This window comes from Anolis sagrei, chromosome 1 (genome assembly GCF_037176765.1).
Source record: "Anolis sagrei isolate rAnoSag1 chromosome 1, rAnoSag1.mat, whole genome shotgun sequence".
Classification (NCBI taxonomy): Eukaryota; Metazoa; Chordata; class Lepidosauria; order Squamata; family Dactyloidae; genus Anolis; species Anolis sagrei.
In genome coordinates, this window is record NC_090021.1 from 286050850 (window position 1) to 286274422 (window position 223573).

Consider the following 223573-nt stretch of genomic DNA (forward strand, 5'->3'; position numbering starts at 1 on the left):
AAATTTAGAGGTTCCTACCCAATTTTGGCACAAAACACACCTTTTCTGATGCTGCTGCAAGTATTCTTTAAATTCAGTTTGCAACATGTGCTCCGTGAAATCAAAATTGGGATTGTTGATTTCAAAAGCTTTTTAATTCTTACAAAATTATACAGCCTATATCTTGATGTTGCCCTTGCTCACAAAATAACTTGGAAAATATTTAGCTTTAAAGTGTGCTTATATAGTGAGAGCTTAGAAAGCATAAGATTCTTAAAACCACATAATGGCAATGAGGCATACTTCAACCAAAAAAAATCATTTCTGTCTTTTTTAAACAAAGTGGTGAATGTCTGAATTTGTCATTTGTTCTCAAACAGATAATTTTTTCTAGTTTTCTTTGGAATCATTTTGTAAAATAGTCTCTGTTGTAAAAAGAACTGTTTATTTTATAAAACTGAGGGTTGATATCCACTTCACATCCTCAGAATATTGATATGGAACAAAGGTTTTGAAAACAGACCTATGAAAAAACATTGTATCTGTATCAGTAATTTATATGGACTTTTCAAGCAAGATTTCTAACAAAAACACTAGATCCTGGTTTCCAGGATCATTCCAGAAATATGATTATAGTAACCACTTCTTAGGGAACTTTAATAATTTTATTTTCCTTTGAGAATTGTAACAAAAAGTACTCCTCTATCAGAAAAAAATGCCTAAATCCCTCAAGATTTCTTGTCAAATGGATCTAGCCATGCTGCCTTTATTTGCCTATCTCATTTTGAGCACCCTTGGGAACCCTTTACTAGACTGCAATCTAGAAATTATAAAATTTCGGTTGAAAGAAGATGTACTTGCTTAACTCATCCCAAAGGACAGAGTGGTCAGCAATTGCCTGTTGCATTCAGTTTGGATAAACATAAATGAAAAATCTTGTTATGACTCTCAGCTACTCTTTGATAACCCAGAGCTATCAGTGTAAGTAATAGCTTTCTATTCCCAATATTACTTGAGGAATAGAATCTGAAGTGAGCTTTTTGAATGTCAGGTGATGGAGGTATATTATGTGTATTGTACGTTGTATATCATTTGAATATTCATCTCGTGGTGGTGGGGGGGGGAAGTGTCAATAAAATAACTTCAGAGGAAGATTGCCAAAGCCTGATACCACTGGTTGATGGTTTATAATCTGGAGCTACACCTCTTGGTTAGCAGAAGATTTAGCAATACACATGTAATTGTGTATGTGATGTGTTTGCAGGAACTACGGTCAGCTCTCATAGAGAACAATGGAAGTCTTTCCATGAATTTCAGGGGACCCATAGAAATGTGCTTGGAATTAACTCACAATACTAGTCTTCCACTAGCAAATACTGACTGCACCAAATACCTTGGGCTTAGTTCTCCATGAAGTGGGACACTTGTGTATACACTGTACTACTTTGTACTACAAGCAATGAACTGTTTCTTTGTAGAGAAAATAATTTTTGCATATAGAAGACTGGCAAATCAGGGGAGAATTCAGTTTTCAAAGTGAAGGTGTATTTTACATGGAGGAGTATTCTACACCTCATGCTCTCTGAATAAACACACCTTACATATGTAAGTTACCTTCACATTAAAAACTAAGCTACGGTGATGTATAATTATAAAAGGTTTCTCTAGAGTGTTCAATGTAGCACCTGATGAGTTACAAGATCCAAGAAGGAAATTTGCTTTTAAACAGCAGAATTCATATAAATGCATTAAGCACTGTGCTTCAGTCTGGAGCATGTATCTTGGAAGCAGAAGATGTAAGAGCACCATTTTGTAAGATACAGCACCAGGTTATCTTTTCAATAATGACCTAGGAGTGTAGTCAGAAGCAAAACCCAGATACAAAAGATGGTGTACTAAGCTAATCTTCATCCTGGAAGTTAGAAAAACCACTAGGCAATAATTGCTTCATCAGTGAAGTTGTCCAGTTATGCAAAAACCCTTGAATACTTTAAATTTCATACCCTTTTAAAGGAAATATCTCTCTATTAAGACTATATACATATGTATCTCTTTGTCATCAAACCCATTAATTTTAAGGGGTTTTGTAGTAAGAATGGCTGCTCTTACATGGTTATATTGTCAGTTATGTGTACTTTCACCTATCTGAATATTTGCATAAATTTTTAGGGACAGCTTGCTAACAGAAATTAGAAGTGGTAGGCCAAGCATTACTTGGAAAGTATGGCAATGGATTTTCTCTACTTGCTCAGAGTATTGGAATTTAATACAGGCTGAGGACAAAAGTGAGAGAGCATAAAACCCTGCATCAGATAAACATCCTAATGTTTTCAAATCAGGCACATCAAAGTTCCAGTGGTACTTAGGATATTGGGCCAATGTACCGTAATCTTTTCAAACCCCGGTGACTACCAAACCTTTAAGGGCTGTACTCAAGCTGAAAAGGCTAAACCTTGAAGTACAAGACATAGCTTGGATTTCTTTGACTCCCAGGATCTTAGATGTGTATGTTCTCTCTCTTGTACATGTCAAGTTGCTGATCAGTGAGAGAAACTATTATTGGAGTACATTAAAGGAAATGTTGGGATAAACAAATATTTTAGTTTTCTTGGAAATTATTTTGGCAGCTATTTCTAAAGACTTTTATGAAGAAAGCTATAACACCTGGATATGCATAGTCATGTGATCTTGTCTCACAACTTGGTCTGCTCAAAGCGGGAATACTGGAAATGGAGCAGAGTTGGAATTTGACACAAGCATTAAATTTTTTGTTTTGTTTTGATTTTGAACACTGGTTTGTATATAATCTGAAATGAATGTGAATAAGCCTTTTTAAAATACCTTTTCAATTAAAATATAATTTTGATAGGTTATTGCAATTTTTTCCTGTATTTATCAAATTATTAAAAGTAAACAATGCATGGATATCAAGAGTGTCTTGTTATTTGAACCTAACACTTATACAGTTGTGGAGCGGATTTAAATCCTGAGTTGCATCTAGACAGCAAGCTGTGTGCAATATACAAAACTCTCCAGTTACTAAATGTCATCTCTTATCTAACCATGATGAAGCACAACAAAAGTATCTTTACAATAAGTAATACGCATACTTCCTTGGAAATCTCTTTTAAAAGTAAATTGAGTACTTGATGTAGCTGGACTAAATTAGGAACTTGTGATCTGTAAAAGTTTTTGACACACTAAATCAGTGTGGTCGTGGGACTGTGTGTGGCCCTTAAGACTGCATTTGCAGTTTTTGATCTCTCCAGATTTGCCATCTGCCTTTCCTTTGGGGCAAAAAAAGTGAGCTGATTCTCCCTGTAAATTATTTCTTAAATTGACTGCGCGGGGGGGGGGGGGGGGGTGTCCCTGCAATGTTTAATATAATAGTGTCTCTCAGTTATCGTGGGTGTTACATTCCAGGACCACCCGCAAAAAGTGAAAATCCACGAAGTAGGGAAGTTATATTTATTTTAATATTTATACATTATTTTAGTAGTTACATCCTATTTTAAATCTTTATAAGCCCTCCTCACACATTTATACACTACATAACCCTCCTTGAATGTTAAAAACCGTGAAACAGCAAGTCTGCGAAAAGCGAACTGCGAAGTAGTGAGGGACCACTGTATACTGTTTCTTTCAATACAGCAATTGGATTTCCAGCCTCTTCTGGGTTTTTTTTTCCTTTCATTTTCCCATGGAGGACATTTTTTGACAGTTCACAAAGGTCCCAGGGCAGAAAATGCCCCAATTATTATTTGCACCTAACACTTGAAATAAAAAGGATGTTAAATACAAACATAAAACTGCTAATGTGATCACTGTCTCATAAAATCATAGAACAGATCTTGGAGTCATCCAGTCCAACCCCCTGCCAAGAAGTAGGAAAATCGTATTCAAAGCACCCTTGACAGATGGCCATCCAGCCTCTGCTTTAAAGCTTTTTATTTCTTTGTGGAGACATTTTAAAATGGAAACTGCTTCCAAATCCCAGCTTGATGTAAAAAGAATATTCCTTTTCTTGATAGACCACCATGATGTTAGGGGCATCCATCTAACTTTAAGCCTAATATGGTGGATCATTATTAAATTCCTAGAAAATGTGTCCCACAATTGCTTATTATGAACTGTCAGTCTGGGATCAGATGGGAAACTTAAGTTCTCTTTACCTGAATATCTTTTCCTATCCATCACACCCAGACATTACTTCATAATAGCCATGGGAAGGACTTCCAACTTTGAATTCTGCATACTAGGATGGAGCCAAGATGCAACCCAATGTAATGGCCAGGTCAAAAATCAGCATAGTTAAAGCAGTTGTAAGAACATTCTTATTTTTCCAAGTATTTTCTTCGTGGAACCGAGTTGTACATTGCACAACTGGACACTGTTCATTGGAAGAATTAAGACTCCTTAATGCTAATTAGCGTTTTTATGCTATTGACCAAGGTTCAATGTGATGAGTAACCAGATCTTAGACATATATACATTGTACTCAAAGTGATTTTCAGTGGTGCTCATTTGGGAGTAAATACACATGGGCTTGACATTTTATGCATGGTTACATGACAACACACTTGAAATTGGTTTGATTCCCAAGTAAACACAAACTTGGTCCTGAATGTTTACCATCTTAAGCATACTTTCCATCACGCTCCATGGAGCTAGATTCAAGAGAGCGTATGTATTATGATCAGATTATAGAGGTGTTTAGATGTACTTGTCTCCAAGGAATATATTTTAAAAGTTTTCAAAATCAAAATCAATTTATAAAAGCTTGCTTTTGCATTAATGTAGAAACCTTGTCGATGCCAATTATTTTGAATCCACAGGAGACATAATTAAGGAGAGTAAAATGCTACATAAAAATACTGAAAAGCAATCTGTGTTGAACAGCCAAAATAGCCTTATTAGGATAAAATGTATATAGGTCATTTGTGTGGGAAAATTGCTTTATAAGCAATCTCCAAAGAAAAAAAATATGTTTACAATATCAGAGCAGCAAAATATGGAGAAAGTTTTCTGCTTTTTAAGCAGCCGCATACTGATTAGTGTTTTCCAACTCGGGTAAACTAATCTTTTTTTTGGATTGCTGTTGATCAACATTGAAGGACAGAAAAATACTTGAGAACTTTGATCTTTCAGTGAACCCAGGGAGCATGTAATGATCATTCATATACTAACAGTGCAATGCCTTGACCAATACTACAACAACCTATTTGTTTATTATCTAGCAATCCTCAAATAGCTACTTCATTTGATTTTTGAGTCCCTTAAAAGGTTAACAGTTAAAGGTAAAGGTTTCCCTTTGACATTAAGTCTAGTCAAGTCCAACTCTGGGGGTTGGTGCTCATCTCAATTTCTAGGCTGAAGAGCTGGCGTTGTCCGTAGATACCTCCAAGGTCATGTAGCCTGCATGACTGCATGGAGCGCTGTTATCGTCCCGCCAGAGCGGTACCTATTGATCTACTCACATCTGCATGTTTTCAAATTGATAGGTTGGCAGAAGCTGGGCTTAACAGCGGGAGCTCACCCCGCTCCCCAGATTCGAACCACCAACCTTTCAGTCAGCAAGTTCACAGCTTAATGGTTACCCACTGTGCCACCAGGGGACCCCTATTATATTTTAAAGTATCTATTCACATGTTTGTGAACTGCTAGATTGGCAGAAGCTGGGGCTAACGACAGGAGCTCACCCTGCTCCATGGAGTCGAACTGCTGACCTTTCAGTCAACAAGTACTGCAGCTCAGTGGCTTAACCCACCGCAGCCCTGTGGTTAACAGTTACTATCTATTTAATGTTGTTAACTTATTTTCACATGCAAGGATCAGATACAATCCAAACCCTTCCAATATGTTGTACACAGAGAACATTTTATTTAGGATATTTATATCCTGCATTTCTGTTAGAGACACAGAGGAAAAGAACAAAAATGTTTTTTTTAAAAAAATACAACACACCATTAAAACATGCACTCAACAAAAGCTAATAATACTACTTCAAAACATTACAGGGAGATAGGGATGACAGAGGCTACGAAAACATGTTCTACTGCCAAAATGACACATCTCCTTTCTATTAGTAGCATTGTTTTCAAAAAATAGGCAGTTACAGAATTAAAACACACATGCAATGAAAAGAGGAGCTACCACTGAGAGTGCGCAGTGCATTGTTTGGCACAAAGTACAAGGCAACAGGTCACTGGTACTAGATTCTGTAGGTGACTCATACGTAAGCTCAAAGTCATCACCTACAGTCGCTAAACTATTTTAAGAGTAGAACTTGGCTGTTGCCATAGCAGTGGTAAACCCTTTTAATCCCATTTCCTGCAGTGATGAACTGCTGCTGATCCATTTTGGAGGCCTACCATCTTCAGTGGGAGGCTGTATGAGTGGCTGAAAAAAGACCAAATGCAGCCTGACTCGACTATGCTCAAGACACTATTTAATGCACTGTTTCTCAACTGGGGGTCAGGACCCCTGGGGAGGGTCACAGAGGTGGTTTCAGAGGGGTCCCCAAAGACCATAAAAACATATTTCTGATGGTTTTAGGAACCCTAATCCCTCCAGTATTTTCTGTTGGTCATGGGGAATCTGTGTGGAACGTCTGGCCCAATTCTATCATTGGTGGGGTTCAAGGGGCTCTTTGATTGTAGGTGAACTATAAATCCCAGCAACTACAACTCCCAAATATCAAGGTCTATTTTCTTCAACCTCCATCAGTGTTCACATTTGGGCATATTGAATATTCATGCCAGGTTTGGTCCAGATCTATCGTTTGAGTCCACAGTGCTCACTGGATGTAGGTGAACTACAACTCCAAAACTTAAGGTCAATGCCCACCCAACCCTTCCAGTATTTTCTGTTGGTCATGGGAGTTGTGTGTGCCAAGTTTGATCCAATTCCATCTTTGCTGGAGTTCGGAATGCTCTTTGACTGTAGGTTAACTATAAATCCCAGCAACTACAAATCCCAAATGACAAAATCAATCCTCCCGACAAGCCCATCAGTATTCAAATGTGGGCGGATCAAGGTATTTGTGCCAAATTGGTCCAGTGAATGAAAATACAACCTGCATATCAGATATTTACATTACGATTTATCACAGTAGTAAAATTACAGTTATGAAGTAGCAACAATTTTATGGTTGGGGGTCACCACAACGTGAGAAACTGTATTAAGGGTTCACAGCATTAGGAAGGTTGAGAACTACTGATTTAATGATTTAATTTATATTTCCAGAACAAATTTAATTTATATTTCCAGATACATGGATTGTGTCATAAATTTAACATAACCATCAAAGAAGACATTAGTGGTAATAAACCCTGGGTAGTATAATGCAGGGATGGGCCCCAGTGCAATATAGTTTTCAGAATTGGACTGTCATTCTGGAAAGCAGGGTTTGAATCCCTGCTCAGCCATGTAAACCCACAGGGTGACCTTGGCAAGTCATACACAACCTCAGCGGAAGGCAAAGACAAATCCTCACTGAAGATATCTTGCCAAGAAAACACTCTGATAAGGTCACCTTAGGGTCAGGCATAAGTCAGAAAGGACATGAAAGTACACAATGACAATACAGGAGTGAGCACAGCCTACAGAGGAGAGTGGAAGCTACTGATACATTACATTCAAATTGCTTTGAATGCAATTTTCCTACTTCTTGGCACGGGGTTGGACTGGATGGCCCACAAGGTCTCTTCCAACTCTATGAATCTATTATTCTACTAGATTATTAAAAAAAATAAGTTCTTGATACAGGTCCATTGGAAAGATATTCTGAGTAAGAAAAACTGCTAAAATTATAACCCAGAATTACATGAAGAAATACTAGTTTGAGATAATCGATGCTCAGTTCAAGTCCTGTAAAAATCTGTAAGGGTGCTGGCTGCCTTACTAGAGATGATACTTGGATGCCAAATGTCTTAAGAGCTCCAGGGGAAGGTGTCTTCTGCTGTTTGTGTAGGAATTACCCACAGCAGGATAACATTGCAATTAGGAATGGAAAAGAATTCTGCTGCAAATGTAGCACTTTCATGTGTGGCTTGCCGGAAGAAATGCGACTTGAAAGATGAAGTTTACAAGCATTTTTGAGAAGTGTGCAAAGATACACATGTTGTAAAATGTGGACAGTTGAACACATAGACATAAACCTGCTTTATTTAATAGAAGTGCGTACATTACATAAAATATGTAAATAAATGCATGTATCATGAAAAAGTAACAAAATATGCATGAAATCTCATATGGGAGAAAAACCCACGAAGTCTAGCAACCAAAGACAAAACTAAAGCAGAAAGAAAATGTGGGATTTAGAAAAACACTATAAAATATATATTTTCTACATTTCTACTTGAATTCATCCTAATGCATTTCTGTTTGTGATTAAATCTGGGTGTGTAGGCTTGCTGGAAGACATAGGTCTTCAGATAGGTTTTTAAATTTGATAGCTTATTTAGCTGTCAGATCTCTTCCAGTACCCTAGGCATTTCTCTTTGATTGAAGAAGAAGAGCAAATATAATGAGAAATTGGGAAATTTACCTGTTGGGATTACATCATTCACAATTTCCCCTAAACATGACCACTGGCCACTCTGCCCATTGTGCCTGTCAGTTACAACCAATGGCCATCTAGTGAAGAGCTTTTCCAACTGTGTCATGACATAGTGTTTCAGCTGCAGTGTGTAGGTGTGCTGTGCTAAGTAACAAAAAAACCTCTGTGTCTATGTGAAAGAAACAATACCATTGAAACACCAAAGCTTAAAAATGCTTGACGACGAAACGCAAGTGTCTTTATCGAATATTCCACCAAATATTCAAATGCTGTGTTGATCCTATCAACCTCAAACATCTCATTAAAATGACAAGTAGTATTTTTTAAGGTTATACATTTTAATTCTGGCAAATATTTACATATTGTTATACATAAATGACAAAAATCTGAGAAGCGTATGTCATTGTCTTACAAATCATATATTTTTAAATATATAAATAAAATATTTTTAGGAGATATATTTTGTCACTACAATTTATGTATGTGTCCCTAACCCTTACAACGGTTTGGTTTAACCCAGGCATGGGCAAACTTGGTCCCTCCAGGTGTTTTGGACTTCAACTCCCACAATTCCTAACAGCCTCAGGCCCTTTCCTTTCCCCCCTCTGCTGGGAAAAGCAAAGGGCCTGAGGCTGTTAGGAATTGTGGGAGTTGAAGTCCAAAACCCCTGGAGGGCACAAGTTTGCCCATGCCTGCTTAACCTCTGATTTGCTAGTAAAATTGAATTACTGTGTTGCAAAATTATGCATGTCAAAAATGTGTTTCACAAATATGAAATGATGGCAAGCTCTGATCCAGAGGTAGTTGACACTGAGGCAGGGTCTGGAGACCAGGGGTTGGGGGGGGGGGGGGGGAGGTCAAGGCAAATCAAAGGGGCAACAAAAATCTGTAGAGCAGCCTTTCTTAGAGTGTAAATATTCATTTCTGTAGAAAAGATTAGATAGTCATTCGTTTAATTTGTGTCTGTGTTCTTTCAAAAGCACCTATCAATGAATAGGTCACTTCTGGGCTAGACAGCCAATATGTAAAGTCAAACCCTCATAATATATTTATTTATTTATTTATTTATTATTTGCACTTGTTAACCGCCGCTCTCAGCCCGAAGGCGACTCGTGGCGGTGTACAGAACATAGAACATAAAGACAACAGTTACAGTAAATCAGGACCATAACACACATCTTACTAACACACAGCTAATTAAACTAAAAATCCGCTTCGTCTTGTTTGGGTCATAATCAATCTCGTAGTCATAGTCCATTCCGGTGGTCATTCCAAAACATAGCACTTAATTGAAGGCCTTTTCGAAGAGCCAGGTTTTCAGGCCCTTGCGGAAGGCCATGAGGGAAGGCGCCTGTCTAATTTCAGCAGGGAGGGAGTTCCACAGCTGGGGGGCCACCACCGAGAAGGCCCGCTCTCTAGTCTCCGCCAAGCGTGCCTGTGAGGCAGGCGGGACCGAGAGAAGGGCCTCCCCGGATGATCTCAAGGTCCTCGTGGGCTCGTAGGCCGAGATGCGGTACTCAAGGTATTTTGGGCCGGAACCGTTTAGGGCTTTGTAGGTTAGCACCAGCACCTTGAATTGGGCCCGGTAGCTGATCGGCAGCCAGTGGAGCTGGGACAGCAAGGGCGTTGTGCGCTCCCTGCGTCCCGCTCCGGTTAACAACATGGCTGCCGCGCGCTGGACTAGCTGGAGCTTCCGGGCCGTCTTCAAGGGCAGCCCCACGTAGAGAGCGTTGCAGTAGTCGAGGCGGGATGTGACCAAAGCGTGTACCACCGTGGCCAAGTCAGACTTCCCAAGATACGGGCGCAGCTGGCGCACGAGCCGAAGCTGTGCAAATGCTCCCCTGGTCACCGCTGATGATTTGCAAGAAGCGAGGAAACAGAATGGAAGTGACATAATATACCCCACCTCTCCATAAATATTAATCTGAAAATGTATTTGGTACAGGTCTTCTAAGATGATTTGCAAGAAGCGAGGAAACAGAATGGAAGTGACATATCAAAAAAGGAAAGGATCTTACCCCACATTTAGAAGGTTTTGCCAAGGGAAAGGGAAGAGAAAATGCCAATGTGGTTCATAAACAAAGGATATTGTCTTTTCTCACCTCCTGAGCTGGCTAATCACAAGGAGAGGGCCTTGGAGCCAGTTTGTGAAGATGAAATCATCAGAGGCTTCCTATTTTGGAAAGGATTTCCAGAGTGGAAAAGAGGTTCTGTTATTCAGGAAGGGCTGTAGAAAAAAAGCAGATTTAGATGTTTTTCACCTGACAATCTGAAGACTGAGGCAGGGACCGGAGACCAGGGGTTGGGGGAGGTCAAGGCAAATCAAAGGGACAGCAAAAAGACATTACATATTTTGCATGCGGCTCACAATCTGTACCTCCCTTGCCCCTGTTCTAGGTTATATGACTCTGCAAAGGTGAGTGGAATCAATCCAAATGGTCACTCTCACAAAATAAGTAGCATGAATCCTGTTCCGTTAGCAAGCGACTTTGTCCTCCATGACTCCATGTCACACTTGCATTGCTACAATACTGCATTGTTGTTCATTCTTCCACAGACATTGAAGTGGGCATGCAGTCAACTGAGAGGGAATATGATGTCTCTGATCACAAAAGGAGAATTCAGCTTATGTTTACCGGTGGAGCAACAACACAGGGTGCAACTATATACTTTCCACTACACATGTCTAGCTTGATCCTACAAGGTAGAATCCAGCAATGCATGGAGCAAAAGTTGCCAGATGTGCAAGCTGGGTTTAGAAGAGGCAGAGGAACAAAATTGCCAATATCTGTTGGATAATGGAGGAAGGCAAGGTGTTTCAGAAAAACATCTATTTCTGATGGCAACCAGACTGATTGATAACTGGCAAATAGAGGGAGAAAACGTGGAGGCAGTGACAGACTTTGTATTTCTAGGTGCAAAGATGACTGAAGATGCAGGCTTCAGCCAGGAAATCAGGAGACGTTTACTTCTTGGGAGGAGAGCAATGATGAATCTCGATAAAATAGTGAAGAGTAGAGACATCACACTGGCAATGAAGATCTGCATAATTAAAGCAATTGTATTCTCCATAGTAACCTATGGATGCAAGAGCTGGACCATAAGGAAGACTGAGTGAAAGAAGATAGATGCTTTTGAACTGTGGTGCTGGAGGAAAATTCTGAGAGTGCCTTGGACTGCAAGAAGATCAATCTAGTCCATACTCCAGGAAATAATGTCTGACTACTTACTGGAGGGAAGGATATTAAAGGCAAAAATGAAGCACTTTGACCACATAATGAGAAGACAGGAAAGCTTGGAGAAGACAATGATGCTTGGGAAAATGGAAGGAAACAGGAAGAGGGGCCGACCAAGGGCAAGGGATGGATGGTATCCTTGAAGTGACTGGCTTGACCTTGAAGGAGCTGGGGTGGTGACTGCTGACAGGGAGCTCTTGCATGGACTGTCCACGAGGTCACGAAGTGTCGGAAGCGACTGAATGAATAAACAACAACACATGTCTACCTTTGTGTTAGCCAGTTACAGAGGTTGTCTGTGAAGAGTTTGTTTTATGTGTTAAAATATTTGTCTATCTCCTCTCAGTTCACCAGAATCTCTGAGGTAATACAAAACAGATAAAAACAGTGGAAGTTTTGTTTTTTTATATAAAGAAAGCCAAACAATAATTTAAATACCAACTTGAAGTGCACATGCAATTAAGGCGGTCCCTTAAAAATATGGTCTTGGCCACCTTCCAGAAGCTCAAACAGGATGAAGCAGCCCACTAAAAACAAGAGGCAAGTGTTCTCCTATAAACATATTACCAAGTTTATTGAGTTGGAAGTCAGTATTCTACCCAATCATTACAAGTTTCCCAGAAACATTAGTTCATGTCCTTTTGTTTTCCACAGGACATTGGGAAACAAGTATAATTTCCCTTCCTATCTTTTTAGCCCAGTCACGGGCAAACCTTGTCCCTCCAGGTGTTTTGGACTTCAACTCCCACCATTCCTTACAGCCTCAGGCCCCTTCCTTTTTCCCCAAAAGGAAGGGGCCTGGGACTGTAAGGAATGGTGGGAGTTGAAGTCCAAAACACCTGGAGGGACAAAGTTTGCCCATGCCTGATTTAGCCAAAGGAACCAGGGAGAGAGTTAGGCATGGCTCCCTCTTTGCTCTGCTGCCAGCAAGTAAAAACATTCTTATTGCAGGAAGCTTTTAGAAATCTAATGTTTTGCACAGTAGTATTAACTATTTTAATTGGTTTTTAAATAAGTTTTCTATTTATACTTTTATTGATGCTTTTGCACAATTTTAAACCTGTATTGGTATTAAATCCATTGTCAGCCACCTTCAGTCCCATTATTGGAGGAAACTCAAAATATAAATCAACAGTACGTTTTGAGGCATTAGCCTAAGGAATAATATCTTTTCCCTTTGTACTCTTTCCTGCTGTACTTTGTGATCTTTGAAATCAGCAGAGCCTGAAAATGTAACTAATAGTTAATTATGTGAATTGGATTTTCTTCCACAATAACTAAGGCATAAATAAGGTCACATTGCTACCTCTGAGTGATGAATGGTCTTATTCTGTTCGCTTTGTATTTGCAATATTTAGTAATATGATTTGAGAACACAGAAATCTAGAGCACTCTAACAACCATAGTGTCAGACTACACAGAGAAGCCATTGAAATACACCAGCATGTGGAGAATTTCAACAGAAAGGAGGAAACCATGAAAATGAACAAAATCTGGCTACCAGTATTAAAAAAAACACCAGAATAAAGACAGTAAGTAAAGAACTCAAAAACAAGGGAATTTTAGAACAAGAAGCAACCAGGGCCAGCTAACACCTCCCAACAAAGGATTCCCCCAGGCAGGAAGCAGCTGGGCTTTGAAGCTGCAAGGCCATTTGATGCTTATCAAGGCGACCAATTGCAACATTCACAATTGCCTCAAACAGACAAGCGTTCTTTCTCCCGCTCTGAACATTCCACAGATATCTAAACCTCACTTGCCTAGTCTCCAACAGACCTCAAAACCTCTGAGGATGCCTGCCGTGGATGTGGGCGAGACGTCAGGAGATAATGCTTCTGGAACATGGCCATGCAGCCCAGAAAACCTACAGCAACCCAAAATTTAGTAACGTTAAAGTTCCTTTAAAAAGCTAACAGTCATAGGCCCTTTCCTACAAGTTCCTGTGATTCATGACTTCAAGGTGGGTTGTTTGTAGCTTCCTGATGTTTTAAAAAGGCATTTGTTTTTTAATTTTTTATTTTATTTCCTGCATTTGTACCCCACCATTCTCACCTCCAACATACTTAAAAGATAACTGTGTAACGGTTTACAAATGGAAGAACTCACTGCCGAAGGGTGATAACTTTGCAACTTTTTACAAATGGAAGAACTCACTGAGGGTTAAACCCTTGTTTTGGCAGAACTGAAGAGAGTGCAGATGAGCTCTCTCTGTCAGCTCCCTTTGCAGGGACATGAGAGAAGCCTCCCACAAGGATGGCAAAACATCAAACATCCCAGCGTCCTCTGGTCAACATCCTTGCAGATTGCCAATTCTCTCACACCAGAAGCGGTTTGCAGTTTATTAAAAAAAAGGGATATCCAATATGAGAATAATAGTTCATTACTTAAGAATAATGTTTCATACCTTATAATAGAAATTATTAGTCCTCCCTACCCTGAAACCATACTTCTCCATTCTGCCTGTGTACTTATTACTTTGACAAATTAGGAAGAAAAAAATCAATATGCTGCAGCTTCCCTCAAGATGGGAGATGAATTCAGGCAAGGTAAAGGTAAAGGTTTTTCCCTGACATTAAGTCCGGTCATGTCTGACTCTGGGGATTAGTGCTCATTTCCATTTTTAAGTCGAAAAACCGATGTTGTCCGTAGACACCTCCAAGGTCATGTGGCCGGCATGACTGCATGGAGCGCCGTTACCTTCCCGTTGAAGCAGTACCTATTGAGCTACTGACATTTGCATGTTTTTTAACTGCTAGATTGACAGAAGCTGGGGCTTACAGTGGGAGCTCAGGCCACTCCCCAGATTCGAACCAGCGAGCTTTCGGTCAGCAAGTTCTGCACTTCAGTGCATTAAGCCACTGCACCAATGGGGAGTTCAAGCAAGCTTGAAATAGAAGTAAACATTACATTCAGGACTCTATTAGATCTTTGATAAAATCTAAGCACGTCACCTCTGTTCTAATGTGGTTCTGCCATACCATCACTATCACAGGTATGGGCAAACTTGGACCCTCCAGGTGTTTTATACTTCAACTTTCACCATTCCTAACAGCCTCAGGCCCTTTCCTTTTTCCCTCAGCCGGAGTTGAAGTCCAAAACACCTGGAGGGCCCAAGTTTGCCTGTGGCTGCTCAATCATAATAAAAGGCTGATGGGAAAGACTTCTCACATGTCAAGAGCTGCTCTTTTACAATGTCACAACATGTCCCGCTATTCCATCACTCGCTATGTCACCCAGATCTGGGCTTGGAGCTAGCAGAAATAATTCCACAACAACCATCAAAGACATACATTTTCATTATGATTTTCTTCCACTTCTCCAGCATTCCCTGTTCATTTTCCTGGCAACCTTTAGAATGTCACCGAGCTTCACTGATAGAAGGAGAAGAGCAGGAATAGCCTCTTTCCAGAGCAACAAGCTAAAGGAAGGACCCCACCCTGACAAGATCACTCATTTAATTCATTCAACCTAAGGATTTAGTACAAAGGGGATAGGATATTTTTAGTTCGTGCCATAAAAGATTCTATTTAAAGAGTGAGAATTAATTCAAGGAAAATACTGATTAAACAAAAAGCGAAAAGCAATGTTGCTGAAGCATTTTCAGAAGTTCAAGAGCTTCATGTTCCACCCGACCCTGAATATTCCCCATGATTTAACAAAGAACATAGTGCATCTAAAGAAGACGTTTAATACAAGCCTCCATACAAATTGGTGTTAAGCAGCTTGTTCTTAACTCCAGGACCATGTTCAAAGACACACTTCAGATGTGCTGCATCTAAAAAAAAATATTTCAGTGTTTCTCAACCTTCCGAATGCTGTGACCCTTTAATACAGTTCCTCAAGTTGTGGTGACCCTCAACCATAAAATTATTTTTGTTGCTACTTCATAACTGTAATTTTGCTACTGTTATGAATCGTGATGTAAATATCTGATATACAGGATGTATTTTCATTCACTGGGCCAAATTTGGCACAAATACCCGATACGCCCTGGTGGGGTTGGGGGGATTGATTTTATCATTTGGAAGTTGTCATTGCTGCAATTTATAGTTCACCTACAATCAAAGAGCATTCTGAACTCCATCAACAATGGAATTGAACCAAACTTGGTACACAGAACATAAAATACTGGAAGGGTTTGGTGGGCATTGAACTTGAGTTTTGGAGTTGTAGTTCACCCATATCCAGAGAGCACTGTGTACTCAAACAATGATGGATCTGGACCAAACTTGTCACAAATGCTCAATATGCCCAAATGTGAACACTGGTGGAGGTTGGAGAAAATAGACCTTGATATTTGGGAGTTGTAGTTGCTGGGATTTATAGTTCACCGACAATCAAAGAGCATTCCGAACCCCACCAACATCAGAATTGGGCCAAACTTCCCACACAGAACTCCCATGCCTTGAAGGGAAGTCTGGGAAGATGAAGGAGGCCAACTGATTCAAAGACACCCTCAAAAGAAAGCTCTCCCACTGCACCCCTATGGCCAATCAGGAGTGGATCTGCATCTAGGCACTATCTGGAAGCCATTGAACAACCTGGCAAAAATATTACATCAACCAGTACTAAATACCCCTTTGTGCAATGTTAGAAAAAGTAGTTACACAAAATCAATTCCTGCTTATGTCATTGTAATGCCCCACTCAATGATGCAATGCTATAAGAAAATACAGCATGGCCCCTATATGTTTTTACTGCTGTTGTTTTGATTTTATTGCTGTTAACATTTTTAAATTGTACTGTATTTTTGTGGCATTTAATTTTGACTTGTAAACCAACTTGAGTCGCTGGAAGGCTGAGAGGGGTGGTATACAAATAAAGTAAATAAATATGTGCAGATGATATGTTCCAAGATACTGGTGGATACCTGAAATTGTGGATAATAGCATATCCTATATATTAGCTGCACTTGGGCTGGGAGCATACCACAGAATACACCGAAGGACATCAAGAGGCTCACAATCACTTCTGGGAGAAAATAGGAGAAAAACTAGACTGGAAGCTCAAATACCCACTGAATCTACTGACATCTGAGTCTTTCCTGGCAGATATCAAATTGAAGCAAGAAGCTCCGATAACAGAGAGTAAATCTTTGCATTCTGCCATCAGGTTTTCAGAACTTGTTTCTGCAAGCACAAAAGCATCCATGCCAGTATGTGAATGTATGCGAACAATTGAAATGGCTCTACGTGAACATCAAAATCTTGCAAAGCATAACAGGTATAATTCTAAATACACGTAGACAGCACACAGGAAAATTTGTTTTAAACACAAAATTATATAGCAAAACCCATGCAATGCGGGTGGTTGTTAGTCACCCCAGACACATCACAAGACAGGAATGTTGGTAGGAAACAAACAGGTGGTTCTGGCTGTAAAAACTAACAAGGGTGCCAAGAGAGAGGCAGACTCAGCAGAAAAGGAGAACATATTTGAAGACCAGTATTACAAGGTAATTGGCTGAAAGTTGCCAACTGCAAAACAGCAAGACCACAAGTTACACATATTGTTCAGCAGTGTAGAGAATACCTACCCTTCATCAGCATGGGAAAAGAAAATAGACAACAACCTCAATATAGTCTCAATTCAGTGTTGGCATCAACAAGATAATCCATCATGTTTGCCTAAATGTGTTTATGAAATTGAACTCAGTTCTATCATGGAAAGTGGGGAGAAGCTACATTTTATGCTATACTTCATTCATACTATTTTGGGAGATTCTGGGAAATGTAGTCTCGAACAGCAATATTTCCAGGAACAAGTAGCAGATGCAACACTATAGTAATTGGAGTTACTGGAAGCTAGTAGCATCCATCTCAGCGAGAAAGTGAATCCACTCCAAGATTTAATCTGAATTTTACATCCAAGATGTAGAATCCTACTGCAGAAGTGCAGCAGGGGCTATGGAAGAACAGCAGTTTAAACTGCTAGCTGCAGAAAATCTGTCGACTGGAGGGTTGGCAGTTCAAAGCCGCGAGTCGGGGTGAGCTCTCAGCTGTCAAGCCCTAGCTTCTGTCAACCTAGCAGTTCGAAAGCATGCAATGCAAGTAGATCAATAGGTACCACCTCAGTGGGAAGGTAAAAAGTCACCCCATGCAGATATGCAAAACATGCCAGCAACAGATGGGAGAGTACAGGCTCCTCGGCATGGAAAAAATGGGACAAGAGCACCTCCCCATGGCCGGAAGTTGGACAACACTTCCCGAAGCTAGAGAGCTGTGTATTATATGTTGTTGTGTAAAAAACATTGAATGTTTGCCTTATATGTGTTCTGTAATCCACTCTGAGTCCCTCCAGGGAGATAGAGCAGAATACAAATAAAGTGTAATTTTGGTGTATTATTATTCCTAGCTTCAGAATTGGTTCAGCACCTTGGAGAGCTCTTTTAAAGTTCAGACAGAAAACTAGCAAAAATTCACCAATCCATTAGCACGGTGTTAACATGGAGTTTGGTATTTTCTAGGAAAGACTGTGTATTATATAAAACACATTATTTTTTCAGATGTTAACTTCTACTAACTGTAATCACAAAAGACACCCTCAGGAATTTATCATCACCACAGAAATGGAAGTGAACCAAACTCATATGGATAGTTGTTGGCTCTCTCTTTTTGTTTTGTTTTGCTTTTTGGATGTTCCATACAGCTGCAGAACCACTTATCCTATGGAAACTTATTGCAGATCAAATATATTATTGGGAACACTTTGGATAGGCTTTTTTCACTGGATCCGTTCTGAATTTAATGTTAGTTATATTTTGGGAAATTATTTTTAATGGCTGGTTTCAAATGTGTCACGATAAACTCCACAGAGTATGATGTTAATCAGTATATGAATGTATTTTTTTTAAAATGCTTTGCAATTATTGTAAGCCTTCCACATTTGCTGGGGTTAGGGACACAGGATCTCCACAAAAATAGAAAATCTACAAATAAAGAAAAAACACTTATTTGTTTACTTGAGAAACCTCCCTACAAATCTGTAGGTCCTCCATCACACCTCTATAGCACTGGAGGGGCAACAAACACCTAGAGTAGTGATCCCTCTACAAACCTCTAGGTCCTTCAGCATGACTCTATAGCAGACATGGGCAAACTTCAGCCCTCCAGTTGTTTTGGACATCAACTCCCACAGTTCCTAACAGCCTCAGGTCCCTTCCTTTTCCCCCTCAGCTGCTTAGGGGAAAAAGGAAAGGGCCCGAGGCTGTTAGGAGTTGTGAGAGTTGAAGTCCAAAACACCTGGAGGGCCGAAGTTTACTCATGCCTGCACTAGAGCCAACTTCACTGTGGCCAAATTCCCATGCAGTGGTTTTTATAAGATACTTTGTAGCAAGAGCAATGTCCTGGAAAGCCATACATGTTATGAACAAGGTTATTAGTGATAGAATGGTAATTTATCATTGGTCATAAATTTATTATCCAACTATCTATCTATATGGGACAAATTAAAACAGTGTTCTCTGTAGTTGTTTCCGGGTCATTGAATTTTCTGCAGAAGGAGATTTGGCTGCCTCCCTCTCTGTTCTTCATTTGAAAAAAAGCTCTTTTTATTTGAAGAGACATTTGGGGACTAAATAGCGATGTGGAAAGGTATTTTTTGGGTGTTGTGTTATACTTTTATTATTATTGATATGTTTTAAAATCATTTTGCACTGTTTTATAGTATTGCTGTTTTAATATTTTTAATTGTATTAGGAGCAACTTGAGAAACTGTATGTTGCCTCTTGTGTGAGAGAATCAGCCATCTGCAGAGATGTTGCCCAGGGAACGCCCCGATGTGTTACCATCCTGTGGGAAGCTTCTCTCATGTCCCTGCATGGGAAGCTGGGGGTGACAGATGGGAGCTCATCCCATCTCACGGATTCGAACCTCTAACCTTCAGGTAAGCAGTTTAGCCAGCACATTGTGCCACTCTGGCTCCCTTTTAATATGGTAGTTTATGTATTATTTTAAAGTTTTTTTATTACTAAGCTTTAAAACATGATATGAGTCCTTCAGGAGAAAGATGCTATAGATATAAAGCTGATGGACAGACAGATGAACAAATATTGGTCTCAATAGAACTCTTAATTTAATTATTCATCTTAACCCATAGAGAACATGTCCTATGAGGAGTGGCTTAAAGAACTGGACATGTTTAGCCTGAAGAAGAGAAGGCTGAGAGGAGATGTGATAGTCATGTATAAATATGCGAGGCAAAGTTATAGGGAGAGGGGAGCAAGCTTGTTTTCTGCTGCTCTGGAGAATGGGATGCAGAACAATGGCTTCAAACTACAGGAAAGGAGATTCCACCTGAACATTAGAAAGAATTTCCTGACTGTGAGAGCTGTTCAGCAGTGGAACTTTCTGCCTTGGAGTGTGGTGGAGGCTCTTTCTTTGGAGGCTTTTAAGCGGATGCTTGATGTATTGTCGAAGGCTTTCATGGCCGGGATCACTGGGTTGTTGTTGGTTTTTCCGGACTATATGGCCATGTTCTGGAGGCAATTTTTCTCCTGACGTTTCGCCTGCATCTATGGCAAGCATCCTCAGAGGTAGTGAGGTCTGTTGGAAGTAGGAAAAATGGGTTTATATATCTGTGGAATGACCAGGGTAATGTTTCATCTGATCACCTTGATTTGCATTCAATGGCCTGGAAGCGCCTGGGGGGAACTCTTGTTGAGAGTGATTTTATGTGCCTGTTTGTTTCCCCTCTGTTGTTTTGCTGTTGTAATTTTTGAGTTTTTTAATACTGGTAGCCAGAAAGTTTCCTCCTTTCAACAGAAAGGAGGAAACCATGAAGATGAACAAAATCTGGCTACCAGTATTAAAAGTGACTGGATTGACCTTCAAGGAGCTGGGAGTGGTGATGGCCGACAGGGAGCTCTGGTGGGGCTTACATCTAAGCAAGAGTGGTTGAGGCTCATGTTCTTCATCTCTCCCTCTGAAATCAAGTAAACATTGAAAATACTTAACGCATTTTCTGGATGATGCTATTCTTATGTGCCATTACAACATGTTTAGCTAGTGCTTGAACATGATAAGTGGTAGTAATAAACTGATGCGCATTTGTTTTCATGTGTTTTAAACACTTGTGGCAGCCTTTCTGTGTGTCTCCGCTTTGCAGTATAAATAAGTAGATTATCCCAGGAAAGAAGATTAGAGACAGCTCGGAGAAGTGAAGGGAGGAAGAGAAGGACAAAAGGCGCAGTGCGTGGAGAAGACAGTGAGAGTAACAACTCCGGGCCTCTGGCTCCTCATATCGCACAAGGTGGCGTTTTTAATCCCCTTTGGGTTTGGGCTCGGGCGAATCAACGGAAACGGACCAGACAACATGTCCCGAGAGAAATTGGAAGCTCTGGTCAAGAACATGGAGATTATGCTCTCTGAAGTAGAGCAACTGAAAATTCACTGCACAAAACAGACAGAGGAAGTCAACCAAGTGACCCAAGAGCTGCGCCGTGAAAACAAGGAGTTGACTCAGAAATACGAGCGCATTAGCCAGGACCTGAAGGAAGCGAAAGAGGCCATAGCCCAGCTGCAAGACACCAAGATCGCCTTTGAAGCCAAAGAACGGCAAGCACAAAAACTGAACCGGCAGCTGTGAAGTGGCGGCAACAAGGGTGTGCATCCAAGAGTCGTGCATTGCGGGACTGTGCTATTTCCCCAGCAAACATGTGAGCAAATTGAGGTCTGTTTGGACTACCGTAAGCCATTCGTGAATCGGCATTTCTAAACTGGCACTTGCCAACTGTCCTCTAAATCCAGGAGGACTTGCAGGCAAACTTTTATCTCCACAGATGGATGTTATGGCAAGAAAAGAACAGCTGTGTGTGTGTACAACACAGGCATGCCAGCATCAATGACGTGTTTGAATCTCAGCAGTTTGGGGAAAGCTTTTCTATTCTCAGACTGGATTTTTCTGTGGGAGATCAAAAAGCAGGAGCATCCAAAATGGAGTATTCTTCAGGAAAGGCATGAAACGAGAAGGAAGGAACTTGTTCTACCTTGAGATTCCAATAGGAAAAGAATTGTGTTCTCTTGTGATGGTTGAAAGAATTGAAAATGTACCTGTTTCCTCCCAAGGTTTTGTGGTTTCTGCCAAGAAGATACTTCCTTTGCTATGAGGCTCTGTTTCCATCAGGACTTATCTTGCAGTGAGGAACATCTTGACTGCCAGACTGAGAGGGTCACGCAGGGCAGGCTGTGACATAAGCCTCAAGGCTGCATCCAATTCCTGCCAAGGCCATGCCGGGACAGGGATAAAGCAAACGGCATTACATTTTGGTGCATATTTCTGGTGCAGCCAGTTCAAAGTACACTATGACCCCAGTATCAATGGGGATATAATCTTGGACTTCATGGGATTTATAGTTTCATGCATCCACTATTATTTTCACCAAAACAAACCAAGGAGTACCAAGAAGAAGGCATTGCCTGTAAAGGAGTCCCTAAGTGAATAACTGAAAATGTGGATAAGTGAAATGGTATATCAGATTCGTGGATATGGGGAATGGATTGCATTGTATTTGTTATTGGAGCTATATTGCTGTGGTCTCAACACAAATGAACTGTATATTTTGACATGATTAAGCCAACATAATTATGTATTGTGGGAAATTAGCAAAAAAAATGTAAAGACAAATTGAATATACCATATATTTGATGACACTTACTTTTTGACCATTACTCTTTTAAAAAGAAAGTTGTCCTGTGAATATAAAGATTTCTCTGTTTGGGTCTCCCAACCTCCATCCTGTCCTCTTAATTTGGAATGTATAAGTGGCTAATTTATTGGGTTAAGAAGCAGGAAGGGTGAGGTAATCCAAATAACTGGCATAAACCTCAACCGTCTTGAAGAAGTGCATGCCTGAACGAGAACACATCTTAATTCTTCAGGCATGTAGTGATAACAAAGGAAGAAGAGGCAAAATAAAGTATTGTAAAGATAGAAATGGGAAAAAGCCATCTATCATAAATCAGTTTTTATAGCTTTTACTTAGCAGAAAGTGTTTTACAGGCTCGGGGGCGGGGGCAGATTTCAGTCTGAGCAAACGAACTGTGGTGTGTTTTGATGTTCTATGGACATTTGTCACATGTGTAAGCCGTCCCAAGTCCCTTTGAGATGGAGGCAAAAAAATTAACTGTTTTGGTCCAAAATCAGAACTTGTCCAAGTTTTGATCAATAATAACAACCTCTGAGTTACCCTAGAAAGCAACTGGAGGTTGGGGTGGAGAGAATGGCAAAACCAATACCCTTTTAAAGCGATGTATTAAAATGCAAATTTTAAAACAGGCAACATTCCCTTGCCTGTTTTGACTTGCCTGCTAAAAGATTTATTTCTAGTTGGAAACGGAGACATACAATCTGACTGCGATTAATGATGTTGTCTTGGGGGGAACTGGTCAGGGTTGTGATACTAGATTTAAAAGTTAGTCTTGTGTTGTTGAAGGCTTTCAAGGCCAAAACACTGGGTTGCTGTGAGTTTTCCGGGTGTATGGACATGTTCCAGAAGTATTCTCTCCTGACGTTTCATCCACATCTATGGCAGGCATCTTCAGAGGTTGTCAGGTCTGTTGGAAACTAGGCAGGTGAGATTTATATATCTGTGGAATGCCCAAGGTGGGCGAAAGAACTCTTGTCTGTTTGAGGCAAATATGAATGTTGCAATTGGCCACCTTGATTAGCATTGAACAGCCTAATAGGCAGGAAGTAGCCAGGCTTTGAAGCTGCAAGGTCATTAAATATTAGTGGCGAATTTACAACATTCACATTTGCCTCAAACAGACAAGAGTTCTTTCTCCCACCCTGGACATTCCACAGACATATAAACCCCACTTGCCTAGTTTTCAACAGACCTCACAACCTCTGAGGATGCTTGCCATAGATGCAGGTGAAACATCAGGAGAGAATGCCTCTAGAACATGGCCATATAGCCCAAAAAAACCTACAACAACCCAGTGATTCGGGCCATGAAAGCCTTCGACAATACAATTGAGTGACCTTGGGCAAGCCGTACTCTCTCAGCCTTAAAGGAAGACAATATAACCAACCCCACCCTAGAATAAACCTTGCCAAAATGCTGCACTGTGATAGGTTCACCTTAAGGTCACTATAAGCTGGAAAGGTACACATGTGGTTGAAGACTGCTAGTTGGCAACAGGTAGGTTGGATATAGCTTAAAGGCACACCACCACAACAAGTGGTTGAATGCTCCATGTTGGCAACAAGTAGGCTAGATCACATGAGAAAAATCTCACTTCTCCAGCTGGTATTTGCTTTGAGAGGAAACCTTCTATCAACACCAATGGACCACAGCAGGGGAGGGAAAGGTTTAAATTCTCTCTTCATGCTTGCTTTGATCCTATTAATGAGAACCCTGCCCAGCTGTGCATTTGAAAGAACTCTTAAATGCTTAAATAATTCCCTATATCATTTAGCAGTAAAAGACTTGTGAACTCTCAACAAACTACTAAACTGCACAACTGAATAGAGAGAGGCCTTGGGAGTGCTGGTCTCTGGGTTACATTTCTCAAAGATAACTCTTCTAAGAGAGTTGTGCCTGAACTACTATGCTCAAGGCTACTACTCTGACTATTAGATTGAACTACCCTTCAATACGAAGAAAACAACAACTGGTGGACAATATTACCTTAAATTGTATGCCGAACATTGCAAATTATTTGCAACCGACAGCTGAATTGAAATGTCACTATTTTTCTATTACTTGTCAGTATTGTGATTGTATGACCAACTCACTCTTTCCATAAGGCTTGCCAAGATATTATTTTGATCTGCATTCACTATAATTGCTTACGTAACCTCCAAGTGGGTTGACAGGTTAAGCAGTCTAAATTAGATTGGCTTTCTAGCTGCCAGATTCACTCTGTGTTTCATTTAAATCTGTCCTGTCCAAGAGTTCAGATTTCTATTCTTATGCAAGGGGTGGGCAAAGGGTGTCCCGCACAATCCTCAAGGGTGTGATGGAGGATAGGATGACACCTGCCACTCCCTCCCTAAATTGTGGGTTATATGGCAAAAAAACCCACATGAATTGCCGCTTCCGAATGTCTCCAGGTTTGGAAAAGTATCTATTAAATAAGTTGTAAAGTCTACTGCAATGTTCAACATCAGAAGAAACATCTTTCAAAACTATAAATGGGTGTCTGATCTTTTCTGGTTTTGTTTTGGTCACTTTCCAATGATCCATACAATTCAGAGGCTTAAAAACATTGGCCCTTTGCAATCACTGAAGTTACTTACTACGGTCCTACACAGTCCTACCAATTCACTGGACACTTCTACTATAGCAATGGTTCCCAACCTTTTTTTGACCAGGGACCACTCTCCAACATAAGAACCAAAAGGGTTACGAATACGTTTTTGGCCAACTTTAGATTCAGTGTGGTTATTTGGGGCCTTGATTCAGAAAATTGCATTGGATAGACCACATCAGTTCTAGTTTCTGATACAGAACATATGCCATCCAGTAGTCGCCATTTGCTTGCCCACAGAAAACCATATTTAATAAGCCTTGGCACTATAAGAGGGTTTTGTGAGAGTAGTTGCTCTCATTGCAACGCTGTAGTAACAGTGAAGCCACGGACTATGTTTTAGTTCTTGGAGACCACTGGTGGTCCACGGACCATGGGTTGGGAACCATCGTACTATAGCCTTCTCCTCTCTTCTCTTTATATGTTATATCAAGATAAGTGTAAATCTTTTTGACAGGAATTGTACTATTTTAGTCTTTTTAAAGCATAAACGTATTTAGCAGTGGGATGAATATTTACTCAATTAGTTATTAGTATCCATTACAATCATTGTAAGGCTGAGGAAAAGAGATAGAACCGATACACAATTTTAAAAAGAAATAATAATAAACGTAATAAATTTTATATCCCTCCCCATCTCCCAAAGGGACTTGGGGCAGCTCACAACACAAATAATACAATACAATACAATACAATACAATACAATACAATACACCACATAGAGTAGGATAAACCATAATTAACATAACCAATCAATATAAGACAACAAGATACAATACAAACAGCAAACAGAATTAACATTACAAATTGTAAAACATTCTATTAAAAGCACAATTGTTCCTATGAGCTAAAGGGGCCTGCTACCCCAAACGAGGTAAATCCATATGGTAGAAATTGACTAATCATTGTTTAAAGCCTGTTTAAATAGCCACGTATTTAAGTAAAGATAAAGGTTTCCCCTGACATTAAGTCTAGTCATGTCTGACTCTGGGGGGGTGGTTCTCATCTCCATTTCTAAGCCGCAGAGCTGGCATTGTCTGTTGACACCTCCAAGGCCAGCATGACCACATGGAGCGCTGTTACTTTCCTGCCAAAGTGGTTCCTATTGATCTACTCACAATTGCATGTTTTCAAACTGCTAGGTTGGCAGAAGCTGGGCTTAACAGTGTGAGCTCACCCTGCTCCCCAGACTCCAACTGCCGACCTTTTGGCCAGCAAGTTCATCAGCTCAGTGGTTTAACCTGCTGCACCACCAGGGGGACCATCTTTAATTCCCTCCTAAATGTTGGAAGTGCGGATACTTGTCTAATTTCTCTAAGGAGGATGTTTCAGAGCCGAGTGGCCACCATTGAGAGAGCCCTCTCCCACCACCAGCCTTGTCTGCAATGGTGGCGGGACTGAGAGGAGGGCCTACCTCGCCAATCATAAGGCCCAAACAGGTTCATAAGGAGGGACGCAGTTGCATAAATAGGCAGGGCCTGAGCAGTGTGGAGCTTTATAGGTAATGACTTGCACTTTGAATTGGCCCTGGAAGCAAATGGGCAAGCAGTGTAGCTGCTTCAGGAGGGGGGTCGTATGATCGCTATAACCCTGGCCAGCAGCCTGGCTGCTGATCTTTGTACTAGCTGAAGCTTCCGAGCCGTCTTCAGAGGCAGCCTTACATAGAGTGTGTTGCAGTAATCCATATGAGATGTAACTAAGGCATGGACCACCATTGCCAGATCTGGCTTTTTGCAGTCGGTGCACAAGCTTTGATCATGTGTAGGCTTTCCTGGCCACCGCCAACACCTGAGCTTCAAGCATCAGCACTGCGTCTAGGAGGACCTCCAAACTGCGAACCTGTGTCCTCAGGGGGACTGTGATCCCATCGAGCACAGGTTGTCATCCTGTATCCTGATCAGCCTCACAACTAACCAAGAGGACCTCTGTCTTGTCTGGATTCAACTTCAGTTTGTTCTCCCTTATCCAGTCCATCACAACTGTCAGACACCAGTCTAAGACTAAGGGAGCTTCCTTGAATTGGGATAGAAACGAGTAGTAGAATTGTGCGTCATCTGCATACAGATGACACCGAACTCCAAAACTCTGGATGATCTCATCCAGTGGTTTCATGTAAATATTGAACAGCATGGAGGACAAAATGGAAATAAATAGTAAGGAAAGTGCTGAAGTGAAAACATTGGAGAAGGACCATGTGAAAGGTATGGTGCATCCACTCCAATGAGACTTCCAGCACAATCTGATATCTTATTCAGATGTTCAGAGATGGGAAAGTTCATGACAAGGTTGTTTATACTTAAAAAAAACAACAAGTTAGATACTTTATTACATAAATATTAAAAGGAGGATTTTAATGACAAATAAGTCTAACTTCTTGTTTAAATTTAGATGAACATCACTACACAAAATACATAACAAAAACAAAGTTCCCACCCAAAGTTTTTACTCTCTGAGTTTTCAAAAGAAGGGAAAAACTATGTGATTGAGCCACCCAAGCAGCAAAAAAAATGGGTGAGGTTAAAAAGAAACACTAACACAATGGGAAGGGAAACGTAGGAAACAACATATTTAACTGTAAATATGCTGCAAAAGGCTGACTCACACCATTGACACCCATCAGCAATACACAATAAAGCTCATAATCTTCCAGAGAGAATTGATTTTATTTCTACTCAAATATATCTTGAAGAAACAGGCAGTTCCACAACAATTGGACAATATCTTTAAGAGACATTGGATTTTAGTCCCTACTCAGCAACCAAAACTCACTTTGGACACGTCTTACTCTCTCAGGCAGGAGCCCCTGGTTCAGTGGTTCTCAATCTGTGGGTCCCCAGATGTTTTGGCCTTCAACTCCCAGAAATCCTAACAGCTGGTCAAGTGGCTGGGATTTCTGGGAGTTGTAGGCCAAAACACCTGGGGACCCACAGGTTGAGAACCACTGCCCTGGTTAAACCCTTGTGCCAGCAGGACTGCAGACCGACAGGTCAGAGGTTTGAATACAGGGAGAATGCAGATGAGCTCCTTCTGTAAGCTCTAGCTCCCCATGCGGGGACATGAGAGAAGCTTCCCACAAGAATGGTAAAACTTCAAAACATCCAGGCATCCCTGGAAGACGTCCTTGCAGACGGCCAATTCTCTCACACCAGAAGCAACTTGCAGTTTCTCAAGTCATTCCTTACACACACACACACCTCAGTATGGTGGAAAGCAGTGGAAAGCTCCTACTAACAACTCTTATCAAGACATTCCTATGATTGTTCATTTTAGAGTTGGAAATGAAGGCAAAAAGCAACAAGAAGCAATTCAAACTCATTCATCAATTCATATATTTCATTTTCTGTCTCCACTTTCCTTTACTCACCCAACATAATTTAGGGTTCAGGGGAGCTTTCTAATCACTGCTATTGCTATTTAATTATTGTGATTCCGGGTGGCTGGGAGACCTTAAAGGAGTGGTTCTCAACCTGTGGGTCCCAAGATATTTTGTCCTTCAACTCCCAGAAATCCTAACAGCTGACAAACTGGCTGGGATTTCTTGGAGTTGTAGGTCAAAACACCTGCAAACCCACAGCTGAGAACTACTACCTTAAAGTCTTGCCCATCTGTTGCAAATCACTGAAAGATCAACTAATCGATCCTAATCACTCTTCTGCAATAGACCTTACTTTGCAATAGGAAAATGTTATTTGACTTTGTGGGACATACATCAGAACACTTCAGAGTAAAGACATGATGATGCTGTTAAATGAGTTTCATAGCAATTGTGCTCTGGGCTTGAGAAGGAGAACCACATGTAATGGAGAATTCACAGCACTTCTCCAAATTATAGATACATACATACATACATTGATTGATTGATTGATTGATTGATTGATTGATTGATTGGAGCAACTGATTGCAGGTATCTTGTCCAGGTTTTGGGGACTGTCCCCTTCATCCTTGGCTACTTCATCACAGTATACTCCACAGGGTGGAGGTCTCTGCATAGTGTGGCACTCTTCAGAAGGACAGAAGGGTTGTCATCGGGGTAAAAGAACAAGGAAAATGAACTACAACTTCTAAGATTGTGCCAGTTGTTAAACATAAAATGAACCAGAAGCAAGAGTCTAAAATCACACTGCTAATTCCTGGATTTATATAAGTATTGATTTACCATATGTCATCAGATTCAGGGGTTTTACTCTAGCTGGGATAGGCAAAAGCCATATGATTGATCAAAATGTCTTCAGATGTAGTACAGGATGGGCCAAAAATCACATAGGGGCCTTATATATATCTGAAGGGGTTTCAGTATTTGAGGACTCCTCTGTTTTTTTTTTATGGGGGGGGGCATGGTGGCACAATGGGTAAAACCCTTGTGCTGCTGAACTGCTGATCTGAAGATTGGCAGTTCAAATCCACGGGTTGAGGTGAGCTCCCACTGTTAGTCCTAGCTCCTGCTAACCTAGCAGTTCGAAAACATCCAAATGTGAGAAATCAATAGGTATAATCTCAGCGGGAAAGGCAAAAAGAGGCTCCATGCAGTCATGCTGCTCACATGACCAGGAGGTGTCAATGGACAATGCAGGCTCCTCAAGTTGGAAATGGAGAAGAGCACCTCCTTCAGAGTCAGAAATGAGCACCGCCTCCAGAGCCAGAAATGAAAGAAGAAGACATTGCCTTTGTCTGTGTTATTTTGTGTTTCATTGTATTTCACTGAAACAAGGCATTGAATGTTTGCCTATGTCTGTTTATATGTTGTAATCCGCTCTGAGTCTCCTCAGGGAGAAGGGTGGAATATAAATAAAGTGTTGTTGTTATTATAACTACTATTATTAATTTACAATACTGTAGCACCATATACAGTGTGTGTGAGAGAGAGAGAGTGAGAGAGAGGTACTATATATGGTGTTATGCTATTATAAATTAAAAACAAAAAATAAAGGAATTATTAAATATTGAAAACCCTTCATGACTATTGGTCCACCCGTTTCAACCATCAACTCTGGCTGACAAGTTGATGGTTGAAATGCAAAAGGTCAAAAAATGTTTTGTTTTCATGCTAAAATATTGTAATTATTTGCCCCTGAACTGATGTTATAACATGTTTTCTATATAAAATGCATTATTAACTACTACTATAAATGTTTAATAAAGGAGAATGAATGTAGAAGATTCCTCTTGTCAATAAAGCAGCTTCTCCTGATATTTGAGACGGCTTAAAATTTCATTCCTGTTTATAATAAGGCAATCATTTTTCAAGTTCTTCATAATTATTAACACAAGAATTACTGTGGAGAGATTACACAGATTACTATGCACTTCTAGCTTAATCACTTCAACAACACCATTCGGTGCATATTTATTCAGAGGTAAGTCCAATTGTTTTCAAATGGGGATTAGTTCCAAGTAAATGGCTACAGAATTGCTGGTACAATTAGAATGAGCTTGTGGGGATTTGCTGGCATTTCGTGACGCCTCCAGATCAGCTATGCGTGGTACAGAGCTGATCTGGAGGTGTCACGAAATGCCAGCAAATTACTACTTTTTAAAAATGAACATATTACTTTTGTGTTGTTTTAATGCCTGTTAGAAATGCAACAACCTTCAGCACCGAACAAATTAAGAGTGTCTTACATTGCATCAGTGATGGGTTAAGTAGATTTCGGTGACCTAAAGTCTCTTCATCCATCCTAACCTCTCTGAAGCCCCATCTACATTGCCATATATTGCATTATATGGTCAGTGTAGAACTCAGATAATCCAGTTCGGTGCAGTTAAACCACATTATATGAGCCTACACTGTTCATATAATGCAGTTTTAAACTGCATTATACGGTAGTGTAGATGGGGTCAGAAATGTAAACTGATGCTCTCAGGCCCCATCTACCATTATAATGCAGACTAAACTGCAATAGATGACCAGTGTAGACTCATATAATGCTGTTTAACTGCATTGAACTTGATTGTATACACCAAAATACCCGGGAGTTACGGTACTCTGGAGTTACGTATACTTCTCTAACTTATAAGAAGCACTGATTGAATATCAAGCAAAAAGTGAGTGCTAGCAATAATATGATACGAAAGCTGACTGGCACAACCTGGGGATCACAACCAGACACAGTGAAGACATCTGCTCTTGCACTTTGCTACTCTGTTGCTGAATACACATGCCCAATTTGGAATACATCTCACCACACTAAAACAGTGGATGTGGCTCTTAATGAGACATGCCACATTATCACAGGTCTACACCCTACACCACTGGATAAATTATAATGTTTAGCCGGTATTGCACCATCTGACATTCATCGGGAAGTAGCAGCCTGTCATAAAAGGACCAAGGATTCACATTTCTGGCCCATCCTTTGTTCGGATATCAGCCAGCAATTCAACACCTTAAATCAAGAAATAGCTTCCTAAGATCTGCAGAGGTACTTGCAGGAGCACCTCAGCAAGCGAGAGTCCAAAAGGGGCAGGTTAAAACCTGATAGCAGATGAGAAACACCCTCCTGGGCACACAGAAGACTGGGCAACTTGGAAGGCATTAAACAGGCTGCACGCTGGCACCATGAGATGCAGATCTAACCTTAAGAAATGGAGCTATAAAGTGGAGTCCACGACATGTGAGTATGGAGAAGAGCAAACCACAGACCACTTACTACAATGCAGTCTGAGCCTGGGCACATGCACAATGGAGGACCTTCTTACACCGACACTAGAGGCACTCAAACTGACCAGTTTCTGGTCAAAAGATATTTAGTGTAATGCTAAGCTTTCAACTTTGTCATTTTTCTATACATTATAACTGTATTCTCAATTAGCTTCTAACTTGATAAATAAATAAATATGACTATAGGTTCCCAGCCCAGGACGTTTTGTTACATGGAGGACAGAATGAGGCAACTACTTCAGGTGGCAGATCCTGAGAGGCGAAAAGATACATTATAAGAAAAGTGAACACCCCCTGAGCTGGCCTGCTGAGGAGTGGTGGAAAGGAAAGCAAGATTCAGACCAGCCTTGATAGCTTAGATGCATTATCTCCAGTAGCAACATGTTTTGGGTCAACCCTGCCATTTATTATTTGTAATGAGTGTCGCAATCCAGGAGGATATTTTAATTATAGGAAAATCTGGATTTCTCGGAAGATCACTTTTAATGAAGTTCTAAAAATTATGGCTCAGGAAAACAATATCATAGGGTTGATGTAGGTTTTTCGGGCTGTATGGCCATATTCTAGAAGCATTCTCTCCTGATGTTTCGCCTGCATCTATGGCAGGCATCCTCAGAAGTTGTGAGGTCTGTTGGAAACTGGGAAAATGGGGTTTATATATCTGTGGAATGTCCAGGGTGGGAGAAACCCACCTAGTCATAGCATATTATTTGAGAATACAGAAATGCTGGATCACTCTAACAACTAGCATGTCAGGCTACACAGAGAAGCCATTGAAATCCACAAACATGTTGACAATTTCAACAGAAAGGAAGAAACCATGAAAATGAACAAAATCTGGCTACCTGTATTTTAAAAACTTTGAAATTATAACAATAAATAAAGAACAACATTCAAACACTGGGAACTCCAGACAAGAAACATTCAGGGACAGCTAATCACCTCTCTACAAAGGATTCCTCCAGGCAGCAACAAACCACACCTAAAAACTGTCAGGCCATCAAATGCTAATCAAGGTGGCCAATGGAAACATTCACACCTAGCACCAACAGACAAGAGTTCTTTCTCCTACCCCGGACATTCCACAAATATATAAATCTCATTTACTTAATTTCCAACAGACCTCACAACCTCTGAGATGCATGCCATAGATACAGGCAATATGTCAGGAGGTAATGTTTCTAGAACATGGCCATACAGCTCGAAATAGCTACAACCACCCAGTGATTCCAGCCATGAAAGCCTTCGACAATATAACAATATAATAAACAGAAGCCCCAGAAAGCTATGAAACAAAAACATTTTAATGAGATATAATGTGTGATGTAATAGTTTGATTGCTATACTAGTTCCTTGGGAAACCCGGATTCCAATCCCTGTTCAGCTATGGAAACCTACTAGGTAATCTGGGAGATATCACACTCTCTCAGCCTGAGAAACCTTCTCTGCATAAATCTCACCTGTCAACTTGATGGTATGAAACAACAAAAACAAAGCTGTTTTTAAACCTTGTAATTGTTTTTAAAAGTCTATAATATTTTCAAAGGAAAAAAGTTTATTTTATTCCCTATATTTTGACCTCTAGGTATTCCAATTTGATGGTCTTTGAAGACATAATGAACCTGTTTCCTTTCAAACCAGAGCTGGAGCAAATCTCACAAGAATAACCTTTCCTATCATCGTATCCCATCTGGAAACAGGATAAGACAAAGAAACAAAAGCTTTGTTGAAATCCCTTAAGAAGTTCAAAGGTTTAAATTTGGGTGGACATTTCTTGTCAATTCTCATTAAAGGCTTACATCCCAAGGGGGAAACCTCTCAACTCACCAAGATGTTGTCCTTAAAGTGGTGCCTAACATAGAACGAGGCAGACACAGCTGATGTCTGGCTTTGTTTCGTCTGGACTACTACTTCGTCCAGTCTAGGTTTCAGTTGTTTTCTGCCAATTACACAGCCAGAACACAACTTTTCAAATGGTTTAATGATCCAATATCTCTTAAGATAACATCATCAAAAGGAAAAGTAAGAAAGAACATGTGGAGGAGAAGAAAGTTTTATCTGCTCTATTTCAATGTTGTCATGATCACAACACCCAACAATTCTTTTCTTGGTGTTCTGCTTTTTAGGGTTGTTCTTGGGGTTCTTTGGAGAGCTGATTCAGAAGACAGAATTGGATAGACCACATCAACTCTAGTTTCTTAGATATGGTTATCATGTTTTTTTATGGACAAAAAGAGTGAAGAGTGGTAAGGTAAAGGTTTCCTCTTGACAGTAAATCTAGTCGAGTCCAATTCTGGAGGGTTGTGCTCATCTCCATTTCTAAGCTGAAGAGCCAGCATTGTCCATAGAAATCTCCAAGGTCATGACTGCATGGAGCACTGGGGTGTTGTGTGTTGTGTGGTTTCCGGGCTGGATGTCCATGTTCTAGCAGCCTTTTCTCCTCTGAAGATGCCAGCCACAGATGCAAGCAAAATGTCAAGAGAAAAGGCTGCTAGAATACGGACATACAATCCAGAAACCACACAAAACCCTAATGGCTCCAGCCGTGAAAGCTTTCAAAAATAGAATTAATACAGTTTAATACCACTTTAACATCCATGGCTCAATGCTATGGGATAATGAGAATTGCAGCTTCACAAACACAAACATCATAGATCAGAAATGGACCAGCGGCAGTTTCAACCCCTCAAAGACTTCTAACACTTTAATAATTTCTATCTGCTTTCGTTGACTTTCTGTGTAACTCATATCTTTGTGTGTACTGTATCTATTTCTAATATATAAACTGTATAAACTTCTTTATAGAATGTAACAAGATGTAGTCTAGGGACCATCATCTTTTTATAACCCTGCTGGGATATTTCTCTGAGAACAAGAAGGTTGTGCCAACACCTCTGGCTGTTTCCCAAGCCAGGTAATAATCAAAATCCATTGTTCATATATGCAGAGATAGGTAGTTTCCTGTGCCAGCTCACAGTATATATATTTGTGAAACCTCTTTATTGACAGTCCAGCCCTTGGTTGCCCAAGATCATATGATACCCATGTATAAATATGTGAGAGGAAGCCACAGGGAGGAGGGAGCAAGCTTGTTTTCTGCTTCCCTGGAGTCTAGGACACGGAACAATGGCTTCAAACTACAAGAAAGGAGATTCCATCTGAACATGAGGAAGAACTTCCTGACTGTGAGAGCCGTTCAGCAGTGGAACTCTCTGCCCTGGAGTGTGGTGGAGGGTCCTTCTTTGGAGGCTTTTAAGCAGAGGCTGGATGGCCATCTGTCAGGGGTGTTTTGAATGCAATATTCCTGCTTCTTGGCAGGGGGTTGGACTGGATGGCCCATGAGGTCTCTTCCAACTCTTTGATTCTATGATTCTATGATTAGTTTTTGTTTTAGGATTCTCGCACATTGTTTGCAGAAGCTCCAATCTTTGTCAAACACTGAATTGAACAATTGAGCGCATTAAAAGCTAATTATAATTTCTTTAACATTGTTTTTCCAAATGACAGCTCCTCCCAGGGAGGCATCCTACCAGCTGGATTGCTTCACTGGCCAGCCAATCCCTAGCTGTCATTTCCCCGCGAAAGGGAATGCCCGCCTAGCAACAGCGACGCCAGCAGAACTCCCAGCCAATCAGGGTGTGGATCCAGACTGGACCCTCTTTTGACCAATCAAGGGAAGGAGCAGGAGTTTTGAAGAGCTGTCAAACTGTATAAGATGTCTTGCTTCCTCTGTATGTTTTATGCTTGTACACTATGAAGCATCAGCTTGTACTTGCATCCCTTTTGGCCAAATTGAATAAATCTCTGTGGCTTGTCTTCAGCCTGGTGAGTGTTTCTCTGTCCTGGCCCATTTGGTTTAGCTTATGCTCACTGGGCACAGATCTTTTTTCCTGCGGTCCTAGTTATCCACTTCAAGATGGCTACCTTTGACACAAGGCTTCTCCTTCTCAGCTTGACCAGCTCCTCCTTTATTGTTCCAAAGGGCTTCTCCACCATCCAGAGCAGATTTTTGGAAGGTATTGGAGGCCACAAAGGGAGAAATAAATCCATGAAGCCTCTTCTAGAAAGCTTGTTCAAAATGTTTCCAACCTCTGAGAGGAACTCTTTTGTTCACAGAAAGATTTTCCTGCTATTTCCCCCTCAACCTGACTGGCCCCAGTAGAATTGTTTTGTCATCTAACACTTTTTGTATATAAGATTGCAAAGAAAGATAAATAAGCGAGCCAAGAAATGGGCCTCTTCCACACCAAAAAAGAAAGAAAGAGAGAAAACATATAATTTGGGTAGAGTTCTACTGGCAAGTTTTCATCCCACTAACACGTCCCATTAGCTTTTTTATATATCTGCAGTCTGAATTTTAATTCATAATGAAAGATGTGGACTCCGATAGATTGATGTCTGGCTTGCCTCTGCTTTTTCTCTGTGTTTCTGTGGCTTTCATGCCCAGAATTTCAACTACACCTTTACATAATGGGGGTGCATCTGCACTATAGATTTAATGCAGTTTGACCACTTGAACCACCATGGCTTGATGCTATGGAACCCTGGGAGGTGTGATTTTATAAGTGTTTTAGCCTTTTCTAACAAATAGTGTTGGTGCCTCACCAAACTACAACTCCCAGGAATACAGAACATTGAGCCATGGTGGTTCAAGTGGTGTCCAACTGCATTAATTCTAAATAGACACATCCTAGGTTTCCCCGACAGGTTTGTATTCCCAACTTCAAAAGCAACATGAAAGAGTTCCCATTTGGGATACAATGTAGGCCCTGTTTCTGATTGCAAAGGAAATGTGATTTGATTGCTTTTACGGTTACTGTTGGGTCTCATTATTAGAGGGATAAAGTGTAATACAAATAAAAATAACACCCACCACCACACATTTTGCTCTGTTTCTGGGTATATTTGACCTTGGGCTGGGCGGTTTCGTTTCGTAATTTCGTAATTCGTTATTGATTTGTTTTTTTATAACGAAGCGATATTGAACCATTCAGGAGCAACTAAAAAACGAAACGAATTTTTCCAATTCATTTCGTAATTGTTTCGTAATTGTTTCGTTATTGATTCGTTATTGATTCGTAAATGTTTCGTTATTATTTCCACATGTCTGGTGCAAGTTTTAGGGTTGCTGTTTGTTTTCTCAGTGAAAAAAAATATAATTATCACACCAACAGTCAACAACAGAGGGAGGGGGAAGCTTCAGAAGTTTTTTTAGCGTATTCGATTCGTAATCGATTCGTAATTGTTTCATAATTGTTTTATGATTTCCGAAATTTCGTAAATATCGAACTTTTTTAAAGGAAAATTTCGGAATTCTTTTAAATAACAAAACGCAAAAAACCCCTAAAAACTAATTGAGTTTAGAAACAAATTTTTCCGTGTTTGGACAGCCCTAAGACCTGCTGTCTATCAACTCTAGTTTTTGAGATACAAAATATATGCCATCCACCACTTTTAGTTTTCAGTCTGCTTGCCCATAGAAAACCATGATAACCATATCTAAGAAACTAGAGCTGACGCAGTTTATCCAATGCCATTTTCTTAACCAGCTCCCCAAATAAATCCAGCAACAGACCTAAAAACTAAGACACCAAAATTGTTTTCTTGGGCTGTGTAATAAATATAATAACAGCAACAACTACAACAACAACAACAATAATAATAATAATAATAATGTACTGAAATCCAGTTACTGACCAACACAGTCAGAATCTTCAGCACTGACATCAGTATGTTTTATTGCATCATGGTGTACTGTTTTACTGTTTTTTGTTATTGCTTTAATGTTTTTAGTTTACTTTATGAGATATATGTATTTGTTATGCTGCTGTTTTTATTGAGGGCCTTTGGCCTTTGTAAGCCACATCGAGTCCTTCGGGAGATGTTAGCGGGGTACAAATAAAGTTAATAATAATAATATGGAGTTCAGCCTAGACAAATGTGCCACAGTGGCATTAGAAAAAGGGAAAATTATTCACAGTGAGGGCATAGAGATGACAAAAGGACAAACCATAAAATGCAATCAGCCTGAAGCCTATAAATATCTGGGCATACTACAGTTGGACAATATCAAGCATGGGCATGTGAAAAAGGTGGTCAGCAAAGAATATATCCAAAGGGTCAGAAAGGTTTTAAAGAGCAAAATAAATGGCGGAAATACAACCAAGGCTACCAACACCTGGGCCATCCCCATCATTAGATACACTGCTGGAATTGTGAACTGGACACAAGCAGAGCTGCATGATCTGGACAGAAAAACAAGAAAACCGATGACAATCCTCTTCTCATTACACCTGAGTAGTGATGTTGACAGACTTTACCTGCCCAGAAAATGAGGAGGCAGAGGGCTTCTGCAAGTGAAACAAATGGTAGAAGAAGAGAATCATGCACTGGCAGATTATATGAAAGGCAGTCGAGAACCAACATTGGGGGAAGTCAATAGTAGTAAACTGCTTAAAGTGCAAAAGACGAAGAGTGAATACTTTAAAAACACAATGCAGAGCAGAAGAGAGAACTGGCAAAAGAAGGCTCTCCATGGACAGCTCCTGAGAAAATTGAGAGCCAAATTGACAAAGAAAAAGCATGGATGTGGCTCACAAATGGAACTGCAAAGACTCTGGCGCAAGCCAGTAAAGGTGGTCCCAGTGGTGATCGGCACACTGGGTGCAGTGCCTAAAGACCTTGGCCTGCACTTAAACACAATCGGCGCTGACAAAATTACCATCTGCCAACTGCAAAAGGCCACTCTACTGGGATCTGCACACATTATTCGGCTATACACCACACAGTCCAAGACACTTGGAAAGTGTCCGATGTTTGATCCAATTCAACAGCCAGCAGAGTGATCTTGTTTGCTGTGGACTCATCTTGTTGTGTTTCAGATAATAATAATAAAGTAAAGGTAAAGGTTTCCCCTGACATTAAGTCTAGTCTTGTCCGACTGGGGGGTGGTGCTCATCTCCATTTCTAAGCTGAAGAGCCAGCGTTGTTCAGACACCTCAAGGTCATGCGGCCAGCATTACTGCATGGAGCACCGTTACCTTCCCGCAGAAGTGGTACTTATTGATCTACTCACGTTTCCATGTTTTCAAACTGCTAAATTGGCAGAAGCTGGGACTAACAGTGGAAGCTCACCCCACTCCCCGGATTCAAACCACCAACCTTTTGGTCAGCAAGTTCAGCAGCTCAGCAGTTTAATCTGCTGTGCCACCAAGGGGCCCCAACAATAATAATAGTCTTGTTATTTGGGCTCAAGGACATCAATGAAGATGACAAAACAATGGCTGCAGTTACAGATGGTTATATCTACTGACTCATCTCCTCTTTTGATGTACTGCTTGCGGGTAAAAGAAAAGTCAAGTTGAGAAATGCCCCACCCTGGCAATGACTTGTGCAACAACAGTGTACATGTATTTTTTTATAAAAAAAAAAAAACCCAACAACACATAGTCAAGTCAAAGAGGTGGGAAAGGATTTGAAAGTGTGTGCCTTCCCTATGTGCATGATTACAACTTTTGTAAGCAAAACAGGAAAACCGAGGAGGGACTTTTTGTGGCAGAAGGGGTTAAATGAAACCCAACTCTCCTTTTCCTGTGCAGTAAGGATTAGTAACCAAACAGAAGCAAGAGAAAAGAGAGGAGGGTGTTAGATTGAAGCAGAAGGCTAGGGATTTCGGGATATTCAAGTGGAGCCCCAGGGTGGCATCCCTGCCTCACTTGGCGTTATCTGCAGACACAGGTAAGCATTAACTTTGGATTACACAGCCTTTGGCTCTCGTTGCTCTCTTATGCCTCCCATGCTTCACTTTTGTGCCTTGTCCTGTTGCTTCATCAGCTTGATAAAAAGTTTTAAAAACAGGATGGGAGAGAGAAAGAAGTATGGCTTTCTGACGAACATCAGTCTGACAAACAGCAGATTCCCTGGCAAAGGCAGGAGAGGAAAGCAGTGTATTAAATGTTAATGTTAACCCATTTGTGGCTTTGCCAGTTATTCCAATGTTATGATGACATTTCTTTTGTGGAGTTTCTCGCTTTGTCTTATCTTGAATTGTCAGCATTTGAGATAATCTTCTCAGATTTCAGCCGAGAGGGTAATGCATGCATTTAGACGACTTTTCACGTATGATAGGATAGTAAAGAAAATCTTGTTTGAATGGCAAGGGAAGAGTTCACATACTGGGAAAACTGTACTATTAAGGTGCATCTATACTGTAGAGGTAATGCAGTTTGACACCACTTTAACTGCTATAGCTCAGTGAGAGCATTTGTTTGGTGAGGCACCAGAATCCTTTGGCAGAGAAGCCCTTGCAAAGCTATAGCTCCCATGAGTCCATAGCATTGAGCCATAGCTGTTAGAGTGGTGTCAAACTGCATCAATTCAACAGTGTAGATGAGCTCTAAGTAAGTTAGTTTCATTGTCCACCAGCCTTCTCGTATGTGCTCAGATCCTTGTAAAGAGCTGTTGTAGTTCTTTTTAGTTCAAACTGCACTTACATGAAAATTTATCATCATGTTTAAATGCCAACAGCTGAACAGCTTCTTCTCTGCTCGAGGCAACCAGCCAGCAGTGTCATCATAGGCTGAAACTGGCTCTAAGATGGTTTTTCATGCTGCTGCCGGTTTAAAATGTTGGGATGAACAACTGCTACCGGGCCCAATTTAAGGTGCTGGTGTTATCCTACAAAGCCCTAAACGGTTCCGGCCCAAAATACCTTGCAGACCGCATCTCGGCCTACGAGCCCACGAGGACCTTGAGATCATCTGGGGAGGCCCTTCTCTCGGTCCCGCCTGCCTCACAGGCACGCCTGGCGGGGACGAGAGAGCGGGCCTTCTCGGTGGTGGCCCCCCGGCTGTGGAACTCCCTCCCTGCTGAAGTTAGACAGGCGCCCTCCCTCATGGCCTTTCGTAAGGGCCTGAAAGCATGGCTTTTCGAGATGGCCTTCAACTGAGTGCTATGTTATTGGAAATGATGACCGGAATGGACTACGACTATGAGATTGATTATGACCCCATGATAAGACGAAGCGGATTTTTAGTATAAGTAGATGTTATGTAGTAGTAGAATGTTGTTGTGCTGTCTTGACCTATTGTAAATTGTCTTTTCTATGTTTTTGTACACCGCCACGAATCGCCCTAGGGCTGAGAGCGGCGGTTAATAAGTGCAAGTAATAAATAAATAAATAAATAAATAATAGTCGTTTGAGGTGTCTCAAATACAGTACTTATTTGATCCTGTAGACAAGTTAGTGTGAATTTTGGAGAAGGGTGATACCTTGTCTTGAAAAGAATTACCAAATCCAGAATAAGAATTCTGCAAGCACTGTCTTCCTTAAGTGTGGACCGAAGTGCTGATTTTTTCTTTTTTTGCTAGAACACCACAGTGGTTATTAGAAATATGATTAGTGGTTATTTAGAAAGATGAGTATGAAATCTACTGCCCAAAGAAACTCTATGGACCTTATCAAACAGTAGTGGAGAGGGCGATCATTTCATAAAGTAAAGAGAGGAATCATGAAAGGAGAGTACCTTTCAGTCCTCTGTCAACCCATTTCATGACTTTTCCTCCCATCAGACGTATCAAACTTTGGAGTGCTTTCCCATAGGCACCCAATATCTTCCTCATCATACACAGCCAAGAAGTTTCCACCCTCCGTGGTTTTTTGTGTTATTTTTTCATGAGGGGCAAACTAAGAATGGGCAACTTGGAAGTCCCTGAACAGACTCAGAAGTGGAGTGGGCAGATCAGAAAACAACCTGACAAAATGGCACTACGGAGAAGAATCCTCCACCTTGTGCGACTGTGGAGCGGAACAGACAACAGAACAGACAACTCCACACCTGTATGCTTGTCCAGAATGTCCTGCCTCATGTACAGAGAAAGAATAGCTTGAGGCTACAGACAATGAGGGTGCTGGTGCCCATTTCTGGTCAAAAGATATTTAGCCACTTGTGCTCCTTCTATTTTTTTTCCAGTTTTATACTAATTTATGTAATGCTTTTGATATGAAACAAATGAGGGGAGGGGGAAAGTTATCACATTTCTCCAATGCCTCGATTCCACAATATCTGTTATTTCTATTTTTTTAAAAAAAGAAATCTGCTAAGGAGTAATCATGCATTTCTATAAACAGGGAGCTTTCTCCGCTGTGGCCCCCCGGCTTTGGAACTTGCCGGGTGAGATTAGGCATGTCCCTACACTAGCAGCCTTTAAGAAAGATCTAAAAACTTGGCTCTTCTGGTGTGCCTTTGGAGAGTGACCATTTAACCCATTTTGTTTGTTTCCACCAATAGTTGTCCTCATGATGCACTTTCCCTGTCCTTAATGAAGGTCATATCCCACTGCTCCTCCTTCTTGGGCTCCTTCCTCATAAATACACTTATTTTCTAATCCTATCTCACCCAGGGTTTTAACGTTTTAACATTTTATTTTGCAAATTTGGCCCGTCCTTTGTGTTTTATTTTTATTATATTGATTGGCACTGTTTATTTTATTTTGTTATTTTATGTATTTTGTTGCGATGTAATTTTTGTTATTTTGTGTTTAACTTTGCTGTATTATTTTTGGGTTTGGCCTCGTGTTAGCTGCCCTGAGTCCCCTTTGGGGAGATGGTGGTGGGGTATAAATAAAGTTGATGATGATGATGATTATTATTATTATGACAGCTCATTGCTAAGGACTGCCCATGGAAACACCCCACTTCACCATGCCGAGTGGCAAAACCGGATGGAGACTGTCACGCATCCTATCACATGTTATTTTGAGGCAAAATAATAGGTCCTTCACGCTATTTTTGCTAATTTCACAATTTCTCTGCATGATCACAGATCAGCCCAAATTAATGGTAGATCTGTAGTTCTGTGATGGGGACGGAGGGGCAGGTGCAATGACCAGAAGTATGGCTGCATCATCTGATGGCAGTTATTTTATGGTGGCAGGCAGTGAAATGGGGGAGGAGATTGTCCATCGGATGAGGCTGTAGGTCTTTTCAAAGCTGCATGAGAAAGACAAGCATTCAATTGGCATAGCTTCCCCAGTGCTTAAATGTACAGTGCAGAAGAAGCTGTATCTTTAGGGAGGAATTAGAAGCAGTAGAGCACACGTACACCATGCAAAAGGTCCCAGGTTCAGCTCCTGACAGACATCTCCAGCTGCAGAGCTGAGAAACATACTCGTATTTTAATTTCTCAGCCCAAGGCCCCAGGGAGTAGCTACTGTCTGTGTAGAATTACTGTATTTGTTTATGTTGTTCTTTTTATTCATCATCACATTAGCTCCAGTTTATGATGATAATATGAATGATGAGTCCATTTTGCAAACTTAAAGCCAAGGCTTTTATGACCAAGGCTTTCCACCTGTAATTCAGTCTTCCTCCTCTACTCCTGCTTTCCACTGTACTGAGCATTACTGTCTTTTCACGTCATCTCATGATATGTCCAAAGTATGATAGATAGTTTCTTGTGGGTTTTTTCGGGCTATAGAGCCATGTTCTAGAGGCATTTCTCCTGACGTTTCGCCTGCATCTATGGCAAGCATCCTCAGAGGTAGAGGTCACCTCTACCTCTACCTCTACCTCTGAGGATGCTTGCCATAGATGCAGGCGAAACGTCAGGAGAAATGCCTCTAGAACATGGCTCTATAGCCCGAAAAAACCCACAAGAACCTAGTGATTCCAGCCATGAAAGCCTTCGACAATACATATGATAGATAGTCTTAGTTTAGTCATTTTGGCTCCTGGTAAAAATTCAGAGTTAATTTTCTCTTAAGCCCATTCATTTTTCCTTTCCGCAGTCTATTATACCTGCAGAACTTTCCTGTGGTACCATGCTTCAAATGAACAGATCATCCTATCAGCTTTCTTCACTATCTGTCTTTTTAAAGCATCCATATAAAATCAGAAATACTATGATTATTCTGGCTTTGATATTTAAGCAATACAGTGTTCCATTTGTGGATCTTATCTAGTCACTTCATAATTGCTTGTCTGAGTCTTAGGATGTGACGAGGTCCTTGGACTAGGACTCACGTTGACCGGGATAAAAATCTCCACTCAGACCTGGAAACTCACTGAAGCTGGATCTACACTTTGATATAATATAGTTTCAGAGTCAGATTAAATGAGCTGAACAGGATTACATGGCAGTGTAGATGGGACCTGAGTGATCTTATACAGGTCTCATAGTCTAAGAGGAAAAGGCAATGGAAAACTGCCTGTGAATGAATCATGCAAAAAAAAATAAATAAATCTAGGCTGGGATAGCCATATATAGTCACATAATATCCATATGTAAAAGATGCTTTAGTCTTTCTTTTCAGACAAAAGCTTCCAAGGTGTAGTGAATGTGATACTAATGATGCTGACATAACAATGTCCAAAATGCAATGCTGAGGTAATGTCTTTATCAGGATAAACTATACATTAATTGAGTTGCTGTGAGTTTTCAAGGTTGTATGGCCACGCTCCAGAAGCATTCTCTCCTGACATCTCTCCCACATTTATGGCAGGCTTCCTCAGAGGTTGTGAGGTCTGTTGGAAACTAGGAAAATTGGGTTTATATATCTGTGGAATGTCCAGGGTGGGAGAAAGAACTTTTGTCAGCCTGAGGCAAGTGTGAATGTTGCAATTGGCCACATTGATTAGCACTGAATGGCCTTTCAGCTTCAAAGCCTGGCTGCTTCCAGCCTAGGGGAATCCTTTGTTGGGAGGTGTTTCATGTCAGGAATTCCTCTGTTGTTTGAGTGTTCCTCTTTATTGACTGTCCTGATTTTATAGTTTTAAAATACTGGTAGCCAGATTTTCTTCATTTTCATGGTTTCCTCCTTTCTGCTGAAATTGTCCACATGCTCGTGGATTTCAGTGGCTTCTCTGTGTAGTCTGACATGGTGGTTGTCAGAGTGGTCCAGCACTCTGACAGATAATTCAGATAAATGAATTGCTTTTGAGTTCTTTAGAATGCCTGATGAAGAATTTTAGAGAATTCAAAAACTTGCATATCTTGTATATTTATAGTTGGCCCTAATAAACTCTTTTTGAATATTGCTCCTTGTCATGTATGCATATGTATTTTTCAGAATGGGGCAGGGGGCATAAGGATTAAAGTCCCTTTCCCACGTATGTTGGGCGTCATGATTGTGGGGTGTCTTTGAGCCTGGTTTTAATGAAAACTATCACAACCACCTGGAACTGTCTTCAGGCCAAGAATGTATGCAGTTCGCAATTCACTTGGAATTAATATTTCCTGCTGGCACAACACTCCCCTGCTTCAGGATCTGTAACATTTAAAAAATGTATACAGTCAGCTTTTGATCCTTTTCAGCTCCTTTAACAATAATCCAGAGTGGCTTTTTTCATATTAAAAGCTTAATTAATTTTTAACTAAAGATCATATTTCCAGACCTTGGTTCTAACATAGTATGCAACTCTCCTTAAAAGTACTATATTTTCTGGCTACTTTTTAACTCAGGAAAATCTTCTCAAAAGTCGAGGATCGTCTTATATGCTGGGGGTGTCTTTTTATAGGGCGGGTGCTGAAACTTCTGAGCCAGACTAGAGAATCTGAAGATTGTGCCCTGCTTGGGTAGGGAAGTTGTATTATTCTTGCCTTAAAGATGATCCCGAGGCAGCAGTTCCTTTTATACTATTTCAACCAAGTCAATACGCAGTGACCCAAACTCTACTCCTTATGTTCTGCTGTGTAATGATGACAGCAATCTGGTATTAAGGTCAACAGAACATGTGAATCATTGTGAAAGATACCACAAAAATTTAGCAATGTATACTGTGACTAGGATTTTATTTAGATCTTAAGTCACTTCTTCAGCAGCTTCTCTCCTTTCGTCAATATCTTCTTCTACTTCCTCATGGGTTATATTTTACTGTGCTTCTCTTCATGCTTACATCTAAGATCTTTTCAAAGTATTTTCAAAGCACCGGGATTGTGGCGCAGCTGGCTGAGTGTCAGCTGCATTAAGATCACTCTGACCAAAAGGTCATGAGTTCGAAGCCAGCCCGGGCTGGAGTGGGTGTCCAGCCATTGTGTAGCCCGTTGTCGACCTTTGCAACCCGAAAGACAGTTGCATCTGTCAAGTAGGAAAATAAGGGACCACCTTGTGTGGGAGGCTAAATTTAACTAATTTATGAGGCCATAAAGAAAGAAGACTCCGGGGAATGTGGAATGCGGAAGAACTTCATCGGTGTCGTTGATGGACGATGAAAAGCAGCAGCTCCCCTGGCGGCCAGAAAAAAAAAAGTTAAATAGCCTTTGTCTGTTAAATGTTGTTTGTCAAACTGGCATTGAATGTTTGCCATATATGTGTGTTTACTGTAATCCGCCCTGAGTCCCCTGCGGGGTGAGAAGGGCGGAATATAAGAACTGTAAATAAATAAATAATAAATATTACCAACTGTTGTCACATCAGCAAAGATGTGAACTCCTAATAAAATCCCTTTTCCAGTAGTCTTCCTAGAGTTGGCAAACATGAGTGTTTGGCCCCGAGTCTCCAGATTTGGTTGGCCATCTTCAGTCCAGAGACAAGGTTGTGGATTCTCCAGTTTTGCGGATCACTTTGGGGATCAGGCAAGAAAAAAGTATATGTCCAAATCTCCAGCTCAATTAGGAAAACAGTAGCTCACTACCATTTTGCAAGGTTTAATTCAGCTTTCAGGAGTGGCAAGGAGTGCATTTTCCCACAAAAAAAAATACTAGTGTGCTAGCTGCACCAATTCTTTGAGACGTCAAATCAAAGCTCTTCAGCTTCGAAATGGAGATGAGCACCACCTTCCAGAGTCGGACTCGACTAGACTTAATGTCAAGGGAAAATCTTTACCTTTACCTATCATGCACTCAAAGCGCAGGGAGTTATTTTTTTTTTTTACTGCAGAGATACATCCCAATTTTTTTGCCATATTTTCTTGAACTTAGCTATATTTGTTTTATGTGATCCGTGCAGCAGAGATTATTTTCCTTGTATTTAGGAGTGGCCTTACACAAATTCTTTGATAGTATATTTCTGTTTCTATCTTGGGCTCAGTAATGCTGTGGTGATTCCTCAAAGAACAAACAGTCTTTATTTCCCATCATAATGTTATGTTTTTTTTCTGATGCAAAGCGGTTAGTCCCTCACATATTTCCTTTCATATCACAGTGCACTGCCAAGAAAGTTTGTGCTAATGCACACTCCCAAAACTATATATATATATTAATAGCTGGAGGACCATGTCTGAGCTCCCAGGCCTAAGGACTCTGTCATTCTCTACACAGAGATGAAACCAAGATAGTCTTTGTGATTCATTAGGGTCTAATGTTTTATTGTAAGACACCCAACAACATAGCACTTGATCTGTCTTCATTATTCATGTGATGGATGGGAGCAGAAAGGTTCAGGGCACTGTGTTTGTTGAGCCCGCCGTGGTGCAATTGGTTAAACCCTTGTGACGGCAGGACTGCTGACTGAAAGATCGGCAGTTTGAATTTGGAGAGTGGGGTGAGCTTCTGTCAGCTCCAGCTTCTCAAGTGAGAGAAGCCTCCCACAGGATGGTAAAACATCTGGACATCCCCTGGACAACATGTTCGCAGACGGCCAATTCTCTCACACTAGAAGTGATTTGCAATTTCTCAAGTCACTCCTGGCATGAAAAAAAAACTGTTTGTTTTCTAAACTGTCTTACATAGATGGGAAAGCATGTGTATAGGTCTTGATTAAGATTTTCTTATTATATCTAAATATTTTAAATGGTTGAAAATAAGGCCCCATAGGTTGTGGATGGATGAGAAATTTGCCCCTTGTACTGTGCTAAATGTTGATTGGTGAAAACTTTAAAAAGAAGTCAGGAAAGGAAATATTACTACTGGTTTGGATCCAGGAAACCTGTAAAGAACTGGAAAACCCTCCTGCTCAAGAGGAGGGAGATCCCAGAATCTTTCTTTCTAGTGTCTATCCATTGTGTTTTATGGTATTGCATTCTGAAGACATGCTACTCAAAGCAGTTGTCCCTGAATCTGAGCCATTGTCTGCTTGTTCCTGGCGACTTTCCAGGAAAGAAAGAAAGACATAGTTCTAATAAATGGACACCAATATGGAGCTGGTCTCTGGCATGTTGGAAACAAATAATTGCTTGTATTGTCGAAGGCTTTCATGGCTGGAATCACTGGGTTGTTGTAGGTTGTTTTGGGCTATATGGCCATGTTCTAGAGGCAATCTCTCCTGACATTTCATCTGCATCTATGGAAGGCATCCTCCGAGGTTGTGAGGTCAGACCGCTTCGCTTCTGATGTGATAAATAAGCCTCACAAGAAGGTAAAAACAATTCCCTCTTAACAATTTTGCCAGAAAAAATCCCATGATAGGATGTCTTTAAGATTGCCATAAATCAGAAGGGACTTGAAGTCACTCAAGGACAGCAGCCTGTCCCTGTGCATACAAAAGGTAGGAGTGTCTCCACAGAGTGTCTTGAAATCTGTGCATTATGTTGTTTGGATCTAATCACAATGTATTACAATTGTTTCTTCACAATCATCAGTGTAAGAACTTCCTCCTTTCAGAATTCCAAAAGCAAAAATGTTTCTCCTCCCGAGGATCTTAACTATCTTAGAAACACAGACATATGGTAGTGGGGAGAACAGATGATCACAGTTTATACAACATGTGAGAATAGATGGCAACAAGCAGTACTTTGGCACTAATCCATTGCCACAGCCTATATGCATGCTTTTTGCAGATTATAACATGTTATATAAAGTGACCAGCTGTGTGAAAGTAGAGAGAAAATGAGATTATCTATTATTCCACTCTCCATTCATACACAACCCCCTGCTCAGATGTAAGACGGGTGGCTCACAACAAAATCACCAAGGACATTTTGCAGCAGCTGTAGAAATCTCTTGATTTAGAGTCACTTTGATAGCATACAAGAGACAGGTGCTGCTGCAGTGAGACCTTGTTTTCAATTTATTTTAATTTCTGACTTGGTGGTTGTCCTGTCCAGAACCTATAGTGTTGATATTATGTTTTGAATAATATGTAACATCTCTGACACGATTCAAATCCACAAGCATGTGGACAATTTCACCAGCAAGGAGGAAAACATGAAAATGAACAAAATCTGGCTACCAGTATTAAAAAAACCTCTAAAATCAGGACAGTAAATAAAGAGCAACACTCAAACAACAGGGGAATTCCAGACATGAAACAATCAAGGCCAGCTAACACCTCCCAACAAAAGATTCCCCCAGGCAGGAAGCAGCCAGGTTTGAACCTGCAAGGTCATTTAATGCCAATCAAGGTGGTCAACTGTATCACTCACACTTCCTTCAAGCAGACAAGAGTTATTTCTCCTACATAGGATATTCCACAGATATATAAACCTCACTTGCCTAGTTTCCAAAAGACCTCACAACTTCTGGGAATGCCTGCCATAGATGTGGGCGAAATGTCAGGAGAGAATGCTTCTGGAACATGGCTATACAGCCCAGAAAACTCACAGCAACCCAGTGATTCTGGCCATGAAAGCCTTTGACAACACATTGTAACGTCTCTGTTTACAGAGATCTTGGAATGAACACTCACTGGTGGGGGTATTACTTAGGGAGGCTGAATAGGATACTGGATGTGTACTCAAAGCATAAATTCAGCAACAATTCAGAACTTATATTGTGTCCCGTCCCGTCCCCCCCCCCCCCATTAATCAACTATTGGTATGATCAGAGACTTTTAACCAGCTCTTCAGGTTGGGTTAACAGTATAAAATCAGAAATATCGAAATGTGAGACTTCTCAATCAATCTGGATTTAGTTTCTTTCTACTCTTCCTCCCATTATCCTTTGTTCATCAACTTTCTTCAGCTGTACAAACTGAATTCAAAATCCAAAACGTAGTTTGCACTCAATTGCTTAAGCAAGATGGAGGAAATGGGTGATGATGGGAGAATCGTGCCCTTCCCTGTAGGCTAAGTTCAAAGTCCAAAACTTGTTGGCACTCAATTAACACACAGGCAAGAGAGGAGAGGTAGGAATCGACCTCGCCCGACTTTTATAATGTTCTTCCTCATTAATAACTTTTGACATCTGGATCACAGTCAGATGTTGTGTGACCACGTGTGTGCTATTTTTTATCTGTGAAATGTTTGAGGTTATGCTATGCAGAAACCAGTAAAAGTCTGATAGCTGGAACCCGCGCTACGCTGGTTGCGTAACACGGCTCTGATACCCCAGGCACATGTGCCAGGATCCTTGGTTGCTATCTCTCAGACAACGATTCAAAACATTTGGTTGATTACACTTCTAATCAACCCAATCTCCAGTCATTTCACAAATAGGGTGCAACAGCAAATAATGACCCTTTCATTTTCTCAAATATATATTGCTCTTAATGATGAGAGAGAAATATACTATGTAGCAGGCATGGGCAAACTTGGGCCCTCCAGGTGTTTTGGACTTGAACACCCACAATTCCTAACAGCCTCAGGCCTCTTCCACTTAAGCTGCTGAGGGGGGAAAGGAAAGGGCCTGAAGTTGTTGGGAATTGTGGGAGTTGAAGTCCAAAACACCTGGAGGGCTCAAGTTTGCCCATGCCTGCTATGCAGGGTCTTTTAAAAGAACTTCTCTCAGCTGCACCACTTCCCCTTTGCAGGATTTTTTAAAAGTGACATTTCAGTTGCACAATTTCTCCATTGAAAAAGAAAATCCAAATAAACACAAAGCATGTTTTGCGTCTAAGCCCTGTATCAGTGGGAGTTTTTCCATAGAATTCAGATTTTATATATATAAGGTAAAGGTTTTCCCCTGACATTAAGTCCAGTTGTATCCAACTCTGGGAGTTGGTGCTCATCTCCATTTCTACGCCGAAGAGCCGGCGTTGTCCGTAGACATGTGGCTGGCATGACTGCATGGAGCACCGCTACCTTCCTGTTGGAGCGGTACCTATTGATCTACCAGGCATAATTCTTATATGAATCTGCATTAGTTCATTACCTAACGGAACACTGGGCTCATACAGTGAGGAAAAAACTATTTTGTCAGATACCAATTGTACAAGTTCTTCCACTTCAAAAGATGAGAGAGGCCAGTAATTGACATCATAGGTAGACCTCAACTATGAGAGACAACATGAGAAAACACATCCAGAAAATCACATTGTCCGATTTTTAACTTGTACAATTGGTATCTGACTAAACACCCCTCCCCCCACTGTACACCAATACAACTCAGATCTTGCTGATGCACCTGTGCAAAGGCATTCCAACTCAATTTTTGTGACCAAAATTGGTATCTCTCCAAACCAGGCTTCTCTTATTTTCATGTTGTATCTGTCATTTAAGTTCTTAATCAAGACTTAATAATCCCAATGTTTCTTGTTTCCTTATCATTTCCTCAACCGCTTGGTTTTATCCTACTGCACCCTCTATGTTCAACTGATCGCTTCAAAAACCCCTCTCCTCACAGTAGGAATATCTAAAGGAGATGTTTCAGGTTTCAAGGCCATGAACTGTCATCCTTTTAGTTACCTTAGTCTTCAGCCAAGTAAATCTGTCTTTCCTTCCTCATAGGACACAATGACATTTCTGTTCTTCCTGCTGATGCTAGCAGTGATGCCTTCTTCCACACCAGCAGTGAGTATTGAAGCATTGTCATGAGACGCTGGTTTCCGAACTTGAGTCAGAAGAAGGAGTCTATATATCAGGCATGGGCAAACCTGGGGTCCTCCAGGTGTTTTGGACTTCAACTCCTTGCCAAGATGATTGGCATCATGTTCTGAATACAAGAACTTGGAATGTTAACTTTTGAAAAGTACACCTTTGTACTTTTCAACTCTGTAACTGGAAGTCATAGAGGCTGTGGGATCCTAGGAGTTGTCATCCAAACCCTGCAGAATACCAGTTGCAGTGGGATCACACATGTGGTCTTCTCAGAGATACTTGTTTGCTTCCTCTGGGTTAATAGGAAGATGGGCTAGGTGGTGCTAAGCTGTTCTTATATTTTTGATCTGTTCCAACAATCATAATTGTGGCGGAAAATGTATTGTTTGCAAATTGGGGAACAATGAGTGAGAATCTAACGTGTTACACAATATGCCAGCATGTGGCCCATTAGAGAACTAAAATCTTCAAAGAAAGCTGAATTTGATGGACTCGGTAAGAGGAAGTGGCCCCACCAAAGAATTATGGACTCAATATAGAACGTGTTTTGATAGCTTCCATAATGAACTCAGCTGTTTGAACTTCTTAGATAAAACATGGGGAAAAGTAATGCACCTTGCTCCTTGTTCTGCCAGTTGTGCACTTCATGTGTCCACCAATACAAGTTGAGTGTCCCTTATCTGAAATGCTCAGGACCAGAAGTGTTCTGTATTTTGGATTTATTTATTTTGTTTGGATCTTGGAGTACCTCCATATATATAATAAGATATGTTGGAGAATGGACCCATGTCTAAATACAAGGATTTTTTTGGTGTTTTATATATACCTTATATTCCTAACATGAAGGTAATTTTATGCACACTATTTTAATCATTTTGGGCATTACACAGTATTTATGTACATTGAACTGTCAGAAAGCAAAGGAGTTGCTGTCTCATTTGGATAATTTTAGATTATTTCAGATATTGAATTTCTGATTATTTTAATTATAGGGAAACACAATCACTTTGTGTATTGATGCACAATCACTTTGTCATCTCTTTAAATATTGGGTTGCTGTGAGTTTTCCAGGCTGTATGGCCATGTTCCAGAAGCATTCTCTCCTGGCGTTTTGCCCACATCTATGGCAGGCATCCTCAGAGGTTGTGAAGTCTGTTGGAAACTAGGCAAATGAGGTTTATATATCTGTGGAATGTCCAGGACGGGAGAAAGAACTCTTGTCTGTTTGAGGCAAGTGTGAATGTTGCAATTGGCCACCTTGATTAGTATTGAACGGCCTTGCATCTTCAAAGCCTGGCTGCTTCCTGCCTGGTGGAATCCTTTGTTGGGAGGTGTTAGCTGGCCCTGATTGTTTCCTGTCAGGAAATCCCCTGTTCTCTGAGTGTTGTTCTTTATTTACTGTCTTTAAATGTTGTTTGTAAACCCTTTGTTGTGAAATACTGATCATATATGTTACTTGGGTAAAATAGAATTCCTAGGAACTGTTTGATAAAAGTATTGATTAATACAAGTAGGCAGTTGTCTTATAAGGAAGTTGAATACAGGACATATGAACATTTTCTTATAATGAATTTAAAGCCCATAAGGAAATGTGCTAGCTGTGAAAGCTGGGACCATTTTCAAAGGATGACATCACAGTTTTTAAGCCAGGAGCATGTTGATTGTAAAATGGTGGCTGTCACATGAAAGTAGAAATAAAACTGGATATGCCAGATGCTGCAGCCTGTTTAGGCATGCTTGGGTTTTTGCTAAGAGCATATTATATCAGTGCTATTTAGGTACTCCCCATCCTTCAAGGGTAGTGGTCTGTTTCCACCCATCGGGCAAATGCCAGACTGACTTACGAGTCTGAGACAGGGCTTTTGTGTGTGTGTGTTTTAGGCTATAAGCATGCAAGCAGGGCTTTGTTGTCTTTTATTACATGTATCACATGGAGCCCTGTTGTTTGTTGCGGGGCTTAACAGACAATGCGTATAACTGATCCAAAGCTCAGTCATTTTATCAGTGAGAGGCTGAAGTAATTAACTTTGTCTGGAGCATGAGTAATAAATAGGATTATTTTTAGATCCTTCTGACTATTATCTGGGTTTCTGGATGGTACGTTATAATTGTGGAGTTTGAAAAGGAGCACAAATGCAAAACAGATTCCCTTAGCAGAAGTACATGGTAAAACCATAGTTTCTTAGGAAAACTACTGGTAAATGGTTTGGGAAGGTTAGAAGGTGTCTCATCCTTATTCTGAGACCCCTTCCACACAGCTGAATAAAATCCCACATTATCTGTGTGAACTCAGATAACCCAGTTCAAAGCAGATATTGTGGGATTTTCTGCCTTGATATTCTGTGCTATACAGCTGTATGGAAAGGCGCTGAGAACCACAAAGGAGATCCCTGCTGAGCACTTTAGCTGTGAGTTAAAAAGAAAAGTAAAAAAGAGGCACCCCACGGTTTTAAGTGGCATATAGGAAGAACCGTATGAGGGTTGCCTTACTCTCATCATCTTATTCAGGACAGAGGTATTTTGGCTGTCAGTTGGAGTGCTTCACAAGTGTGGTACAGATAGTTATAAATATTACATAAGTTTGCAGGGACTTCTTTCCAGAGGAAGCTAACTCCAGGTATCACATTCAGGAGTAGCTAAGGGCCCTTCCACACAGCCATGTAACCTAGAATATCAAGGCAGAAAATCCCACAATATCTGCTTTGAAGCAGTTTATCTGAGTCCACACCGCCATATATTCCAGTTAAAAGCAGAAAATTCAGCTGTGTGGAAGGCGTCCAAGTTGGCCATACACCAAAACAAAACCCACAATTTAGAGCAGAGCAATACCAACCAAAATTCATAAAACACATAACACAAGCTTTGGAAATTCTACTGGTTTCTTCATCAGGCAAAAAATATTAAAAATAAGAAAAGTGAAGGTGTTTCAGGCAAAAACCAACATTTTGTCTGACACGTTTCTGTTGTTCAGTCAAAGATTAAATATGATTAAATCCTCCAAACTTCAGTGGTCAGAGAACTGAGGTGCATATAATAATAGTCAAATGTTGTGCCATTGCTCCTTCATGTTTGTTTGTCACCTATGTTCATCCATTGGACTTGGATAAATATTTAATCGTCTACTGGGAGCCCTTCCACACAGCCCTATATTCCAGGATATCAAGGCAGAAAACCTCACATTATTTTGAGTGTGGACTCAGATAATCCACTTCAAAGCAGATATTGTGGGACTTTCTGCCTTGATATTCTGGGATATAGGGCTGTGTGGAAGGGCCCTGAGATGGTAAACCTTTGTTTAGATCAGTGATTCCCAACCTTTTTTGGCCAGGGACCACTTGACCACGGACCACTCACCAATATTAGAATCAGTTTTGGTCAACTTTAGGGGTCTTCCACACAGCCCTATATCCCAGAATAACAAGGCAAAAAATCCCACATTTAATCCAGATAACCCAGTTCAAAATAGATATTGTGCTATTTTCTGCCATGATATTCTGGGATATAGGACTGTGTGGAAGGGCCCTTAGATTCAGTTTGGTTATTTAGGGTGCTGATTCAGAAAATTGCATTGGAGAGACTAAGGGCCCTTCCACACAGCCATATAACCCAGAATATCAAGGCAAATCATTCACAATAACTGCTTTTAACGGGATTATCTGAGTCCATACTACCATATAACCCAGTTCAAAGCAGAAAAATGTGGAATTTTATATAGCTGTGTGGAAGGGCCTACATCCGCTCTAGATACATATGCCATCCAGTAGTCGCCATCTGCACACCCACAGAAAACCATATTTAATAAGCTTTGGCACCGTAGGAGAGTTTTGCGAAATCATTAGCTCTAGTTGCAATGGTGTAGTAATGGTGAGGCCACGGACCACATTTTTGTTCTTTTGGACCACTGGTGGTCCACAGATCACAGACTGGGAACTACTGGTTTACATTAACCATTTCAAGTCTGCAGTGCAGCTTGCATAGGCTGTTGTTGTTGCTGCTGCTACTATTATGTATTCATTTGTATTCTGCTTTCATTTCTATGACTGAGAGAAACAAAGTGACTTAATCCTTCTCTATTGCTGTTTTAAAACTTCACCTTTCTGCACAGTCCCAGCTGCTTTTCTCTATTACTCTGCTTTAGAAAGAAATACCAAGTCTTTGCATCAGTGTGCAGTTGTAAATATTATTTATTTATTTACAGTATTCAGCCCTTCTCATCCCAAAGGGGACTCAGGGCGGATCACAATGTACATATATACAGCAAACATTCAATGCCATTTTTGACATACAAGACATAAAGACAGATAGAGGCCATTCAGCAGTTCTTCCACTTCGGATCCTGGAGGTTGCTCGATTTAGCTGTTGCTTTGTCCACTATGACGTCGAGCCTTTTTGAACATAGTATTTCCTCCTAGCTCTCCAGCATTTTTATGGTGTCATAAATTAGCCTCCCCGCTTTAAGTAGTTCCTAATTCCTCTACTCACAGCTCACAGCTGGTTTTGAACTGCTTAGGTTGACAGTGAGCTGGGCAATTTTTAACAGCTATTTTTTAACAGCTATTAACAGTCAGGTGGTCAACCCTTACTCGGGCTTCAAATTTGCCACCTTATGGTCAGCAGTGATTTATTGCAGGTGATTAACCAATTGTGCTACCAGCCCAGCCCTATATGTAGTCAATTGCTCAGGGATGTGGGACAGATTACCTTCAAATATATTCCAAATGTAAAGCCTTGAATCTCTCTGTAACCACCTTGAGTCCTTGTATCAGGAGAAAGGCAAGATAAGTAAGTAAACAAATAAATAAAATGCCCTAATTTCTAAATGGTAGGGCAAAACCAGCTAAGGTGTTCCCTCCTGTTTCTGCCTCAACTCTTGCCTGAAGGACTCATGATGCATTGCAGCTCCAATGTTTATGCGGTTGCATTGCATTCCTTTCTAGGTACTGACTTTTCAGCATCTGACCTCTGAAGATTAATACACTGCTGTTTATGATGCTACTCCTGAACCATTTCCTGTATCATCTTATCATCTTGTGCTGTCTCTGTTTTATTTATGTTTCCTTGGTCAGGAGGGTTGTTGTTTTGTACAAACACATCTTTTTATATCAAGTGAGGATGATATGCATATAAAGATACTTATCCCTTTCACCTTAAAAGCTGTCTCACTGAGGCAATGAAACACAGTTGTTACAGAAATGATGACAACAAGTGATGAAGTTCTTCATTGGTTGAGTACTTTGAACATACAAGGCATATTTATTTTTCCTGGATTAAGCTCATGGTAAGTGAGTGTGCATTGCATCTGAGTATATCTTGATGCAAGGTTGGATGCACTGATTTACTGAATGTGCAGTATATTTCTTGGCACACTTTCAAATATCCCGTCCATAGTGTTGGCTGTGTTTTTTCCCCATAGCAAACAAGAGACCCAATATGGTATTGTGGTTTCAGCATTAGACTGCAATGTTGGAGGCCAGGGTTCGAATTTGTGCTTCAGCATGGAAACCCATTGGTTTTTTTAAATAGGTGTATGCAGTAGTCCTAACCAGCCCAATGCAGTGAACAGAAACTCACTATAGAGAGTAATGAATAAATCTAAAGATTAAGACAGATACAAAAAGACTTGGAGATTCTTGGTCGAAGACTTTGTTAACTGACGTATGCCTGTATCTTCCTCTGCTTTTCTTAGTAAGACAGCCAGAGGAAATAGGCCACTCTGCCTCCCCTCCCCCGGGTATATTTTCCAGTTTCATACCGTTGGTCCTTCACATCTGCAAATTTAACTTTTGCAGATTTGATTATTTGTGGATTTTATTAATATATTTTTTCTGGAAATATCTAGGTCTCCCAGTGGGATTTATGGTCAACTGGAAGACTCCTTATTTAAGCAGCTGTAGTTCCTCCATTGCAAATATGTGGTCAATTTCTGGCAGAAGTCGGTCATGCCAGATACCTAGAGATTCCCACAGAGGTGTTTTCTCATGTAAATAATTAAGGGGGTTATTTGTTTGTTTGTTTTTTAATTTTATGGAGAAAGGAAAGAGAGAAGGAAGGAAAGACAAAAGGGAGGGAGGCAGGGACAGAAGGAAGAAGGAAGGTGTAGGGAATGGATTGAGGGAGAAAGAGGAAGGGAGGGAGGAGAGAGAGAGAGAGAGAGAAGGAAAGACAACAGGGAAGGAAGGAAAGAAAGAGAAAGAGTGAGAGAGGGAAGAAAGAGTAGAAGAGAAAGATGGAAGGAGAAAGAGGGAGGGAAGGAGGAAGGAAAGAGAGAAGGAAAGAAAGACAAAAGGGAGGGAAGGAAGGACAAAAGGGTGGGAATGGATTGAGGGAGAAAGAGGGAGGGAGGAAAGAAGGAAGGAAGGAAGGAAGGAAGGAAAGACAATAAGGAAGGAAGGAAGGAGAAAGAGGGAGAGAGGGAAGGAAGAAAGGATGAAAGGATAAAAGTGAAGGAGGGAGGGGAGAGAAAGAGGAAGGAAGCGAGGGAAGGAAAGAGGGGAACGAAGGAAGGAGGAAAGGATGAAAGGGAAGGAGAAAGAGGGAGGGAAGGAGGAAGGAAAGAGAAAGGAAGGATAGGATGGTGAGAGAAAAGAGGGCCTGAGAAAAGAGCCCGAGGGGCCGCATTAGGCCCCCGAGCCTGGGTTTATATACTTGCCCTATCCCCAGCAAACTTTGAGGCCCAATGTATCACATTGTCTTCCTCAAATGGTGTTTTGTTGATAGTTCCAAACGCCAGTTTCCTGGTTTTCATGTGAGAAATGTTGCAGGGTATGCTGGCATCAGTGCAATATGCTTATAAACATGCTTATAACGTTGGAGTGCTGTATAATGGAGCCAAACCAGAGTTAACTTTCCTGTACTGAAGCTGACATATTTTTCCATAATTTTAAAGAGTTTCTGGCTACATTTTTATTTGTCTGAAAAAACAGTTTGTCAATTTTAGGACTATTTGCCAGCACTTGGGCTTAGTAACTTGATTGTTTGGTTAATTAAGCCACAGTGATATTATTGGAGATGTTGCCAATTTTTCTGGACAGGTTATTTTAACATTATTGTACACAATTACTGGTTAGAAATGAATTGAAAATCTTCCTTATACAATCCTCTATTATCTTATTTGATAAATGTCTTCTGCATTGCCCCCACCTCAAAAAACCAAAACAAACAAACAAACAAAACCCCAACACTCACCATTATGTCTCTGGAATATTTTAGGAGTAATGGATTATCTCTTGGCATATACTCCCAGGCTTTTAAACAGATGTTTCAAATTAAATAGAAGGCAGGCAGAGAAAATCTATAACAAAAACAGCTAATTCAGCCAGTTCCTGATAAAATCTTGTTATTGTCCTTTACTACAGGGATTGAGAAACTTGAGCCTGTCACTCAGTCTAGAGGAAAAACAATTGCTGAGGTCATGTATGTGTATGCATGCTTCGAGTTAACTGTCAACTTATGGCGACTTCTTATGAAAGCAATACTATTTGCCAGTCCCTTCCTGGATTGGTAGATGCCGGATAAATGCAGTTTCTGGTTGTTTGAGAGTTGGTACTAAAAATAGGCCTAGCTAATACTATACCCCATACTATACCATACCATACACTCTGTATTGGCTTGATATTAATATTGAAATACAGTAATTAAAGACAAATGAAGAGAGATATTATCAAATTTAACACAGTTTCACTGTGCTTTAAAAACATATTTGTGAATGCAATATTGTTTCTGTGATTTTATTTTTGTGCCAGTTGCAGCATTCTGTCTGCTCATGATTATAATTCTCCCTTATTCATAATTCTCCTTCTTTCACATATGAGAGTTCTAGTTGCTTGAGTTCCAGTAAACTGAGAGTTTATTTTTAGACCCCTTCCACACAGCTATAGAAAACCCACATTGAACTGGATTATGTGGCAGGATGGACTCAGATAACCCAGTTGGGAGATACATTACAAAGTACAAGGCAGGCAAAACTATATTGCTTTCCTTCACCCCCCAACAAACCTGCCTGAACATTAGGAAGAACTTCCTGACTGTATAATTCCCAGCTGTTCACTGGAGGGAAGGATATTAGAGGTGAAGTACTTTGGCCACATAATGAGAAGGCAGGAAAGCTTGGAGAAGACAATAATGCTGGAGAAAATTGAAGGAAAAAGGAAGAGGGGCAGACCAAGGGCAAGATGGATAGATGGTATCCTTGAAGTGACTGTCTTGACCTTGAAGGAGCTGGGGGTGACAACGGCCAACAGGTAGCTCTGTCATGGGCTGGTCCATGAGGTCACGAAGGGTTAGAAGTGACTGAAAGAATAAACAACAATAAGCTTGAATTCTTAATTTTTGTTGGTTGTGTGTTCTTTGTTTCATTTATATTTATTTACTAGCTCAGGTAGCCGGCGTTGCCCGGGTTATTTGAAAAAGTTAATTTTTAAATTGTACAAAATGCATAAGGTTGTGGGTGAACTACAACTCACATCATGCCGGGTTAACCCTTAAAAATGCCATGAGTATTTAAAGTTTGCTATGTTGGACAAGTTTGCTCTAGATGCATCATCAATGGAGTTCAGTGTGCTCTTGGGCTGTAGGGTAAACTACAACTCCTGCAACCCCTCCAGTAGGTTGTCTCCTCCAACCAGTCTCCTCCAACCCCTCCAGTAGGTTGAGTTAGTCATGGGGGTACCGTGTGCCAAGTTTGGTCCAGGTCCATCAGTGGAGGTCACTGTTTCTCTGGTTGTAGTGAGCAGATTCTCCCTATAAATTATTTCTTAAATTGACTGCCGGGGGGGGGGGTCAACTCCCAGAAAGGAACATCGCCCCCCCTCAAAAAAGCCCCCTCCAGTTATCAAATTTCAGCATATCAGGTCTGTGAGCCAAGTTTGGTCCAGCAGATCCATCAGTGTTTCAATTCACAGTGCTCTCTGGATATAGATGAACTACAACTCCATCAAATCAAGGAGAATTTTCCCCAAAGGCCACCAGTATTTTTCACTGATCTTGGGGCTTCTCTGTTCCAAGTGTGGTCCTGGTCCATTGTTGGTGGGGGGTCACAGCATAGCTGGATGCAGGTGAACTACAACTCCCAAAATCAAGATCCGGTCCCACAAACCCCTGCAGTATGTTCAGTTGTTGCAAATCAATTCCTGTTCTCTGTGTGCTATAGAAATGGGTAAGAAAGGGTTAAGTGAGAGGCAGTGGGTGGGGTTATGCAAATTTGGAGAGAGAAAGGACCCCTGGGATGTCCATTCAGGAGGAAAAACAGAACATCTATGATGAAATTGTCCCTGAATGGCCTTCACTTGGGTGGTGGGCAGTGCGGTGTTTCGAGAGGACATTGGCAGGGCTTGGGAGACATGTTCATGGTGCCCACTGTAACCCGAAATGTCCTTGGAGGGAGGGCCCTTGGTGGCTCTTCAGCACTATGGGCTAAAGCTGTTTGTGGAGGTGGGAGGTTGTCTGGAAATTAGACACCTCCATCACATACACATTTTCACTTTTATTATGTGTATAGATAGATTTGAGTAGGCTGTTTGTAGCCATTTTGTGGATTTGCACTACTTAGGACGTTTACAGTTTTTCTTTCAACAGAGGCATGGTTTGCTAAGGTAGACCTATGGCTTGAAAGAAAACTTTTCTCTTTGAGTTTTCTTGGACATCAAAGCACTATGAACACTGTAACTCTTTAAAAAAATAAAGGAGAATTAAAAAGACGTATTGTTCCGATTAATCTCAATCTAACCACCCTAAAATTTTGCATCTGGTGCCAGCAATTCCCAGAAATAGTCTGCAACAACAGAAAGGTTGTTTGGGCATTTTAGAGGACCCAAGAATTGGAGCAACAAATAGCCTAACATCTGGATAGATTTATTCCGTCTAGAAGAACTAATTTATCTGTGTAACAGTTTATAGAACAGAGCCAACATAGTGTAATGGGCCGATATTGCACTGGCTGATATGATTCTGGAGACAATAGTTGAAATCTCTATTCAGCCATGGAAATCTACTGGATGAGCTTGGGCAAGTCATATTTTCTCAACCTCAAAGGAAAGCAAAGGTAAAGCATTTCTGAGTAAATCTTGTCCAGAAAACGCCATTATAGGTTTGCTTTAGGGTTGCCACAAATCTGAAAGAGTTAAAGGCATGCAGCAACAGCAAAATATCAAACTGGAGTGGTCAAACTGTAAGCTTTAATCAATGTGTTGGAACTGGTCATTTCCAGAGGAAACAAGAAACAAATGTGCAGTTTCACCCAAGATTTGCTTTTTTCAGGTAGTATGTGTTTGCTGAAGATCTTGGATGTAGTAGCTGGTCCATCATGGATGCTGTTGAAGCAGGAAGAACTAGTACAAATCAGGAATAGAGACAGGATATGTTTCGGGTTCTCAATATTCGACCTTAATGATGTAGTTGTTGGACTTCTAATAAGGTGGAACTACAAAATGGAAGTTGGGGAAGTTACCAGTACTCATGGGATAGGGGGCAGTATGGGGTTAGGGAGGGGCTTGGCAAGGGTGGCGGGTGGTGATTGGATGTTTGGGTGGCAGGGGATGATTGGATGTTTATTAAACTGCACCACAACTTTGAACCAATGGGCGGTCCTAAACCGAACCCCTTTGACTGTATAAAAAGGCCACATGGCTTGAGGCCTGTGTCGTTTCCACCAGGCGCCATGTTGCGTAGGAGGCGACCCAGGCAGCTGCTTGACTTCTAAGTAAACTGCTTTCTTGAAAGAACCTGACTGCCTGTCTTGTTGTTCCTGTGCCCGCCGATTTTGCAGCCTAGGAAAGGGGGTCAGCCACTTCATTTTTGGTGACCCCGACGTGATTACTTTGAAGGGCCGATAACAACAAGGCAGGCCCTGTTGGCAGGCCGATTGCTGGTCCGGGACCGGGACTGGAGGCAACCACCGTGAACCGAGAAGAAGGGGGCCCCCGACCGCCGCATAACCGGTTGCGGTGCTTCCCTCTTTGGGCCGGGCCCGAACCAGGACAATCGCAGTCGAAAAGTTCGCAAGAAACCAGTCCAGGGAGGATCCAGGTGGAAAGTCCAGGGGCGAAGGTTGTTCCGACGTCTTCAGAAATCTGGCAAGTATAGTGGTCAAGTTAGACACTAGGGAACACACACATAAGGCCGGTACCGGGGGAAAGGAAGGGTGATCACTAAGTTTCCCTGAGGGAGGGAAAAGGGAGGAAGGACTGAAAACCTTGCGGTTCCTGACGTATGCCGTTGAGTGTCCGGGTGCTCAGGCCAAGGTGGAAGGTCCGCGTAGGAACCATGGGTGGGGGAGGTTCTAAAAAGGACACCCCATTAGGATGCATGTTGAGGAATTTTGACAAATTTGTGGCGGCTTCAAGCCAGGCCGATCCAGAGGATTTTAAGGACTATAGGTTGAGGAATTTATGCACTAATGAGTGGCCGACTTTTCCATTTGGGTGGCCAGAAGAAGGAACTTGGGATATAAAAAAGATTAGGCAGGTTGAGGCCTATTGTGCTGAACATCATCCGGATCAGCTCATCTACATAGATGCGTGGGATACTGTAGTGACTCAGAATCCGGACTGGGTGCAGCAGTGTAAGAAGCTTAGGTGTATGGCTATACGCAAAAAGGGAGGCCAAAAACCAGCCAAGATCTTGGAGGCAGATACAGAAGAAGAATGGCCCCAGGCGGTTCGAAGGAGGATCCCGGCGGGACTTCCAGGTCCTCCACCTCCTCCTACGGCCCCTCCGGCGGCCCACAACTTGTCCCCAGGACAGTCAGTAATTGCAGAATTTGACCCTCTTGCTCCGCCAAATATGGGTCCACCGCCTTTGCCACCTTATGATAGCACTCCCTTGAGGCCTACTCCATCTGGGCCTCATGGGGACCTCTCTAAAGAATTGCAGAAGTATGTGAATCGGAGACTGCCCAGTGATGCAAGCCCGGCTCTTACACGAGCAAGGGAGGCTTTGAAAAAAGGAATAGGCGCAGATATGCCTACTGGGGACTTATTGGGAGAATTCCCGATAAGGGAAGTCTACGCCTTAGGACAAAACGACGCAGTCCAATCCCTCTTTCAGGTGGTCCCATTTACTAGCAGTGATCTCTTGAATTGGAAGAATTCCACACCTCCTTACTCAGAACAGCCGATGGCAATGGCAAATCTCTTAGAGACAATAATGTCCACCCATAATCCCACTTGGAAGGACTGCAAACAACTTTTGCAGGTCCTCTTCACTAATGAAGAAAGGAGGCAGATTTTAAATCAGGCAAGCCTAATTGCCCAAGAGGTAGAGGGGAGGCCGGCCGCTACTGACGTGGCCGAATGGGGACGTCAGCAGTTTCCCCAAGAGGTAGACCCGCAGTGGAACTACCAGGAGGTAGCCCATCGCCAGAGGTTGAGTGTTTTCCAGGGGATTTTGGTGAAGGCCGTAAGGCGAGGGCCCCCGAGACCAGCCAACATTTTAAAAATCCAGGGGATACGCCAGGAGAAGTCTGAATTGCCCACAGCATTTCTTGAAAGGTTAGAAGAAGCATATAGAAAATACAGTCCATACAATCTGGACGATGATAATGGGAAACGTGCGATACAACAGTCATTCATTACTCAGGCAGCGGATGACATTAGAAGGAAGATACAGAAACAGCCAGGGTTCATAGGTAAATCTATGACTGAGCTCCTGGCCATAGCGGACCAAGTCTATATGGCCAGAGATCAAGTCGAGGAGGAGAAAAGAAAGAAGGACAGGAAAGAAGGGTACAAGGTTTTGGTTAATATGATGGAGAAGCCTGAGGCGCCCAGGGGGCGGGGGCGTGGGAGAGGCAGAGTACGGTTGGACTGGAACCAGTGTGCCAGATGTAAGAAATATGGGCACTGGAAGGGACAATGCAGGGGACAGGAGGTAGAGGGACCAGTCCAGAAGGATATGGGGGGTCGAGGAAGAGGTAGAGGGAATGGTCAAGGAAGGGGACGCGGAAGCTACGTCCCATTCCCCAGGAAGGAGATAGCAGCCGCCATAGTCTCAGAAGAGAATCAGTGGGTGGACATGGAGGAAGAGGAGGAGGAATGAAGCGGCCAGGCTCTTGTACTGCTGGATCCCGGGGAGCCGATGGTCAAGGTTAAAATCGGGAACCAGCAATTGGACTTTCTTGTAGATACTGGGGCAGAACGGACAGTAGTAAACCAAATGGTGAGCCCCCCCACAGATTACACCACTCGAGTGGTGGGTCTTTCTGGAAAGATGCAGAGGTGTCCGTTTCTGCAGGAAAGGACCTGTAACCTAGCAGGTCATGAAGTAAAGCATAGACTATTGTACCACCCAGATTGCCCAGTGTCCCTATTGGGAAGGGACATTTTGAGTAAGCTCCAAGCGCAGATTCAGTTTTTAGAAGGGGGCCAGATGGAATTGACTTTGCCAATGGAAGAGGAATGGAGACTGATGGTTGCAAAGGAGGGGAACCCCGGAGGCAGCTCCAGTATACAAGAGTGGCCATGGGATAGGACCCCAGCGGTCTGGGCCGAGGACAATCCACCTGGGCTGGCAAAGAACGTACCCCCCGTGGTGGTGGAAGTTAGGAGAGGAATGGGACCCATTAGAAAACCCCAATACCCTGTGAGTAGGGAAGCATCATTAGGAATACAAAAGCACTTAGATCGCTTGATTCAACATAAGATTATAGTACCTTGCAGTTCTCCGTGGAACACTCCTCTTCTTCCAATTAAAAAATCCGGGGTGCCGGGGGAATACCGCCCAGTTCAAGATCTAAGGGCAGTTAATCAAGCTACAGTCCTATTGACACCAGTAGTACCAAACCCATATATTATGATGAGTTTGATCCCACCATGGACTGTCTACTTTTCAGTATTGGATTTAAAAGATGCGTTTTTTTGCATCCGGTTGGCTCCAGTGTCACAACCAATTTTCGCCTTTCAATGGGACTTGCAGCAGGCAGGTCAGAGGGCCCAATTTACCTGGGCTCGTTTGCCGCAGGGCTTTCAGAACAGTCCGACGATTTTTGGGCAGGCATTGGCCAAGGATTTGGAGGACTTTGAAATTCCGGCCACAGAGGGGGTGTGGCTCCAGTACGTAGATGACCTTCTGATCGCTTGTCGCAGTAAGGAGGGTTGTCGGCACTATACTTTGAGGATGTTGGAAGCCTTAGAGGAAAAGGGCTATAAGGTTTCGAAGAGGAAAGCTCAACTCTGCCAGACAAGAGTAAAATATTTGGGGTTCGAGATAGCAGATGGACATCGTACGTTAGGAACAGAAAGGAAGGAAGTGATATGTGCCATTCCCACCCCCACCACTAGGCGACAGGTGCGAGAATTTTTGGGATCTACAGGGTACTGTCGTCAGTGGATCCCTGGGTATGCCGCAATTGCCAAACCTCTATATCAGGCTACGAGAGGGGGAAGAGAAGACGCATTCAAATGGACCCCGGGGTGCCAGGAGGCGTTCGAGAGACTGAAGGAGGCTTTGATGACTTCGCCGGCCCTCGGACTGCCAGATGTGGAAAAACCCTTTGTCCTATTCGTCTCTGAAAAGGATGGAGTGGCTATGGGTGTCCTTACACAGAAATTAGGATCTTGGCAGCGGCCGGTAGCATATTTGTCTAAGCAGTTAGATACAGTGGCCCAAGGGTTGCCCCCTTGCCTAAGGGCGGTGGCGGCAACCGTCGACCTGATCAAGGAAGCTAGTAAACTGACCGTAGGACAGCCGCTGACCGTAAGGGTACCACACCATGTTAAGGCATTACTAGATACAAAGGGACCTCGATGGCTCACGAATGAGAGATTGACTAAGTATGAGGGGGTCCTGTGTAATAATCCAATGGTGACCCTTGAAACCTGTGCCTCCCTAAACCCGGCCACCCTGTTACCTGTCCCAGGGGATGAAACAACTCACCAGTGCACTCAAGTGATGGAACAGGTATATTCCAGCCGGCCAGACTTAAAGGATGTGCCGTTGTCTAAAGTAGACTTGACCCTATACACTGATGGTAGCAGCTTCATTGAGAGTGGTGAGAGGCGAGCAGGATATGCTGTTGTCCAGGAGGGAGGGGAGGTCCTGGAAGCAGAGCCTCTACCTCCGGGGACCTCAGCTCAAAAGGCGGAGCTTGTGGCCTTGACCCGAGCTCTACAGTTGGCGAAAGGAAAGCGGGTCAATGTCTACACAGATTCCAAGTATGCATTCACCACACTGCATGCCCACGGGGCATTGTACAAGGAGCGGGGACTCCTAACGTCGGCTGGAAAGGGCGTAAAGTATGCGGGCGAGATTGTAGCTCTCCTGGAGGCGGTCTGGGATCCGGATCGGGTAGCGGTGATGCACTGTAAGGGCCACCAAAGAGGGGAAGATGCGGTCACAAGAGGAAATCGCCAGGCGGATTTAGCCGCAAAGGAAGCCGCTCGGCAGGGTACTGTACAAGGAAGGGTGGCAGTATGTAGAACCGATACTTCCCCTTTAGAAAGATTTCAATACACAAAGGAGGAGGAGGAGTGGGCTCTCACAGAAGGAGGACAATGGGAAGATTCAGTGATCGTGATGCCAGACCACCGTGTCTATGTTCCTAAAAACATGGCATGGCACATAGTTCAACAGGCACATCATACTACACACTTAGGAAAAGGTGCCCTAGCGAAACTCCTCGAGAGACAGCTATACATCAACGGGCTACACAGTCTGTCCAGGGCAGCCGCCATGAGATGTTGGACATGTGCCAAAAACAATCCAAGAGAAGGACCCCTGCAACCTCCTGGGATCCAGCATACTGGGGGAACCCCTTTCGAGGCACTGGTTGTTGACTTTACGGAGATGTCCTCTCATCGGGGGCTCCGATACCTGCTGGTGTTTGTAGATACTTATACCGGGTGGGTAGAGGCCTACCCCACCCGAACTGAAAAGGCTGTCGAGGTGTCCAGGGCCCTCCTAAGAGACATTATTCCTCGATTTGGAATACCCCTGCAGATTGGCTCAGATAATGGCCCAGCTTTTGTCCATAAAACCATACAGGGATTGGCCGTCCTATTAGGAACAAAGTGGAAATTGCATTGCGCGTATAGACCTCAATCATCAGCTAAGGTTGAAAGGATGAATAGGACTTTAAAGTCAGCAATTTCCAAAATTTGCCAAGAGACTGGGCTACAATGGCCAGTCGCCCTGCCAATGGCATTGCTAACAGTCAGGTGTACTCCGCACCGGAGGACAGGACTGTCTCCTTATGAAAGGCTGTATGGGAGACCTCCACTCAATTTGAGAAACATTTTAATGCAAGGGGCAGAGGCCCATGTAGTAGGAGAAGAGCAAACGGAGGGACAGTTACGAGCTTTGGGAAAGCAATTGGAAAAGTTAGCTCAATATGTTGCAGATCTCCATCCTCCTTATCCTACCACACCTCTGCATTGTTTTTCACCAGGTGACGAGATTTTAGTAAAGGAATGGAAGATTGACCCTTTGGGGCCAAAGTGGAGAGGGCCATATATGGTGATATTGTCAACCCCAACCGCAGTAAAAGTTAGGGAGATTAAACCCTGGATTCATTATACCCGCATAAAGCAAGCCCCACCTACGTGGAGGGTAGGAGGAACCGATCCGAGTGGATTAAGACTCAGGATTGTCCGGCAACACCCTAAGGGGACAACAAGGCCATGAAGCTGACCCCTTCGGGAACAACAGAACGCCGTTGGTCAAGTATGTCCCAGCGTGGCCCACCGAAAGCATTCTCCTGGAGTTGGTGGAAAAATGTCCTCATGGGAAGGAGGGAGACTAGAGGGCCGGTGGGACGGAGAACGGTGTTTGGGTTTATAGTGTTGTTTAGCATGTTTGCACCGACCCTTGGGAATTGGTTTACTCTCCATGCCAGCGAAATGTTCAAGGTACATGGGAAAAATGTGACACTGATTTATGAGCACCCCCGGAGGGTGGGGGATTTTGCCTTTCTCCCTGATGTGTTTAATGAACCCCAACCAGTCTTAGACGACTTATACCGAATAAACAATAATTGGCCCCCAGGGCTATTTACTAATGTTTCCAATAGGGCGGGAAACGATAGGAGTACATTGATTAGATTCCGAAAAGCCACCAGGGGTTTGTGTTTCTGTTTTGGCACAAAAGAAAAACAACCGAATTTTGCCAGGGGGATACAAAAGATTTTTGATGAGATGGGGAACTATAGTGCCTGTAGAGATCGTTTCTTTCTCCATGGTACATACAATTACTCATACCTTAATGACACTAATAATCTCTCGGATTTTCTAAATGAGTCCGAATGGAAAGAGATATATCCAAATTTTCAGTACACTTCCCAAGTAAGAATCTTTCCGGACCCCATAAATGTATGGTGGATAAGAGATCCCAACTTATGTTTTTTCTTTGATAAATGGGCTACTAAATACCATCCTGGGAAATATCAGTGTGCCGGCATAGGATACCTGACTTTCCCAGTCCGGGTTTTACACCTCACAGGAAAGATATCCGCCGGACCCCGAGCACGGAAAAAGAGGACAACTTACCAAACAGGGCCTCTAGGGGCAGGGTGCTCGGACGAGGTTATAATAGGACAAGGTTTGTCCTATTCAGAGGGGGCAAGGGTGATTGGAGGATCATTCACTGGGACTCTGACACTCGGGTCCTATCCAGGGATCATCTCTCAGGAAAATAGGAGAAGTATTTTAGGCCTCACCTGTAGATTGGAGAAGAGTGTAAACGCCACTGGGGAGATTGTAAGGGCCTTACAGACTGAAGTTGAAGAGTTAAGCCAGATGATTATGCAGCAAAAGGTAGCTCTAGACTATTTGCTGGCTGCAAAAGGAGGTTTCTGTAAGATGGTGGGGCCCCAGTGCATAGTTAGGTTCCATAACCTGAACTCTACCATTCAGGATGATCTTGAAACGTTACACAACTTAATAAATGACAATGTAAAAGAAGATCTGGGATGGTCCCCCTTCTCGTGGTTAACCGATTGGTTGCCCTCAGGAACATGGATAAAAGAAATATTGATGATTTTTATGCTAGGCTTGTTTGTATTTTTCATTGTACTATGTTGTTCTCCCATAGTCATGCAAATGTGTACCAAATATATGATTCAGACCCCAACGGTGGAAAAAGTTGCTATGTTTCAACCCAGTAAGACTTGGAGGGATCCATAAAATGTTTATATTGTGTTACTCAAATGATAATGTCATTTTCACATTTGTGGAACTGTTAAAACGGTTATTTGATGTTTCGTTTAAAAAGATAATGACCACTGGTCTAATAGGATGGTCTACTGGGAGCTTTTCCAATTTCCCTAGACAATTGGACTTTCAAGGTCGGAGGGGTTTTACAAAAAAAAAAAAAATGGGGGAATAAGGTGGAACTACAAAATGGAAGTTGGGGAAGTTACCAGTACTCATGGGATAGGGGGCAGTATGGGGTTAGGGAGGGGCTTGGCAAGGGTGGCGGGTGGTGATTGGATGTTTGGGTGGCAGGGGATGATTGGATGTTTATTAAACTGCACCACAACTTTGAACCAATGGGCGGTCCTAAACCGAACCCCTTTGACTGTATAAAAAGGCCACATGGCTTGAGGCCTGTGTCGTTTCCACCAGGCGCCATGTTGCGTAGGAGGCGACCCAGGCAGCTGCTTGACTTCTAAGTAAACTGCTTTCTTGAAAGAACCTGACTGCCTGTCTTGTTGTTCCTGCGCCCGCCGATTTTGCAGCCTAGGAAAGGGGGTCAGCCACTTCACTAAAACCTGGGCCTCTCCTTATTCTCACAGGTTCGGAAAGTAAAGAGGCAGAGTGATTTTTGGGGAAGCTGGGGAGAATGGGGTGAGTGCAGCCGAAGCTGTGGTGGAGGAGTCAGTATTCGGGTGCGACGTTGCTATTCGCAAAGGTAAGAACCTTTTATTTCCATGCCTTTTTCCTCTTTAAACCAGAATATTTACAGGAAAGGGTACAGCAGCTTCTTTGAATAAACCATAATGGTACCTTGTAGCATCTTCAAAATTTCTTATAGGAGAAGCTTTTGTGGACCATGGTGCACTTCATGAAATGCATGAAGTACACATCTTAGTAGTCAGGGACAGATGTGGAATGAGAAAGGAATTGGCAGCACTGAGGACAGAAGTAAAGATGTTATAAAATACTTTGTGAGACAATTATGCTTAATAGATGTAAAACCATTATTTTAAAAAAGTAATGTTTATTAGGTTCTTGTGGGTTTTTTCGGGCTATATGGCCATGTTCTAGAGGCATTTCTACTCACAGATACCATCCCACAATTTCTCGCAGCCAAAAGTACTTTCAAAACACCACAGGCTCACCGGATCTATGACCGCCTGGAACGCAAGAGAAATGCCTCTAGAACATGGCCATATAGCCCGAAAAAACCCACAAGAACCTAGTGATTCCAGCCATGAAAGCCTTCAACAATACAGTAATGTTTATTGTTTATATTGCTTATTTAATAAAGCATTTTAACACTTCCTGGTGGCACAGCAGGTAAAACCGCTGAGGTGCTAAACTTGCTGACCAAAAGGTTGGTGGTTCGAATCTGGGGAACGGAGTGAGATCCCACCATTAGCCCCAGCTTATTCCAACCTAGCAATTCGAAAACAGGCAAATGTGAGTAAATCAATAGATACCACTCTGGCGGGAAGGTAACAGCACTCCATGCAGTCATGCTGGCCACATGACCTTGGAGGTGTCTATGGCCAATGCCAGCTCTTTGGCTTAGAAATGGAGATGAGCACTACCCTACACTTAATGTCAGGGGAAACCTTTAGTTTACTTTACTTTTTTTTAACCCACTGTTCATTTTTATAGGCAACCAATTGGTATGTAAGTACAATAACAAGAATAAAATATTATATACAGTTACAAAATACTTTTTTAAAATACACCAATACAGTGAAAATCAGCAAATGTAATAAAAAAGGAAAAAATAGCAAATAAAATGCTTTCGCACTTGAGGTTTTGTGCTCTTGCTGAGACCCTTGCCACCACCATAGGGAGAATATTCCACAGTTGTGTCGCCACAACCTAGAAGGCTCATCCCTTTGTTGATACAAAATATAATTTAAGAGAAAGTACCCGCAGGGTGTAGTTTGAGTATTGGGCTGTGACTCTGGAGACCAAGACTCGATTCCCTCCTCAGCCATGAAAACCCGCCGGGTAACCTTGGGCAAGTCACACACTCTCAATCCCAGGAAAGTTGGCATAAGTGAAAAATTACTTGAAAGCACACAGCAACAAATAATAATTTAAGAGAATAACCTCTTCCAATGACTAAGTCATGGGCATGCTGACAGGAGAGATGCTCTTGAAGCTTTGCAGTGATGATGAATGGCATTGGTGATTAGCAGTTGCTCTGGGAGCTGTGAATCCACCCATGGTTTTATGACTGCTCCTCTCACATCTGCTCTGTGTTAGGTGGGAACCAATGAGGTATTGGGTGCGACATGACATAGGTTTAGTAGTAAAGGTAAAGGTTTTCCCTTGACTTTAAGTCCAATCATGTCTGACTCTGGAGGTTGGTGTGCATCTCAATTTCTAAGCCGGTATTGTCCATAGACACCTCCAAGGTCATGTGACCGGCATGACTGCATGGAGTGCCATTACCTTCCCACTGGAGCAGCACCTATTTGCATGTTTTCAAACTACTAGATTGGCAGAAGCTGGTGCTGACAGCGGGAGCTCATGCTGCTCTTCGGATACGAACCCGCGACCTTTTGGTCAACAAGTTCAGCAGCTCAGTGGTTTAACCCACTGCACCACCGGGGGCAGTTTATGGCCACAAAAACCCCTGTACAACTTGGAGCAGGTTATATGAGGAACTTCTATAAAACTGATAATGACTTCTCCACTCCCTTGGCATTGATTCTGTTGCCCATCCCTGGTATTGATAGTTCATTAAAGAGCATGTGTAGTTTTATGTTTCAGAGACTGAGTAGATCACCAAACGACTGTGAACCAGAAAGTACCTGGTTCAAGTATCTGATTATGCCACAAACTCACTAGGTACTATTAGACATAGCTCCGTTACCCTATCAGCAATGCGGTCAGCTATCAGTATCCACTGATAACTCTATTCACAGATCCAACCACACACAGGTTAAAAATATACCCCTCTCCCAAAAAAATTAGAAAAGTAAACCTTGATTTTGTATAAAGGACACCATGATACTGCACCACTACCTGAGCATTCATGGGATTTGGTAGCAACAATGAGTCCTGGAACCAAATACCAGTGGATACCAAGGGCCCATTGTACATAGCATAGGGATAACATTACTATTTACAATATGATTGTTAAGATTATGCAACTAGATAATGCATGTGAAATACTTTGAACACGTGAGAGCTGTATAAAAGTGTTTATCGCCAATCACAATCAAAACACTTGTTGTGGGATAAAATACCATAATCCTGATTCAGGTTTCAGATCAAAGAACTGAACTTTGCTAAATCTTAATTCAACTATTTAAGGCAAAGTTTCCATTAAACATTTATTTGCTCAGGAATGGCAACTTGAACATCATTAACACAAGGTCCCGGGAGCCTGAAATATTCTTCTATTGATTTCTGCATAATTCTGATATATTGTGTATTCCTTGGCAATGAAGCAGTTACAAATAATGCATTTTTTCGTGAAGTCAAGGTAAGACTAGAGCGTTTTCCCAGTATGATTTTTATTTGGATTTGTTTTTCCAAAGGCCATTGCCAAAATGACGCACGTCCTATGCACATCTGTGCATGGCCTCTAATTATTTGCATAGTGTCATCAATGTGTGGAGTTTATAGAGTTCAAAGAGATATGCCTTTGCCCCAGGAAGTTTACAGTCTAAAATATGGATGAAATAAGACAGTTGCCTCAGCATTTAGATCATTGTGCCCTTAGCTCTTTTTGCATGCTATTTCTGGTTCGAAAGGTTTCCTCACATTTCGCTCAATTCTTCAACCCCACAACATAGTTGATGAGCCCAACAGGAGAGTTGGGTTGGAAATACAAAGAATTATTACTTTCCAAAAAATCACAAACATTTGTCCAAGGCAGCAGGGCCTAAACTACTATGTGTATTATGCATGTGTTTCCAAATCTGAAAATCCTGATCAGGTGCTGCTCCATTCACAGAAGCTGCAGATACAACAGGGATGTTCCTAGCATGGTGTCATCTGGCAAAGGCTTGGGAAACACAAGGTGCAATATATCCACATGGTAATAAAAATGCCAGATCCTGCTTGGGCAGGCAGAGCTACACCCATTTGATGCAAGCTCGGGATGAATCAGACTAGTCTTGTATAAACAAGGCCAGACGGAGAGAACTGTTAAAACATTGTCTTGACACTGTGTTTTAAAAACCTGTTTGTGCTCTCTCTCTGAAGCCATGTCTCAGTTCACCCTTAGATCTTGCAGAATTACTACTAGTGGTGCCTTGATTGTGGATCTGATTTCGATATGTCTTCAAGGCATCTCTTGAAAAAAAGTATTTTCTTAACTTTATATATACATACTCACAGTCTGAATCTGTATTTAAGCCGGTGGTGCAATGGGTTAAAACCCTTGTGCCGACAGGACTGGTGGCTGAAAAGTTGGTAATTCAAATCCGGGGAGCAGGGTGAGCTCCTGCCTGTCTGCTCCAGCTTCTCATGTGGGGACATAAGAGAAGCTTCTCACAGGATGGTAAAATATCTGGGCGTCCTCTGGGCAACATCATTGCAGACAGCCAATTCTCTCTCACCAGAAGTGACTTACAGTTTCTCAAGTTGCTCCTGACACACACACACAAAAACAGTCTGAATCTAAGACTGAATATTAACGTAGTCTTGTTATAGGTAGTTATAGTATCACTGCAATGAGATCTCATATTGCACCTTTTCCATGTTGAACTGTAGCTTCTGCCATTCTGACTGGTCAGGCTTTTCCTCCAGGTAAGAAAAAAAATCCAATGGCAGCTTTTTGTTGTCCCTGCACTTGGTGGGTAGTCTTCAGAAGAAGAGAGCCTCTTCGACATGAGGAGGCTTTCACATGATTTTTAATATTGATATTCAATGTATTGTCGAAGGCTTTCATGGCCGGAATCACTGGATTGTTGTAGGTTTTTTGGGCTGTATGGCCATGTTCTAGAAGCATTCTCTCCTGACGTTTTGTCTGCATCTATGGCAGGCATCCTCAGAGGTTGGGAAGGCTGTTGGAAATTAGGAAAACTGTCACGTCATCAAATGCTAATCAAGGTGACCAATTGAAACATTCACACCTACCTCCAACAGACAAGAGTTTTCACAGATATATAAATCTAATTTTCCTAGTTTCCAGCAGACCTCACAAACTCTGGGGATGCCTGCCATAGATGCAGGTGAAATGTCAGGAGAGAATGCTTCTAGAACATGGCCATACAGCCCAAAAAACCTGCAACAATCCAATATTGATGTTGTTCCATTTGAAATCATATGGAAAACCTTTGCAAATACAGGATTCCCTTTCAGGAAATCACATGGAAGGGGCAACTAAAAGGGCAACAATAGGAGGTAAAGCTCATGTTTTCCTTATACAGCTTCTCTTCTTCTATTTACATTACACAGATGAAGTCCAGCTGGATTAGGCTTCGTGTCTTCTCTGTCATGATCCCAACAACTGCATTTCCAAACAGAATATTTTGTTTGTGTGCTGGGAAAACCTAATTCTGGCAGGAGAGAAGCACTGCCAGCAGAAAGGCTTTTCTGGATCCTCTCTCAGAAATAACATCTGTGCCCTTATGGCACTAAAATGTAGGTGCTAGAAAGGCAGATAGACAAGAAGAGAAGGGCAGTAAATGACTTTATAAAATTGCGGTTCTACATACACTTTACAAGTGAGATGAGTTGAAAACAGTAAGATTTACTTCAGAGTAAACACAGCTATGATTGCCTTGTACATTTTGGTTTCTCTTCAGAATGTTTATGGGTTTGGTACTCAGTCTGACCGAACTGTATTTCTTTCCAACTATGACTCTATCCAGACAAAAAAAACAATATCTTCTGTGAACTTCACAATGAGATTCACATGATAGTGAACTACAGCATTTTGAAATCAGTAACTCTGTTGCACGGTTGAATATTTTCATAGGTTCTGATATGCATCCTGTCAGGACAGACCCAAGACATTTTGGTGCCTGGCACAAAGTAACAAATAACCTCCCTCACACACCCTGAATCAATGTGTATAGTATCCAGAGATAGCCAAGTTATTTTGGCACTCAAGGTGGGAAATCCCACAAGTGCCTCTTCCCATACCTGGTAGTAAAAACTCTATACAACAGCTGCCTCACTTTGCTGCTCCTGTGTCCTGTTCTGTAATAGTGAATGGCAGTACAAGTCAATTTACTGTTCTGACTCGTGGCATATAGTTCCCAAAGTTGAGCAAGTAATTTTAGACATCTTTTAAAAAATATATCAGAAATGTCTCTTCTTTCCCTCTCATTGCTCAGTCAGTGTATCCCTCAACATGGAGAGTCAGGCACAAAATATCAACTCTTAATATTATGGCTGTTCCTTTGGCTGCTCTGATTTGAATGGGAACTCGGATTCTGTTCAGGACACAAACTGATTGTGAAAATCATTGCCTTTGTAAATCTGGATCCACTGGTTTCCCCTGAGTCAGCCCCTGCCCAGGAGCCCCCAGTAGTGCAATGGGTTAAATCCTTGTGCCGGGCAGGATTGCTGACTGACAGGTCAGCGATTCGAATCCAGGGAGAGCAAGTTGAACTCCCTCTGACAGCTCCAGTCCCCATGCGGGGATATGAGAGAAGCCTCCCACAGGATGGTAAAACATCAAACATTTGGGCATCCCCTAGGCAACGTCTTTACAGACTGCCAATTCTCTTACACCAGAAGTGAATGGCAGTTTCTCAAGTCGCTCCTAACGCAAAAAAAAGCCCCTGCCCACATTGTTGGGAGTTTAACTGTTATCCTAACCATGCATAGTAAGATGACTTCCATTGGCTTCTTGGAAGTAAGGTTACACCAACCTTCTGGTTTTGCCTGGGGAGGTATAGCATGAAATGGATGGTGGGGGGAAATCAGCAATTTGAATTGATCAGAAAGAAGCCTGACTGTAGTAGACAGTTGTCAATAATCTCTCTTAGGACTTTATCATACCATCCTCTTATATCACAGCAATTGCATTGTTGTCACACATGGAAATATACCAGTAGTGAAACAGTCACTATCGTGTTTGTTTTCAGTTGTGCTACAGTGCTGTTTCGGCACTGCATCTGTCTCACAAACCTCACTTTCTTGTCCATTTATAGCCTATCCAGCACATGCACACTTTTCATTCAATTGTGTTAGGTAAAGGTAAAGGGAAAAGGTTTTCCCCTGACATTAAGTCCAGTCGTGTCCAATTCTGGGGGTTGGTGCTCATCTCCATTTCTAAGCCGAAGAGCCGGCATTGTCCGAAGACACCTCCAAGGTCATATGGCTAGCATGACTGCATGGATTGCTTTCCCACTGGATCTACTCACATTTGCATGTTTTCAAACTGCTAGGTTGGCAGAAGCTGGGGTTAACAGAAGGAGCTCACGCCGCTCGCCGGATTCAAACCTGCGACTTTTCATTCAGCAAGTTCAACAGCTCAGCAGTTTAATCAACTGAGCCACCAAGGGCTCAACTATGTTGTTACTGAAAATTGAGAAAATTAATTTTCTTTAAAAGGAAATATAAAATACATGAAAATTAACTAAAAGCAACCTTACCCTGCCTTGATACAGTGAAAGGAATAGATTATATGATTCTATGAGTCTGTGCCCACTCATTCCACATATTTCTCAAACATTGCAACAGAAGCAAAAGGGATCCATTATAACAGCAGTGATATTGAGAGCTATTGACAGGCTTTCCCCACCCATGAAAAGAGGTGTTCCACCAATTATTTAAATGCAAAGCAGCAACATGGAAGACACAACATTGTCTGATAACTACAAGCCAAATAGGCTATTTATCCTGCTGTGGTTGCAATTGAACAGCCTTGTGTGATAAAATCTATTCCCAAATTAGTAGTGGCTTTCTGGGGAGTCACTTGCTTCTCATCTTAAGTTTGTGGTCCTATTTTGCAATGCTAGATGTAAATCTAATTGTAAATCTAGACCGAATGTATTGCATCAATGAAATTCACAAAAGTTTTAGTTATTCAGTAATTGATTAAATCAGTGGTTGTCAACCTGTGGGTCCCCATATGTTTTGGCCTTCAACTCCTAGAAATCCTAACAGCTGGTAAACTGGCTAGGATTTCTGGGAGTTGTAGGCCAAAACACCTGGGGACCCACAGGTTGAGAACCACTGGATTAAATGGCTCTACTCTGCATAGAACTAACTATTTGATTTATGCTACAGTCTGCAAATAATGTTATAAGCACAATTACGGTTCAGATAGGATGGGAAAGTAGTTTAATAGACCAGGAAATACCTTCTGGGCATTTCTGTGGTTGTAGCTCTTTTACATCCGACAACAAACTCTCATTTGTTGGACAGAGGAAGCAGTATCAGAATCAGGTCTGGTTTCTCTTAAGGAAATTTTCCTTGTGAAAAGCTTTTTGGAAAACTTGTGCCACTTGCAGGAAGTAAGATTTACAAAACTCTGCAATAATAGTGTTTCATATTGATGTTTCATTAGGAAGCACAAAATGAATTGTTCAATATGATCCTGGCACTGACCGCTTTTTGCAAGCTGTTCCAGACTGTTGGTCTGTCTTTCAGGACAGATGGTGGCTCCAGTTGTATAGGACCAACCCGAAGCTATCGCTCATGCAACATTCAGGTAAATTCTTCAATATGCTTGCTTTCATTTCCCCACCCTCCTCTTTCATGAGCTGAATATTTTTCAACAATGGTATCTGGCATCTACTCATCCTCATCTTGATTTTCATATAAACCACCACTTGTCCTTGGATAATATTTTATTGACTGATTTCATCCTCTCATTTGCTTATGTGCTGAGTGAGAATACAGGAAGCTGAAGTGGTGTGAAGCTATGGCAAAATCGTTATGCATATAAATGATGGGTATGTGAAGGTGAAAAGTAGCATTCAGACTGAGCTGATGACAGCGTGGAAATTAAAACAGAACTGTGCAGACTAATCTCTAAAAAATACAAGCCATGATCTGCCGATAACCAAAGGCTTCTTCTTGATATTCAGACGGTAATCAGTACTATCTTTGAGCAAACATCATGAGCAGATTAAAACTGGAGAGATGTAACGATAGCTGCAACAACCACAAGGTTAATCTTGAACTATAAATGTAAAGAACTGGAGTTTTGAATAATATTCATTGGTTTATTGATTTCCAAGTGACTGGCACAAGTTCAACCAGCGAGCTTCATGGCAGAGTAGGAGCTGAACCCAGTCTCTTTCGTTCTGACCAGGTAGCATTTTTACTGTTGATTGTTATTTAGGCAATCCGTTGTCTGAGTATGATGGCCTTCCAAGTATAGTGCTTTGGCAGTGGATACACAGGTGACTGTGAAGCCCTGTTCTTGACCCATATGTTCTTCCACAGTGAGGGCATCGTTTTCCAGGTAGAAAGCGGCCCCGGTCAGGATTGGCATGATGCTCCTTCCTCATGGAACATTTCTCCCTTTCATCCTCCATCTGTGCTTCTTTAAATTCTACAGCACTGGTGGTCACAGCTGACCTCCAGGTAGAGCACTTAAGACCCAGATCTTCCCAGTTCTCGGTGTCTATGCTACAGTTTTTAAGATTAGCTTTAAGCACATCTTTAAATCTCTTTTCCTGTCCACCAACATTCCATTTTTGTTCTTGAGTTTGGAGTAGAGTAACTCCTTTGGGAGACGATGATCAGGCATTCGGACTACATGGTCATTCCAGTGAAGTTGGTGGTGTAGGAGCATCGCTTCAATGCTGGGGGTCTTTGCTTCTTCCAGCATGCTGACTACCTCCCACAAACTAGGCAGAAATACAGAAAGCTTCTTCTAAGAGAATTAATCTGAATTCGTTGCTTGTCTACTTTGATATGAAACCTTGTTCCAAACAACACACTCCTTTCTTCCTAGAAATGTCCTGAAGGCACCAGAGATTTTCGGGCAGAACAATGCTCTGTATTTGATGGGACAAACTTCCAGGGAAAGCGATACAAGTGGCTTCCTTATTATGGAGGTAATTTATTCATACTGAATGTTTTTTTCAATTTGGGGACATAGACGATTTGCTTGAAGGTGAATTGATTACACTGCATTTTTTTAAAAAAAATCATACATTATTAGTAAAGGTTAAAGCTTTCCCCTTGACATTAAGTCTAGTTGAGTCCAACTCTGGGGGGTGGTGCTCATCTCCATTTCTAAGCCTAAGAAGTGGTGTTATCCATAGATACCTCAAAGGCCATATGGCCAGGATAACTGCATGGAAAGCCATTACCTTCCTGCCAAAGTGGTACCTATTGATCTACTCACATAGGTTGGCAGAAGCTGAGGCTAATGCCGGGAGCTCACCCTGTCCCACAAATTTGAACTGGTGATCTTCCGGTCAGCAAGTTCTGAAGCTTAGCGGTTTATTCCACTGTGCTACCACGGATCCATATATTATTACTTCCTGGTAAAACATCTGGGATCTCATGGAAAAGTTTTTGCAAGATCAATTTTATTTATTTATTTATTTATTTATTTATTTAACTTGTATACCACTACTCCCAATTTGGCTCGGAGCGGTTTACAGAATACAATTAGCTTTAAAAATAACAATGATAAAACATGAAAAGAAATGAAAAGAAAATCTATCAAAATAAAAGTAAAAACAGCCAAACAATTTGTAATAGTTCTGCCTCCTAAGGCAACCTGAATGCAATTTCAAATTATATTTAAAGTCTTGCCTCACTCACACTTACTTGCCACTTGATAAGCTAATTCCCATTGCCTATGTTGAAAACTGAACTTTCCTTATCTTTATCTGTAAAGTGTGTCTTTGTCCCTTCCAGATAGTATGCTTTCTCAATTGTTTCCATGATAATGATGATATATATGGAGGATCAGGCATTTCAAGCATGAAAATATTGACAGTTGAGTATAGCTATGCTTTCACCACGGACTCTGCATATTCCATATTGTAGCATACACCTACACATGTATGCTTAGAGAATGCAAAGGAGATTTAATACAGGGAAGCCAAACCACAAGGATACAAAATGAGTAAAAATAGTGAAAAAAATATTTTATATTGGTTAACCAAAAAATAAAAGGGAACCACTAGGAAACATTTGAAATAGTGAATATATTCCAGTTCAATAAAGTGTTACGGCAAAGCTGGAAATAATATATGGCCCAGCCTTTGAATCCTTGCTCTGTAATGGCCTTCTGGGATTTGCAGTTTATGGAGAGACAGTCAGAATTCTCAACCAGAGAGCTCTGAAACTACAATCCATAGGATGCAGCAATGTCAGCTAAAGTAGAACCACCGTGCCATAATGTAGTATTACAGGGCCCTATGTTTCAAATGTCTTTATGGGAAAAGATAGCATGTTCAGTAAAACACTGCTTCTTAAACTTTGCTCATAGCACCCAACAAATGTGAACTAAACTGCATCCCAAAAGGAGAGAACTTCTACTATAGACACAAAGAAGCTGTGATTGACGGAACCCCCTGTGAGCCTGGGAAGCATGATATCTGTGTGGAGGGAGTCTGTCAAGTATGTTTTTGCATCACTTTATCCCACAGTATATACATTTTCCTGTCTTATTGAATTGCCTTGGGGACATAGGGTGGGTTAATGAAATAATAATAATAATAATAATAATAATAATAATAATAATAATAAATTTATTATTATTATTATTTTACTGACACAAAAACACAGTATGTCACAGAAAACAAGATCTATATGCTGGATTTCATATCACAAAATCAAAAGTCAAACTCTTCCCAAGCATCTAGGATTGTGTGATGTATTTTCGACTGTGTGATTTATTATTATTATTATTATTATTATTATTATTATTATTATTTGAAACACAACAAGATGAGTCCACAACAGACGCTCTGCTGGCTGTTGTATTAGATCACACATTAGACTGTGTGATGTATCGGCGAATGATGCATGCAGATCCCAGTAAGGTAGCCTTCTGCAGCTGGCAGATGGTAATTTTGTCAGCGCCAAGTGTAGCCAAGGTCTTTAGGCACTGCACCCAGTGTGCCGATCACCACTGGGACCATCTTGACTGGCTTATGCCAGAGTCTTTGCATTATTATTATTATTATTATTATTATTATTTCCTGTTCCTTGAAAGGGCTCATGATGACATATCCAGGTTATCCCATTTTACTGAGCAGCTCTGTTAGGAATGTTAAAGGCAGTTACTTGACCAGTGTTACTACGTGCATTTAATGGATTAGCAAGGACGTCAAGATATATATATAGTGAGGGGGGGGGAGTAGGGGGGTAGGTAAAGGTTTTACCCTGACATGTCCGACTCTGGGGGTTGGTGCTCATCTCTATTTCTAAGTCGAAGAGCTGGCGTTGCACATAGACACCTCCAAGGTCATGTGGCTGGCATGACTGCATGATACATATATACATACACGCACGCACGCACACACACATATATATTCCAAACTGTGTTAGTTTGTCATAACATAAAAGGGAAATGGAAGAGATGACAATATCCATGAAAACTCATGCTGAAATAATTCAGTTAGGGCCCTTCCACACAGCCCTATATCCCAGAATATCAAAGCAAGAAATCCCACTTTATCTGAGTGTGGATTCTGATAACCCAGTTCAAAGCAGATATCGTGGGATTTTCTGACTTGATATTCTGGGATAAAGGGCTATGTGGAAGGGCCCCCAGTCTGAAAGGAGTCACAACTTTATTTTTTCCTACCAGCCCCATTTTCTTTTTTTGTTCTCTGTACTCCAGACACTATAGGGGTCACCTTTAGGTTGCCACAAGAGTCAGAGAATGAAAGCAGAAAAACATGTGATGGTCGCTGGCCATGCAGAGATCCTCAGAGCTGCCAACTCCCATTAGGAATGGCCTTTGTTGGGCCCTTATACTAGTTATGTTCATATTTTAAAAACCTAGCATGAGGGAGGAAAAATCAATGGGGATAGTTTACTGGTTCCTTTGGGAGAAGGGGACAGACTAGAGCTCAAGATTTCCAGACAAGAAAATGTCTTCTTCTAATCTTGACTATAAGAAGGTTTTGAGTTTACTGCATTTGCAGGATCAACCACTAGAGTGTACACAAAGACAAGAGGAGAAAAAAACACTCTGAAATAACCCCTCTTCAACAGGGATTGGGGGTTGAAGAGAAAAGGGTGTTACTGGGTTGCTGTGAATTTTCTGGTCTCTATAGCCATGTTCCAAAAGCATTCTGTCCTGATGTTTCCCCCACATCTATGGCAGGCATCCTCAGAGGCTGTGAGGTCTGTTGGAAACTAGGCAAATGGTGTTCATATGTGGAATGTCCAGGGTGGGAGAAAGAACTTTTGACTGTTTGAGGAGAGTTTGGATGTTACAATTGGCCACCTTGATTAGCATTGAGTAGCCTTGCAAGTTCAAAGCCTGGTTGCTTGCTGCCTGGGGGAATCCTTTGTTGGGAGGTGTTAGCTGGATGTGATTGTTTCATGTCAGAAATTCCTGGTTTTCAGAGTATTGTTTACTTACTGTCCTGATTTTGGAGTTTTTAAATATGGATTTTGAGCATTTTTATGGTTTCCTTGTTTCTGTTGAAATTGTCCAAAGGATTCCCCCAGGCAGGAAGCAGCCAGACATTATAGCTGCAAGGCTAATTCAATGTTAATCAAGAAAGTTAGAATAATTGTTTAATCAGAGTTAGACAGTCTTATCTTAAATTACAGTTTCATATAAATATTTAACTTACTGATGCTTCAATTAATGTAATTTTATTGGTATCTATTCTTATTTTTATTTTTGAAATTTACCAGTAGCTGCTGCATTTCCCACCCTCGGCTTATACACGAGCCAATAAGTTTTCCCAGTTTATTGTGGTAAAATTAGGTGCCTCGGCTAATATTCCTGTCAGCTTATACTCGAGAATATACGGTATCTTTCCTTACACAGAATAATTAAATAATATACTGCCCATTATGTTCCTTAAATATGTCTTATGTGTGTGAAATCTGGAATTTAAGTAGACTATATCTTAGAAGAATGCTCCAACAGTTTATATATGTATTTTCTAATCTTGGAAGCCAGGTTTTTCCCAGAGAATTAAAGGTGATTTGAAAAAGGAATTACTTGTTTGCATTTACCTATCTCAGTTTTGCCAGTAGTAGCAGTTTTTGCAATTTTTTATATTATTTTTAAAAGTAGCAAAATCCCTTCGACCAAAGACAAGAATAGATCACTTCCATGGCCTTTCTGAAATCACTTTCAACTTATTGGTGAAGGCTTTCATGGCTGGAATCTCTGGGGATTTTGTAGGTTTTTGGGGCTATATGGCAATGTTCTAGAAGCATTCTCTTCTGATGTTTTGCCTGCATCTATGGAAATCATCCTCAGAGGTTGTGAGACCTCACAACCTCTAAGGATACTTGCCATAGATGCAGGCGAAATGTCAGGAGAGAATGCTTCTAGAACATGGCCATATAGCCCAAAAAACCAACAAAAACCCATCACTTTCAACTCTTTTCCAAACTATTATCTGTCTCCAGCTTGATTGCTCAGCTCAAATGAAAGCCACCTCTTTGACTTTTGACTTGTGCCTGGTCTTTAGGGTCATCCTTGCATTTGATTTACCCTGTGCTGTTTTACAGGCTGTTGGCTGTGATAACATGCTGGATTCTTCCAAGAAGGAAGACAAATGCCTGCAGTGTGGTGGAGATGGCCGGGCCTGTTTTGAAGTGAAGGGCCTCTTTGATGTACCCAACCTCCCTAAAGGTAGAAAAAACTGATGGGTTTTTCATGAGGGTTTAACGAGATTGCGAAAATATTTGGGCTGGCTTTGACAAAGAAAATGAATCATGCGTCTTAATCCATTTAGATTTTGAAGTCAAAACTGAGCAGTGAGGCTCAGAAATCATTGGCGAGGCTTGACGACTCTGCTTTAGGCCATATTTTATCAATTACATGGATGGGCTGCTTTAAGGGTAGTATGAATCTGGATGCAGCCAATTCAGAATCGATGGAGTAGTTACAGTTGAATTTATATATTTTTTTCCACTTAGCTGCTCTTCATTTGGAAAAGTACCCTCTGTTCACGCAAGGGTGACTTTACCCTGTCTCTTTTTCTCTACTGCCATCTGTCTTGCTAAGCTGGATTTATTGGGGCTGATTTGCTCTGCTTTTTTAAAGGCTACAACCAAATCTTTATCATTCCCATGGGGGCCACAAGTATCCAGATTAAGGAAGCAACACCAACCAGGAACTTCTTGGGTAAGTACAGCATCCCTAAATATTTTTATTATTATTTTTTGCTAATGCTGGCATCAAAGGATTCAATGTTCAATGTTCGGGAATGAAACATGGTACAGTCTTCCGAGACCCATTCCATTCCAGAAATCTTTTGTGGTTGTATTAATGTTGTCTTAAAAGGCATCACACAGTAATAAAAAAATGGAAGGGCTCCCAAGCACAGCTGAAATGGATGAGAAAACCAAGTAAGAGTATGTCTTATGATGGTGATATAACCCAATCATCCATGCCTATGTCACAAATTAAGGCCCACCAATCAGGAAAACATAACTATCACGGCCAAAGATGTTATACATATATAGAACCATAGAATCATAGAGTTGGAAGAGACCACATGGGCCATCTAGTCCAACCTTCCTGCCATGCAGGAAAAACACAATCAAAGCATATAACTACAAAGTGTTTCCCAAAAACACTACATAGTTGGCCCTCTGTATCCATGGATTCTGCGTGCATGGATTTAACTCAAAAATATTTGAAAAATTTTCTTTGATGCACTTTAGCTCACCCTTTAGTGAAATTAAACCCCATTGTTTGTCCCACCTGAACCTCCATCCAGATACACTACACTACACATCTCACTAGGGTTTTTAAAATTTTATCCTTTGTAATTGGCCCTTCTCATCCTGCTCAATTACTTGTTATTTCATATTGTATTCTGTGTTTATTTTGTATTTTCCTTTATTATTTTATTATATTTTTATTTGATGTATTATTGTATGTTTGTATATTTGCTTTGTTGTAATTGTTGGGCTTGGCCTCATGTTAACTGCCTTGAGTTCCCTTGGGGAGATTGTGACGGGGTATAAATAAAGTTGTTGTTGTTGTTATTATGAGACTTGAGCAACTATGGATTTTGGTATCCCCATTGAGATGGGGGGGGGGGGGAGCAGAGGTCATGGAACCAAATGCCAGCGGATGCTATGGGCCCACTGTACAACAACAACAACAACAATAACACACTTTGTTTAGATTCTGCCCTTCTTCCCTAGGGGACTCAGAGTGGATTACAGCATTTACAGCAGACATGGGCAAACATTCAGTGTCTCACAGTCAGATACAATGAGACAGACAAACACAGACAATGCAAAGGTTTATTTTTCTTTTCCGGCTTCTGGAGGCGGTGCTCAGCTCTGGCTCAGGAGGGGGGTGTTCTTCTCAGTTGTCAAGCCGAGGAGCCTACGTTGTTACCTCCTGGTTGTGTGGTCGGCAACACTGCTTGGAGCATCTTTAGCCTTGTCCCCTCCGAAGCAGTACCTATTTATCTACTCACATTTGCATGTTTTCAAACTACTACGTTGACAGGAGCTAGGGCTAACAGAGGGAGCTTACCCCATCCCACAGATTCAAACTGTCGACCTTCAGGTAAGCAGTTCAGCAACACAAGGGTTTAACCCATTGTGCCACCGTAATGGGTTGGGGGCCGTGTTAGACTTCCCCCCAAGCTGTGTTCTCAATAACCTATAAATCGGTTGAATAACTTGACAACCCATTGTGACCATATGTATAGACCTAACAACTTATGATAGTAATATCTCAAAGCAGAAATGTTTTCTTATCTAGTATCAGCCTTATACAGGGTGGGGCATAAAAATCTTGCATATATCAAGGGGTCAGTGTGGGCTGTAATGGAGGTAGAGAGGTGAGGTAAGTCTAATTTGGCAGGTTAGGCTCTGCTGTTTTCAGCACCCATCATCAGGGCTCTGTTTTTCAAATGTATTATTGGAATAACTGTTCTGTGATAACACTTTTTCTGTCCTCTTGAGGTTTTTTTTTCTTGTTCTCTCAGCCATCAAGAATGTGCGAGGCGCATATTACTTAAATGGACACTGGACAATTGAATTCAGCCGGGCCTTACATATTGCTAGCACAGCTGTACATTACGACAGGGGGACGGAGGGTGACCTGGCTCCTGAGCTTCTTCATGCCAGAGGTCCCACTACTGAACCCCTGGTCATTGAGGTAAGCAAATCTGTACAGTTCCTGCTTTCATATACTTTACTATAGCTTTTGAGACTGCAGTTCCCAGAATCTGACACCTGTAATAACTGTAGACCAAAATGATAATGTTTCTGAACTCTGTTTTAGAGATTTTGTTCAGGCATAGAGTCATGGAGTTGGAAGCAGCTGCAAGAACCATCTCATCCAATCCTTTTCTATGCAGAAAGAAATTCATAGCAAGTTAAAGCCTTCCTGAAAAATGCCTGTTCAGCTGCTATTATTATTGTTATTATTTTTATTATGTTCCATTATTATTATTATTATTATTATTATTATTGTAGTAGTAGTAGTAGTAGTAGTAGGTTTTTCTGCATTTGTCTGGTCATTGAATATTTGCCTTTTTTGTGTTGTAAACTTTCGTGAGTCCATTCAGAGAGGGTGATCTATAAAGAAAATTATTATTATTATTCTTATCATCATCATCATTATTATTATACAGCCCCTGGTGTATAATAACAAGTGGGTTAAACCCTTGTGTCGGCAGGACTGAAGACAAACAGGTTGGAGATTCGAATCTGGGGAGAGCGCGGATAAGCTCTCTCTGTCAGCTCCAGCTCCCCATGTGGGGACATGAGAGGAGCCTCCCACAAGGATGGTAAAACATCAAAACATCTGTGCATCCCCTGGGCAACATCCTTGCAGGTGGCCAATTCTCTCACACCCAAAGTGTCTTGCAGTTTCTCGAGTTGTTCCTGGCACACACAATAATAATAATAATAATACAGCAATAATATAATAATAATAATAATAATAATAATAATAATATTTTTAAAAATCCATAAAAGAGTCCATCATCTTCCATGGCAATCTAATGCACAGTTGAAAAGTTCTTTCTTGTGTTTAGATGGAATCTGTTCCCTTGTCATTTGAATACATTAATTCAAGCTTGCTTCATCTTCTTCAGATGACTATCATATCTTCTACAAGTCAAACATATCCAACTCCTTGAGCCATTCCCCATAAACCCTCATTGCCAGACCTTTTACCATCTTGGTCTCCCTCCTCTGGACATGGGCCATCTTGTAAATTTCCTTCTTGAGTGGTGAAGCTTAGATCAAGACCCAATATTCCAAGTGATGTCTGTCCAAAGCAGAGTAGAGTGCTACTGTTACTTCCCTCGATCTAGTCCAGGAATGGGCAAACTTGGGTCCTCCAGGTGTTTTGGACTTCAACTGTTAGGAATTGTGGGAGTTGAAGTCCAAAACTTCAAGTCTTAAGCCCTTAAGTGGTTGAGGGGGGAAAGGAAGGGACCTGAGGCTGTTAGGAATTGTGGGAGTTGAAGTCCAAAACACTTGGAGGACCCAAGTTTGCCCATGCCTGGTCTAGACACTGTTCTGAGAGTTGTAATCCAAAAAAAGTCAATTTACTGTGGATTATTCCTAGAACTGAGAGCTAGGAGATGCCACACAGTCATAAATAGACATGTACTCCTAAGTAAATTGAAAGGAAAACAGTCATTTCTTGACTCACCATCCAATAGAAGAAGGAGATAAGAAGAAAGGGAACATTGACAATGATGTTATCTCAGATTTACGAAGCTGTCAAATGGTGAAGTGTTTGTGTGTTTCCTGAGCATTAAGGTCACTTTAAGATTATTGCTTGTCAAAAGAAGTGGGATAAATCATTTTTAGAAAGAAAGAAGTTTATTCTTTTCGTTGAATGTAGTTTATTATATCTATATTGTATGCATGACAGAAAGGGCATGAAGCAGATCCCAGAAACAAAGCATCTAAACCAGAGACGAGCAGCAGATAGGAAAGATCTGGAAATTAGCTCTAGTTCCCACAAATAGTCCAAAAGGCCAAATGCTTCCTGGACTATATCATTTTAAACAAAAGATTGGTGAACATGTGGATTTTTTTTCTGTGTCAGGAACAACTTGAGAAACTGCAAGTTGCTTCTGGTGTGAGAGAATTGGCCATCTGCAAGGACGTTGCCCAGGAAATGCCCAGATGTTTTGATGGTTTACCATCCTTGTGGGAGGCTTCTTTCATGTCCCTGCATGTGGAACTGGAGCTAACAGAGGGAGCTCATCTGCGCTCTCCTCGGATTTGAAGCTCCAACTTGTCAGTCTTCAGTCCGCCAGCACAAGGGTTTAACCCATTGCACCACCAGGGGCTCCTGGTAACATGTGGATGAATGATAATGTTTTCCAGTGCTTCTGGGCAAAGAAGACAAAACACACCACATTATTAGAAAATATCTCACAGGTGACTGGATTTTTTTTTACAGAATCCAGTTCATAATCATTTGAACCTGGTAAACTGTGAAATCGAGGCACCTTCCAGACAGCTGTAGAAAATCCACACTGAACTGGATTATATGACAGTGTGGACTCAGATAATCCAGTTCAAAGCAGTGATTGTAATTATCTGCCTTGATATTCTAGGTTATATGGCTGTGTGGAAGGGCCCCAAGATGATAATGATGGTGGTGGTTTGCATTTGTTAGGAAAAAGAATTAAGCTGCATATTCAGTTCCATATTTTATCCCTATGACCTAGATTTCTAGAATTCCTTGTTGTTCCTGTTTGTGCAGCTGTCCAGATGGCTTTCCACTGCAACTCCCATTATTTGGGAGTGTTAGATGGTGTTAAGATGGCAACTGGATGGTGTCAGACATCAACTTCATAATTGGTCCTACTGCTGAGGGCTGATGGGAAGGCCATGCTTTGCCTACTCCTACTCTTTGGGGAACATTTGTTTTCATGGAACAACCCCTTCTACCAACCTTTACACAGTAAAAAAAATAAATAGTGCACACGGTGTTGTCAAAGCCTTTCATGGCCGGAATCACTAGGTTGCTGTGAGCTTTCCAGGCTGTATGGCTATGTTCCAGTAGCATTCTCTCCTGACGTTTTGCCCACATCTATGGCAGGCATCCTCAGAGGTTGAGGGGTCTGTTGAAAACTGGGCAACTGGGGTTTATATATCTGTGGAATGTCCAGGGTGGGAGAAAGAACTCTTATCTGAGGTAAGTGTGAATGTTGCAATTGGCCAGCTTAATTAGCATTGGATGGCCTTGCAGCTTCAAAGCCTGGCTGCTTCCTACCTGGGGGGAATTCTTTTTTGGGAGGTGTTACCTGGCCCTGATTGATTCCTGTCTGTTTTCTGAGTATTGTTCTTTTTTTACTGTCCTGATTTTAGAGTTTTTTAAATATTGGTAGCCATATTTTCATGGTTTCCTCCTGTTATTATTTTCTCCTTCACTGTTCGTGTGAATTATTCTGATGCCAGGAAGGACAGCTTCAAGAATTTTCATTGTACATGCTTTACTTCTTTCCTTGTAGCTTATCAGCCAGGAACCGAACCAAGGGGTGCATTATGAATACTACCTTCCATTCCAAAGGCAGATTCCTGGCTACAAATGGGGCTATGGTTCCTGGGGCGAATGCAGTGCTGAGTGTGGTGGCGGCAAGTTTTGAGCATTATTTTATTTGCTTAAAGTATTTAATGTTATAGCTGAATCAATTTCCAAGTTGAGGGGAAAAACCTAGACAAAAATTAAAACATAACTGAAGACAACAAAATCTCAAATCCAATCAGAATACGCAAATCACACCATGCAAGCTCACTGGCTGAATGAAAGTATCCTAACTCAAGTGACCCAGGCTACAGGATGTCCACAGATGTCCTACAGCCTACCAAGGATAATAGAATAATAGAATAGCGTTAGAAGACATCACAAGAGCCATCTAGTCTGCTACTGCCATACAGGAATAGACAACTAAGTCGCCCCTGAAAGATAGCCATCCAATCTCTGTTTAGAGATTGCCAAAGGAGGGAAAGTCCATTATCCTCTGAAGCAATCTATGGTATTTCACCTCCAAATTCCCAATGTTTAGTTTGAATTTCTTTTCTCACCCCCATCTTCTCCATGGTGTGATTATTATATCAATACTCACTTCGAATGAAGTGGTGGGGCTGGTCTGTAAATCATAAAAGGTGTATGGATCACTTTAGATTCTGAAAGAACGGCTAATTGGCAGCATTGATTACAGCAGTAGCAATAACAACAGCAGTAACAACAACAGTTTTGTGCATAAGCAAAACAAAAAAATGTGGCAGTCAGTGCAGAAATTATATCCTAGTAACACTGTGATAAAAGTGATGCTTATAGAGACAAACCAGTCCTGATTACTTCGAAAGGTACTATATATACTTGAGTAAAAGCTGAGTTTTCGGCTCTTTTTTAGGCTGAAAAAGTCCCCCTCGGCTTATACTCGAGTCAAAGTTATTTATTATGTTACTCTGTTATTATTATTTTTATTACATTTATTATTTACTCTATTATTATTGTTACATTTATTATTTTACTCTTTATTATTGTTATTACATTTATTATTTTACTCTATTATTACTGTTATTGTTACATTTTCATTATTTTACTCTATTATTATTATTATTTTATTACATTTATTATTTTAATCTCTTTACTATTATTGGAAGGATGAATAAGCACATTTACATTGAAAAAAGTTAGAATAATGGTTTAATCAGAGTTGGACAGTCTTATCTTAAATTACAGTCTTATGTAAATATTCAAAAATATTTAACCTACTAATGCCTCAATTATTGTGATTTTATTGGTATATATTTTTGTTTTGAAATTTATCAGTAACTGCTGCATTTCCCACCTTTGGCTTATGCTCAAGTCAATACGTTTTCAGTTTTTTTGTGTGGTAAAGTTAGGTTCCTTGGCTTATATTCGAGTAGGCTTATACTCGAGTATATATGGTACCATTCTGTAACAGAGATACAGCATTGTTTGCAGTGTAATCATGACATGAAGTCCAAATATCTTTTCATCTTTTCCAAAATCAGACTTGACCATAGCTAGTTTGTATTCTCAATATATGTTCGTTAAGTAAATTGTATATGACATGGTGAAAGCTAGAGAGCAGTAAATTAAAGGATACCTTACATTCCAGTGCTGAATTACACTAGATACACATTTTGCATCTACAGATTAAATAACCTGTCCAAAAAAACAACAACAAATATTGATTTTTGCCATTTTTACAAGGAACATCATTTTACCCTGTAACTGTATACAATGTGGCTTGAGCATCCATGGATTTTGGTATCCACAGCAGTTTCCGGGACCAAACCACAGTGGATGCTAAGGGCCTATTGTGTATATTTTGTCTTGTTTCTGAGTCTATTCTCTTACAGAGAAACATGCCTGTCATAACACACCCTTCCAAAGCATCCTGGTCTCCCGTTTGACTTTGTTCCCTAGACAGGAAGCAAGTGATAGAATTATCTATTGTTCTAGAAATACTATGATTGTAATCTGATTGCTTTTTAATTGTTTCTGTGGACTGTTGGCACTCACTAGAGTACTTTGCTGTTCTTTCACATGTAGGTTATCAGTCACGTCTGGTGTTTTGCACCATTGACAATGAAGAATATCCAGGCTACATGTGCAGAGATAAACCACAGCCGGAAAATAACCGCACTTGCAATCTCCAGCCATGCCCTCAGACAAAACGGTGAGTCTTAATGCTGTTTTTACAATCTGATTTCTGAAATGGTGTACTATTTAAGAACATTGCAAGCCTGAACTTAAGTGTTAGGGTCTTTTTTCAGCTATTACTGTTCTCATAGGAAATCCACATCTGGGGACACTATGGCTTCTAATGCACATACCCAAAAATATATAAAGGCATTGAGGACTAAAGCAAATAGTTGTTCAAGGAAGCTATCTTGGAGGTGGTCTTTGTATCTCTGGACATATTAGAATGAGAAAGGAAGATACTTATAGAAGGACCCCAGAACTTATCCTGGTTCAGTAGAATGCAGCCATATTGGTGGTGGAGGGGTGGGGGGGGGGGGGAGCAAAAGCAATAAGTACCTATCCTGTTTCACTGAAAATAAGACATACCCATAAAATAAGCCATAGCAGGACATCTAAGTATTTGTGCAATATAAGCCAAACCCTGAAAATAAAACATAGTGTGGGCATTGCTATGCAGTGCACATGGTTGGCTCCCCCTGTCAGGTCCCAGTCATTCTGTGCGTGCTGCAAGCTTAGGCATCGAGGGAGACATAGAAAGTGAAGGTAAACATCTCCTTAGGGAAGTGAGGAGCAGGGTGCTCTGCTTTAGGTATTGTTTGTCCTCAGAGGGAAGAAGTAAAGCTGTAGCTGCTGTTTTACTCAGTGCTGTGGGTCTCTCTCCCCCAGCACCAACTAGCAACACTCTGTGAGTCTCTCTCCCCACCCACAAACACCAGTAAAGCTGCTAGTGCTCATCACTGATCAGCAACAGTCTATGGGTCTCTAACTATCCATAAACACTGGTAAAGTTGCTGCTCCTCAGCACTGACCAGCAACAGTCTGTGGGTCTCTCTCACCCCACACAAACACCAGGGGATAGGGGGAAAGCATCAGCGAGCAGTCTGCTACTGAGCCCAAAAGGATCATCCCATAAATGCAGATTGTTGTACCATACTTAATAAATATAAGACATTCCCTGAAAATAAGCCATGGAGGAAAAATAAATGTAAGACTGTCTTATTTTTGGGAAAACATAACATGTACAGATTTAACTTAAATTTAACTCAGGATTGTATTATTTGCATGTGGTGCTTTTTACAATCAGTGGCTTCATTAGAGAGGTTTGGCGGGGAGGGGGGGCATATGACCACACTGGGTGATTTCATTAGAGAGGGATGACATCCAGTATGGTAGTTGCTCACTATCCATCTCAGGACCCCCAACCACCCCCCTCCATTGGCCAGGGTGCCTCTGTCATCCTTCTGCTATAGACACTGGTGGGCGTGGGGTGCTGCTCCTACCAGAAGACCCCTTCTGAGCCTGGAAAGGCTAGTTCAGCAAAGGGATGTGGTGGCAGCACTGGCAGCCATAGTCTCCTCCCATTCCCCCAAAAGTAAATTGAGAGCAGGCCAAGGTACTTATCTTTAATAACTTCAATTCCTTGAATTACTCCCAAGTTGGACTAAAAACCAGACTCATTGTCGTGGAAATCATCAGCTGTCACAAATTCCTTTGGGGTTGGGTGTTGGACGATTCTACCAATAATTCTACCCATATAGCCCCAATCCAAATGGCTAAAAAGGATGCATTAATGCAGTGGTTTTCAACCTGTGGGTCCCCAGATGTTTTGGCCTTCAATTCCCAGAAATCCTAACAGCTGGTAAACTGGCTGGGATTTCTGGGAGTTGTAGGCCAAAACATCTGGAGACCCACAGGTTGAGAACCACTGCATTAATGCATCTCCAATTTTACATTTACCTTGAAAGACAGTTATGCAACCAAAGTTGTAGGGAACAGACCCAGATATTTCTATATACATTCTAGGCTTTAAAATCTCTGTTCTGTATATAAAGGATGTCTTACCTCTATCTGCCGGGAGCATGGAGCCACAGCACAGCATGGAGCTTGCAAAGGAAGAGGTAACAAGGGGGAAAGAGGTTTCAGTAATCCTATAGAGCTCTTCTTTCCCTGCTCCCTACCTACAGTGGTCTTCAAATTTCCTGACCCTTGTGTTCCTTTTTTAAAATTTAATTTTGTCTGTGGGATAATTCTTACCTCTCTTGTAGAGGGTTCTAGGCTGCATACTTGGTTTGTGTGGTCTTCTGGCCTTCGGGTCAAAACCTTGGAGGCTCACTATTGCTCATTGTAACGTACCCCCAGAATGCATTGCTTGGTCATTCATTGTGGGAGTAATTTCCTAATAATGATTCAGGCTGCTATACTTGCCAAGAAACACTCTTGAGTTGGGTCTGAGGAGCACAAGGGTTCTGAGGAACATGATTTGAAAGCCACTGCCTTAGATCCCATTGAGAATCCTTGAAGGGTGATGGTCTCTCTTGCTGCTTTGGCGTTGGGTGCTGGTGAGGATGAGCTTGGCTTAGGTAGCAGCTTTTTTTTACTGTAGATTGTTCATTTGCATATATCTACTACGGTATGTAGAGTGGGAAAAGACAAAAAGATACCATAGGACTTTGCTTTCTTTCTTTTTGCCACTAACCTGAATGATGATTTCCAATTTTCAAATGAAATATACTGGGGATTGTATATGGGCCAGGCATGGGCAAACTTGGGCCTCCAGGTGTTTTGGACTTCAACTCCCACCATTCCTAACAGCCTCAGGCCCCTTCCTATATACTGCTCGTGGGAAGTTATGGTATATGTTTCTTTCATAATCCAGACAGTTCTTGCTCCAGATTTTTGGGCAAGACACGTATGGTTTGGGTTCTTCTCCTTTTGTGGGCCTACAGCTACTTTTTGAACTTGATACCCCTGATTTCCCCAGGTAATGTGGTCAGTGGCTTTTTTGTAGTTATAGTCTAGAAAATAAACTTTCCCAGATTCTGCTCCTTACTAGCATTGTTGTTAGCTGCTCACTTGACAGCCTGTCTTTCTTTTAAAAATATGTTTAATTTATATTTTTATAAACAATTTCCGTAGTACAATACAGTAGAGTCTCGTTTAGCCGACCTTCGCTTATCTGACATTCCGTCTTATCCGACACTCTTATCCGACACCTCGTTTTCCTCCAGCATTTACCCTTCAATTAAAGGAGCGATCCCCAAGTCTCTCTCCATTCCCAATAAGTGAAAAGGGCAAGGCAAGATAAGGAGAGGGATGAGGGAGGAAATGGGGAAAAGAGACAGGACCGGAAGCATCCTCCCTCCTTCCCTTTCATTTCCACACTCCACTTCTGCACCCGGGCGCTTCCTGCTGGACCGCTCTAGCCCCAAGGCATTGCCCTGCCTTAACCCTTTGAGTCCATGTTGTTAGTATTCTAGGTGTCTAGCACCGCGTTGGACTCCGTATTATCTGACATTTTCGTTTATCCAACATTCTGCCGGCCCTTTTATGTTGGATAAGCAAGACTGTACTGTAGTAAATTATCCCCTACTCAGCCTTCCCCATCGCAGCTGCATTTGTTTCTTATCCTTGCGGTTGTTGCCACTTAGGGCCCTTCCACGCAGCCATATAACCCAGAATATAAAGGCAGAAAATCCCACAATATCTGCTTTGAACTGGGTTATCTGAGTCCACACTGCCATATATTCCAGTTCAAAACAGAAAATATAGGATTTTATTCAGCTGTGTGGAAGGGGCCTTTCTTTTTCATTCCCTCTGTGTCAGAAGCTGAAAAGGAGGAATAATAAAGAAGGGAACTTGTTCTTGGATTCCTGTCTGGGCAAAGGACAGTGCCAAAATCTAAATATTCTGAAGGGCTCCAGCTCTGAAATAAAATTTGAGTTTTGAGAGGTTTATTTCTGATGCATTGGCAGGTAGTAGGATGATGGTGGAGAGATTTGTTTCATTGCAGTGAGAATAGTGGCTGTACCAGAAGGTGAAAAATATATACATATTCATTCACGACAAGGTGAAGCAGGGAAACTTCCTCTTGGGATTCAAGGGTGAGATAGCACCAATTTTCATCATTTGCAATTCATTTCTTTGTCTGACCAAGACGAAGGAGCTGGCTTGATTGATTTCCTGCCAATATATTTAACAAATGATTTCCTTTGGGGAGCTGTTCTCCAGTCCCAAGGGCTCTCTCCTACCCAGCATGTTTTCTCCCCATGGATGCTACTAGGTAATTTAATAATCTTGCCGGGATTGTGGCAATGGAGTTTAGATATTAGGTGTACATGCTTATTGCTTCATTTCTAAAGCACACAACTTACACATCGCTCCAACATTCCTCACTTTACAACTGCTTCTGCATTCCTGATATATTAGAGCAAAGCAACTGAAACAACACATGTTTCCCAGCCCTGAAAGAAAGAAAGAAAGATTCTCCAGCTTGTCCACTGATGCATTTTAAAATCGGGGGGAAAGGGACTGTTCTGATTTAAAAAGTAAAATGGATATACTTCTTTTCTCCTAATGCTTAATGGTTACTAAAAATAAGCAAAATGATAATATATTTTAAAGGGAAAAAGAATACAATGAGGATATATAACTATGTAGATGCTTGTCATTTGCCCTTCTCTGAGGGTAGATTTGGACTCCAGACCCAAAATCCAATCCTGTTTCACCATATTTCTACAACTCAAGATGTCTGTATCTGCTTGTACTGTTTCTTTTGAGAATAAGGCTTGGATGAGCAAAATGTCTGAGGCTGCTTAGTACAAGCAAGCGGCTGTCCAGAATGTTGTTTCAAGGTGCAACCTTTGTTCATGAATATAAAATCCTTGCATTGTCATCTGTATAGTTGGGTTGGGTGATGAAAATTCACCAGAAAATTACATTTTTAAAAAAACGTAATTCATTAATGTTGAAAACATGGCTATTCCAGACAAAGGATACAAATAAGAAAAGCTTGGAAATGATATAAATTAATATACTAAAAAGGAACAACTTAAAGTAACTCATATAAAATAATGGTATAGAGGTTCCTCTACAGATTCTTTTGGAAAGGCATGATTTTTTAAAAAGATAATAACCTTTTGGAAAACCAGGAATCTCCATAGCCTTTTGGAAGTGTGACTCATTTGGAGATTAATTGTCATTCACACTATTTGGAACTTTTTGTAAAGTATGATATTTCTGAGAAGAGTTAAATACTTCTTTGAAACTTCTCCTTAGTGGTAAATATCCACTAAATGGTAGATATAGTAGTAAATACAAGGCAAATTAGGTTTCTCAGTTGTTAGACCGATATACCTGATCTCTCTGAACTTTTTTTTTTGTTATGTCAGGAGTGACTTGAGAAACTGCTAGTCGCTTCTGGTCTGAGAGAATTGACCGTCTGCAAGGACGTTGCCCAAGGAACGCCAGGATGTTTTTGATGTTTTATCATCCTTGTGGGAGGCTTCTCTCATGTCCCCGCATGAGGAGCTGGAGCTGATAAAGGGAGCTCATCCACACTCCCCCCGGATTTGAACCTGCAACCTATCAGTCTTCAGTCATGCCGGCACAGGGCTTTAACCCACTGCGCCACTGGGGGCTCCTATCTCTCTGAACTGTTAGGAACAAAGATATGCCAGTGCACCAAATATATAGCAGATCTTCAGAAGTGTTATTTCAGTTGCCCCCAAAACATCTGCTCCCCCATAAAATATATTGGTTTTAAATAATGCTCTCAAGAGGCCAAAAATAAGTAGTCTTCATTCAAAATAACGTAGTTGATTTACTTACAAACTTCATGCATTCAGCATTCAGGCACATTTCTTATTGGTTGATAGTTTAAACAATCTGTTTTCTAAAGAGTTCTGTTTTAGTCTCTTCTCTGTTGCATACAAACTAACACTATATTCAGTCTATTACATTACTGAACATTGACTCAATACAGATGGACTACTCACTGCAGCATACTGACATCAACGTTATACTAGCACTGACAATTGCATACTGTACTGACTTCTAAATTGTACTGTGTCTGATGCAAACGGCTTCTAAAAATGGAGTCTGAGTCTGAATAGTCCCAGATCTGGTCACATGGTCTGTATTCCCTCCCACAACTTCAAGCAACATAGAGTTAAGGGGGAAACTGCATACTAAATTTTATATATATCTATATATATATATATAGAGAGAGAGAGAGAGAGAGAGAGGGACAATCACAATTCTATACATAACAAATAGCTAGTATAGGAGTATATCTCCACCCCAAGTCCCTCCAGAGATATAAATAAAGTTTTATTATTGTAGAAGATTGCTATTTCCAACTGGCTCATCACAAAATTTGTACAGTCAGCCCTCCACATTTGCTGGGGTTCATGGAAAGTTGCAAATAAAAAAACCCTCTGATATTTTTTTAGCCTAAGAGGATACAACCCTAGCAATCACTAGGTCCTTCAAAGCATCTCTATAGTCAACATCCAGCGGAAATTGACCATAGAGTCGCACTGGGAAACCTAGAAATTCCAAGAGAAACCATATTAATCAAATCTGCAAAATTCAGACTCGCAGATGTGGAGGGTCAGCTCTACTCAGTTCAATCGTAGAATTTCAGTTTCCTGCTTCATTCTTTCTCTTTTATTGTTACAGGTGAGTTTCTGTATTCTGCCCACTGAGCACATTGTTTCACAAATTCCTCTGTATAATAAAGGCTCTCTTAAAAGGAAGCCTACTAACTTGAAAACTATTTGGGTCATCTTTAGTTTGGACACAGAAGAACCAAAAATTAAAAGATTGATGACAATCCAGAAAAAAATGGGTTATTTTAGGAGCGGCATATCTAGCCAGAGCAAAGTTTATTAGACTCTTATGCCAAAATAGAGAAGTCCCTGGGAGAGGTGTGGTTATTCTGCAGAGAGTCTCCATTACCATAATCAGTGCTAGGCATGAAACTTGTCTGAGTAGCAGTGAAAGGCTTCAACTTTTCCCCATGTGCCAGTTTTCATTTTAAAAAAAAGACTCTCCATTTGCTTTTATATCCATGAGGAATAGTTCTTCCCCTGCAAGTAGGAAAGTAGCTCAAAACAATATCTGCGTAATGTAGAACCTAGAGTAAATAAAGTAGAATTTAGGAGTTATCTTAACCTAGCTGTTACTGCAAAACACTTTGCTGCTGACCAAAAGGTTGATGGTTCGAATCCGGGGAGAGGGGTGAGCTCCCGTCTGTCAGCTCCAGCTTCTCATGCAGGCACATGAGAGAAGCCTCCCACAGGATGGTAAAACATCGGGGTGTCCCCTGGGCAACGTCCTTGCAGGCGGCCAATTCTCTCACACCAGAAGCGACTTGCAGTTTCTCAAGTTGCTCCTGACACGAAAAAAACAACAACAAACTTGCTTTCTCTCAATAGTATATGGACCATTGCTTTATCAAGACCAGCTCAGTTTCTTAAATACCATTCTTGGGAAAGCCTTCTTCATTTCCCAAACACTTTCAGCATGAATGCAGCCTTGAGTAAAAAGTCTAAGATTATCTTCTTCATTGCATTCTTTTGTCATCTTGAATTGGCAGTCACACAATTCTAAACACCTTTGCAAAATTTTCATCATTAAGACAAACCATTGCTTTCCATTCCATTACTTTGATGAGACGATACTAGTTCTTGTATTTCATAGCAGATTGATAGGTTTGTCGGACAAGAAGAATGCTTAATCAATACCAAAAAGATAAAGCTTTTCTTTGAGATGGCAATCCTTGCTTTAGCTGCTGGGAACCTTCTTGCTGCTAGTGCGGACTTCTTGGTTCCCTAAAAGAAAGTTGTTTTTGTTCTTACAGTTGGAAAACGGGGGTTTGGGGACCTTGCTCAGTTACCTGTGGTGGAGGCACACAGGCCCGCTCAGTTTATTGTGTCTCCTTCAACGGACACGGTTCTCAGGATGCTGTGGATGATGCTGAGTGTGCATCGTTAACGGAGAAACCTCGGAGCACACAGCCTTGTAATGTGAGGCAGTGTGCAACATGGATCACCGGGCCCTGGTCTGAGGTGAGTTTTTACTGTCAATTCAGTGTACATACTGACTTATTTGAAAATATTTCTAAATTGTTCATCCTTAAAAATGATCTAAGTATTGTTTGCTTTGAAATATGATATGAGAGTTGTCCGGAAAGTAAGATTACAAGATTTTTTAAAAAATACAAAGAATGAATATATTTTAATAAAATTTACATGGATTGTAGCATAGCTATTACATTATTTTTCCACATAATCACCATTCAGTTCAATACATTTTGTCATCCGTGGAACGAGTTTTTGATACTTGTGTCATAGAAGTCTCTCTCCGCTTTTTTCATCCAGTTTGTCACTTTGATTTTCACTTCATCGTCATTGGAAAAGTGCTTTCCACCAAGATGTTTTTTCAATTTAGTGAACAGATGATATTCACTGGGTACAAGATCAGGGCTGTGAGAGGGGTGGCTTGAAACATCCCAACCAAATGAAGTCAACAACTCTTGTGTTGCATGACTGGTATGTGGACATGCATTGTCATGAAGGAGACAGACTCCCACCGTCAGCATCCCACGATGCTCGTTTTGGTTGGTTCTGCAAAGTTTCTGCATGGTTTCACAATATATTCTGTACCCATTTTGTCACATGCTGTCTTGACATTATGTTCTCTCCATAACTGAAATGATTTCATGATGAATTGCAGCAGCGTTCATGCCCTTAGCATTTAAGTAGCATATTACAGCGCAAACTTCTCACTTGGAGGGAAACAGAATGAGGATGCTTATCTCTAACCTTCACCACAAGCCAGTCGATGAGCTACTGATGACTGGCACTACTCGCTCACTTCTGCTGGTTTCATATAAACATACATCCAGAGCATATATGGTGAAGTTGGCTTGAGGAGGAAAAGGAAAGTTAGGATAGATTTACCTGGTCATCCAGGAGTCAGAAAAGTTCTTTTTTGGAACATTTCCCAAATTCTCCTCCCGATGGTCAGACTTAGCTAGAGAATTCAGAGCCCTAAAAGTAGTTGGAATTTCTGCTTTTAATAGTGGTCTGTTCCTTTTTATTCCAGTGCTCAGCTAGCTGTGGGGAAGGTGTTCAAACCCGGACTGTAAGTTGTAGGGCAGATCATGGCTCCCAGATTATGGATACTGCCTGTTTGACAGAACCCAGACCTCTTCATGCTCAGCCGTGCATTGGGGAGAACTGTATACAAGAGATTGGTTGGCATATTGGGGACTGGGGGCTGGTGAGTATTGCACATATCTGCTTGCTGTCCTGTTTCCTAATTTATCATGTTCTTATCTACTGCACTCTGTATCCTCCCTGATGAGTCTTAGCAAGACCTATTTGCATAAGCATAGCCTTTCCTAATCATCCAGGGTGATGTAATCTAACAGTGAGAAAGTGGTCACTCCAAACATGTTTGAGACAGTATCATAAGACAACTTCTGTTGACGTGAAAAGTGCATATCCGTGTGCCTTCAAGTCAGCAGTTAACAAAGCAGTGGTGAAATCTATTCACATCATCACTTCCTCTGGAAATGAAGTTGCAAAGAGGATTTCCAAAGAGCTAGCGGTATTAGTCTACTGCAGGGCAAAATCCAAAGAATTGTGTGGCAATTCTTAAAACTTAACACATTTCTCAGTGTACGAACTTCCAAGGATGATAGTTCATGAAAGCTCATGGCATAATAAATTACTTAGTCTATCCAAGAATAGCAAAAGGAATATCTCAGGTGCCACTAGGCTCTTTGTTGGTTTTGTACAGAGAGCATGTAACTAAAAGTGCTTAATTTTTGTTTGTTTATCTGGAACCTGTTTATTTTTGTTTAGTTTGTCTGGAGTCTTATACACTTAAATTCATTATTCTGCTTGTATCTTTGTTTCATATGATCGATGGAGAGCTTCTAATATTTGAACCTAATCCAGCCATTAGGGCTCCCCAATCCAGCCCATTGTTCAAAATTATGTTTGGTCTGATGTAGCATCTTTCCAGCCTGTTCCTGAGGCTGCTGAGAAAGTGCCACCTATTCCTTACTTTTCTTGATCAAGAAGCTGACACTAAAAGATTTTCTCCTTGAAGTGTCAACTTAGGCTATGCCCATGTATGCAAATGAGTGAGAGGGAAGCATCATGCTGTTCAACTGTCCTAATTTGGCAGTGACAGTTGAGATTAACCCTCTGTCATTCCACTTTTTTTCAGCTGCTTTAAAAATGGCCCAATTTTAATTTCCTCTTCCCATTTCCCCATCTTCCTCAATAGCTGCAAAATGAATTCAAAGTGCAAAAGTAGTTGGGGTTCAGTTAACTCAGCAGGAGGAGCCCCCGGTGGCGCCCCTGTGCTGGCAGGACTGAAGACCGACAGGTCGCAGGTTCGAATCCAGGGAGAGGCGGATGAGCTCCCTCTATCAGCTCCAGCTCCTCATGCAGGGATATGAGAGAAGCCTCCCAAAAGGATGATAAAAAAAAACATCAAATCATCCGGGCGTCCCCTGGGCAACATCCTTGCAGACGGTCAATTCTCTCACACCAGAAGCGACTTGCAGTTTCTCAAGTCGCTCCTGACACGACAAAAAAAAAAAAACTCAGCAGGAGGGAGAGAAAAGCAAACTGCTGCAGCCTTTCCTAGCTGTCCTTCATCAATACCTTTTGCCATCTTGACCATGCTCTGAAGTTGCTTGGCCACACTATATTAGTTTTACTATGAAAAATTTGCAATGTATGCAACATGCCATGAGGTGAGGCTGGGATCCCACCATCACTGATGACACCTGGTCCTTCTTGTACTGCATTGGTTGCCACCTTGCCACCTTTCGTATAACAGTCTCTATCATCCTGTTGCTTCCAGATTACTGCAGGGTTTACAATCCAATTGTGGCTCTGCTTATCCAAAAATACTTTCTTTTAAGAGCTACTGTCAAGACTTGCATCGTCGTCACAGAGAAGTAGAGCTATAGCTGACTCTTAACTTGCCTTATACCTTGTGTTCAAGTGCTCCAAGAGCTGTGACTCAGGCATCCGAAGACGCCAAGTCATCTGTGCTGATGGCGACTCCAAATTCTACAACCACGAAATGTGCCAGACCATCCAGCCACAGATACCAGCTATGATGGGAAGCTGCAACACCCAGCCCTGCCATTTGCCACAGCGTAAGTGAAAACTGGCAGATATAACACTGATATAACACTGCTTTGTTTATTCGTTATGCCCCCAAGAGGGTTCAGCTGTGAATCATGCCTTTGCAGAAATGCTTACTTGGTGAGAGATTAGTGATTATTTGCCTATAATACGTAGATTAAAAGGACATATGCTTGGATCATAGAATCATAGAATCAAAGAGCTGGAAGAGACCTCATGGGCCATCCAGTCCAACCCCCTGCCAAGAAGCAGGAATATTGCATTCAAATCACCCATCATGTGGGAAAATAAAACAGTGCCTGTAAATCCTCTAGAAGACATTGGACTAAAGAACATCATCTGAGGAGCAAAAGGACAGAGAAGAGTACAAGTTTCTATCCTTACTTTTGCTGCTATAATTTGACGTCCTGGCTCTCTCATATTTACTGAGTTGCTGAATATCATCAAGGCCTAGGCTTTGAAGCCTTCAACACAGACAGGAAAATTTCCTGTTTTATATACCAGCATAGTATAACGAAGCAGTAAGAGATCTTTCCCATTTCCCTATTAATTCATGGGGGCATCATAAGTCAACAAGTAACTTGAAAGCACACACGCACACAGACAAAATTTGTTCCCCAGAAAATGTCAAACAAGCTCAGCAAGACGTTTTCATTGATCATCTTCTTTGTTAGCAGAAAATAACAAGATTTCACACCTCACACCCTCAATGTGAAAGCCTACAGGGCTGACGTTTTTGCAAAGCCTTGCCTTCACATTTTTGTAGCACAATTCCCTCATCCATAAACAAAATATATAAATGATGCTTCCTTTAATTGATACCCATAAGAATAGAAAGAATTTTAGAGAGTCAATGTGATGGAGTAGTATGTATATGGGACCAGGACTCTGGAGAAAAGGGTTTGAACCCCCCTCAGTCATAGAAACTCAGTGGGTGGCCTTGGGCAAGGCACACTGTGTCAACCTCAGAGGAAGGCTAAGGCAAACCCCTTCTGGACAAGTCTTGCAGAGAAGCCCCAGTGATAGATTTGCTTTAGGGTGATCATGAAGGAGAAACAACATGAAGCCACACAGCAAGAAGAAATCATTTTGGCACAGACCAGTTCTCTCTGACCTCCCCCCCCCCTCCCCCGGGCAACTTTATCTTCAATGAAGTCAGTGTACATGATTGTAGCAATTGCCAGTCATTGTGCCAGTTCAGTGTTTTCTAAATTAGGACTCCTGTTCTTATTGCAGAGGTTCCCAGTATGCAAGACACTGCGGGCTACGATGTCAATCGTCAGGCCTTATTGACCCGCTATAACCCTGACTATGGCACTACAGGTCTGGAACCATTGGGTATTTTCTTTTCTTTCTCTAATGTTTTGGTTATTTTGCCCTCCTTGAAGTAGTTGTACAACGTTTTTAATAGGGGTTTATGAGCTCTTAAGCTTATATGTTCATTGGTGGAAAGACCAAACCAGGTGTCTTTCCTTATCTTGCTGTAGTTTCAATTGCACTCTCGGGAAGCAACATTGCTATAAAGGTGGAGATAGGAAGACGATGAAAAAGTCCAACCAGAAAGTGAGCTGATTTCTTGGTGTGGTTGCTTCATGTTATGATACTCCCCCCAAAAATGAGCTACAAAAAGGGATTGTGGGGTGAGGGAGGCAAACACCTAAAATGTGATGAAATAGCTTATACCTCTAATGCTTGAGGAGACTATTGACCATTTTCATTTTGAAACCAGACCCCGTCCCCATTGTACGGAGGCATGTACTTTTTGGGAACTGAAAAAAAAATGATCAGGAGCGCTTTAGACTGTACTTTACCAGTCTCTTTCACCAGAAGCCCTGGTGGCACAGTAGGTGAAACCTCTGAGTTGCAGAACTTGCTGACCAAATGGTCAGCCGTTCGAATCAAGGAAGTGGGATGAGCTCCCGCTGTTAGCCCCAGCTTCTGCCAACCTAACAGTTTGAAAACATGCAAATTTGAGTAGATCAATAGGTACTGCTCTGGTAGGAAGGTAAGGGCGCTCCATGCAGTCATGCTGGCAACATGACCTGGAGATGTCTATGGACAACGCCAGCTCTTTGGCTTAGAAATGGAGATGAGCACCACCCTGCAGAGTTGTACATGACTAGACTTAATCTCAAGGGCAAACCTTTACTTATCACATAGAAACTCAAGTTAAGTAATAAAAAGTGTAAATTGAAATAAAGGATCTATAGTGAAATAATTTATAAGGATCACCTCCAAGTGTGTACAGAAATGACTCTATACAGGTTGAGTATCTCTTATCCAACACACTTTGGATCAGAAGCATTTTAGATTTCAGATATATTTCAGATTTTGGAAAATGTGTATATAAAATGACACACCTTCAAGATGGAACTCAAGCCTAAATATGAAATAAATTAATATTTCTTATATACTTTATACATATAGTCTTAAGGTAAGTTCATATTATATTGTTAATAATTTTATGCATGAAACAAAGCTTGTCTATACTGAACCGCTAGAAAGAAAGGTGTCACTATCTCAGCCACTCAAGTGGACATTTTTGGATTTTAGTTTAGAGTATTTTGGAATTAGATTTCCAAGGACGAAAAGTTCCACTCTTGTTATTTTAATCATGTGATTTATTCTTGTTTTAATCTAGTAATTGCAGGGAGATGTTTTACGACCCATAAAATATTATATTTTTTCAGTTTCTGGACATGAGAGAATAAACCAAGCTGGCTCTACTCATCACCACCAGCAGTCCAATGAAGATCACAGTTCCAATTTCTTGCCCCTTCGATGGGAGTCTCATTCAAGCTCCTCAGTGTCCCGCCGTCACAATTCCCATCAAAACGTTGGGACTGATGTTCGTGATTGCAACCAGAGTCCTCATGGTTGTTGTTCAGATGGTCACACAGCTGCAGAGGGTCCCTTTGGGCAAGGCTGCCCACTTGATGGTTGTCATTTGAGCAGGTAATGAGCATTAAAAAGGTTTAATGACTCACTTACTAACAAAGCTGATGGTTTGGTTGATTTGAACATAGTAGACTTTTGTTGATATTGATGTTATTGTTTTTTCATGTAGATATGGATGCTGCCCTGATGGAATATCGCCTTCTCAGGGGCCAAACAAAGAAGGGTGTGCACAATATTACAGTGATGTTTATGTGAACAGAAATGAGCCTGCTGTCGCTCCAACGGTAAAAATACATCAATATCAGATACTATAGTTACTTTACCTTGAAAGTAAATACTGAACACTAATATTGCATCAAAAAAACAGCAGATTTGATCTTTTGGATCTTACGTTTTGTGTTCTGATGAACATAGGTGATCTTTCAGAGACCAAGCTGGCAGTGTAACTTCCTGCAAGTGGTGGCTTTAAGGCTTTACAGTTTCATTTTAATCGTCCTATGTCAAGAATGGAAGGAATAACAGTTCTTACCATTCATAAAAATGGGTTTTAGACCAAATCAAACCTGAATAATTTTCCTAGAAGCCAAGATGACTAAATGGAGACTTAGTATTTTAGCCATAACATGTAACTCAATGGAAAGAAATAATTCTTATAACACATTAGGAACAGAGGAAGATCACACATAATAGGTGAATATATTCAGTCGAGGAAGCCACTTCGGCCCTATGTTTGCAAGTCCAAGGACAATAGTCAGAAATTGACTGCCAGCTCTTCCCTAAACCTAGAAGTGGCTACAAGGCCACATTGTCATTTGAATGCAAAATAATGCAAAGGCATATTCAACATACTTAATAGGGTGAATTGTAACTTCTAGGGTCTCTAAGAAGAAGTAGCTCATTCAATTATAAAAAGAGAAGTCTGGAGATGTTGAGGGCTGCAGAAATAGCCTTGGGATGCATTTTGCCCCATCGTGTGTTGAGCATAAGAGAAACAGAAGCCTCTCCAGCTGCCGTGGACTGTGTTTGCAACACCTAATTATCAACCATAACACAGTTCCTTCCGACTTGGCAAAGTGTGTGGGCTCAGTGCCCAAGGATAGTGATAGAGAGTTGGTGGGAGCATTGCCCAACAGCTGACAGCTCAAATGCTGTGGAGACTTTCTGTAGGAAGAAATACCCAGTTGGACTCTGGGGAGGCACTGTTACGTACTTCACGGGGGTATAAGCATGTGACTCCCACTGTTGAACAAAGAGTCAGCATTGCAAACCTACAGCAAAAAACCAAAACAAAACAGTGTATATGTGTGTTTTCTTCTTTCCCTCCTTTGCAAGTTCATTAGAGTCATTTATGAAATAAATCCACATGCAGTTATAATTCCTAGGGCTTGTCTACACTGAAGAAAAAGATGGTACACACTTTGTGGGTGCTGCAATCCTGAAACACCGTGTTCTTGAAAATTCACTTACAATGTGGTTCTTTGGGCTTTAATCCAGTTCAAAAAACTTGCCTTATACCCCTCGGTTTAATAGAAAATCCAGATTTGTTTTGTTTGTGTGTGTGTCCATCTGGCATGGCTTTACTATAGAGTCGAGGTTAGTGGGAAGAACTGATTGGTGAGAGGTGAGCATTCCTATCAGGATACTTGCACATCAGTATTTATTTATTTATTTATTTATGGTTTTTCTATCCCGCCTTTCTCAACCTGAAGGTGACTCAAGGCGGCTTAAAAATTGGCAGCAATTTAATGCTACACCAGTCATAAAATACAATTAAAACATTTAGCAAAACATTTTTAAAAATCTATACAAAACCATTAAAAACATATAATCACCAGTGTTGTCCTGTTAAACTTATTTTTCCAGTAGCATTGTCTAGCCATTCCACGTTCACTCTTTCATAGCTCCATGTTTATCTATTACACTGCATTTCCAAAAGTTTGTTCGAAGAGCCAGATTTTTACTTTTTCCCCGGATATCCACATTAGCGCAATTCCGCTTAATAGAAAAGATGTATATTTGGATGCACGATGAAGGGGAGAGACAGAAGTACCATAGCTATGGCTGTGTGGCCAAAAATAACGCAAAAGATTCGAAATGTGGATTGTCCCCCAACAGTCTTGTGAATTTGCCAGGGAAAAATGTGTGGCTGTTTATGGCAATCTCACCACTATAATATCTGTTTGTCTGTCTATCGATCTATCTATCTATCTATCTATCTATCTATCTCTCAGGCATGGGCAAAATTGGGCCCTCCAGGTGTTTTGGACTTCAACTCTCACCATTCCTAACAACCTCAGATCCTTTCCTTTTCCCTCTCAGCCACTTAACCGGAAAGTGCCTCAGGGAAAGGAAAGGACCTGAGATTGTTAGGAATGGTGGGAGTTGAAGTCCAAAACACCTGGAGGGCCTAAATTCACCCATGCCTGATATAAATGATGTGTACAGCACTAACAGGGTCAATATAAGGTCAGTGTGGACTAGGAAATGCAATGCTAAACAGATTTTTCCCCCATCAGTATAGACAAATGCCCAGTTGCAGTTCCTGAAGTTAATGAGAAGCATCTAATACTTCATGATACTAGAGAAAAAATCCACTTAAAATCCATAGAATCATAGAGTTGGAAGACACCTCATGGGCCATCCAGTCCAACCCCCTGCCAAGAAGCAGGGAAATTGCATTCAAAGCACCCCCGACAGATGGCCATCCAGCCTCTGTTTACAAGCTTCCAAAGAAGGAGCCTCCACCACACTCTGGGGCAGAGAGTTCCACTGCTGAATGTATCACACAACCAGGAAGTTCTTCCTAATGTTCAGATGGAAGTTGTTAAATGCTCCTTCCTAAACTACAAACCCCAGAATTCTGCAGAAGGCAGAAATTGGATTTTAAGTGGATTTTTTTCTCGAGTGTGATGATTGCCTGGGCCTTGTCTCTCAAATTCACCCCATCAAATGCTGAAAAGGAAGATTTCATCACCAGTCTCCTTTTTCTTCTTATTACCACAACCAGTGAAAGGAAATTGGGATTAATTTCTGGAATTAGTTTGTTCATCTGTGATCTTTCTCAAGCACATCTAATTGGTAGCATTGGATTTGTCTAAGGCCAGCCGAGTTGTGTCCCAACAGAGGCCGGCGGAGGAGTGCCGAGCCTCGAGATATGGTTGCTGCCATGACAACGTTGCCTCTGCTTCGGGGCCTCGAGGGGAAGGATGCCTCAACCCACCCAGCCAACGTAAGTGAGAGGTTTTGGTGTAAAAATGTGGATTCGCCCAATGCTTCCTATAAATAGGGTGAGAAGAAGACAGGCTTTCTATAACTGTACACACAATCCCAAATTCAACTAAATTCAGACAGACTTCAAGCCATTTATGAACTACTAGCTGTACCCGCCACACATTGCTGTGGCCAACCTTCCCTCCCTCTTTCTCTCCTCCTTTTCCTTCTTCCTTCCTTTCTTCCTTCTCTCCTTCCTTCTTTCTCTACCTCTTTCCTTTCTTCCCCCTTTTTCTTTTCCTCCCTCTTTCTCTCCTTTCTTCCTTCTCTACCTCTTTCCTTCCTTCCTTCGCTTTTTTACTTCCATCCTTCTTTCTCTCTTTCCTTCCTTTCTTCCCCCTTTCTGTCTTTCCTTCCTTCCTTCCTTCTCTACCTATTTCCTTCCTTCCTTTGCTGTTTGCTTCCATGCTTCATTCTCTCTTTCCTTCTTTCTTGCCCTCCCTCTTTCTCTCCTTTTCTTTCTTTCTCTCTCCTCCTTCTTTACCTCTTTACTTCTTTCCCTCACACTTTGCTTCCATGCTTCCTTCTCTCTTTCCTTCTTTCTTTCCCTATTTCTTTCTTTCTCCCCTTCCTTCCCTCCCTCTTCTTTCCCTTTTTTCTGTATTGTCATTTACCTTTTCATCATTTAGCCTTTCTGATGTTTTTTTTTGAAGGGAGGGAGTTGAGTGATGGTCACTCATTGACCTGATAGGTATATTGTGTCCAAGTTTCGTGTCAATTCATCCAGTGGTTTTTGCATTATGTTAATCCCACAAATGAGTGTTACATTTTTAATTTTTTTAGATACAGTCAAGGTTCTAGTTTAGGCATGAGCAAACTTGGGTCCTCCGGGTGTTTTGGACTTCAATTCCCACCATTCCTTAAGGGTCTGAGGCTGTTAGGAATGGTGGGAGTAGAAGTGCAAAACATCTGGAGGGCCCAAGTTGGCCCAGGCCCATTTTATCTGGTGAATTCTTTTGGCTTCGTGAGAGATTCCTGTAAAAACCTCATTTAAACCGGTGTGTTCTTTCAGTTTGGTTTTTAATAAAGCGTCGATATTCAGTGGTCTTGACAGGAAGGAACCATTAATACATTTTAGTTCTCAGCTAATTCCCATTCAGCCACCCCGAAGAGCAAAAGCAGCATGGCCAGTTTTGGAGTGGCCAAAGGACTGCAGCTTTGAAGCGTCCTGGCACTCTTCCATCTTTATAAAGCCCCATTGTTTAGCCCTGGCCAGTGGGCTTCTGGATGGGCATGGGGCCCAACCCAGAGCTAGTCATCCACATTCTCAGTGAACACAATGTCTGCTTTTATATTGTAGGGCAGGCCCTTAAACTGTTGTTCTTGTTATGTGCCTTCAAGTTGACTCTGACTCATAAAGACTCCATCATTGGGTTTTTCCTGGCAAGAGTTATCTGCTATTTGTTTTCTTCTAAGGCTCAGAGTGTGTGACTTGCCCAAGACCTCCCAGTGGGTTTACAGGGCTCAGTGGGGATTCAGACCCCAGTCTGCCAGAGTCTTGGTCCAATGCTCAAATCACTGCATAATGTTGGATCATCAAATGGCTGGCATCCTCTTAGTGACCTATATGTGCATGGATGATGGACCATAGTCATATCCAGTTGCGAGTGGTAGCAGATTAAAATACGTAGTGTGTAAATGAGCATTGCCTCTCTGTATTGGCTTTGCTCATTGCAATAGCACAAATGTTTGTCAGCCAGGTGCACTGACCATTGATCCAAAATATTTTCTGCTACATTGGCATTCAATATAATATAATTCCTTTGTCGGATTTTTACACTATGTTGAAGCAATGTAGAATCGCAGCCACAGTTTAGTATTACAATAGAGTCTCACTTACCCAACCTTATCCAAACTTATCCAATGTTCTGTGCTATCAAATGCAGTTCCTTAATCTTTATTATCCAACATTTTTGTTTATCCAACGTTCTGCCACCCCATTTATGTTGGATAAGCGAGACTCTACTGTATATTTATTTAGTGACTACATGTTTACTCCTCTCTATTTCACATGCTTTTTATAACTGTACACAGGAGGAAGGAAGCTGATCTGATTTCACAGGGGAGGAAATTCCACAGCCAAGGGGCCACTACTGAGAAGGCCCTGCCTCTTGTCCCCACCAATCACACTTGCAAGGGGGGGGACGACACCAAGAGCAGGGCCTCCCCAGAAGATCTTAACTTTTGAGGTGGTTCATAGAGGGAGATACGTTCGGACAAGTAAGCTGGGCCAGAGCCATTTAGGGCTTTATAGACTAAAGTCAGCAATTTGAATTGTGCTCGGTAGCAGACTGTCAGCCAGTGGAGCTGGCATGACAGTGGGGTTATGTGCTCCCTGTGCACTGCTCCGGTGGGGAACCTGGCTACCACCCGTTGGACTACTTGAAGCTTCTGAACAGTCTTCAGAGGCAGCCCCATGTAGAGTGCATTGCAGTATGAGAATATTATAGATATATGCTTAGATGCAGAGTGAGAATTCAAGTATCAGAAGTAGAATCTTGATCCAGTATTATTGCTTCTTAATACTGGATTAAAACTGAGTCTTTGATACTTTCCATTCTGACTTTGCATCAAGGAGCTTGTTAATAATTTAAAACAATGTCTGTTTTACTAGGTTCTTGTGGGTTTTTTCGGGCTATAGGGCCATGTTCTAGAGGCATTTCTCCTGACGTTTCGCCTGCATCTATGGCAAGCTCACTACCTCACTACCTCTGAGGATGCTTGCCATAGATGCAGGTGAAACGTCAGGAGAAATGCCTCTAGAACATGGCCCTATAGCCCGAAAAAACCCACAAGTACCTAGTGATTCCAGCCATGAAAGCCTTCGACAATACGATGTCTGTTTTATTTTAAAAATTAAATTATCACAGCTTCCTTCAAATAATTCTGAGGGTTTTATTTTAGTGATATTGTTGAAGTACACTTTTATAAATCCCCTGGACATCCATAGAACTACTTTCCTCACAGAATTATTTTTTTAATTGGTCAAATTTCTGGCAGGGTTTTCTGGACATGAAGCCATAGATGTGTAGGAGAAGCAAAGAAGGGACCTTTTATCCTTGAATGTAGGTTATGGCCAGTTTGAAGAGCATGCTGATTTTCCCCAGACAGGCCCATAGCCAGGATTTCGTTTCGGGGGGGGGGGGGCTAAAGAAAATTCGGGGGGGGTTCGGGGGGGCCTGAGTTTCGGGGGGGGTGAGTCTGAGTGAAAGAGGGTCTAGCCTAGCAAACCTTTTGTATCATTACCCCAATACCCCCATACATATGGGGTATATTGAGAATGGTGATCAAATCATGATATTAATAAACATAACAGTTTAAATAATGCACCAGTAAGGCCTTTTCGCGAACCACCATGAGAATTTCGGGGGGGGGGCTGAAGCCCACCGAGCCCCCCCCCTCGCTACATGCCTGTCCCCAGATGTTACAATTCAATGAAGACAGACAATGCTTTTACTCAGCAGGGCCCAAGCACCGAACTGCTATTGTGATCAATTCTTCTTTGTCTTATAATAATAATAATAATAATTATTATTATTATTATTATTATTATTATTATTAGAGACTGGCACAAGCCAGTAAAGGTGGTCCCAGTGGTGATCGGCACACTGGATGCAGTGCCTAAAGACCTTGTCCTGCACTTAAACACTTAAACACAATTGGCGCTGACAAGATTACCATCTGCCAGCAGCAGAAGGCCACCTTACTAGGATCTGCACGCATTATTCGCCGTACATTACACAGTCCTAGGCACTTGGGAAGTGTCCGACATGTGATCCAATACAACAGCCAGCAGAGTGATCTTGTCTGCTGTGGACTCATCTTGTTGTGATAATAATAATAATAATAATAATAATAATAATAATAATAATAGCAACAACTTTATTTTTGTATCCCACCACCATCTCCCCAAAGGGCGGCTTACATAGGGGACAAGCCTGGTCAAACATAGATTAAAACAGAAAAACATAACACAATAAAATTTACAAAACAACATCATAAACAACATAAAATAACATCAACAACAGTCAATAGCCTGACAAAGTAATCAAATACTAAACTTGAGCGGGCAGGGGCTTGTGCAATAAAATTGTAAGGACAGGGCATTTGGAAGAAGTGCAGGATCCAGATGATAAATTAGGTCTAAAAGGGCACTATCAGTTAGAATACTATATACAGGAGACAGTAGTAAACTGCAGGAGCCAAATATTGAGTTATGGTTAAGGGGGAAGAATTATCTAGTGAACTGTTTAGTCAAATGCACAGTGGAACGTCCAGGTTTGTAGGTCTTGGTGGGCAGGGTGGGTGCCAGTCTAATTTCCCTGGGGAGAGAGTTCCAGAGCCGGGGGCCACCACTGAGAAGGTCCTCTTCCTCTTACCCACCAATGGAGGTAAAAGCGAGAGAAGAGTCTTCCCAGAAGATCTTAGAGCTCGCGCAAGTTTGTAGGGGAAGATACAGTCGTGAAGATAGGCTGGACCCCAACCATTTAGGGATTTGTAGGTGATAACCTGCACCTTGAATTGGGACTGGAAACTTATTGGCAGCCAGTGGAGCTTTTTAAACCGGCGGCGGGGGGGGGGGGGGGGGGTTGACCACTTCCTAATATTATTTATACTTCATTTTTTCTTATATTTTACTTACTTTAAAAGCAAGAAGACAGATTTCTACATGCCAAAGCAGCATGGTATGAGGTCTGACATCAGGATTCAGGTTGCTGGCCTCTCATTTCATTTATTAAACATGTCTCACAATTGTGACTGGGACTGATCAATAAATAATTTCTGTGAGAACTTAATCTGTGACTACTACTTGTTTTCTGCCTTTTCCTGATAGCTTATCCAACCAGTTGCCTGCTACCCAGTGCCCATGGCCCCTGCACAGACTGGACAACTCGCTGGTACTTTGTGCATGATGTTGGGAAATGCAATCGATTCTGGTATGGAGGCTGCCATGGCAATAAGAACAACTTCCCTTCTGAAGAGGAGTGCATGAAGATGTGCCATGGGCCATTGGAAGGAAGTGACCTGAGGCATCATCACCATCATGCGTCAGTTTCCAGAATTCACTCTGATTCTCAGCAACCTGCCAGAGAAGCCACAGGTCACAGGCATCAGGGAGGAGGTGGGGCAGCTTTCCATGCTGGGGCTCAAGGTGGCTCAGAAACCTCCGCAGGACAACATCACACTGAGAGAAGCTGGACAAGGACTATGAACATAGGTGCAGCTCCTGAGTCTCCACTAGAGACGGGAATGCACTCAGCAATAGATGTGGGGAGAAGAAGAGACCCAGCCAATCATCTGCATGGTTTGGGGGGAACTCTATCCTCAGGACACTCCGAGAGGTGGATGACCATGAATGGTCAGACAGTCCATCATGAACGTGAAAGCTGGAGGAGGGAATCTGGAGCAGATGGCTCAGTTGTGAATGAATTTGAGCACCAAGCCTCACCAGCCTTGCCCTTCCAGCAGTCCCTAAACAGGTAACATTTTTGAACTGGGTATGCTTTCCTACAAGACAGCTGCTTTTGACAACCTGAATTCTTCTTGACATTTACCAAGGAGAGTCTTCCGCGTGACTCTGCTATAAGGATTGCTCCAGCTCCGTGGTCAGTTATCAAGACTTCCTTTTCCATTCTTAAGGGAATTAATCTTTAAAAGAAACTTTCCTATTGATATTACAAGGCTCCAGAAATTTTACCCTTTTGGAAACAGTTCCTGGAATCTCACAGGTTTCCTACAGTAGAATCCTTGGTTCACATTCTGATGCCAGGCAGTTGCGTTTTTCTAAAACAGTGTAACCTCATACCTTTTGAGGGGCATTTATGCCAAGAGAGGTAGATTAGGTCAGAAGATAGCTCTGTTTACCTGGAGTATTTGGAAATGGTAGATTGCTTTGGTTTCTCATCTTAAGATAACATTATTCTAGAGCATGGGCTCCGAGATCGATGGGACGGCTCTTCTCCCAGTCCCACCACTGCGATTGGTGGGGACGAGAGAGAGGGCCTTCTTTGTGGTGGCTCCCCAGCTCTGGAATACCCTCTCGAAAGAGGTTAGATCAGCTCCCATCCTTCAATCCTTTGGTTCCAGCCTGAAAACATGGATGTTCAAACAGGCCTTTAACCTCGAGTAGGCTGAATGGGCCCATATGAATTTAACGCTTGGGACTTTTTGAATCGTTGGCAGCTAGTTGAATCGATGGCAATTAGTTTAATCTACTGATGTTTTAAACTTTGTATTATTTTGATTTTATGTTATATATGTTAAAGGGGTTGTTGTTATAATTTTATGTGACTGTTTATACTAGTATACCATTTTTTTACTTTATGTATGTTATATGTAACGGCGCTCCATGCAGTCATGCCGGCCACATGACCTTGGAGGTGTCTACGAACAACGTCAGTTCTTCGGCTTAGAAATGGAGATGAGCACCAACCCCCAGAGTTGGACACGACTCGACTTAATGCCAGGGAAAAACCTTTACCTATGTTGTATGTGCACCTTGGAGTGCCTTTGTAAGCGTCCCCAAGTCCCTTCGGTGAGATGGTAGTAGTAATAATAATAATAATAATAATAATAATAATAACTATTATTATTATTATTATTTAGATGAAGAATTGCATTTACTCTTCCACAGAAATTTATGTTAAACCTTTTGGGCTGTTGGCATGCAGGTGATGTAGTAGTGTTCATTCATCCCAGTCACTTCATATTTCTGTCAATTCTGCTAAAGATGTGCCTCCTTTGGCTTCTTCCCAGCTTCTAAAATGTTGCAACACTGACTTGGACTCATAGGACAAATTAGTGACTCCATTGCCCTTGCAGAAATGTTAGACTGCTGTTTGTCTTTTCCTAGGACCATGTCTTTGTTGCCCTGCTTTTTCCAGCTCCTTTGGAGAATAAGGGAAATTACTCTATGTTTTTCAGAGTCCTCCTAGATGGGTCATCATCTACAGCAGAAGCAGGTTTAGGACAAAGCATTCGTCTCCTCTGCAAGGCAGGCAGTTCCCATTTCTCCAGAATTGAATGGCTGAAAGATGGGAGACCAGTGTCATCTGACAGGTGAGTCTGATCCCTCGATCCTCCCCACTTTGGTACATACACACATGCGCACACACTGCACCTTTTCTGAATTACCCTTCATGGTAAAGGCCAACTATTAACTTGGTGTTGTTTCTTAGGCTCTCCCACCTGCCAAACCTTTGGAAATCTTGAATTTTCATCTACCACATTCTTTCTCTTATTACATTTATGCCAGTTAATAATCACTTGACAGCAATATGGATAGCACACTTGATGTCAGCCACATTATTGGTGCCAGGGACAGTGTTTGATAAACTTTGCTTTTTGGCCTTCAGGCACACCTACCAGTCGGACAGTTCCCTCGTGATCAGCCAGCTCAGAGCTGAGGATGCTGGGCTCTACGTGTGCATCATTTCCAATGGGAGGACAGAACGTCGACAGATCGAGTTGAGGATCAAAGGTTACAACTGTTTCTCTTTTAAGACATTAACTAAAGTGGAAGGCAAAAGTCAAATTGTAAATTTTGGTTTTAAATACTTTATTTCATATAACATTTCATCTACTAGCAGGTCTCTTTGGTGGTTTTCAGTAGGATCAAGAAATGCTTCCAATTCCTTGATTGTTTAACACAAACGAAAGGTGTCTTACCCCTTTCCTTCCTAAATTGGGCTGCTGAAATGAAGAGAGTTCAGGCTGACTAGGAGCGGCTCTTTGTTTGAAAAGACTGTGAACTCAGTTTAGTTCTTGAGCTGGAAACACATTCCTAGAATTCTTCAGAACAGCTCGGGGAGCACTCTGCCCTTTACCTCTGAAGTATCTCGCTTTCATGCCTTGCTTTGATTCAGGGCTTTTAGTAAGAACAAATGTAGCAGATCTGACAAGCCTGAAGTTTACCTACCTGCTTTTCGATTTTGGGGGGGGGGGGGGGGGAGAGAATATCCTCTTATACATTGCTCCTCTTAATTTCTTCCAATAATCAAGGCGTTTGAAAATTGGAGCCCCTGGTGGTGCAGCAGGTTAAACTGCTGAGCTGCTGAACTTGCTAACTGAAAATATGTAAATGTGAGTAGATCATAAGTACTGCTTCGGCGGGAAGGTAACAACGCTCCATACAGTCATGGAGGCATCTACAGACAACGCCAGCTCTTCAGCTTAGAAATGAAGATGAGCATTTCTAAAAATTGGAATCAGCCTTGAGAGCACAGGTGTGCAATATGTTGTTGAACTACCACTCCCAGTATTCCTCAACATTAACTAGGATAATGGGAGTTGCAGTCAAATAACGTCTAGAGGCCTGGACCTTTCATATTCCAGCTTTCGAGACTTTTCAATATATTGCATGAGTGAGCCAGCTCATGTTTTCCCATCCCATCTGCATCCAGCATAATTGAGCAGGGCAAGAAGAGAGCTGTGTGGTTCCTCTTCCTAATAGAAATGGAGTTGCTCTGTCTCATCATGAGGGGTATGAAAGTGTATGAGCACACAGTGTAGTGCTTCTAAGTGCCAAGATAGCAAGCACTGTAGAGAGCACAGGGAGATACCAAGAAGTGCAGAATAAAGAGCTCTGGAGGGTCCTGGCACATCTTGGCTGATGATACAATCTTTCTGCGTCTGATTATTGGGACATGGCCACATGCTTCTCCAGCCCGCTGCCCTCCACCAGCTATGAATTGCCATGGAGATGTGGCTGTAGACAGGAGGCATATCATAGTAGTTCCGCTTGCTGAACTTTTATGCTACACTCAGTGATATATGATCTCCTCCTCTTGCTCTTTGCTTCATGGTCCATTTCTTTCAAGACTATATTATTCAACTCCAGAAATCTCTGTGTAAAGTGTCGCCCTTGAAGAAGGCTGACTGTATTTGTGGCTGCAATGTGCTGGGCTTTTTCTTTTAAAAATTAATAATGTAAGTAACCATCTATTAGCATGTGGAGCCATGTCTTATAATGTGCATTGACTTTTTATATGTGCTTGTCCGTTGTCTTCTTTAAATGTTTAATCCCAGCCAGTGGCATCTATTGCTCTTAGTCTAAATATATGAGGGGAAGTCATAGGGAGGAAGGAGCAGGCTTGTTTTCTGCTGCCCTGAAGACTAGGATGTGGAACAATGGCTTCAAACTACAGGAAAGGAGATTCCACCTCAACATTAGGAAGAACTGACTAGCTGTGAGAGCTGTGCAGCAGTGGAACTCTCTGCCCCGGAGTGTGATGGCAGCTCCTTATTTGGAGGCTTTTAATCAGAGGCTGGATGGCCATCTGTCGGGGATGCTTTGAATGCGATTTTCCTGCTTCTTGGCAGGGGGTTGGACTGGATGGCCCATGAGGTCATCCAACTGTATGATTCTATAATTCTTCACTTCTATGTTCTTAAGTGGGCCACTGCAAAAGCTGGACAAACAAGTCATTTGCATTGAGTCTTTTTTTTCTTCCATGTCAGGAGTGACTTGAGGAACTGCAAGTTGCTTCTGGTGTGATAGAATGGGCCATCTGCAAGGATGTTGCCCAGGGGATGTCCAGATGTTTTGATGTTTTACCATCCTTGTGGGAGGCGGGGAGCTGGAGCTGACAGAGGAAGCTCATCTATACTGTCCCCAGATTCAAACTCCTGACCTGTCAGTCTTCAATCCTGCCATCAGAAGGGTTAAACCCATTGCACCACTGGGGGCTCCCAGCCAGTGGCATCTGTTGCATTGGTGAAGATAATAAACAGGTCTGTGGCACTGGCCATCCTTATAAGTCCTGCAGGTCACCAGCCCTTTTATAGTCCTTCAGTAATGTAGTAGCATAGAGCTCTTTAGTGATGGGACTGCTTTTTGTTTTTCATGGAAAGCTAAGTTACACTACTAACACTGAATGGCATAGTTTCCAGAAAAGTGCTGTTTTTCCCCATTGCAACTATGAGATTGTTGACTAGCTCAGTCACAGCAGTTACCCAATCTATTCCCAGTTCTTTGCTCTTCTCTTTTACATTATGTGATTGATTTAAGGCTGGCTGCCTTGGGAACTGAGCATCCGAGGGCTTAGAGATCAGGGCTTTGGAGATCTTAGTACTTGCATTTCATGGTTAATGGGCAATATGGATGACAGTGAAAACATTGGCCAGAATCCTGTTGGGAACTTAGGTTTTTGTAAGTGGAGTTACATCTGTGAGAATTAAAATTGGACAGTTCCAGAATGCCTGTCCAACAAAAAGGCTGCTGTTAACATTATGAGAGAATCAGCAAAGTGAATGATTCAGAACCAAATGTATTAATTGGGGCACTCCTGCTGGTGTCCTGTTCTGCATCTTCTCACTTCACTGACAGGGTTTCTTAGGGTGTCTTCTACACAGCTATATATAATTATGTGATAGAGAATTCTAACTGTTAGGTATTACTTAGATTCCCATGAACCTTTAAATTGCACATTTTGAATGCAAATTAGTTCTTGGAGCATTTTTGTAGAATGAGATGTCTAGAGATAGGAATTTCACAAATATAGGATAATATTCTTCAGAGTTGTTGTTTTCCCCTGTTCTCTCTAGAAACCCCTGGATCTACTGTTGCACAGGGATCAAGAAGGCCATGGAGCCATGGAGGATTAGGTACAGGAACTAGTGGTGGACAGCCGCATATCTCTTCTGAGCATTCTCATGTAACATACAGGTAAACCTACCCAAATCCAGTATCATCCCATGATCTCCATGGTATAACAAAGCCTTCAGCGTTACTTGCTATTTGGAGATTGACGATGGAATAACCAATCATACTGCACCTCATCTCAGGAACAGATTTTACAGGAAACAGTTTCTCAATGCAACACAGCTTTCATTTACTTGGAGCTCTTTAGATCTTTCGGACTGCGAAGTCCATGATTCCCAGGTGCCATACCGTATGGGGCTGATGGGAGCTGTACTTCAAAAGGCAACAGATATTTAGGAATTAGCTCAGCTCAGAATTTCACAAACACACATACGGGGGGGGGGGGGGGTATGGGGGATATATTATATAACTAAACACAGTTGTATTAGAAGCACGTACAGTGGGTTCTTGGTAGCTGCTGGTATCCAGATACCAGAATCTGTGGGTGCTAAAGTCCAATGATATACGGTGGTATGGCAAATTGTTGTTCCTTACATCAAATGGCAAATTCAAGCTGTGCTTTTTTAATTTTTGAAAATATTTTCAAGCCATGGATTTTTGAATCGTTGGCTGATTGTCAGCACATAGCAACAAAAAGAATTGCAGAGCCTGCGAATTAAAAATAGCCAGTTTCTGAATAAAAAGTCTCTTCTGCATAAAAAGTATTTCTCTTGCTGGTGGAATGACAACAGGGAACAGACCAAACATGTCTCCCTTAGCAGGGAGTTGACTTGAGTGATGTGGGGCAGGTAGGCTGCCTGCTTTCACTCTCAATCTCAATCTGTCTCCCTTCCTCCTATCTCACCCTCATTGTGAAAACTCATTGTGAGAACTAGTCCAATGAATTGGAGTAGCTTGGGAGTAGCTTTCTCCTCCCCATCTCCCCCCATGAACCCACACAGGCTCTCAGATCTGCCGGGGAGGCTCTCCTCTCGCTCCCACCACCGTCACAAGCACGATTGGTGAGGACGAGGGAAAGGGTCTTCTCCATGGTGGCCCCCCAACTTTTGAATACCCTCCCCAGAGCGATTAGGCAAGCCCCTACACTGTCCTCCTTCCGTAGAGACCTGAAAACCTGGTTGTTCCAGCATGTTTATGAGAATTATCAGTCCCTAGGCCCTTCCCTTGGCTGTCAGCTAGGACCCTGCTCTGCACTTTATCCACTTCCCTGGCCCTATGATATTCTGTTGCTCTAGCCCTTGCCTAGCCCTTTCATAGTTGGCCATGTCAATTCTGTAATTCTGACCATTAGTAATTTGAACCAACCTGATGGAGTAAAATTGAAACTGGATTTTAAATGTTTGTAATTGTGTTAGTAGGATTTTATGTTTATGTTTTATGATGTTTAATTTTGTTGTATAGTTTTCCTTTCTGGCAATTGAATGTTTTGCCTTATGTTGGAAATTGCCCTGAGTCCTCTTGGGGAGATAAGGTGGTATATAAATAAAGTTTTATTATATTATTATTATTGAGGGGGAAGGGGAGCAAAAAATTTGTTGTCCAAGCTGTGCGACTGAACCTCCCAGTCCAATCCCATATGTGTAGTGGATTTTCCCAACTAGTTACTTTGTTGAAAGACCTCCAGCCTTTGGTAGAAGCCAATAAATAGAGCCAGGCAAATCTCTACACAGCAGAAGAACATTCTGTGAACATGTGATTCTTATGGCTGAGGGGCATTCACCAGGCCTGCAGCCAAGGGAACACTTAGGGAAGATGTGTTTATACAAGTGCACACTTTGCAAAATGTTAAGAGAAGAGCAGTTCCCGGGTGAAGCTGTCATCTCGGGCACTGGTTTCAGCTGAGAGACAAGAAGCCACTTGGAAAGAGGAAGGGAGGGTTTGGTTGTCTTGCACTGACTTCAAATGCAGAACTGGAATCCTGCCTCTCCTTTTGATCTGTTTGGCAGGTTAAAAATGTACAAGAACGACCCTTCGGTGGTTGATGCCAACATTGGTGAACGAGTCAGACTACCTTGCCGTGTAGAGGCTTCACCTTCTCTAAACATTGAGTGGCAGAAGGATGGACAGCCCATCTCTTCCTCCAGGTAAGCTCCCAATCAGAAGTTGCCACTCTTTGCATTTCTCTCTCTGTGTGCCATCCAGGAGCAATTTGTAGTAAGTGGGTTACATTAGAATGTTAATGTTGGAGTTCAGCCTGTGATTGTGTCTAATGATCAGAGTACTCTGGATGTTGGGAGTGACAATGAGGTTACTGTGTCTAATGATCAGGTTGCTCTAGATGCAGAGAATGGCAATGTGATTCCTGTTCAAAGTGACTTTTCTGATGAGAATGTTCCTGAAGGTTTGGGGATGATGGTCTGTTCCTTGGGCCTGAATTGCTACCAGAGAATTCCCAAGGCTTTGAGCCTGAGAAAGGCTCAGCACCTGGGCCAGCTGCAGAAATAAATGAGCGAGTAGATAGGAGAAGTGCTTTCAGCCAGCAAAGAAAAACAAACCGGACTCTCAGGTGCTTTGCCAGATTGCAGGAGAGACTGATAGCAGACTCACGGCTGAGAAGAAATCCTTTCCTGGCTGCTTGGGATATAGAGTAGATTAGGGGATAAAAGTGCCAAGTACAGACTCTGTAGTCAGATGAAGCAACTTTGGAATTGAGTCAAGATGTCGTCTAAGGTCCTTGGAAGCCTTGCCTTGGATAAATTCTTGTATCAGGTGCCTTGTTATATCCATGCTGAAGTGCCTTGTTTGATTCATCCTCAAGTTTTGGGATTTTGCCTTGGAAGTTCCAGTATTTGTTGTCATGAACTCTGATGGACTATTTCCTGGATTTGTTGTTCCTATCTTTCTTTTCTTCCTAATTGGACTTACCTACTTTTGTGGATTGCTTTTTACTGCTACTGCTTTTAATTATCTTCAATAAACTGCTTGCATTTTACTCAGCTGGGTAGTGTTTAAAGTCAGAGGGCTTCCCGGCCTGAAGTACAACAGTTAATGAGTGACTTGTGTTTTTGTTACAAATCAAATTGGTTTTTTTTAAACCAAGTTCTCTCTGTGCACCATACTTGCTTTCTGTGCAATTCTAAGACTGCACCTTCATTTCTCAGTTGCTCAAACACACTCTCTCTTCTGCCTCGCTTGCAGACCTTTCTAAATCCCCATCTGTTATTCCTCCCACCCCACTGTTTTCTTATTGGAGTTTTCTTATACAATTCTGCATTAGCTCATCTTAGCTACCCCTTTTCTCTGCTTCCAAATCAACAAGGCACTGTACAAATTCCACTTGTTAAGAGATAGGTCATTTCCTCCCTGCATGGTATGTGTGCTCTCACTGTACTTCCACAGGGAAATCTGCATTCCCATCTCCAAGAGGCCCACTTTGTCTCTCTCCACTTTCAGGCCTCATGGAGCCCTCCGTTTCATTACCTCTCTTTCATTTCCTTAGTCTATTGGCTCTGTTATTTCTGTCTTTCTTTTACGGATTGAATTCAAAGTGATGGCTTTGCCCTATAAAGCACTAAACGGTTCTAGTCCAAGTTACCTGTCCAAATGCATCTCTCTTTATGAGCCAACAAGGGCTTTAAGGTCAGCTGGGGAGGCCCTGCTCTCAGTCCTACCCTCTTTGCAAGTGCACTTGGTCCCCTGAGAGATAGGGCCTTCTCAGTGGTGGCTCCTTGGCTGTGGAACTCCCTCCCTAGTGACATCAGACAGGCTCCATCCCTCCTGGTCTTAAAAAAATCCCCTTAAAACGTGGCTTTGCATGCAGGCGTTTGGTGAATAAGATATTATGGAGTTAGACTTCAACAGCCTGAATTATAGCTTTGAATTTTAGAAAATGACTATGGATAAGAATGAGATCAAAAGTTAGTGGTTTATATGGTTTTAATCTGTTTTATTGTATTCTTGAAGGCTTTCATGGCCGGAATCACTGGGTTGTTGTAAGTTTTTTGGGCTGTATGGCCATGTCTGTTTCTTCTCCAGACAAGAAACAATCAGGGACAGCTAATCACCTATCAACAAATGATTCCTCTAGGCAGTAAGAAGCCATACCTTGAAAACTGCTAGGCCATTAAATGCTAATCAAGGTGGCCAATTGAAATATTCACACCTACAACAGACAAGAGTTCTTTCTCCCACTCTGGACATTCCACAGATATATAAACTCAATTTTCCTAGTTTCCAACATACCTCAGAACCTCTGATGATGTCTGCCATAGATGCAGGTGAAACATCAGGAGAGAATGCTTCTGGAACATGACCATACAGCCCGAAAAACTTACAACAACCTAATCTGTTTTACTGTTTATGTGTTTTAATTGTTCATGTGTTTCGCTGTTTTATCATTTGTTGGGGTGTATTTTATTGTTATGTCATAGAATCATAGAATCATAGAATCAAAGAGTTGGAAGAGACCTCATGGGCCATCCAGTCCAACCCCCTGCCAAGAAGCAGGAATATTGCATTCAAATCACCCCTGACAAATGGCCATCCAGCCTCTGCTTAAAAGCTTCCAAAGAAGGAGCCTCCACCACACTCCGGGGCAGAGAGTTCCACTGCTGAACGGCTCTCACAGTCAGGAAGTTCTTCCTAATGTTCAGATGGAATCTCATCTCTTGTACTTTGAAGCCATTGTCCATGCGGCATTGAATTTTGCCAGAGTTTGTAAGCCACCTTGAGTCCCCTGCAGGGCGAGAAAGGTGGGGTAAAAAAAAAGAAGTAAATATATAAATAAACATTACTTCTTCTCCATGGTAAGAACAGTAGCAAAACTACACATGGTTTTTCTCCCATTAAGTCTGTCATCCAGTTACAACTTCACCTAACTACTGTCTGGCCCACTGTTCATCGCAACGATGTCATGGGGGACTGTGTCAAATTCCTTATTGAAACCAAGATATACTACTGCCATAGCATTCTCCTGATCTACTAAATCTGCCACCCTATCAAAAATAGTAAGAGATAGGATTTCTGTTGCCTGGTTTTTTTGAGGTTTTTTTTGGGGGGGGGGTTGTGGAGGAAACCATGCTGGCCCTTAAACATGTGCTATGCTCTCTCACCTCTGGCTTCTAGGCACAAGCAGCAGTCGGATGGGGCCATGGTCATCAGTCGTCTTGCAGCAGAAGACGCTGGCTTCTTTACCTGTATTGCTTCCAATGGTCGGGACCAGGATCAGAAAAGAATCCAGCTCAGACCTAGAGGTAATCAAATGTGTATGTACATGCTTACAGACATAGCTCAATGACAATTGCTGGATGCTAATTTACAGCTGTAATTAGTTTGCAATGGGAACCGTTGGTGTGCATGGATCCCTAGTATGTGTTTCAAGTGTTCACAACTTGCAACAATAAACCAGAGAGTTTAAAATAATTGCCTCCCAAGCTCAGCCACTCACACAAAAGGAAGTGTCCTTGTATGGATTTGTCTTATGCAAGTATTACATGAATGGTTACTTGTGTGAATCAGTAACTTCACCAGTCTTATCAAATTTCAGCCACCAGCATGTTTATAGCACAAAATAACTACACCGGTGTTTGTTTTGTTTTGTTCTGTTTTTGTGTCAGGAGCAACTTGAGAAACTACAAGTCACTTCTGATGTGAGAGAATAGGCTGTCTGCAAGGACATTGCCCAGGGGATGCCCAGATGTTTGACTACCCTGTGGGGGGCTTCTCTCATGTCCCCGCATGAGTAGCTGGACCTGACAGATGGGAGCTCACCCCACTCCCCAGATCTGAACCACCAACTTTTTTGTCAGCAGTCCTGCCGGCACAAGGGTTTAACCCATTGCGCCACTGGGGGCTTCAGTGTTTATCTACATTGGTATAAATATGGAAGAGGAGGAGGAGGAGATGCAGTCAGCACTTTTTGTCTTTCTTTCCCCTCCTTTTTTTCCTATTTTTTTTTTTTTTTAGCTACAGAAGATATTTAAGTCACTTATTTGAATTTGTAATGCTCATAGTTTTCTTGGATCAAGAAGACAAAGTGGCTATGGGAAGAGCTTATTTCTGCAACCAGGGCCCTCAGATGAGCTATGGGAATTTCTCCCCCTTAAGACCAAAGTTCATAACTTTTTTGCAGCTAGAGGAAGGCCATGAAAAGAGAGGCATTTAACTATAGGTTGATGGTTACATCACTAAGTACTCTGGACAAAGGCTGCTATTGTGGCACATAATGCCGGGATTCCTTTCCCACACTACAGTAGGCCAGTGTCCAGTCAGAGGGGCCAAGTTCACACAAGCAGCAGGGCTTTGGGTTATTGCAACCGGTTACAGTCAGAGCTGTGTATTCAGAGAGTCATTCCGGCACCCTGGGCAGAACCTTCCTGAGATGGAAAATGCCCTTTTCCTCCTCAGGAGAGCTGAGAATCACTGGCCTGCTGCCCAGCCTCTCTGTGTCGGAGGGAGGGGATGCCGAGCTTCGGTGTGTGGTGGAAGGCAGCAATGTGAACATAAGATGGTCAAGGTAAGGAAATTCATAAAGGAGCCACGACACTTTTCATTCCAATACCAATAAAGCAACCGGTTATTGCCATCTGAGTGTCTTAACCTTTTTTGAGCCATAGACTCCTTGGTAAAACATGTGTTATCATGTGCATGCTAGTCGGGTGTATAATAATAGTATTTTTAAGTAGCCCTGAGCATAAACCAAGGCCAAGATCCTGCCTTTGCAGATGTAACCACAACATTATTTTCAATACATCTGCTGATGCTTCTCCCCCTAAAAATTCCATGTCTTAAGCCAGGCACTGCCTCAACCAAAGAGTTTCCTAGGCACCGCAGATGGAGGTGCTTGAAAATGATGCTTGCAGTACTGGAAACCTTTCAAGCTGGTGCACTTCTTGGTTTAAGACAGAGGCTCATGGAGTCGTGTTTGGTCATTAATGAGCACAATCCAGCAGTTATAATATCTTAAATCCACCATATGATCTTGTAAATACTGAAAAGCATGTCAACTGATATTTTAAGATATTTGAAACAACTGTGATATGAAAATATGTCATTTCTATTGGTGACAAAGTCTCAAGTACTGCTAATTCAACTGTAATGTGCTGTCTACATTCATAATTGAAAGTAGAGCTGTTCCAAATAGAGAAGTTAATGAGAAAAAAGACGTGATTTTTGGCTTGCTGTGAGTCTTTTGGGCTGTTTGGCCATTTTACAGTAGCACTCTCTCCTGACGTTTCACCTGCATCTGTGACAAGCATTCTCAGAGGTTTGTTCAGAGGTCTTTTGGAAATGAGGTTAAGTGGAGTGTATACATTTCTGTGAAATATCTGTGGAAGCATTCCACAGATATAATATGTATACTCCACTTGTCTCATTTCCAACAGACCTCTGAAAAAAATGTCGGGAGAGAATGCTACTGGAACATGGCCATACAGCCAGAAAAACTTACAGCAACCCAGTGATTCCAGCCATGAAAGCCTTCGACAACAAACATGATTTTAATGTATTGTCAAAGGCTTTCATGGCTGGAATCACTGGGTTGTTGTAGGTTTTTCAGGCTATATGGCCATGTTCTAGAATCATAGAATCATGAAGTTGGAAGAGACCTCATGGGCCATCCTGTCTAACCTCCTGCCAAGAAGCAGGAAAATTGCATTCAAAGCACCCCTGACAGATGGCCACCCAGAAGCAGTCTCTCCTGACATTTCACCTCACAACCTCTGAGGAAGCTTGCCACAGATGCAGGTGAAACGTTAGGAGAGAATGCTTCTAGAACATGGCCATGTAGCCCAAAAAACCTACAACAACCCAAATGTGATTTTTCTCCCATATTTGTGGGCCCATTGACCTATTTACACCATGCATGGCCAAACTTCAGCCCTCTGGGTGTTTTGGACTCCAACTCCCACAATTACTAACAGCCAGTAGGTTGTTAGGAATTCTGGGAGTTGAAGTCCAAAACACCTGGAGGGCCAAAGTTTACCCATGTCTGGTTTACACTCTCTTTGGTCTCTTTGGTCCAAGGTTAAGAACCCCTGATCTAGAAACCAAGTCTCGTACTTATTTATTTATTAAGCCCAGTCACATTCTTAAGGATGTGTTTCTTAGAAGGCTTTATAGATGTGGCTTGTAACAGGTTTTACATAACTTCTGATGGGCATGAAATGCATGAGAATGATCTCAGTTTCAAAGGACCAGACACCAATTTAAGTGTTTTGACTCAGGAATGGGGTTCCGGTGAGAGCGGACAGTCATCGCATACAGCTGCCTCAGGATGGAAGCCTGCTCCTGAGCAACGTGCAGATCAGTGACGAGGGGTCCTATACCTGCAATGCTTACAGTGGCAGCAATTCTGTCAGTGCCAGTACAGATGTGAAAGTGATCAGGAGGAGAACAGAAGGTGGGTGTGCCCTACAGTCCTTTTGACAATCTGCGAAGTAGGAGCAGGGAACGTGTGCCATTTTTCCCCAGATGTTGTGGGACCACCTCATCATATGCTTCCAGGTCACCTATTAACTTAGGGTGACACCATGCATTTCATACGGTATCTAGCTTACAGCACCAGGTATTCATTGGCTACCTGGGGTTGACCTTACTTAGTTTCCAAAAATCAAATGAGGTCTGGTGTCATTAAGGTACAAGTCAGATTACAAGTTTCTGGAGGGTACAGGGTGGGGTGGCGTGGTGTGGGAGAGAATTCTGTCCTGAAATGTCCATCCTGGGAATAGATGGGTTTATGGCCATATCTGGCATGGCTTCTATGTCCAGTATCCACATACATAGAGCTCACAAAGACATCTGGAGAAGTGGTTCTCAACCTTCCTAATGCTGTGACCCCTTAATACAGTTCCTCATGTTGTGCTGACCCCCAATCATAACATTATTTTAGTTGCCACTTCATAACTATAATTTTGCTACTGTTATGAATCCTAATGTAAATACCTGATTTTGTTGATTTTCATGGTTTCCTCCATGAAAATATGGCTACTAGTATTTAAAAAACCCTCTAAAATCAGGATAGTAAATAAAGTACAACGCTCACAAAACAAGTGAATTCCAGACAGGAAACAATCAGGGCCAGCTAACAAATCCCAACAAAAGATTCCCCCAGGCAGGAAGCAGCCAGGCTTCGAAGCTGTAAGGCCATTCAGTGCTAATCAAGCTGGCAAATTGTGGCATTCACACTTGCCTCAAACAGAGAAGAGTTCTTTCTCCCACCCTGGACATTCCACAGATATATAAACCTCACTTGCTTAGTTTCCAACAGACCTCACAACCTCTGAGGTTGCCTGCCATAGATGTGGACAAAATGTCAGGAGAGAATGCTTGTTGAACATGGCCATACAGCCCAGAAAACTCACAGTAATCCATTGATTCTGGCCATGAAAGCCTTTGACAACACATTGAACATCATTTATCATTTAGAGCAGTGTTTTCCAAACTCTGATCTTCCAGGTGTTTTGGACTGTAGTTCCCAGAATCTTTCATCATTGGCCAAGGCAACTGTGGCTTCTGGGAGTCGACACCCAAAACATCTGGAGGACTAGTTTAGAAGTTACTGTTCTAGGGCATTGCTCTCCAAAAGTGGTAATTATTTCCCCAAAGCCTCTTCTTATGTTACTGTTTGCATGTGAATTCTCATTTCTGCTTTTGGATCTCTTCCATGTTGTTTCATGCATAATATATTTGTTTTACCTACAACACTGCAAATGTGCCACATATTTGCATGCTCCTTCTGGGAAGTAAATGTATGTGCTTTTATGTCTCATGTGTTTGCAAATGGTGTGCAGGTGTCCTCTAACCTCTGCCTTCCTCTTCCTCCAGTGCCTGCAGCTGTTCCTGTGGACCCAAGTCGTGAATGTGTTGACCAACCCCATCTGGCTAACTGTGACCTGATCCTACAGGCCCAACTCTGTAGCAATGAATATTATTCCAGCTTCTGCTGTGCCAGCTGTGCGCGCTATCGTGGCTGAAGCTCTGCCTCTCTTCCATTTGATGCTGCTCCAGAAGAAAGAAGCTTATAATCCAGAAATGATTTTAATGGAAGCAATCTCCAATTTGATTACTCAAGCACATACATGGGGAAGTCAGGATACAGACAGAAAGCAGCTAGAACAGTTGGCAAAAGCCTTCTGTAAGTTTTTTTGCAGTAGAAAGACCTGGTTGTATAAAATCAGCTATGATACGTTCATTTCTCTCACAAGCAATATGGACCGGTCAAAAGAAAGAGAAAACGACGCCTTAGTCTATAAACACATAAAATAAAGCAGGGGCCTTGTCTTTTCCAGAAGATTGGGACCATATTTGTGAAATCTGGCATGCTGACCTTAAATATTTTTCCTACAACTACACCATGCTTTTCAGATTTCCAAGCAGACAAGAGGATTTGTTCCACAGCAAATACAGAATTTGAGAAGAGTCCTGCACTTTAGATACCCATTGAGCTACTTCTACTTCTTAAGATGTATCTATGAAACTTCTATGTTTCTTCTATGGCCACCTTACTGAAAATAAGCCCGCTGAACATTGGGGAATTTCTAGTTCAATCACCAACATCTTTACTTACAAAATCTCAAGAAGAAAATAGACCTGTTGTGCAAGTTCCAGAATTCTTCAGACTCATGAATACCACTGTACGAGGTTTTCTTCTAAAATCTTGGCAGGCCAAGGTCTGCATCTTTGTTTATCTTCCGGTTAATCACTATCAGATAAGCTTAATATGTACTGTGTAAGGATGAGCTCTGAGACCAAGAAGGGTCAGGTCAGGTAATGGGAGATCTTACCTCAAAGTTCAAAGCAGTCATTTTTACTGACCTTCTGTAAGCAGATTCTGCGGTTGGGGACTGGTGGTAGAAAGGAGCAGAGATCCCAAACTAAATGCAAGAGGGGAAAGGAATGCTACCCAGCATGTACTTCAGTAATTTTATGTGAAACACAACACACTTTTGGGAATCCCAAAATAAAAGTCATTAACCATGAGAAAGAAACAGGGATAAGTTCAGATCCTACTCTTTTTATTCACAGAAGAAAACTGTTGATCTAAAGCTTACCCTTTCTGACTGAGCTTTTATAATTGAATTAATAAGGATGTGACATGAAAATCCCTAGTGTTATTTGCTTACATTAACTTTCCTTTCTACAAAAAGAAGCCACACCAGTGGCGTGACCTAGAAGTGCTGCCTTAGGCGCCAGTCTCAATTCAAAAGATCCTATTTGCTGACAATAGAAGATACCTTTCCATTAATTAAATAATCTTGCTACTTAATAGTCTACAAAACAGTAGGTCAAAAGAGCACTTTGCAATGCAACAGAACACCAATAAATGCTAAGGCTATGGCTGTCATGGAAACTACAAGAAAGGCTTCTACCATAAGAACAAAGGAAGAGGAAACCCCAGCAGAGTTTATGTGTGTGTTGTGCCACTTTGAGTCTTCCACTGCAGACTGCTCCAAATAGTAGCTACGATATCTACATCAACCAGGAACTCTACATAATAGACAACTACTGACTGTCAGCTTCAGGACTGAGAAAAGTTTTCTCCGCTTTCTCTTCATCATTAACTTTCAGGACACACATTTTACCTGCAGGTGGTCTTCATTTCCTCATGTGCATCAGAATCTTACACATCGTCCAAGTGCACACAACCGTCCAGTTTTACTGTTTGCTGTGTTTGTCTGTGACTAACTGCAGTTACATCCATATAACATATTAGTTGCTTTTCCTATGCAAGCAGACTTTAAGATCCCAGTCCTAAAGTCAATTCCCATATTACCAGCACCAGAGGCATGTTCTCTTGGCTGTCATGTGATAAAAATGTGTTCTGCGGAAACGTTTATACGCACAACTACTGTAAACTATTGTATCCACAAAAGATTAAATCGGGCCTTTCCATGTTATTGCTATACCCTTATCTAATTCTATGTAGACAGATACAAAGCATAGCAGTGATTCAATGAGACACAACTTTACTACATCTGCATCCAGTAATGGAACTACCCCAACCAGGTTTGCCTTGAAATGTTTTCTGACCTGTTTCCTCAGAAAATTAATAACAATTGAGACATTTGAACACACCATTTAAGGGAGGCATGGGCAAACTTTGGCCTGGCTGTTAGGAATTGTGGAGTTGAAGTCCAAAACACCAGGACAGCCAAAGTTTTCCCATGCCCGTTAGTTCAGCTAGCAGACTGTACAAGTAACTTCTCTTTCCAAAATACCAAGGTACAATCATACCATGGGGATCGACTATTTGGGGCACTGATTTCCAACATGACTTTGAACAGCAACAGAGCGTATTCCCGTAAGCCATTAGGGCTGTGAGGGGGATGGGGAATCCGAGCTGTGTCAAGTTGCAGTAGTGCATCAAGGAGTAACCATTGCCATTCTGGGTCTCCAACAAGCAGTCTCAATGTCCTTTATTAACAGCTGGATGTCCAAAGGGGGTGACAGCTGTTTCTTCCTCTAGGCTGCAGAATCAGATGCTGCCTAGGCACATTTCACATCTCCCTGCCAAGAGAAGACATCCTAGCACCCTCAGGTATCATACTTGGGGAGGAACAAAAAGGCCAATGAAAGTGCAAACTGGAACCTTCAAGTTGTTATTGCACTGGAAGAAGGCCTATTGCAAAACGAAGCACTAGATACCTTCTGCAGCTTACTTCAGAATATCTGGAATTAGCATCCATGGCCATTTAAGCCAATAGGATACACTAACTTGTAGGCCTTTTCACGCATCTCAAGACCAACCTGTTTGGGATAGTTCAGTTCTTAGGCTGCAGATTTAATAAAATGTCTTTTTTCTACCATGATTCATTTTTTAAAAAGAGCATACCAATATGTCCCCCCAAAATTCATATTGAGCATTATTTGATTATTTAAGAGAGTATCTTCAATTATATTAATATTTTATCAACTGCCTCCACTTAAAATGCAATATTCAGAGCACCCCATTCAACAGAACCCATCATGAATCCTATTTAAGGAGTAAAAACAACATGATGTTACACATTTAGGGTTCAACCAAGACAGTGCCAATAGCACTGCTGGGCCTTCTATATCTCTAGGAGGAGAAATGCCACTGTTCAAGAAAACAACACATCTTTTACTGAAATAGGAACTACTAGGTCACATGGTTTTCAACAAAAAAATAGATTTAATGTCAGCGTATTTCAACCATAGCAAAGAACAACAGGAAAGAACAATCAACAGAACAAAACATGATACGTTATATCTTCTCATATTCAGGATTTGTTTTCCATGGATGAGGAAAGGCAGAAAGTTTTCCCTATCAAAAGCAGATATGTTAGTGGAGGTTCTGGGATCAAATGTTACCCTGAAATCTCATTTGCTGTCGTGGGTGGGGAGCCTGCAGCTGTTTAAATGTTGATGGACTACAGCTCCTACCAGACTGATGGCAGCTGGAGCCCAAAATCCCCAGTCTTGCTTTACAGTAATAGGAAGTGTACAGGTTTGACAAAAGGAACATGCTTTTTTTTTTCCAGGAGGTGGTACCCACCATGAGCCCCAGCCATGATGTACTAGATGGTACCCATATATATGTTACTCCAAAGTGCTATATGGGGACAGGGAGCCATTCTAGGACTGGCTTTTCACATTAGCAGTCAAATTAGCCCATTGTAAATTTATATTTTTAGAAGTTATGTGCAGACTCAAGGAAAGAGGTTATTTGTGCACAGCACTATAGCATACTGCAAATTAGGACACAGTCATACAAGTGAAATGTGTGGCCTTCCAAATGTAAGATTCCAGCTTTTGCCCGTGCTAGGCACCACAGCTAATGTAACCTGAAGTTCAACATCTGAAGGATCATATATTCCTATTGCTGCTTAAAACAAGCACAACCTGATTTCCAGAGCCATTTCTGAGTAGTGTAATAGCCAATGCCAAGTGCAAGATCAGAGTATGACGGATGAAGAGCCACGCAAAGAGCAGGTAGGAAGCAACAGGTGGCACTCGCAGCACATGGGCAAGCTTTCCAAAAGCCTCCAAGTTTCTTGCTTTTGGTAATTCGTTTCTCAGAAAAGTCCAGATAGACACTAGCCTCCTGCCCTGAGTTTGGAAGTCCAGGCATATGGCAAATGATCTTGTGCTGAGAGAAGACTGAAGACCAGGAAAGGGACAAGGAAGCTTCCTGAGAAAGCCACATCGTCTACTACCAACATTTATTTCTGTTAAAGCAGATTATAAATCATCAGTACAAATATATAACTTACATTTGCTTGTAAGGCCAAGTTTTAAGAGTAAAATTTAAAATGAGATGGATTTCATGATTTACCAGAGGAAGAACATGAAACAGCTGCAGTCTAGCCACACACTTTCACACAGAATGATGGGGAAAAGCTTTTTTTTAAAAATAATAAAACCTAACAAATGCACATAAAATGGGTTCCTAAGTAGACCTGATTGTAGATTTGATTATAGTTGTCACAGTAGTATTAAAACAGATTTAAGACAAGAAAACTGCAGCAGTACATGAAAGAACCTATATGTTCTGTAATATCGTCTACTATGATTTCTTAAAAAGAAAAGAATTTTCCAATTGTTTTCAAACCAAGACAATACTGCTCATAAACTACTCTACAATGATTTCTAATTGGTCATGACTCATGATTGTTGTTGCAATATGCTACTTACAATGAACATACAAGAACAAGCTTGGAACTCTGCTCCCCACCCTATTCCCATATTATTCAGTGATAAATCAATCTTATGTACAATTTTACATCCACCCCGTTATAACTTTGGCAAGATTACTTACAACTCGTTCAGCTTTTAATATCTAGACCTATTTAAAATAATCTAAAATGCATAAAAATAAAGATTTTGGCTTTATTTTATATATAATAATCAACGTGTCACTCAAAATGGAAGCTCGTCCTTTTTCATTGACAGCACGTGCTGAGCAGCTTTCATGATTTCCCCATCAGCCCATTCACCACTGTACCTCCATCCCCATTATTCCTCGTTTTCCCTCAGGGGAACCGGTCACTTTAAGACAGTGGTAAGTAGCTTGCTCTTTGTCTTATGAGGTCTTTTGAGCTTCTTGTGGGAAAAGGGCTTCAGGGCTCACTTCCCATTTTCAGCCCTTTCAACAGTTCCTTTGCCATTTAAGTTCCCAAGCAGGAAGCAAGTGGTAAGGGATACATTTCCTAGATTAATTTACAATTGCTCTGGGGATGGGAACCTCTTTCCATGATTGTTCCCTCTCCATAATCCTGCTCTGTTTCCTCTGGGACATCAGCATTTGGACAATGCCACTCAGAAGTCCCCTCTGCCCTCATATCCCCTTACATCCAATCCCAACACACACACACATGAAGTACAAGCCACAGGACTGCTTAAAGTTCAATCTCAAAAGTCTTCTGTAATTCACTTGAGAAAGGATTAGTTGGAGATGGGTTGGTACGCTGCTTCGATTTGCTCTCCAGTGCTGCCCACTGTGCTTCAAAAGGGTCAACCTGATGGGCAGCTGCCGGTGGCAGCACATGCTTATCCTCTGTCGGCCATTTGGCAGCGTCCACACCATTGAATGCGGCTGAGCCATTGAGCTGCTGGCCAGGAGGCTTAAAGAAAGGGCTGGCAGTAGCACTGTTAGTTTCATACTGAGGAAATGTCTGTTGTTTTATAAGACTGGGTGACTGATGAGAATGGGATACTTGTGTGTGGCTCGCAGTGCCAAAGACATTGGCTACCATTTGGGAAGGAGTGATGCCAACCACCGGTACACTGGGAGCAGAATAGGGCATCCCGTTTGCAACAGCGTAGGGTGGAGGAGGAATAAATGCAGGCTGCATCGGCTGCACCACACCAACGGGGACTGGTGGAGGGGCAATAAAAGTGTTGACTGGAAATGTCGGCGCTGCCTGAGAAACTGCAGCTGGAGGCTGCAGAAGGGGCTGAGGAGCTGGAGGCGGCGGTTGTGGCTGCTGCAACCGGACAGTTTTGGATACTTCCTCCAGCCAACGGTCTGCCTCTGAAGGAGTGCGCCTGTGGTTCGCCTGGAATACAATTGGTGAGGTGGCTCCTGAGTCACTACTCCACTCAGCACCTGCGAAGGAAAGCAGATGTTAGGACAAAAGATGAGATGTTAAGGTTAAAGGTCACCCCATCTCTAATCACAGCTCTCTGAGGGAGACACAGCTTCAAGATAATTTTGCAACTGAAGTACAATATTTCATTTCGTCACTGCGGTTAATGTAGAAGGGAAGATACAGATGTCTATTGAAGCTTTGGAATTTGGACACTACAAAAGGAGGGAAGACATTTGCAGGCCCCTCATTCAAGATACAGGGGATACGGGGTTACAGGAATTGACAAGAATGTGGACACTGGGGAAAAGGTTTTCAGGCAATGGCAGATTTATGTATTTCTGGAACTGAAACACAGGCAAGAACACTATTCAACTACCAGACTAGCTTAATACCCTGTATGTGCAAAATATTAACACTGTCTTCAGTATATGCACCACTTGTCACTTTGTCCTGTTAAGAAGAGTTTGCAGAGGTCTAAACAATGCTGTGGCATTTGCACCAGTGTTTTCCACTTCAGCATGATGCACTCAAAAACCCTGGATAAAATGCACAGAATATTATGCTGGCTCAACTTGACAGAAAATATTAAAACTAGCAACAGGATTCAAGCCAATGTGTGTAACTGTATTACATTTGGTTTACAGATCCCTTTCTTGAATACTATGAATAGGTAAATGGATAGCATATTTCAGCTAGAAAATGCATAACTCTGAGAATATGCACTTGCGATTTATAAAAAGCTCTACTGTTATGACTCATAACTGAACTTTCCCTCATCTGATGCTTTATCACAGGAATAGGAATCCTGTAACTTCCAAACCACACACAGGAGACTTGCTCCATGTCTTCTCTCTTATGCCTGTTTTGATTTTCTGAAGGATTGGATAGCTAAAATTAGAGGTATCCTGGTTAATGAAAAATCTTGGACTTAAAATACATAAATCCATTTAAGCCCAATCCCTTCATAAAGCAAGAAAGTGTGTCTCAAGTAACTTTGCCACCTACTTGCCTCTTATACAATTTTCGCTACTTTCCCTCAAACATGTTACACCTTTAAATTAAAAACTATAAACACCTAAGAGATACTGGCAACGCATGCTTCAAATTTCGAAAGGGAACACACATGATCTGTGTCCAGTCTTACCAGAAACAGGACCTGCAGCTCCAGTTTTAGCCACCGCTGGAGCAGCAGGGGCATTAGCCCAAGGATTGGTTTCCCGAACTGGTATTGCTGGGGGTGCTACAGTAGTTTGAGTTGGTTTAGCAGCAAGCACACTGAACGCAGAGGCAGTGCCATTGACTAAAATGGGAGCAGACAACATCAATGCTGTTAATTCATGCAAAGCATGCAGGTGACTGGGATGTGAAAATAAATGCAGTTACTGCCAACATGCAGCGCACAACAACACCACTCGGTTATATTCTCATGTTATTAATCTACAGACATTTTAAACAGTGCCTTTGACTCAGAAAATCTTTGTTGTTGCTGGCTCTTTGAAGCTATGTGGACAGCTTTCGATTAGCAATGTAGCAGAATACTGCTAACGTGGCTTCCACATTTTATACTCAAATGTAGTTTGGTTTTCCTGAACCTAAACAAGACAGTTTACTACTTCCTGTGTACTGGAAAATCAAAGCTACTAATTACACTATAATCATGTTCTTCTGACCACACTTTCAAAGCCAAAGGGAGTGACTTTGCTATTCACATAGGCTTCATGAAAAATGTGGTTTGAATTGTGAGGTGCTATAACAATTCTGCCCTTATAATTTATTCCACCTGAGCATTTACTACAATCTGACCTTCTTAGCATATTTTTCCTTATTTAAAAAAACAAAAAAATATATAGGTAGCATACTTTACTGGACTCTGTTAAATTTTAGAGGCTGCTGCTTTACATTTACAAGAGGCCAAATATACAAAAAGTTACTTAACATTAATACTGAAAGGCCCCTTTCCTTCAAATGAGGAATAACTTTTGGACCATTGTGAGGAAGAGCCAACCAAGGAGACCTAGGAGAGCAAGGGATAAAGACCTATGAATCTAGATATTACACTTCCTTTACAGTATTGTTCTACTAAGATCTGAAAGAAGCAGTCTTCTATTTCTAGAAAATCCTCCTCTACAATGAGTGTATAGATGAACGGATTGTCATTTGAACAGGAAGTTAACAGAGGGAAAGGCTACAAAGCAAATTAAAATAACATGACTTTGAGTGCAAAAGAAAACAGCTGCAAGGCAATCTGAGACACTAAGATGATGGGTGACACAAGAGGAAAGCAGCACTGCATATATATAAAGCATCATAAATGCACCCCTGTTTTGACGGGACAGACCTTGGAAAGCAGGAGACTGTGGTGCAACCACAGTGACAGGTTTTGTCATAGGTGCTGAGGAGAAAGGATCCTCTGACGGTGTGCTAAATGCATTTGTGATCTGGGAGCAGAGGGAACTAATGCTATCCACTTCTCCTTCGACTTCAGGAACTAAAAGGGAGAAAAAGATTGCACAGATATGTAGACAATTTATTATGGGGATCTAACAGGTCTTTTCTCCCTACACATCTTACAACCAATGTGTTGTCAGTGACTCTTGTAAAGGTTTCTGTAGGTAGTGAAAACTGCATCCACTATTTCACATAACCAAGGTAAAAACGTTAAGAGAAAAGCTAGAACACAGCCATGCCCAATATAGAGGACTGGGCATGGAGGATGTTAAATACCTTGTTCATTTTAATGACATATCCTCTGGGCACATTTACCTATTGTAACAATGCTGTAATTTAGTAAAGCTTCGCAACCCTCACATGCAACAACCAGGTGCTTCTTTCACTCTTTTGTGTAAACATATGTGAGTAACAATATGCTAACAGTTTGACTCCTCAAGTCATACATTTTCACTTTTGAGCAGGCGCCATGTAGTTCCACCTGTTCAGGTGGTTAATAGATATTAATAGCTATTAATCACAATGTGAGGCCTAGGTACTGGTAGTATCCAAAAGAACTTCATAAATAGGAAAGTTTATTTTAAAATCACAATGTCATTACATGATGACATAAAGCTAATTTGTAAAGGTTTTATAATATTTCAAGTGTGAAGGAATGTCTCTCCCCATCTGTACCTGCCCAAAGTGAAGTTAGAGGGCATGGGGAGGAAGGCATTATAGCACCCCAAATACGGAATGTCTTCCCTTTTTGAGGTCCAACTGGCACCAACACTGGTTTCTTTCCAGTGCCAAACCAAAACATATTGTTAATTAAAGCCTTTAGGAACTAATCTACTTTAAAGTGTATAAACATATTAATGGCTTTTAAAATGGCTTAAACAGCCATTTTGCTTAATATGTTTTTATCTTGTTTCAATTATCTGAGATGTCAATATGAACATACTTTAAATTATGTTTCATGTCTCAAATAAATAACAATAAATTATACAAATAACATTGCTTCTATAGAACCTTTTATCAAATGTGAGCCAGTTCAAAATGTAACCGAATACAGAACACGCACCTGAATTTTTCATGGGGAAGTCAGTCTTCCTTTGAACTGTTGAAGGCAACTCATTAATTCTCAGGGACAGCTGGCGTTTAAATGGAGACATCTTTTGGCTGAGAGCAGGAAAACCTCTAAAAGAGCCTTGCCTTGCAAGTTGCTCTATTGGAGCATGTCTTCGTGGGATGGCATGAGGGTTATTTGACTCTTTGTCAGCAGAGGATGCAGCATCAGCCGTCGGAGAAGTGGGGGAACTTGGGGAGGGTGCTGTGTTGCCAAGTACAACAGTTGATACAGTTGTTTTCACATCTGCTTCAACTGTGAGAAAAAAGGAAAAGCAGTAATACTGGTTAAAGGATCTTTCTCTGGCTGGGCAAACGCTGCTAGCACTCTTTGGAGAGCTCTTTATTGTTTAAAATTTAAAACAATTGATAAAAATACAAAATGTTCCAAAATGCTCATGTCTACCAAAATAGACTATTGTGTTTTTATCATGATTAATACATGCACAGTGGTCAAGATGATTAATTACTGACTTAACCTTTATCTAGGTAAGCTTAGCAAACATTCAAGCCATTATCAAAATGTTTCTGTACATTCTAGGAGATATGAGCATCCGTTATCTGAAAGGCTTAGGGCCAGAATTGCATTGTTTCAGATTTTGGAATACCTGTATTTGCATAGATATTGCAAATGGGACCCAAGTCCCATTTTAATTAATTTATGTTTCATATACATATAGCCCGAAGGTAATTTATACACAATGTTTTAACAATTTTGGTGCAGGAAACAAAGCATCAAGCAAAGTGTCCCTATTTCAGCCAAATGAGGATTCTTTTGGACCATTTTGGATTTCAGATTTCTGGATAAGGATACCCAATCTATATTTGTACCTTCCCTTGAAGAACTGCCAGCCTTTTCTTAACTGCTTTCAAACATTCTATCTGAAGTTAAAATGAACGCAAGACTGAGGATATGTTTTGTTTGACTTATTTAAATCCAATTCTTGGGTTTCTATAAAATTTGGAGATGTAACTCAAGAGTAAATCTCTTTATTTTTTTAATTGTGCCTTTAAAACTTGTAGGATGATAGCCTTATGCACAACTTACAGTGTGCATGTATATACTGGAAATGCATGGAGACTACAATCCAAAACCAAGGAACTATGTAAAAATATGACAGCAGAAATTATGTTGGCATGGACAATGTGACATATCTCTCTATAGCAGTGGTTTCCAACCTTTCATCCTTTGTTTTGGACGTCAGCTCCCACAATTCCTAACAACTGATAAGTTGGTTAGGATTTCTGGGAGTTGAAGGCAAAAACAATTGGAGCCACAAAGGTTGGGAACCACTGCAAACAGGAAGTATGAGGCACAACCTCTATTCACTGAACTAGGATTATCATGCTCTATATTTTCCTGCCTGTATATTTTATGGTCTTCATGAAGGGAGGAATTTACTATCAGTGTGTAACAACCTGCACCTTCTCAAAGCTAACTTTCTTCTGACATATGTTCCTCCTCTTCCATGGCAATTTAATAGCCAGAGGAAAGCGGGAGGTATCAGAGAAACTAGGATGTCCTAGAGCAGTTGTGAGCAACTGTGGAACACAAAGTTCCCTAGGAGATTTTGGTGGATCCTATCTTCTTTAGCCAAAAATAGGTCAGATGTTGCCACTACAGGGTTTATATTTCAGTCTCATCATCAAGATGAGGCCTGGACATTGAAAGTGTTACTGCTAGCATTCTGGGATAATGAAGTAACAACTGACCTGATTTATGAAAAGAAAGCCTGGCTGGGTCAGTAAGACCAATCTACAGTGTTGGCAAAAGGTACAGTTTTCTGGATAGTAAATAGAAATATGGAAGTTTATATTGGCAATGCAAAAACAACATGAAAGAAACACTTCACATGACTCCATGGGAATTCCTGTATAATTAAAATATCTGGTTCTGGGATAGGGAAAAGGCAGAACTACTTAATGCCTTCTTTGCCTCGGTCTTCTCACAAAAAGAGAGTCTTCAACCTCAGCAAGATGGAGTGGATGAGGGATTGGAGGACATCCAACCCCAAATTGGGAAAGAAGTCGTCCAGGAATACCTGGCCGCTCTTAATGAGTTCAAGTCCCCAGGGCCAGATCAACTACACCCCAAAGTATTGAAGGAACTAGCGGAAGTCATTTCGGAACCATTGGCAACCATCTTTGAGAGTTCTTGGAGAACGGGAGAAGTTCCAGCAGATTGGAGGAGGGCCAATGTGGTCCCAATCTTCAAGAAGGGAAAAAAGGATGACCCAAACAACTACTGTCCGGTCAGCCTCACGTCGATACCGGGCAAGATTCTGGAAAAGATTGTTAAGGAAGCGGTCTGCAAACACTTAGAAACAAATGCAGTCATCGCTAATAGTCAACATGGATTTATCAAAAACAAGTCATGCCAGACTAATCTGATCTCTTTCTTCGATAGAGCTACAAGCTGGGTAGATGCGGGGAATGCCGTGGATGTAGCGTACCTGGATTTCAGTAAGGCCTTCGACAAGGTCCCCCATGACCTTCTGGCAAGGAAACTAGTCCAATGTGGGCTAGGCAAAACTACAGTGAGGTGGATCTGTAATTGGTTAAGTGGACGAACACAGAGAGTGCTCACTAATGCTTCCTCTTCATCTTGGAAAGACGTGACGAGTGGAGTGCCGCAGGGTTCCGTCCTGGGCCCGGTCCTGTTCAACATCTTTATTAATGACTTAGATGAAGGGCTAGAAGGCATGATCATCAAGTTTGCAGACGACACCAAATTGGGAGGGATAGCCAATAGTCCAGAGGACAGGAGCAGAATTCAAAACGATCTTGACAGATTAGAGAGATGGGCCAAAACTAACAAAATGAAGTTCAACAGTGACAAATGCAAAATACTCCACTTTGGCAGAAAAAATGAAATGCAAAGATACAGAATGGGGGATGCCTGGCTCGAGAGCAGTACGTGTGAAAAAGATCTTGGAGTCCTCGTGGACAACAAGTTAAACATGAGCCAACAATGTGATGTGGCGGCAAAAAAAGCCAATGGGATTTTGGCCTGCATCAATAGGAGCATAGTGTCTAGATCTAAGGAAGTAATGCTACCCCTCTATTCTGCTTTGGTTAGACCACATCTGGAATATTGTGTCCAATTCTGGGCACCACAATTCAAGAGAGATATTGACAAGCTGGAATGTGTCCAGAGGAGGGCGACTAAAATGATCAAGGGTCTGGAGAACAAGCCCTATGAGGAGCGGCTTAGGGAACTGGGCATGTTTAGCCTGAAGAAGAGAAGGCTGAGAGGAGATATGATAGCCATGTATAAATATGTGAGAGGAAGCCACAGGGAGGAGGGAGCAAGCTTGTTTTCTGCTTCCTTGGAGACTAGGACATGGAACAATGGCTTCAAACTACAAGAGAGGAGATTCCATCTGAACATTAGGAAGAACTTCCTGACTGTGAGAGCCGTTCAGCAGTGGAACTCTCTGCCCCGGAGTGTGGTGGAGGCTCCTTCTTTGGAAGCTTTTAAGCAGAGGCTGGATGGCCATCTGTCAGGGGTGATTTGAATGCAATATTCCTGCTTCTTGGCAGGGGGTTGGACTGGATGGCCCATGAGGTCTCTTCCAACTCTTTGATTCTATGATTCTATGATTCTATGAGGTTGACTGGCTCCATCTACACTGTCATATAATGCAGTTTGAAACTTTATTGTATGGTCAGTGTAGACTCATATGAACCTATACAGGCAGTCCCCAAGTTACGAACAAGACAGGTCCTGTAGGTTTGTTCTTAAGTTGAATTTGTATTTAGGTCGGAAAAGGTATATTTTTTAAAGTTTAGGTTCAGCCGTATGTATGTATGTATGTATAAAAAGCTTTGGATAGTAGCATAGGGATTAACACCCCTGTATTGCTGTCTGTGGCCCTCTTCAGATAATTTCACCTCATTTTCTGTTACTGTGATAATTGGATGTGGAACCTTTTGGCTTGCTGTAGAAACAAGGATTGGTGAGAAAGATTCAGTAGATACCTTTTCCCCATGGCAACTCTTTCAGGAGTGAATTTCCCTTCTGAGGGGTAGATTTCTCTCACTTCCTGTTGTCTCACCTCAATTCTTAACTATGAGTTGTTTGTAAGTTGGATGTTTGTAACTTTGGGACTGCCTGTATTGACCATACAATGCAGTTTCAATGTGCACTTTATGGCAGTGTAGATGGGGGCCACTAATATTTTAATACAGCAATTGAATATTGGACAAGAGATATTGGACAAATGTGGTGTACTGGAGGTGAAATGGTAGTCAGAGAAAATAGTAATTTCATAATAAAACAGCCTACATTCAAAGTGACTGGACCTGTATTTCAATACCTTTAGTATCCTGTATCTGTCTCATGACATCCTCTCTTTCTGCTTGTTCGGTTGCTGTAGTAACCCTGAAAGATCCTTCTCTTGTGAATGTGGTTCTACTTGCATCAAAAGTGGCAGTCACCCCACACTCCTTCTCTCTTTTTTGCTTTCGCTCCAAGCAGGCTGCAAATGCACAGCCAACTGCATGACTCAACCTCTCTCCCTGAAAGGATATTGCGTCAATTAGAAACAAAAAAATGGAACTACATCTCCTCTAGACACAGCCAAATGATAACTAAGACTCAATACTAACATCCTGTGGCAATCTGATCAAGAAAATTCAGAGGAACTATTACAAGCATGCATAAGACACACAGTATTGAACATCTGAAGAGACAGAGACAAAACAACTGACTATATATCTCCTTTTAAATAATGAGTATTATGCTGCCCAGCTAGCTCAGACTGAAATATTGCTGTTATAAAACCCAATAACAGGAAACCCATTACAAGAATATTTAATGCAAGTATAATTTGCTTCTGCCTTTGTACACACAGAGCTGCACATTTTAATGTTTCCAGTTTGAAATATGACTTAAGCTTTACAAATGCATTGCATTTAACAAAGGGATTGCCACAAGAAAACTACTATAATTTATTATTTATTTATTTCCAATATTTCTATCCCGCCCTTCTCAGGGCGGCTTACAAAACTAAGTTTCTCTAGACGAATAAAACTATCATCGTTAGACTAAAATGTCCTTTTCAATAAAAAGACCTCTCTCCCCCCCCCCCCATTCCCTTTGAAAGAGGAATGTTGCTTTTTTGTCATCCTAGAAACATCTTACCGTGTCCTTTACAGCCATAAAGCAATGACATATCCAGCGCCGTGTAGTGCCATCTCGACAAATATAAGAAAATGCTCTGTCAAAATTCCTATCTGGAGCACAGAAAGAAACCTTCTCTATTGTCTGATCAACTATAAGGTCCTAGAGGAAAAAGAAAAAAAAACCCAATATGATAGCATACATGATTCAAATCATGGCAGAAGTATATATTTCCAAACCTCTCTCTCTGGGTTCCTAATTCACGTTAATACAAAAGTTGCCTCTCTCGCATCCATTAGACTTAGCTATCAGACTTAACAGATGGATGTGCTGAGCCTGCCTACCACTCTCTATATAAACATTGATGTAGCTGAAATGCCTATTAAAAACGTATAATTTCAAGATTTATTTGCAATGGATGGAATTCCAAAGTTTGGAACTTTGTACCAGATGCTTCCAACCACAAAGGGGAAATGCTATGATTTATTTTTTACATTAGTGGGCATATTATTAAAATCAAGTACAGGGATAGAAAATGTGTGGCCCTTTGCCACATAAAAATGATTGGATATATACATATGATGATGTGATGAGTAATTCAACAACATTTGGAGAGCCACAAATTAACACCACTAGTTTACGGCAATATTAAAACTGACAGGTTTATTAAGAAGCCCCAGGATCTGAAATGTTGTTGATAAGTTTAACTCCATTTGAAAATTATTTAAATGACATAATAGTAACAGTCCTGGAAAGGTCGTTTATAAAAATGTCATGCAGGTGTACCAAAAGCAAAAAAAATTAAATAAACTAGCATGATTGAAATTTAAATTGGGAGTTCTGTGCCTTCAAGAGCTTGACATTCTCAGGGTAAACTTAAACATGCATAGTCTATTGACATACACTTGGCAACCTGGCTATAGTGTCTCTGTATGTCTGTTGGGAGGTGTGCGTGTTAATACCGATCATTACACAGAATATTTCAGAAGTGAGTAGGAGTAAGATCTTTTCTACTCCCTTGCCTTAATCCCTGAGCTATGTTTTAATTCCCTTCATCATCCTGGCTCCAATACCAGTAGTGAGCTGGGGGGTGAGGGGTATAGGTGCAATTCAATAAGTGATGTGCTTCTGTCTATTTGGTTTCACTACCATCTCCGCACATCACATTTCATGACAAAAGGAGGCTCTACCACTGCCTTTCAGTCAAACTTGAAAATGCATATCTAAGGAAACAAATCACATGTCTGGAATGGTCCTCGGCAGAACTTGTGACACGTCTGTACAATCACATTGCACATAAAGCTCTGAAACAATTGAACATCTTACCTAGCAACTTCGGAACCTAAATCTAAACCAGGAGTTTTCTGGTTCATTTTAGACTACTTTCTGGAGAGTTCTGAAATCCTGCAAATGGAGACCTTTCACCTGTATATATCCAATCATTGCCAGCACAGTCTTATCAGAGTCAAAGATATATCATTTTTAAAGCTGTCCTTCAGCTTCAGCATATCTTCTTTGAAAGAACACAAAGCAGAAAAAGGACATAGTTCCATTATCTGTATTGTTCCAAATATTGTAGCTGGCCTACATCATGTTATGTACTACATGATGCAATATAATACTTACTCCTCCTGTCCTTACACGAAGTGCCGGCTGCATCTATTATTCGCCCTCTACAATTACTTCTACTTATCACTATTCTGAAAAAGGGGAAAGAATAGTCCATCCTACCATATCAATGGCAACACTTCCAATTGTCTAGAAGATAATTTAATGTAAATTTTGTGTTTAGTAATAAACTGAGTGAAATGTAAGATGTGTAATTCTTGCTGGTCTTCAAATAAAACCTTCTGACAAAGCAGGACATGTAAATCATCACACAATTAGATGCTTTTAAATTAAAACCAGGATCAGGGAAAGCAAAATAAACTAACAAGACACATCCACTGGGGGAAATGTTCACATATAAAAAATATGCATGAATTAAATAAGCTTTTTGTTTCACCTCAATAAATTACTAGAGGCATTCTAAAGCTTGGAGTGGAAACCATGACTGAGAATTACTTGGTTGAAGAACTTTAAGAGTTGTATCTTCCTTACAGATCTTAATAATTTCTCATAGCATTAATTGAAAACACAGTGAAAAAGAATTCACATCAATAATACATATTTCTATATACACTATGATCGCTTGCAATCATTTTACAAAGACAGAGAGATAATTACCATTATTTTTTGTGTTTTCCTTCTGACTTTTTTTTGGCTGAGACAAATGAATTTTTAAGCAATGAGATCAAACAGGAATTGAGGGCACACTGTTATTTACTTAGAAAATACATAAAGATATAAACAGCCTAAGTAAAACCAACATTTTGAACTGAGCCATACAACATTTCAGGAGTTGGCCTCCAGCACATATAACATTTTAACATGCTTTACTAAAAGAAGCAATAAAAATTACATCATTCCATATTGTATATTTAGTTTAATCAGTGAAGGATCCAAACCAAGCAGTGGCTAACCTTTGTTTTCTCATCAACAACTCTGAGTCCATCCGCTGAAACCCACAGGACTGCTTTAACTGCCTTCTTTCCACTCTTTCAGGGAAGGAAAAAGAAACACAACATTACTATTATGCTGTCCATCAGGCTGCTTGCCGATTTCCTCTTTCCAAGAAGCACAAAAGTCACTGTGCAGATATCCAACTTCAGTAGGAGCGCCCAAAGCCAGATATTCAGACCAAACAACAAAACCTCCAGAGAGTCAAGCCGAAGCCAGTCTTTCAAAAACACAATGCAAAAATAAGAGGGAAAGAACAGCATGAATAAAGTATGTTAATAAATTCAGAAAAAGGCAAAGAATTCAAGCTTAAATTCTTTACCCATTTTAACACCAAATACACTGTCAGTTAATGCCAACGCTTAAGGAGTTACACCACAAGTAGCGTTTGCTGCAACTTCCAGCAAGGAACATTCTTGCTTTGTCTTCCCTATCACCCCAACTGTGTATGCTCATATCATACAACAGAATCACAGAACAACTGGCCATCATGTATGGCACTGCTAGTCCTTTAGGGACACAATGTGTTCCTTCTGAGGGGCTCGGAGCCAGTGCAAGTAATCAATATACTTAATATTAAGTGATGTGTCTTAAAGTATAGTCGAAGGATTTCATGGTCGGAATCACTGGGTTACTGTGAATTTTTCAGGCTGTATGGCTATGTTCCAGAAGCATTCTCTCTTGAAGTTTTGCCCACATCTATGGCAGGCATCCTCAGAGGTTGTGAGGTGTGTTGGAAACCTCACAACTTCTGTGGAACGTTCAGGGTAGGAGAAAGACTAAAGTTCTTTCTCCCACCCTGGACGTTCCACAGATATATAAACCTCACTTGCCTAGTTTCCAACAGATCTCACAGGAGATCTGAGGATGCCTGCCATAGATGAAAATGGATTTCAGCTGACAGAAAAAGTGGACAAAACACCAAGTCTTCAAATGAGTAACTGGCCTTTTGTTGGCTTGGACAATATGATTAACACTTCAGCCTACACAATTCCCAGTGCCAGCAAATAATTCCTAATGGTGCATGAACAGAGCCTACTTGCTGCTTTCTCTTGTCAGGCAATCCTTTACAACTGGGTTAAAATGCTACTCTCCTAATCTAGGTAGGCTTGAGAACTTCAGAGCATACACATTTCAGTGCATAAGCATACAAAGGAAGCTTCAATTTGATGCCTTCCACATCTGCACACCAACTCAAAGAGGAAAACATTTATGAAGAGTTAATAGATTTAAGCTGCAATTGTTTTTAAATGTGGGGTTTGCCCATGTGGCAAGGAGATTTAAAATATGGTGTATAATTAAACTCAGCATTATTTTTGGAATGCCATTACTTGAAATCTTTTAAAATTTGCAATTGCTAATTTAATATCAAAGCGTGCCAAAGTATTCTAGAGCAAGAATAAAAGCCACATGTAACAAATCAATTACACTTCACAAGGGTTTAAACACCGTTCTACAATTTTAATGGTCTGCATGATATGAATGAAATACTGTATAAGTTAACTATTTCCTACCACAGCATGCTACACGGAATATGTAGCTTAAAAAATGGGTAGCTTACCACATCGTTTTCTGGATTGTGGACGTTAGTAGATATCTGAAAAATTGCTACTTTGGGTGAATAGCTACACCAGTTTCCTACAGATTTATGGTTACCCACATACAAAGGGCCTATTGTTTGAAGTATAGGACAAAGACAGTACATGTCTCAAATGGCTGCCCAACTTCATTAATTATATTTTCTGCACAATAATGTTTTTTTAAGCAAAACAAGATAACTACTTGTTCCATTCTAGCACAATATATGCCATGAAATTTCAACATGCACAAGCCTAATTACTCTAAACCAATTTACAACATATCTAATTCCATCATGACTTGGCCCAGAGGCAGATGAAGGCCGTCCTCTCTGCTGCAACTGCTACTGTCCAGAGCAGAAGAGGCAGTATCAGGTTGGTATGTCAGGCCTTCATTAATCTGTTAGCCTTAAGACAAAGAAGTGTGGGGCCTTTGGGGGGGGGGGAGATAGATTTATTGGTCTTTTACTTATAAAGTGCCATATACAGTGATGATGATGATGATGATGATGATGATGATGATGATGATGATGATCACCATTACCAACACCTGTTAGGTCATTGTTTTACTAAAGTTCTTTATATGACAAGCTTTGGGTATCTGCTACTGGGATACTGAAACTTATATCCCACCTTTACTCCAGGGTCATCTATATGGCTCTGTGCACTCTCACTTTACCATCATAGAAATCCTAAATTAGGCTGAAATGCAGCAAAGCACAAAGTGTTGGTTTTGAGCCTTAAAGTCCTACATGGTTTGGATCCATGTTAGCTATAGGATCTCCCACAACTACCACAAACAATAAGGTTCTCTGAGGGGTAGCTACTCCAACAGGGGACCTTTTCATTGACCACCTGATGTGGAACGACCTGCCAAAAGAGTTTCCAACAGCTGCATCAGCTGTCGGAACTTAAAACACATTTTAAGACCTATCTCTTTCGGCAGGGCTACTCAGCCAGTTTTAATCACGAATGTTTAACTTGTGTCTTATGTTCAATCTTTGTTCTGTGTATTTAAATATGTATTTTGTAGAAAAATGTTTTAAAATGACCTATGCACTTTACTCACTAGCCCTATCCTCTAAATTGTTGAGCCCACCCATAAAGAGACTTGAATTATACTACTGGTTGTTGGTTTTGATGCTTATTTTATATATTGTTATAATGTTGTTTTATGTTGTTTTTATTGATGTTATGCATTTTAATGTGTTATGTTTAACTCTGTTGACTGGGCTTGGCTCTATGTAAGCCGCCCTAAGTCCCTTCGAGGAGATAGAGGCAGGGTATAAAAATAAAGTTGTTGTTGTTGTTGTTATTATTATTATTATTATTATTGTGTGTATTTTGTAGAATGGTTTTAGATTATTGTGTGTGTTTTAGCGATGTGGTAACCCTTCTCAAGCCAGGAGGAGAGCCAGGTAAGAAATAAAATTGTTATTGTTATTGTTGTTAGAATCATAGAATCAAAGAGTTGGAAGAGACCTCATGGGCCATCCAGTCCAACCCCCTGCCAAGAAGCAGGAATATTGCATTCAGATCACCCCTGACAGATGGCCATCCAGCCTCTGTTTAAAAGCTTCCAAAGAAGGAGCCTCCACCACACTCCGGGGCAGAGAGTTCCACTGCTGAACAGCTCTCACAGTCAGGAAGTTCTTCCTAATGTTCAGATGGAATCTCCTCTCTTGTAGTTTGAAGCCATTGTTCCGCGTCCTAGTCTCCAAGGAAGCAGAAAACAAGCTTGCTCCCTCCTCCCTGTGGCTTCCTCTCACATATTTATACATGGCTATCATATCTCCTCTCAGCCTTCTCTTCTTCAGGCTGTTGTTGTTGTTGTTGTTATTATTATTATTATTATTATTATTATTATTATTATTATCGGTCCAATATAAATTTTAGTGAAACTATTATTTATTTTTGGGAGAGATTTACAGTTACCTACCTAGTGCAGTCATTACATTTGTAATGTCATTACCAACATTTCTCCCATGGTTGTACAATTTTAATAATGATAGCTCTAATCCTATGTATACTTACACTGAGGTAGATTTCAAGGGACACAATGTAACCTATTTCTACCTAAATATACTGGAGAGTATATTAAATTCATTTTTAAATGTTGGTTGCATTATTTAGTGTTCCCAAGTTATGGTACTCAAGCTCGGGAATATTAAATTGTTTAGAATAATGAACACTATAAAGAATCTGTGAATATCTCATCACTCTCTATGGGAAAAAGTATGAACTTCCTACAAGTATGAACTTCCTCCAGTAACACACAGCCTAGCTTGCTTACATAACTTTATCTATGTAAACAAAAATTAAGTTTCTGTATGGATGACACATTAGATTTTCATCTAATTAGGAGGATATGTTTGGGATGATCTAACTTAATGTATAGGATATGTGATATACTTCCAATCATTGGAGGGGGGGGCACTCCAATTATTTTTTTCATTCTTTGGCAGCTGAGTGGGAGAGGCATGCTCTCTCAAGGGTAACTAAGATTTGTGTGTCATATGAGGAAGTTTGAGCAACCAAGAGAAAGGCCCTCATCCTTCAGAACTGTTTAAACTATGGTTAATGATTCTCCCAAACAACAAGGGGCTTTTCACTTAATATGAAGTATTACTAAACTTGTTAAGGCAATGTTTTGGATAGAATTAACTTTTTCTAGAACTGTTCTCTACTTCTGTTAATATAAGTAGAAATAAAAATGTGCACACATATACATACTTTTGATTCATTATAGGATTGTTTCCTGTGATAAAGGATTTCTTCCACATCTAAAAATTAATTTGCTTTCTTTATCTTTTGGTTTTTTCCCCCTCTCTCCCAAAACATACTCACTGATCATGTTTCAGGGATCAAATGAAATCTATACAGCTTTTCCAAGATGTTCATTATATATAACATGGAATTAATAGCTTTATCAGTTTATTATCTTGTTAAGTGTCTTTAACATTTTTCTTTTTAGTTTTTTTTAAGAAACTATATCTTTCATTAACAATTGTGTACATATAAGCCATCTTGAGGAAAGAAAAGCAGGTAGGAAATTTTACAAAAGTCTTGAAAAAGAACCTGACAATTTCCTTATTTATAGTGTGATGAACTTTAACAGATACCAAACTACACACCCCTTTCACTGTAGCTTGGCCAGTCTCAAAATGATACTCTTGAATAATGTGAGACAGTTTGGGGTAGAGATACACGGAAAACAAGTTTGGCAGCTCCCAGCAGTGAGAAACCAGTTTTGTGGGACATTCTGACACATGGCACTGCTATACTAGGGATGTAACTCCTTATAGCGTAAACACAATGAGTCGTTAAACTTACTTTTCCAAAGAAGCCTTTGAAGAACTTCCTTTCCTGGAGGAACAGGGGGGACAAGTCGAACGCTATTACTGTAGGAAGCTAAAGTGTCCCAGTGTTTCAAACCAACATATACATACAAAAATGGGGATTGGAAGGAAAGCAGGTAATGTTTAGAGTTGTCCATAGAGAATGTGGCAGGCAGATGGGAAAAGACCCATGAAAATGCAATTAAAAGGCATTGCATGGGGCTTTAATTAGGACAGACTGAAGTGCTGAAATCGGTGGAAAGAGGAAAAGAAAAATCAGACCCAACTTCATGCAAAATGTTTCTGTCATTTTGTTTATCCCATTAGCTTTTAGTCAGGTTACAAGCAAAACTTGGCAGCAGACATGGAGACATTCCAAACAGAGTGATGATGGCTTGAAATGAACACATCAGATAAATTATGAAGTTTTATAACTGTGAGGTATAATTTACATAGCCAAAATACTTTCTTGCTGGTGTGTGCCTTCAGGTTGTTTCCGAATTATGTCAACACTATCATGGGGCTTTCTTGGCAAGAAGTGTTTGGACATACCACTCTAACATCTGAAGCTGAGAGAGTGTCACTTGCCCAAGATCACCCAATGAGTTTTTATGGTTGAGTGGAGAGCTGAATACTGATCTCCTGGAATTTTAGTCCAACACTCAAACCAGTACACGACAAATAATCTGCAGGATTCATCTTTCCAGTCATTATTTCAAAAAACAAAAAACCTACGTTAATTGCTTAAGCCCATATACTCTCCACAATTGTTTCCCAAAATATTTTAGAAGATGGCTCAGTAGGAAATGCTGTTGACAATCATGTCAAAGTTAATTTTGTTTTTAGATTCTGGATTCTTTCATTAAAGAAATTCCACATAACAGAGATAATGTTTTTCAAGCAATAAGCCCACGAGATATGTTTTTATACATTGTCCTTTCCCACTTTCTATAAAAACCATGAAATAATTGTCAAGGAGACGATTTGCATCATTGAAGAGTTCTTTCCTCAAGATTCTATTAAAAATTGAAAGGCAATGTATCACACTTGGTCTGTACAGGAAATACATGATCATTATTGGACATACACAGGTAAACCTATCGGGAATGTTACAATTTTTGATGGAATTTTATGAGTGTCAGCTTTAAAATATATTTTACATCTAATCCCCCCTCCCCTCCCCCCCAAAAAAACCCACAGCCCAAATATTTTTCCAGACAGACAACAGTAACTAAATAGTGGGATGGGGATGTGAGACAAATAACACATTAAATTGCAACGCGATGACCAAGGTGCAGCAAGTCATTTTTGCACTTTGGCCTGAAAGTCTTTGCTTCACAAAAATCTATGGAACAAGGTTTTGGGGTCGTCTGGGGAAAGCAACTCAGAACATAATAATAATTGTTGTTGTTGTTTATTAGTTCAGTCACTAAAACTTTATTTATATTCCGCCCTATTTCCCCAGGGGGACTCAGGGTGGTAATGTGCAGCACATGTCTTCCCATATGTTGGCAGCAGTTGCTGCAGCCTCCAAGAAGTACCTCTTTCCCATGTACCATCTCTTGTCAACCACATATCTGTGTGTGACTCTGAGAATTTGAGCCATTCTACAATCAACAGTGGGCTCCTAGAGCAGTTATGCCCCTTTTCTCTGCCATCTGTCAACCTCTGGCGTGCATGGCTTAGGTTGTGAAATATATAACAGATATTAGTGACTTAAAATTGTTAAACTTGCTTTCAGGATAGCTTAAGCAGCATAACCCTAGATGAGGTATTTAACATTGCCCGAAGAACTAATCAATCACAAAGAAAAAGCTGACTGTCACCACTGCCAAGTTCAGCATTACATATCAATATAATCAGTCTTCAAAGGATGGGCCAGAACTCAGGGGGTTCATAGTAAGCTACCTGGTTTAGGAGACTATCATTAGTTTCATTTTCAGAAAGTGTTAACAGGGAGTAATTTAAATATTTCAGAGATGTTAGTGATACAGAGCATGCAAAATGAATTTTAGAAAAGCTATGAAGGTTAATATCCAGACATATCACTAATGTTTTAAACACAATTAAGTTATGTGCCTTTTACCTGCTAAAACAAGAACATATATTAAAAATGTATCATATTTGCAAACAAAATAAAATGACATGTTAAGACACTAATACTGAAGATAATTTTAACCAAATCAGAAAGAATGGAGACAAGGGACAAGGAACTTCCCACTTAGTTACTGGAGGTAGAATATATATTTTTAAGACATGAGCAAAATTGCCTCTGTCTTGCCAATAATGAATTTGTGTCCCACAAAATCTTATTTTAAAACCTATTTGAGGAGATTGCACTTGAAATTACATTGATATTACGTGATCATATTGATCTTGGGACAGATTATATACTTTCTAAATCACCAGAAAAGCATTATTCCAATGTAAACTCAGCTTAGACACTCAAACTGCGCACACATTTTTTAACAGGCAGAAAAGCTATTTGTGTTATCATTCAACAGCTATATAGCTATAGGCCTATAGCTGCATGTGACATCTAATTCGAAAGATCCTCTGTTCTATTTGCAGTCTCTTTACTACAGGTTAGGTTTCTTACTCACATTTTAAGATGCGCCATTCTATGGCATGCCACCATTTTTAAGGAGTTAACCTAGCTACCTGCCCTTGAAAATCTGGCATGTCTTCACTCTTAACAGGGTCCAATATAGCTGAGCGTTCAAGCACTTAGCACAAAGTGTTAGGGTTAAATTAATGTCATTTTAGCAGACATATTTCCTTTCCAAAATTGATTAGTACACTTTGCAGTATGCTAAAAAGTCAAATCATGCTATTCAAAGTACTGTTACGAATAAGCCCAATAGAACTGTGCCATATTCAGGCTGCAGGTAGCAACAAAAATGTATGAACTCAACTGTTCCCACCCACCCCACTCCTCCAATGAGCCTGGATATAAGTTTGTGTCCATATCTGAAAGGAAAAGACAGAGTTTCCCTATAAAAGAAAGAAGAAAAACAATGATTTTATAATGGGGGGTATTACAGCACGTATTTTAAAAAATAAATCTGAAATATGCAGTAGATCCGAATGATTTTTACTGTAGCCAGAAAAGGACACTACAGTTTCTACAGCTGTATTGGAAAGGGGGGAGGAAGGAGATGAGGTAAATCAGGTTCAACCACTTAACAGCTTATTAAACACATGTCAGTCTGTTTTGACAACATGATTTCGCTACACCTAAAAAATACATCTAGAATCAGCTGCCTGTAAATGACGTATGCTTTGTTTTGAGAAAAAAAAACCTGGCCTACTTTATTGTAAGATATGTTGTTGTCCTGTGAAAATGGAAGTTCACTCTACAAAACTATATTTCAAGTAAGATATTAAGGGTAAATATTAAATTGCAATTTTTAATATTTCAGGGTGAAGAAACAAAGCATTTGAGTTAGAACTCCATGGAACATAACTTAAAATTAAAATGCCATGGAATTTTCACTATTGGGCAGTACCATTTTCACTTAAGATTCTCTACTGTTGTTGGGTCTCCAGTTAGTCAAGTGTTCCAGTCACAAAATATTTGTGACTTTTTTTTCTTTAATCTTGAGGAATATAGACTTTACAACTCTTTGAGAAAGATGGATCCCACCCACCTCAGTCTTCATTCATCATTGGAAACAAACATAAAGGTCAGAAACTGCCCCATAACTCTAACACAAACATGTGGGATGCAACAGTCCTAATGTATATCACATGGAGAAAGGATAACTACTATGCCAAAAGTAACCCTGCTTTTTTTAAAAAAAGGACCAAGTGATAAACTTAAAAAGAAATAACTAACGTATTTCAAATAAAGATTTTTTTCAGCAATAAATAAAGTATTTCAATATTGTTTGTACATTTTATGGGAAAGCTATCACAAACATGACCTATGTTTCCACTCTCCTCTAAACAGACAGTATTATTAAGATTTTTTTTCAACTATGGGCATAATGATAATGATAATATTCTACTAAGTATACATACAGCTTTCAGTCTCTTGACAGCATCTTCACATATATGCATTCCTCTTGATTCATCTACCTCCACATGTCCAAGATACTGCAAGAGAGGAAGAGAGAAAAAGTCAGATTACAAGCATTTTAAATAGTTGAGTTTATTTGAATATATAAATGTATGCAGTTGGCGCATTAAAAAGTTTGACATGTTTAGATGTTCTCTACATGATGACATCCAGCAATCTGTGGGCCTCAAAACCATGTTATTTGTATTTAAATTTGTATTTGTATTTCAATTAGCAAATAATACTCCCAAAAAAGGCAGCCCTGATTAGATACTTTAATGAACTTACTCAGCAGTAAAATTAAGCACCCATGGTCAACTGAATAGAGGGGGAGATATCAAATGACATATTTATGGAACTCTGCTATCCATTGATCAACTATACGAAACAGCATCTACCATCATTCCCATTCACTTTTTTTGTAGCCAGTGTTGATTTACAGTTTAAAGTCTATATGTCAAACTTGACAGTGAAGTAAAGGAAAGAAACAGAAGCAGTATAGTTCTGGCGAGAGAACTTTCTCAAACATAAATACAAATCTGAACTTAGGGATTCTCATCAGTTAATTGTACAGTAGAATCTCGCTTATCCAACATAAATGGGCCGGCAGAACATTGGATAAGTGAAAATGCTGGATAATAAGGAGGGATTAAGGAAAAGCCTATTAAACGTCAAATTATGTTATGATTTTACAAATTAAACACCAAAACATCATGTTTTACAACAAATCAACAGAAAGAGCAGTTCAATACATGGTAACGTTCTGTAGTAATTACTGTATTTACGAATTTAGTACCAAAACATCACAATGTATTGAAACAGCTGTGGATCCGGGTGGGAGGCAGACAGACTGTGTTGGATAATACAGAACGTTGGATGAACGGTTAGAAAAGTGAGACTACTGTATTCTCTTTCATTATCTGCTGCCTCACAACAGGCTTTGACTATGACTATTCCTATTCTTCAACTTATCACTTAAGAAAACTAGACTAAAAGTGTTTAGTGTCTCATTGGCTGCCTTCCAACCTGCACCTAAAGCAAAATAGTTGAATTTTACGAATTCATGAGAATGCCTTGGCTTATGTAACAGTGTTATTCACATGGAATTACACTGCTTGTCATTCTTACAAGTGCAGAATCAAATTGACTTTAACAGAACATGGTCATTAAAAAAAGTCACTGGACGTGTTGGACATTTAGAGTACTGGTCAGTATTGGATGGAAGCAACAATCTTCTGTATTTCAAATTGGAATGATCTATTCTGCTCAATCACATTTAGAAATTCTTTCTTTTTTAAGGATCAGAAAAAACAGCCTTTTGCATTATCTCTGGTATTTACTCAAACAAAAGGTTCCATTCTGTCTCCCATGTTTTTCAACATCTACATGAAACCGCTGGGAGAGGTCATCCGGAGTTTTGGAGTTGGGTGCCATCTCTACGCGGATGGCACGCAACTCTACTACTCTTTTCCACCTAATTCCAAGGAAGCCCCTCAGGTGCTGGACGAGTGCCTGGCCGCTGTGGCGGTCTGGATGAGGGGGAACAAGCTGAGGATCAATCCCGACAAGACAGAGGTCCTCCTGGTTGATCGTAAACCAGATCGGGGTATAGGGTGGCAACCTGTGTTGGACGGGGTTGCACTCCCCCTGAAGTCACAGGTCCGCAGTTTGGGTGTCCTCCCGGACTCATCACTGACGCTTGAAGCTCAGGCGTCGGCAGTGGCCAGGAGGGCCTTTGCACAATTAAGACTCATGCACCAACTGCGACCGTACCTCGTGAAGGCGGATCTGGCCAGAGTGGTCCATGCCTTAGTCACCTCCAGATTGGATTACTGTAACGCACTCTACGTGGGGCTACCCTTGAAAACGGCCCAGAAATTTCAATTGGTCCAACGAGCGGCGGCCAGGTTGTTAACTGGTGTTCCTTACAGGGAGCGGTCAACCCTCCTGTTTAAGGAGCTCCATTGGCTGACGTTCATTTTCCAGTCCCAATTCAAGGTGCAGGTGCTTACCTACAAAGCCCTAAACGTTTTGGGACCCACCTACCTGTGTGACCGCATCACTGTGTACGAACCCACATGATCTCTTCGATCATCTGGAGAGGCCCTGCTCGTGCTCCCGCCTCCATCGCAAGCGCGACTGGTGGGGACGAGGGACAGGGCCTTCTCGGTGGTGGCCCCTCGACTCTGGAACTCACTCCCCAGGGACATCAGACATGCCCCAACGCTGGCAGTCTTTAGGAGGAGCCTGAAAACGTGGTTGTTCCAGTGTGCCTTCCCAGAATAAGGAACTCCCAGCAATATGTCCCTAAATGCACTTTTTAGTGATCTAGGATTATCTACATGCTCTATCCCTCTCCAAAATTTCTATCCTGTTTATATGTCACCGGGTCATGCCCAGCATTATTTTTTAAATTGTTAATTAGTACATTGGCCCTGCCATAGGTTTTTAAACGTCGCTGTGTTATTGTTAATGTTTATTGCTATTTTCTGTTTATGAGTTTATTTATTGTTTGTATTATTATTGCTATTGTTTTTGTTGTTGTATTGTGAGCTCGGCCTCATGTAAGCCACACCGAGTCCCTTGGGGAGATGGTAGCGGGGTACAAATAAAGTGTTATTATTAATATTATTATTATAACAAAATAAGTAAATAGATTTATTGTACTCAAAAGCCAATGTATTTGGCAGAAAGCAAGAACTGCGTAGATAAGATATACTTTCACGTTATCCTGAAAACTCCACAGAAAAAAAGAAAATTTGGCAAAGAGAGAGGGAGGAAGAAAAAGAAAGACTGAAATACAACAGCTGTATCCTGATCACAGTATCCAACTTCAGAGTTACAATTTTGCTACTTTAAGCTAAACAACAACCCAAAACTAAATACTTCAGCTACTATAGGACTAAACATTTAGTACAGAAAATGCATGTTTAGTGATGATATAACAGGGCTTAGACTGTTAGAGTTTGTTAGTCCAGAATGTCTAGAAATATATTTAAAAAATCTAATGATGAAAGGACATGGCAGTGGGCTGATATTTTCTTCTTCTGAAAAGAAAAAAAGCCATATATCATTGAAGCACTCGCACTAGCCTTTTAAACTTTGCATAACATCAGGGACTGCTGATTCAAGAGTCATTTTTTCCGACCTCCTCCTTGTGGTCATAGGGTTCACTTCTTCAATTAAAAAAACAGTCACAGGTAGACTTCTTTCTCTCCATTCCTCCCTCCCACGCACTCTAAACGAAAAATCTACTTCAGTGTTACTCAAAGGGCGTATCCCTGAGCTGGAGCCAGTACCAGGCAAGTTTCCAGGAAATACAAAAGCAATTGTAACCAATAGATAAAAATACAGCACTGGTCACTGGCACAATGTAAAAAAATAATTACCGGTTCCCCAAATTAGATGGCTTGAAAAGCAATTATCTACATTTTAAAGTGTATGGCTGACATTCTTTTCCCTCTTTTATATACAGAATACAGTGCCTTGCAGAAGAATTCCCCTCCCACCTTTTTCACTTTTTATTGTGTTACAATAAATAAATAGATTTAACTGACATAGTTACGACTTGATTTACCCAAGATACTCAATAATTAATCAATGCAATATATTTTCATTAGCGGTAAAGGTTTCCCCTTGACATTAAGTCTAGTCATGTCCGACTCTGGGGGTTAGTGCTCATCCCCATTTTTAAGCCAAAGAACCGGCATTGTCAATAGACACCTTCAAGGTCATGTGGTCAGCCCGACTGCATGGAGCACCAGTACCTTCCCGCCGAAGCGTACCTATTGCTCTACTCACATTTGCATGTTTTTGAACTGCTAGGTTGGAAGAAGCTGGGGTTAACAGCCAGAGCTCATCCCGCTCCCTGGATTCGAACCACCAACCTTTCGGTCAGCAAGTTTAACAGCCCAGTAGTTTAACTTGTTGAGCCACTGGAGGCTCCATTATGGCACAAAATTAAATAAACAAAGTGACATTTGGTTGTATGAGCACATATTTCCTGAGTCAATATTGTAGCAGTTACAGATATATGGTAAATTCTTCTTGCATAAGTCTCTCGGCTTTGCACATCTGAATTCTGCTATTTTTGCCTATTCTTCATGGCACTATTGCTTCCAGCTCTGTCATACTGGATGGGGACACTTGAGAACAGCAACTTTTATATCTTGTCACAGATTGTCAGTTTGAGTTTTCACTGAATCATTCTAAGATATTCAGGTTTGTGTTTTTATACCATTCTAAGTGTTACTTTGGCTGTGTGTTTAGGGTAAATATTCTGCCTGAGAATAAATCTATGCCACAGTTCCAGATCCTTCTAGAATTGCTGTGTACTGGGTTTCAATCATCTCACCTTCAGTCCTAACAAGTTTGCCAGCCCCTGGTGTTGAAAGACATCCTCACAACACGAAAATGCCACCACTATGCCTCCTTATGGGGATTGTGTTCCCAGGACAAAGAGCACTGTTAGCTTTGCTCCACACATACATAGCATTTTATAGAAAGGATGAAAAGTTCAACTGACTGGGTGTTAAGGTCTCTAGGAACTATATCCGAAAAACTCAAGGGTTCATTAACAGCCTGAGCGTCAACCCAGAATGGCACATATGTCATGTACACAAGTATGTGTGTGTCAATGCTTGTGCTCCTCATTCCACCAAGTAGTATGGATCATGACAATGTTTGCTAAAACATACAGAGAAACCCAAGAAATTTGAATCCAGCAAGCACCAGTCTCTTTGTGTGACCACATGATCTGTTCATGAAAACAGGACAAAAGTCCATGGATAATATTTGTCAAAGTGACAACATTAAAATACAGCAATTCATTGATTGAAGGTCATCCATCAGATGTTAGGAATGAAGAATGAAGACATCACAGATAGAGTCAAATATCTTGACGAAGGTCTTAGCCCCTGGGAATCATATTAGAAAGATTATTTCTGTCTAAAATGTACTCCAGGCAATCTGCTTTGATGAGAATTATCTCTTGTCTCTGCTAATGTGCCCGTGACTTTCTTTTGTATACTTCAGGAGTCTTCAAACTAAGGCCTAAAGGCCAGATGCAGTCCTCCAAAGTCATTTACTTAGCCCCCTCCCTAAGCTTTAGACTTAGGATCGCCCTCACTCTGAAACGACTTGAAGGCACAAAACAACAAGAATCCTAATTAACTTGACTCTCTCGTTAGCCAAGAGGAGGCCCACACTTCCCACTGAAATACTGGGAAGTATATGTTGGATAATATTGTTCTTCATTTTAAGTATTTTATTTCTTTGCACTACAAGTAACATTTGTACACTGTGCATAGGAATTCATTCATGTTATTTTCAAACTATAGTCGTTGTCTCCCAACAGTCTGAGGGACCATGAACTGTTTAAAAAGTTTGAGGACCCCTGGTATACTTTGTGCAGAGACGCCAACAAGCTCGCCCTTCTTTTCAGTTAAGTGATTCCTGGTGTTCTACCTGATTCTTGGCAGCTATAAGGTGACCTGGCTGTGCCATATGGAAAAAAATATCACAACAAGCCATCTTCCTGACCAAGATTCTGACACATTATCTCAGTGATGGATTAAACACTTCTATCACTTTTAGCTGAAATAACTTTACCACAAAATCTGGATATTCACAAAAAAAGTTTTTTTTAATCTAGATTTTCGAGACATCTAGATCTGGCATCCCTGGATCCACTTCTTAAATAGAAGAACATTTCACAATAAACTCACTCACTCCCACAAACACACACCACAGCTTCAGGAAGGATTTGGAGGATTATCAGTAAAGGTATATCATCTGAAAGGAATTTGCCTAGACATGGGCGGGGGGGGGGGGGGTTCTGTCTGTAAAGAGATTACATTTTTGCTCTATTTTTGAAATAATTTTTAAAATAGAGCCACCTAGAACAGTGTTTTTTTCAGTGATACAGTGAAAAGGATTCTTTCTATTTCAGTGATTTCCACTCTACACCATTAATTTCCTGTCAAGATATTCCAGATCTTCAATGAAAATTCCCCTTGAGAAATAGCTTCGTATGATTGTGAGTCATTGAGATAAATCTGCTAAGACACACTGCTGCTAGTTTCAAAGGTCTTTAAATCCATGTATCTCAGAACTGGTATTAGCTCATATACTCTTTATTATATATATATATATATATATAAGTTCTTTTGCTAGGCCATTAAAATACTGCACAGTTTGAGATGGATATCACTGAGAACAATGACTGGAATGCACAGAAATATCAGTGCAAGTAACAGCATACAGTGAGCAGAATACTTCACATTTTGACACAAATGGTTAATAATGAGCCAGATAGTATATACTCTTTCTTTACACCCACAAATTTAGTTGGGACAAAACAAAAAAGTGAGGAAGAAAAAACAAAAATAGCCATAAATTTAAAGTAGAATCTATGCTGCTCCAGGCTAGAATTTAAATGCATACTAGGCTGAAAAGATTGAAGATACTGCCATTTTAAAACAAATACCAGTATGAAACAGTATTATTCTTTTTTTAAGCTCAACAAGCATTTAGAATTAGCTGTTTTGAAAGCAAGCAGGCAGACATATACCAAAACAATATGCTTCAGAAGTGTGAGGAATATATATAATAATGAATAAGAGTGCCTTCAAAAAATCTTCAGAAACTCAACTGGCAACAACTAAAGGCAACAACCAGATTGCTACCAGTGGGTGTTACTGTACATGACTCACTTGTTACAACACTTCCACTGGCCACTGGTCTCTTTTTGAGGACCATCCCCACAGGGACCTTTGATGGGACACACAAGAGACAGCCTTCTCCGTGGCTGCTCTCAGGCATAAACTGCCTCTTTTTATTTCTTTCAGCATTGATGATCATTAATTCAAACAAGATGTAGAGAAATCACTCTTTCAAAGAAACAGATATGAAAAATGCTATATCTCTGAGCTATTATAAACTATATATTTTCATTTTTTTAAAGTATGGCTGTTTTAATGTTATTGACATTCCAATTAATTATATGTTTATAATAATCTCACATATTATTCTCAACTTCACAGCTGTTTTAATTTGTAGACCATATTGAGTTTTGATTATCAGAAAAAAGATGTGGTATAAATAAAGTTGTTAAAAATAATAATTTCCATCATTATCCGTCTAATGGTCATGGAGCTTTTGGCAATTTTCTGGTATGGGTAGGTTTAAAGAAGCTTTATTATCAGTATCAATTTTTAAACTTGCACTTCTCAGAATATCACTTGGCCTGCCTTACGATATGTAACTGTTTCCCTTTTTTCAACTAAGCAAGACTCCACTTTTGAAAGGACTGTCTGCTTGCTGATACTCCTAACTTCTTGACTTTTTATGAAGCCAAGTTTTATAATCTGTGACCCAGGTATGTGTGTAAGATGTTATGTTGAAAGTGAATGTTTTAAAGTGTCTGAACTCATGGCGAAGCCACTGTGTAAACACATCTTGTGACTTTTTATGATTCTTCATTGATTCAAAGTTATCTGTTTAATGTTCCACTGAGCACAATGCCAACAGAAAGACACTGATGCAGTTACATTCTAAGGAGGGAAAGACAGCAATTTGCCACCAGTCAGAAAACAACATTTTGTCAGTTCTGAACACTCATTTCTTTGCACAGCTGAAATTGTGCACTTAATAGACAAGAACAAAGTGATATTCAAAATACATAAAAGCAAAAGAGGTTCAGTTAAGTCAATGCAGTTTCTCTAAAAGAAAACAAGTATGAAAAAAATCCTACATTTTCAGAACTCTATGACAAGAAAAGACAAAAATAGATTGGGGAAAAGAGAGAGGATTAAAGCAGCACTGGAAAACGGACAAGAAGATATTTTTTTCTATGGAATGTGCAGTCCTTAAACACCATGTTACCATGAATAATCTAAGAAGTAACCAGTCAGTAATGGAAACATCTTGGCTGTATGTGTATGTGTTCCATACATGTCAGGGATGTGTGTGCATGTGTGACAGAAGCTATCTCGCTTAAAATTTGGCACCTTGCAAATGGCAGGGTCATTTTAAAAATATTCTAGCCCATGATTATGGAGAGAAATATCAACATACACTGGTATTACTTGCAGAAGATTCTGTAAGAGTGGCTCCGGTAGTAATGGAATTAAGTATTTAACACTCATCAGTGGCTCATCTTTTCCTGTAACTTCCGAAATCCTACTAGCTATCTAAACTAATTTTCACTAACACTTCCTCTTTGCCACCACAGAGTTCTAGAAAATGTCCATAAGTAGACCCAGAATTTGCAACATAAAATGAAAAAAGCAATAAATGCCTAGTTTTTTAAACATTCAAGCACACCAAGTCAAAATATTTAAATCATGATGGTAAGTTGCTATTGTATTTTCGATAGGGCTACAACGCTGTTGCCTGCTGAAAACAGTTTTGTGGTATCAGCACAAAATCTATATAATCACAAAAAATAGGGCAGACCCTTCTTAATATTACAAATGTTTTGCTGAATACATTTTAGCCTTATGTTGCTTCCAATGTTATTTTGCATCCACTGAAACATCTGAGAATCACTATGTAATTTAGCATCCACATCACTCATCCAGAGTTAGAGAGCCCAAAACGCCCAATTAAATGTGGGCTGAAGGGATTGTGCATTACTGAGATCTGGCTAGAAAAATGGGCAGGATGGATCTGTCCCAGTTTCTCCAGCAAGGCATCTGGTGAAGCAGTAACCCGAATAGAGATTGGGGGGAAGGAAATGTCATTATCCATAAAGATTCCAGTCTTCTCTTGGGTCAGACAGGTATGTTGATGGTACGCTACCTACTTCACTCTGCTTAAGCAGAGATGGTCTAGTGGTACTGAAAAACTTTTGCAGGAGGAGGGCTCCAAACTACATGCCAAGGCCATAGAAACTGTACTTCATGGCTACTATGACAACTAAAATCTCAGTATATCTAAGACCCCACAATGCGAGTTAACTCTTGCAGTGGGGCATACAGGATGATCTGATGTGTGTCAGTAGTGGGGAGTTGCCATCAGATTATTTGTAAAATTTTATTTGACAATAGCAAACTCTTCTTTCAGGGTTGACAGATTTGTTAAGATGGTCTCTCCCAATTGATTTATGAAGTCTGGCGAATTCCTGAATTTTCTAGGTAAGTGCTTCTCTATCTACCTGATGTGGGCAACCAGCAACCCCCCACCACAATGTGTCAGAAAATGGCATCTTATTTGAGCCCACTGGGTACAATTGTTACTTTCTTTCTAAGACAAAACAATCAGAGATCAGCAACCAAAGGCCTAGGAACCAACATTATTCCAGGACCACCATGTTGAGTAGCACTTCTCTGGGGAATGTTCCAGCTGGCTGGCTATTCTGTTAGGATCTTGATATGACTATGCCATGACAATAAAGAAAGGGACTCCAACATAACAGGCCACAAGCAGTTTGAAGAAGACTATCTATACTTGTTGGCTGGGATTTGATACAGAAATACTATAAATAAATAAATACTGCATACTCTTCTAAAGAGAATCTCACTGTACTCAGAGTCATGTGAGAACTATCACTTGATTGCCAATATCCTCTTTTCAGGCAAGGTGCTTGAGGGTGATGCAACAGGACACCTTCCAAGATTCTTGGATGAAAAAGATTGTCTGGACCTATTTCAATCTGGTTGGAGGCCAGGCATTGAAGTTGTCCTAATCGTGATTTCTCTAACCCAGGGACTGACAACTATCAGAGATTAGAAGATACGCTGGTCTTTCCAGGACATTTTGGAGGACTTTAACTTTCTGCTAACTTTCTCCTTCATTTTTTCTTCCAAAAATGTTTGGTCACAAAATGACTACAACTCCCCCTAGAGATTGATGGCAAATTGCTAATAGTCCCAGAGCAGGTCTGTTTAAAACAAGAAGAGCTCAGGAGTTTATTACCAGTTCACCCGCTGTTTATAGAAGATCTTTCCTGGGCCAAAAATGTCACTCACCACATTTTGAGATCATGAATAATTCTGTTGGACTGCTTTCCCTACAGGGTTAAATCCAGAAAGTAGCATTGTATATTTAGTCCCATGACTATTAGGCTGTGGGATGCCACATGGTTCCATCCTATCAGCATGCAGTTTCATAGTAACATGAAGCCACTGAATGCAGTCATTAGAAGTTTAAGAGTTGTGTACTATTCTAATTATGATATTCAATCCTGTTTGTCATCAGGATTGACCAACTGAGGTTTTGAATTGTTGCCTACATGCTGCAACAGGCTGGGGGAAGATCAATAAACTGAAGATAAATCTAACCCAGTTGGAAGCTCCAGAAATTTCTAAAGGGGCTCTCTTCTCTATATCAACAGTGGGAGCAATAAACTTTGTAAGTACATGGGAGACCCTTCTCCGCTGTAGCATTCAAGTTATGGTATACTTTCTCTTTTAAGGTTTTACTGACATCAATACTTACTTTATAGTGTCACAAAGTTAAAATGAGACTTTGTAAAAACCTCAAGGGTCTGAATACTGTGTCCATACTTGCACCAGTGTCTGGTTTTAAAATATTTCAGTAGTTTTATACTCTTAGTTTATTTAAATTATTCATACTGTTTTAAATGTTGGGCTATTCTACATGTTCAAAAATGGTTTTATTATCTGTGCTTGCCCTGATATCTTTTTATATGGGGTAGCACACATGTATTTTAAAAAATAAAGAACCAGCAGTGTAAGAAAAGTTACTGTTCTTACCTTAACTTGGAAGCTGCATTTCCCAGTCCGAACACCCTCTTCATCTGTCTGCCACTGGTGTGGCCTACTGGCTTCAGGGACATAGACATCTTTCTTTCTCCTAAAACTCTGCCGTAATTTATTCATTGCTCAGTCCTTCTGCCCTACAAGCAAAATAAAAATAAAGTTTAAGCAACAAAATTTTCCTCTACTATAATGATCTTCATCCAATAATGTATCAAGACACAATAGCCCTCAACTATAGAAAACAGGCATAATTTAATGAGAGAAGTGTGGGTTTGCTATAGAACACATGCTGCATTTGAAGTGTTGCAGCCATAGATGTTCCCATAGATTCAACAACCCAAATGCTAGTTCTTCTGGGAAGATGATTTTGGACATCTAAATCAATGGTTCTGAAGATAAAAAAAAATAAGCAGTTCAACATATGTTTCAACATTGGTTTTAAGAGACAAAGAACATTAACAGATGTTTTTCAGCATGCATTTTTGTGGATGTTAATCCATATCCTCAAATTGATGGAATATGTTAATCCATATCCTCAAAATGATGGAATACAATATGTAAGTTGGAGGTATATCTTGTATAAAGATTGTCTTGTTGCCCTAGGTAGAATACACAGAGGCATATACGAGCCAGTATTTCAAAGTCTGGTTCATCCGTTCCATAAACAACACATTCCTCTAGTTCAGTACATATATACTAATTTTAAAATATGGAAGACTTTTTAAAGTGACGTGATTTAAGAAAGCTCCAAGCAATAAAAATTACTATTATTCTAATTAGATTAAATGTTGAAATGCATTGGAAGTGTCGGATCTAAGCAGCTTAGAAATTCTGAATGATGCACCTGTGAAACTGAGCTTAGGCATTAAGGATGTTAGAGGAGGGTATTTTCGTTATAATCCAGTTTCTAATCTTCTGTCTAGCAACTTTTTTTTCCCAAAATCTAGAATGTGCTTTTATTAGCAAAATCTTTTTTGGTGTCAGTTCCAGCTATGAATATGATTCTAGATAAACAACTCCTCAATGGATTGTAATCTTTAATGAAGGAAGGAAGAAAGTAGTTGTAGATAAGTAATCTAAATCCTTTGTTTTTTAAAACAGTGTGTGTAAACATTGTGAAAGCAGTTGAATAAACAAATCAATTAGTTCAAGAGCACAAATTACCTTGCTCTTTGGTTATGTGCAATTAAGTTGAGGGAAAGAGATTTCAGAGATAATGGCTCAATGTCTTCATAAAGTATTGAAAACAAAATGACCACTTTCTTATATTGATCTATTAGAATGTAAGATCCATTATGTTTCTGTAAAGAATTATCTCTGAGCTGTCTATAGTACAAGATGTGAAATATTACAGAAACTGTCAATTTAATGCCAGCTGTCCAATTCTGTATGTTCAAATTGAATATTTACCCTTGAAAGAAAACCTGAGTATTAAAAAATTAAAATATTAACTTTCTCAATATTTTTGAAAGTTTATAAAAGCAAATTACAAATGCAAAACATAACCGGTCAAGTTGAAGTAAAGCTACTAAAGCTTTTTAAATATTCAAGTTCCTTTAATAATGTTCAATTGTGTGTTATGAGCTTGTTATGAATATTAGGAGAATTGTGCATTTAAAAACTCAATTCTATTGCATAATTAAAAACAAATCTCAAAACTGCATAATTAAAAGCAAATTTCAAAACTGGCCAGTCTACTAATATATTTATAATTCTGAAGTCCTGCCTTTGATCCAAAGAAATTTATGCACCAGAGAAAATGGATTATAATCCAAGAAAGTTTATGCTTAACTAAAGATGAATTATTTTTCCTCTCCTAAAATTAAGGCAAGGTACGTGTTGCAAGATAATTGATATATTATCTGTTCAGTAGCCTTAAATAAATAGGCAAACTTTGCAAATACTAAGTGTTGTGAGGATAACTCCATAGTTATATAAAGAAATGAACAAGTTTCCTTTGCAATGCACATCACAAAGTATAATAATCTCTGTCAAAAGTCATCTTAGCAATCAGTTAAGTGGTCTATATCTGCAAAAATGATAAAAATCAATTAGAATGAGTAGGCATTTTTGCTACTGCTTCTGCTTGTGTTGCGGCTACAGCTGTTTCCTATGGCTCTATGTCATCCTATTAGTGTGAAAAAGCACATGTGATAACAGCCAGAAAGGGGAAACATCATGAAACTTAACAGTGTTATGCACATGACAGAAAATACTACATGCCACATTCTCAAGGAGGATCTTTGTAATGTGCATGGGAAAAAAATCTAAAGATACTTTGGAACTTTGCAAAAATAATGTTCAATGTTATGTTTTTATAGGAAAATGATAAATGGACTTGTTCACCTATCGTTTTATAAAACTTCCTTCTCCAGATTCTAAGGTATCATCTAAGCTCCATAAGAATAAATGTACATTTTACTTCTTCGTATCTATTGCTCCATAAATTATAAACTATTTCCAACTGTTCTAGAAAACAGTATCAGATAACTTCTACATATTGTTTCCAATTGAGCAGGGGGGACTTCTCATTGTGCTTCTTGTGCTAACACAGTTTAGTTTCCCAATAAGAAGCAAATCAAAAAATTCCACAATTTAATTTAATGGTCCCTCTTTGTAGCCCAAAGTCATTTTCAGGAATAAGAGACATAAATAAACCAAGAAACAACTTCATAAATCCACTAATAAAAAGTCAAAAGTTGAGAGACATGAATAAATAATTTATTACGATCAACAGATTAGACAATGGCACCAAACAAGAAGACAGAGATGAAGACAATTTCATTTAAGACAAAAATGTGCTTTTTCTTTGGTAAGACATAATGCAAAATATCAACATTTGCTGCCTATCAAAATTTACTATGCTATATTTTAAAATATTCCAAAGTAAGCCTTGGAAAACATGTAGAATTGAAGTGATACACAAATAGCATAATTTTGCTAAAGAAAAAATTAAAACTATTAGAGCTGTGCAGTTTGACAATTGAAAATAGCTTTTGAACAATACTCAATCCCTGTCTCAGTCATTGGACCTATCAGCTCACAGGATTGTTGTAAGATTTTTTTTTCTATGTCAGGAGCGACTTGAGAAACTGTAAGTTGCTTCTGGTGTGAGGCTGAAGTGTGGAAGACAGGAGCCATATACACCACATTAAGCTGACCAGAGAAAAGACAAATTAAAATGTAATGGCTAATAGCTAATATAATCATGAGCAAATCAGGGCAATGCATAGGTCCATTAATTAATCTAGACCATCCAGGTAAATAGCTATGTTTAGTCCAAGTAAACCCACTGAACAAATTCAATCTTTCTAATGTATCTGTATTATGTAGTTTTAACTCTGTTGTGTGAACATCCCAGAAAGCTTTGGTTGTTGGATGAGACAGTAATGTAAAGAAACAAATGTACATGACTATTTACATTACTATATTACCCAACAGCCAAACTATTACTCCCTCTGGGGGAAAACATAGCTCAGCAGTTGATCATAAGCTTTGCACTCAAGTTCAGCTCCTGGCGCCCAGCAGGTAATGGGTATGGAATCAGGTTGAGAACCTGGGAGTGACTGCTTGTCAGCAAAGACAACACTAAACTAGATAGACAAAGAACCTGATCCGATGTTCAGGTAGAATTCTGTATTCTTTGGCAAGTTACTATAAGAATACCGACTTTAATGACATAATAACTATTTTAAGACAAAGCAGAATAATTTAAAGGTTTTTTAAATTAGGTATTCATAACCAATGACCACTTAAGCACAGACTAATTTTAATTATATTTTCTATAATATACATAAGCAGCAAGTGAAACAATAAGGCTGAAGAAAGATTAATTGCCTTCTAAAATTATTTAGAGGTAGCTAAATTGCAGGAGCCTAGGAAAATCAAATTAAGTTATGAGATATCAACACAGGCAGTTCTCTAAGAATTGCTTTGCCATTTAGTAATTACTTCCGCTTCATCAGAACAATTTGTGAAACTTAAAAGATTCTAGAAACAAAGTCCTTAAAGCCTTTACAGGTTGAAGTACTATCTCAGCTAAAGCAAAATTTGTCTTCTTGAGAGTGGCACTATAGTCTCATACATTTACATTTTGTTTGCTGGATGGAATTACTAAAACATTTTCTTGTTTTATGAATTACAAATCTTTCTCTACTTGTTTGCATAGGTGGTGAAGAAACCACCTTAGTGAAGTATAGTAACTTTGAAACAGGATGAAAAACAGTAAAAATTCTGGTCAAGGGTAACACTTTTTAATTTATGTTTATTTTAAGATGGCAGGGATAAGCCCTTCTATAAGAATGCATTACTTCCTTCCCTTAACGACAGCCATCATTCCAACTTGACACATTTGATCATCCAAGAAGGGCCACAGATGAATAAACAGGCACGTGCACGTACACACTGCTCCAGACACCCTGTCCACATTCTGAATATCTACAAGCTGAAAAGAATACCATGTAACAGAATGAGTGGTTGCTAAAGTTACATCAATTTGTCCTACCAACCTGTCAACTTGTCAGAATCCAAGTTCAAGTGATTTTGATCACATGAAGAGTCACAGCCATAAAATACTGGTGACTGCTCTTGCCTCCTGCAGCTCCAGGCTTACAAGTTTTGAAAAGTTGCTATATTCAGTGCAGTGGCAGAGTAGCACTGCCCTCACTGGAATACTATAGATGCTCAGATGGTTTCAATACATGTATAACTGGGTTTGCCCAGTGTTCTGTTAGTGATACTTGAACCTTTATTCCTCCTCTTCCATCACCCTCAACTCCCTGTTAAACTAGGGAGGTGATATAGTTCAGGAACAGAGGGGCATCAGTGTCAATTACCTTATATCATTTCTATATCCCAATGATTTTTTTTTAAAAAAAGTCTATATTCCTTCAACAACATCAACATTATTATTTATTATTTATTTATTAACTTTATTTGTACCCCGCTACCATCTCCCCAAGGGACTCGGTGCAGCTTACATGAAGCCGAGCCCAAACACAACAATAGAAGCAATAAAACATCAATACAACATCAACATCAATACAACATCAACATCAGCATCATTTGTTTATCAGACATCTGGGGTGTTAATAAAATACAATAAAATAACTGTTTTGATTGATATATTTTAATGATGCGATGTTAATGTATATGTTGTTTTATGCTGATATCTGTAAGATTCTTAATTTACAGTATATGTTATTGCCTAGAAATTATGTTTTGGTTTTCACATGTATGTACGGCACTGAATTTTGCCATTATTATGTTGGAAACCACTTTGAGTCCCCTCAGGGGTAAGAGAAGTGGTATATAAATGCAGTACATAAAAATAAATAAAAATATAAAATGCTACATCAAGAAGTAGTCTAATCTGACTAGGCAGTAATCCATTTATGTATTTATTTTTTAATTTTTTATTTACATGTCTTATTTTTTTCATTATGGGACCCAAAGTGGGTGACATTATAGGTTAAAGCACAAAACAAAAACAGACATGCCTGTGAGAGTAGCAGAACAGAGAAACCCCTTCTCCAAAGTGCCTAAGATTTGGCTAAGTTCAAACAATCTAATTAGTATAGAAAATTTGCTCAAAACAGGTATGGAGCCAGTTAAGTTTCAGCAAGGAATCCACTAAGAGTGATACCTTTGTTGGCCAAGCAAAATGCACAAAACACATCATGCAAGCTTTTGAAGCTTTACTGACTTCTTCATCAAGAAAAAGATTTAGAAATCTAACAGGAGAAAAAAGTGTCAGTGTCCGAGTGAGTCACAGAACCATATATTACATCAGATGTTGTTTCTTTTGTTATTCAGATGGTTTGGATGAATCTTAATGCAAGCAGAGCTTACTTAGCTCCATTCCATATGGGGGGGGGGGGGTGCTTAAGGACAATTATGCTTACTTTCCAAATATTTCTCCATTCCAGAGATCACCCAGGGCAGGAAGCACAAGAACCATGAGGAATCCAATCATCCTTTAATTGGCCCAACACACTTGCAGAAGTTTCATGTCTCAATTAATCTAAACAACTCCAGGTAGTGATATGACCATGACAATAGAATTTATGGAATGTTCCTCTAAACCCAGATCACTATTATGCCACCCAGCACAGAAAACGAAGCCTAGAATGTGTCCTGCAACTTGAGTGGTACCAGATACTACAGACCCATGGCTGTCATGAAGAACATGAAGTCCTGAACCTTTGCTGTCATAGGGACCTCATCATAAATACTGAAGTCCCCCACCACTTCAATCTGAGTAGACTCTTAACATCACTTCCAAGACCAGTTCTGTCAGGTGAGGAAGGGAAACGGCTGAGCAGTAGGACGGTGGTATACACCAGCAGAATCCCTATTCTGTCCTGGCCATCCACTTTCAAATGCACTCAAACCTAGTAGACTGTGGAACAGGGCATATGGGGAGGCAAGCTGAACCCTTATAGACCACCACAACTGCATCCTCACAACTTCCAGGCCTTCTCTGTTGCTGCACAGACAGAGCTGAGAGATTTGTGCACCAAGTTTCATCCAGCCAGACCCCTACAATATAATCCAGGCCATCAGTCTATGACAAGAGAATCACATAGCTCCTGCATCCTAAAACTTTAAAACTACTTCCACTAACTGCTGACATGCAACTTTCAGTATCTGTCACTATTAGCTACATAGATGTGGGTTAATGAAATGTGGTCCACAAACACTTAGAAAGCTAAATATGTTTTGTCCTGACTTAAAGCTACATTTAAGCAACACAAGACAACAGCACTAGACAGAATACTCTATGCGTATTCCTATTAATATCTAGCAATGTTCCTATGTTAGTTCTTCAAAGTGGCAGGGATGTATGGATACATCTAACAAGATTGTCTTTCTGTTTGCAAAACATAACTGAAAAGACCAGGATGAATATAAATCTCACTTGAATCAAAACAAATGTCCCGGTTTTTGTCAGATATTGTATTTTCCTTTTATCAAACTGTAGCATCCCAGCAATTTCAAATATTCAAAAGCAGACTGCCAACATTCTGCATTATATTAGGAGTACTAAGGCTGCTTGCTGAAGCAGACATTTCCACTGTGTAGATTCCTAGTTGCTACCTAGAATGCCTTATCTTCTGGGTGACAAGAAGTTGACAGCATAAGATGGATTAGAAATCAGCTGGAGGTACTTTTAAAACTACAGTTATGCTACTATTACACAAAAACACTATGACTAACCTATGATTGGAGGCAAATGGTCATCACTATTTGATTAACTGCAAGGTAATTATTATATATTAACAGTTAACAATGTTAAGTATTTTCTCAAGTAATTCAGTTGCTTGAACTATAAAATCACCTGGTTTCTAGAAATGAAAATTATAAATTATTGTTGCGAGGAGCATTTTAACAGCACAGATGTTTAAATATATTTGTTTTCATTGTGTGCCAGGAAAACTCCTCCAAACAGTACCACTTTAACATGTCAAGCTACAGTCCATCTGCTAAGATCAGGTATACTGTATGTGAAGCAAATTTATCAAAAAGCACTTGATAGCATCTGAAACACAGTCTGTTGCTCAGAGACCAGACTGCTTCATTGAAAGCTATTAACATGGTTGCTGAACAGCTCAGACCAAAGGCTTTAGAGAAGGAAGATGAACTGGCAGTTTTTCCACTGGTTTTTAATTAATCAGTAGCATGTGTCGTGACTAGTTATCCAAGAGGAAATGATACAATGCCAGATAAACCACATAGCAAAGGTATAGTCACTGCCATTCTGCAAATACAACGGAGAGTGCTATTTTATAATAACGATGTGCCACTAGGCGGGGAAAAATGACTGTAAGTGGGGATCTGATCAGAGCTTTGCTTTCGAAACATTTTTTTCTTCTCGGCTAAAGAAAAGGCAGAAGCCTATGTTGGAGGTCTTGTGATCCCTAGTATCTCCCTTTTTCTCCTGGGCTGCACTGAGGGGTTGGGGGTGGGGAGGAATCAATGGCAAAGACATTCTATCACTAGCTACTACAGTCTATGATTCTTGAGAAATCTGAAAGGTTGTAGTGAGACCTACACATACACATGCTTAAGATAAAGGTAAGTTTTTAACTCATGTTTCAGGCATAATCAGTATTGTAAATAAGATGGCCATATCTATACAAGGAGCATGTCCAAGTGACATGGGATCAGAATATACATGACAAAATAACATATGTTAATAATATCTCCCACATGCCCAAGCTTGCTCATCTGGTAGCCATAGCCTTCCAAATCAAATCCATAAGTCGTGAAGCTTAAAGAGATATGAGTAGGTAGGTCAGTGGTTCGAATCCAGGTAGAGCGGGTTGAGCTCCCTCTGTCAGGTCCAGCTCCCCATGCAGGGAAATGAGAGAAGACTCCCACAAGGATAAAAAAAATCTGTGCATCCCTAGGGCAATGTCCTTGCAGGCAGCCAATTCTCTCACACCAGAAGCGACTTGCAGTTTCTCAAGTTGCTTCTGACAGGAAAAAAAGTTAGTAGGTTTCAGAAGAGGACTGCTCAAATGGATTTAGTGAAGACTAGTTTCCTTTCTCTGTAGTCTGGCTTTTCAGAGCAGTGCTTCTCAACCTGTGGGTCACCAGATGTTTTGGCCTTTGTAAGGTAACAAGTCCTTTAGCACAAAAATAACCGTAATCGTAATGCTGCCACCAATTAATATATGTGACAATATATTAAGAGGGGGGACATATATGTGCGTATGTCCTCATGCGGCTATGAGGCTGGTACAGGGAGAAATTCAATGTTTATGCTTAGAACAGACTTTCTCTGTCTCTTTGACACCTTATTATTATGTATTTAATACAAGATGTAATCTTTATATGTCTGTGTATATTGCCTGTATTTATTATGCAAACCTGGAGCTAATATATAGCTTCCAATTCTTCTCAAAGGTTTCTTCAATGTAACCACAAACTGACTTCCAGCTGTGTAACTTTAATATTTGACACAAAACTCCAATATGTATGTTGAAACATGGAAATGTTTATTCATGAATTCTGTGGCACATAAGCTTATCAGTTACAAAGTATTCTACTTCAGTTCCACTTGAATATTCTTACAACTGTCTTTCACGCCTTTGAATACATCAAATTGTTATTTCATAACATTCAAACAGTTAACTTGTTTCTCTCTACTAGGCCACTTTCTTCCTCTTTAAAATATTTTTCTCCTCAGCCTCCTGGCTGGCTATCTTAAGACTTTTATTCACTCTTTTCTGTCAATACTTTGACTAAAAACTTATTCCCAAAGGAATCTCTGTCTCTTAGTTCTATTTAACTGATATTTTAGACTTATTTTGGCCTTTTCATTTACTTCAGTACAATAATGGAAGTTACAACTTAAAAACTGGTCCTCTTCCCTCCAGCTCAAAGATAGAGATTCCCCACTTGTTAAAATGTCGTCGCCCCCCTATTTTTATCTAGCTCCGCCCCTTTTCTTCCTAGACACTCTAAAATGGATACATTTCTACTGCCAAGGGCTATGTATCCATGGTTACCCAACAACCAATCAGACGTTACCAACCTCTGATTGGTAATTGGCTATATTATCAACCCTAATAAATATAGCCAATAAAACTCCACTATACTTTTTTTGTTACAGCCTTCAACTTCCAAAAATCCTAACAGGTGGTAAACTGGCTGGGATTTCTGGGAGATGTAGGCCAAAACTCCTGGAGACCCACAGCCTGAGAACCACTGACTTAGAAGTACAGTAGTACAGACCCAAGTGAAATCAGTTTGACTTCATCATTCGCTATATTAAATGTTCTGTTACAATTAGATGTACTGCATAAGACTAGATCGGATTCAAGAGAAAGGTACAAAACGTAAACATACACGTTTCCAAGTTATTTTATTATAAGCATGGGTAAACTGTCTCTATTTAACATTGTTCAATAATCAGAATCAAAAGACTGAGACATCAATTTTCTAGGGATATTAATTTTGCTTTTGATAGTTTTTAAATAATACTTTATTGTGTTTTAAATGTTTTATCTTTTGTATGTTTTATTATTTGCTCATCACCACAGGAAACCTTGTGGGTTGGGAAGCAACAGAGAAATATTTTAAATAAATATGTAAACAAACAGCTGGACAATATACTGTGGAATGCAGTCTGTTATTTTTGCCCTCAGTCTTATTCCACAGTTATCTACTTTTTTAATGTTGCTATCTATAATTCTTCACTCACTGCTTTTTTAAGAGACACAATACATGATGTTGAAACTACTTTCCTAACATCAGAACTATGACTGCATTATCAATCCTAGACACTAACCATTCAGTTTTCCTGTCTGTTCGAAACATACCCACAGCACTTTCATAATTGTTTTTAAGCTTCTTCAAAATTTCCAGCCATTCTTTGCCCAAATAGTTTAAGGTGCAAAATGTGATACAATCCATGAGCAAAAAGCTACCAAACATCATCACCAGCACCATTCTTAATCGGAATCAGACACTCTCTATAGGGAGGAGGGAATTGCAGACAATTACCAGTAAAGCTGGAGATGACAGGCTAGGGAAATCTATAGCTGTATCTTCCTCCAGTGTTCTTCTGCTCTCCTGCTGCTGCTGTTATGTGTCTTTGAACAGTCTGACTTTACAATTCTAGGTTTTCTCCACGGCTCTCCTAATCCAATCCATAATTATTACTGCTACACTGTTGCTCCCTGAATATGCAAACAATAATCTGAATCAATTGAGCGCCCAACAACCCTAATTTCAAAAGCCAAAGGTTTAGATCTCTACCAACAATTTGTTCTTTCCCTTGCAATACGCCAAGTCAGAAAGGAGGAGATAAGTTGCAACTGTGAGAATTACATTTTGAAAAAAAAATGGCTTATTGTGGAAACAAGGATTGGCGAGAAAGCTTTAGTTGAGACACCTTTCCCCAATATAGCACTTTCAGGAGTGAATTTTCCCTCAGAGTAGATTTCTCTCACTTCCTATTGCCTCACTCCCATTCTTAACTATGAGTAATTTGTAAGTCGGATGCTTGTAACTCGGGGATTGGCTGCATAGTGTCTAGATCAAGGGAAGAAATATTCCCACTCTATTCTGCATTGGTCAGACCTCACTTAGGCTACTGTGTCCAGTTTTAGGCACCACAATTCAAGAAGGTTATTGACAAGCTAGTATGTGTACAGAGAAGGTCAGCTCTTGTAGCCTCTTCCAACTCTATGATTCTATGACTGTAGCTCCATAGCTGACTGTACATATTTTCAACCGAAGACACAGTTTTTAAATAGTTCAGTAACCTGTTACATTCTGCACTTGCTTCCTTTTTTTAAAGTAGCCCTAAAGATGGTACCGCAGATAACATCTTAAAGTAATCTAGTCTTGAGGTCAGCAACATATGGATCACGGTGGACAGGGTACTTCTGTCCTACAATAGTAAAAACTGGTATATCAGCCTTAATAGACAGCAAGTGCTCATAACCATGAAGATGATTTTTGATTCAAATATATGAATCTATGAAGTTGTTCTCTTAGAGGTAATTTAACTCCATACAGACTACCCCTCTTCCCCAGCCATCGGTACAAAAAGAGCCCTGCATTTTATGAGAATTTACCTTTAGCTTAGTGGTGCGCATCCTGTTCACCAATGCATTCAAGCACTGATCTGATCAGTGCATTAATTTGTGGAGGTGGCTGCCATTAAACCAGCACCCAGTTGTTCATGTCCATTATTTTTAAATCCATATTTTAAAAGAATATCATGAATTTTATACCCCAAAGAGGGTGAGCACACTAGCAGTTTATACTGAAACATGAAGCTGATTCACTATTTCACTGACTTGGAAGTTATTAAGCGCTTGGTCTCCTTCCAATTCAAATTAAGTATCCTAGATATTTTTTGCAACATTTTCATGTCTATATTAAGAATTTTATATTAAAATAGAACTTCTGTTTCATAGCTTTATCCTGTTTGTCCAAAGTACACATGGTAAATACATTTGAAGGGCTATATGGTTATGGCATGTATTTAAGAAATTTGAAAGACATAGAACTACAGCTGAATTTAACTTTGACTTTCGAAACAATAATAACAATAGTACTACTGCCAATAGTTCAGATTATATTTTAGAATTACACCCTGATTTTATAATGCTAATCAAAACTAAGTTGTTACTAAGAATTTAACAGAACAACATAACTGCATTTACTACTCATTACCACAGAGTTTTCTTTTCAAAAATAATCAGCTTACTATATAGCTGCTCTTATCAATGCTTAGGAGGATTTCCAAACAATTCATCACAGCATAGATGCACTTACAAACTGCTATGCCATGCTGGGCCATGGAAGACTGCAGCAATTTGGTTATGCAGAAGGGTTTATGTAATGGAGATATGTGTTGTATTTTTACCTTTTTTTTGTAACATTTTAATGATTTTTTAATCTATTTAAATTACTGATGTTTTAATAGGATAGTTCATGTAATAGGATAGTTTCCCCTACGAGCCAGCATCCCCTACGAACCAGCACATACCCTAAGATCATCCAGCGAGGCTCTTCTCTCACTTTCACTGCTGTCACAAGCACGGTTGGTGGGGATGAGGGAGAGGGCCTTCTCGATGGTGGCCCCCCTGCTCTGGAACTCCCTCCCTAAGGAGATCAGACAAGTACTCACCTTGTTTATTATTATTATTATTATTATTATTATTATTGTCATTGTTATTATTATTATTATTATTATTATTATTATTATTGTCCACGTTCCGTAAGGACTTAAAAACTTGTATGTTCTGTTGTGCCTTTGATTAGGCAGTTTCACCAGAGAATTGGCTTGACTCTATCTAAACTCCTGTACATTAGTTCAGTCTATCCCCCAATAATCCATCCCCCAATGGCTATAGGTACTCTCGCTAGATTGGCACACTTGAATTTTTGCACTTTCCCCGGTTCTATTTAGGAATTTATTTATTTATTTATTTACTTTATTTGTATACCGCTGTTCTCAGCCCTTAGGCGACTCACAGCGGTTAACAACAAGAACAGCAAAAAATTCAATGCTACAATAAGACGGTATAAAAAACAGTTAACATCATAACACATTATACAATAATATACAATAACAACAATAGCCATTCACTAGCGTCTCATCACTAAATTTCACTGCAATTACTTGAGCCCAGCTCCAATTCTGCTTTTCAGCCATGATATTGTTTTTATGTTGTTCTTGTTGTACTGTATTATGTTTTTATTTGATTGATTTTAATTGCTATTATTTTATCTGTGATTAGTGCTTGTCCCCATGTAAACTGCCCTGAGTCACCTTGGGGAGATGGTGGCGGGGTATAAAAATAAAGTTGTTATTATTACAGTATATTATAGATTTTCTAACTCTCAATACCAATGGCAAGGAATCAATTGATGGCTGGGGTGAGACAATTCAAACAGTGATAACAAGATGGTCAGTAGATGTCGAAGATGGGGTGGGGAGAGGTGGAGAGATAGACATCACCATGCTCCCTTCTCTCCAAGTTTTTTGGAAGACAACACACCATTGCCAGATCCAATAGATCAAGTTGAAGCAGGAGTTTCCCAATGGGTAACTCAGCTTGAAGTTTTCAAACCTTCTTGGATTGGGAAGCAGAAGCTTCCTGCAATTATCTTTTTAGTATGAGGCAAACCAACCAAGTGGATGGAGGAAGTACCAACAATATTAGCCATGAATGTATTTATACTGAGGATGCCTTTACGATCTCTGTCAGGACCAACGGTACTAAGGAGAATTGGAGTGAAACTGAGGACTTCAAGACAGTCAATGGATTGGATGATTTTGTCAGCTCTTTAATTGACAATGATCCTGGCACACTCATGCCATGCTTATAAAGGAGCACTTAAGGCAATCTACCCTGTTTCTTCGGGTCTGCAATATGGAGGCCTCACAATTAGGGCATGTTTTAACCACGGCAGGGAAGGCATTTGGCATGGCCATTTTTGTCACAAATCTTCTTTCTGTACTCCAGGCACTTTTTGAAGAAAGTGGTGAAGGCCATAATACCAGGAGAAGCCTTAACTGAAGAAAAAAACAGGATAGAAGAGCCAGAGAAGAGGATAATCAGATAAGATCAAGGGTACCAAAAAGAAGAAGAAGAAGAAGAAGAAGAAGAAGAAGAAGAAGAAGAAGAAGAAGAAGAAGAAGATTGGTCAAGAAACTGTGTCAGAGGATCATACAACTAACAGTTAAAAGTCAGAATTCTATGAAAAAAGTTTCTAGATGGTGTTGCTGCAATGGCAGATGAAAAGGAACTCGTTGATATGGCAGGGCCACCAATAATAGGGGATGGGGATTGGTCAAAGTGTTTCAATAAGGTTGAAGTTTGCAAGTGGTGCTCTGTGCAGGATAACCCATTTATGTGATTCACAGACACCATGAAGAAGAAATCTACATTGATATAATTGCTCTTAGACCTAGCACTTAATAAAACTATTTTCCAGAGGATTTACACCACAACACCAAGGCTCCTTTTCTTGGATATAGCTTAGGTCTTCACATTTCGCATGAAAAATCTGAGCTATCTTCATATTTCACCACTGTTTTCTGTTTTATATTTCTGTCCAAAGATTGCCACAGATTGTACAAAATCTCACTATAGTAGCCATGGACACAAAAAATAATTAAATCTTGTTGAAATATAGGTAGGGATTAACATGTGCAATTGATTCCAGTTTACTTTTATGCCATTTTTGGGGTATTTCTGGAATGGGAATTGGCAAATATGTGAACTTCCTGGGACAGAACCTAACTTGTAGTCAACTAGATGACTTTGGGTAGCCTTCTCACCTCTACCTAGTCCTTCAGTGGCACTCTTAACTGCCAGTGGCGTAGCAGTCTTTCATTTACACCTAGCATCTCTTAATAATATATCCTTTCATACGTGCTCACTTATGTCCAAAAATCTTGGGAAGATTTATTTGTATGGTAAGATCTGTTAGAACTCATTTAGAGTCAGTGAATAAAAGTAATTTTAATACATTTCTGTTGCAAAAAAAAACAAAACAAAAGAAAACAAATGATTAGCAACCATTTCTGTTCACAAGAAGCTAAGGCAATACACTGCCTGTGATAAACGCAATGAAAGATCATTATCTTTTCTACTGGATTATTAAATGGTAAGGCAGGAAGAGTCCTAACATCCTCTCAGCTAAAGTAAGACAAATATTACAGAGAATTTTTACAAAATGGACACATCCCCTCACATCAAATACTGGCTCTGAGTCAGAAATATGAAATGTCTGCAGAAATGACTTTTAACAAAGCCTACAAATAATGTAAATATTATTAAAAACAAAAGTGTTTTATTCTTAGCATAAAAGCCAAAAGAGAGAGAGAAATAGAGAATATAAAAAGGGAACAAGAAATTGAGAAAGTTTGAAATACAATGAAATCCTGTATTATTTCTACAAAGTTGGATCACTTTTATATCACTTTCAAAGAGGCCTAAACCACTGGCCTAAACCACAAGAAGCTATTTCACTTTAGGGTGCAAGTAATGACTGTTCAAGATGATTACCAAAGTACAGCCAGGAAGATGAATCCAAGTAAGCTGGCATACACGAGACTCTATAACAAAAATAAGAATCCTCTCTCCCTCTCTCTCTCACACACACACATCATACAGACAGACAGACTTTTAAAGCATGGATTTAAATCAAGGTTGAGCAGACCACATATTCTCATCCTGTTCTTGCTTACTTCTCACACACCTCTCAATTTCAAGCCTCTTGTGATTTTTTACTGCCTCAGCGGCGCAAGATCTCCACTCCCATCCACAAGATACCTGCATCCTTGCTAGCAACCGAATGTTGCATCCTCATTAAAATTAAGAGATATCCTTAACATCACAAAGAAGGACCAAAATCCACCACATGGACCACTTTCTAGGTTCATATTGTGGAGCTACCACAATATTATGTTTCCATGTACCAACCCAGACATATCAGTCTAGGATCCCATGAACAGTAGTTATCAAAAGATACTGAGTAAAAACAAGAGTAGTGTCTTACATCTATCCCTGGCATAAATCACACCACCAGCACAACCCAGCTAAATCCTCTCCTGACTCTGGGACAAAGCCAAAATTAAATAATCAGTTTTATCCAATACTGCCTGAAGCTGACATGTTCATCACTTGTTCTAAAACATCAGAAATGCAAGACACAAAATCCTGTTTAGACAAGGAACTGAGACCTGGTTTCTTTGACCGTCATTTCACTAGTTCTTTCTTCAGGTCTGCTATAACTACTCCAACGATAACAAGGCAATGTTCACATCCTGTATATATAATACAAGACCATCCAGATAGATTTTTCTTGGCAGGAGAAGCAAAGATGTAAAAAGCAAGTAGTAGGTCATATTCCTCCTAGAACTTTGCTTTCTACTAGTTATTTTAGTACTAGTAGTCTATAAACAGCAAGACCCCATCAAACAAGACAACCTTATCACTTGCTGGGCTGAAGCAAATGATTGATGAAATAATCTTTCTGACTTGTTCAAACAGCCCTGACGATGGAGTAGTTATGTAATATGACAGGGGTGTCAAACTCATTTTCATTGAGGGCCACATCAGCCATATGGTTGCCTTCAAAGAACCAGTGGACAGAGTATCAGTGGATAGAGTGCCCACTGTTTTGTTTTTTTTACATAGTGGTCAGTAATGCTTTGTTTTTACCCAGTTTGGATATCCAGATGTTATTGAACTAGAACTCTGATCTCTTATGATTTGCTATGTGAACTGGGGATAATGGGAACTGCAACCCAATAGCACTTGTTGCTCTGGGGTTGTGGAACGGTTATAGGACATTTTGAAGTCTGACATCAGATCCACAAGTCAAATCCACTCTCCTGACTAAACAGAACAAACTGCAGCCTTCCAGATGTTACTGTATCACATTTCCCATCAGCTCTGGTCATGATGCCTAATGATGACGAATACAGCAATTATAGCCCAGCATCTGAAGGACCACATAAAAAAAGATGGAGAGTTGGATTTAGCTCATAGGCATTGAGTTTGACACTTGTGTAATATGACATCGTATTTAGTTATCAAGGTTTGTGGATTTAAAATATGAATTTTGAAAAAAGGGAGAAAGCAAAACATGTGAGAGACATTGAATTATATCCTCTTAAAACAGATTTTTCTTACTAAAGTATGCGGTAGAATGGAAGCTATTCTGCAGGACAGGGAGTAGCAAAAGAAGCTTGCATGAAGCCTGAATTTCTGGAAGTAGATCGTGCCAAGAATGATTTTCAGATCCCTGCACTAGATAAATATTTAAGCAAAATTAATTTTATTCTCTCATTTCCTGACCACAAAAGAGCTATTCACCTAAGAAGACATTTAAGTCTTCCGACCAGTCATTACCAACATCGTAAGTTTGATGGTAATTACCAATTACTAAAATTTGATTTGCAAAGTGAATTATGCAAAGGATGAAGAGACTCTTGCTAAAAAAAAAAAACCTTAAAGAACCACATAAATATTTTCAGCATGTAGTAAAAAAGACAGTGATTTGTTACCACCACATAGTGTTATATTCCATTTTATATTCAACTTTCTTAACTTCTAGAAAATTAAAACCATTCCCTAGAGGCACACAAGCCATAAATATAGTGAAGCATCCCAGTTCAGGAAGCAAGTCATTCCTTATCTACAATGCAATAGTTCTAATAATTACCATCCAGTTAGCCTGACATCAATACTAGGAAGGATTCTGGAGCAGATGACTAAGGAAGCAGTCTGTAATCACTCAGAAAAGAATGCTGTCATTACTTAAAGTCATCATGGATTTCTCAAAAACAAATCATGCCAGACTAATCTTATCTCTTTTTCTCATAGGGTTACAAGCTTGGTAGATGAAGGGAATGCTATGGATGTAGCATATCTTGATTTCAGTAAGGCCTTGGACAATGTCCCCCATAATTTTCTTGTAAACAAACTAGTAAAATGTAGACTAGATAATACTACTGTTAGGTGGATTTGTAATTGGTTAAGCGACTGAACCCAATGGGTGCTGTCCAATGGTTCATCTTCATCCTGGAAAGAAGGGACTAGTGGGGTACTGCAGGGTTCTGTCTGAGGCCTGATGCTGTTCAACATCTTTATTAATGACTTGGATAAAGGTTTAGAGAGCATGCTTATCAAGTTTGCAGATGATACCAAATACTCCAAAACACAGGATCAGAATTCAAAATGACCCCAGCAGATTAGAGAGCTGGGCACAAACTAATAAAATGAATTTCAAGAAGGAGAAGTATAGGACACTTCATTTAGGCAGGAAAAAATGAAATGCACAGATGCAGGATGGGTGACGCCTGGCTCAACAACCATCTATGTGAAAAAGATCTTGGAGTCTTAGTGGATAACAAGTTGAACATGAACCAACAGTTCATGTTTTAAGCAGCAGCTTTAAAAGTCAATGGTATTTTGAGCTGCATCAAAAGGAATATAGTGTCTGGAAGTCATGGTGATCCTCTAGTTTGCTTTGGTCAGACCTCACCTGGAATACTGTGTCCAATCCTGGGCACCACAATTTAAGAGACAGATTGACAAGCTGAAACATGTCTAGAGGAGGGTGACTAAAATGATCAAAAGTTTGGAGACCATGCCCTATGAGGAGCAATTTAAAGAATTAGGGATGTTTAGACTGCAGAAGAGAAGGTTGAGACAAGATATGATCACCATGTTTAAATGTATTTGAAGAGGGAGGAGTCTTGTTTTCTGCTGACCTGGAAATGAGGACTCAGAGCAATGGGTTCAAATTACAGCAGTGGTTTTCAAACTGTCCGTCCCCAGTTGTTTTGGCCTATAATGCATTCTGTCATGTGGATATCACAGTGAAAGCAGAAGTCAAAATTAGTAACTAAACTTCCTTTATTTCAAAATAAGCAGTCAATAATAAAAAATTAACTATTTGGCATATGTATTTTTGAATGTTACTGTCCAAACTACTTTGCATGAATTTCACTTCTCTACTTTATGTGCATATTTGGCATTCAGAGTTTACTTAGAACAGATTTCCCCAATCTGCTGCCCTTCAGATGCTTTGGAGTACAACTCCCACTTTTCAAAGAGGAATAGTGTTCAGGAATGACTGGATTTATAATACAAAATATCTATTTAAAAGGCACCAGGTTGAACAAGGCTGTTTTTGCACTTACTAATATAAAGATCTTTCAAACCTTCAAGTAGCACAGGAAGATTCAAAGTGTCGCATCAACACATATATTGCTCAGTTTTGTCTCCAACAGAATATTTGTCCCTAAAGTTTCACTATGCCATAATAAACTGTTTGCATCTTTTGCAAAACACCTGCTGCAGCCTCTTATCTATATTATTTCACTTATTCATCAGAACACTTTTTCATTATGACCCACAGAATAATTAGTGATGCATTAAAATGCTTGTTTTTCAGCACAATAAATAAATAGTTCCAAGTCAAATCAGTTATTTTCAGCAATGCCATTTGTCAGCTAATTGTAGTAAATGTATTTATAAGTCAAAGTCTGAGTTTGCTTTCCTTCAAAAATAATCCTACTCATATCTCACCATCTTCACAGATTTCTTATAACTCTTAATTAATTTGCAATCTCTACATGCAATTAAATTTAATTGCAAAATGACTCAGAAGCTACAGGCGAAAAATGCAAAACAGAAGTAGGATTAACACCTTAAAAGTGTGGGATTTTGCAATTAGAAAATGTTCTCCAGTCAAGAGACTGTTTCAGGGTAACTGCTGATGGAATTTTAACTAGTTTTGCTTATTCCCCTCTGTCCAGTTATTGTGATCACCAGAGGCTGTCCTTTAAATATCTTCACTGTCTAAATTATATCAGGTATCCTGGGAAAAGGCATGGTTCCAAAAGATCCCAGTTATTACCTTAGATAAATGGGTTTAAACAATGTAGAAAAGGCATATTAACTTGTATGTGGAAAGGTAAAAAGCCAAGAACAGCAACATAACAATGAAGTATTTACACAGCCACACTTCAAGGACTGCTGCAGGCAGCGGATCACAATTGAAGGAGATGATTGCCTTTTTTGGACTCTCAGAGGCATTTTCACTATTCTTTGGTTCAGGATATGGATTCCTCTTGAAAAGACAATGAGTTAAAGTGAAGCATCTTTCCCCTTTCCAGACTAGAAAGGGGGGAAAACCCATTAAATATCAAAAACTGGAAGGATAAATTGTGGGATTATGCACAGATGGTCAAGATTTCTAGCAATTTAAAATATGAAAATCATGAAGTTTTTTTTAAAGAAACTGGAAGCTGGCCTTAGCATACCTGATGGGAGATCTTAAGAACTAAAATCACGAGGAATTCATTGATCTAGAAGTACAGAGGTTTAAATAAAAAGTACATAAACTCTGTGATCATCAGTGACGGAAGCCAAGGTGGTGGGTTACACTGAGGGGTGGGTTGAGCGGTAATTGTATTGTGGGTGGTGGGTTGTCTATGTATGTGTATATGTTTGTAATGTGTGTTGTGGGTGTATTACAATTGTACAATAAAAAGTGAGATGTCTTGAATAGAGAGGTAGAGCCTGAGGCCCCATGAAGCTCCCCAATCCAATTTTGTGGCCTTTGGTGCCATTCAGAATAGCCCTATTCCAATGTTCAGCACATAAAATATAAAAGTTAGATCAAAATCACCATAAAATGGACTGGCTGTGCTCCTGCCACACTCTGAAACTCCTCTCAAAACCTGAAATAAGCATTTTCATTCCTTTGCATAGACACAACTTGCTGTATCTTGGGGGAAGGGGGGGAGGAGCAAAATTGACCCTGATTGCACCTTACATTCCCACCCCTGGGCCTTTCGTCTGTTTTAGAAATCTAGTGTTTGTGCTGTGGAGTTAATGAGATTTAATCAGATCCTTCTGCTGCTGATGGTTAAAACCAGGCCTGTAGCCAGGAAACATTTTGGGAGGGGGGGAATGGGCTCAAGGGTGGTGACTGGGGGGATGAGTGAAGAGGGGGTGAGCCCGGAAGGCAAGCAGGCAAGATAGCACATTCATGTTAAAATTCATGAGTAAACCAGGTTTTTTAAAAAAACTTGAAAAATATTGGGGATTTGAACCCATAAACCCCCCTCCACCCGGCTTCAGGCTTAGTTAAAACTGAGATTTGGACTAGATAGATTGGTTCTTTTGCTACCAGTTCTAAATTTGTCTATTTAGTCTTCAAAGCAAGTTAAGGGACTGTTTAAGAATAGTGAAATTCCTGTACATTGTCACAATACGAGTTTACTGAAAGGATTCTAATTTTAAACTTGCTGATAGTTTCAAAACAAATTTTTCTTGTTTTCTTTTTTTGTTTGCTCTAAAAATAATACTCCCTCTTATTACAATAGCACTCTAATCGAATCACTCTTAGATCAACCCATATCTACAAAAACATGCCTAAAAAGCAAATGATTCAAGAGAAGTAGAAAACATAATATCTAGATTAAAAAAACAATTAATAAAACCGGGTTTTTTAATTAAGTAAACAAAATATCTGTCTTTATCTTTTTTTACGACAAGTGATTTAGAAGCTGTAAAAAAGAGATACAGAAAGATCCTAAAAGCCATATCATCAAACCACAATCTCCAAGAGTCCTTCAGCCAACAGAGCTTCAGGAAACTATATTCAAATAAACCAATCTGTCCAATTCCAATATCACATTTGAAAATCTTACACTGTGCCACCAATAATTCTTGGTCCCAAAGGGATGTGGAGTCAAAACCAGACAAACCAGTACATTCAAGAGCTACTATATAAAACAAATTGTTAATTAACTATTTAGAAACACATATATCATGCCTCATATTATTTGATAGCATCTTTTTAGTTTGAGGTTTGATATTATTTTAGTTGCTAAAACTAGATCTTTGGTAACATAACTTTTTGACCTCATGGTATGTGAATTATTTAATCTTTGGGTGGTACAGAAGAGAAACACAGCCTAGGCTGATGGTATGAGCATTGAACTGTGATTCCGGATATCAGGGTTTGACTCTCCTGATCGCCCTTGGAAACCGACTAGGCAAGTCTCAGCCAGACAACAGTAAACCCCCTCTATACAAAACTTGCCAAGAAAATCCCATAATAAGGTCACCATAAGTTAGAAACTACTTGAAGGCACACAAAAAGTAATGCTGACTTTATTCACTTCAGATATTCTGATTATCTTACTTACATGCTGTTAAGTTTTGAAATGAATTAGGGAATTGTTGTTAAAAGTTGATGTCACATTTTATGAACTAATTCCTTATCACTGATATTGTATTGTATAATGTTACATGTGTAACATTACAGTGCTGTAGCTACAGTGCTGACACAATACACAACTACTTTGGAGAAATGTGATGAAGAGCATGCATAATGTCCCATTATACAAAGGGACTTCCCTTGCAGCCTGCCAATGCACAACAGCCATTCTGCTGGCTATGCTTGCATAGTGATTCAGATTTACATCTCCCCTCCCTTCATAAGAACATGAATGGCACACAATGGCACATTCTAGTTTATATAATAGCAGGTAAGTTGATGAAAAATGTAACTTCCCAAAAGGATGCCGGGCAATATTGATAAATGCTACAGTTATCAAATTTCTTCAAAAAAGTGGCAGACGAAAGAAAGATAATTATCTTTGTTTAAGATTCCATTCTTGTAAAGAAATTAAATCAAGCAGGAACTAATAAAATCAGAAAGTAGGGGGAAAGTTAGGATTAGGGTCATGTGGCATCCTTTAAACCAAGGATACCTCATTAGGATATAATTAGTCTTAATTAGCTGATAGTACAATTATTCAGTTAGGAATTCTTCAGAGTTATCTTCTCTATATGCTTTGACCAATAACTGTGATCATCCCTTTTTGACTGAGGTCGATGAGAAATTATTACAAATATATATTAGGAGTCAACACATCCCAGGGGAATGGCAGGATATAAATCCAATAAATAAATTTAGATTGGGAAAAGTCAAAACCGAAGGCTAAGACTTACTCGTTGCTTCTTCAACACCAGGAACAACACCCAGAAATGCAAGACACTTAAATGTCTTGTTATCACAGACATATCAGCCAAAATAGTCCTGTATTATATTTTACAAAGAGCCCACACTGGATTTCCCTGATGTTAATTGTTTTAGGTTATAATAATAAATAATAATATAATGAAACTTTGTTTATATTCCGCCCTATCTCCCCTGGGGGACTCAGGGCAGACCAATTGGTTCAGTTTTCATACAGGTAAGACTGCTAATTCCCACCCAAACTGTATACCTTATCGCTGATAGCACTAAGCACACCTTCTGCTTGACAAAATGACTGAACATTATAACTCTACTTGAACAGTGCCAGACATTAATCTGGCCATACCTTAGCAAAAAGTGTATGTATGTCTATTGTGCAGTTGTTTGAAGAATCTCCTGCTACTGGCACATTCTAACTACTCTAGTAATTTAGGTTAACCTGTTCAGCTAAATCAATATTTCCCAAGCTCTGAACTTCTGGATGTTTTGGACTTTAGCTCCCAAAATCAAGGCAGCTGAGGCTTCTGGGAATTGAAGACCAAAACATCTGAAGGACAAGGTTTTGGGAATCACTGAGGACAATGAATTTCTTTGTTTGTATAGTAACATACAGCCTTAGCTAGCCTCTTGACTCTGGGGTATTGGGTGGCAACCTGTGCTCGACGGGGTTACACTCCCCCTGAGTGTGCAGGTTCGTAGCTTGGGGGTCCTTCTGGACTCAACGCTGTCACCTGAGGACCAGGTGTCGGCAGTGGTTGGGAGGGCCTTTGTACAACTCAAACTTGTGTGCCAGCTGCGACCATACCTCGTGAAATCTGACTTGACCAGCGTGTTCCATGCTTTGGTTACATCCAGATTGGACTATTGCAATGTGCTCTATGTGGAGCTGCCCTTGAATTTATTTATTTATTTATTTATTTATTTATTTATGTATTTGTGTATTTGTGTATTTATTTATTTCGGTCATTTATACCCCGCCTTTCTCACCCCCTAGGGGGGACTCAAGGCGGCTTACATCCAGCACAATTTGATGCCCACAATTACAATAAAATGCAATAACAATAACACAATAGATTAAAAACAGACAATACAGTACAATATAACACAATACAGTATCAACTAAAACCGCTCTAAAGCCTGCGTTCATCGTGTTCTAAAATCCGTCAATCCGTTTAGCATTGCCATAGTCCTTTCCAACTCTAGTCATCATTACCTTGTTACCCTGCCAGACTATCCAAATGCCTGGTCCCATATCCATGTCTTCAGCTTTCTCCTGAAGGAGAGGAAGGATTTTGACAACCTAATTTTCCCGGGGAGTGAATTCCACAGGCGAGGGGCCACCACTGAGAAGGCCCTGTCTCTCTTCCCCACCAGCCTCACTTGTGATAAAGGTGGGGCCGAGAGCAGGGCCTCCCCAGAAGATCTTAAACTCCGTGGTGGGACATAGAAGGAGATACGTTCGGACAAGTACACTGGGCCGGAGCCGTAGAGGGTTTTAAAGGTCAAAACCTTGAAGACGGCCCAGAAGCTCCAATTGGTGCTTACTGGAGCAAACTATAGGGAGCATACAATGCCCCTTTTAAAACTGCTTCACTGGCTGCCAATAAATTGCCGAGCCAAATTCAAGGTGCAGGTTATGACCTATAAAGCCCTAAACGGTTTGGGCCCTGCCCCTATCTTCGCAATTGCATCTCCCTCTATGAACCGACATGAACTTTATGATCTTCCGGGGAGACCCTCCTCTCGCTCCCACCACTGTCACAAGCACGGTTGGTGGGGATGAGAGAGAGGGCCTTCTCAGGCAGTGGCACCACCTCTGGAACGCCCTTCCTAGAGAAATAAGTTTTTAATTTGCTTTAGGTTTTGTATTGTTATATTGTGTGTTGAGGCCTTGGCCTTTGTAAGCCGCATCGAGTCCTTCGGGAGATGCTAGCGGGGTACAAATAAAGTTTAATAATAAAAATAATAAAATAATAAAAAATAAAAAAATAAGACAGGCTCCATCCCTTTTCTCCTTTCATAAGAGCTTAAAGACCAGGTGGTTTAAACAAGCCTTTGAGAACAACTCGTTCTAGCTGAGCCCCAGATATTGTTGAATATGGCCATATCTTTTTCTACCACTTATCTAGGTCACTTCCTCCTATTAAGCCCAGGAAATGAACAGCCATAGACTATACCTATTATTTGTTGTTTGCTATATTTGCTATAGCATTGTACTGAATTTCCTGTGTCATCTAGAAATTGCACTAGCCTTGGCCCGGCCTTTTTAAATTGCCTTAAACAGGCAGGATTATTTTAAATATATATGTGCTATTGTGATTTTTCATGCTTATATTGCTTTGTTAATTTTATGTTTATGTTACTTACTCTGTATGTATTGATTATGCTACTTGGAAACCGCTCTGGGTCCCCTCGGGGAGATAGAGCGGTATATAAATAAAGTTTTGTTGTTGTTGTTGTTGTTGTTGCCTTAGGCTCAATGCTAAAGAATTCTACTAATATGGCCTCATTCTGCAGTTCAATTCAGACATAGTGCACTTTGTTTAGATTAACTCTGGCTTATGCAAACCCACCCATTAATCACAGATTGTTTTCAGAACAACGAACCAGGAGTGCAAATTCCAGCTTGTAAATCTCCCCCTGCTTTGTGGGGTTTATCACTACATATGAATTCAGCATCTGAGATTAATCCTAGCTTATTTTGATGCTCTATCTACACTGCCCGACTGCTACTGAGAGACACAGGCAACTAAGAAAATTGTGCAGGCACTTTGAAAGCTATTCTGCCTAGCAAACCATCCCTATCTCTACTCACCTTCTTCTAACTAGCCTTTCCTGCAGTTTCCTAGCTCTTCAAAAAGCCTTGCCAATGTCTTCAAGATGTTCAAGATGTTGCAGGCTCACAGATATCACTGGCCCTATCCTACATAGCCAATACTGAGAAATGATGGGAGCTGCAAACCAAGATCATTTGGAGGGCAAAATGTTCCCTGCTCTATCTTTAGAGGGACACCCATATTCACAACTATTGTTGTGTTCCCTCAGATCAATTTGAACTTATAGTGACCCTAAGATGAACCTATCATGAGGGTTTCTTGGCAGATTTGTTCAGAGGAGATGTTGTCTTTGTCTACCTTTGGGGATGAGAGAGTATGAGTTGCCTGTGGCTAACAAGTGTGTTCCCATGGCTAAGTAGGCGATTCAAACCATGATCTCCAGAGTCATAATCCAACACTTAAACTACTATATCGCAAGGCAGATGAGCTTTTGGGAGTGTTTTCCCCCTTGGTTGTTTATGTAGTACTTCACCGTGGTGTTGTCCATGAGAAGTTGTACCACTTTTCATTATAATGGGATTTCGAAGGCTTATGGCACTTTTTCTACTACCAGGAGCTTCAGAAAGCTGATGTGATGGTGACGATCCCTTGGTGACCATTAGGTTCGTACTGTGAGACTGTGAGTCTAGGTGGATGCCCCAATCAGAAAAAAAGGCATCTGTCATAAGTCAGAGGGATTGATGTGTTTGTCTGAAGCAAACTCCCAAGCAGATGTTGAACCGCTTTCTCAACCATTTGAGAGATTGGCAGACCTCGGGAGGATGTGTCAGCCTAAGTTTTGGATCGTTGTAATAAGGGTGGAATGAACTGAGCAGCCAGTTGTGCAGGGAGCACATTCGTAGATGTGCAAACTGAGTTGCCGCAGTCATAGAGGCCATATGGCCCGGGATGGACTGGATTTCTTTGGCTAAGCCATGTCCGCAGGTTTACAACTGATTGATGGCAGATTGAAGGGTTCGGAAACAGTCCTCCAATAAGTATGCCATCTCTGTCATGGAGTCTATTACAGCTCCAATGAATCGGATTCACTGCTTCAGTTGAATGGTACTCATTGGGGTGAGATGCAATCTCTCCGGAATACCCTCACCTGATAATGTTGAGTACCCATGAGTCTGTAGTAATGATGCTCCAGGCCTCGAAATATGGAGGAAGGCGATCTAAAAAGTCTCCATACAAAGGGCACTGAGAAAGAACATTGCAGGTAAATTCTGGGAGAAGGGAGTCGTCGGGCTCCAACAGTTCATAAAGTGAACTAGGATCTGAATGCAACTTAGAAAATGAAGATTCCCCCAACTGAAGTGTTTCCTAAAATAGGAAGGCTTTATCTCTACCATACTGCCGGCCCCTGAGTGGTAGAGGTGGCTTCTTGCAAGTTGTGGCATGAAATTGAGAGTGAGACTTGGCTTGTATGGCAGTGGACATGTACGTCTCTTGGGTTCTGAAAGTAGCCACACCATTGTGATTTTGGATGTTTAGTGGTGTAAGCTGGAAAACCATACTTAAGGGCTGTCTGCCTCATCTTCCGGGTGTGCTCCAGAGGGGAGGTCCTCGATGACAGCACGTACTGTGGAAGATAAACCTCAAGCGCGAAGCCAGGTGTGACAACGGAAGGCAACATCTGTTACCAAGAGTTTGCCTGAGGAATCAGCGGTGTTCTTGTTTAGGGGTTTTATCATGTCCTATTCATCAGGAGGGAGGTAGTCAAGGTACGGAACAATCTTACCCCACATATAGTTCTGGTAGGCCCCCATATATGCACCATTGTGCACTGGTTTTGAGAATATGCACACAGAGGAGTAAACCTTCTTGCCCATTGCATCCAGTTTTTTCCCTTCATTATCTGCAGGCACTGGGTATGATTTTTGGGATGAGTGGGGCTGGCTTACATCCCCCACTACTGAATTTGGTTTGGGCTGCTTAGAAAGCCAACTCGTGGTGGAAAGGTCCACCCTATAAAGGTTTTCCACCCATCTGGGGCTCTATGGGGTCAACTGCGGTGGCACATCAAGAGGCTGCCAAAGCAGGCAGCACGACTTGTTGGGTTGCTGGTGTCCACGCCCCAACTGACTCTGTTGGAGGGCGGAGCCATTGGGCTTCTCGCAGTCAGACATTTTAGTATTTTTGACCTTCTTGTGCACATCCTTAGCCTTCCCCAATTGCACTGGGTGGCGGAGCATCTTCGTCCTTTTTGGCCATGTTTGCAGAGGGTTCCAGTGGGTGCTCCCACAAGAGACCTGGTGAGATCTTCTTGCTGTCCCCTACTCCTTTGCCCCCCCCCCCAAGAGTGGGGAGTGGTCCGCCTATTCCTTCGTGACTGGGATGTGAAGGTATGGCAGATGGCACAGGCCTGGATAACATGGCCCTCCCCCAGGTAAAGCAGGCACAGGACATGGCCATCCGTTTCGGGGAGCTTAACTCCACAGGCAGTGCATTTTTTCAAAAGGAAAGCAGAAGCGATAATAGCTACTAGCCTGTAATGAACATCCAGCCCAAGCATAGAGGAGCAAGGTAAGTCTAAATTGTCTAGTCCGAGGTCGAGGGAGAAGAGCCAGCAAATTCAGAGTCCAAACAGAATCAAAAAGCCATTAAGCAAAGTAGGCAAGTTGCAAAGTAGCAGAGAGATCATGGTTCCTAGCTGCAGTTAGCAATGGAAAAAAGGAACTGAGGGACAGCCCTCTCCATTGTTACTTATACTCTATGGAGGTCACGAAGGGGGTGGCAGAGGGGTCGTCAAAAACCATCATAAAATAAGTATTTTCTGTTGGTCATGGGGGTTCTGTGTGGCAAGTTTGGCCCAATTCTATTGTTGGTGTTTCGGAATGCTCTCTGATTGTAGGTGAACTATAAATCCCATCAACTATAACTCCCAAATGTAAAGATCTCTTTTCTCCAAACTCTGCTAGTGTTCACATTTGGACATATTGAGTATTTGTGTCAAATTTGGTCCAGATCCATCATTATTTGAATTGTAGGTCAACTACAACTCCCAAACTCAAGGTCAATGCCCACCAAACCTCTCCAGTATTTTCTGTTGGTGGCAGGAGTTCTGTGTGCCAAGTTTGGTTCAATTCCATCGTTGGTGGAGTTCAGAATGCTCTTTGATTGTAGGTGAACTATAAATCCCAGGAACTACAACTCTCAAATAACAAAATCAATCCCCCCCCCCAACGCCATTAGTATTTAAATTTGGTGAGTATTTGTGCTGAAACTGGTCCTGTGAATGAAAATACATCCTGCATATCAAATATTTACATTATGATTCATAACAGTAGCAAAATTACAGTTATGAAGTACCAACAAAAATAATTTTATGGTTGGGGGTCACCACATCATGAAAAACCATATTATGGGGTCATGGCATTAGGAAGGTTGAGAACCATTGCTCTATGGGGAGAATAGGCTACCGCCGAAATGTTCCATTACTGAGATCTAGAAGGACATACTGAGAGCAAAAACATGCAGTGATGTGGGGCTGACTGTTAGAAATACAGCCATATGTTGAGTGAGGAAGTCAATTCAATTCTTTCTGCCTTTGAACATGTAATTAAGAATCTGGCTGACATCCCTGTAATCACACCCATCAATCCATAAAACTTTTACTATTATACTGCTTAAATGCATACACATTCAGCTGTGCATTATCAACAGTGAGTAGAGTCCAAGTACTGTAATGTTTTCATTTGAACATTGGCTTAGAGTCAGTACTTAAGGTAGGGATAAGAGTCATTCCAGGTGATTTTTGCTTATTTAGAAGATACCAGGCCTTTCAATATCAAGACTCATATTTGCAATCTGTGATGAATGACAAAAAGCAACACTTCCAAATATGTGTTAAAAGCAATTCTCCACCACGTTTTAGTTACAGTCAGTTCTCAGGCATATAACCTCTATGTAAACGGTATTTATAATGAAAAACTATGCTAAAATGTGCAACATTCTTAGTCCTTCAGAGGGATAGAATATTTCAGCAGAAGATCAAAGGTATAATAACCTGACTTTTATTCACTAGGAAGATCACTATTTAAAACCACCTGAATAAGTATTATTTATTGATACTACAACACAAAGACTGAATAGATAGGGGATATAATATGGCTGTCCTCATAAACTTGGATATAAAAGTGAAAGACCATCTCAAACTCAACTCCTTGTTAAGTCTATCTGCTAAGTGGGGGTAGGAGTTTCTGTAACTCATGGAAGACATCTGACGTAATAACAAAACTTTAATTACATCTGCTATCCCCCACTTTATTCATTTTAATTTATAACTATTCAATTCCTTCCCGCAGCCCATTTGTAGTTTAGAAAAAATAAAGGACAGTATTCAAAAGCCTGAAGCTATGTAAACATGAAAGAAAAGATTTTTTTTGTCTGCACCTGAAGGAGTTGGTGCCCTTCTTCCTGGACTATCTTAAGCATTCTACATATTCAATTTTATAATACAGTCTGTACTACACAGGCTGATTTGTTTTTTTGGCATCAATCTCTTTTCCTTTTATAACATTTGAAGAGAAAGTAGAATATACTTCTAGTTGCTGCAGCCATAAGCATACTACAGCAAATGTCTCATTTACATTTTGGGAGATAAAAGTACAACACAACATCTGTATCTGTGGTAAATATGTTTCAAGATCCCCATGGATACCTAAAACAGTGGATAACTAAATCTCATACTCTGACTATATCAGGTGCAGAAACATACCATAGAATCACAGTGGAGGAACTACAGAGGCCCAGAGACACATCTGGGGGGTATTTTTGGGAGAGTGAAACCACAGATATCGAATCTGTGGATAAGGGGGTTATATTCTAAACATAAAACACTAACTAATTTAAATAAGAGAAGGTGGAGCTGGGAAATTTTCTTTTTCTCCTATGGAACTTCAAAGAACATTTTCGCTGTGATTCATGCCAAGCAGTGAACATGAAATAGGCAAAACTACATAGGTACTTATCTAATATTATTCAGACATATTTAAATCATTTTTGGTTTCCAATATGCTGTACTCACTTCTTATCAGAATCATGTAGTTTGAGTAATTTAGTATTACATAATTGTAAACCTACTATACCATTTCTCATTTCTCCCATACGACCTCTTAGGTTTGTGAACTTTGGAAGTGAAGAATAAGCCAAACAAGAACATAAAAGATAAAGGGTCCAAAGGGCAAAGTTCCAGTTATTTCTAGTTAACTGCTTCCAACATCATTTTACGACTGATCTCTTCCAGGAAGAGACTAGATTCCTAGTCAAATTCAAACAACATATAAGCTCAGTTGTGAAGACTCCAGGATTTAGCAACATCCTATAAACCTGCTGAAAGTATGTCTTGAGTCTTGGCATTAACTCACACTTTTGCACCTTTCTACAACACCTTTCCCTTACCTTCTCACATAAATGTAGAAGGTTTTAAGTTGGTAAGATTTTATACAATCACACAAACAAACACTCACACACTAGGAAAGGGCAATCTGTGGCCTACAATTCAATTTCACCAACACCTGTCCTGAGTAGGACTAATAAGAATTGGAGTTCAACAACTCCCGGGGGCCTACAATGATGGAGTATCCTCACTCTTTAAAAAGCTCTGCTATGCAGATAGAACAATCCAGACACACAAAGAACAAGGACGGCAAAACTATGCAAGTGATGTGAGACTAAACAGTAAACTAAAAATTCAAAAATTGACATAGAGACATATAAACCTAGATAACTTGCTGCAAGAAATCTGTTGCCTTGGTACAATCTATCTACGTATATATCTATATATATAAATGTTCTGTGCATAATGAGTACCTTAAAAACAAAAGAACCAATGAACGAAATCACACCAAATTTGGCAAGAAAACGTCTCACAACACAAGGAGTGACCATCACTCAAAAATTATGTTTTTGTCATTTAGAAGTTGTAGTTGCTGGGATTTATTGTTCACCTACAATCTAAGAGCATTCTGAACTCCATCAACGATAGAATTGAACCAAACTTGGCACACAGAACTCCTATGACCTACAGAAAATACTGGAAGGGTTTTTGGTGGGCATTGACCTTGAGTTTGGGAGTTGTAGTTCACCTTCATCCAGAGAGCACTGTGGACTCAAACAATGATGGATCTGGACCAAACTTGGCACAAGCACTCAATATGTCCAAATATGTACACAGATGGAGATTAGGGGAAATAGACCTTGACATTTGGGAGTTGTAGTCACTGGGATTCACAGTTCACCTACAAGCAAAGAGTGTTCTGAACCCCAAGAATGACAGAATTGGGGCAAGCTTCCCACATTGAACCCCCATGACCAACAGAAAATACTTAAGGCCATCCAATCCAACTCCCTTCATCAGGACAAGAAAACATAATCAAAGTCCTCCTGACAAAGAGCCATCCAGCCATAGATAGATAGATAGAGATAGAGATAATTCACACACAGAGAGATATCGTATCATAGATTTGAAAGGGACCCTTAAAGAAGGACAATGATATCTTGCATGTTCCAGGGTGGGCAAACCAGACACTCTCCACATCAACACTGACAAAGAAACAGCAAGAAATACTGGTTTATCCACAAGCATAAAGGAAACCAACACTTTCTCATTACTTTATTTTCCAGATCAACAGACTGGGCCACAGCAACGCATGGCAGGGGACAGCTAGTCTTATATGAATCTCACCTACTGCAACATTTACCTCTTTTTTCATAGGGGGATCTTCCTATGCAATGGATGCTGCAGACATACTCAGGCATATCTTACAGGTTTGTTCGCTTAAAAAACCTACTAAATAAACTGGATTATAAAGTTAATATAGTTAAAAGAATGTCCTACTTATCTACTTAGACTATATTCTCAAAGGACTAGAAGAAGCAAAGACATAGAAAGGAATAATAATATCAGAACTAAGGAGGAAAGGTATGAAACTTAACCACTGAAAATTATTCTAATACTTCCATCTTCATCCCAAAGCTACTAGGGTTTCAACAGATTTTTCTTGCTTACTTTCAAGTCTCCCTCTACTTTCTTAATTTATTTTTTAAGGAAAGCACAGATTCAAAGGACACCAAATTCTACATTTATTACCATATTCCATTGTTGCATTGTGATATCAGAAGCAACATGAACAGATTCAAGCCCGGTTCAAATATTTTGTGCTGAAATGCTAAATCACAGCTGGATACAAGGATGTAAATCATGTCATCCCACAAGATACTGCTGTATTGAAACATCTAGGAACTTCTAGCTTGGATAGCTAATGGTCAGAAAAGCTGCAAGTCCAAGAACAATTTCCCCTCTTTGCATTGTCCTCTAACTGGGGGCTTCACCCTGTATTTCAGAGTGGAACTTTTTAAGTTTAGATACAATTTCCCTTAAATAACACTATGTAACATGATTTTTTGTTCCTGGGTTATAAATAGCATTTTCTGATTGGTTCTATCTTAAATACATGGAAAAAGTTTATTAAACTGCAAAAACTTTGTTACGGTCTGCACATTGAAAGGTTAAAAGAGACTCATGCGCCAACTGCGACCATACCTCGCGAAGGCTGATCTGGCTGGGGTGGTCCATGCCTTGGTCACCTCTAGATTGGACTACTGTAATGCACTCTACGTGGGGCTGCCCTTGAAAACGGCTCGAAAATTCCAACTGGTCCAACGGGCAGCAGCCAGGATGTTAACTGGTGCTCCTTACAGAGAGAAGTCAACCCTCCTGTTCAAGGAGCTCCACTGGCTGCCGTTTATTTTCCGAGCCCAATTTAAGGTGCAGGTGCTTACCTACAAAGCTCTAAACGGTTTGGGACCATCCTACCTGCGTGACCGCATCTCCGTTTATGAATGCTCACTTCGTTCATCCGGAGAGGCCCTGCTCGTGATTCCGCCTGCATCGCAGGCGCGTTTGGTGGGGACGCGAGACAGGGCCTTTTCTGTGGTGGCCCCCCGACTCTGGAACACCCTCCCAAAAGATCTTAGACAGGCCCCTACATTGGCAGTCTTTAGAAAGAACTTGAAGACCTGGCTGTTCCGATGTGCCTTTCCAGAATAGGAAACTCCAATAACAAGTCCCAGAAGCACTTTATTAAGATTGCTGCACACTGCACACTGCACTTACCCTATAATCCTTACATATCACCTGTCACATCAGCACTTTTAATCCTGTACCCATTACTCTGCCCCAGCCCAGTTTTATAGTGTCTTGATGTATTGTTTATTGCTTGTTGTTTAATATTGCTTTAATTGTTTTTAATTTGCTTTAGGTTCTGTATTTTTATGTTGTGTTTTGAGGCCTTGGCCCTTGTAAGCCGCATCGAGTCCTTCAGGAGATGCTAGCGGGGTACAAATAAAGTTAATAATAATAATAATAATAATAATAATAATAATAATAATAATAGCATATTTTAATTAAGGAAAATTATAAATGAAATGTCTTTACGAAAAGAAATAATCGTATTACTCTCAGCCACAAAAACAAAGTGCACAATAAAACAGGAAATAACACTTTCAAACCAGGAATAGGTTTCTCCCCCCCCCCCCCCCCAAATTTTGTTACATAGTGTGATCATTAGTTTACCACACTGCCTATCTACACTCATTCTTTTTTTTAAAAAAAATAGTTTGACTATGTTACCTTCCTTTTCCCACACCAATATATGCTTAAGATATTTCACAACTTCAAGTTACGGACCTATGGGATGTCTTTCAACTCTATAATTACAATATTCTATAAAAAAAATCATTTTACATGTTTAAATAGCAAATATAAAATCAAAGTTAAATTCAGCATGAGCCTGAATTCACAAAGCAAGTCCATTACAATCCATAGTTCTAAAATACCCATGTTTGCTCATCAACATTTCTGCTACATCACGTGGTTATAGTACAACCTTTAGATTCCATCTGGCAACAGACAGACACCAAGTTCCATCATTTAATAGTTTTCTCTAGAATTCAAAGTACCTTTACCCTACTTGCATTGTACCAATAATAATCACAAACTAAGCATCACTGTCTCATATTAATGTATCTAAGCCAAGATATCACTTTACCTAAACCAACAATAGCCAGTCATACTGTGGTTTGCAATTTCTTTAGAAGTACTACATGAGCACTGCAGGTTCGCTTGCATTTTTTTTCACTCTTTACTTGCAATGTTTACCATTTCCAGTGTCCAACATTTTTTGTGTATTAGGAACATTTTTAGTTTGGCTATGATATGATTTATTCTGTGGGAGAGGGCACATACACTTAGAATGATCTCCATTATCCTTTTGTGCTTATTTATTTTTTACCCTGGCAAAACATGCCAACCTACATCTTTGTGAATTACTATTCCAACTTATGGTTAAGAGTCTGAATTCTGACTGTATATAGCTACTATGTCTGTCTTTTTATTATGCTTACAATGGGGAATTATTTTGTACATGCAACAACAGATGACGACTATGTACTACCAGCATTGTTTACCAATAGCTGTCTCTGTCATTTCCTTTAACTAAAGCTTTCAGCAAAGAAATAACACTATACTTGCATGGGTTCCCCTGCTTTGTCAATCAAGAAATCCTAAAGAGGCACAGTTCATAGGTAAACTATAGCGATAATCACATGTATGATCTATCATAACATGACAAGGGCCAATATTAAGCCTGTTAGGCAAATCTATATATCTGAAACTAGCTTGTTTTCAGCTGCTCCAAAGGGCAGGATTGGAATTAATGGATTCAAATTACAAAAAAAAAAATGAGATGTCAACTAAGCATTATGAAGAATTAGCTGCTTGACAGTTAAACAGACTCATTTAGAAAATACTGGCCTCTTTTATTGCAGGCATTTAAAACCGATGTTTAGATCTTCATCAGGAATATTCTGGCTATAGTTTCCTGCTGTGAAAAGGGACGTAATGAATTGACCTATGGGATGTCTTTCAACTCTATAATTACAATATTCTATAAAAAATCATTTTACATGTTTAAATAGCAAATATAAAATCAAAGTTAAATTTTAGAGAGAATGAAATTTTAAATGAAAAACTATTTCTCTGATACTGACAAGCTGGAATGTGTCCAGAGGAGGGCGAAGAGTTTGGAGAACAAGTCCTATGAGGAGCGGCTTAAAGAGCTGGGCATGTTTATTTATTTATATTTATTTATTTTGGTTTCTTCTGCCCCGCCCTTCTCACCCCGGGGGGGACTCAGGGCAGCTTACAAAAGCGAGGCACAATTCGATGCCCGCATCACATAACAGCAAAGGACAATAACATCAATTAACAAGACAGCAATTCTAGCAATAACAACAATTAACAGACGACAATTATTATTATAGGCAAAACAACCATAAAACCAATAAAACCAATACAAGCCTCATTGTCAGTCAGCGTTTCACAATCTCATAGTTAAATTCCAATTCCACAATTATCAGTCCTTTCAGTCCTATCCATCTGGTTTCCATATCTAATTGTCAGATTGCCCAAAGGCCTGGTCCCACAACCACGTCTTTACCTTTCTCCTGAAGGCGAGGAGGGATGTTGATGCCCTGATTTCCCCCGGGAGTGAGTTCCACAGGTGAGGGGCCACCACTGAGAAGGCCCTGCTCCTCGTCCCCACCAGCCTCACTTGTGATAGTGGTGGGGTCGAGAGCAGGGCCTCCCCAGATGATCTCAAATTCCGGGGTGGGACGTAGAGGGAGATACTTTCGGACAGATACACAGGACCGGAACCGTAAAGGGTTTTGTAAGTCAAAACCAGCACCTTGAATTGTGCTCGGAATTGAACCGGCAGCCAGTGGAGCTGACACAGCAGGGGGGTGGTGTGCTCCCTGTATGTCGCTCCGGTAAGCAATCTGGCTGCCGCTCGTTGGACCAGTTGAAGTTTCCGAACAGTCTTCAAGGGCAACCCCAGATAGAGTGCGTTGCAGTAGTCTATACGGGATGTAACAAGAGCGTGGACCACTGTGGCCAGATCAGACTTCCCAAGGTGCGGGCGCAACTGGTGCACAAGTTTTAATTGTAAAACTTTTAGCCTGAAGAAGAGAAGGCTGAGAGGAGACATGATGGCCATGTATAAATATGTGAGACGAAGTCATAAGGAGGAGGGAACAAGCTTGTTTTCTGCTGCCCTGGAGACCAGGACACAGAACAATGGCTTCAAACTACAAGAAAGGAGATTCCATCTGAACATTAGGAAGAACTTCCTGACTGTGAGAGCTGTTCAGCAGTGGAACTCTCTGTCCCAGCGTGTGGCGAAGACTCCTTCTTTGGAAGCTTTTAAACAGAGGCTGGGTGACCATCAGTCAGGGGTGCTTTGAATGCAATTTTCCTGCTTCTTGGCAGGGGGTTGGACTGGATGGCCCATGAGGTCTCTTCCAACTCTATGATTCTATGATTCATATTATTCATCTTCCACAACTGCAAGATTATAGGTATATTGAAGTATTAAAGAGGTTATGACCCTTACATTAATAAATGCTGACTACAACTGTGTATCCACCTAGTTATTCATTTGATATTGAATGTAAAGCTGACAGCTGCCTCCAGCAAACCTCTGATATTTCTGCTGCCTTTTGATATAGAAGTACAATTCTTAAACAACTCAGCCAACAGCTATCCAAAGATCCATCAGAGTACATTTGAAAAATCCATTTTATAAGACATTATGGCAGCAGCCCTTATGGTAGGATGAAATAATTAATTCTCTAAGTTAATTATACATGCACACATGCATTTGCACACAACACCCTTCCTTTGGTTTGTTTCAAACTACTTTCAACCAGTTCTTGAATAATTCCATGTACTACCACTAAGATAAAATTCTATTCATTCTGCACATCTATATCATTCTATCACTTACAATACAATTCTATACATGTCTACTCAGTTTCGTGGATGCTACCAAACTCACAAGTTGTGTATTTTTCTGTTTGTTTGCTTTGTTCTGTTAGAAATGTAATATAATGGACTGGCTGCTCTGACACGACAAATAAATAGTTTCGTGGATCTAACTCTTAGAAAAGTGGCTACAGAACTGCAAACTCAAGTCTTTTTTCCCTCATGACCAAAGAACCCCAATATCTTCAGTGTTTTTTTGGTGGAAACATTATCCAGCCCCTTGATAGAAGCTTTTGTGCAAATCTTTTCCGAATTTGAGATTATATGACTAACATTTTTACTCACTGCAGTGGGGCCCTTGATTTCTGCTGAGATTTAGTTCCTCGACGCCACCCCATGGATACCAAAACCCATGCATACTCAAGTTCCATAATATACAATGGCATAAGAAAATCATGTCCCTTTTATATAATAACAAATTCAATTCTTGCTTTTTGTAGTTTCATATTTTCAAGCCGTGAATAGTTGACTCTTTGGAAACAGACACCGTGGACATGGAGGGCCAACTTATGACTGAACGAGAAAATCATACAACAGTATTTTATTTTCAACTTCCTTTTGATTTTGCCCTTTCTTTTTCCAGTGAGTTTTCCACTATTACCAAGATTTCCATTCTGAAAACTACCAAATAATATACTTCAGATCTTGCATTTTCCATCAAAAGATGAGTGTGCTAAACATAGATATTGTGTTTATTTAGGGTTATATCTTATAGTATATGGAATAAAAATTTCTATGGGTAATTTTCGACTGCATTTTTCTCCAATATTTCATTCTAAAATAAATGACAGTACTTCAGAAGTTTAATCAGTAACAGTTCATATTACTGATTAAAACTGAACTGTTTAAAATTATTTTAAACTATTGAAACTGAACATTTTCAAACTATTTTTCCATATTACTATTTCTAGGATGCATGCATATATTATACACAGTTCTTATAAAAGTATTGCACTTAAAATTTCTTTCATAGTGATATATCAGTTTTATTACAGCATATGGTCAAACACAATTTATTACTAGTATGTTAATTTAAAATCTGAAGAGTGTAAAGGAAATGTATGCTGTTGATTTGTTATATTTCTCGAGTATTTACAATAGTTTCCAAATACATATTTTACTTTTTATTAAATGTGCATTACAGATATCTGTATCAAATATTTCAATCCAAGCACTATTGGAAAAACTGAGCTATTTATAAAGTCTACGAAAAAGCAAAACAGCTTTTAAATGAAAAACCAAACTGACCTATAACCAGGGTTAAGAAAATATTATCAACAGACTGAATGCAATACCCATTTGTTTTGTTTTCTTCGTTCTTTGGAGGTATTTTTGTCACCTGACAATTGTGCCAGGCCACAACTTCTCACACATACAGCAATGACTTTCTTCCCACCTAATTGCAATCCCATCCTTGAATCTGCCTTGACTCACAACACCTTAATTTTCAGCCATGAATCCATCAAAAATGGTTACCAGGAGTTTATGTGACATCATTTCTGATGCATCTAGATGGGCAGATATGCCCACAAACAGCAGCAGCAACAACAACAACTTTCTGCAATGTTGTTTCCATCTCTGATCTAGAGCAATAGAAGAGTTTTAGGAAGGGAATAAGTATTTTTTCAGTTGTTTCTTCCTGTTCTAATTCTTGTATTCTATTTCCTTTGAAAGGAAAATCAAAAGCAAATAGAGATAGATTAAAAACCAGAGATAGTTATACATTGAAAGTTGTTATTTTCCTTTTTTAATATTAATTAGTATACCCTTCAATGCTCCACAAACTAAGGCTTCATTCCTATTCATACTCCCTTACAGCTAAGTCTCACTAAACTTAGTAGGATTTACCTTATATCTGAGCAATTGCATACAGGCTACAGTTCTTACTGCTTTTCTAAAGGAATGTGTATCTGATGTCAAAATGAAATGTTTACTAAGAGTAAATGAAGAGTTTCCACAGAAGACGTTACCTGTCCAAGATATCAAACATGCTGCTGTTGATTAATAAAGCTTCCCAAAACAGAACTGTACAAAGCTAGTAGCCCAGTCTCATTAATCTATATAAACTAGCAGCACATACCGCAGAGAAAAAAAATCATTCTGGGAACGTTGCAGTCGGCAAAAACAGAATTACAAAAGGACAGTAAAAGTCATAAGCATACCAATTATGTTTGCACAGGGGGGGGGAAGGGAGGGGAAAATCAGATGATTTAGTGGTTTTCCACATAAAAACTGAGCTCAGCTCTTTGCAACAAGAGGCACACACAAAAAACGAAGCCAACAAAGACTGCTCAAGAAGTATTTAGACTATTTGCAACTATTTGGCTTGAACAAGGTATACAGAAAGTATACAAAGTCAGAATCATTTATAAGGATATTTTCTGATCATATCTTCTGGTTATATTTAATTATAAAGTACATTTGAAACATTATTTTCCCAACTTTTAGGAGATAATGCTTGTCATAAAGTTGCTATACTGAAAACTCAGTGTCCTGTGCTACTAAATTGCCATGTGCCAACAGCAATTATGCAGTACTAATTCCACCACCCCACTACATTTTAATTAGAGGGAAAACAGAGCATGAGTTTCACCTACTACAAATTTAACTAGCTAGGTATTAGAACAATTGTGCTGAGGGTTTAACTATATGTTATATGAAGTTGTATGTTGTATAAAATTGGCATGATTCTTATTGTTGACAATTTGTGCTTAGTAAAAAGTAAGAGACAACCCTGAATAATAATTAATGAATTCTTAAAACTTATTATGTTTTTTTTTTCTAATCCATGATAGTTTCTGAATTTGCATTTTAATATAGATTTAGCAAGGCCTCAGTCAGTAATTCAGGGGTTCACAATATTTCTGAAGCTATACACACACTTGGATTTTTAAAATAGACACAATGACAGAACAGCCATTGTAGGTGTGTGGTAACTGATCATACTGGCTGGAGATGATGGGAGATGTTGTCCAACAGCATTTGGTAGACCACTGCTCACCAGCTTTTAACAGTGTTGTCACCAGTGAGTTCTTATGCAGACTGCAAATACTCAGTTCACGATTAGTTCTAGTGGGGATTAGAGAGAAATTTATTTTATTTAGTACACTTGTATACCGCTAATATCTCAGCCTGTGCGGCGACTCATTGCGGTTTACAACATATTTAAAAATACAATATTCACTTTAAAAATATAAAATAAAATATAAAAAATCTATATGAAATCTAACGATTACAACCTTTTCAATTATTTTGAACCTTATACCAGGTATTAAAACATTTAAAAAATCTTTATAGAATAAATATATATTTTTCAATCAGTATCTGAAAAGCTCCAGGCCTAATAAAAAGTAATACAGGGTGAGGCAGCATAACTTTCTTTTTTAAAATGTGTGCCATTCAATCGGTTGAAGATGTAGCAGAGCGCTAGTGGTCTTGTTTGAGGCGGGAGTATAAAGTTTTGTCCTGACACGGTTCAGTCGCCATCATGTGTTGGAACAGTGAGGAGCGTGCTTTTGCCATTGAGGCCTACTTTTCGAGCGGATTTGGAGTGGCCAGCCCAATCTCCAGATTTGGCCCCTTGTGATTTTTTTTCTATGGAGTTTTTTGAAATCCCGTGTTTATGTGAACCGTCCAAGGACCCTACAAGATTTGAATACCAACATCCAGGAAGAAATTGCCAACATAACGCCTGCTATGCTGGCAAGAGTCATGACAAACACCAGAAATAGGTTTACTCAGTGTATGGAGAATGGAGAACGTCACCTACCTAATTTGATTTTCAAAACTACGTAAAACAAAACTTTAGGTATGCGCCTACATTATTTTTTTAAAAAATCTGATTCATATAATGGGTTTTATTAAGTTTTGAAAAAAGGAAGTTATGCTGCCTCACCCTGTATAAGAGAAGAATGTCATGCAATTGATGTATTCCTTTGATTATAGCTACATATTCTTCTACAAAGTGGCGATTATGAACCCCAGCACTATGAATCATTTAAAGCATTACTTGCATTTTTATTTGAGTCCTCAAAGCAACAATTCCATTGGCTCCCATGTCGGCTAAGCAGATTTTTAAAAGGGAACTAAAAGTTTAGTCTACCCAACAACTTTGCTTCTGACATGCCACTGAAGGACTACATTCTAGTCAAGAATACACAATCAAATGCTACTGAAGTCACTTAGTGATTGTTAATACTAATACTGATGGCATATCAAAAGTTAGTCAAGACTGATTTGGCACAATGTATGTCCAGTTATTAACCCTATTTGAGCATAGCCTTCAAGACTATGTACTCCTGGCTGAGTACATTTTGAGTACATTTTCCAACAACAACTTACTGCCTTCTCAGAATTTTAGTCTTCTAAAGATGCTTACTTGCCCACACTTAAGGTAAAACTTTGGATATGAACACAACTGTGCAGTAAACCCCATTCTGTAGCACACCCACCATCATTGAGATCATCACACACATATAAAGCACAAACATCTGCAGATGGTTTTCTCATCATATTGGTTGAATGTAGTTATAGAACTCCAAGCAGTAACTTCAGGTTCACACTCATTGGTAGCTCTGAAACTACATTCAACTGAGCACAGTTAGATAGTTCTCAAAAATATTTTGCTAAAACAGTGGCAAAATTCAAGGAAGGACTTTTGTACCTGCCCACATTCCTAGTTTTGTCCAATATGCAAGTAGGCAGCATGTCTACATAGAGTGAAAGTATATTATTTTGGACAGAAATTTTATTAAACTTGAACACTCTTCAATATTGGACTTGATACTATGGCAACTCTAAAAAGCATCAGTCCCATGATTTTTAAATATATTACAGTCCTGGAAGTTGTAGGAAACAATATCATTTAGGTTTGTATGGCTCAGATGTCAAAAATACTTTGTGCCAGACCTAATAGTTCAATTGTTCAACATGTATTTTTAAAAAATATTTTCACTTCCCTGTTTGACATATAAACATTAAATGTGGTGAATAGCTCATAAAGGCTTTGTGATGTTATTCTTTGAGGAATGCACAGACGATTCTGCTTTTGGGGATTTAGATACATGATGTCCTGCAGTGCAGAATTTTATTGTCTTCCTGAATAAAAATCTATTGCCAATCTTGCCCATGTAATTCTTGCTTGTTTAAAAATCAGAAAATGTTCCATAAAACAGTTAAAACAAATTGAAAATTCAACTTTGGTATTATTCATGTTGAACTGAACCTAAAATGAGGAAGGATATGATTACAGCCTTACATGAAGAGCAACCTTATATGTTCCAACTTGGGTGTCCACACCATCCCCCCCCCCCCCCCCATCTTGCTCCTTCCTGTTCCTCTAGCTCTTGTCATGTAGCTTCCTATTCTTGGTAGCAATTGCCACTTTTCACACTTTCTTAACTTGGTGGCCCTGATTATTCAAACAACAACTCCCATCAGCCTCAGACAGCATGTCTAACAATAATGAATCTCAGGAAGATTGTGTTCTAAAACATCTGGAAGTTACCAGATAGGAGAAGGGTGGTTTAAGGCCTTTTGAGGCACTCCCAGTTTATGAAACAGGAAAGATCAGTAATAAAGAGACTAAACTTTGGGTAACTTCATCCAGACTTGAAGTATTTTTCCAAGAAATGTTATGTGATCCAGACATAACGTAGCTTCTTATCCAACTTGAAAATATCTTTGCCAACTAACATCTGGACTCCTAAAAAACATTTCATTTTTTTTTAAAAAAATGAAATAACCTATTGTGGATTGATCTAGAGCCAAAAAGATTTCCCAAGATGGTTCTGGATTTAATTAAAACATTCAAATTAGATATCGCCTGGTTCTAGAGCTAAGAGGCAGAGTGTAGTTTGCAATAAAGGTCTTTTCCAAAAGCTTATCCAAGGAACAACCATTTGGCAAAAATTTGTTTCTTCTGCTCCAGTTCATTAAACAACAGTACACAACATCATGGAAATAAGTCACATTGTCCAACAGATGTTTCAAGGTGTAAAAACCCTAAGTTTTCACATTTTATAATTGCAAAATATTCCATTCACTCATAATGGTAGTCTACTCTTAGGACTAAAAAAGGCGTGAACACAAAAACTCCCCTGATTATCTGTGATGAGCTAGATGTGACTCAAGCCAAAGAAGGAGGGAAGCTGTTTAAAAGCCTGCTTCCTTTCTAATTTGGTACCCCAAATAATTAACACATATGTGAGCTTTGCTAGTAAAGTTTTTTTTTGTTAGTAATATCTATAGATATATTTGTAAGGTTACAAAGGAGTATTTTTAAATGGTGCAAATTAACAGGGTCTTAAAAATATTGTGGACTCAATACAATATATTTTTGAACAAGGTATCGAGACTGTTTACCTAATGCAAGCTCTAGCCCAGACATCCTCAAACTGTGGTCCTCCAGCTATTTGGGCCTTCAACTCCCAGAATTCCTGACAATTGAACAAGTTTGTTAGGGCTTCTGGGAGTTAGAGGCCCAAACAACTGGAAGGCCACAATTTAAGAATGCCTGCTCAAGGCCAATGGTTCCCAACCTGTGGGCCGCAGACCACTGGTGGGCCGCGAGACCTAAAATAAAGTTCACAGGTCTAGATTATTAAATATGTTTTTCTGTGGGCAAGCAGATGGCAACTACTGGATGGCATATGTTCTGTATCACAAACTAGAGCTGATATGGTCTATCCAATGCAATTTTCTGAATCAGTGCCCCAAATAACCAAACCGAATCTAACATTGACCAAAAACAGATTCGTAACCTGTTTGGTACTGATTGGTACTGATGCTGGAGACTGGTCAAAGTGGTCCCTGGTCAAAAAAAGGTTGAGAACCACTGCTCTAGGCAATATGCTGAGTTGGTCATGTTTGGTGTGTCTGTAAATGTTTGGTGTGTATGTAATTCTTCTCAAGAATAATTATTTTGATAAATTAAAGGATTAGTAATTATTTCATGTAGTAGTAAGAATTACTCTCCTTGTCATTATATATTTTCTACTTTAAAAGTATACATGTCTAAGATAAGGAGACTCCCTCCTGAAAAATAAAATACATTATGTTAATTATTTTTATTATTTGTACAAAATGTTCTTTGTGTATATGTACCTCCCAGTCACGTCAACTTATGGCAACCCTATGAATTTCATAGGGCTTTCTTGCGAAAGAAATATTCTGAAGTGGTTTTGCTGTTTTTCTCCTCTGTACAGCCTACAAGAGCTAATATTCATTAGTGGTCTCCCATCAAAGACCTATTTAGCTTCTGAGATCAAGCCTTATTGTGTAGCATTTGCTTTATTCCTTCCCCCAGCCCACACACTTGAGTTTTTAAAAGGATAATTTGTTTTTATATTTTATTCACCAATGTAATTTAGTATTTCTATAAAGAATGGCCAAAAAGTTAAAGAATGGAAAAACAGTTCAAGAACACAGTGGAAAAATTATACAACTCAGTGCTGTTTTTTTTTTTCTGTCAAATATTCAATCGTAGATAGTTTTAAGAGACCAATCTTGATTTTGACTATGTAACAAGCAAAGGACTACATAAGCCAAAAATATGCTTTAACATGTATGTTTTTCTGAAAGGCAGTAACTAGAAATAAATGCCACTGTGATTCTCCTGTATGAACTCTATTTTCTAAAACATTTTTGTATATTGAGAATGGGAAGTATCCACATGGTGGTTGTGCCTTGAAGTCATTTCCAAATTATGATGTTTTCTTGCAAGATTTGTTTAGATGGGTATGTTCTTGCCTTCCTCTGAGGCTGCAAATGTGACTTGACCAATATACAAAAATGGTTCACCCAAAGGGATTTAATGGCTGAACAGGGATTCAAATCCTGGACTCTAGAGTCATAGTCGAACACTCAAACTACTACACCACACTCACACTCATGCTAGGACCACAAAATATTTAAGGGAAGCACCTTATCTCAACCAGATATCCCTTTGTAAATGAAACGTGCTAGAGGATTGAAGGGAACAGAGAAGGAAAGACCTGAAGGTGTGATAACCCACTTTTAAAAAAACAGCCAACAATCTATTAGAAACTTTTTAAAAACCTTATAAAAATTAATGACAAGGTTGCACAGATCTTATGTATTAAAGAGTTCTGGATGACAACTACATCAAGACAGTAAGATACATTTTTTCACACTGAGTACTCAAAGAAATGCTAAAATGTAAATTCATTCAATCTTTGAAACAGAAGACTTGAGTCCACAATTCTTTTTAGCTGTTCTCTCAAGAGCTACTGAAAACAGTACGTAAAAAAACAATCGTATTTTATAATTGTAATCTGAATCCACATTAACCTACTTCTGAAAAACCTGCTCACTTGTTTTATGCTCATTCATAAGACTGAAGAAAAGGATGAGACTGAAAAGATTTTTTAAAAAGAAAGTTATCAAAGGGCTGAATACCTACTACAGACTAGGCTTTTTCAACCTCAATTATTTCATCTCATTATACATTAGATTTCCTTCAACCAAAGACCAGCAGGAAGAGATAAGAGAAAGTTCAGATTAAGTATCCTTTATCTGACGATCTGAAATGCTCCAATACTGTCTATGTAGGTATCTGAGATAATTACACCTTTGGTTTCGGTGTTCACAAAGTTGGTTTCCTGCACAAAATTATAAAAGGTATTGTATAAAATCACATTTAGGCCACATGTATAAGGTGTACGAGAAGCATAAATTGATTTATTGTTTAAACTTGGGTCACATCTCCAAGATATTCATATGCTGATACAGGTATTCAAAAAAAAAATTAAAAACCCAACAAAAACCAAACACTTCTGGTTCTAAGCAGTGGCATATCTTGGAGATGGGACCTGTATCAGCAGTTCCCCACTATCATTCCCAACCCTCCTGCCTTCATGTAAGCGTGCAGCTACACTGTCAAATTAATGCAGTTTGGTACTTTAACCATCATTGCTCAATGCTATGGAATCATGAGACTTGCAATTTCCCAAGGTCTTGTGCCTTCTCCACTGAAGAGTACTGGTACCTGCCCCAAACTACAACTCCCAGGATCATAAGATTGAGCCATGGTCTTTAAAGCACTGTCAAACTGCATTAATGTTGTGGATTGTAATCCTGTTGTGGAATTTAAATTGCACTGTCTTTTTAATATTATGAGCCACTTTGCATCCCTATCAAGATAAAAGTGGGGTATAAATAAATGATAATATTAAAAAATACTGCAACTCTCCAATTCTAAGACACACTTTTCCCCATACAAACATCTCTAAAAACACGGTGCATCTTAGAATGGTAGGTGCTTTTTAATATATAAATAAAACTTTTTCTGTTGGTGGAACTGAAATTAGTGTGTGTCTTACAACTTAAGAATATGGTATTTTAATATAGTAAGTGGAATTTGGGAGAGGTTGTAGTTTTCAATATAGTTGTAATTGTTTTTAAATATTCTTATGCTCCATGATACAAAAGATTTAATGTTTTTCAAAATTTTTATAGCCATATTTTAAAAATTGTGTTGTGTCATGTTTGCTGTTCACTGGTTTGGGTCCCTATATCAGGTGCAAGATGGGATAAAAAATAAAGTAAATAAATATAAATGTAAGAATAATAATCAATGCAACACTGTAGATGCACCCTTAGCAATACAACATCCTTGAGCAATATAGCATTCTCCTTATATTGGGAGAAAGGCAGGACGGGGGGGGGGGGGGATAAAGTAAACAATAATAATAATAATATAATAACTTTGGTGGTGTAGTTGCAACCTTAGCAATATAGCATCCTTAAGTCCCTATATTTGGAGAAAGCCAGAATAAAAATGAACAAAAGTATAAATGATAATAATTTAATTTAACCCACTGGTGGCTCAGTGGGTTAAACCGCTGAGCTTCTGAACTTGCTGACCAAAAAGTTGGCAGTTAGAATCTGGGGAGCAGGGTGAGCTCCCGCTGCTAGGCCCAGCTTCTGCCAACCTAGCAGTTCAAAAACATGCAGATGTGAGTAAATCAATAAGTACTGCTTTTGCGGGAAGGTAATGGTGCTCCATGAAGTCATGCTGGCCACATGACCTTGGAGGTGTCTACAGACAACACCAGCTCTTTGGCTTAGAAATGGAGATGAGCACCACCCTCAGAGTCGAACACAACTAGCCTTAATGTCAGAGGAAACCTTTATCGTTACATAATAATAATAAATTTGACAGTGTAGCTGCAACCTTAGCAATATAGCACCCTTGCGTCTCTATATTTGGAAAAAGACAGGATAAAAATAAATAAACTAAATCAGTATAAAAAATAATAATAAATTTGATGATGTAGATGCACCCTTACCAATACAGCACCTAAGTCCCTATACCACAGGCATGGGCAAACTTCAGCCCTCTGGGTGTTCTGGACTTCAACTCCCACAATTCCTAACAGCCTATCAGTAGGCTATTAGGAATTGTGGAAGTCCAAAACACACAGAGAGCTGAAGTTTGCCCATGTCTGCTATATCTGGAGAAAGGCAGGATAAAAAATAAATTAAATTAAATACATTATTATTATTAATTTGACCATGTGGCCCAGGCATGGACAAACTTCGGTCCTCCAGGTGTTTTGAACTTCAACTCCGGCTGATAGGAATTGTGGGAGTTGAAGTCCAAAACAGCTAGAGGATCGAAGTTTGCCCACGCCTAGTGTAGATACACCCCTAGCAATACAGCAGCCAAGTCCCTATAGCACAGTGTTTGTCAACCTGGAAATCAGGACCCCTGGGGGGAGGGTCGCAAGTGGGTATCAGAGGTGTTGCCAAAGACTATCAGAAAACACAGTATTTTCTGTTAGTCATAGGGGTTCTATGTGGGAAGTTTGGCCCAATGCTATTATTGGTGGTATTCAGAATGCTCTTTGATTGTAGGTGAACTATAAATATCAGCAACTACAACCCCCAAATGTCAAGGTTTATTTTCCCTAAACTCCGCCAGTGCTCACATTTGGGCATATTGAGTATTCATGTCAAATTTGGTCCAGGTCCATCATTGTCTGAGTACAGAGTGCTCTCTGAATGTAGGTGAACTACAATTCCAAAACCCAAGTTCAATGCCCACCAAACCTTTCCATTATTTTCTGTTGGTCATGGGAGTTCTGTGTGCCAAGACTGGTTCAATTCCATTGTTGGTGGAGTTCAGAATGCTCTTTGATTGTAGGTAAGCTATAAATCCCTGCAACTACAACTCTAAAACGACAAAATCATGCGCCCCCAACCCCACCATATTCAAATTTGGGCATATCAGGTATTTGCGCCAAATTTGGTCCAGGGGATGAAAACACATCCAGCGTATTGTGATATTTGCATGAAAATTCATAACAGTAGCAAAATTACAGTTATGAAGTAGCAACGAAAATAATTTTATGGTTGGGAGTCACCACAAAATGAGGAACTGTTTTAAGGGGTCATGGCATTAGGAAGGTTGAGAACCACTGCTATAGCAGAAGAAAGGTGGTGGGACAAAATAATAATAATAATTGAAAAAGGAGATAGAGGGCCTGATTCTGGCAGCCCAAGGACAAGCTATTAGAACAAATGCCATCAAAGCCAGAATTGAAAAGTCGACAACAGATCCCAAATGTAGAATCTGCAAGGAAGCAGATGAAACAATAGATCACATCCTCAGCTGCTAAAAGAAGATCGTGCAGACAGACTACAAGCAGAGGCATAACAGATGATTCACTGAAACCTGTGCCACAAATACCATCTAACTGCAACAAAGAACTGGTGGGATCACAAGCCGGAAAAAGTTACAGAAAATGAACACGTCAAACTCCTCTGCGCCTTTTGTATTCAGACAGAGTTTTGGAACACAATACTCCCCTTTTTTCTTTTCTTTTTTGGCGCATGAACTGCTATTATAGATCAGAACCACAAAAACGTGGATACCAAAACAGATGTACCAGCTATGGAAACTTGAATATCCAGATTCAAGCTACTCTCGGACTTCCGGATTCAGACAGAGTTTTGGAGCACAATACTCCTGACCTCACGATCGTGTTAAAAAACAAAGTATGGACTGTCGATGTTGCAATCCAGGCAACAGCAGGACTGAAGAGAAACAACTGGAAAAGCTGACACGATATGAGGATTTAAAGATCGAACTGCAAAGACTCTGGCACAAGCCATTCAAGGTGGTCCCAGTGGTGATTGGCACACTGGGTGCAGTGCCTAAAGACCCTGGCCTGCACTTAAACACGATCGGCGCTGACAAAAATTACCAGCTGCCAGCTGCAAAAGGCCACCTTACTAGAATCTGCACACATTATTCGTCGATATATCACACAGTCCTAGACACCTGGGAAGTGTCCGACGTGTGATCAAATATAATAGGCAGCAGAGTGATCTTGTTTGTTGTGGACTCATCTTGGTGTGTTTCAATAATACCATAAATAACTAACAAAAATAGCAATAATTATTTTGAAGTAAATCAAATGGTTCTCTAGATGATGCAGAATAGATGCCCCCTTAGAGAGACAGCATCCAGGGGGAAAGGAATTGGCTGCCAAAAAAAAAAAAAAAGCATGAGAGAGACATGAGCTGCTCTGAGGAAGGAAGGAAGGAAGGAAGGGAAGGGAGGAAAGAAAGCCAGTTAGTTGGCAACCTTCCTCCAAAAAAGGAAAGGCAAGAATACCTCAGCGAACGAACCGAAGAGGAAGCCGGGGCCTAGCCCTTCTGAGAGGGAGGCCACTCCTGAGGGAAGTGAGGACACCGTCCGAGGCCTCCGGGGCCGAGAGCGAGGAGGACTTGGGGCGGAGGTCGCCTGCCTCAGCCCTCCGCCTTCCTTCCTTCCTTCCCTCAGGGCTCCTCGCCCGCCTGCATTCCTGGGCAGCCCCCTTCGCTCCGGGGCTGCTGCTGCTGCTGCTGCTTCTTCTCCCGCCTTGGCTTCTTCACTCCCTTCTTCCCCTCAAGACGCCCTCGCTCTCTCGCTGGCTCCTTTATCCCTTCCTTCTTCCCTCAGCGCCTGAGGCGAGGCACCTTCGCCCTCTTCCTCTCAATTCCTCTCTCTCTCTCAAGCCCGGGCCTTTCCCCGCCGCCCTTTCCCCTCAGAGCGGCCCCACCCCGGAGAGTTCCCCGGGCCCACTCAGCCGGCCGCTCGTTCGCTCGCTCTCACCTGCTCCCCGCAGCCGCCTGCCTGCCTGCCTCCCTTCAGCGCCTCCTCAGCCGCCAAGCCGCCCGCGGCCGCCCCCTTCCCCGACGCCCTGGCAACAGAGCCCGCCTCCTTCGCCTCGCTCGCCTTCCCCGCTCCCCGGTTGGCTAACTCGGAAGCAGTTCCTCGTCGCCATTGGGCAGCGGGGTACGCCTGTCAAAAATTTGACCCCGCCTCTTTTTTCAGGGCGTTTTGATTTACTCCCGAGCTCCCTCCTCGCCCGCCCGCCCTCACCTCCTCTCGTATTGGTTCAAACTCAAGACGCGATGGCTGGGATAGGTCGAAAGAGGAGACATCATGGTATATGTCCCCGCCTCCTGGTACAGGTTGGACTATAAGTACCCCGCACGGTTTGGTTGCACGGTAGAGAAGGCAGAAGTTCAGAAAACTGGGGAGTTTGTCAGGGCATTTCCACATAGTCATAAAGTCACCCAGACTATCAAGGCAGAAAACTTCACAATATCTGCTCTGAATTGTAATATATGGCAGTGTGGACTCAGGGCCTTTCCACACAGCATATCTCCTTTGAACTGGAATATATGGCAGTGTGGACTTGGGGCCTTTCCACACAGCCATATAACGCAAAATACCAAGGCAGAAAATCCCACAATATCTGCTTTGAACTGGGTTATATAGCAGTTTGGACTCAGGGCCTTTCCACACAGCCATATAACCCAGACTGTCAAGACATAAAAATCCCACAATATCTGCTTTGAATTGGAATATATGGCAGTGTGGACTCAGGCCCTTTCCACACACCTATATAACCCAGAATATCTGCTTTGAACTGGGTTATCAGAGTCCACACAGCCATATATTCCAATTCAAAGCAGGTCATGTGGGATTTTATTCACATGTGTGGAAGGGGCCTCAGAGTTCCATCTATATATTGTCAAGCTCAAGCAGTTCCTGACACCACTTTGACTGCCCTGGCTCAAGGCACCAGTACTCTCTGGCAGAGGAAGTTATCAAGATCTTGCAAACTACAACTCCCATTATTCCATAGCATTGAGCCATAGCAGTTAAAATTGTGTCAAATTGCCTTAATTCTAGAGTGTAGATGTACTTCCTGTGCTGATGGGAAAAAAACGCATTTGTCTTCAAGTGCCTCAGCTTGATGTTTTATCGTCTTACGTTGTTCTCACAATACTGCATGCTAAACAATGTACGATTGCATATATGTTACATTCAAACTAAGACTTTTGGGATCTTCTGAGAATCATGGAACTTGGAAGTTGTCTCTAGAAGTGCCACAGTCCCCCTTGAAGTGGAAAACCACGTCTCTGAAGCCTTTTGATCAACCAGCTGAAATTTCTTTCTTGGCAGCTAAAATTAATTCTCATTTTTTCTGCTGCCATTTCCTTTAAAGGGATTTGACCCTATCCATCTACTTTTCACTATCCTAACAAAAGGGAAATGGGCAATTTGAAAATTTAATTGCTGTAGTGAATTATTAAAAGCCCTAGTGATTGATGAAAGCTGTGTCAGAACGTATGATTTGTGAGATGAACTGGGCCATTAGCATGAGATCTGCTGCCTTTTTGCTATTTAGGTCCACTACGACTCAGATAATAATCAGCTGCTCTGCAAAACACAGCAAATGGGATTCAGTTGCCTTCAGGGACAGCACTAGGAAGAGCGGAGGAGCACAAAATTGATATCTATGTGTGAATCTACACTGTAGGATTAATGCAGTTTAACACCACTTGAACTTCCCTGGCTCAATGCTGTGGAATCCTGGGAGCTGTAGTTTGGGAAGGCTTACTTTACTTACTTACTCAGGCAACCCCTCGTTGTCTGAGTAGGATAGTCTTCCAAGATCAGTGTACTGGCAGTGGGTCCACAGGTGGCTATGAGCCCTATTCTTGATCTGCATCTTCTCCTTCAGTGAGGGCACTGGTTTCCAGGTGGAAGGCGGTCCCAGTCGGGGTTGGCTTGACGCATCTTCCTCTTGGCAAGTTTCTCTCTTTCGCCCTCCATTCGTACCTCTTCAAATTCTATAGCACTGCTGGTCACAGTTGACCTCCAGCTGGTGTGCTCAAGGGCCAGGGCTTCCCAGTTCGAAGTGTCTATGCCAGAGTTTTTAAGGTTGGCTTTGAGCCCATATTTAAATCTCTTTTCCTGCCCATCAACATTCCGTTTTCCGTTCTTGAGTTCGGAGTAGAGCAACTGCTTTGGGAGACGGTGGTCAGGCATCCGGATAACATGGCCGGTCCAGCGGATTTGATGGCAGAGGACCATCGCTTCAGTGCTGGTGGTCTTTGCTTCTTCCAGCACGCTGACATTTGTCCGCTTGTCTTCTCAAGAGATTTGCAGGATTTTCCAGAGGCAGCGCTGATGGAATCATTCCAGTTGCATGTGACGTCTGTAGCCAGTCCACATCTCGCAAGCGTATAGCAGGGTTGGGAGGACAATAGCTTTATAAACAAGCACCTTGGTATCCTTATGGATGTCCCAGTCCTCAAACACTCTCTGCTTCATTTGGGATGGCATCAGTGCTCCTTAGCAGAGAAGGCTAAAGGCCTTGTCAAATTGCAGCTCCCGTGATCCCATAGCACTGAGCCAGGGCGGTTAGGGTGGTGTCAAACTGTAATAATTCTAAAGTGTAACTGCACCCTTCATTATGGTAATAGAAGACCAAGTGCATAATTGAAAACTGACTGATGAGATCTGAGCAATGTTAATGTTTGAGCTGCTCTTTCTAAGCATCTGTCAGTGGTTCTCAACCTCTGAGTCCCCAGGTGTTTTGGCCTACAACTTCCAGAAATCCCAGCCAGTTTACCAGCTGTTAGGATTTCTGGGAGACGAAAGCCAAAACATCTGGGGACCCACAGGTTGAGAACCACTGATCTAAGTGTCTTCTGCTCTAGTTTTCTTTCAATGTTTCCCACAAGGTTTACACCTGACTGCTGGGGATACTTCAGATTTTTTAAAAAGACAGCCCAATCTGGAATTAGATCTGCTTCTGATGTTATAACAGGCCCTACAATATGAAAGTAGCAGTACAATCCAGTTATTGAAAGCCTCTTCCTGGAGTATTTCATACACAGAACGAGTCCTGAAGTAGGCAGTGCTCCAAATGTTTCTGCAATGTAACATTTGGCTTAGAACTATTTATGTGCTGATTGTTGTAACAAAAAGACACAGGACTGTATGACTGGCATGTAGGCATTTGATTTCTGCAGCCACCAAGAGAAAAAATGTGACTGTGACATGTATAAATGCGTAAAACACGTGTATTGACAAATGCTGATAAGTATCTGATGAAGAAAAGAAATGAAGAAAGAGCTGCTGTCATGGTGAACAAAGGAAATTTGTAAGCAAACACAAGAAAGAGAAAGCATATCACCGTGTAAGTATGTACATGTCTACTCAGGATACATTTACACTGTTAAATTAATTCAGTTTAACACCACTTTAATTGTTATGGTTCAATGCCATGGAATCATGCAATTTGCAGTTTTGTGGAGTACCAGCATTTATGGCAGAGAAAAATTACAGCTCCTGTGAATCCATGGCATTAAGCCTTGGTAGTTAAAGTGGTGTCAAACTGCATGAATTCAACAGTGGTACTCAGAGGTAAGCTTAATTGATTCAACAGGACTTGTTCCCACGTATACAGAACTGCAATCATGAGAAATCAAGAGGGTATATTTTTATCCTTGGCTGTTTTGATTTAATAGCAGAAGTGAAAAGAATATCTGCATTTTAGCACTTAATGCTTTAAGTATGGTATTATCTTAATTTGCTAAAACAGAAGATAAATGGACAGTGTCAAGTACGATTAGTTTTCACTTTTCCATGTGGCATTACGCCCTTTTCCAATTATGTTCATACATGTTTATGTTCTCCCACACTTGCATCCCAAAGCCCTTTTTGGATAGCATCCCTAAACCTGTTCACTCTCAAACAGGCTGTTACTTTAAGATAAAATTGATGGTACTAGAATAATTTTTAAATGGTTATACTTTAAATTTTCCCCCTCCACCCTTCGTATTTAAGCCTATTTCTTAGTTGGTATTCTTTAGCTGAATCAAGGGATTAATTATCCTAATTGCAGAATGCTGAGTGGGATCTTGTTTTTGCTGACAGGAAAATTCAGATAAGGCATTGAGCTTTAAACCTGCATGCCAACAAAAAAGACATTAACATGTGTCATGGTGTGACCTCAGCGGTGATATATTACAGTAGCTGTAGTATGAATTGAGATTATTATCACAAGTTATAGAACTTCAGCAGAAATTAGGTGAATCTGATATATTAATAATAGGTGAAATTATTTTCAGTTTTTAAAATGCCTTCTCAATATATACAGTATAGTAACTTTTAATTTTTAAAAGTATTTTTCCTGTACATATCTGCTTTTAATGAGGAAGAGGAGGCATGGGATAATACAGAATGATTGACGGAAGAAAAAAGGAAAATACTTCAACTTGTACATTGATAATTCTTCAAAAAGTTCAATTTGGAAGATCTTCATCTTTTTTAAAAAAAAACCCTCAGAGTAGAAACAAAATTCCAACACTAGCAAAGTTTGAGACTAGGCGATTTAGTCCTAGCTTCTAATTACGTAGGTTTGTTCATTACTGTGTGTTAGGAGTTCAGCACTGGGAGGAACAATAGAGTAGTACTCAGTGACTGAAACTAGGAATTGGATACCTGAAAGGCTGTTTGTCTCGGTTTAGGCCTGTCGGCATATTAAAATCTGATTTAGCTTTCTCATGATGCCCCCACCATCCTAGATGCAGTTAATAGCTACAACTAAAAAAACCCTATTCAGTTGTGGCATTACAGCTGTGGAATGCTCTCTTCTGGGAAAATTATTTGGCTTGTATTTCAATATGATTTTGACCCCAAAGCCTTTCAAATTTCCCAGGCTTTTTCATTTAATTCATATTGCTTTCATGATACTTGTGTTGATTTTTGTGGACCACTATAAATATTCCTGTTCTATTGTGTCAAATACTACAGTGATGTTTTGTTTGAATTTGCTACCATTTTTCTTCTGCTTGACCCACAATCTTCAGAGAGACATCAGGTAGGAGCACAGGTGTCTGCTCCCAAATTATCTCCAGAGTGGTTAGATTGGGAACCTCCTTGCTATCCTTTTATAGACAGGAGAATTTGCCATTGTTGTTGTGGGAGCCCTTTCCTTAGCAGAAAAGGACCTTTCACATGCTGTTATTTTTATTTATTATTTTTAATTGCTATGCTTTTAATTGATGTGAATCTTATTGATAGCTTAATTACACTTTTATTTATTTTATTTTATATGTAAATGTTTTAACTTATGAAAGCTGCCTTGAGTCCCACCCAGGGTACATCTACATTACAGAAATAATGCAGTCAAATAATACCTCAAATAATGTGCAATGTAAGCATATATGATCCCATTGTCTCTTGGCTGAGAGAACGTATAAGTTTTTGTTTTGTGGTTGTTTTATCTCAGGACTTCGTAGGAGGCCACTATTACATTGTACAGCACATACTCAGCATGCCTAGATCTCAAGTTCACCTCATGGCATTTCCAGTTAAACCCTGTCTGATAAGGCTGAGAAAGATTTCTGCCTAAGGCTCAAGAGAGCTTTGGTCCATCTGAGCAGACAATACAGAGCTAGAGGGACCACAGCTCTGACTCAGTTTAAATTCATTCACTCACACTGCAATGATCTCTCTTTTTCAAGTGAAAGAAAGAATATTGGAGGGAAAGGCTTTGGAAAGTCTGCCTAGAGATGCCAAGATTATCTCTAACATAATTAAGTTAATAAAGACACGAGAACTCTCCTTGTTGGCCCTAGCATATTGC

At 40.4% G+C, this 223573-nt stretch overlaps 2 protein-coding genes across 10 annotated transcripts; one reads left to right on the forward strand and one right to left on the reverse strand.

The window, feature by feature from the left end:
* Positions 1-39131: 39131 nt before the first annotated feature.
* PAPLN (papilin, proteoglycan like sulfated glycoprotein) lies at positions 39132-134230 on the forward strand. Of its 3 annotated transcripts, none has more exons than XM_060761235.2 (28): positions 39132-39423; positions 51227-51289; positions 70038-70153; positions 77992-78052; positions 79307-79409; positions 80801-80931; positions 84022-84145; positions 84560-84640; positions 86469-86641; positions 89970-90093; positions 92048-92174; positions 94033-94098; positions 99843-100050; positions 101090-101266; positions 103013-103169; positions 104395-104496; positions 105849-106113; positions 106226-106340; positions 109156-109285; positions 114161-114806; positions 116251-116385; positions 116682-116806; positions 119872-119992; positions 121876-122013; positions 124994-125121; positions 126275-126383; positions 128092-128267; positions 129692-134230. In XM_060761235.2, exons 2-28 carry the CDS (start codon positions 51233-51235, stop codon positions 129838-129840), a joined length of 4044 nt encoding a protein of 1347 aa, XP_060617218.2. In that variant the 5' UTR covers positions 39132-39423; positions 51227-51232; the 3' UTR covers positions 129841-134230. The 3 variants fall into 3 exon arrangements, with proteins under 3 accessions (XP_060617218.2, XP_060617227.2, XP_060617236.2); XM_060761244.2 differs by having other exon boundaries at positions 104395-104481; XM_060761253.2 differs by lacking the exon at positions 94033-94098.
* Positions 134033-217815, reverse strand: NUMB (NUMB endocytic adaptor protein). Of its 7 annotated transcripts, XM_067462808.1 has the most exons (12): positions 217732-217797; positions 179368-179483; positions 166851-166993; positions 156096-156170; positions 152068-152100; positions 147121-147195; positions 144620-144760; positions 143793-143994; positions 139430-139729; positions 138257-138406; positions 137063-137218; positions 134033-135935 (listed from the first exon to the last, which is right to left on the reverse strand). In XM_067462808.1, exons 3-12 carry the CDS (start codon positions 166974-166976, stop codon positions 135226-135228), a joined length of 1968 nt encoding a protein of 655 aa, XP_067318909.1. In that variant the 5' UTR covers positions 166977-166993; positions 179368-179483; positions 217732-217797; the 3' UTR covers positions 134033-135225. The 7 variants fall into 7 exon arrangements, with proteins under 7 accessions (XP_067318909.1, XP_060617258.2, XP_060617279.2 ...); XM_060761275.2 differs by lacking the exon at positions 179368-179483 and having other exon boundaries at positions 217732-217815; XM_060761296.2 differs by lacking the exons at positions 179368-179483; positions 217732-217797 and adding an exon at positions 217266-217725.
* Between the last annotated feature and the right edge of the window lie 5758 nt (positions 217816-223573).

Excerpts from the sequence above, each read along its gene's own strand:
- PAPLN (XM_060761235.2), top strand. The coding sequence starts at position 51,233 with ATGACATTTCTGTTCTTCCTGCTGATGCTAGCAGTGATGCCTTCTTCC. Across the intron at positions 101,267-103,012 it reads ATATTGGGGACTGGGGGCTG|TGCTCCAAGAGCTGTGACTC; the intron begins GTGAGTATTGCA and ends CTTGTGTTCAAG. Across the intron at positions 116,386-116,681 it reads AGACCAGTGTCATCTGACAG|GCACACCTACCAGTCGGACA; the intron begins GTGAGTCTGATC and ends TTTGGCCTTCAG.
- NUMB (XM_060761275.2), bottom strand. The coding sequence starts at position 166,976 with ATGAATAAATTACGGCAGAGTTTTAGGAGAAAGAAAGATGTCTATGTC. Across the intron at positions 156,171-166,850 it reads AATGCAGCTTCCAAGTTAAG|TATCTTGGACATGTGGAGGT; the intron begins GTAAGAACAGTA and ends CCTCTCTTGCAG. Across the intron at positions 143,995-144,619 it reads TTATGGCTGTAAAGGACACG|GGAGAGAGGTTGAGTCATGC; the intron begins GTAAGATGTTTC and ends ATATCCTTTCAG.